This window comes from Lissotriton helveticus, chromosome 7 (assembly GCF_964261635.1).
Source record: "Lissotriton helveticus chromosome 7, aLisHel1.1, whole genome shotgun sequence".
NCBI lineage: Eukaryota > Metazoa > Chordata > Amphibia > Caudata > Salamandridae > Lissotriton > Lissotriton helveticus.
In genome coordinates, this window is record NC_136068.1 from 1,446,407,853 (window position 1) to 1,446,696,210 (window position 288,358).

The following is a 288,358-nucleotide window of genomic DNA, read 5'->3' on the forward strand; positions in this document are numbered from 1 at the left end:
CAACAAAGGGCGAATTGTAGTGTAAACCCTTTAACAAATCCATCACCATAGGTGGTTTAAACATTGAGGGCTGGTCTGGCATCCATAAAAAAATTGAAATAACTGACAGATACGCTTTAAGGGTGCCCAAAGCAAGTCCTTGCTGGGATAGGGACAACACGAACAACAGCTTTTTATACATCTTGGCATGAAGTGGGTTTGTCTGCTTGGTAGCAAACCAAGCCACAACCTTGCCCCAGCAGCAGGCATATACATACTTGGTTGAGGGACCCCTGGCTGCCAAAATGACATCAACAACCTCAAAAACTGTGACCCTGAAATTCAGTCTGAGCTTTCCTACCAAAGTGAACAGCTTCACCGAGACTTTGCCCACCAGCAATCTGATGACATGGAGCCCTCATCAGCCACAGCCTGCTGCTTGCCCCACTGTGGATCTTTTTACTTTCATTTCAGAGACTAAGGGCCAGATGTATGAAATGTTTGAGAAACGGATATAAGATGCAAACTGCTTAGCGACTGCAACAATGGGCTTTTCATATGTATGAAAAGCATTCACTTCGCTATTTTTTCGAATGTACAATTTACAGCATCATTATTTTAGAAACCAGAATTTGCAAGTCGCTTTTTATTTTTTCTTAGTATCGAGTCGCAAATTGAATGTATGAAACATTCGTAAATTGTGACTAGTCGCTGAATGAGAATTTTGCGTGTGCAATTTACCACCAACTTCATTCAACTGGTAACCAGGTGCAACATATATAAACTGCCCCAGAATGCATTAGAGTGCAGACAACAGCAGCTCTGTATGTGATTGTGAAGAGTATGCTCATTCTCTATGGTTTGTGCAGAAAAAGGGGGAAAGAACAGATTTTTAGACTGAGAGTTACACTTATCAACCAAACAGAGAAGGCAATTGATGAGCAATACATGCTAAGTAGTGCATTGATTTTAGATCTCGTGGTGAAATGAAGCCTCTGCTTGAGAGAAACACTCTCAGGAGTAATTGTATTCCCACCCATGTTCAGGTAATATGCTCATTCCCCCTCTTACCCCCTGGGAGTTACCAAGGTGTCATTGATGCTGCAGGTGGAGTTTCGCACTGTGTCCTTTCCTGGATGCCATGTTACAGAGAATTAACTAGCATATACATTTTGCTGGCACAGCACAGGAGTTACAGTGAGCCAAATTGAAATGTTACCATATAGCCCAATTTCTACGTCATGGGATCAATCAATAATTATAATAATCCACATTTGTAAAGCACACAATCACCTGTAAGGGTCTCTAGGTGCTGGGGGCCATCGGGAAGATTAGGTAAGCTATTGCCCAGAGTCTCATGGTGCTGGGCTAATCTGCCACCGGTGCCGGGGATCGAACCGTGATCCCCAGATTCCAGAGTCAGTCGTCCTAGCTGCGGTGCCACACCTCACAATGAATCAATCAATCATAGTACTTGTAGAGCGTGCTACAAACCCGTGAGGGTCTCAAAGCGCTGAGGGGAGGGGGATGCTGCTACTGCTCGCTGAGCCATTTCTTGAGCAGTCTTCTGAAGGCGAATGGGTCTTGAGTTTGCCGTAAGTGGGTAGGGATGGTGTTCCAGGTCTTGGCGGCGAGGTAGGAGAAGGATCTGTCCCCGTAGGTTGTTCGTTGGATGCCGGGGACAGTGGCGAGGGCGAGGCTGGCGGAGCAGAGCTGGCGGGTGGGGGTGTAGAAGCTGAGTCTGCTGTTCAGTTAGGCTGGTCCGGCGGTGTGGAGTGCTTTGTGTGCGTGGTTGAGGAGCTTGAAGGTGATCCTCTTGTCCACGGGGAGCCAGTGTAGGTCTATCAGGTGGGGGGTGATGTGGCTGCGGCGGGGGACGTTGACGATCAGTCAGGCGGAGGCGTTTTGGATGCGTTGTAGTCCACTCTGCTGCTAACGAGGGCCTGTGTCACTGTTCTACTTGTTTCAGTCGGGATCCACTTGTAGATCCTACGGAGCATGCGGAGGGTGTTGTAGCAGGAGGAGGAGATGGGCGTTGACCTGTCTAGCTATGGAGAGGGAGGAGTCGAGGATGAATCTTAGGTTGCGTGCATGGTCGGTGGGTGTTGGTGCTGCTCCCAGTATGGTCGGCCCCCAGGAGTCATCCCAGGCTGAGGGGGTAGGTCCGAGGATGAGTACCTCCGTCTGGTCCGAGTTCAGCTTCAGACGGCCTTCATTCCCTCGTGGAGGTTGGTTTTGGCGGCATGTGGGTCCTTGGTGAGGGAGAGGATGAGCTGGGTGTCATCGGCGTAAGAGATGATGTTGAGGTTGTGATGGCCGGCCACTTGTGCAAAGGGGGCCATGCAGATGTTGAACAGTGTCGGGCTGAGGGACGAGCCCTGGGGGACGCCACAGATGATTTCGGTGGCTTTGGATCGGAAGGGTGGGAGACAGACACTCTGGGTTCTGCCGGAGAGGAAGGACATGGTCCAGTCAAGGGCCTTCCTTTGGATTCCGGCTTCTAAGAGGCGTGTCTTTAGAGTGCGATGGCAGACCTCTCGAAGGTGGCCAACAGGTCCAGGAGGATGAGGGCTGATGTTTCGCCGATGTCTAGTTGGCACCTGATGTCGTCTGTGGCGGCATTGAGGGCTGTCTCGGTGCTGTGGTTTCGTCTGAATCCAGACTGGGAAGGGTCCAAGATGTTGTTGTCTTCCAGGTGGCGGGCCAACTGTCTTGTTGATGATTTTCTCGAGGACCTTTGCTGGGAACGGGAGCGGGGAGAAGGGCCGGAAGTTCTTGAGGTCCTTGGGGTCTGCCTTGGGCTTCTTGAGGAGGGCGTTGATTTCAGCGTGTTTCCAGCTTTCCGGGAATGTCGCTGTTTTGAAGGAGGTGTTGATGACCTTCCGTAGTTGGGGTGCAATGGCTGCATCTGCTTTGTTAAATACGTGGTGTGGGCATGGGTCTGACGGAGATCCTGAGTGGATGGAGCTCATGACCTTGCGTGTTTCGTCGTTGTTGACGTTGGACCAGGAGGTCAGGCGGATGGCGCTGTTCACAGGGAGGCGGGGTCTGGCGTAGTTAGGGCGGTTGTGGTGTTAAAGCTGTTGTGGATGTCAGCGATCTTGCGGTGGAAGAAGATGTCTAGTGGGTTGCACAGTTCTTGAGAGGGTGTGATGTTGTTGCTGTTGGAGCTGGGGTTGGAGTGTTCCCTTACGATGCTGAAGAGCTCTTTGCTGTTGTGTGCGTTGTTATCCAAGCGGTGTTTGAAGGAGGATCTCTTGGCTATTCTGATGAGGTGGTGATGTCTTCGAGTTGCGTCCTTGTGGGCTGCGTGGTTGGTCGGTGTGCATTCGTGGAGCCATATTTTCTCCAATTTCCGGCATGCGCGTTTGGAGGTCTGGAGTTCGTCGGTGAACCAGGTGGCTCTCTTGCTGGTGTTGTTGGAGGGTTTCTTGAGCGGGGCGAGGGTGTTGGCGCAGTCGTTGATCCACTGTCTGAGGTTGCGAGCTGCGGTGTCTGGGTTGGTGGGGTCGGTGGGTGGGTTCTGGGCGAGGGTGGTGATCCGCCGGTCTTTGGTGACTTTGCTCCAGCAGCGGTGAGGCAGCTGTTGGGTGCGGTGGTGCGTGGTTGGTTTCTTGAAGGTGAAATGGATGAATCGGTGGTCGGTCCAGTGGAGTTCGGTGGTGTGGTTGAAGGTGATGTGGGTGCCTGTGGAGAAGATGGGGTCCAGTGTGTGGCCGGCGGCGTGGGTGGGTGCGGTGACAAGTTGTCTGAGGCCGAGGTTGGCGAGGTTGGCGATCAGGGTGATGGAGTTGGCGTCATTGTTGTTCTCGAGGTGGAAATTCATGTCCCCGAGGAGGATGTAGTCCGTGGAGGTGGGTGCGTGGGTGCTGGTGAGGTCAGCTGAACTGGGCCCGGGTTCCGGGGGTCTGTGGATGAGTGTTCCTCTGTGGGTGGTGTTGGGGTCGGTGTGGAACCGGAAGTGCAGGTGTTCGGCAGCGTTGAGGGTGTCGTCTGCGTGGGTGGCGACCTTGAGTGTGGACTTGTGGACGATGGCTATTTCTCCTCCGTTTCCATTGATGCGATCCCTGCGGGTGATCTTGTAGCTGTCCGGAATGGCTATGGCGATGTCGGGTGCCGAGGAGTCGTTCCACCAGGTCTCGGTCAGGATGGCCACGTCTGGGGCGGAGGTGTCGAGCAGATCCCAGAGCTCGACGGCGTGTTTGCGTGTGGAGCGGGTGTTGAGGAGTATGCAGCGGAGGTGGTTGGGTCCAGTCCTTGAAGGTTTGGTGGTTCTGTCGCAGGTGTAGCTGCAGGTGCGGCAGGAGAAGGGTTCGTTGGTCCGTTTCAAGGCGGCCGGGAAGCAGGTGTGGTTTCGGCCGGCATTGAGTGCGTGGAGGCTGCTGGCGTTGTAGTGGAGTCTGGTGTCATGGCGTTCGCGGGGTCCAGGGGTTCTGGCACTGGGCGCGGTCCAGGCGCGGATGGGCGCAGATGGGCTTGCCTTAGGCACGCCTTCGGCCCGCCAGCTCTGCACGTCCGCTGTGCGGTCGCGCAGCTGCCTCCATTTGAAGGGTAGCTGGGAGGGCGGAGAAGCTGGGAGGCAGGGTTTAAGCGAAACGGGCGTGGGGGGAGGGTGGGACCGCAGGGGCAGCAGCGGCGGGAAAGCGGGCTGTGGGCAGGAGGGGGCGAGAGAAAATACAGCGCCCTGGAATGGGCAGAAGGAATATTTGAGGCACGAGTGCCGGTCAGGCACAAGGGCTGGTGCAGCTGCAGCGGGGGGGAGCGACCAACAGGCCAGGCGAAAGTCAGGGGGTACTCTTGTTCCGATATGTCCTCCATCTCACTACCAGTATTTATTTAGAAATAGGAAAATATTCATTCTATTAACATCCAAGTTGGTTGAAATGCACAAATATAATAGCAGATATTGTGACAAAATACCCTGGCACAACGCATGACTCAGTTTTGTGCTGTATACTTACGCTATTTCAGAAGAGAATATGGAGATGGCTATTTACAGGGTAAATTTGTAATATATGTATTTCAAACATGACCCTATGCAAATATTGCAACTATATTAATGCTATTGTCAAAATGTAAATTGTTTTGTAGGTAATCGTGCATATACATTGCGATCTCGGATATTACTACGTTACATAAATCCTTCTAACCGAAGTGAGCGACGCTACAATACAGCTCACAAATAATCAGATCTGTCATTGAGAGCACTCTTGGATTACCAAACAGTAGATTTTATTGTCCACATAAGAGTGGTGGTGCGCTACAATATCACCCAGAGACAAGTTGCAAGACATGCACAATACTTCATAGAGTTGCAACTCAGAAAAGATTGTCAGAAATTATGCCAGGCTCTGACTCTGATGACGAAGAACAACATTCAGTAAATATAGGATGGCTCAATGACAGCAGAAGGGAGAGCAGGGCATACTGACATTACAAGCCATTACTTATAAGGAATGTTAAAGATGTTGCTTTTAAATATGATACAAAACTATACACGTTTTCCTTTTTCAATCAAAAGAACCTTTATTTTGAGGTTTTCTTTTTTGTTATTTAACCTCCTTTTTAGACACCTGGGGCCAGATGTAGGTGGCCAAATACCGGTCGGTAACGGCCGAAAATACCGATTTTCGGCCGTTTCCGACCGGTATTGAGCGTTCGGTATGTAGGTGATAGGAAATAGACCGAATCGGTAAATTTACCCATTCGGTAAAATTACCGATCGGTAAAATACCGATTATGAAAATGTACCGATCGGTAATGTTACCGATCGGTAAATTTACCGATCGGTAAACTTTCCAATCGGTAAACTTACCGATCGGTATAGTTACCGATCGGTAAATTTACCGATTTGGTAAATAAGAACAGGTAAAATTGAACATTGAGATGTAGGGAGGCTCTGAAATACCGATTTTGCCTCAAAATCGGTATTTAAGAGTCGGTATTTACCATGGATTCAAATCAGGTGGTAACCAGGTGCAGCCTATAAAAAAGGACCCAAAATGCAATTCAGTTTGCACAATGGCGGCATTTTATGTAATAGCAAGACGGCTAGGGCTACGGGAGGAAGGAAGGAGAGAGGGAATGGCTGAGACAGGAGCAGGTCTACAGGCAGAGGGTGACCCTGTTCATGCTCACAGAGGAAGAGATACTTCAAAGGTACAGGTTGGCTCCAGACACCATCTTGGAGCTCATCAGGAACCTCAAACCACTGTTGGAGCACCCCACCCCAAGGGCACATGCAATTCCAACACATGTACAGGTGCTGTGCAGCCTCCACCTGCTGGCGTCAGGGAGCTACCAGAGCGTGTTTGCTGTGGCGGGAGGGGTGACCCAGAACAGCCTCTCAAGGTTTTTTCACAAATTCCTTGACGCCATGTTGCATAGGATGGAGCATTACATTTCTTTTCCATCCACCCATGCTGAACTTGTTCAAACAAAATCTGAGTTCTACCAGATGGCAAGATTTCCCCATATCATCGGATGCATTGATGGCACGCACATCCCCATTTGTCCCCCTGCTGCCACAGAATACATTTACCGCAATAGGAAGTCAAGCCACACCATCAACGTCCAGGTGATTTGCAATGCAAAGTACGTCATCACAGACCTTGTTGCAAAATTCCCAGGAAGTACCCACGACTCCGATATATTTCAGAACAGCGGCATCTATGCACGGCTGTCAGCAGGGGAATTTGGCGAAGGATACCTCCTAGGTAAGACAGAGTCAGCGACCCCTTCCACACCTATTGCAGTGAGAATGACAATTATGCATGTGAGTAATGTATTCCAATTTCCCTTTTAGGAGACAGTGCATATGCCCTACGTTCATTTATCCTGACTCCCTACCTCAACCCCTCCACACCCAGCCAAAGGAGGTATAACCGGGCCCACAAAAGTACACGCAATGTGGTAGAACGGACCTTTGGCATCTGGAAGAGCAGATTTAGATGCCTTCACAAGAGTGGAGGCGCAAAGCAGTATACCCCCACCACCTGCTGCAAGATCATAGCTGCCTGTGCCATGTTGCACAACTTGGCTGTGCGGAAGGGTACAGAGGTCGAGTTGTCTGACTACGAGGATCATGACGACGACAATGCTGTGCCTGACAGACAACCTGCTGGAGTCACAACGCCAAGTGATGGCAGATACAGACGTGAGGAAATAACAAGCAACTATTTCTGAGTAAGTAATGAGACACAGACAGGTTGTGTATGGGCCAAAAGTATTTATATGTAGCCACAAAGTTAAAGCACTTAAGTGCAACAAATGAAATTTAAGAAAGGTGGGGACAACATGTCCTGGGTTACATCACCCACTGGCAAAGTCATTTTCGCGCGTGCTTCCCAGAGCCACTGGGATGTTCCCCACTGCCTTCCTCCTGGCCTGCAGGCTCAGCTGGGCGCCTGCTGCTCCTACGGGGCTGCATCACAGCGCTTCCCAAGCTACTGCGGCTACTGCTGTCCTCTCCCTCAGGCACATCCAGGGCAGGATTGTGTGCTGTTTGAGAAATCATCATTGCCTCTAGGGCACTGGTGATTCTGGCCATGCCCCTGGTGACCTCGGCCGTGTTCTGGGTGAGGCTTTCCTGCATGTTATTGCCTCTACGGCATAGCTGTGCTGTGGCAGTGGCGATTCATGGCCCTATTGGTTGCTCGGGCATCTCTGCGCCTTGTGTGCTCTATGTTGTCCAGTTTTGTGCACAGCTGCGTAATTGCAGAAGTAATTCCTGCAGCTAGGTCTGCATTTGATTTTACAATGTCCCTGTTGCTTTGTGCAATGTCACTGATGCCCTTCCCCATTTCTCCTATTGTTTGGTTTAGTGCACGGAATTGGCGGTGGCAGGCCTGTATATATTTGCCCTGCATGCGCTGGATGCGCACCATGCTTCCCTACAGCCCACGGAAGACAGTGCCATCTCCTGAGCCACCTGCACTGCTGGGCATGCGGCGACGTCTGCGCATGGTGTCAGATTCCTTGTTGGGCTGCAGTGCAGCATGAGGCATAGGTGCAGTGTCTTGAGCCTCAGCTTCTGCTGCCTCCATCATTGGCAGTGGGGCCACGAGTCGCTTCCTGGCTGGTGGGGTTGCAGGTGCAGCCTGTAACATTGATGGGGATGTCTCATGAGAGAATTGCAATGCAGGGGATTGGGAAAGGTGTGGGGAGTGTGCAAACTCGGGGGTCTGGACTGTCTCCTCTTCCTGTGTGATGGCAGTTGTGTCCTCCTCATCCTGCGATGCATGGACATGGCTTGGCCCTGCCTCGTCACTCTCCTCCCTTGCTGCTGCAGTCCCTGTTGTCGGTGTGACTTGACTGGCTGATGGTGCCCCTAGATGTAAATAAGCGTATGCCAACTGAGTGCTACTGTGTCACAGTGACTAAAATAAAATCTTTACACATTTTACTTTCATTAATCGCCATTACTTTCACTGCCTTGCTGATGTCTGTTCAGTTATACATGGTCTAATATTAGCTGACTACATTTCCCATAATGCATTGCTCCTGTATAGTGCTAGCAGTACTGGACTGGGGTTGGCCTGTGCACAAAGGGTTAAGGGATGCTGCTTGGTATGGGGTGTTATGCTGCGCATGCGTCTTACCTTTTGCTTTGGCTCTGGTTGAGCTGTCCACTTCTCCCAGTCCCACGACACTGTCTGGCTCGATGGTTGACGCCACCAACTCCTCCAGGTCAGTCAGGGGGGGTGCTGGGTTCCTGCCTCCACCGGTGAGACCAGCCTGTTTGTGCAGCTCTGCCATCTTTTTCTTTGTGAGGCTCCTGATGTCGTAGAACCTTTTCTTTAAATCTTCCAAGCTCCTGCTGGTGACTCCCACAGCATTCACCCTTTTAACAATGTGTAGCCAGAGCTTGCGTTTTGCAGACTCAGCTAGAGTGAGGGACTGCTTTCCAAATAGTTGTGTGTGGACTCTAACCACCTCCTCCACTAGTACCTGCAGCTCCATGTTGCTAAACTTTATTTTTCTATTTCTGTCAGCCTTCTGGCTCTCTGTGCTGCTTGCCATTCTTTCAGTATTACACTCAAAACAAATCTCTCCCTGCTGCTCTGTCTCTCTGCTCAGCTCTGCCTGCCTCCAGAACCTTCTAATGAGTTGCAGCTGCCTGGGCAGGCACTTCCTGGTAGGAAGGGGGAGGGTGGTTGCACCTGATTGGCTGTTGTGTTAAGTTTCACTTTTGTTTGCTGCACGTTTTTGAAAATACCGATCGGTATTCACCGATCGGTATTTCCAATGCATTCCTATGGGCCGAAAGGCCCATAGGAATGCATTGGAAATACCGATCGGTAAATGCCGATCGGTAAATACCGATCGGTAAATACCGATCGGTATTTTCCGATCGTCCGATACTGACTTTTACCGAATCGGTAAAAAATACCGATTTTTTATCTACATATCATTTACCGATTTTTAAATACCGAATCGGTAAAATTCGGTATTTAAGAATCGGTAAAATGAAATTACCTACATCTGGCCCCTGATTCTTTCTATAAAAATAATACCATAACTTCAAATTCAAAGTAAGTCATGTTTAACATTCGCGTTTACCACAAACAGCACTTTGTTTTTCGGTGTTAGTGGCCCCATAATTAACAACAGCACCACCTCTTGTTCTACTGAGCAACTGATGAAACCATAATAGAAAGGGCAAAACAGCACTTCTGGGCTTGTACTGGATCTAGTGAAATTGCGAAATAGGAACAATTCACAAAAACTATGTCCATCTACGCTACAAGACCTAAGACATATGTCAAACTGGGCCGCGGCAGCATCGAACAGTTCACGCAAGAGTATAAAGAGAAAATTAGGGTCACAAAAAAATCTATTTATCATATGATGAGAGAACTTCGGCAGAACCCCATGGATATAGGGAAGCACGATCACTTACGGAAACTAAAAGCAACGCTGAAAAAACTAAAATGGGAAGCCAATAGATCTGTGGAGGATAACATGTGGGCAAGACTACACTCTGACACCAAACGGAGCGATGGGGCAAAATTTTGGAAAACCATAAACTCATTCATAAAACGGATGCATGACGGAGTCTCTTCCAACATCACAAAAGAAGCATGGGTAAGCCATCTTGGGAATCATTTTAATCAGGTCATGGATAACAACTTGGGGTTAACACCCGATAGTGTGATGGATAATCTCATCGAATACAAAGCACAGCCACCCCAAAAGTGCACCAGCATCCCAGATGGTCAGAATCCAATTTTAAATGACAAACTTAAAAGTTTACAAAGCATCATCAAGTGCCAAATCAAGAAAGGAAGAAGAGAGGGAGCCCCAGGACCGAATGGATTACCGGCCATTCTTTACAAACAAGATGCGAACGGTTGGGCAGCAGCGCTCGAACTCCTTTTTTTGGAAATCAGATATTTTAACAGCCTGCCAGGCTCTTGGAAGGGCTCTATCATTTCTCTAATTTTTATGGCAGGGGACAAGTCTCTCCCACAAAATTACCGATTAGTGGCCCTAATTGACAACGAGGCAAAGTGTTTTGCAGGTATACTCTTGGAGGAATTGCAGTCATGGGCCACAGAGAAATCCTTAATTCTGGTCAACCAGACAGGCTTCGCCAAAGCAGTTGGGACAACAACCAATATCTTAACTATGGGTATGTTAATAGACAAGGCTGAATCAAACAAAATGCCCATCCACTTCTCTTTTATAGACTACAAGGCTGCCTTTGACCATATAAATCGGAACATTTTATGGTCCAAACTGAATGGTTGGGGGATACCGAGGCCCCTGCTAGACTTGCTGACTAACCTTCATACAGAGACTTGGGTTCAGATAAAGGTGGGTGACGGATCACTTCTGTCAAGGCGCATACCAACCAAACAGGGTTGCGTCTTGGCTCCCACACTATTTAATCTGTTTTTAGGAGATCTTATACCAATCCTAAACAGCTGCAACTCTCATGCCCCCAAGCTGGGAGGGCTCCAATTCCATTGTCTTCTCTACGCAGACGATATAGTCCTAATAAGCCACACAAAGGTAGGGCTACAACACCTTTTGAACACAACACATGGCTATTCCGAAGCAAACGAACTGACTATAAACTTGGAGACAACACAGACAATGACTATTAGTAAGAACAAGAAAAAATCGACGTCCTGGTACTGGAACAATGCACGAATAGATGACGAGTCAGTGTACAAATACCTAGGAGTAAAGATTGACAACAGGGACAATTTACTGTACAGAATACGAGCATCAGAGGTAAAGGTCTTGTTGTCAATCTCTTTAAAAACACTAAACAGCAAACTTTCTGGGCCCTCCCTTCTACCTCTGGTACAAGTAATTTGTGCTAAACTCCTGCCAACAATCACCTATGGGAGTGAAGTACAGAGAGGCAGAGACGCAAAGACCCTTGACAACACAATTATAGCTGCATACAGAATTATTTTTAGCCTGCCCAAACGAACCTCCCCAGCACAAATTAAGCTAGAATTCGGTGTCCAACAACAGCTCCTGGCAAGACAGGGGGCCTACATAACTATCTGGGATAAGGTAAGGAAATTCAAACAAGGAACTCTAAATGAGTATCAATGGACGGAGCTAGAGCAACACCCTTCCTCACCAGCAGCCAAGTATCTTAAAAGTAGCCTGGCAAACACGGGCTTAAAGCAACTTTGGGATACCCCAACAAACCATACAATGCTCAAAAACCTGGTCAAGAAAACAATCAAACATCTTTCGTGGGTTGAAGATAAGGCAGCCCTCTCAAAAAGATCACATGGCTGGAAGACCCTGAACTCTTACTCAAAACACAAGCCGCACAGAGTTACTTTGGTTTGGGTTACACTAAAACCGCTAAAATGAGGTTTTTAAGGTATAGGTTGGGCCTGCTACCCTGCACTCGACACTTCCCACATTGGCTAAAAGACAAAGCAGGCTCCCTTTGCCGGTTATGTGGCTTAGTGCCAGAGGATATGCTCCATTTGTTATGCTCCTGTGACAAATTGTTAGATGAATAAAAACATCTGGTGGAACATCACTTTAATCAACGAGGGATACGCTCACGAAGGAAAGCAGTTCTTGCCTGCTTTGCATCTCAGGACCCGCAGTTGAACTGCAGTTTTGTGAAATTCATGAAGGCGGTGGAAAAGAAAATGCCTAAACTTGAACCCTAAATGTCTTTAGACAACACTATAAAACAAAACTGTATCTATCTCCAAGGCCAATTTAACAGGATGCATGAAGTTCTATTTTCCATTCAACCTTATATATTTTTTACACACTTTTATACATTATCCCATGAGGATGAACAATAGTTACTTACCTGTAATCTGTGGTTCTCCAGTATTGGTGTCTTTCATAGATTCACATGCCTGAATCATTCCCCGTCGTCGGAGTGGGAGTCCCACGGTATATAAAAAAGCAATAATATGCTATAAATACATAGTAAATACCAATATAAACAAACCAGGAAGTAAAGTAGACAAGCTACAGAAGAAAAAACTTCCACATTAGTGACTATCCCTGTCCTTTTGTGTAGCCCAAACTGCAGCCAATCAGGCGACAGCACCCACCAGAAGGTTCCCCCCAGAGGCTCAGGCTGTCAGATTTTGTCGCACGGAGTGATAGTAAACCAAAGTATGCTAAGAGCCTCTGAAGGGGAGGTGGGCGGGTTGCATGTGAATCTATGAAAGACACCAATACTGGAGAACCACAGATTACAGGTAAGTAACTATTGTTCTTCTCCAGTATTAGGGGTGTCTTTCATAGATTCACATGCCTGAATCAGAGTAGATAGCAGTAAATATCCTTGCTAGGCAGACGCCATAGTAACCCAGCTTGTCAAACTGTGCACATTATGTGAATTATATATATAGAAAATGTCTTAACATAGCCTGGAACATGATAAAATGCATCTAGTGAAGAATGTGCACTCTGAAAACGGTAGCAGAAGCGTCTGACTGCAGGAAAAAAAGGAGGTGGGAACAGAGGCTCACCTTAGCTGAAAAGATTACATAGAACTGCTGGACACATGGAAACATTGGTCTTACTGGCTGCAGCAAACAGTAGTGATTGGAGAAAGCAAGGCTGCTAACCTAGGTTGTCGCTCTGCCGAGGTGCTGGAGAAGAACTCCATCAAACAGAGCACTTGAGGAAGACATTGGCCTGGTAGAGTGCGTTCTAGGGGTTGCTAGCAAAGCTGTTCAACTTGTGCATGGCAAAATATCGATCGGAGCAAAAGATCAATTATGCAACTGTTCACCCGGACCCTGTTGGGTTTTAACTAATCGTACCTTAGTAATAAATTGATCAGATCTGCGAAAACCGAACTATCCCTTGTAAACAGAACATTTGAAACCTTTTCTATTATCAAGTGTATGGAAAAACCCATTTTGTTGATAGTGGTGGAGGCAAAGATGCAGTTGAATTTACAGGCTCGATCCGAAAGAAATTCCGGAGGCACGTTAAGTATGAATTCCAGAGTAACTCGAACCACCATAGAGTAATAGAGAACTGTATGAAAAGGCTAAAGAATCGAAAGATCTGAACCTAACTGACTCTAATAGAGGACTGTTAAAGCCAAGAAAAAGAAAATGACACCTTTCTAAGTCATCGTAGATCAGCACTGAGGAAAAGTTGAAAGGATATCACATGAACTGCCCTATTACCACACTGAGATGACTCGATGGTAATGGACGAACTGGCGGAGAAAAAACAATCTGAAATTTTCTTGAAGGATTGAGTTATATATTTTGAGGAATAAAAAGATGTGATCCCATCTTGTCGGTATCTGGAGCCGCTGCCAGTTAAGGCACTAGTAGAATTGCATGAGGCAATCCTGAACTTGACAGCTAAATGAGAACAAACTGGAAGATCCTTTCTATTAAGAGTAAAAGGATGAATTCTAGCCGAACAATATCAGATACCGCAAAAACATTTGCGTTGGAGACCTTGTCCCTGTTATGGCGAACACTCCCTTGCAACCGCAGGGATGTTTAGATAGGCGAACCAAAGGTAATCAGGGGCAGGCCACTGACCTCAAAGATGGCTGTTCCGAGTGATAAACCTGGCCGCTCCGAAAGAAAATAGATCCGGAGGTGGACACGTCCGAATTGATTCGCACTCCGAGTGGAAAAAATGGAGAAACTCAGTAAACCAGTCTTGGCGAAGCCATGAGGGGTGAAGAGGGACACTCAACACCACTCCATTTAGCTCTTTCGGAGAACTCTGGGACCCAAAGGTATCGGTGGAAAATGGAATCAGATTGAGATCAGTTGGACAAGAAACGCATTTCCCTGTAAATTCTTGTGGTGATGCCAACTTGAAAAGCACCAGAATGTGCTGTTCTTCTTGGTCGCGAAAAAACCCAGATCTGGAAGCACCCTACTGACGAAATTTGAATCCACATTCCGTAGAGGACAAACTCACTCGAGAGTGGAAATTGTCGTCCTGCTGAGAGTGCCTGCCAGACTGTGTCTTGTACCAGGAACGTGGAATCGCCAGAAAGTTGTGTGCGTTCTATCGCTCATGCACCTAGATCACCAGCATCCTGAGGCAACAAAGCTGATCTAGCCCTTTGTGTTTAGTGACATAGAGTACACCAGTTGTATTGTCTATGCGCCACAATACAGTTGTCTCCTCGAAATTATTGCGTAACAAAATTGGAGGGCAAGGAAGATGTCTCTTCGCTCAGCAGGATGATGTACCAAACCTCATATGAGGGCTCATTTCCCGAAGACCTGCAGCCCCTAAATAGTGCTCCCCAATTCCTGAGGGGTGTGTCCATGGTGATTGTGCAATTTGATACCTTTTTGAGGGAAAAAACACACCTTGTGTATAAATTTCTGTCTTGGATTAACCCAAGAAAAAACCTCTCGCATCGAGGAGGGATTGTAATGAGATCTTCAAATGAATCAGAGACGTGAAACCAATGTTTATACAGTTGCTGTAGCATCGTTATCCTGTGCAGAAGGACACTCACTAATACTGGAGAAGTCTGGGTGTACTGGATTGCTTATTAAGAAGAGTGATCCTCTGTAAATAAACCTGTCTCAGAAATGATGAATGCGTATGTATTGCAGACACAGAACGGCTGCCAGAATCTACATAAGAATCACGTGGAGTGGACCGAGAGTCCTGACAAGATAGGCCTGTGATATAACTTAGAGTATAGATTAACCACGTCCCCTGCTGTGGAAGCATTGTTACCTAAACCTTGACACTCTGGAGGTCGAGTGCACATGTTAGGTCTCTGGCAGTAACATTTGAAAAACTTTCTTGAGGTACAACCTTTGAAAAATGTTTGCGCAGAGATGACAAAAATCCAGCGCTACATATCTGACCAGCTAGTAAAAAAGGATCTGAGAGGAAAAAAACCTAACTCCTTATTAGATTCAGAACCACTCCGACGGTCCCTGATGTATCCATAAGTCAATTTGTAAATGACTCGCGCAGATGAGTTGAATGCGGTCATTATTAAGGCGTAGCATACAGGAAATTGCCAATTTCTAGAGCATGCTCTTTTGACATTACAATTAGAATTTTCCATAGATAAATCGCAGTGGTGACCAAATGAAATCTTAGAGATATGACATCCTTATTCCACCTGGAATGGAGTCATGATGGGCTTTAAAGTAAGTCGTAGTGTCCTGGAAAAAAGACTTCCTGTATACGATTTAGAGTCGAATCATACAGTTGCATATCAGGTACTGGGTGGAACTTCTTGGATTAAAATGCGAAAACTGTCCTCGGGCACCCCGAAAGAGTTGATCCCCGTACTGTGGAGAATCGAAGGCGCGGTATTGTCTGGTCAATATGATGGCCCAGAAGTAACAACCATAAAAAAAGGTACGGCCATTATCTCAGTATGGACTTGTGGGCGAGGAACTAAGGGTTCCTCCAACCTTAACTCCGCAACACGATACTGCAAAACTTGGAGATGTAATGTACACTGCACGGTGTTGTGTTGATGATTATCTTTTGTCCATCCTTTTTGTTAAAAATTCTAGAAGCGCCAGTGTAGGGGTATTCAAGGATACGCACATTCTGTGCCCCCATGTTAAAATTGATCCTGTCCAGAGAGCTAAAAAATTGCCCGAGAGTCACCAGCGCCGATCTTTTGGATTAAGCAGAGCTCAAAATTTCTGTCAATACAATATAGAAAGAGAAAGAAACCGTCCGCCTCTATCCTGGTGACAAGGGCTTGACGAAAGCGCGTCACCGTTCCTTACATGAGGAGGGTAAATCCGTCAACATCCACCGGAGGATAGAAGAATAAAGAATCATACAAGATCCCGTAACTTGCTGAAAGGAGGCTACGACTAATAAGTAGGGTAAAGTAACACTGTAATAAGCCCAACTGGACCAAGCGTCGACTAACCTGACCATGGACTGGGTCCAGCATCAGAGAGGTCAACAAGAAAACGTGACCCTCAGTGTCCGCATAGGAAATTGTTGCAGACTTAAACTACTGTGGAGGTGACTGCTGACGCTGTCAGTCTACAAGTCCTCCGTAGACGTACTTCTTGCTGGTAACGAAAACTGATCCTTAACTTGGTCAACATTCCACATAACACTCACCATCACTGAGGATGATTGATGAATCGAGTAGTTTGTCAACTTTGAAAGTCGTCGACGAGCCTGCTAGTGATGAAGAGAACTGTCGTCAATGGGCCAACTGTGTACGGACCTAAAGCCTGCGTGGCAACTGCCGATGTTCCCACTGTTAATGGCCCCAACTGCACTGTTTATAGGCCCACTGTTGATAGCCTAGAGATGCCAGGTCCAATGCCAATGGCCAAGTGCCGATGGATCACATGTGAGAAGGGCCACTGTCAGTGGCCCACTGCTATTGAGCCAACCGTCACTGGCTGAACTGCTTAAGGAGCAGAGCAGCGACTCATGAATGCATGTAAATATTTCCAAAGTGAAGCAACACTTCGGAGATTGCCATCAAGGTGGTCTGTGTAAAAGTCTATGTATGTTCTGGGTTCCTTGAGCCTCTTGTTGTGATCACAAATCGATCATGTGCTCATCAAAATTTATTCCAACAAATACGCACTTGTACTCATCTGCATTTATTAACACCAGTAGTCCCAGTGTATGTGCAAGCCCACGATCTCCAGACTGAAAGTGCACTGCACTTATTGCTAAAATACAATTTCTTTGCAAAAGTGTTAATAAATCTACATCTTTCGATATACGTCCAAATCATCTGAATGGGTTTAAACAGCGGCAGTTTCTGATGGGAGTAAGTATTACTGTTTTGACTATGTCAGCTGAATAGGCTCTCAAACGCCGACGAGACTCTTCACCGTCGATGACTGCTCTTCAGCGTCGACGAGGGACACACTGCTCCCTCGACGAGGCACCTCATCTCACCGTCGACGAGGCACCCCTCTGTCGACGAGGCTCCCCACCGTCGACGAGGCACCCTTCCGTCGACTAGGCACCCCTCCATCGACGAGGCTCCTCACCGTCGACGAGGCAACCTTCCGTCGACTAGGCACCCCTCCGTCGACTAGGCCCCTCACCGTCGACGGGGCTCCCCACCGTCGACGAGGCATCTCACCGTCGATGAGGTCCTTCACCGTCGACGAGGCACCCCCCCGTCGACGAGGCTCCCCACCGTCGACGAGGCCGTCGACGATAGCTATTCAGCGTCAACGAGGGACACACCTCACCGTCGACGAGGCTCGCCGTCAACGCGGCTCGCCGTCGACGGAGCTCCCTCGTCGTCGACGAGGCTCGTCGTCGACGCAGCCCCCTCGTCGTGGACGAAAGGTTCCCGTCGACGATGCCACCATCACAGTCGACGTTGCTCGTCGTCGACGCGGCAAAACTCGTCGTCGAGGCTAGCATTGACGAGGCAAAATTGCATTCTGTGAAAAGGCTGTTGTTCAGCGAAGCTCTTTGTCGGCTGCGCAGTTTCCTGCGACTTACAACCAGTGCATTTGAGGGCTCTGTCAACAGGATCCTGTAGTCCTGTGACACCGTAGATCACCAGTGACGGCAGAGATTGCCGTCGTAGAATACCAATAGCGTCTAGTCATCAAGCTGGCATCTCCTCAGAAGAAAAATGCACAGAACGAGTCTAAACGCCTGAGAGTAAATCTCGTGGGCGTAGATGTGGGAGGCAGACTCGTAGCAGGTCAAAGACCCTTACCTTTGAAGCAACCTCAGCTGGTGAAGTAAAGCCATAAAAACATCGAAAATCCTCCCACATCAGAAGGGGGGTAGCCAAATCACAAGAACATCCCCTTCTATCCTACCATGTCAGCAACAGTCAGACAAAATGATCCATGGAAACGGTCTCAGCTTTGCACCAGTGACACAGGGTCAACAAATAGACTTCGTGTGAGAAATATCACAAAATTTAATAGATATATATAATATAAATGAAGAAACTGAGCAGAGCTCAGGGAGACTCCCTGCACACGACGTGCGGTAAAAAATCTGACAGCCTGAGCCTCTGGGGGGAACCTTCTGGTGGGTGCTGTCGCCTGATTGGCTGCAGTTTGGGCTACACAAAAGGACAGGGATAGTCACTAATGTGGAAGTTTTTTCTTCTGTAGCTTGGCTACTTTACTTCCTGGTTTGTTTTTATTGGTATTTACTATGTATTTATAGCATATTATTGCTTTTTTATATACCGTGGGACTCCCACTCCGACGACGGGGAATGATTCAGGCATGTGAATCTATGAAAGACACCCCTAATACTGGAGAATTAGTAGTTCTATTTGGCTCGGTTTAGTGTAGTGAAGTATAACGATGAGCCCCATTCCAAGATGGCACCCGTTAGTAGTGGAGTAATAAGTCCATTGTCAGTTTCTTAAACAACTCGAGGAGAAGGAGAAGTTCAGAGCGGCAACAGCTGCAGTTGTTTGTTGAGTACCGATCGAGGCGGAAAGCGGGAGTTTGTCCATTTGAGGTGGAGGTAAGAGAAGGCTAACGTTAGAATCGAGAGCGAAGTGAGCTCTCTATGGGAATTGTATAGTAGTGTTGGTTTTCAGCGTTTAGCGGCATTGAGATTAGTGTACACAACATTTTTTTACTCTTTAGGTGGCAGAACAAGCACGAGGTTGTTCCTTGAAACTATAAACAGTGAGCCTTAGTCGGACCCATAAAGAGGTAAGACAGCTCTGCGGGCTGGTCTTTACAGAGATTCTAGAGCAGAGTTTACTGAAATAGTTTACTGAACCCGTTTTTTGCATTCAGGTATTTTGCAGAACATTACACACGGCAAGTGAGTACAAGTGGAGTGAAGGTTATATTGCAAGCAAAAAACACAGTGGTGTGCAGAGGGGTATTCTGCACACGTTTTCTTTCTTTTCCTTTTATTTCCCACGATTTAAGAACCAAATTTTTTATAAAAAAGTCCTGCACATAGTGAATTTTAAGAATGTCCTGAATATTGATCTAAGAAGTCAAAGTAATTTATATACATGTTTAGCTTTCAGGCCCCTGAGGAAGAGCTCTCAGAGCTCGAAATGCATCGGGCAAAAAGAAGGGGGCAAAAAGAAGGATCTTCTAGGACGCCAACAAGATCATTTGTTCTTTAAAATTTTATATACATTTGCAATTTAGGTTAAATCTGTTTACAAATAGGAATGTTTTTGAAATATATGTCATTGTGAAAACTGGAAAATGCATGAAGACCATAAGCAGTAATTATGTGATTAGTGTATTATTCTGTGAAACGGTTTAAATTCTTAGTGTTGTTCTAAAGGTAGAACCACACCAGCAACAGTGTACGGAGGTTAAGTGCTTTGTTCACTTAAGATAGGAAGTGGAAAAGAAAATGCCATAACTTGAATCCTAAATGTTTTTAGACAATATTATCAAACAAAACTGTATCTATTTCATAGGCCAATTTAATAGGATGCATCTCTGCGATTTTAAAACGAATTGAGAAATTGTGATCATGATACGCTGGTTTTATCAAGTGTGCAGATTTATTTTTATATTTTGATTTTGTACTGCAATGATTTTAATTAACTATGCAAATAAAAATATTCTTCTTCTTCTTCTTCTTGTTCTACTGAGACGCAGACTCATAGCCCCTGTCAGTGATACACTGCTAACACTTGATAGCTGCTCACTTATTGCTGGTACAACTTCGAACCCACTTGCAAAGAGACTGGTTTGCATGCTTTCAACAACATTACTACTTTTGCACTAGGACAAGTGCAACATCGCCAATATAGTGACCCGATGTGATAGTGTATAGGGAGCCTGTGCAAGAGCGGCTCAGCACCTCAAAATGTGCAAAATAATTATGTTTCCTATGCCTTTGTGTAACGTTTTCCTATTGTAGCTGGCCAAATAAATAATTAATTGCCTTCGTCAAAGAGTCCACTTTTTCTGCCAAGGACTTCTGACTTACGTCTATAGTTGTGTATAGATGGAGTAATACAGTGTTGACGCTTCGTTCTAGTCCCAATAATTTGGTTCTAATGTCTCATTTGTTTGTGTTATAGCCGATAGCGGCTAGACCTTCAACATTATTGACTCCAAACCTCCAAACCACTGTGTGCCATCTCCCATATGTCCTGTACAAACAGATTTCTCGCAGCACTTCGATGCTGCACTCAATTGTTCGGGCACAGTTGTCTGGTCCTCACTGCAAGTTCTTTAAACACATTTTTTGCCCTAGCAGCAACATCCTCCACAAAAGACCTGCTGTGCCTGCTGTGTTGCCCTATGGGTGATGTACTTGGGTTGTTGGAATCATTCTCTTCTTCAAAGTGCATTTGAGATTCTTTCTGCCCCTCTGAATCATGATCTGTTTAAAAATGTAATATAAAAACTATTTGTATGATAAACAGAAGTTATGTATATGTTGATTTTGTTTTAACTAATGCAAATAAAGTTTGGTATCTGCTAAAGATGCTTGCAATGAAGTACAATACCTCCCATAACGAACTACTAGTGTACACATAAAACGTCTAATAGAGTTTTGAAAATGTAATTTCTTTTTTCAAATATTTTTATTGGTATTTTTCACATTTACAACATATGACATATAACATGTAATCCTCATCGCGTTTGCTCATACAGGGACCCTAGCCTATGTGGCTTAGCTGCTGGTTGTACAGTTTTTTTGTAGGGCATATATGCCTGAGCGTCCCTGTTTCTCTACCGTGCAACATATAACACAAAACATATATTCATTGGCGCTTGTGCTAGGGGTGACCGTCAGCCTGGGAGGAGTGAAACAAGTCATTTGCCAGTCCGGCCCCCCTGCCTAGTTGTCTACTCTGACGTGAGAAGCTATAGAGGGAAGAGTGGCGGGTTAAGAGGTGGTGGGGGGGTGTCCTGCTCCCATGGTTCTTTCGAAGGTGGACCCTCTGGTTAACTTAGGCTGGACCTTTTCATGGGGGCTCAAAGGGACCTAGGAATTTGTCCAAGGTAGCCCACATCCCCCTGTTGGGGTTCCACCATGGCGTGTTTCTTAGGGCCATGATGTCCGCTCCCCTCAAATATGTCACCCAGTTCATCCAACCCTTGAAGGTGGCTTTGGAGGTGTCTTTCCACTTGGTGAGTACTGTCTTGACTGCTGCCGTTAGGAGGAAGTCTAGGAGGTTTTTGTCGTGTTGTGTGACAATGTCTGTCATATGAATGCAGTTGTGAGTGAGGCAAACTCTTCTTTTAGCTTGCAGCCTAAGGCCTTATTTATGAATGTAAAGACTTTTCCCCAATTTTTTTTAACCTTTATACAATGGAAGATGAGGTGCGCCAGGTCCCCCTGCTCTCTGTCACAGTTCCAGCATCGGTCGTTTTCCCTCAGTCCTAGGGTCTCTAAACGTGCTGGGGTCCAGTATGTCTTGTGCAGTAGCCAGAATTTTGTCTGAGTTATCACCGGGAAGATCATGTTTTTCGACGGGGACGCCCAGAGGACGTGTCTCTCCTGCTTGCGGAGTGTGGAGTCTAGTTGTGATTCCCAGTAACTGGTAGTTTTCTTGTTAAGCTTAGAGGAGCTGGGGCAGAGTAGTTTGTATAAGTGGGACATCTGGTGGCCCACTTAGTTCAGCTTCTCCATATACTGAATAATTGAGGTTTTATGTTTTGTTATTTTTGATTTCAATCAATCAATCAGTACATTTGTAGAGCGCGCTACATACCCGTGAGGGTCTCAAGGCACTGATACGGATAGGGCTGTTTTGATTTTGAGGAAGTTGTAGAGTTTTATGTTCTGTAGGTTCTGTCGAGTTTTTAGTGTGTTGAAGGTGAGTGGTTTTCCCCCGTCTTCCAAGTGGGCTGGGTATGAGATCCCTAGTCTTTTCCAGGCTTCTATGGCTAAGGGTTTCCCCCTATATTTTATCTTGCAATTTGCCCTCAGGGATTCCCAGTTAGAGTTTTTAATGCTGTGTTTAAGTTTTTGGTCTACTATGAGGAGTGCGTATCTAGTGTTTTTAAGTATAGGGCTATTCTTTTGTGCCTGTTTGTTCACGGTGAGAAGTGTTATTGGGTTGATATTGTTTAGTATGGCTTTCTCAATGCTGAGCCAGATCGGCGTGTATTTCTGGTTAAGCAGGATCCAGTACATCCCCAGGCTTGCTATGAAGGCCGTCTGGAATGTCCTGAAGTCCGCCAGGTTTAGACCTCCTAGTCTTTTGACTAGTTTTAGTTTTTGGAGGCTTATTCTTGGTTTCTTGTCTTGCCATAGGAACTTGTTTATCATTTGGTCTGTCAGGCGATGGAATTTGTCTGTGGGTGTGAGGGGGAGCATTCTCGCCATGTAGTTGACCACTGGTGTGATCATCATCCTTTTAGTGTCTATTCAAACCCACCATGTAATGAATTTGAGCGACCAGGTTTCCAGTAGCCCTTTAATCTTTCCCAAGGTTAGTTTCTCGTTTTAATCGAGTGTGGTCTTGAAGTTTTTTACGAATTAGTTCCCTAGGTCTTTGACGAACCCGGGTTGCCAGACTAATCCGGAGTTGCCTATTACGTCTCTGGTTGTGTGGACGTTAAGTGGCATGCATTCAGATTTGTCTCTGTTTAGTTTGTATCCGGAGTGGGCAGAGTAATTACCTATGGTGTCCATAAGGGCAGTGATAGAGGTTTTGGGGTTCTCTGTGATTATGAGTGTCATCCGCGTAGTCTGCAAGTTTGGCTGTGGTCTAGTTGATGGTGATTCCCCGCATATCACTATTGGCTATAATATCTCTGATCAAGGGCTCGAGTGCCAGTAGGAACAGCGCGGGGGATAGGGGGCAACCTTGTCTTGTTCCCCGTTGGAGATCGAATTGGTCTGAGATTGCCCCATTGATAGCTATCTGTGCCTTGGGGCTTGCATACAATACCATCACTTTCTTCATATACTCGGTTACCGAGGTTGTACGCCCGCATGTACTGTTCTAGGAAGTGCCACGATACTCCGTCGAAGGCTTTCTCTGCGTCTAGCGTGATTGCTACCGCCGGTTTATCAGATTAGGAAGACTGTTCGAGAACATTACATAGGAGTCTTGTATTATAATGAGACATACGTGTCTTCAGGAAGCCTACTTGTGAGTTGTTAATCAATTGAGGGAGAACCTTGTTTAGCCTTGTGGCTAGAATTTTGGCATATATCTTACAGTTTGTTTTGATAAGTGAGATGGGTCTGTAATTTTGGGGCCGTTGTGTGTCTTTGCCTTCCTTGGAGATGACTATTATGTTTGCTTCTGTCATGGATTCAGTTACCACCCCCTCTCCCTCACAGTGGTTACAGACTTTTTTCATAGTTGGGAGTAGGTGAGTTCGAAAGGTTTTATAGAAGGAGGCCGTGTAACCATCTGGTCCCGGCGCTTTGTTGTCTTTAAGGGACTTGATCGCCAGTTCAAATTCGTTAGCGCTTATCTCTCATCCTAGTGACAAAGCATCCTCGTTCGTTATCTTGGGCAGATTTAGTATGTCTAGGTACTCACTGCATCCTTCCTGGTCTAGTGTTTCGTCTCTTTTGTAAAGATCCTGGTAGAATTCCCTGAACGTAAGTAGGATGTCTTTGTGTTGGGTGTGTGTGTTGTTGCGTGAGTCTATGATGGATAAGATGGTGTGCTGTCTTTGTTTGTGCTTAAGGTATGACGCTAGGATTTTCCCTGCCTTGTTTGCCTCGCATAGGTTGATCTATTTATATTTTTTTATCCACAGGCCAGCCCCTACACTCAGGATTTTGTTCGTATTCATGTTTTTTCCCCGTCAATTATTTTAGGGTGTTGGAGTTCCTAGTATCGTTGATGTGCACTGTTTCTAAGCTCTTGATGTCTCTTTCTAACTGGTCTAGGTGTGTCTTAGCTTCCCTGTCTCGTCTGGCTTTGATATCTATTAGTTTCCCTCTGACTGTCACTTTAAGCGCGTCCCACAGGGTCTTAGGGTCCATGTCTGGCGTGCCGTTCTCTCTAATGTAGTCCTTGATGGCTTGCTCTATTCTGAGTTTGTCTTCTTGTTTTGCCATGACTACATTGTTGAACCTCCACCTGCTGGTGGGGTACTCGTTGTGACGCCCCGCTAGTTGTAGGCTGATGCACGAGTGGTCGGAAATTGTTCTTGCCGCTATTTCCGTTTGTTCTATTAAGTGGGTGTGTGAGCCTGGGATTAGAATGTAGTCTATTCTGCTGTAGTAGTTGTGTGGGTTGGGGTAGAAGGTGTAGTCTCTGGTGTCGGGATGTTGTAGTCGCCATGGGTCTTTCAGGTTAAATCTATTGCATATGTTCTTTAGAGTGCTGTGTGAAGCTGGGGGCAGGGCGTGGGCCAGCGACTGTCTGTCTAGGGTGTAGTCTCGTGCAAGGTTGAAGTCTTACTTATTTATCAGCGTGATAACTCCTCGCTTCTTCCCTATTGCTGGTGAACAGGCTACCTATCCTATACATCTTACCCTGAGTCTGGCTGAATCCTCCAGGGAGAGTTTGGTTTCTTGTAAAAGTACGACGTTCCCTTTGGTCCTAGCTAGGTAGTCTAGTACCTTTTTTCTCTTGACCGGGTGTTTGAGGCCCTTCACGTTGAAGGAGACTATCTTCAGGTCTGTTAGCAAGGCTGCGCTATTATGTGTCATGGATTACAGTGTGTGTGCCTCGCTTTCCTTCTCACTCTACTCCCTATGTATGGCTTCGCACATGCTCTTATTGCTAGCATTCTTTGTGTGGTCGTGGGACCCCCCTAGGTTTCCTTGCTCTGGTTTCGGACAGACTCCTCCCCTTCATTTTTCCCGCAGGTCTGTTTTTATGCGTGGTTGTAACGAGCAGGTAATAGAGACGTTTAGGGATAGTGGAAAGTGTCAGAATAGATAGTAGAGACAGCCAATTCGCACAGGACGAACTACAAGAAAACGACAAGCGACCACAGACATTGACAATACAATACAGACATACAAGACAAACCCCCCTCACGTTCCTCTCCCCCAGGCCCTCCCTCCCTGAGCTAACCCATCGTATTGTAGACGTGCGACGGCAAGATCCCCCGCCCCTCCCTGGGATATATTGGTTCGATTTGGCGGTTCTATTTCTAATTAAGATTATGCTTGTTCACTTAATCACTTCGCTTAAACACCTATTTATCAGCTTCTTCCCCATGTCCCCCTTGGTGGACCCCCCACTGTGTATCAGAAAGGATATATAAACGTCTTTTAGTCTCTCGTGGTTTCCAACAGTTTGGTTACAAACACCATCCTTGTTACCGTGTCTTTAGACTCTGCTCTGGTTTCCCTCTCGTTGTCCTGTGGGGAAACCTTGACCATTCTTCTCTTGGCAGGTCCGGGGGGAGGTGTGTGGGCCACTTCGTTCGGGCCTGTTAGGTGTTGTTAGTGTCTGAGGCCTTCTGTTGTCATAACTGTGAGGTAGATACCATTTTTCATCCTGAGTACATGCTCTCTTGCCTTGTTTCTCCCCATTTTTTGCTAAAGTGAGGCGCCCCTCTTTTTGACTCGGCTTGCATAGCCTCCATGACTCAGACTCTTGGTGTGCTGGGGCTCCAATGGGTCCACTAGGATGTGCTTTCATGAGGTAGGCATGATTATATTGCGGCTGCTTTAGTGTAACAGGCCGAAGTTAACCCCTACCTTCCCTGGATTGGCTTGGTGAGCCTCTAGACTGCTGGCAACGGCCAGGTGATCCTAGAAAGAAGTAAGCTGGGAGGCAGGCTGGAAAACGGAGGGTATTGAAACCTCTCTGTGAACTCTCCCTACACACATAGCAGGCCAGGTTTGGGAAATACAAATATTGTGCTTGTCTAAGGAGAAGGAATCGTCATAGAATCCTCCTACCAGCGAGAACTAAAAGACAGCTGTTATTCTTTTCAAACTCAACCAAGTTTACTGTGAGAAACCAATAAGGATCAGTTTATTCATGAGGGCAGTAATGTTACTCCCCTGTTTAAAGTACATGAAGTAAAGCCTGACCTTTATGCTTTATGCGTTATATGTTCAAGTGACCTGAGAAGGAGACTAATTACATCTACAAATGAGTGATTGGTTCAAAGAGATAAACCACTTCCTTTTGCAATCTAGACAATAGATTAGGCTTAAGCACCGCCTAATTATTGCTTTTCTAATTTGTATTGGATATTCACAAGGCTAATCTAAAGTCAGTATGTACATGTGATCAAAAGAAAGTTTAGCACTGAAATGTAGCCTGAACTATATCGAAACTTGTGATTAAGGTTATGACTAAGTAGCATTTCCTTGTATTTCATGATTTATTGCTGATTTGTGAACTGAAGGGTATTAAATGTGAATTGAAGTACTACTAAGACAAACGTAATTGAAAGCACACTCGAAAAGGAAAAGATAAACGTTTCTACTTTTATAAAATTACAGTGTAGTGTCATTTTTGAGTGGATGGACGCTGAGTTATGGTAAGGGTGTGACGCAAGCTTAACAGTGATGCCTCTTAGTTAGACCTTCCTACTCTGTGCCAGGCTATCCTAGGTGATCTGGAACCCCCCAGGTCCAACAGAGGCCTTCTGGCTTATCGTTGAATTTGAGACTCAGGGGTTACAGTCAGCCTCGGTGTTGGGTTGTTAAAATGGCGGCCCCCACTCAGTGGTTTCGGTTTCCCTTTCCCTCCTGCGGAGTCACCCTGTGCTGGCTGGGGGTTGGTAGATCTCTCCGGGGGCAGGGGGGAGAGCACGCATTCGGTGTAGGTGCCGATTCCCCCACTGAGCGCTCACCGTTGCACTGGCCTTGTATCCGGCTGGTTACCCCCCTTGACCGGCTTGCGTGGTGCTCGCTGTGTTTTGCGCTGTTTTCCCTCGTTGAGCGCTCGGCGCGGCTCGCACAAGTGTCGCCAGTGGTCCTGTTGGCTTTTAGCAGTCTCTAGCTGTCTTTGAGTCTTGAGTCTTTGTTTGACTCGCTCCGCAACTCCGGCGTTCTCTACTTGGGGTTCCACCAAAATGGCGGCTCCCTTTTTGAAGCTTCCGGTTTTCCGCTTACTCCGCCTACTTTATGTATATATTTTTTTTAGCGTGTTCTAGGGGGTGGGGTCCGTGTTCAAGTGATTGCTTATTAATTTTCCGGGGGTGCGCTTGTCTTCCTCTTGGCCCCGTTGTCGAGCCTTAGCTGTCACGTTTGGTTCTGTTGCGCTTAGCTCTGTGCCTGATCTAAGATGGCTGCTTCCTGTAACAGTTCCAGTTTCATTTTTGGCTCAATACGTTGGGGGTCGTTTGTTCACTGTGCGGGCCACGGGTGCGATGGGGATCTCACAGCGGGAAGCTTGCAATAACCTTGCTGCCCGGCTGACCAGCGGGGTGCCCAGCAGGTGTACTATCAGTTACATCCGTACTTATTGCCTCTCTGTTTGCTTCACTATGTAGGGCTCTCACATAGCAGGCGCCAACTTGGGGATCGGCGTTATCTTTGACCATCCTCTCCTATCCCTTCGCTATTCCGCCTTCCGTCGCACCACCAGTTGTCACCAACTAGCACAATTTGTTCTGCTTTTGCGTTGGTTCTTTCTGCGCTTAGATCGGTGGCATCGTGTGTACGTTTTGCTTTATCCCCGGGTGTAGCGAGCTCTGGCCTCAGGCATCTCTCCTCATTGCCGTCCAAACCACGCCCCCCGAAAATGTAATTTATTTAAGCAAGGAGCTCAGGCCTAAAAACATTACAAAGTCAACACCCACATTTCAACAAAAATGTGTTAGTAAAACAGAAAGTGTATGTATGAGACTTATCTTTCGATGTGTCTGGATATGCAGAATTGTCTATGTTGCTAATGCCAGACACACTTTCAGGCTCTATGGTGGACTCAATCCGTTCCTCAATAGGGGTCAACGGTGGCTGAGTTGGAGTTCCTCCTTCATGGTCCTCATTTATGCGGGTTGCTAACTTCCTTTTGGCTGTTGATTGGAGATCATGCAATCTATTTCTGAACGTATCTACTGATCTCTGTGTCACCCCCACACAGTTAATCTGCTACTGTATGCTCAGCTGTTTTTTGTGAGTCTGGCACAGAGAGTGATGTTTAGCCAAACAAGGCATCATTATGAAATACACACTCTCCTTTAAAATTTCTAATTCTTTCTCAGAAAATTTTATTGGTCTTTTACTCCCTTCACAATCCTTCTCCTTCTCCTTCTCTGGGTTCTGGCAATACATTTACATGGTTTCCAAGGGTGGATGGCAAAACTTCTTGCTCATACCAAATGGACTTTAGGGGAAATCACCAGTCTGAATGCTCTCCATAATTCTTATAAGCATGCAGTACACTACTTACTATTTGTGAGTTCATCATTAACTGCCAGAAAGCAACTTTCAGAATTTCCAACTCAATTTGATATTTACCAAATTGCTATTTCTGATTCTATAAAAAGCAAATCAGAAAAGGTAAGGCTAACACATTCGTACATACCAAATAGCGATTTGAAATTTGCCATTTTGTAAGTATTGCAAATGACAAATCCGTATTAGTGAGCTTTGTACATGTAGTCCCTCAGTCCAAAGGTATAACTTCCTATCGGGTCAAAGCTGGTTTCTGTATCAGACTTTTGTTCTAGTACAGCTGGCCTTAACTTGCACCTAGGTACTGGTCAAGTGCAACCAGATGACCCAGGTCAACTTTTTTGGTGCTATTTTGAACCTTAAACTTTAAAAAAAATATAACTCAGATTTTTGGAACAAGGAGATTAAATAGGCTTGCTCTGTCCACTCCATGCATCAACTTGGTATTGCAGTGCCACCAGGAATGGTGAACTAAAAAAAAAACATAACTCTGGTTTCCTTTCTTGGATTTTTGTTATTTTGTTGTCATTTTATTTATTAAAATTCACTAAATTTTTCAAAATGTGCTGCCTCTAATTTAGAGCTGTCTGCTCTGTGCCATAGCTGTTGAGCTCAGGTTAATTTAGTGACTTTAAGGATTGTGCTTAATCCTTTAGGTGGGTACTCACATCCCTCAACTAATACCCCAGTTTCTTGGAGTATGCAGTTATGAACAATATTAATGCTGGACTGTAGTAGATGCAACAAAGGTGACATGATTATAAGTGCAGAACTAAGGAGACACTGGCTATGAATCTAAAGGCTGCAATGATCCCAGGAGTAGGACTACAACTCCAGGAGGACTTGACCCCAATGGAGGCGCAGGTTACATCATTCATAGCACCAGTGTTGGTTGCTGGAGTTGATGGCACAGACACCTGTGAGCTTGAGACCTTACTAACATATCAGGGTAAGTGTAAAACAAAGTCATTGTTCTTTTTTGAAATTATGATTTAATACCTAGAGGTACTTGGACGTTTTGCCTCTCACCATGTTGTAGAATGTTTTCCATTCACACTTTCCCAAAAACATGTGTAGACTTTGTCTTTTTTATATGTATGTCATAAGAAAGGTATGTATTGACAACACTGTTTTCATTCCAAACAACAATGATTTGTTGTCTGTGAAGCTCATATAATTTCAAGGATATGTTTTACAAAGTCTTATTGGTGACTACCACAATATGCTTGCTTAGTTACAAAGTAAATCACACTTACAACACTACATCCTTTAAATATTATTATAGGTTGAGTTGTATTTCAATGTGCATATAGCATTCCCTACACAGGTATATTAATTTATTTTTAATATTTTCTTACCGATACTTGCTTTTACTAGGCCTATGATGAGCACCTCTCAAAAGGCACATGTCTCTAAATGGGTATGTTTTATACTTTTCTTATTTTAGTTCACTTGAGCCCACAGTATGCAGACCAGTCTTTAAAGTATGCTCCCTTGGTTCTTGTACACTGATTTTAAACTTTATTGTAATACATTGCAGTTGTCTTATGTACTTAAATGAAGCATTGCTTCTTTACTGTATCATACTACTAATACTACACACACATTCATGGAAGAAAGACATATTGCGCTTATATGATAAAGTCTGTGTAATATATCAAGGTTATAAAATGCATCAACTATACACACATTACAGCTTAAAGCATCTTAATGATTCTACCCACATTTGTTTGGTCTACATTATGTCAAGTAAGGTTCCATCTGTTGTCACACAGTTATCCTGTGAACATACGTTTGTGATTAATATAGTACTTCATTTCCTAAAACACATGGTACCCAGACTCCTAGTGCAACTGAACCTTCTACACTATTGAAGCTACAACCCTGGCCGTAAACCATATCCTAACAGGTCAGATATGGTCACCTTGCTAATGAAAGAGCATTGAAAAGGGCAGTGCTCTTTTGATTCCTGTTGACTCAGGTGTAAGGCTCTTTCTCAAGTGTAACATATTGGGTACGAAATGCCAGATTCTTCTGAGAAAAAAGATTGTTGAGCTGAACCTATGCAAAAGGTGGAAACCTACAATATGCTTATTAAATTACAAAATGCACCCTACTTCTAACTCTACATTTTGAATGTGTGTGTGTCCTGCATTCACCAGACTGCAACTGTAGTGTCATGTGATCATGTGCAGTACTGTCCAAGGCAGATTCCTTACAAAGTCACTTAATCAGTTGGGCATGTCTGTGTGTGTTCAATAAAGTCTATGAAGCAGTACGTTCAGTTAAAGGTTGCATGCCGGCGAATAAAGACATGTATTGCAGAGCTCCATCTGTGGCATAGTCACTTGCATGCTCCAAAGCTGGGGTGGATGCTACAACTGCCAATGAGTAGGGGATACGAACAAACAAGCCTGCTCTCCCTGAGAGTTTGCCACGGTCCAGCAACTGTGCGTACAACATGTGCCCCATGAAGCAAGTCATGGTTGGTGTATGTAGAGTCAAAGCACCACTCTAACTTGTACAAGACCCTCGAGGGAGGTGAAGACCATACACAGGAGCATTATCAGAAAGCCCACCAAAAGCCTGATGGTAAGGCTGAAAGAAGAGATACTGAGCCACAGAGTAACCCAGAGCTATCATCAATACAAAAAGAAACACTAAAAGCAGTGATGACTAGGTATGAAGAAGCTCTAAAGTCAGTGACAGCCAGCTGCAAGGACGCTCTGGAAGCGGAGACAACCTAGTGTGAAGAAGTACTAAAGGCAGTGGCAACCAGGGGTGAGAATGAGCTAAAGGCGATGATAACTGGGTACAGAGAGTACAAATGTAGTTACAAATATGAGCGTGGGAAGAGGCAAAAAACCTCTTATCAGGCGCATTGACCAAGTTTGGTTGAGCTGCTGTTGCCTGCAAAGTAGCAAAATTGTGAAATTCTTGAATGGCAGTTGAAAATAGCACCAAATACGGTCCAGCTGCATTCATAAAACCACCAACACCATTCTATACCGCCAAAAAGCAGAATATTGGCATCAGATGGACTGCATGGATTGAAACATTTGATGATGATGCTAGCTGGTGAAATGAAGGATGAGCTTGTTGAAAGAATTGATAACCTCATCAGCATAGTAAATTAAGTTAATTCAATGGCATGCATCTTAGAGTCATCAATGTGTGCCTCTCTGATAGACGATGTATACTGAGAGAGACGCTCAGTCTAGAAAAGGTACTCATTGCTGCAATAACTGAGGAATGTGAAGATCGACTAGCTGCTGATATGGAAGCTGGAACAACACAGATTGAAACAGCATTGATCAAGAAGAGTAAGCAGAAACACAAAGTGGAGGCCTAGAAGACGAAATCTCAGAAGAAAAAGAAATTGTGTTTCCATTGTAGATTCTCGTTTCCACAAGAAGTTACATGTCCCGTCATTGGACAGATATGCAAATGCTGAAGCGACAACAACATTTTGTAATGATTTGCCAAGCAAAATAGAAACTAAGAGCCAGATGTAAGACCTGCAAAATAGCGCCTCGCAAATTGCAGCAATTTGCGAGGCACTATTTGGCATGTACAACAGTTTGCGATTCCCAATGGGGTTGCAAATTGCGAGGCTCATGAATAATAATGTTGCAGTTTGGGCATGTAGGTGTGTCTAGAATGCTTCTGGAACTTTGTGGTGCCCATTTTCTTGTCTCAACGTAAAGCACAGAGTGCATTTTTGCTGATGCCCCAAGACTACGCTAAAGGTGAATGGCTACCATGCAACTTTAATTTTCAACAATGGTGCAACGATCAATATCATGTTGACAGAAAAATACAACAAAGTGTTTCTGATACCACGTCTTACACCATAGAAAACAAAGGTGTACACATGGGCTGCTTTTGCGCCATTGCAAAATTAAAGGTCATTTGTAGCAACCATGAGGCAAAGGAAAATGGCAGTACAAGCAGCAATTCATGTACTCCAAGGTCCTTCGTCAAGTGCATGTGTACTCAGTTTCAGCATTGCTGCTGACATGGGACTGATATCCATCAACTTCAACCTCAATGCAAATTCTGAAATAGTGAGCCAATTCCTGTTCTTATTTCATGGCCGAGGGAAACACAAGACAATGAAGGTACAACTTCACCTTAATGAGTACATTTGTCCTGTTGTTCAGCACCACCGTTGGATTACTTCTTATTTACAGGAGGTCATTGGGACAGAACTGGAAGCATTATCAAAGTGGAGAAGCGTGGCTCAATGGTTAGAGCGGCAGACCCTGATGCAGAGGTCTAGCTCGGGACCAGGGTTCAATTCCCCGTCTCGGCGGGTCTTGGGCTCAAAATTCCACGGACCTGATAATTCTCGCCTCGGTGCCTATTCCAATCATGGAGTCCCACTCTGCAACTCTGGGCAATAGCTTGCTTAATCTCCACAATGGCACCCACAACGCTAAGGATGCCTGGCCTCCACCTTGGGGGTGCCCAAGAGTGGACACCTCAGAGGGAAAGCCAGGATGGGTTCCACAGCGGTATTCGTACAAGCGCCTTGAGACCCTTGCGGGTGAGTAGTGCGCTATACAAGTATCAATTTACAAAGGATGACGTCATTGAGCGTTCTGCTGGTCTGACGCCATGGATTTTACCCATAGTTGTAGTGCCGAAAAAGGACAGTGGATGTACAGTGCCATTTGTGTTGATATGCGCCAGGCCAACAAGCCAATTGAGAGAAAAAAACATCCAGGTCCACACATAGCAGACATGATTACTCAGCTAAATGGCACCAAAGTCTTCTCCCGGTTTCATTTGAACAAAGGGCACTGTCAACTCTTTATGCTAAGCGGGATGGAAAGGCAGATATATGTCCACTCCTTGTTGTACTCCGAGTAGCCATGTTGACAAAAACTGGCTGGAACCAGCGTTTGTATGGTCTTAAATTGCCCTGTTTGTTTTTCTTATCCTTATTTTAATTATTTCTATGCATGGTGGGAAAGGCAATTACCGTTATGGGGAAGAGAGGGAGACGTAGATGGGAGGGGGAGGCTTCCTTCGTATTCCTCGTGGAATGTTCGATGGGAAGAGAACATTGGAGAATCCATTTATTGTTGATTTACGACCCTTACATGCTGGACATGGAATATTAAAGATTTAAACTCCCCTAACAAGAGGCATCATCTTTGGAGGTATTTGGGAGGTCATCAAATAGATGTAATTGCCATTCAGGAAACACATTTGAAAAGGGGGGATGAACAGCGATTGCGGCATAAACTTTATCTCCTCATCTATATCTGCTCTGCTTCTACCAAGCATAGCGGAGTAGCTTTGATGTTTTGCTCTTCGGTACACTTTCAAATGAGGGATAGCAAAAAAAGATAAGGATGAATCATGATAGTCAAAGGCCTCCTTTATGTCTGTATTTGTACAATAGCTTCGATTTATGCTCCCAACACTGGCCAATTCAGAATTTCTACTATCTTTCTCCTCCTTATTGGGTGGATTTGCGGAAGGAGCCATATTATTAATTAGGAATTTTAATCTGATTTGGGACACCACTTTAGACACCACTCATTCCCAAAGATCACTAACTGATATCTTCACTAAAGCAGTAAAATCCACTCTCCACTAACTGGGGATACTAAACATATGGACAACCCTCAACCCCAATACACGAGACTACACTTTCTTTTCGCACTCCCATAAATTGTATTCAACAGTAGCTCCACACTATACAGAGAATCAAGATTCACTCTGTAGTTATTTCCGAGCATGCCCCACTGGTGGTCATTTGTGACTGGTCAGTACCGACCTCCAAAATTCGTAGATGGTACTTCTCTAATGCACTTACATGTGACAGGCTTTTTCGCGCTGAAATATGGAAAACAATAAGAGAATTTTTCTAGATAAATGACCCCAATGATACCTCATACTCTAATACCTGGGTTACATTTAAGGCAGTTATACAAGATAATTGCATCTGGTTGATTTCCACTCTCCATCAACACAAAGCCGCGGATAGACAAATACTGGAAAGAGAACTTCTTCTGGCAGAGAAGGCCCATAAGACCGATCCCTCCCTTTGTTTACAGAGGACAGTACCAGCATTGAAAGGGAAGCTTCAGGCGATCTGTACTAATGGAGCTGAGACTAGGCTCTTACACTTAAAATCAACTGGTATGAGCGTAGCAATAAGATAGGCTCCATGCTTGCGAAACAACTGAGAATTAAACAGGAAAAGAAATATATTGGACAGATTAAGGATGAGAAGAGAACAATAGACATATCTAAGGAAGGGAAAGCCCGAGTTTTTCCAGACTTCTATAAACAATTGTATATAGGAGAAACATTGGCCTCAGAAACCCAATCAACATTCCTAGATGCAGGTACATTGCCACGCATTCCCGCAGAGATAAATGAAAACCTAAATAGTCCTATTTTGAGGGAAGAAGTACAAGCTGCCATAGATTCTCTCTAACGTCATAAAGCTCCAGGTCCTGACGGATTTAACGCTCACTTTTATAAGACTGCACTCCTTATTTGACTGACATCTTTAATTATATAACTATCTCTCAGGAGATGACTCCATCTATGAGCGAAGCGCTAATCACAGTCATCCCCAAGCCTAGGAAAGATCCGCAGCTTATGGCTTCTTATAGGCCAATCATTTGGCTTAATCTTGATGCCAAATTATACACCAAGATATAAGCCACTAGAATGGAGGGGATAATCCCCAAACTGATACAGCCCCATAAAATCTGGGTTTGTCAAGGGCTGCCAAACCCATGACAATCTACAACGTGTTATTCATCTGAAAGTAGATAAGAAGCAGATCTCCTCAGTTTTGTTGGCACTGGATGCTGAGAAAGCCTTTGACCGCCTAGGAACACACTTCATAATTTTGGATTTGGGGAAGATTTATAAATATGTTAAAGGACAATTATCCTCATCCTCAATCTCTGGGACTGGTGAATGGCACAGTTTCTGAGTTTTTTGTTCCTGACAAGGAGTACGAGACAGGGGTGTCCCTTCTCTCCAATACTTTTTAACCTCTGTTTAGAGCCCCTAGCTGCACAGATAAGAGCTAACAGTGAAATTCAAGGATTTCTTTTTTGGGCAAGATAAGCACAAAATATCACAATTCGCGGATGACATCCTCCTGCCCATCACTTCTCCGTGTACGTCCCTGCCAGCTCTACAGAGGGAACTCAGGGTCTTTGAAAGAATTTTCGGGTTTCAAGTTAATCTTTCCAAGTCTTTTCTTCTTAAATTGACGATCCCTTCAACAGAGATGGAGGAAATTGCAACCACCTTCCTGTTACAGAGTGCCAGGAGGGAGATTACATATTTTGGGCTTGAGATTCCACCTAGAGCCACAGATTTATACAGAGCAAATTTCCCTACCTTGCTACGACAACTTAAAACAAATTTTAAGCGATGGGCCCATTATATCTTACCTGGATAGGTTGCATAAATTTGATCAAGATGACAGTTCTCCCTCGTATTCATTCTTTATTTGTTTCAAGGGCTACCAATTGAGATTCATAGGGAATTTGTCTCTGAAATACACAAATCCTGTCGCTGATAAGGGAGATTTTGGGATACCCAATTTCCAATAATCTGAATATGTTCTGTTGGGCCTCCCAGGCCCCTCATTGAAACATCAGACCCTGGGGACCATTTTATTCCGTGGCTCTGTTTGGGTGCTGCCAGAATGGCCAAAGCAGCAGCATGAAAGAAGCCTGGTGCCCCATTGATTCCCCAATGGCACACCCGATTTTGTCAACTCCTTGTATTGGAACCTATGGCTGATATAATGAATGATACAGAAATGTTTTGATTATTGACAATGTAATGTTCTATGCTGATACCCTGTATTTTCAATAGCAATAGCTTGACCAAAAAAAAAAAAGAAAGATGAAGGCCTGCGCTGATAAGTAAAGAGGTGCTACGGGCATTGTTTTTTAAGAAGTAGACCAAGTCCTAGTCAAATAAAAGCAGAAACTCAAGACTGAAGATCTGTTGAGAATCGTAACAAGTAAAGGACATATGGTGACCACTCAACGTCCCGGAAAGTCCATTATGAGAGCCTTGTCCAATTACAAACGTCTGCCTTGATGTTCATCGGCTCTAGACTGCATGAGTGAAACAAGTCCACCTGAGTGCCCAAGTCAAGAATCGGAATCTACAGCTACGATCCCCGATGACAGTGAAACTCCTTCACCTCGTACAACTTTATCTGTAAGATTGGTGCGAGTACCTCGAAGACTCATTGAGGAACTCTAATGTATATATGTTGTCAATATTTTTTTTTTAACAAAGGGGGAGATGTAGTGTTGTGTGATCATGTGCAGTAGAACTCTTGTGATCCTAGGCAGACTCCTCACAAAGTTATGTATCACTTGGGTGCGTCGGAGTGTGGTCAATAAAGTCTATGATGCAGTATGTTCAGTTAACGGTTGCATGCCGATGAATGAAGAAGTGCATTGCATAGCTCCATGTGTGGCGCAGTCATTTACGTGCTCCAGAGGTGGATACTACAGCTATGGCCCATATGCATCCAGACCACCCTTGTGATCCGTCATTTTGCTCGAGGCAATCAAAAATAGTAAACGTCATACTCCCATCTCACCTGCTGCTAAAAGAATGCAAATTGTGGATACCTTTTAAATGGATGAAAGTATGCATATTTAGAAGTAATATCTGCATATTTTCTACAGTTCTATGCAGGATATGTAACACACCTTAGAATGTATCACAAAAAGTGAGTACTGAAAGTTCTATTTTACAGACCGTCCTGGCCACAGTTTTGAGCAGAAGCAGGGATATTTGACCACTTTAGTCCAAGGTAGATGGTTGTTTGCTCCTGGCAATGTAAAGGTATGTGCTGCTTTTAGTTGGAAGTGTTGCATCTTTTGTTGCAGCAAAAGTAATTATGAATCACAATCCAATATTATAACACAAGCAAAATAAGAGGACAACAAATCTATCAAAACAGGACACACTACAGCAAACACAGTACAATACAACATCACAATGCAGAAACACCACCAGCACCACAAAATGCAGCAGGGCACATGTGCACCAATATTATGGTCACACAGCTTCACCACATTAGTGCTTTCATGACATGGTCTGAAAAGGTGCTTGCAGCAAGCAGTCCCTGGTGTACCACCACCAAGGCATGAAATAGCGCCAGTCAAACATGTATTGTAGCCCGGACCATAGAGTCACCTATCCTCTCTCCAGAAGTATCACACAATTGAAGATAATATGGGAACATACTAAATAACAATGTTATTGACACTGGATTCACAATTCTATTTGTGCATGGCCACGATATGGTATGTGCTGATGTTATTATATGTAGCAAAGTTTGCGAGATGACTTGGATTGGATATTTTGCATTCTGTTCAACATGCACGACTAGAGTAGCTTTATATGAACATAAACTATATTATATTGCCATGAAATCTTTGGTCACAATAACGAATAACGTTAAGTTGACAGTTACACACCTTGCATGATAAATACAGGACAGATAAGAAGATAATGTGAGTTTATTTGGAGCTGTGCATTTGTATATGCGATAAATCAATTACTATGTGGAGTAGGTCAGTGTTCAAAAGGGCGTAGGTATACTAACAGAATATTTTTTTTTTAAATGCCCAAGTATTGCCAGATTAAGCTTTGTTTTCTGCTTGGTTGTGTATTTTAGGAACCAGTGCTCTGCATTGCTGTTGTGATGCAAAGCAAACTGGAGGAAGATCCCTCGATGGCTTTGCTGTAGATTATGGTTTATCCTGGGTGGTGACCTACAGAATCTTTCCAGAGTATGGCTTAGCTGGCAAATGATGCCGCCCCAGTCTGCAGTGAAGATGGCACGTCCACGAAAGAGTCAATTACTTTAGAAAGTTCGGCACTCATCACTTCGCCTTCCACCATTGAGGCCTAATGCTGATTCTGTAGATTCACAATCTCCTTTAAGTGAATTCTAGTGCTCTACTAAACTGCTGATGTTCTTGATTGTCCATTTTAGACAAATTCCAGAAACATATTGGCCTATTAATCAAAAAAAGTTCAAAAGTATAGCTGGAGATTTAGATCTTTGCCCGAATGTACTTTTACTTTTTGTTTTGGTGTTCATCAATATTCCCAGTGGTACATCTGGAATGCTGCACCGAGTGTGCTACTTGGAATGCCATGTGATTGTTTCCCTGGGCTCCTATTCCCATGGTGTAGTGCAAAGTAGCATACAAATCCACACAGGATGAGCGGAGCCTCCGGAACAAATGCTATTTTGTCTCCTACGTTGGGAAAACCTTTTCCCAATGGATAAACTCTTTCCCCACACAACCAGCAAATGCAATTACTTCTCCTACGTGGGGAAAACATTTTCCCAATGGATAAACACTTTCCCCACACAAACAGCAAATCTGGGTGTAACTTGCTCCTCTATTCGTCCTGGAATGTGCAGTAATCCAGTTCTTGGCTGCAGTAAATCTCCAACCAAACCAGAGTGGCAATGGGTCAGAAATGAGTTTGGTTCTCTCCTGTGGATTAAGGGATTTCGACTGGGTTACCTACCTGGCACTCTCCTGGTTGATGTGTAACTACAGACAGTGCTTGCCCCGGTCCTGACCATGTTATAAGCACCAGCCCACAGTTTGCATGGTGAAGGTAAACAATCCTTCTTTCACCTGCATGTAGATATGCTCACCACTTCTATAGGGATCCTATATCTTAATCGCCCTGAGGAATACCCCGGACCTTTCATGGGCAGTCAGTTATGGGCATGAACAAGTTGGTAATAAATTGGTTGCATTGGCCATTGTGCCAATAAAACATCCCCTTTTTGTTTTTAAGATTTTATGTATAGCTAAGGTACCGACCAATAAGGGGAATTCCCACTGGTTTATCTGAGATATTTTTAACATCTGGGTCCCCACTCTTTCCAGGTATCATACTGTATCCAAGAATTGCCTCACAAAGTGGCGGGTGAGTCCCCCCTGGTAGTATCATCTTACCAGGGTGAGGTAGGAAGGCATTGACGAAGCATGCCAAATTACGTGGTTAGGCTTCTTCAACCAGAAAAAGTGTCTCTGCTTTCATAGCCTATGGTAGTCAACACAGACCATAATGTCACTGTGCCCCGTCCCTCTGGGTTTGGAGGAGTTTGCAAATGACAATAAACGTACACGTTTGTAGGCTCTCACAAACTTCCAAGGCAAACAACACTTTGGATTGCCCACTTGCCACCCATCGGGTGAGATTTAGAACTGCAAATGCCTCTGCACTCATGGAGGAGAAATCCACAGTAGTCAATTAATTTACAGCCACCAGGATTCCATTTGTAAATTCATAAAAGATGTACAATAGGTGTTTCCAGCCATAACATTTCCAATTATGGCCAGAAATATATTTGTTAATAGGCCCCATAGTTCTTGTTGCATAGTTCTTGTTCTTGTTGACCTGCTCACTAATTTGAATAAATGACTTCATTTGCTACATTGCAGGGGGCTACATTTGGTTTTGTAATATAAGACCATGGGTACTTACCGCGGTGGTTATGCACACCTAAGGACATGGCAATTGAATAAAAAAATCATCTTCTATTGAATTTATTTTGTTTCTTTACCCATTAGCATATTTGTATAATAAATGCTCTATATGTGTTTCTGGACAGCATCCCTTTATCAGTAGAGTAATTCATAGTTAATTGTCTGTTCTAGGAATGGACAGGCAATCATAAATGCAGTTTTGTTGTTGTGACAAGATAGTATATTAGATATACTGTCTCACGTGCCATCAAACTACTTATCTGCCATGTTAGATGTAGTTATGTGTTCGTAAACTAGAGATTTTCAAGATATTGTTCCCTAGAAATTGTCCTTGGAGCGCTCTATAGTGGCAGATATTCTTGAGTTGTAGATGACATAAAACAGCTGGTTTTGCAACTGACGACTGTGGTTGTAGGGTTTTGGTTGGTTTTGGTTTTGATGGTACAGGATCACTAGAGGCATTACCGGGTCATTCTCCTGGCTATTCAGTTTGTGGGGCATTTGGGCTATTTTGTACAGCCATGACACCTTCAATATAAAGTATACATTACAGTGGCGGCTTGTCCATAGGGGTCACAAGAGCACCTGTCACACATCCTCACTCTGCAACTAATTGAGTGACGTATTACAGCTTCTCCAGGAAAACAAATTATTTCATGAACCGTTTGTTTGTATACAAAAGCTGTAATGTCATGTTAGCACCAGCAGAGTACACCGCTAGCTGTATTGCACGTGTGTCAGGCGGGGGCAGTTACACCTCAGCCTCTCACAATCTCCATTCACATCTGAGATGATCTGACATGTTGTTCTACCTTCAGGCAGTGTAGCATGTCACATAATGGAGCTTCAGGGTTGTCAATCTTGCACCCTTTTACCATTTCATAAGTAGAAATAGAGAAAAAGGCTACCTCTGTACTTTCAACCCTATTGCGGCTTTTGATTGGGTAGAAGCTTATGGACCTGGCTCTGGTGTGGGACTTGGGAATTGTGAAGAGCACAGAAGTTCCAGGTAAAAAAGGCTGCCTCAAGTAAGCTTTATTTTCAGCCACTCATGTAGCACGCTGACTCCGGCGGGAACGCACTAGTATAGCATATGTATTTTCCTGTGCAGAGCTTGTAAATGTGTCTGAACATTCATGTTCACCCGTAGCCAATCACAGAGGACAGAGCCTGGGTATATACACAGCACTTCCATCTGCTTCTCCCCCGCCTGACGTCCCAATTTCTCCCCTCATAGTCTAACCGTCGTATTAAGCTACCGCTCACTATCTCTTTCATTTTTCAGCTCACCTATTTAGACTACCCTCCAAGAGCCTCCAGCCAGGTATCTGTGTAAAGAGTGACTTTGCTAACGCGGGATTACTGGTTACTAATTATCTTACCAAATCCCAAACTATGTCGACTGAATCGTTGGTACCTGTCATTGAGTAAAGGTAATCTCGCAATAAGTCAATCAATTTAAGAACTTACACCACTCTAAATGACCACTGACCAAATTTAAGTTTTAAAGATTTAATATAAAGTCAAAGATAATTGAAGATACAAACTTCTCAAAATGAGATTCAAAAGGTAAATTGGTATCACTATAAACATGAATTTCTTGAATAATCTAAGTCTGAAGAACAAAATAATAAGAACAAGCTCAAAAACCATCAGGGTTGCCAAAATGGATACAAGTTGCAACCTCAAAGTCATTACAGAAAAGAAAATTAAGGTTAGTCTGTCCCTACACTATACTAAGTGACATCCCTACTTAGCAAGATCTTAACCCTCTAGGTGTCAGCCGTGGTGACTTCCTAAGAAGATCACGCACTTCTCTTTGTCTTTTCTCTGATAATGGGTCTCTCCTGATCAGCCTATCTGCCTACCCATCCGCTTCCTTAGGCTCCCAAAATCATCTGCTCTGCTCTCCTCCCGGGTCTCTTTCCCTAATACCAAATCACATTTTCAATAGAAACGCCCCTTGGGACGCCCCTCACGTGGTACATCTTTGCGCGGCAAACTCCATGATGGTACTCTTGAAGACCCTCGTTATAGTTGACCTTGGTTCCCAGGCTTCTTCTGCAGTGCGCTGATACCCCCTGAAATTCCTGGAAACTCCTACAGGCCTGCGCAAGGCGCCACTGAACAAAGTCCCTTTCATTCGAGCTGATTAGGACCCTCGCACCTGCATACAGCTCGTCCTGCAGTGGGCCTCAAATTCCAGACTCCACCATATCTTTAGTCATAAAACACTCTCAAAGCTCGGTGCTGGACACCTCGCGACCTCTTCTCTAACGAGCACATGACGATTTACACGACATGACATTATCTCCTCTGGCCTACTTGATTTACATGCAGCAGGTCCCTGCACTCTTAAAACGTTAACTTGATTTAAACAGCAAACATTCTTAACTAGCATACGTTTCTAAAATAACACATCTATAAAGCATATACTTTTAACCCTAAGTTCAATAGTACATTTTGGAAGAACCACGTCAACCTTATCTCACATTATTTTAGCAGCACGTTCAGGTTTGCTGTGAATTGCCCTAAGGCCTACACATAATACTGGATTTTCAAAGTTACATTTAATTCGGACATGATTCTTTTAACATGAGAACATGAGGTTTTCACATATATTCCAACATTTCTACATTAATCTCACACCGTTATAATTATAGTTACTCTACTTAACATTCTATACATTTCACTACTAAATATAAAACACTCTGTATATTTCACTCCTGGATATAAAACACTCGTGTGCAAAACATGTTTAAACTAACTACGTGCTTGTAAATATGGCGTACTTATACATTTTTTTCAAACTTGTGCTCTCTCAGTCCCCCCTTTGATGACCTTCAGGGGTCATCATCACCAAAACACTAAAAATGTAGAACCCTTCAAAGTGAAGACAGGGCAGTTCCACCTCTTTTCATACTCTCTAATGCTTTCAGACTCTTATATTGAGTGTCCTGCATCGCTGTCAACTCTTCTTCCTGTTTCTTCATAGCTCTCTGTAACCTATTTGCTCTATAACATTGATACAAACGCACCAATCCCCACAAAGTGATTACGCAAATCACAATTATGATGATGGGTTTCAATATGTACCAAACGATACCCTTTCCTAAGTTGGCAAACCAACTTCCAACTTTACCCATTCCATGACCTACTTTTTCCCACACATTTACCTTTGCCAGGTCCTCAATTTCGTAGTGTATGGCAGTGATATTTTGTATATACTTCTCTAGAGGTTTTGAATTGTCTGGAATGTAAGTACAGCATTCCTGGACCTTCAAGGCCTTACAGACTCCTCCCTCTTTTGCTAACAGAACGTCTAAAGCAAGTCGGTTCTGAAGAACCATTGCCCTAATCGATTGCATCTCCCCTTCTATCAGCATCAAGGATCTTGCAGTACTGGCAGATAGCCTATCTACGACTGTAGCTAACCTCCTAATTTTGATGTCATTCATTATTAATCCTAAGAAAGGGAATGCAGCACCTAGTACATCTCCAACTACTTCTGCTGCACCCAGCCCTCGCTTCCATCTAGTTGATATTTCTTTCTTAGGCGTGTCTAAATTCTCAACATGATATATTTTAGGGAAGACAACAGCCAGATAGCCTGATCCGTACCAATTATCTGGTAACTTCACATAGGCATATCTTCCACATACAAAATATACATTTGGTATTGCTTGCATCCCTTTCATAAAGTTCTTAGAGTAATACTCCAATTGAAAGGCATGTTCACAATGGACTTGACCTACATAAAAGTTTTCATAATATGAGTAACTCCTGTGAATGCACAGTTTTCCCCGTTTATCCTTATCCAAAGCAATTGGACCAATACTACCTTTTCTTTGATGTGCCCTTTCCTCCTTGGTCCAATCTGTTTCCCATTGTCCTGATGCTTTCAAAATCTTCTGCCTCCTGTATCTAGTATCTACCTGTGCTATAAACTTTTTCTCAACTTCTGATATTTGACAAGTCAGATTGTTCCTTCGAGCATGTGAAGTATCTAACGTTTTCCATGGAATAAACCATTTGTGTAATCTGTCTTCGCTTTTGTAGTAGTCCCATTTGTTCAAATGCTTGAAATTCGGAACCTCTGGCAATGTCGAGTCGAAGTTCGAGAAATAATACTCGAATCCTTCTCGTCCATAAAACATGCTCAACAATAAACTGCACGTTATTCCATATGTCAACGGAAGATGATGGTATCTGATACCCTCCTCCACTGAAGCTGGTAATTGCATACAAACGTAACAATCCTTTACTTCCATGGCATCAACATATTCATAAAGCAATTTAGCATAAGCATTTGACTTGTAATTTCCCTGTGACTCGTCGGTGTGAAGCCTTTTTATTTCTGCATCTAACAATGCTTTGTCTTTCTCATTGATGTTTCCCTTCTCTTTAATAATGGTAGTTTTCGGTGTTGATACTCCCTTATCCTCCTTAACTGCGGTTTCATCCCCTTCGTGTCCCGCTAGGAATGAAACAGTTACCACTAAAATTATAAGAGAAACCACTACTCCTAAAAGTGTAACAGCTATACATTTTGCCCTGCGGTTCGGGTTGCCAGCCTCCATGTTCTCAAACAGTGTAGTTTTTGACTTTCTTCCAGCATTCACTTCCTCTTCTTTTCAAACAAAGTCTTTCTCTCTTGCAATGTCTTTCTTTGAACACTTGGAAGCTTGACAATTTGTTTCCGCAAAACAGTTCAAAGTCCAGTAGAAAATAGACAACCCTAGCCCTTCTCCATCCACTAAAATGAAACCCCTATCACTTTTCTTCTTCCACTCGGCGCTAGGTTATCTTGCAACAAGTTTTTACAATTTCTTTTCAACAGTCTTATTTTCGTCTGAAGTTATGTATGACTCAAGGAGTGACACTACGTCTTCATAAATGTCCATCCGAAGTATCATTCCCTCAGGTTCTGGGCAGTTCGTCCCACAACATGGAAAGTCAACTTTTTCTAGGATTATTCTCCTTATTTCGCTCAAGACAAGTGGACGGACAAAATTGAGAGTTAGCGTTTTTTCAATTTCCACTCCTGGTACTATCAGTTCTACATCCACAATTACAAAGGGGTCCGTTCTAATCAAGATCACTTTCTTCACCTTTCCAGTTCTGCGCCCCTTTGAAGACATTCACAATATGGTATTAATCCACAACAATAAGCGCTCCTAGCATTTCTACTACTCGCTCAAGCATTTCCAAACGAAGAAGAGTTCCCTCCAATATTGGATATCGTGAACAGCAAACTGGAAACTCAACTGTCTCTAAAATCAATTTTCTTATTCCACTCAGGAGAGCAGGATGAACGATGTTGAGTGTCAGCAACCTTTCGGTCTCCGCTCCTGGCAGTAGAAACCTTATTTGCACTGTGATGATCGGGTCAGTTCTGATCAGTTCCACTTCCCTGATCCTCCCTGTTCTGTGTCTCCCAGACATCTGCAACGAGGTAGGTCCAGTCGGGAGTAGAGTATCTTCTACTAGGCACTCGCACCCTCCTTGATCTTCTAAGACCCTCCTCGGCTTGATCCTGGATATCTTCTTCTGGATCTGAGTCTTCGGATATAGGAGTAAGCGTTTCTTCCTGGGCCGACCTCAAACTTAGCCTTCTTCTCCTTGTTGGCCAAGTGGCAGCTCCAAGCCTTATTCTCCTATTTCTTGTCCTCTCACTTGGTTCTTGGTCGCTCTGATACGGATCTGAGTCTGAGTCGTATTCACTTCTGCTCTCTCCTTCAGTTGCGTCTTCTGTCTCACTTCCGTCCTGCCTTCGCTCTTCTTCTGAATCCGTTGCGTTCCCAACTTCTTCCGACACCCCCTCAGCTGCCTCAATCCCTTCTTGCGACTCTTCTTCCACTTCCGGGCTTTCGTCTGGGATGGGAGCTGTTCCTTCTAGAGGTGCTGGAACTCTTCTAGTATGGGATGCATGGATCCAATTTGGCAGCCCCCGCACTTCACCGCGGTGTTCGTTATCAGGATTACCTGAAAGGGCCCACGCCAGCGAACATCTAGGCAGTTCTTCCGGACGTGTTTTTTAACTAAGACCCAGTCCCCTGGGTTCAGATCATGACACAGGTTCCTCGATGCTGGAACTTCAGCCGCATGCACCTGAAGGGACACAGAATGGATGGCGTCAGACAGTCCTTTACAATAATCCAAGATCAGATCATCTGTAATATTCAATAGAGCAGTAGTTGGAACTGTAGGAAGTCTCATGGCCCTCCCCATCAGGATCTCGTGGGGAGAAAGACCTGTCCTCCTATCAGGTGTGCTGCGCATGCTCATGAGCACTAAAGGAAGAGCATCTGGCCAATTCAAAGATGTGGATGCCACTACTTTAGCCAATCTATTCTTCAACGTGCCGTTCACTTGTTCCACAATTCCTGAAGCTTCTGGTCGATAACTACAATGCAGCTTTTGATCGATATTCAGTGTGGAGCACAACATCTTCACTATTTCGCTGTTAAAATGTTTTCCTCTGTCAGATTCCAAAGAGGCAGGCACCCCGAAGCGCGGTATCAACTCCCTGAGCAACAATTTAGCCACTGTGAGTGTATCGCACCTACGTGTAGGGTACGCTTCAACCCATCTGGAAAATACGCATACAATCACCAACACATACCTAAGGCGATTGACTCTTGGCATTTCGATGAAATCTAATTGCATTCTATTGAAAGGCCCCCCCGACCTCCCAATGTGACTCAGTGTGACTGGTGTTCGTTTGCCTACGTTCAGTTGTTGGCAGGTAACACATCGCTTACATACTGATTCTGCTGCTATTCTAAATTTAGGGCAATACCAAGTTTGCCTAAACACTCTCATCATAGCATCCCTTCCTAGATGTACTGGACCATGTATTTCTCTCGCCATGGGATTAGCTAATTCTTCAGGTAACACAGCTCTCCCATCTGCTGAAACCCAAAAATCCATTTCACTTCGCACACAACCTGCTATTTCCCATGCCTTTTTCTCTGTTTCAGGTGCGTTCTCCTGCATTATTCTTAAATCCTCCCAAGTGTCTACAGTTTCTAACATCATACTTAATTCAGTCTTTTCTTCTGCACCTTCTATTTCCACCTTTGAGAAAGAATAATTTTGTTCCGCACAATAGCGTGCGACTTCATCAGCGTATCTGTTGCCTTGTGACACAAAATCTGTATTCTTAGTATGAGCTACACACTTTACGATTGCAATATCAACTGGACCTTGCAATGCTTCTAACAATAATCGCACAAATTCTCCATTTCGAATGGGCGAACCAGAGGAGGTCATGTAACCCCTCTGAGACCACAACTGCCCGAAATCATGAACCACACCGAAACCATATTGGCTGTCCGTGTAGATGGTGACTCTTTTCCCGTTTCCTGCTATGCAGGCACGAGTTAGGGCAATAATTTCTGCTACCTGTGCGGAATGTACTCCTTCCAGGCAAGCGGCTTCCACAACTCCAGTAATGGTACAAACAGCATAAGCTGCTCTCAACCGACCAGTATCGTCTCTTAAACATGAGCCATCAACAAAATAAATTTCATCGGGGTCTGACAATGGCTCATCCACAATATCTGGTCTGGGTTTCGTGCATAGTTCAGTCACATCAAGGCAATCGTGGTCTTCACATCCTTCGCCTTCTATTACCGTAGGTAATGGCATCAAAGTAGCAGGATTCAAGACAGAGCATCTCCTGAGGGTCACGTTTTCTGCGGCAAGTATAACTTGCTCGTAGCGCGTGAGCCTACTATTGGTCAGATGCTGCGTCTTCGTCCTGGTCATTAGCAATTCAACTGAATGTGGTACATACACCACTACTGGATGTCCCATCACAATACTCTCGCTCCTTTCAATGCTGACACCCGTTGCAGCAACGGATTTGAGACATCCGGGCAACGCTGCGGCTACTGGATCTAATGTAGCCGAAAAATATGCAACTGGTCTACGGGCATTTCCGTGGGTCTGTGCCAAGACTGACAAAGCACATCCCTCTCTCTCACAGCAATAGAGTGAAAATGACTTTTCGTAATCTGGCATTCCCAGAGCCGGAGCACGACACAAATCGTCTCTCAGCTGTAAAAACGCCACTAGACATTCTTCATCCCATGGTACCGGATCACTCACCTCCTTGTGCGTCAGTTTCTGTAAGGGCTTTGCTTTCAGTGAGAAGTTAACTATCCACTGTCGGCAGTAACCCACCATTCCTAGGAACATTCTAACTTCTCTCTGTGTTGTAGGCGCATTCATTTTCATTATCGCCTCAATCCTCTCTGGTGACACCTTACGTTTCCCTTTTTCTAACCTGTGCCCTAGATACTGTACTTCTGTCAAACAATACTGCAACTTGCTCGGAGATACCTTATGTCCATTTTCAGCTAAATGATTCAGTAAGGCAATTGAATCTGCTTTACAAGCTTCCTCTGTCTCTGACGCAACAAGTAGGTCATCTATGTACTGTACCAGAACCGAATTCTGTGGCAGTACTAGATTCTCAAGATTCTTTTTCAGCAACTGATTAAAGATGGATGGGCTATCTGTGAATCCTTGTGGGATTCGACACCATGTTAAAACGCGATCTTCCATTTTAAAAGCAAAAAGATACCTGCTCTCTTCATCCAATGGGATTGAAAAGAAAGCCTGACAAAGATCTATCACTGTGAACCATTCTGCTTGACATGGTATTTGAAATAGTATCACTGATGGATTCGGTACCACGGGACAACATGAAACGACTATGTTGTTAATTTTTCGTAAATCCTGAACTATCCTAAACTTCCCGCTAGGTTTCTGCAAACCCATAATCGGGGAGTTACAAGGACTGCCCACGATTTCTTTCAGTATTCCCTGTTGAATCATTGACTCGATCACAGGCTTTATTCCTGCAATCGTTTCCTGTGACAATTTGTATTGAGGCGTTCTTGGAAACTCAACATTTGGTTTTACCAATATTTTTACCGGTTCTACCCCTTTAATCAATCCTATATCTTCTCCTGTGAAATCCCACACCTCTGACGCCACTGCATCTCTTAAATCTTGGGGAAGATCTTCTACAGTCAGAGTAGGATATAGTTCTACACAGAATTTTGAATTGGCCACCTTAAAGGTAGCATCATCGTCGGTAGTCTGTACCTCCACTCCTTGTGGGGTGCAGTATATGGTGCAATTCAATTTGCATAACAAATCCCTTCCTAACAGACATACCGGACTCGAGTCACAAACCACAAACTGATGTTCGTTCATATGATTTCCTATTTTCACAGATACTGGTTCTGTCAAGGGACTAGTCATTCTTTTATTTGCGACTCCTACCACCTGAATTGTTTCCCCTGACATCGGCAAGTCTGGAACCACCGCTGATCTCAGAGTCGAACGAGTAGCCCCAGTGTCCACTAAGAACGTAGTGGGACACCCTGCCACTTCTGCCTCAACAAATGGCCCTCTCTGATCCACTTCTAGGACTGCCCCGAGGGTACAGTCCTCTTCACTGCTCACCCGTTGTCCTGTTAATGGATCAATGTAATAACACTTTTCTTCCTCGATAAACAGAGGCATTTGTTTAAAGACCTTTCCCCCAGCTGCTATCTTCGGTGGCTGTGGGAATTGGGCCCGTGGAGCCGAAGTCCCCCCTTTGGCCACCTTATTACTTGGGACTGTCACCTTTTGCACTGGGACTTCTTGGACCTGCTCTTCTACTTCTAACTCTCCATTTTCAGGGTTAAAGGGACACTCGCGTCGCCAATGCCCCACCTGGTGACACTGATGACACTTTGTCGTTTTCTTTAGAGTGGCAAAGTCTATCCTAGGTCTCTGCCCTTCCTCATTGTCCTTATTCTGACCGTTTGGCTTTCGTCCCATCCCCTGTTTCTGCTGGCCACCCTTCCCAGCGGACTGCATTTGCACCACCATCAATTTCTCCTTTAGATTCTTGGCTTTAGAATCTATCTCGTCACTGCAGTACCTCGCATAACGTAAAATCTCATCTAGTGGTTTGTTCTGCCAACATATTAAATGTTGCTGTATCATCAAACAAATATCAGGTCTCAACCCCAAGACAAACTTTGACACAAACTGCCCTATATCTTTGGGATCCATTACATCTAGTCCACTGTATTGCTTGAATGTTTTCAGCAACCTCTCATAAAACTCATGCACGGTCTCCTTCGGTTCTTGCCTTGTTCGATCTATCTTTACCCAATCTATATCCTGTGGTGGTACCTTATCTTTCAGCCATGCTATTACCCTTTCGTACTTTCGCATGACAATCTCAGATGGTCCATTAGTTCGAGCATCCCTCAATGGTTCAGCATTTGGCCATTCGACACTAGTCTTACAAGGGGTCCACAGATCAGATGGGACCACGATGTCAAACAACGTGTTCAAATCAATCCACAATACCTTCGAGATTTTGACAAACCTCTCTACCTGTTTATACCATTCGACTGGATTGTCCCGCAACTTCGGAAATGAGTTGGTAAATGCAGCTAAGTCTCCTCTACTCCAGGGCACATGTACATAATTTCCGTTTGATATTTCTCGCAAAGGGAATGCCTCCATCTGCATTACCCTTCCCTCAGGGGTCATCACATTTGTACTTCGCCTAACTGTGCCCTTTTTCGACCACCTTTCTTCCCATTTATCCAGTTCCCTCCACACTCTTATCCCTGTTACCAGCTCTCTTATGTGTGTTTTTAATCCAGTAGTTCTCTTCTCATCTAGATCTTGGTCTGCGTACTGTAATCTGTGGTTACTCTGTAATGCCCTTGTCCTAGACAAATCCACGGCATACCTGTCTGCCAAATCAGTCAATTTCTCATGAAACGCTCTAGCTTTCCTAGTAATATCCTTTGCCATGAACAATAACTCATCCTGTTCATACAATTCTATCCTTTCCAAAGGCAATGTTCCATCTATTATCTCATCAACATCTGATTTTAAACTGGTAACATCAAGCCTTTTTGCCTTAATTTCAGCTTTCAAGACACTCAATTTAGCTCCTCCATCCGCATCTCTCCCATCCCAGCTCCGAGATCTACGTTTGGGTATTGGTGAATTATAGGGAGTCCTCCCCTGTTCCCATCTCTCTAAGTCCCATGCCTTTCCATCTTCTCGGGGTGGGTGGTGAAACACTCCTTCATGCCTCCTAGCCTCCCTCTCCCCATCCTGGCTAGTTTCACGGGATGCAGGGTAAGATGTTCCATTACTCCCTCTTTCTTCCCTACTTCCCTGTGATTCCTGATTACTCGAGGCGTGGCGGGACCTATCGCTGTTCTCCTTTCTCCAATGTTGAACGTCTTCCCCAAGTGTATGATGAAGGCACCTAAACCTATTCTGAAAAGCCCGTACCGCCTCATCTCCTCCTTTCCCCCAGAGACGGGACATTTCCTCACATTCTACAATCCTAGTATTTTGTTCCGGCTGTTCTCTCTGATTTGTAGGACATGCATCCCCTCTATTCTCTTGACTTTGGCCTTCCCGGCCCTGACTGCTTTCGCTGGCCCCACAATGAGATACTGTCCCGTTACCCCTGCTTTCCCACTCTGGTTCTGTTCTTGTCCTGTTATTTGGAGATACTACGGACCCGTCCCATTCCCTCAAATCAGCTCTTAACTCTGAAAAAGATCTTGGCCGTGGTCCCCTTAGATCCATTGGTCCTCTCGGACCTCCCTGTTCTGAATTGGGACCGACAGTTGTGTCTAATGGGGTGTTCCATGTTACCGAACCTGGCAATTGTTTCCATGCATTTGTCACATTATTCCTCCTTTCCATCTCAATCCTTTCCCTATCCAATTGCCTTTGTTGTTCCCCTCTATCTCTCTCAGAATTATAGATCGAAACTATGGGTCCTATGGTAACAGGCACTTGAAGAGCGTCTGGCAATCCCACAGACTCAACCCTTTCTGTGGTTGGCGTTTTCTGCACCACAAACCTTCCCACTACACTCTGTACAGTGTTGTTTGGAGGTGTTTCTCCACTTTTGATAGGTGTCCATTCCGATATAGGGAGTGGTGTATATCCCTCTATGTCATTTCCATCTTCCCTTGCGAGCCCTCTATCTTCTATTAACCCCACTCTCGGAGGTGGTCTATCCATTAACAATCTGTTTATCAGATTGTCCTCCGACTCGCTTTCCTCGTCTTCTTCCATGAGGTTTCCTCCTCCTGACACCTCCCTCATCGGATACATTTTCTCCACCTCAATAGTCTGTACTCTCCAACGCTTTTCCTCCTCATCCCATTTGGAATCTCGCACTGCCCTTACCGATCGCGTCAGTCTTTGTTGACGCCTGTTCAAATTTCGGTCGTGTGCAGCCTTAATCCATGCATTAAGAGCCTCAAACTGTGTTGGTCTGGGCGAGGGTTTCAATGAGGACATGGTTGCTTTTAGCCGATGTAACACCTCTAATTTAAACGTCCCGTACTTCGGGAACTGCATTTCCTCATTCCCTTCCGTAAGCTTATTCCAAGCCCCAATCCACAATATGGTATGCAGCCCAACATTCGTTGCCATATAATGAGCTGGCGTACCCTCCGGCGGTGCCTCTTCCCCGTAATAATGTTCACTTCGTTTACGTTTAAAAATCCCTTTCAAACACTTAAAACACTTCATGATTTCTCTTTTCTCCGCGTTTATTTACTTCCTGATGACACTCCACCAATCTCAGCGCCGTTCTCACTAACTGGCCTATCCGTACGCGACTTTCCTCCGACGTCACTCTAGCCGCCCAACCAGAGCGCGGCTCTAGCTAACGTCACACCAACCGCTCAATCAGAGCGCGGCTCTAGCCGACGTCACCCGTCCCCCTTCGCAGCAGTTCCCCTCCTTTCTCAGCTCGTCTCCTCGGTCATGCACGCATCCCATTCATACTCTGAAAAATGATTACTTCCGTCCAAGCGATCACCTTTCTTGACTGTACGCCCACAGTCTTTCTGTAGTTGTCACCTTAACTTGGCGAAATGTTTTTCCGTTTACTTCCAGACAATCGCCTTCTCCGATAGGTTACTCACACGCAGTAACTTTCGACCAGCGTCCGTTACTCATACACTCACTCTTACACTCCCCCTATCTTGGATCCACGGCGGTCAATGGTACCTCGTGACCTCCGTACTATGGTCGACAACTACCCTGGATGTTCGATACACCCAAAACCACTTAAGCTCTGGCCTGAACTTAAGATTTCACCAGTTCACCCGTTTACCAGGTAACCAGTTTACCAGGTTGCGCGCGCTCACAACCTTCTCTCATTCACACTACAGGCATTCAACTCCGCAAGACATTACAATACAAATACAACACAAAACACCGCAATCTGTTCACGCATGACCCTTTTTATACTCACTCTCCGATACTGCTGCTTTTCTCGCACCGTCTGCACCTTTCGGCACACGATTCTTCCGCTGCTCGTCTCTCGGCGTCTCGGGCCTTGGGGTAAACTAACCTCTCTAGATTACCTTCCTCAAGAAGATAACCATCCTCACTCTGCTACCAACTGCTAACGCGGGATTACTGGTTACTAATTATCTTACCAAATCCCAAACTATGTCGACTGAATCGTTGGTACCTGTCATTGAGTAAAGGTAATCTCGCAATAAGTCAATCAATTTAAGAACTTACACCACTCTAAATGACCACTGACCAAATTTAAGTTTTAAAGATTTAATATAAAGTCAAAGATAACTGAAGATACAAACTTCTCAAAATGAGATTCAAAAGGTAAATTGGTATCACTATAAACATGAATTTCTTGAATAATCTAAGTCTGAAGAACAAAATAATAAGAACAAGCTCAAAAACCATCAGGGTTGCCAAAATGGATACAAGTTGCAACCTCAAAGTCATTACAGAAAAGAAAATTAAGGTTAGTCTGTCCCTACACTATACTAAGTGACATCCCTACTTAGCAAGATCTTAACCCTCTAGGTGTCAGCCGTGGTGACTTCCTAAGAAGATCACGCACTTCTCTTTGTCTTTTCTCTGATAATGGGTCTCTCCTGATCAGCCTATCTGCCTACCCATCCGCTTCCTTAGGCTCCCAAAATCATCTGCTCTGCTCTCCTCCCGGGTCTCTTTCCCTAATACCAAATCACATTTTCAATAGAAACGCCCCTTGGGACGCCCCTCACGTGGTACATCTTTGCGCGGCAAACTCCATGATGGTACTCTTGAAGACCCTCGTTATAGTTGACCTTGGTTCCCAGGCTTCTTCTGCAGTGCGCTGATACCCCCTGAAATTCCTGGAAACTCCTACAGGCCTGCGCAAGGCGCCACTGAACAAAGTCCCTTTCATTCGAGCTGATTAGGACCCTCGCACCTGCATACAGCTCGTCCTGCAGTGGGCCTCAAATTCCAGACTCCACCATATCTTTAGTCATAAAACACTCTCAAAGCTCGGTGCTGGACACCTCGCGACCTCTTCTCTAACGAGCACATGACGATTTACACGACATGACATTATCTCCTCTGGCCTACTTGATTTACATGCAGCAGGTCCCTGCACTCTTAAAACGTTAACTTGATTTAAACAGCAAACATTCTTAACTAGCATACGTTTCTAAAATAACACATCTATAAAGCATATACTTTTAACCCTAAGTTCAATAGTACATTTTGGAAGAACCACGTCAACCTTATCTCACATTATTTTAGCAGCACGTTCAGGTTTGCTGTGAATTGCCCTAAGGCCTACACATAATACTGGATTTTCAAAGTTACATTTAATTCGGACATGATTCTTTTAACATGAGAACATGAGGTTTTCACATATATTCCAACATTTCTACATTAATCTCACACCGTTATAATTATAGTTACTCTACTTAACATTCTATACATTTCACTACTAAATATAAAACACTCTGTATATTTCACTCCTGGATATAAAACACTCGTGTGCAAAACATGTTTAAACTAACTACGTGCTTGTAAATATGGCGTACTTATACATTTTTTTCAAACTTGTGCTCTCTCAACTTTCCGGTTAGAGCAGCTCTAGAGCCAGCTCTAAAGCAAGGATGTTTGGGAACAGTAGACAACATTGCATGTTGCTGCTCAGGCAATAGCCTTCCTCTAACAACAAAGGACTTTTGGAGCCTGGCTCCATCTAGTGTTCCTTTGTGTTGCCACTGTGAAACAGTTGCTTAGAGTGGTCTCAGATGAAAAATATCATGAACAGAATAAAGGCAAGTACTGTAGAAGCGGGGTCTCTAACCTTTTCTTTAATAAGACCTACTTACGTTCAGTGTAAATCTTCCTGAGCTACTAATATCATTAGAGATGTAGTAGTAACCACATCATAAAACATTACATTTGTGGCCACCATTTGCACGATTACCAGCAGTGATCACCTTCATGCTTCCGACGTGGTTGCCAGCAGTAATGTAAAAAAAATATTGTCAATGTGGGATGCCTCAACATGGGCAATGCACACTACTATAGCTGCAATGCCCTTAACACCAAGTTAATAAATTAGTCTCATTTTTATCACTCTAATATAAGCTTTAGATATATTTTGGAGATGCAACCATTTACTCTAAACTTTGGTTCATGAATTCTTAAAATACACACAAGTAAAGTCTTACAAAGCGCAAACTCCTGATTTAGTAGAAGCTCGTGGGGCTGGCTCTGGTGTAGTGCTTGGTGGTAATGGGACTGGGAATGGTGAAGAGCAAAGCAGGGCTTCCTCAGGTTCTGCAGCCTTTCCAAGTTGGTATTTGTGTTTGTTTTTCTCCGAGCACTTGGGATTGTAGATGTATGTGCGTTTCTATGCAGGTCTTGAACTGAGTGAAAATGTCTGTGTCTTCGTATACATTCCTGGGCCCTGGGAATGTGTGCACGTTTGTTTGGGCAAGCGTGTTTTTAAGTGTATGTGTGCGATTCTTCGGAATGGCTTAGTCAAGACACGAGGGTTAAATTATGTCTATGGCGTTATATGCACTCGACAGAGGAAGACATATGAGCATGAGGTTAATGTTTTAAACAAACAGGTTTTTTGAGTGGGGCAGGAAGAGACATGCCCAAATGCAATCCGAAATGTTTGTTTGTGCTGTCTCTTGTACCAAGATGTCCCTTCCCGCAAAAATGACTGTGAAAGTAGGGAACAGGACAGAGAACTGTTAAGCCAATACTCTCTTGAAACTTAAACAAACGTTGAGGAATGGCAATATGACAATACTCCAAATGTTCCATTATCGTGCAGTTTTTCAGGAATTTGTACTCCCTGTGGAGACATAACGCCCAATGCATGTTTTGTACCTCTTTCTCAGGACAGAATCATATCTAAGTCATAACTAGCTCAGCTCCATTTTCCTAAAATGGTTGGATTCCAGTTGTGATGAGCTATGTCTATGAGTGTATAGTAAATGTTTGTGTGGGTACTTCTGGAGTTGGCGTTATTATGTTGGAAGGCACCTTTGCGGCGTGGGCTGTACCTATGGCTGTGGGAGATGCCAGTCATGTAGCAAGTTAGGTAGGACATACAAACTCTCAAGTTACCCATGTCAATAAAAAAGTGGCTCTGGTGTCTGGTCCATTTGATCAATTCTTCTTCCATCAGTTTTTACATTTTTTAGTGAGTCAAGTTTTAGTTCTATGGTGTGTAGTTTGGTGAAGTGGAAACCAGGAATATTTAAACTCTTCTAACGTTGCTGTTAGCATCAGGTCCTCTGTTGTTTCGTTAGAGAAAGAAAGAGGATCAGATGTCATCTTTTGGTATTTGGGTTTCGAACAGTGTTGACATCTTTTCTGCTAATGCTTTTCCGGAAGTTGCTGAGCATAATATTCTTGCTTTGTTGTCTTGCTGGTTTGTTACCAGATACATTAAGTACATTTTATGAGGGTTTTTCTTTTTTTGCCTCCACTCATTTGATTTACCCAGATAGTCAGTCATTCAGTCACACAGCTTTATTCTATCTTTTATAAACAGACCATAAAAGCACATAAGTACATATAACATTTCCAAATAAGAACCTTAAAATCATTTAAATAAAACAATTAATGTTTAAAATTGCACAATACTAGTAAGATGTGAACTCGCCTTTTTCCTCTTCCTAAAACAGGCCCATAAAAATGAAGTGCCACAAAAACATACTTATGGGTCCGACAAGGCCTTTAACCTCCTTCTGTGCGCCGCAAATTCTGCCGTGGCGCGGGGGTGCTATGGAGTAAGCGTGGCGTTTCGGTGCTCATGACGATTCCACGCCGTCATGAGTCACGGGCGGCGTGTGCTCATCACGGCGTGGTGCCGCCATGACCACGCCCGCTCATTAATTCGCTCGCACAGGTGGGGAATTACTGCCGCGTGGGCGGAGCCTGTGCGGAGTGGCAGCGGCATGACGGCTCCACGCCGTCATGAGCACACACGCCTACCATGACTCATGACGGCTCCGTCATGAGCACCCAAGGGGTTAAAAATACATGGCGACCCAGCATTGCCTAAAATTATGGTGCCTCAGGATTGGAAGTAAAAATGTTTTCCTTTCCTCAGAATAATTTTTGCAGAACAATATGATATGTAAGTCTGACTGCACAGCATGGTTATTACAAGGGCAGCGAGCCAGATCTGCTATTCTGTATTGATTTTGTGGGTAACCCAGGAGGAACGGAATCATATTCAGTCTAAAGCGCATTAAAATAAATCTATGCTGTGCATTATGTATACCAGATAAATAATGGAAACCTTCTCCTGGTATTGATGGAACTAGATCGTATGCAATGGAGGAGTGATGGATATGGTTTTTTCCCTTTGTGCATCATTTATTCTTTGAGTATATAAATCCGTTTTCTGTTCTTTGTGACATCTTTATAGCAATTGGGATCCTGAAAAAGCTTTCCCAGCCCTAGAGTTTTCAATTCAGTCTCAAAGTAATGTAGCCACCCGATCCTTTTGTAATGATCTAGGTTACAACAATCTCTAATGATAGTTTGAGTCAGGTCCACCGTAGTTCTTCGCCATATTGAAAGCCAAAGAAGAACTGGGGCCAACCTTATGGTGTCACTGACATAGGGAAGCCCCAATTCTAAATGTAAAATATAATTTGGGGGTGATTGAGGTAAAGACACATGATTTTAAAAAAAGGAATGTTCCATTTGCTGTAACAAAGCAGCATTAACCAGCCCCCAGACACCTGCCCCATATGTTACGGCCCACTTTGTTTTAGCTAAATAAATATTTTTTTAATACATCCATTGGGCTACCTCCCAGCTTTTTTGCAAATCTTTTAACAGCATTAAGGATCCTGTGCATACCCTGGCCGGATGTATGACGTTTCAACGCATGCTTTTACAATGCATGCCATTGGATGTATGACGTTACAACGCATACTTTTACAACGCCTACCTTTACAACGCATTTTTTACACCACAACATCCATTACAACGCACACCATTACAACGCATGCCATTACAACGAATTCTTTGAAACTACATTTACAACGCATACCATTACAATGCATTACATTGCATTGCATGTAAGGTAAGTGTTGGATAGTGTAGGGGTAAAAATTACTATTCTAACTCCAGGGGGTGCAACAGTAGGGTAAGTGTTGGATAGTGTAGGGGTAAAAATTACTATTCTAACTCCAGGGGGTGCAACAGTAGGGTAAGTGTTGGATAGTGTAGGGGTATAATGTTTTGTAATGCTATGCGTTGTAATGGTATGCGTTGTAATGACTGCGCTGTAATGGTATGCGTTGTAGTGGTGTGCGTTGTAATGACTGCGTTGTAAATGCATGCGTTGTAATGGATGTTGCGTAGTAAAAGGTTTGTTGTAATGGTAGTGCGTTGTAAAAGTTGTGTTGTAAAGGTTGTATACCATGCCATTACGACGCAGGTTTTACAACGCAAGTCGTTACAACGACTTGCGTTGGGGGGCGCTGGCTAGTAAATAGTTTAATTTACTATTCCAACACCAGTCCCCGTGGATAGTAGAGAAGGTGTTGGATAGTAATTAAACTATTCCCTATCCTAGAGCGCCCCCCAGCGCAATGCATTGTAATAACTTGTGTTGTAAAAGTTGCGTCGTAATGGTAGTGCGTTGTAAAAGTTGCGTTGTAGAGGATGTTCCCCACCCTAGCCTCTTGTTTTCACTAATTTAGACTACGAGTGATCCTTATCAAAGAGCACTCCAAGATATGAAAAGGAGTCAACCACCTCGATTTGGTTACCTGCCAGCTGAAAGTAGGGGTGTTTCTTGCCTCTATTCGCTCCGGCCACAATAATAAATGATTTGGGTTCATTAACTCTTTGTTCTAGGGAGGCCATAAAGATAGAATAAGTTTTGATTAATTTTTGTAATGTTAACCCTGACCTAACCATCATTACCTCGTCATCAGCGTACGCCAGGATCGGGAGGGGGGTTTGATCGAATTTGGGCACATCCAATGAGAGAGCAGACAGGGAGGACTATATAGATTGAGAAAAGAAACAGGGTCAGCACGCAACCCTGTTTTACTCCCTTTTCAATTTTAAAATGTCATGTGCACTCCCACCTTCCTGCCATACCTTACACAGGCTGTGGCATTTGCGTACAGCTGGCGAATGAATCCAATAATATGCGGGTTAATGCCCATGCCCTCCAACATGGACCACAGCCTAGAGTGTGACACACAAGCAAAAGCTGATGTTAAGTCCATGAAGACAATATATAATGTGCCGCTTTTAGCTTGTGTGTACTTCCCTATGGTTAGGAAGAAGTTTAGGCACTGGTCAACCGTCCCCATTCCTCTACGAAACCCATATTGTGCCTTCATAATTTATATTATGTGACTCTGTCAATCTTCCAGTCTGGCTAGGAGAACCCGGCCCATTAGTTTGGCGGTGGTGTCGAGGAGAGATATAGGGTGATAATTCTTTGCAGAGCCCCTATCCCTTTTTTTATAAATCAATTACACTCTGACTCCATGAAGGAGGTAGGCCTGCTATCGGAATGCTGTTAAAAATATTTACAAGTAAAGGGACCCACATATCATAGTCCAATTGAAAGAAATCAATTGGTACTCCGTCTGGGCGCGGGGCCTTATCGGGGGTACAAGACTGTAACGCCTTTCGGACCTCAGATACAGAAAAGATTAGCCCTCCCTGAGATAAAGATTCTGGGCAGCGTATTGGGGTAGATGAGGAAGTTGATAGCCCAAATATTCCTTCAAAATTACTCACCCATGCCTGTTCATCTACATGCACATCTAATGCGGGATCAGTGATGTCTTTAAAATGAAGGGCATTCGCGATTTCCCAGAAATCTCTACTGCTACTAGAGATAGTTGCTTGCTGGTGGTCTTCCCATGCCTGTGCTTTAAGATCATTCTCTCTCACTTTCCTGGCTAGTTTATAGTCATTGCGTAGTGAGCGGATCTTAGAATAATCTCTGGGAAGTGTTTTTAAGGCTTTTGTGAGGGCTGTTTTTGCTTTGGAACAGGCTGAGTCAAATCACCCATTATTAACAGTAGTATTTTTTTACTTCAACCTGGTAAGTGCTATTTTTATTTTCGCCAAGAGAACGGTAAATCCAATAACCAGATCTGCGGGCAATATCTTTTCTTGCAAGCATGCTATTATATCATCCTTTACCCGCACTAAAATTTCGGGGACCAGATTTAATTTTTGTGCCATTGCTCATTTCAGTTGGTATCCATTTTTCCCCGACAGGTACACTTCTACAACCTGTTTATGATTTTTAGGTTTGGGTAAAATATTTAAGTAAGTTGGTAACTTGGCATGATCACTGTGGGGTGAGAATTGAATACTCATAAGGGCCACTTTCCGAAGTAGGTGTCCAGACGCTAGCACAATATCAATAGTGGACTCTTGAATGCCCCTTCTGAAGGTGGTCCCTTGCCCTCTCTCGTTTATTACATTTAACATTGATAGATTTCACTGAAATATCAAGCTGTTCAGAATCTCACCACACTCATTTTGTGAAAAATGTGAGAGGGGATTACCATGAGTATCTTCTACGCCACATACCCTGGTACCATTAAGTTTACAAAGGTGGATATTAAAATCCCCCGCCCATATAAGAATCGTCATATAGATATTTTGTTGTTTTAATGAAATAAGCTCTTTCTTAATTGATGGTTATGGTTTGTTGGTCTCTCTTTATGCCACTGATGAGCCTTTTAAGGGCTTGCCTACACAGCGCATGTGCTGTCACTTCGAAACGTATTGTGTTCAATCCTTGAGTGTTAGACTGCCCTTGGTAAACAGCCATTAATACGCGACTTGTACTTCGCATACCATTACAACGCAAGCGTAATAACACATGTGCTGTAACAACACGTAGCCTTTACTACGCATGTTATTACATTGCATGCACTGTTACAACGCAAGCGTTGTAATGTGTGGCCAACTCATCCACGGCCCTGTGCACAAAGGGCTCCCCACAGCAGCACCGGATCCGTACTGCGACACCCGGGCAGTAAGTAGAAGCGCCTCTAAGCCAGGGTCAGGTCCGTTGTTGTGGGCAGGCCATGTTACGGGCTCCGTGCAGGCCCAGCGCAGAGCAATGCGGTACGATCAGGCACAGGTTGATTTCGCCCTTACCGTAGCATCGAGCACCCCCTACCTCATGGGTGCTCCCAACAGCAGTTCCGGCTTAGCGTTCAGTTGGCTGCGCCTGGAATTGGAGTGGCGACCCTCTGGCCTGGTAACCAATACGCTGCCCAGATGGCAGAGCACATGAGATGACAGCGATGATGGCAGTGGGGCGGTGTGGTATGTGAATTATAAGGGCCGACACTTATGCTCTTGTAAATGTTACTTTATTCAAGCCCGGAGCGCCGGGAATAGAGCGCTGCTTGCAGCGGTCGGCGCCGAATCAAACATGGCCGCCTTCCGCTTCCCGTTGCCTCCCCTTCCGGTTTCTGCCCGTGGAGACTAGACCGTCACCACATATCTCCCCCCTTTATGCAACATCAACAATAAACAATAAAGTCCTTACTTCCAGTTCATATCATAGTCCTTGAATTTCTCTGGTACCTTTACAGCTCTTCCAATTCTGGTTCTCATTGCTTCTGTTCTACCTTCTTCTCTCCGTCCACTTCTATCGATTCTTGTCCTTTCACTTTCATCTGCTCCGTCCCGAACTCCCTCATTGCTTTCTGCGTTGCACTCGCTCTTCCTCTCCTCACTCTTCTCACCTTCTCCTTCGCTGTCTTCCACTTGCTGCTCACCTTCTTCTACTTTCTCATTTTCCTTTCCGCTACGTTCTCTTCCATCTTCGTCCTCTACTTGCTGTGTTCCTTCTTCATTATCGTTTCCCCACTTCAAGATCTTGCTGCACTTGGCCATTCTGTCCTGTGACCAAACCTTTCCATCACTGAGCAGGGCGGACCGGGTGTAGGGCTCCAGCACTTGCAATGGTGGTGAAAATTTGCTTTCCCCCTTCTTCTTGAGGATGGCCATCTTCACTCTCACCCAATCCCCTTTTTCCAGCTCAGCATTCTGAACATTTCGTCTCTTGTTAAAGTGCGCCGTGTACACTTCCTGTGCTTTCTCTAAATTTCGTCTGACAACGGCCGGAGACCATTTGCTTTGCACCACTAATTTCCTCCATGCCATGTTGTCTTTCGTAAAGGCTTCCCTTCCTCTCAACACCTTAAAAGGGCTGTATCCTGTGCTTCCTGGGGTGATGCGATAGGCCCAGATCATTTTCTCCAATTCCCTCTCCCAGTCCATTCCATTGTTTATGGCCGCCTGGATGGTGCCCATGATCACCCTGTTAAACCTTTCCACTTGTTCGTTTCCGGCGGGATGGTAGATGGGGGTGTGTTTCACCTCTATGCCGTTCCTGGCCATGAATGCAACCCACTTCGCCGACGTAAACTGCGGCCCGTTGTCACACGTGATGATTTTGGGGATTCCTTCTTTGACGAACGTTGTGCGTAGGAAGCGTATTACTGCCTCCGTGTCCACATTCTCCAGTATCTCCACTTCGGGCCACTTTGAGTATTTGTCTATTATAACCACTACGTACTTCTGTGTTCCTTCTTTGTTGAGAATGGGGCCCATGATGTCCACCGAAACCATTTCCCATGGTCCATCCGGAACTGGAAATTTTCCCAGAGGTGGTCTCAACATGCTCTGTGACTTATCTGCCTTGGCGCATGACTCGCAGCTGCGTACATGTCGTTCTATCTGGGCATCGATGGCTGGCCACCAGTATGCTTGTCTGGCCAAGGCTTTCGTCTTGGTGATTCCCTGGTGTCCTTCGTGCAACAGATTCATCAGGTGCTCCAGAATGCTCCGTGGAGGTATCACCTTGTCGCCTCTGAGCAAAAAGATGCGGTTCTCAGCCAGCGATAGTTCGTCCCTCACTTCCCAGAATTTTCTCAAATCCTCCTTGAGGTGTCTCTTCTCTGGCCATCCGTGAACAACGTATCCTTTGATGGCTTCTATGTCCATATCTTCTCGGTATGCTTCTTCCCATTCCTTTGCGCTGATCACTGCCTCCGTATCCTGGATGGTGGCTACCACATATCCTTCCCATCTGTGTTTCTCCGTCTCATCCGCTACTTCCATCGCTGCCGCCCTGCTCAGGAAATCCGCCACTTTGTTCTGCGGTCCCGGGATGTGTTATACCTCGTACACGAAGTCCAAAAGCCTAAGAGTCATTTTGGCAATCCTAGGTGTCGCGTGGGCATGGCCGCTGGAAGTCAACACTCGGACCAACGGCTTGTGGTCCGTTCGGACCAAGAATTTCGCACCCCACAAGTACTGTCTGAATCGCTCCATCGCCCACACCACCGCCAGCATCTCCTTCTCCACCACACTAAACTTCTCCTCATTGGGCGCTAGCGACCTGGAGGCGAAGCTGACCGTCGATACTTCTCCGTTGTTCGACCGTTGCATAAGGACCGCCCCTAGGCCCCGGTCACTGGCGTCCGTGGTGAGGATGGATTCTGCACTCGGGTCGAATCCTTGCAGGGGAACGGAAGTGCTCATTTCCAGTTTCAGTGCATCAAATTCCTTTTGTTCCTCTGAACTCCATACGAACTTTTTCTTCTCCTTCAGAAGTTGACGTAGGAGATGCGTCTTCGTGGCAAAGTGAGGAATGAACTTACTGTAGTATTCGGCCATTCCTAGAAATGACCGAACATCCTCCTTTTTTGGAAGGTGTGGGGGCGTCTTGAATCGACTTCATGTTGGCCTTTTTCGGCAGTATGCCGTTTTCGCTCACTTCATGCCCTAGGTACGTGACTGATGTTACTCCGAACCTGCATTTCGTCCACTCGGCCGTCAGGCCATTTTCCTGTAGTGTTCGTAGTACAATGTGGAGTTTCTCGTTGTGGTCTTGTTTAGTTTTCCCCATTACCAGGATGTCGTCCTGAAAAAATTGCACGTTCTCCACTCCTTTTAGCAGCTTGTGCATGAGCTTCTGGAAGACCGCGGCTGCGGATGCTAACCCGAATGGCATTCTCACGAATTCATAGCAGCCGAACGGCGTGATAAACGATGTGAGATGGCTACACGCAGGATGTAATTTCACTTGGTGGTAGGCTGACGACAAGTCTATTGTGGAAAACCACTTGATGTCCTTGGTCTTGGCCAGCATCTCATTAACGCGTGGCAGGGGAAATTTGTCGATTACTATGTTTTTGTTCAGTTCTCTCAAGTCTACACACAGCCGCACCTTGCCATTGGGTTTCTGGGCTACCACTAGAGGGGAAAGCCATTCGGCACTCTCTATGGCTCTGATCACTCCTTCTTTCTCCAGCCTGTCCAATTCGGATTGTACTGCTTCTCTACTGCAGAACGGAATGTTCCTCACCTTGTGCACCACTGGTTTGGCTCCCTCCTTTAGCTTTATGAGGTGTTTGTACTTCACTAACTCCCCAATTTGTCCATTGAATACTTTGGGGTATTTGCCAGGATTCAACGTCGTCCTTCCTTTCCATGTCCATTAGCAAGATTTTCTCGATGCCCCCTGGGTTGAGTTGTATTCCCAACGCCCCTTGGTCTTTCCAGCTCAGCACTGATGGGCCTGTCTCGGCGTATAACTTGCATTGTGCATGGCGACCTCGGAATTCGAACAGGAGGGGGCAATACCCCAACATGGGAATTCTTTGACCTGTATACGTGACTGGCCTCAAGTCCATCGGGTGCAGCGTCTCTTTGATCTTGGTGGCAAACTTTTCTTCCCAGACTTGTTGTTGTATGATGGGGATGGGTGCTCCACTGTCAGCAATCATTTCCAGTGGTACCCCACCAATGTGCATGTCCAGTCTGGGTTTGTCGGTTCCTTCCCCTTCCATTTCTAGCACTTGAACATCGATGTATAAGAACTCTTCCTGATCCTCTGCGTCTTCACGATCCTCTGCATCTTCACTTTGCTCCTGATCTACATATCTGACCACTGCTCCTTTGGGTTTCCGGCGGCAGACCTTTTCGTAGTGCCCGAACACACTGCAGTATGAGCATTTTGCCCTGAATGCCGGGCATGCTTTGTCATTTCCCATGTGTGCGGTACTGCCACACCTGTAGCAGCTCGGCCTGCCTCCTTTGTTCAGTCTGTTGTCTGATTGGGTGAAGTTGTTGTTGTTGTTTGGTCTTCTGCTGTCATGATTCCTTTGCGATTCTCTCTGCCTCGGCCGTTCACTTCTCGCCGGAGTCATGATCTTGCATACCGTCTGTGCTCCACCTGCCTCTTTCTTGGCTGCTTGGGCGCAACGCTTGGACATTTCCGCCTTTTTGACCATGGCCCATATCTCTTTGAGGGGGGCATCCCCATTTACCCACAATTTTTCCTGGACGTGGGAGCTGGTCGTGTGCATGATAATTTGGTCTCTGATTAGGTCGTCATGCAACCTATCAAACTTGCATGTGAGAGCCAGCCTTTGCAGGGCCACGACGTATTCGTCCACAGTTTCTCCACTTCTTTGCTTCCTTTGGAAGAAATTGTATCTGTCTATCGCGACACACACCACTGGTCTGTAGTGGGCATCCAGATCCGCAATGGCGTGGCTGAATACGTCCGTGTCCGTGCTATTCCTCTCGGCCTTGACAATAGTGTCGTAGATCCTGATCCCTTCAGGACCCAAGTTGTGTAATAGAATCTTTTTCCGCCTCTTGCTTGAGAACAGAGTGTCGCCTTCCTCTTCCAGGGCATCAAGATAATTGAGAAAGTACCTCTTCCAGTCTTCCCATTTCATCTCTGGTTCTCCACTCTTCGTCAGCAATGGCACCAATTGGGTGAGGGACGATGACTGGGACGCCATCTTGGACGCACCCCTCCGAAGGACAGGAACTGTGAGCGTCCGGCCCGGAGGACTCCCTGGCGTGTGTTGCTCAGTGAGGTCACCCTCGCTCAAGTCGCTGGCGCTGCTCTCACCTCCCTCCTTGATTGAGGGACCAGGCAACGCTCTCAGGACGACCCCTGTGACTTGATCCGACGAGCCGGGTGCTGCCGCGCCTGGCAGCTGCTCCGCCAGGTTGCCTCGCTCTGCTTCCACTGCCAGGTATGGAAAGCTCCCTGGTGGGCCGGGCTTCGCCTAGGCTTGGTTCAACTGTCTGTACGCAAACAGAATTTATCTTTTTTTTTTCTTTATGCTCAATGGATTTTGCCAATGCTTGTTTTTTTTTTTTTTTCTCTTGCCAGCACTCTCGAGCTGGGCGCTGTGCTAGCTGCTTCCTCTGGCGCTGGAACTGTTGTAGGGCGAACGGTGGGGCGCCCTCCTGGTTCGCGCCGTATAAGACGCTCCTCCTGCCCCTCTGCAACGCTCCGGGCTGATTTTGGCCTGATTTCGGGACCTCGCGACCGTCCCGCGGCTTATGGTGGGTTCGTGGGTCACCTAGCAACCCTCATCGCCATTGTGGTAGGTGAATTATAAGGGCCGACACTTATGCTCTTGTAAATGTTACTTTATTCAAGCCCGGAGCGCCGGGAACAGAGCGCTGCTTGCAGCGGTCGGCGCCGAATCAAACATGGCCGCCTTCCGCTTCCCGTTGCCTCCCCTTCCGGTTTCTGCCCGTGGAGACTAGACCGTCACCACAGGCGGTGGCGGCCTCTGAATCTCCTGTGCACTGGATGGGTTTTTTTTGGGAACTTCTGCTGTCCTCACCGCCTTTGATTGAGAACACTTGCAGCCGAGGACAAGGAACGTGCACCGAGGAGAGAGAGGTAAGAGGGGCTGTGTATTTTTAAAGGGTTTGTGTTTGAGGAGTAGTGTTTGGGGTTTAGGGTAGTGTCGTGGGTCGTGCAGGGTAGTGTTTATGTGCAGGGATAGGAGTGGGGGAAAGGGGAGGCTCGTGCAGGGGTTAGTGTTTTAGGGATTAGGGTTGTGTTGTGATGTTTGTGTAGTGTAGGGTAGTGTCGGGGGGTTGTGTAGGGTAGTGTTTCAGTGTAGGGACCAGACTGGGGGTAGGGGCAGGGTCATGCTGGGGGTAGTGTTTTAAGGTTTAGGGTAGTGTTGTGGTGTTTGTGCAGTGTAGGGAAGTGTTTTAGGGTTGAGGGTAGTGTCGGGGGGTCATGTAGGGTAGTGTTTCTGTGAAGGGACCGGAATGGGGATAGGAGCAGGGTCGTGCAGGGGATAGTGTTTTAGGGTTTAGGGTAGTGTTTAGGTGTTTGTGTAGTGTAGGGTAGTGTTTTAGGGTTTAGGGTAGTGTTGGGGGGTCGTGCAGGGTAGTGTTTGCATGTAGGGACCGGATTGGAGGAGGGTTGTGCTCGGGGTAATGTTTGATGGTTTAGGGTAGTGTTGTGGAGTATGCGCTGTGTAGGGTGGTGTATATGGATGTAGAAATTAGCGTAGTGTGGAGGTTTATTGAAAAACAAATGTGTTGTAAAAGTATGCAGGGAATTTGGATCTGTTGAAAAGACATTTTATATGCATTTTAGGTTAACTTTTTTTATTGGCATTCAGTAATTAATAACATACAGTTTCAGGAGTCCGCTCTATGTGTTCGTTGGTCTGCTCAGCCTAGACATGCCTTACTTAGGCACCCCCTGACCGTTCCCCGCTGGACCCATTAGCAAGTCTCTATGAATTCAGAGCCCTGCTCCATTTTGAAAACTATAATGCCATGCCAACGAGAATATATAACACAAACCCTAAAAAATGAAAGAAGGAAAAAGGCCAACCCCATCCCACGAACTGGTATGCTGGGAAGTTACAAACTGGACCCCAATGTGAGCCCCTCTCTTATATGCAGGACAGTGGCCCTAAGTGTGTGACCCGGGGCTCGTAAGGCAGAGACAGCGCAGGTACCTGGGGCATGTGATTTCATTCATTTCAGATGACAAGAGTGAAATCCGTGGCTGCCTTATTTCATTAACACCTTGGGCGTGGCCGCAATTCTGCGCCTGTGCGGCCGTTTCGAAGAGTGGGCGGGTTCATGACGGCCCCCAGCCGTCATCAGCACATGGGCACTGTGATGCATGACGGACGGGGGCCGTCATCAGCACGCAAGGGGTTAAACCTTACATTGAGTCGCTTAGAGAGGCCTGTATGCTTTCCATACCCAGGATGAACCATACCCTATGTAGCCACCCAATATAGGTCAGTTTTACCCTCATACCCCAAAGCGATAAGATATTTTGGAGAGCCGCCCCAATGCCAGCCCCATTTGCTTCCCTTTCCGGTACCTGAGCGGATACGTCAGCTGGTTAGGCAAACCCAGCACCACATACGCAGGGAATCGCGGAATCTGCATGTCAAACTGGTGATCCACATCGTCGAAAATTGCAGACCAATAGCCTGTCAATTCCTTGCACTCCCACAACAAATGCAGCAGTGCCTCTTCTTCCCTACATCCCTGCCAGCAAAGTGGGCTGCGTTCAGGGTTACCATTTTGCAGACGGACCGGGGTCAGTTACCAGTAAATAGCTACCATAACCGCTGTCTCATTGCTTGCTATATTTCGTTTGGTGTGGGCAGCCCAGTAGTATATGTCCGATTACTCCTTCGCTGTGAGCTCCCTCCCCAGTTCATTCACCCACCTTCTCTACCCTGCTGTGTGTTCCCTCGGGACCTGAGGTCGTCACACCTCGTATATCTCAGAGATCATTCTCTTATCCGTGTTTTTTGTGTAGAGCCATTTCTCAAATTTCGTTTACTTCTGAGGGATCTTTGGCAGGACCTCTGTGTTAAGTAACCAGTGCCTAATTTAAAGGTAGTGAAACCTCTGGGTCTCCGGGATTCCATATTAAGCGCGCAGGTCTGTAAAGGAGAGAATAACATCTAGGTCAAAGAAGTGCCCTGCTGCCTTACATTCCACTTCCCTCCATCGCGGAAATACCCTTTTGTCCGCTCCCGGGGAGAAGTCATTGTTATCAAGAGTGGGGGACAAGGGCGAAGGGAAAAAGGACAGCCCCTTCTTGATGGCGACCCCTTCCCAGACTCTCAGCACTGTATGTGTGATGGGGGAACTGAGGAAAATTGAATTTTGCCCTGTCATGTGTCCCTACGTGTTCCCCATTATATGTTATATGTGCATGATCGATATGCATATGTTCCCCCTTGACCGAATAAAGACGCAATTATAGTTGTGTCCAACGTTAATATGCCAGTTATCCAGTCCTCGTGAAAGCAACAAGTATTAGGCCTATGTTGCCAATGTCTTTACATTGTGCACGTTAAATCATCGAGTTGTCCCCGTTTCTAGGCCTCAAAGGGCCCGGACACCAGATTCGAGTCTCAAGTCTCCTGAAACCACTCCGAGGAGCGATGCAGCCCCTCCCGCATTCCTGACCCTTCACTTACTTTCTGCCAAGCAGCGCGGTGCCCGGCCTGGCCTGCCTGCCTGTCTGCCAAGAATATGTTATGCCTCTAGTTATCAGTTCAGTTCCCCGGCTTCACATTCCTAAGCTAACGAACCGCATAAACATCTTCATCTATAGTCTGGTCTTACTGTCTCCATGCAAGAGAATTATTGAATTAGTATCCATAGAAGATTCATAGCACACGCAATACATGTAGAATATATGCATGCACTAGCCTTAGTGTCAAGTAGCCTTTGCCCTGATGACTTTTAGATTCAAGCAACATGTTCTCCAAACACAAGATATCAGATATGCTATAGGTACATGTCGTCCTGACATCCCAGACTTTAGTCTCCTCTTCTAGTGCCAGATCTCCCCAGTTACACGTCATGGCCCGTTTGCGCGCACCAGTAGGTTAAAGATTCCAGCTGCCCAGGTAGCCCCCTCCATGTATCCACCCATTTATGACACTTCTGTGACGTTTACATCACATGTCTTCGTGCACGCCCTGTGCACGCCTTCTTTTTAAGCCCATGTGTCCTTATCTTCCGTTTGTCACTTGTTACGCCTACTGTATTCAATGCAATTGTACTGTTTTACTATATATACTGTATGATGTTAATGAGACGTTGCAGCTGCCATTTCCATTCCCTTTTGTCTTGTGTCTGTCCCTTCCTGAACCTTTGCAGGTGATGGAACCCGATGGTCCATTGGCTCGAGCCATCGGATTAAAGCCCATTCTGACTCAGATATCGCGGATCCTGCCTCTTATTTATTGAGCTATCCTTTTCAGTTAAATGCATAGAAAAATAGTACCGGTATTTAATTATTTATTTACCACAGAACCCTTGAGATTCGGTGGTCTATCTTCCCTCTTGAGAAAGGGGACCTTCCAAATCAATAATTTGGCCAATGCTCTATCCTGGAACAGCCATCTCTTCTCCGATTTGGATATGTTCCACTCCGCTAGATATTGGAGCTGTGCTGCCCGGAAATACTCCAAAATATTCGTTATCCCCATTCCCCCTTCGTCAGGCCGTACTTAGCCCAGTTCCTTCTTCAGTCGAGGCTTGGTTCCCGCCCACACAAATTTCTGGAGCACTTGCTGTAACGAGTGAAGAGTGCCTGGCGGTGGCCATATTGGAAGGGTTTTAAAAAGATATAATGCTTTAGGGAGAATGGACATCTTTATAGCCGACACCCTACCCAAAAGGAAGAATCAATGCTGCCTCCACTGGTGCAGGTCTCTCGTGATTTGAGAGATGAGCTTGGCATAGTTAATCTTGACCGTTTTAGAAACCGACTGTGCCAGTTCAATGCCCAGGTAGGGTATTGAAGTTTGTACCGGAATACCCTCATACCTCCTCCCATCCATGCCTAGCGACTGCACTACTTGGTTCAGCCACAGGATCATGGATTTTCCTACATTAAACCGAAAGCCCGAGACCCGGCCAAAATCCTGCAGCTCCCTCAAGAACGCCGGGACCAAGCGCGCAGGTGATTCAAGGGATGAATAAAGACTGATTGTATGTCTTCCATCCTCCCCGAACGGGATGCCTAATAAATCCAGATTCTCCCTGATCTTCTGAACCAGTGGCTCAACATAGAGGGCAAAAAGAAGGGGAGACAATGGGCACCCCTGGCGCGTTCCTCTCTGTGTCTCAAATGGGCAAGATGTCACCCCATTCACCCAAATGGTCACCGTAGGTTGGTTGTAGAAGCTCATCACCCAGGCCCAAAACCGTTCTCCAAGTCCAAAGTGAATTAGGGTTTTATCTAGATAGTCCCAATTGACTTGGTGAAATGCCTTCTCGGCATCCACCAACAATAGTTGGGCATCCATATCTGTGCGATGAGCCTTGTCTATGAGATGGAACAGGCGTTTGGTATTGTCGCTACTTTGCCGGTTTTCAGTAAAACCCGATTGGTCTGGCTCTATAATACCCGGCATGAGGGGACCCTGCCTAACCGCCAGTATGCCCATGAACAGCATCAGATCCGCATTAAGCAACGACACCGGTCGGGAAGAGCAGCACAGGAACTTGGCCTTGCCCAAAATCGGCAGAACAACTATAGAGGCCGCTGGCATATTGGTGTGGATCGACCCGAGACCCGTGAAGGAGTTAAGAGTTTGATAAATATTGGGGCTAACACTGTGCAGAATGCTTTAAAGAACCCGGCCGGGAACCCATGAGGTCCTGGCGCCTTCAAGGGCTTGAGGCTAGATATCGCGCTTATCACCTCCTCTATGCGTATGGGCTCCTCTAGTAGTTTGGCCTGGGATGCACCCAAGACAGTTATGTGCGACTCCTGGAGATAGGCATCGACCTGAGAGGGTGGAGGAGTCTCTCTGTGCTACAGCTCAGCATAGAATGTTTGAAACTCCCTTGCTATTTCGTCATCACTTTCGACCGCTCTCCCCGCGGCCGACATGAGGGACAAGAGTCCAAGGTGCGGGCCCATACCATATTTGCCAGCAGACGCCCTGTCCTGTCGTCGCCTATGTAGTAGGAGTGCTTAAGTCTAAGTGCTGCATACTCAGTCCTGTTCAGGTCGAGACCCTCCAATTATGCGCGCACTGCCTTCAATTGTCGCAAGACCCTTGGCGCCCCGGACCTGCTGTGCTCTCATTCTAGTTCTAGAACTTGTGAAATGAGCTGCTCCCGTTGAGTACCTATGGTCTTTATTCTCGCAGAGGAGATCGCGATTAGTTCCCCCCTCACCACCGCTTTAAGAGCGCCCCATAAAGTAGCACGAGAGACCTCGGGGGAGTCGTTGGTTTCAAGATAATCTGTGATAAATTTGAGACTCTTTTACCGCCCCACTGGTTTATGTAACAGGCCCTCCCTCAGTCTCCAACCCTCTGGTTACCTCCACCTGCAGAGTCACTTGGACTGCGCCATGGTCAGATAGGGTCGCCGGCGTTATTCTAACCTCTCGGACCAATGCATTCAGTTCTGCCGTGCCCAACAAATGATCCAAACGGGTGTAGGTGTGGTGTGCTTGAGAGTAGTAGGAGAATTGCGTAGTGTGGGGGTGAGCCGCCCACCAAAGATTAATGATTCCCTGATTCTGCAACCACTGTTGCCCGTCTGCAAAGATTGCCCGGTCTGGGCACACTTGTGGCTTGACCTATCCGCTGACATATCCATGACTAAATTTAGATTGCCTTCAACAAGCACCTGTCGCTCCTGAGCCCCAAGGATGTCTGACAGGGCCGCTTTCAGAAACTCTCCTGGCCAGTGTTGGGAGCATAGATCGCCCCCACAACCAGCGGTAATCCCCCATCCACAATTTGTAGGCTAGCAGCCGCCCTTTGATGTCCGCAACCTTGTCGCCCACCTTCCCAGTAAAGCGTTTAGCCACCAATAAAGCCACCCCTGCTTTTTTGTCCTGAGTGGAAGGGAAAAATTGTTGAGGGAACGCTCTGGCCGCATTCTGTGTCAATCTTTGGGGAGACCTGTAGGAGGCAAATATCTGCAACCGAATTGTTAAGATATGATAAAATGGAGCGCCACTTATTAGGGCTATTTAGGCCTTGCATGTTAAGCCTGAGGATATGCAACTCCGGAGGCATCATAGAATATGTATGAGCATAATCTGCTTTGTCTTCCCTTGGGCTGCATGGCACTGCCAACCTGCATCCCTCCTTCCTCCCTGCTCCTCCCCTCCCACCCTCTTTCTACGCTGCCTGCACATGCGCGGGTCCAAAATAGCACACCAGTTCCCCTCCTCCCCCACCCTAACCCCAACCGAACAACCCCTATAACCCCCAATGTCCAGAGCCCGTCAGTCTTGGTCGAGTGCATCTGGAAAAAACAGGTAAACAGGGACATAATGTGACTCAAGAGACGGCCTCCCGTCCCCCGGCTCTGAGCCCCACTCGCCCCCATCCACAATCTAATCAGCATCAGTCCCCTCTTTGATCAAGAGCTATCATTTGACGCTGTGTCCTTGAGCACTGATTCCAGGCCACCCTCTGCTCCTGTGCCATGGCTTCGGGGTCGGGCCCCCGTGGAGATCCTAATGGACGTCTCAAGCCGATTCTCTGCCATCTTTATTGGGGTGGTCATGGACTCAAGGTGGGCTTTTTGTCATGGCTAGGAAGCGGCGGACCCAGCAGCTTGCGGGCCTCCTGGAGTGACCGGATCTGGTGAAGCCTTCCTTCCTACTTAAAGATGATACAAAAGGGATGACCCCAGGAGTAGGCCACTCCCTAGTCACGCAGGTGGGAGGTCACTTCTCTGAAGTCTCGCCTTTTCTGCAGTGTTATGGCGGCCAGGTCCTGGTACAGTGCTAGAGAGTGGCCCTGATATTGGAGTGGTTGCTTCGCTCTAGCTGCTCGCTCCTTTAGGGAGTAGTCCGGCAGGAAAGCAAGGATATCTGTTGGCAATGCCGAGGTCCTCCTCCGCAGACCGACACTGTGGGCTCTATCGATACAGATCTCCACCTCTTCCGGCTCCCCAGGATCTCCCAAAACAGAGCCTGTAGGTATGATACCGTGTCTGACCCTTCTGCATCTGACGGAACCCCCCATATCCGTATGTTATCCCGCCGAGAGCGGTTTTCGAGGTCCTCCGTGTGAACCTGTTATCGATGTGTTGATCCTACAAGCGGATCACTTCTTGTTGGAGTTGCGTCACCTCGTAGTCCCTCATGTATTCTTGATCGACGATCGCTACCACCCAGTCTCCCAAAGTGTCCACCTCCCTGCAGATCTCTCTCACTACACCCGGCACCTCGCTCTTCAGGGTGTGGAAGTCATCGTGGAGAGTGTTGAATAGCGTCTCAAGGAAAGCCCGTGTAATCGTGCCTTCACCCCCATCTCCCGGCTGTGTGGGTTTAGTGAGCATTTATTTTAATGAACAGTCCTTCTTGGTGCACTGCGTCGTCATTGTGGCCACTTCTAGTCCTGAACCCGGCTTGGGGGTTCGCGCTGATCACGACCAGAGCCCATCTCCGATCCCACGGGGGCCTGGTCCTGGTGCCTGTTCGTGATGTTTGCAAAGTCTTGTGAATCTGGGGGAATCTGGGGGACTGCAGGTGTTCGTTTTGATTAGGTTCCTCAATATCCCCTTGAGGTGAGCCTGCTGCCCCTATCTCTGTTTTCGAGGAATCAGTGCTGGATGAACGGGACTCCTATATGCCCTAGGCAGCAGCTCCATCTCCTTTCACTCTGTGTAAGTGCCCTGTATACCTGACCGCCGAATGTGGGGAAATCTCCGAGCTTTACCACTTGAGGGCCGAACTGCTTTCAGATAGCTCCCCTAATCTCTCAGCTAGCTTCCCAGGGATAGCCTCGCTCCAACAGCTCCCAAGGAGGACCATGGTGCAGCCTCTCGGCGCTTCCACGGGTGACAGCCGCTGCCTCTGGCCAATGACTCGTCCGTCCGATCAGGCACCCCCAGGCGTCTGTGTGAATGCAGCCATCTCGGACTCCCCCGTCTTGCCCCGGCCTGTCAGAGACTCCAATCAGCCCTGGAGTGCGTCTGCAACGCCAGCCGAAGGTCTGGCTGAGCTCCCCGAGGTATGGCCCGACTAAGCCCTCTCTCGTAGCCCCGCAGTTCGGGTGCTCTCCAGCTGCTCACCTCTTTGGACTACCAGGCCTCAACTCACTTTGCACAGCCAGGCGCCCAGCCGCCGCCACGGGGCCACATGCTCTGCCTGAGGCGTTCCGCTCCAGTATTCTCTTCTGTCCACTGGTCACAGATGCCATGCACCTGCCTCCTCAGTGGTCGCCTCGGCTCAGGCCTCCACTAATTCTCTCAGCCTCTGGGGTCCCCTACTCTCGCAGGGCCCCACCGCGAGGCCCAACACCCTCAGTGGGCTCGCTACTGCCAGGCCTGGACGCCAGCCGATGAGCCCTTTTCCCGTGCGTTTCGGCCCTCAACGGGCCCCTCGTCACTCTGCGGCCTCCTGCCCGGAATCTCTCCTGCCTCCCAGGGCGTGAGCAACCCGGCCCGAAGTCTTCTCTGGCGGGGGAAGTCACGCCTCACACTCTTCACTCCCACTGCCAACAGAGCGCGCCAGCCCCCCAGTCCGGCGGAGGCCTCTCGCTACCAAGCCCCTCGTCCAAGGGCCTACTGCTCCCGCTCTCAGAGCCTTCCACCGAGGGTGTGTAGAAAGAGGGTTCTTGTATGAAAATGATGGTTCTTGAAGGAAGGTTTAGTTTGAAAACCTTTATTGGTTAAATACGTGATATGTAGCACAACCCACAACCGCTCATCCTGGTATCTCCCTGCCGTAACTGCCAAACCAACAGAGCAGCAGGGTTCGAACGAGAACTCCAGGATAAGTGACATAGCAAATAACAATAGCGCACGAGGGCAGGTGCGCGGAACTGACAAGTTTTCCTTAAAGAAACAAGAACAACTAGTGAATATAACATCACCCTCTTTTTTTGACAGAAAATGAAAAGAGCATTATTAGCAAGCAGTGCGAAAGTCAAATTTAACAAAGAGCACAGAGCAGACAAATTCAATTAAATGAGAACAGAAAAGATCAATGGAACAGAAGTTGCATATGAGAATAATAGGAGTTTATGAAAATGAAAGAAGAAAAGCAGGAAAGATTAAAACAAACAACTCAGCCATCTTTCTCACAAAAGATAAGCACCCACTCCCTCACACAATTAAAATAAAACAACAACCTAAGTACAAACATGATGTGAGCTGGCCAGGCTGACAAGAGTAAAGTACAGGGTTGCGCCAATATGTTGAAGGAGTGATGAGATGAAAAAAGTACAGGAAGCAATGAAAGAGTGGAGGACTGGCGTGGACAGAACAAGCAAAATGAAGTAGTGTTAAGCAGTAGTAAGAAACATAGTTGAACAGAAACACTGTGAAGTAAAGTGTAGTAAAAATTAAGCTTTAAGTGACGAATACACAAGGGAGTGGAACGGTCAATGAAATTGATGAATCCACGGATGGGTGGAATGGTCAAACTACCTGTAAATAGTAGAATACATTGTAAGTGATGAATCCACTGAGAGTGGAACGATCAAACTGCTGGTGCACCATGAAACAATTTGTAAAATGCACAGATGTGGTGTAAAGTACCTATGAAGTGTGTACATGGCACACTGAACAAAACAAAATGTACATATGAAGTGTGAACATGGCACACTGAACAAAACAAAATGTACATATGAAGTGTGAACATGGCACACTGAACAAAACAAAAGGTATATATGATGTGTGGACACGGCACACTGAACGAAGCAAAATGTGTATGTGTATATTTAGGTGTTTTGTACAAACCAGACAGTAAGAAACATTATATGCATACTGTAAAACAGATGTAAAAGCGTGTATATGTACACCATAGAAAGAAAACATAACTGTAATATTTAATTAGGTGTGGCATATGGCATATAATGCCACACAGTATAATGTAACACCGTTGAATTACACCAATCCTAAACAGAAAAACTGAGCGTACAACTCGTGTAATTACTTATTTCAAATATGAACGTAAAGATATTCAGGCTAACTGCTAAAAATATCATTCCCATGGAAAATACCTAAATAAGATTGTGGTAAGGAATAAATACACATGTACAATTAGGCTTTTTCAACAATAAAATTATACCGAATACATAGGGAAGAAAAAATACTGTCCCCAGAAAATAATAAATTAAAATAATTAAAGTGGTCACTGTGGTCTGGTGTCTGGATACTAGCGGAAGGCATTAGTTTCAAATGGAACTGTTGCAGTCTTTTCATAACAGTAGATGCACAATCAATGAGAGGAAACAGCAGAAAAGGAATGAAAGGTATCAGCAGGAAATACCTTGAGTTAATGAGTTCCTTCGAGAGATCCATAACTGCTAAAGTGCAGAATAACACTAAGATCTGTAAATAAAATATGCTGGTTGTAAACGCAGTGGAAAATAGTGCAGGAATAAATGAAGCGAATGCCATGGCTGTAGACTCCGGTAACTGCAATTGCTTGAGGTGATGAGATATAACAAACGAAGAGTAAAGCTGTTTCTTGTGGCAAGGTGCGAGCTCAAGATGGTGGGACGTACAGCACGCAGTGCCGGATGGCTCACGGGACGTTGAATCAGCTAAGCGTCCCTCAGCAGTAACAAGAAATGATTCACAGACGTCACAGTGAGGCGAAGCAGGCAGCATGAGAAAGGTACTGCTGTGTGTGCTGAGAGGGTTCACGTGGTGTGAAGCTCGTGGAATGTTTGAAAGTAAGGTGCAATGGCAGAAAGCTGAGGCCTCGAATCACCAAATTAAAGTGCCCATGCCCATCACACAACGTGTAAACTCGGACACCGGTGCTCTGAAACGTACATCGTCTAACAAGAGGTGCTGCACCACACACAAAGGATAAGCTCACCTGTGGTGTGACTTCTAGGAACAAATAGTCATGTTGAAGTCCAATGGCTATACTGGTTCACTGCCCGGGTTCCGATAATAAAGAAAGCGTTGGGAATGTCTCTCGAATTGCGTGGACAGCATGAACAGGAGCGTTTATACTCTGTTAATGAGTAGTGGCAGGCAAAGATGTGAAAGAAATAAAGACCATTGATAAAGTTCAGCTCCCGCACAGTTAGACGAATACTTGCAAACCTGTGTCGAAGCGATAAATGAAGTGGTCAGGGTTGAGGCAGCAGTGCGAAATCCTTATGTTCATGTAAATAGTTCTCTCAAAGTTTTCCCAGTTACTATTCTTAACGTTGCTTGAAGATGTTTACATTGAGCCTTCTAATCGGTCGGTGGGTTGTGATAATAAGTGGGATACCAGGATTTTTAAATGCGCAGCTCAAAGTTAAGAAATGATGGCAAGAGAAGGTTCTTTCCTCAGTATCGTCGCCAAATGTAGAAAGAGGGTTCTTCTATGGAAATGATGGTTCTTGAAGGAAGGTTTGGTTTGAAAACCTTTATTGCTTACATACGTGATATGTAGCACAACCCACAACCGCTCATCCTGGTATCCCCGCCGTAACTGCCAAACCAACAGAGCAGCAAGGTTCGAACGAGAACTCCAGGATGAGTGGCATAGCAAATAACAATAGCGCACGAGGGCAGGTGCGCGTAACTGACAAGTTGTCCTTAAAGAAACAAGGACAACTAGTGACTATAACAGGGTGCTGCCCACCAAACCCTCGCCTGTGTCCGCCTTCGAGTTCCCTCCTCGCTAGCAGTGTTCAAGGCCATGGCTCACGTGGCCTCTCTCTCCGGCCTCGTCAGTGCTTCTGGCTCTCCTCTAATATTGCACTGACATCTCCGATGGTCCCAATTCAGCTACCGGTGGGCCCCCGCTTCACTCCGTTGTCGCGGCGTCGGTCCCAGCACAGCTCCGCCTCTCCTGTAAACTCTAGGCCCCGTCCACCAGCCGATATATCTGGCCAATGCCCAGGCTTCCCGGCCCTCAGCGCCTATGTGTGGCCTCCCGACCCAGGCTCCCGCAGTTGCACTCACCTCAGGCTCCCGACCTGCACCCGCCGCGCCAGCCGATGATCTGGCCGAGGTCGCGGGCTTTGTACCTGCTGGGTGCCTCAACGGGCCGCACCAGCCTGGTCTCTCCTGGTCTACGCGCCTCCCAGCCAACCAGGCCCGCTCCGCTTTCCGCATCTCGGAGCTCGGTCCTTGTCTCTCAGATTCTGGCGCCGCCCGGAGCGTTTCGTCTTCCTACTCACCGCTGCCTGTTGGTTTAAAATCGGGGGAGTCCGCACCCTCAAGGTTCGCTTCGGATCCGGCTATACCTTTCCATTCCGCCGCCATAGAGTCCACCACCAGCGGCGCCCAACCACTAGGTCTGCAGCCCCATCTTTCATCCGTACCGGGCACCAGGTGAGACAAATGCAAGCCTCCAGCCCCAATTTCACTCTGCAGGATAGCAATGGAGGGCTGGAGGTTATTCTATACTTAAATCCGCTTTGTAGAGGACTGCTTAGCTCTGATGGGGCAGATTCGGGTGCCCGCGAGTGGGGAGATGACAATGAATATGTCCTACCTGCTCGCCATCTTGGCCACACCCCTTTATATGCATTTTAAAGCACTTGCGATTGAGTTATATAAAAATGCGTTGTGATGGTACTTGCGAACTAAAAAACGGTTGTAAAAGTATGCGTTGTTTTAGTTTGCGAAGTAGCGACATATATTCCCTGCCCTTTGCTTTTAATTTGTTAGTCCTAGTGTCCCTTGAAAATGTTTGCATGGATGTCGTCAATCTTTCGTAAGTGTTCCTCCTTTTGGTGTGTTGTTTCCTCCCACGGAGCCTGGCCCAATTACTTGTAGCCTTGCACTATTGTGCTTGTGTGTTTATTTTTTGGACACTATTTATTTCTCTGCTTTCTGCACTAATTTCTGTAAGCTTGTTTGTTTGCCATTGGCAAAGCTTTCTGTGTCATTATCTTTGGTGAAGCTCTAAAACAGAGGGGCATATTATCAAGGGATTTATCTCCGTTTTTTTGGCTTTAAAAGACAAGAAAGCGGAGATAAAATGATCTCCCTATCAGCAACAGGGTGCTAACACGCAAATTCGCATGTTAGCACCCTTTTTCTCTACGTTTCCCCTTGCATCCCTAATGAGATGCAAAGGGGGCGTTCCAGAGAAAAATAATAGGAGAAATGTTGTTAAGCGACATTTCTCCTATTATCAAGGATTTCGCTAACCCTGTTAGTGATAAAAAAAGCAGCGCTAACCTCGGTTAGCACTGCTTTTTTTACACCTGGTATTTTCCTGACTTAGCCATGATATCCTATGGAAGGTGGATATCATGGCTAAGTTTGTGAGCCCCTATCATGAAGCTAACGCCAAACTTCGAGAGATTATCGTTGGTTTTCCAGCGATAATCTCTCATTTGGCAGTTAACGCGAGGATTTTTATCACTTCTGAGATAAACCTTGCTAATAGCAAGTTATCTCTGCGATAATTTCCGGCGATGCGTAGCATTAAAAAATTAGTTGCTAAGCATCGTTAGCGATAAATATCGCTAATCATTGGTAATATGCCCCATAATGTTTTCAATTGTGTTGTATTCATGGAAGGGCAAGGCTTCCCCCCCCTGTTGCATTGGTGAAGCTTTAAAATATCGCTTTATTTATGTGCTTTCTGTGGCAGCTGCATGGCATATGTGTTCCATTATTATTTATTTGCTTTCTTTCAGCAGGACAATGACTGTATCCATAAAGCTTTATGCTTTATTCCTAATGCTATACTTTATAGCATCTGAAGCCTTTTCAAAGCAATTTCTTTGCTTTTTGTTTTCGGTGTTGTATTGTGCTTTCTCTACTTTCTTTGCCAAAATATCATTATAATAAACTTTGAAACGAAGGAGTGTGTTGCATTTTTCTTATTTGCTTTACATAATTACATGTTGCCGTCTTGTCACTAGAATTTGATTCTGCAACTTTATTTACATGCGATCTTTATATTAAAAGAATTATAAGCAAAGAAGAGCGGATGTGACATAACAGTTACAGCAAACAATTTTAAAACTGTGGAACTGGGTTCGACTCTCGGTGGGAGGCTAAACATCCTGTGATTCAGGGCAAATGACAACATCTCTGTGCCTATAAAATAAATGTGTCCATCTGTAATACAACTGGTGCTGATGTAAAGTGCTCCGATCTGTTCGGGTCGAGTTAGCACTATGTAATACATCGAAGCATTTCATAATACTTTATAGCGTCTGTGGCCTTTTCTAAAGAATTTTGTTTGCTTTTTGTCATCGATGTTGTATCACTCGATATCGAGTTTATTTCCAAAGAATGAAATTAAAATCAACTTTGGATCGTAAGCGTGCGTCGCCTTTCTCTTATTTGCTTCACATAGTTACATTTTGCCATGTTGCCACTAGACCTTCAATGTGCAACTTTATTTACATGTGGATATCACCTTATTCACTTTTAAAGAATTATAAGCACAGAAGAGTGGATGTGGTGTAGCAGTTATCCTTCACTTATTTCAGCTTATGGGTGTCCAAAACACAACCAATAGGGCAACATTTACATTTAGCTTTAAATTTACCTTTCTACCGCTTTGCACAATGCTAACGTACATTTCATAAAGTAAACAACTTTAAACAAAATTTGCAAATGCAGCTCAAACACACCACAAGTTTTATTCCACTCAAACATTCATGCCTTTCATTTACTATATTGGACAGTTATATGGACTATTTGAATCTGCACATCACCCACACCCTACATTTTCAGATTAACTTTACTATGCCAAAAACAAGGTTAAAAAACACTTCTGCTATGCTGGAAAAACAAGTGACATTTATTCTAACTCTATCACACGATAGCACATTAGGAGAAACGCTTACCTGTTATACACACTCTATATCATTAAAACCTTTAAACTTACTGTACACTGACACTGCTGTACAACACAGATAAAACAAAAAAAAATAGCTCTCGCAGAGGCACGACCTATTGGCTTTGCCAATGTTTGTTTCCCATGTTGTCTTCCCTATTTAACTACAGTACCTCTAATACTGTTATGAATTTTCTACTAATGCTGGTCGGCCAGTGCTGTGGTTACTTGCTTTCACTTTGCTCTGGTAATTGCTTTGCAGAATATTTATGGAGGGTATTCAGAATTTCTATCAGGAAACATGTTTTCTTTCTACTTCTGACAGATGTGCTGAAGACAGCGAAAGACTGAAATGGGTTAAACTGCAACCATTGGTTAGCTCTGCTGTTGCTTTACAATTAATTCTGAAGTATACTATTTAGTGTACGAAACCAATAAAATCTTAGCTTTGTTCATTTCCACTTTCAATATTTTTTTGTTATGAATCTTGTTTAAATCATGTAATCTTTATTTAGGAGTTCCATGTACAATGGTGGTTTACACAGATAATGGTAAAATGATGTACGCTTGATCTTCAATTTGTCTAGTAAGATACATTTTTAGTGGACCTAAGCAAAGTTCCCTCTAATTTTTTTCCTCTGTATGCGGCAGTGTAAGGTCTATGTGCGCTGCTTCCAAGGCTGTGTGCGCCAGTAACCAGGCGTGCGTGTGGGTGCAGTGCTAAATATCACTCCAAACTTTTGCTTAAAAAAGTGAAAAGAGTGCATTTCCTCACATACAGATCCACGTGAACGGTGTTAAGGCAGGTTTGAAACTGTCCCACATAGCAAGTTGAAACCTTAGCAGCTATGTTGCTGCATTTCTTTTCTTAATAGAGCGGGGCTGCGGGGTGATTGTGTGCATTTGTTCAAGTTTTCATGTTGATTTCAGCTCATGGTGGTCACTGCAATTAACATGAAAACTTTAACAAATGCTCTCTTTGAGCAGGAAAAATAACATTTCGCAGTTTCAGGGCTGGATTACGGTAGGGCCCCATCAGGCTGTTGACTAACATTTTTAATGCTAGTGTCCGCATCACCGCATTAAAATGCATTAGTCACGTATTCTAGCACCCCTCTAACAATACTGCAGTTGAGGCACACTGCCAATGAGGCAGCACCAGCATGCTAAAATTGTCTAACATATGAGAGCATGCAACTGTGACTTCAAATTTAAAATGCTATGCGTCAGAGATATAATATTCAACGACAGCGCTGAGTAGGCAGGCCAGAATCTAACACATCAATTAGCCGTGCCCCAACCAGCCTTCCTGTGAGTCTACTTCTTTAATTTGATAGCTTCCATTCCCCTGCTTTTTTATTTTAAACATGTGTCCCAGGATGGCAGAAATAGGCACAGCCCACAGATAAGGCTCGGCGTTCGTGGCAGTTCGGGGCAGGGCGGGTAGAGAAGGAAAAGGACTCGCCCAGAGAAGACAAGGACAGTGTCCACTTCTGCTCTGCCGCTGGCAAAAGCACTCATTGATCTCTAATATAATTAATGTAAAAGCGAAAAGGTAACCACGTTGTTCCTGCTTACATTTCACATGCTTTACTTAAACTTGCATTCCCTATGAGTGTTTGGTTTCTCCATGATTTTGTAACTTTTTTTTTAGGCAGCATATTACTCTTGTCTAATGCGTAATATGAATTGTGTCGCATCCAGGAGTTTATAGCGGGTTACAATTGGGTTGTAGCTGAAGGCAGTGCAAGTTTCTAGCAACGGGGCAGTATGGTGTTCAGTGGAGGAGAGGATGTGGCACTGGCACTATGGTCAGAGCTGGCGAGTTTGGAACTGAGGAACCAGGTTCAGCCTTCATGAGCAGTCCACCAGACCACTCTCCTGAGGGAGCACATTCCCTTGCTATACTTTAGACGCCCTGGTGTCTTTGCACCATCATGCGTTCCCTAACAGTGGCAACTTTGGGTTAACTGTAAAGGCCTGTCAACCACAATCCATACCGAAGTTCACCTCCAGTCTTGCAGGCAGGCCTATGAAGCAGCACACCCTAGTGCGACAGTCACTGAGGTTACAGGACCCTTGAGCAAGGTGGCTCTAGAGCAGTGCGATCGCACCGGATGCTGACTATTATTAAACAAAACTCCCAACTATGCTGATTCTTTTTTTATCGACTCAGAGTTTGTGCTTCTCCACACCAACCCTCCTAAACTATATGGCCTACAAGTATGGATGACATATCTGACTCCTACACTTTTCGCCCTTTGGCTTATGTAGCATTTCCTATACGCTGATTTACACACATATGTTTGATTGTGTATGTGTAATGTGTGTGTGATGCAAAGTACCTCTGACATCCTTTAATGGTATGAGTGGCGCTATACAACTAATTCAATGTATCTGAGAGAGAGTGGTTAAAGGGACTTGGTCGCTGTTGAAGGGTGCTCCTGAGAGAATCCATGGTGGAGGTGGTCATGGGGGGGGGCACCAACTAACATTGTCGAACTAGGAGCCATCAGCGCTAAGGCCGGCCCTGGTCTTGCTGTATTGTTTTATTAGTAAAGCGAGGCGGCAGGGGAGATTGTGCACATTTATTTATGTATTCATGTTAATCGCAGCTCGTGAAGGGGCTGAAATTAACATGAATACTAAATAAAAGCACAAAATCTCCCCCGCAGCCTCGCTTTACTAACAAAACAATACAGCACGTTTAAAAACACCATGTATTTGTAGATTAATCTGATTTGTTTGCAGATTTGCTGTATTGTTTTGGTAGTAAAGCAAGGCTTCGGGGAGATTGTGTGCTTTTTTTTAAGTATCCATATTAATTGCAGCCCCTTCATGAGCGGCGATTAACATGGATAACACATGGGTGTATAAAAGAAAATAGGACATAGGGGGTTGAGGTTAGAGGAAGCTTCACAAATCATTGCTCTGCCAAAGAGTGCTTCCCTTTTTAGGCATACATGGTGCAGTGTGCACAGATGTAAACATGGTGCATTGATCCGTTTTATTCAATTGAGGTTGGCGGCCTATTGGAGTCCTATTCCTTGCAATTTGCATGAAGTGCCACCCCTTGCCTCCCAAACCTTTCACAAACCCCTTGCTACACCCACGCCCTGATATGAGCTGCCACAGCAGGCTAACCAATGAAGCCCTTGCCAGCAGGTAGACTGGACTTTAGATACCCCTATGTCTGTGAAAAGGTTCCCTCAGACTACCAAGCTTTATTTTCTTTGGGCCAGACGCACCAGTAAGAAATGCTAGTACACTTCAGAGGCAGCTCCTGCTTGTCATATGCAAGAGGCCTGCCTAATCCTTTTGGGGACCCGCGACTCTCAATCATGCCAGGCGTCAACCTTGCAGAGGGCGGGGTCTGAGTTGGTTTGTGGAGGCCGGTCAGCACCAGTCTGGCTCTCGACACAGGTAGTGCCCAGTGGTGGCTGGTGACATTTCAAAGTGGTGAGGCGTAACAGTTCGGGATGAGTGCCCTGTAGCGAGTGAACGTAGCGAGTCCAACCATCAAAGGGCGCTTGCGTGGGTTCTCCCCCAAGAAAAAATGTAAAATACAGTGGGCAAATGGTGCATTTTCAAGCAAATTTAAGAAAGCAAGAGGGGTAATAAAGCAATTGTGAAAGTGTAGTTATAAGATCAATTAAGAGATTTAATATGCTAATGACATAGGTAGCTGCTTATTCAGTATAACTAAAGTACTTCAAAACAGACTTTGAGATAACAGTGCTGAGTACCTCACAGATGTCTATATTTATTCATAGCCTGGATATGTTTTTTTTCAATGACAAACGGAAGGAGCCTAATGCGAGAGGACGTTGTTATCATTTTTTGAGAAACACATTTTACGTTTTGTAAAGCAAGAACATACACATTGTATAATGAACATTGTTTTAACGTGAGCCTCTCATGCTACTATTAGATTGATCCATGCGTTATTCAAACGTAAAAATAATTAAATCAAACATACATCTCTCAAACAATTTACTTTTAATTCCTATAAAATTGTGCTACAGGCAGGTTAATCTATTTTGCACAATACCCAGTGCTTACTGTTAGACACATTTTCACTGTGTGTTGCATATCTGCCCAAGCACACACTTTTGATTAGTTCATTAAAGAGCTCATATGTACACATTCAATTAACTAGAACAATCTTAAACCGAAGTCCATGAAAAACATTTAATGATGTCCACTTTTATCTCACCCACAAGCACATAAAAACAGTTGGTCGTGGGTCACGTGAATATGTGCACTGTTCTATTTTCAAGTGGCCTGCCTCTCTTCTGCTCTCAAGCCGGCATACCTGAAGCTTAGTCATGTGCATTGCACTGGCGTCAGGCAGGAGGTCCGTGCGGGATGCTGTGCCGAAGACTAATCTGCCCAGTTCACAACCATTTGTTAGCAGGTACCCAATACTTGAGAATTGGTCTAAACTGCCCGAAAGATTTAGAGTGTTCTCACTAGCTGTTCAATCAATGCAGCGATAATCAGAAAGCCTTTTGCTATGTGTTATATACCACGTTAAAAAGCGCAAGTTCTGTGGCTGTGACAGGAAGCACCAGACATTGTAAACTCTGAAGATCTGCTGCCTCAACAGTTAGCCGAAACATTGTCAAACTTGGGCCCAATCAAATTCAAAGTCCATGTGACTGAAACAATGAACGACTACTGCACGTAGGCCCTTTTTGTCCAGAAGCAGCAACCAAACAGCAGTCACGGCTCGCGGGGGGGGTTGGGGAGAGGGATGTCGCACGGGAGGTGGATAAATTAAATATAAAACAAAATCAAGCAAAACTTACCTCACCACGCCACAGTCATATGCAGGAACATTCACCTACTACTGCAAACTGATTGGCGGCGAAGATCAGTGTCTGTGTAGCGAAAAAAGTAAAGGAATCCTCATCGTGCTTCTTTCAGTTAGACTCCCGAGTGCGGTATGGAGTTCCCTACTAATGACGGCCCTTAGACTTAGAGTAGACTGAGTGCGTTGCAGCAATTTCTAGCCCTTAATTTAATGAATACAATACAAAAATAAACTTACCGGGCATCTACATTCTCCTCCGATCCTGTGCGTCTCCTCTGCTCTGCTCTGCAACGTGGTGGAACTAACTTCTCCCCGCTCTTTCCTTTTGCAAATTCTAAACTGCTAAATCAGGAGACTGGATGCGATGGGAGGCGGCAGACCCTTGTTTACTTCTTTGCACCCTGGCACCCTGGCATTTGATGCGCAGTGGACCATTGGGACTAACCAATCCTGGCGCTGCATGCAACGCCAGGATTGGCTAGGGAGGCACAGATACCATTCGCCCCTATCAACCCTGGGGACTGCGGCCCTGGGGTGCTGTATGAAACAGCACCCCCCTTGGGTCCCTCGCTAAGGGGGAAGAGTAAGCGCATGCGCGGGCTGAATAATGTCCATAAATACACATGCGCAGTTTGTGCACTACTGGCTGCTGCAGCGGAGTGATTAAACTGTCACTCAAGCTGCAGCAGTTCAGCCCACCCCCACCCCCTGGCGCCGTGGACTCCGATATTCGGGCACGAGGTGAGAACAGGAGAACAGCAATGTCCCTACGCCCCAATGGACGCACCGCGCCTGGAAGTGCCCAATGTAGCCCCTGAGGTACCTTTATTTTAATATCCTAATGACTTGATGTGCTTCCACGCACAGCCCGTGCGGTTATACATTCCTCTTTAATTATGGCCACGTTTCACAGCTGACCATTATATAGGCACACATCGCGCACCTGCTTGTTTGCAAAGAATGCAGTTGATTATGAGTGCAGCAAATTGCAGTTTCTTGTGTCCATTTTGCACTTCTGTGCTTTGCTGTTGTGTGTTATGATAATGTGACGTTTTGGAGAAGGCACAGGCAGGCACTGCCTGATAGGAGTCTGGGGAAAAGGTCTACAGGCCTCATTCAAGGCCTCTCCTGCTGGAAAAGCGTTGTATTTTAGGCAAAACATGGGTTTTCTAACACCCTGGACATATTTCTTTGACAAAGAGAAACGTACAAACTATAGCCTTTCACAGTATCGGTCAACTGACATGACCCACGCAGGTTCGAAACACTGCATTTATTTCATGAGGATTAGCTGTAACTGTTTTTAATAGTTTAGTGCCCTTACATGTCTGTTGCTTTACAACAGTTTAAAGATATTAGAGTTTCTCATTCCTCCAACAAGTTTCTGATTTTTAAATGTTTCCTTCATCTTCATTCTTCGATATTGTTCGTATAAAAATGCCACTCATATTTTTTGAAATGTCACTCATAATTACCTTGAAATTATGAAAATGTCACACATGGCAATATCTGAAACCTTACCAGCTATGCATTGGAACTAGCCGTCCCTAAATTACAAACTTATTTTGTGAACAGTGAAACATTGCAGCGAGCAGCTTTTAAATCCAAAGTTTACTTTTTAGTATGTTCCTGCATTTATTAATGTACCTTAATGGCCAAGCCCGAATTGCTCACAATAAACATCTACTCCTCGCAGCCGCGCAGTTAACCTCTTCCATGCCACACAGGTTTATGCAACAAACTGAAATTGATCCGCTAAGTACCGGGCGGCCCCAAACCTGTGGACGTTTAGAACCCTGAGCTAACTTGCACACTCACAGGAACATAATTATACGCAAATACGAGGGACACAGATGGAAAAGAAATACAATGTATTCCCCAAACGAGGTAGGGTAGTGGCAAGGTAGCTCCGTATTTTGATGTTTTCTCTGACCTTCATCAAGAGCCAGGACAGCACTCCTCAGCCCAACACCTCTTATCCCTTGCCTCAGAAACGTGGTCTGAGTGTGTCCTCGCAAAAAAAACCTTCCTGGCTTCTTTACCCGGCCACTGTGCCTGACCTTTACAGTAATCTACAGAGCAACTACAACCCCTAAATGCCTCTTTCTCCTGTCTGCTGAAAGAGGTGGAAAGGGGAGGGGTCTTCCCTTACCGGGAACTTTCACCTAATTAGGAGGGCACTCAAATCCGGCAAAGCGAGGCTGCGGGGGGTATTGAGTGCTTTCATTTAAGTATCCATGTTAATCGCTGCTCGGGAAGAGGCTGCAATTAACATGGAAACTTAAAGAAAAGCACTCAATCTCCCCCGCAGCCTCACGTTACTAATGACACATTACAGCAAACAAATGGGCAATAGAAAAAGCACACACTGCTTTCGCCGCAATCTGGAAATGCCCGTTTTTGCGCCGCGCGCCTTTTAAAAGTGGCGGCGGCGCGATTACTCTCTGTGGATGTGCCCTCTGTGCGCGCTCCACACATGGGACTGCGCGCTTGGGGTTAGCGAAGTGCGCGCCCGCCCAGGCGAGCGGCCTCTTGGGAACAGTGGACCTAAGTCACCTACTTGATGATAAGTACAATATATCCCCAATGCCAGCTGTGGGTGAGATATCAGACAAAACGCTTTTCTACAACCTTCAACTACCCACATGTGTGTGGGACTCAACTAGGTTACAAATAAATCATTTTTACACAACCCCCCTTATCTGTCTAATGGAGCGGCAGGAACCTTTTCCACAACAGGTTACATTGAATGAGGTATTAGCCAAAATACTTTGAGTGCCTTTTGGGTACTGCAACAATCCCCACCAGATGGCGCCGCGCGCTCCCGCAAAGAAATCTCCAGACGTGCACGCGTTTACATTGCAAGCAATGCAACGCGTGCACTTCTTTGCTGAAAAAGTGGTGCCAATGGCATTAGGTCTCTCCTATGCAGCGCATGCGCGCTGCGTAGGTGAGACCTAAAAAGATGACCTCTGTGGGAACGCCTCCGAGACCACCTTGCAACTACCTAGTTCGGACACATAAAATATGTAACATGCCAGATTTATGTCAGTAAAACAAACAAGATGATGGACGGAATGTTGCACAATTGCAAAACATTCACCCCCAGTCACAGACCTGGGTTTAATCCATCGTTATTTTGCTCACCAAGCCACCCCAGTTCAGACATGGCCATATGCAAATTAGTCTTGACCCTGTGCTCATGGGAACAGTCCAGCCTGAACTGCCAAGCCATGTCTTCCCTGGACCGGAATCAAGCATCCAAGGACCAGTTTCTGGCTATCAGCCGTCTTCAGCCAGGATAGCTTGACTCCAGTGGCGTAGTGAGCAGGGGACCCACGTCTGGGCATACCCTTCCCACATAGGGTGAACAGCAAAACAAACAAGATGATGGACGGAATGTTGCACAATGGCAAAACATTCACCCCCCAGTCACAGATCTCGGTTCAATCCATCGTTATTTTGCTCACCAAGCCACCCCATTTCAGACATGGCCATATCCAAATCAGTCTTGACCCTGTGTCTCATGGGAGCAGTCATGGCCATATGCAAACCATGTCTGAACTGGAGTGGCTTGGTGAGCAAAATAACAATAGATTAAACTCAGATCTGTGACTGGGGGTGAATGTTTTGCCATCGTGCAACATTCCGTCCATCATCTTGTGTGTTTTGCTGTTCACCCTATATGGGAAGGGTATGCCAGACGAAGGATGGTAAAAGTCCTTGCTGCTGCAAAATCCTAGGAATAGCTGTGGCATGAGAGATCTTTACTTTTCAATATTTACATTTAGTATTTCAAAGTTTTTGTTCTATTTACCAATTTTTTAAGTGCTCCTTTGATTTCTTTGTTTCGCAGGCTGTAGATAATGGGATTCAAAGTTGGGGTGATCACAGCATAGAATACAGGAAGAAGTTTCTCCTGATATAGCGATGTACTGGTGGCAGGACGCACGTACATAAAGAAGGAGGTCCCATAGAAAAGGCTAACCATGATGAGATGAGATGTGCAGGTGGAGAAGGCTTTACGTTGGCCTGCTTTAGTACGGATTTTGAGTATGGCTGAGATGATTTGGATGTAGGAGATCAGAGTGAGCAGGAACGATCCAAGTCCGTACAGACTCCCAACTACATACAGTACCATTTTATTGGTGTATGTATCAGCACAAGCCAAGTTCAACAGTGGTGGAATGTCACAGAAGAACTGCTTGACCTCATTTGAAGAGCAGAATGGCAGCCGAAAGGTGAGTACTGTGTGCACCATAGAATTGAGTAAGCCAGTCAGCCATGAGGTGATGACCAGTGAATAACACACTAATCTGCTCATAATGATGGGGTACTCTAAGGGATGACAAATGGCAACAAATCGATCATATGCCATGACCGCAAGCAAACTGCACTCAACACTTCCAAGTCCAATAAAGAAGAACATCTGTGTGGCACAACCAGCATAATGAATGGCATTCTGCTTGGCCAAGAAGTTCTCTAACATTTTGGGGATGGTTACAGATGAGTAGCAGATTTCAAGAAGGGATAGGTGACAGAGGAAGAAGTACATGGGTATATGGAGACGTGGGTCAGTCCAGGTGATGGTCATAATGAGAACATTACCTGCCAACATGGAAAGATACAGTGACAGGAACAAGATGAACAAAGAGATATTAACTTCTGGTAGGCTGGAGAACGCAAGCAGGATGAACTTTTCCAGAGTGGTTTCGTTTTTCATGCCTTTATCAGAAGGATCATGTGGTACCTGTGAGGAAACAAAAAGGGTGAATGATAAACATGACATAAGGCTTCCATTGATTTATAGTGCTTTTGCAGTATCCTACGGCGTACACTCTGATATTTCATGCCTGCCTCTGCTGCTACTTCTCACTGGGAAACATCCTTTACAACGCAACTGTTACAACGCACTACCATTACGACGCAACCATTACAACGCAAGTCATTACAACGAATTGCACTGGGGGGCGCTCTAGGATAGGGAATCGTTTTAATTTACTATCCAACACCTTCCCTACTATCCACGGGGACTGGAGTTGGAATAGTAAATTAAACTATTCACTATCCAGCGCCCCCCAACGCAAGTCGTTGTAACGACGTGCGTTGTAAAACTTGCGTCGTAAAGGCATGCGTTGTAATAGCATGCGTTGTAACGTCATACATCCCTTCTCACTGCCACCCTATGTTCCTGTCGGTCAACACTTTATGGTACATGCCTCCCTCTGTAGTTTCCTTCAGGACACGTTCTAGTGTTTGTATATTTAGTGTTTCCACCAGCCACTCCTAGAGGGCTGGCTCCCACACTCAATCCACACCCATCCATCACAGGCGTCACCAGTCAGGTGACCCTGCTACTAAAAGGGGCCAGGCTCATGTGCCCTGGGCCACTTGCTAGTGTCATACTACTGTGTCTGTGTCCATCCTTTTGAATTATGTGGGCCTACAGGCCACTACTTTACAATGGGGTGGAGGATGGGATAGGACCACATGGAGAAGCATGTCCTGCTGACAGGACAAGAGCCAAGTCCTACAGACAGGACACAACCAGGGAGGTATTGGTGAAGAGAGCAGTGCAGCGAGAGGCCTGGTCAGGAGGAAGAGAAGAAACAGTCATTAGAACAGGACGTGTCCAGGGACCCGATCCCCCAGTGCCCAGCCTTTTCTTAATAATAATTTTTAGGTCGAGGCTAGAGCAGCGCATGCGCTACACTAGGAAAACAACCTCTTGCCATCAGTTTAGATGTGGGGCTCACATGCCATTGGCCTTTGCGTCTGGCTTTATTACGCAATTGGCTAATGGCATTTGGAAGTCACAGCTTCTTTTAAAAGGTTCCCTCCCAGAGAGTTTTTGCTCTCTGGAGCCAGCAGAGGCGTGCAGAGCCATATGGTTTTAATTAGACGCAGCGCGCTTGTTCTTTATGCCATTTTCTCGCCACTCATGGGTGCACAGCGCTGCTTCCAGAGTTAGTTTCGTTTTGTGTCTGACTCGAGGGGTCATTTACCCTGACCCCTCAAAATGACTAGGGGTCAGGGTATTCCTACCCTACCCCCTTTTCTTTTGTTTACATTTTTTGTGGGACTTGGCTCAAGCCGAGTCCCAAGATGCCTCCCAACACTTCCGGGTTTGAAGTGTTTGCAGCCAATCAGATCTTCATGAGATTGGGAGAGGTCACGGAGCCTTCGATATATACAGATTTGGATTTCAGTTAATATCTATAAAACTACTCAATGGATTTACATTAAAACACATAAAGGCACTTTCCTAGACCAATATCTACCTTTCTGCCAAATTTGGTGTAATTCCATTGAGCAGCTCGGCTGTAGCTGTGCCTAAAGTTCCTATGGGAATAGGGGAAACAGCATTTTGGGTCCATCCCCTTGTTCTTGGCCCCGCTTGATGGATGACCACAAAACTTTTAAGGTAGCAGCAGAAGTGAGCGTCATACTAGTTTTGAGAATTTTGTGAGGAGTCGTCAAATGATGCCAAAGTTATTGTCAAATTAAAAATGCTCTTCCTATGGAAACTTAGCACTAAATTTCCATAGGGAAAGGTTTTTGTTGACCTGCCTATATCTTTGGAGCCATTTGATGAATTTTCACAAAATTTCCCAAAAAAGTGCACTGGTGACTTGTTGTGCATGTAAAGTTTTGGGCGATATGTCAAGCGGGTGCGAGAAGAAGGGGGATCAAAAAAGCGTTTTCCCATGTTAATTTCAATAGGGATTTTAAGCACAACTGCAGCTCGAACCGCTGGATGGAATTTCACCAATTTTGGCAGAAAAGTAGTTCTTGGCCAAAAAAGAACCGTTTTTGTTATTTGGTGTAATTCCTCTCAGTAATTTTTGAGATATTAACTGAAATCCAAATTTGTATATGTAGGGACGTGGATCCTACTCGGATCCTTCTTGAGTTTGCGAACTCACTCACCATCAGCAATACCGTGATCGGCTGGCTGCAATCAGAGAGGGAAGTTGCGGCCACCATTTTGCTCATCGGGACTCGGTTCCTAAGGGGGGAAATAAAGTTAAAAAGTGATAGAAAGGGTCAGGATAGAGGTACTCTAACCCATTGGGACTAATGGAGGGATCAGTGAGGAATCCCTCTTGGGCAAGAAATTGTCCAAAAAGCTTCTTTTTTTTCCACGTGAGGATCCACGGATCCTCCCCAGATCTTCTGGGTTCAGGTTCATTTGGGTGGATCTGCAGCTCCAGACCCCAATTAAAAAAAGAACATACACTCACAGATCCACACACGTACTCCCACACTCACTCACACCCTTACACACCCACTTACAAACCCACATACCTGGTCACATGTGTGAGAAGTTGGCCTGGTATATGATGCTCACTAGTTCTAGTGATCACCTTGTACCATGCCAAGCAACCCTTATGATGATTGGTTGTAAGTCAACCTTATAGACCAGTTATCCTAGGGGTAGCATGGACAAAGCAGTCTTAGGCTAAACTCTGTAAAGGCATGTGAAGCAAGCTGTTTTACCATATACACTCTCCTTGAATACCAAATGAAAGGACACCACACAGATATATATTGAAAATATATATATATTTATTTACTACAAGTATTCCCTATACTCAGCACAGAAGCAAATGCGATAAAACAAAACAGTGTTTAAATATACAAACGTTGCACAATATGGATAGGCCCTGGTGGCCACTCAAACCATATACTAAAATAGTGGTATAAGAACCATGTATCTAAAAGGAAGAAGGCCTAGGGCCTTGGGAATCGCTGGGACTATGAGGAGCTAACAATAGTTAGTGACCAGGAGGCCCACGGGATGTGTGTGCATTGCTTGAAGTTACACGCGGGCGCCCATAGACTTTCAATGGGTCCGTAAAAAGTACAAAGTTACTGCAAAGGGAACCTTCCGGATGGACCAGAACCTAACAACTTAAAACCTAGACACTAGAGATGTTTCTCTCAACAGGAGCACTGGAGTGCCAGCGTTACCTCACCCACAGGAAGCGGATGCATAGGGTTCAAAGTGCGTCGGGTTTTGTCGTGTAGTTCAATGGAGCCTGAAGATGATGATGCTGCAGGCGGCCAGTCGAGAAGAGTCCCGGATGATCCAAGGGTGGATCTGAAGATCTGAAGATCTGAAAGCAGAGGGGACAATGTTCAAAGTCACTAGCCAGTGACTACCGTGGAACGAGGAGGGAACCAGGCGATGTCGGGTGCCAACAGGTGAAGAAAGGAAGCTTGTCTCTGCAGCCACATGGACATGAAGAGGTCAGCGACATCCAGGAGTTGATCATGAGCTGTCCCACGCAGGCTCTCGCTGATGGCGGTGTCGGCAACTTGATTGAAGCAAACAGGCCTTGGCAAAAGCAAGCCACGCAGGAGATGAAGAAAGCTTGTTACTCTGACCAGCAAGGTCAGAGGGGCTGCTCCTTTTTACAGGAGCGAGGGCCAGTCTGGAGCAACCAGACCAGTGGTGTTGATTGTAGATTTCGTTGCCAAAATGGCCACTAGCCAACGGGCCAGTAACTGGGATGACATGTCAAGTGGCAAAATGCAAAAGGGCCCCACACAGATCGTGGAGATGCCTGGGGGCTGATCTTCAGTGCAGATGCTGCTCGGTGGTGGGGCTTCTCAAACCCCAAAGCACAGCATTGAGGATGCCTCGGGTGCTGCACAGTCAGCTTCTCTGGGTTCTTTCAAGGTGGTCGGTCCCACGTTTCTCAATGCCTCCACGGGTCTCTTCTTTTCAGGGACTGTGGATCGGGCTGGGAGATGTCTGGGAATCCAGGTCTTGTTGGGCTTTGGGCTTGGGCTCCGGCGGGAGGTGGTGGCAAAGCAGAAGTCGAGTTGCTGGATGGTGCCTGTGTTAACAGGGTGGTCACTCCTTGGCCACAAGGGAGATACTCTTCAGTCTTCGGTGCAGCAGAATGTCGAAGTCCAGTTTTCTTCTTAGTTGCAAGTCGAGTTCAGGATGATCTGAAGTCTTAGGACACAGCTCCTACTCTTAAACCAAATCTAGGGGCCGGATTGCCTGCTAGGTCCCTCCTCTGGGTGGGACCAGGAAGGGGGGTGGTTACACCCCCTTTCCTTTGTCCAGTTTCGCGCCAGGACTGGGGCTGGAGATCCCCAGCACTGGTTTGAACTGGCATATGCACAGTGACACCTTGTGTGCCCCAGGCATGTCTCATTCTATTCAGCCCTCCCTAACCCACTACACAAAATCCTGTCCGGGGTGGTGCAAGCACCTCCCCTGACAGGAAACCCTTTGTCCAAGCCTCCCAAGCTGGAAGGACTCCCAGCAGCAGGAGGTCAGACTTGTGTCTGTGGTGGCAGCATCCATTTTGTGATGCTGAGGCTCGTGTTTAACTTTACCCGGGTTTCAGGTTAGGTACATGTCCTGTCCCTCTAGAAGGGTGGAATGCTACCCCCGTTGCCAGAATTGGCGAGGGGGTAGTATTCCAATTCGTATGACACCTTACTCGACATGTTTTGATAAAGCCAAACTAAAGATAGCATTTAACCGCGAGGTTCAGAATGCACTTAAGAGTATATGGTAGGGCAATATCATGAAACAGCTGAAGGACGTTGTTCCAAAAGCTGCAGACAGGCTCAGCTCATGCCATAGCACCATCTCACATATTTCCAAGCACTCTGCCTCCAGGATTGATGAGACCTACCATAGGAGTGACTTATAGGAACATATGTGTCCATTTTAGGTTAGATATAGGTATACTATATCTAAGTAAGAGGTGATTACACCAACTTACCCCAGCTGAGTGATCAGCCAGTTGTGTCAAATATGGAGGCCCGGCCAGAGTTTGCACAATAGATGCTGCAGCCCCTGGTAGGCCTTGGATACACCTATGCCCTGGGTACCTAGGGTACACTGTTACAGGGGCCTATAAGGTGAACCAGTTCCAATTGGTAATGCACCTAGAGTGCATCGGCATTAATTTAGAGAGAGAACAGCAGGCTGTGGGTCTGATTAGCAGGCCCACAGCCACATTAAGTCAGAAACCAGTGAAGCAAAAAGCAAAAATTTGGGGTGACCATAGGATAGCAGACCCTACTCTCCTACACAATGCCCACTCATAGAACCACTCACACACCCAGTCATAAACCCACACACCTTTCACTCACCCACTCGCAAACCTACTCACACACCCACTGACCCATACAGCCTCTAACACACTCACTCACAGATCCTCAAAACCACTCAGGCACCTACACAGGCTCTCACACACCTTCTCACACACACAAAAACCACTGCTACTCCCATACCCACTCACAGACCCACATAGCTAGTTAAACATCAACCAAACACACACCCACATACACACCCACACACCCACTCATACACCCACTCACTCACCCCCTCTCACACCCAGGTTGTAGGGACGTTATAATTAGGAAATAGTATTAAAAACATAGAAATTCACTGAAAAAAACAAAGGTTACTAGGATGTTATAGTTAGGAAATATTATTTTTAAAACCTTGTAAATTCACTGAAAAAGTCAAAGGTTACAGGGACATTATAGTTAGATTCAGAATGTACACACCTAAAACCATAGAAATGCAGCAGTTATAGTTATCTCAAGTAACCATAACTTGTGCCCTATGGTAAGTATAACTCACGCCTTTGCAATGTACTGCTAATTACCCCACATATTAAATCACTCGTGCCATCTTATATGACATCATTGATAATATCACTGCAACATTTGCAGTGCATTTATTAATGAGAAAACTGTGCATGGCAGGGCATTAGTTATAGTTACCTTAGGGCATGAGTTATAGTTACTTGAGAAAACTACACTCAAATTATACTCTTTGCCACTCTCGTCTACGACTCTACAACATCCCACTATACGACACTCCAATCTACTCTAAGACACTCTACTCAATGACACTGCACTCCAAGACACCCCACTCTACTCTACAACACTCCACTCTCCGAGAACACAACCCACTCTATTCCACTCCACACTAAGACACTGTACGATACACCACTCTATGACAAGCCACTCCACTCCACTCTACTGTATGACACACCACTCCTCTCTACTGTATGGCACACTGCTCAACTCTGACATTCCACTTTACAACACTCTACTCTACTCCATGCCCCTCCGCTCTAAGCCACTCTACTCCACTATATGACATTGTATGACACGCCACTCCACTCCACTGTATGAGACTCAATTCCACTCTATAAAACTCCACTCCACTCCACTGTACAGCATGTTACTCCACTTTGCGAGAATGTATGATTAAACAACTACTGCCTAAACAACGAATTCCTAAACCACGGAGGGTAAACCACGAGCAATACCTAACCACTCCATTGTTAACGAGTTCCTAAACCACGAAGTGCAACTTTGTTCTGTTTTGACAGAAAAATGGCTTTAAATGTTTTCAGGTGTTGAAGAGATGCTGTGGTGGTACCCCAGGGGAAAAATGCGTATATTTCTGATAGATCCAATATCCACATTAGGCAGCTACTATTGGTAGTGCCAAGAGTGGGTGTAGAAGAATTGGTCAGGTCGGACATGTGTTTATGACTGGAGATATCTCCGGGTTTGTCAGCTATCTTCACAGCTCTAGTACGTCTGCGTCTGGAAAAGCGTTTGTGATTGAGTATTTTGTTTGTTAATGTAGAAAGAAAAAAATTGCCGGGTGAGAAAGATTTTTTTTATCTTTTAGTAGCTAATGCGTATAGTTTTTGGGATTGCAGACCATGTCTACCACAAGTTGCAAAACTTAAAGATGTCTGCACCGTTCCCTAGAACAATTTGTACCCAAGTCGGGGAACCGGCGAAGGCCGTCAAGGCTTCTGAAAAGTAAGATATTTGAGACCACTAGTGTAGCATTTCCATCCTTTTCATGGAGATGTTTGTGATATCGTTAAATATCTGCTTGTATCTGTTTGTGTGTGTTGCAGTTTCATTTGTTATAGGTTCTTTCTGAGATGCGAATTAAACAGTGGTTTCATTTAGAAGGTTATGTAATCACTATCAACGACCCATGCCGAAGTATGTACATTTAACAGGTTTGGGGAAACAGGACTGCAAAGATATTCCATGCATAGCGGCAGTCCTGAGCGAGTCAGAGAAGTGATGTTATGGTCGTTGCACATAACGTGGGACGAGTGAAAGACAGCTGAACACGGAAAGGGAAATTCTGCTTATGGAATAAGGCATGATAAGGTTTGCAATCTCAAATGGAATGACCAGTAATGTAGCTTCATCAGCCTCCCATCCACGGTTGGAGAGCAAGTGATGCCAGGAAGGTGAGAGGATACATTATATATTGGCCTACCTGACAACCTTCACCAAAAGCCTCATCTGCCAGGAGCGGGACCCAGTCCGGAAAGGCTTTTCATTGTTATTTCAATAGTGCCATCTAGTGGCCAATCACAAGGTCGTTTTTTTTCGTGGTTTAGGAAAGTAGTTGTTTGTGCAAGTCGTAGTTAAGGATGTCGTGGTTAACAGATTGGTCGTTGTTTGGGATTCGTTGTTCAGGTCAGTCGTTTTTCAAACTTCGTTATTAAGGCTGTTTCCCACTTTGCGACACACCACTCCCTTGTACCACACGCCACTCCAGTCTACGTCATACCACTCTACTACACTCCACTCCAATCGTTGACATGCCACTTCACTCTACGACACCCCACTCCACTGTATCACATGTCGCTCCAGTCTATGCAACTCCACTCTATGTCCCTCCACTCTAAGACACTCTACAACACACCACTTTATATGACTTGCCATTTCACTCTACGACACAACACTTCATTCCATGACACTCTATGACTCTCCACTCCACTCTGACTTGCCACTACACTCTACCACTTGCCACTACCCTCCACAACACTCCACTCAACTCTACCACAGTCTACACCATTCCACTCTATGTCACTCCACTACTCAACTCTACAGCACTCAACTGCACTCTATGCCACTCTAAGATACTGTTTTACACTCCTTGTGACTCTATGATGCAACTCCCCCTATGCCACTCCTCCACTTTTATCCAGTCTACTCTATGACATACTACTCCACTCTACTCCACAATATACTACTCCACTGCACAACACTGCACTCTACATCACTCTATGCCACTCCCTCTACAACACTTTACTCCACTCTACGCCACTCCACACTACTCCACACTATAAGACTCTACTCAACTCTTTGCCACTTTAAACTACTCTCCTCTAACTCACTCCAAAACACTCCACTGCAATACACTGTACCCAGCCCTAAAACAATGTCCTCCCCTCTAGTCCACTCTACAACACTCTACTCCACTCTATGCCACTGTACTTGATGACACTCCACTCAACGCCACTCCACTCTATGACACACCACTCCACTCTGCGACTCACCACTCTCCTCTACGACACTCCACTCTACGACATGCCACTCGACTCTACACCCATCCACTCTAAGAAACTGTTTGACACACAACTCTATGAGATGCCATTCCACTTCACTCCACTCTAGTGTATGACATGAAAATGAAAGTTAAACTGGGGTCCAGCAGGCCCCTTAGCAAAACACAGACTCCCCTGCGATCAGCGACTACTGGCATCTTAAAACAAGCATTAGAAATGCAATAGGTCTCGGATTTATTTGAGTTAGAGGAAATGGCATTGTAAATGGCAATGTCTTTTCGCCATGTGTTATGGAGTGTATGAATGTAGTGTGTAATGCAATTAGGTGGTTTGGATTGGAATTGTAGCAATGGTAGCATGCTGATCTTTAGATGATTATGTTTAAAAGTAAAGTTTGCAATACTGCTATTGATGGATTAATTGTGGATTCGTCAACGATTGATGTGTGTAGTGATGGCTGTTGGTGTGCACTGACGGGTGGTGGTGTGTGCCTGGTGAAAGCGTGCACTGATGGTTGGTGGTGTATGTGTGCGCCTGGTGAAAGCGTGCAGTGACGGCTGGTGGTGTGTGTGAGCTTGGTGAAAAGCTGATTACCCTGCATACTCACATACTGATTACCCTGCATATTGAAACACTGCTCACCCTGCACACTCACACACTGCTCACCCTGCACACTCGCACACTGCTGGCCCTGGATACCTACGTACTGCTAACCCTGCATACTCACACACTGCTCACCCTGCACACTCACACACTGCTGGCCCTGGACACCCACATACTGATCACCCTGCATATACACACTCTGCTCACCCTGCACACTCACACACTGCTGGCCCTGGACATCCACATACTGCTCACCCTGCATATGCACACACTGCTTAGCCTGCACACTCACATACTTCTGGCCCTGGACACCCACATACTGATCACCCTGCATACTCACATATTGATCACCCTGCATACTCACACACTGCTCACCCTGCATACTCACACTCGGCTCACCCTGCATACTCATGCTCTGCTCACCCTGCATACTCACACTCTGCTCACCCTGCACACTCACACACTGCGTGCTTCTGTACTGCTGGAACAAGTGCTCCTGTACTGTGTGTTCCGTGCTTCTGTACTGCTGGAACCAGTGCTCCTGTACTGTGGGTTCTGTGTTCTGAACTCACTCTTACTCTGCACTCACTCTGCACTCATATTACTCACACTCACTCTGCACTCACTTTGCACTCACTCTGCACTTGCACTCACTCACTGCACTCACACTCACTCTACACTCACTCTACACTCACTCTGCACTCGCTCTGCACTCACTCAGCACTCACTCTGCACTCACTCTGCACTTGCACTCACTCACTGCACTCGCACTCACTCTGCACTCACTCTGCACTCACTCTGCACTCACTCTCACTCTGCACGCACTCTGCACTCACTCTGCATTCACTCTCACTCTGCACTCACTCTGCTCTCACTCTGCACTCACTCTCACTCTGCACTCGGCACTCGCACTCACTCTCACTCTGCACTCGGCACTCGCACTCTGCACTCACTCACACTCACACTCACTCTGCACTCACACTCACTCTGCACTCACACTCACACTCACTCTGCACTCACACTCACTCTGCACTCACACTCACTCTGCACTCACACTCTGCACTCACACTCTGCACTCGCTCTGCATGGGAAAAGCCAGAAGATCTTGCGTATACATGAAAATGCAGTTCAGACCTATTGACTGGTATAAAATCGGCGTACTATTACACAATCAGCAAATACAGCGCTACAGTGCATTTGATGGGTTGTAACACCAGGCAAAGTATATGGAATCTGGCCATGGGGTGCTTAGAAACCGGAAAGATGCAGTATTTGGCGCTACATACAAACGAGTAATTTTCCTGTAAATCATAATGCCATCACCAAAATAAATGTATTTGCAATGTAAAGGTATGCACCTGGGGAGGTGATTCAGTGCTGGAGGAGTGTCTGGAGATGTGTGGAATTTCCCCAAAGTTCTCAGGGGACTCGCAAATTAAAGCTTCCTTCCATGAGTTGAGCGCCTTTTTGCCTCTAACAACATATGCGAGGCTTCTCCCCTTCGGCGACTGTTTTCTCTAGTGAAATCATGAACGGACTCGCTTTTTGCACCTTTGGGTTCAGGAAAGGGCATGGAACGGAGACCGCCTTGATAAAGGCCTCAGATGAGATCAGGGCTATCATGGACCAGGGAGGGGCGGCTGTCCTGATCCTTCTGGATTTGTCTGCAGCCTTTGACAGGGTTGACCATGGTATCCTGGTCGACCGTGTCACAGCCTTGGGGATAAATGGTATGGCCAGGGACCTTATTTCATCTTTCCTGGAAAACCGTACCCAGACAGTGAGGCTGGGAGATTTCTACTCCCCTATCTCTGCACTCCCTTGTGGAGTCCCACAGGGCTCCTCGCTAAGTCCTATGCTATTTAACATCTACGTAGCGGACTTAGCGAGGGTAATAAAGGCCCATGGGGTACGGCTCACATCCTACGCAGACGATACCCAGCTGGTTCTGGCAATCCATAGAGATGGCCCAATTGTGGCAGCCAACTTCCAGAGAGCCATGCTCGAGGTCAGCACTTGGATGGCCTTGAATTGTCTGATGCTTAACTCGGATAAGACCGAGATCATGACCTTCGGCAGGCTCTCTCCTGAATGGTCTTCTATCTGGTGGCCTGAAAAGCTGGGCCCTCCACCTGTCCCAGTAGAAAAGGCCAGAAACCTGGGAGTGATTTTTGACAGTAAACTGTCTTTCGACCTCCACACAAACAAGGTTGTCTCTTCAGCATTCTTCATTTTGAAAAAAATTAAGAAACTATTGCCTTACCTCCCTACCTCAGCTGGGAAGACCCTGGTCTCTACCTTAGTTTTCTCAAAAATAGACTATGGGAACGCTCTCTTTTTAAACACACAGAAGCGTGTCCTAATGAAGTTGCAGTCTATTCAGAATGCGGCTGCAAGGATTCTTCTTAACATTCCTCGTCGCAAGCCCACCACTCCTGCCATTCGTCATCTCCACTGGCTGAGAGTCGAAAGCCGTATCAAATTTAAGGCCCTCTGCATTGCCTATAAGGCAGTACATGGCGTTGGACCCAGGTTCCTCACAGAAGCCTTTCAGCTATACATCCCCAAGAGGCAACTAAGATCGGCTAACATCTGTCTCCTCCCTGTACCGCGTACAAGAACTGCCACCTGGGGAGACAGACGTTTTCTGGTGGCCACTCCAAAACTTTGGAATCTCTTGCCATTGGCTATTAAAACTGCCCTGAACCTGATGAGCTTTCGCAGGCTCTTAAAAACATGGTTGTTCAACCAGTAAGTTAATGGCTGATTTCTATTAGCTCACAAGCGCCGAGACACCTTAGGGTATTTGTTGCGCTATAAAAATCTCGAAAATAAATAAATAAATAAATTTGCCCTTCCCTGGTGCAGATATTCACCAATAGCCCCGCATCCCCTTCCCCATAAAAGCAAAGTTCAATCCCACTTGTGTTTCGAACTCAGCATTTTAACAACACTTTTATCGTCGTGCCCTCGCTTGTGAAAATTAGTGCAGCTCTGTGATTTCTTGTGAAAGGGGTGTGCGTTGGCTTTGATACCACTGACCGTTCCCGCACGTGGTAGTAGTGACAGCTCTCCAGGATTGTGTGAAAACTCTCCGAGGGAGCCCAGTAACCCGCGGCTCTTGTGAAAAGTCTCTCTCAGTCAAGTGGGAACCGGCTTCCCCGACGCCCACTATTAGAGGCGTTGAGCTCCAGGCGCTGCAGTCTCTCTGACAATGGCGAGGCGCAGCTAGCAGTCTCTGCTACGCCAGTAAAGGGCTGGATATTTTGGTGTTCGAAGCTCCGGCGTGTCTTGTGAATGCATGAGTTTCCCAGCAGTCTGGGCTTCTTGTGGGAAAGGACAGTTGCTTTGGTCAGTGAAGCTCTGCTGGGTCTTGTGGATGAGTGTGTAAAATGGTGCCCTGGCAGTCTCTGCGGATTGTGTTAAACACAGACCCGGTGGTGTCTGAACTTGTCAGTCTCTTAAAAAGGGGTTACATGGTGCCATAGAAGTTTTTTCTGATTGTGTAAAATACACTTCCTATACTATCTGAAGCTCTGCAGTCTCTGGAGAATGGCTTAACTTGTGCAATAGCAGTCTCTTGTGATTGTGCATAAGACCATGGTGTCTGAAACTCTGCAGTCTCTGGAGAATGGCGTAAGTGGTGCCCTAGCAGTCTCTTCTGATTGTGTAAAATACACTTCCTATGGCGTCTAAAGCTCGGCAGTCTCTAGAGAATGGGTTAACTTGTGCGATGGCAGTCTCTTTTGATTGTGCAAAAGACCATGGTGTCTAAAGCTCTGCAGCCTCTGGAGGATGGGGTACATGGTGTCCTGGCAGTCTCTGCTGATTGTGTAAAAGACAGTTCCTATGGCGCCTGAAGCTCTGCAGTCTCTTAAGAAAGGCTAAATGGTGTCCTAGCAGTCTCTTTTGATTGTGCAAAAGACCATGGTGTCTGAAGCTCTGCAGCATCTTCTGAATGAATGTGTGCCACGGTGCTCTAGCAGTCTCTGCTGATTGTGAAAAAAAGAGAGTTACTCTGATGTTTTCAGTTCTGCGCTCTCGTGTGAATGAGTTGTGAAGCGCTCTCTCCCTCTTGTGAAAAGAGCACCTCCTCTCGCACGTGCAGAACTGCACTCTCCCGTAGGGAGGTCGTATTGTGGTCTTTTGCTTCTGTTATGTGTGGTAAGAGACACCTCCCCTGCTGTCTGCCGCTTTGAAGTTACTCCTGTTCAGCAATCTTCCAGTTTTGACAGTCGTCGTCTCTTTTGCTGTTCGCAATACCCCGGTCTCTTGTGCCCACTGGCCTCCCTGCAGTGTCTCTGATTCGATCTCGCTCCAGCAGTCTCTCGCCTGCGGGAGGTGTCGGTCCCTCGTTCTTGCAGTTCCTGGGGTGACTTTCTCCTGCTCCTCTCTGGTCTAACCCCTGCCGTCTCCGCCTGACGTGCAAAAGACACTGCCACCTCCTTTTAAACACCTACAGCCTCCGCCTCGTCACCATGTGCACTCACATCTCTCCTGCCAGCGCAGCAGTCTCTTGTGAAACACTCTAAGGCCGAGCCCTGTCTCTTCAGCGCCAGAAGCGTGCACTGTCACTTGTGAAGTAACCGACTTCCTTTCGAGAGCCTGCAGGGCTGCCAGCTGAGCTCTTGTGCCTTGACAGGCCATAAAACTACGATCCGAAAGCCTCAGAGGCAGAGAGGGAGGTAGTGAGGAATTATTGGCCGCGCGCCTTACACTTTTACATATCCGAGTCTGCGTAAAGTCCAAACGGGACGGTTCTATGAAACAACTACGGCCAGGGTAACGAGTAAAGCAAGTGGAACTGATGTGATGTAATTCAAGTAATGAACAAAATATTGTGCTAAAATACAGGGACTTGTCTAGCAGAAGACGAGAGAGCTTGTTCTCAAAACCGCATGACAGGTCCATGTGCTGGTGCTGCACTGAAAGCGATCGCTATTACAAACAAGTCAATGACTGCCTGCTGAAAATCTCTCTCAATATGATACACATTCCCCTTCTCTTCCTCTCGTAGCACTTTCCAAAAAGATAATTCTACTCAGACTTCTATGTCCTTTTAAAATCTCATTTCCATCTGCTTTCAATTACCGGCACCTCGGACAGCTGGTAATTGAGGATTTATGTATTCTTCTGCGCGTGTCTCTTAAAAAGTACTGTGACTGCCCTTGAAGCTACAGGAAACTTCTTTCAATTAACTCCGCCGTGAACGCGGCACTCTGACAGCTCCTGCAATGGTGAACGCGCTCGCACCATCTGGATTGCATTACACGGGCACTCTGACAGCTCCTAATTAAGATTAATAAGTCTGCCGTGCGCGAAACCGCCGAAAATATGCCAAATCGGGCATGCGTAAATTACATATAGCCTATCACGTCAAGGCTACTAAATAGACAGCACAGCGAAGACGAATCACTAGGCAGATGCCATAAAAAACTGAGGAATGTGCCAGCCGGACCCCTTTTAGAATTCTTTTTTTTTCTAAATGCATAAGAGCTCGGAAGCTCCGCCCCCACTTCGTGGAGACGTAGGCCCGAGCCCTAAAAAAGCAAAATAAAAGGGAGTAAGGAAACACATAAAATGATTAAAACACTAAAATGGATTAGCACTCTACCAAAATGGCGCCCATATGAGATGAGACTGGCAACTCCAAAGCGCCACCTGGGAGCATACAAGGAAACAAAATGCAATGGGTGGCACCAACCTTGTTAGAGGTAGCATACACGCAGGAGGGTTTGCTAGATAGCCCGCCATGAGAGAGACATGTCTGAACGCGTGCCTAAGCACTGAGCTTTGCAGGGCGTGATGAGAGCAAACAGGTGGTAATAATTAAAGTTAAACTGGGGTCCAGTAACCCCCTTAGCTAAACACAGGTTGTTCCGCAATTAGCGACTACTGTTAAATTAAAAAAAAAGCAAAACAAAGGGGAGTATAGAAACACATAAAAGGATTAAAACACTAAAAAGGACTAGCCCTCTACCAAGATGTCACCTGTATGAGGAGCAAGGCAACTCAAAAAGCACCACCTTGGAGCCTACAAGGAAACAAAACGTTATGGGGATCACTAACCTTGTCATAGGTAGTGCAGACGTGCAGTAGGGTATGCTAAATAGCACGTCATGAGAGAGTAGTGTGTCCGGGGGCGTGCCTAAGCAATGCGCTTTGCAGTGCGCGATGAGAGCAAACAGGTGTCTAAAATTAAAGTTAAACTGGGGTCCAGCTGTCCCTTTCGCTAAATACAGGATCGCATGTGATCCTCGACTACTGGTAAATTAAGGAAAAAGCAAAACTCAGGGAAGTCGGGAAGCACTGAAAGGGACTAGACCTCTACCATGATGGCGCCCATATGAGAGGAGCCAGGCAACTCCGAACCTGCACCTTGGTGTCCACAAGGAAACAAAAGGCAATGGGCACCACCCACCTTGCCACAGGTCCTAATGGAAACAATTCGTCCCGAACTGTCAGGACAGGTCCTCCCTGAACTAGAACAGAAGCAACCCACGACTGGTTTCGCTCTTGTTATGGGCTCTGAAGCTGGGTATAGCTTGGTTCCAGTAGCACAGTGAGCATACCCAGCACACTTAGGGTGTCATATGCAAAAAAAGGACATGGATGGAATGCTTGAATTAATCTCTGCCTCTGGCAATTGTTCGGACCGCATCCCAATCCATCGATTTTCACCCATCAGGCTACCTCAGTTTGGACCCAGCCATATGCAAATAATTCCTGACCCTGCTCCAATGGGAACAGTTCAGCCCGAACTGTCTTTCCTGAACCAGAACACAAGCAACCCAGTACCAGTTTTGCCTTTGTGAGCATAGCTTGGTTTTCTCCTAACTTCTTGCCTTTTTTTCCTCCAGTTTTTGATGACTTCATATTTGCTTGCCTTTTCTCTGCACACTTTCCCACTGCTAACCAGTGCTAAAGTTCTTGTACTCTTTCCATTAAACATGGTTAAATTGGCTAACTCTCAATTGGCATTTTTCAATTATTTGTAAGCCTCTAGTAAAGTGGTACTATATGTTCTCACAGCCTGTAAAATAAATGCTACTAGTGGGCCTGCTGTTGTCAACAATAACAAGTGAACCCGTAAGGTTATTAAGGACCTTGGGTATCAATTTTTAAGCTTAAACAGTGGTCCTTAAATGATCAGATTTAAATCACGATAAATATAGACCGGAATCAGAGCTATATTGTACTTGTCCAGCCAGACATTAATTTTAATAATATCAACAATTGGACAACCATGGTTGAGAGCATCAATCTAGTGGGACACAGTCCTGTATCCTCTCTAAAACATGACAAATACAAAATATACACAAAGACATTTCAGGCAAGTCAATTATAGCTTTTCAAGTTACAAATTATAACAAGCTTTTTAAAGACAGTCAATGCACTTGTTTTACACATTGGAGTAATGTGCAAAGCTGTCTAACAAGAGTCGACGACGTTTCGATCCTTTAAACACGATAATAGGATCATCTTCAGGACATTAATGAGTACATGCCTGACAGAAATTGCCTGTGGAGGAGGAAAGGGGGTAGAGAGAATGGAAAATTAGATTTGGGAAGCCCAGGGGTGAAATCTGAAAATCAAGCCAACAAACCTAATGTAACGAGTACTGCTAAACAGTTGTGTTGGTGAGAATAGTGGTTTAGAACCAAGACATGCTGTGCCCAAAGTGAGTTTGTGACCGGGTTCTATTGGTGGCTCGAAAAACCTAACGTGGCCGGTCATACATACACCATGCAAAGTGGCACTAGGATGAGCCAGACCAAGAACATATGACTACTTTTCAATGGTACATGGATTACTATGTGCTAGAACTTGCCAAAGCCTCTCATTTGTTCAACAGAATAGACAGTTTACATTAAACCAGCATCAATACTGTTGAGAGGTCCAATACCAACCCATTCAGCAAAGCGCCAAGTTATTAGTAAAAAACTGAACCTTGGGGTATAATGGAACCAACCCCAGCAGGTGATGGAACCAACTTGTTTGAGAAGTCCAATTTCAAATAAATCAGAAAAGCGCTGAGTTATTAATACAAATGGAACCTTGTGGTACAGTCAAACCAGTCTCCTCAGGCGATGGAACCAACTTGTGTCATAATGACCCTGTGTTAATCACAATGCGGAAGCCACTCTTGTATAACATATTAGGCTTTTTACAGTAAACCAACAATCATACATCCGGGTGGTCAAAATCGGACACTTTCAGAATTGCGCCACTGTGTAAATAGAAAAAAGACCGTGTGGTGAGTGATCCAATTCATGTCGTCCGTTGTAGTGGGGAAAAAACCAAATAGGACTATTGGGACGTGGTGGAACTGTTCTGAAGAGAGAAACTCAGGGGTTTAGGAATTGTGAAGTGGCACGAATGAAACCATGCGTGACGATTGCGAGTGCGTGCTCACCTTATGGATGTATAACACCGGCAAAATTTAATCGATGGGAGCCAGTAACTGCGGACTGTGACAATGCACTGTGTGGGAGAAGGAAATGAACAACTCATCTATTTGTATAAATAAAGGCGAGCTAAGCAGGTTATAACCAAGTTACAAGCGCCTCCGCTTAAGAAATAACAAAAGTGAAGTAACCCATTAGTCAAATCTTACCGATTGAACGCAGCGTCCTCGCTAGGAAACGATGAGTGGCTGAATCTGAGCACGACGTTTGTGAACTTAAAGTATATACGCTACTGCACGTGTGATGATTAACCCAACGCCATCTTAGGTGAGTGGAATTAGAAAGGAAAGAAATACTGCGTAAAGCGGCTGTAGACTGTCATGGTTTTCTTATTGTAAACATGGGATTCAATAAAATGAGAATAACATTACGATTGTGCACATTTGCAGAGTGTGAGCTAGATTGTTAGTAGACTAGAATTTCAGTGCAAGGGACAAAAAAGAAGCAAATAGAAATATGAGGCAAATAAAAATAATGACACTTACAAGGTTACATGGGGAAAATAAAGAGAACATAAATTTAATTAAAATATAGACCATACAGCAAGTCTGATTTGAAGTAGTCCCTTGGACAATGTGTTCCATGATGCCTGGCAACGCTCAGTATTGCCAACCATGTCCTTAAAGCAAGTTAGCCCAATCCTCATTGCGGTTGAGCCCAGTTTTGATGCTGTTGGTGCGGATACTCATCCTCAGTTTTTCTTTGTTGAGGATCTTCGTGAGGTCGCCGCCACAAGGTGGTTGTTTTATCACTTTGACAACTGTCCATTTGATCTCATTCTCATTGTGACCAGCTTCAGATAAATGTTCAACAAGAGGGGCATTAGCAGTTTTACATCGGACTCTGCTCATGTGTTGTCCAATCCGCAGTTTCACTTTCTGTGTTGTCTGTCCGATATATATCTTCGGGCAGCACTCATTGTGCCACCGACTGAAGTTGCCCGTTAAACATTTCCCACGCCTGCCATTGCAGCTGGTATGTGCAGTTTTAAACTGTCATTTTGACCTGGCAAGATAAACCTCATGCCAGGCCCAAACCTCCCTTTTTAACAGGAATGGCCCTTGCAGGTAAAAGCGGTGGGGCCGGGTTGGGGGGTGAATTTGACCGTGAGAGGAAATTAAATAAATAATACATTTCCCCTCATCGCCGTTTGTCGAAATCCCCCCTATCCTGATTCACCAGCCCATCGCTCTTACCTGCACGGGCCGCTCCTTCTTGTTAATACTAATACATCACCCCTAGGGTAGACCCTATTCAGCCCACTGGGTGAGTCATAATGTATAAAAAAAGCGAGACATAGGGGGAATGGATTACTGAGTTGACGAGGGGGAGGAGCTGTCAACTACCACACTTGCACATACAAAGCCTCTGCCTGAGCACACACGCAAAGGGTTTGAGGCTAGTGTTTTGTGACCCCAGACAGGTTGGGGTCAGGACAGGGAGGCAGGAAATTTCAAGCACTTTTGGAGGGCTGAGGGGGTAGCTTCTTGAAACCGTTCTGACTCTAAAGTGGGCACCAGGTATAAATAGTGGACTCTCAAACCCAATCCTTCAGTGCACCTCTGGAGCTGGGAGAGACTCAGAAGGACTTCTGGTTGTCTCTGGAAGAAGTACTGCTACTCTGCTGTTCTTCTACCTGTGTGAGAAGGACTCGACCTGCATCTCAAACCCAGAATCACCAGAGTGACTCCAAGGACTAGTTGGCAGGCCTCCAGATTAGAGCCTCAGCGACAGAAAATACTCCAACTACCTTGAACCCAGCACCTGCACTGTGCCTGCTATCAGTCTTGCCCCCGCGTGTGGTGACACCCCTTGGAAAAAGACCAAGAAAGTGCGTTGTCACCCCAGCTGTGGTCCTCTGAGCAGAACTGACACAGTGGGATGCATCTCCTTTCAGCTGCATCAGAATAGTTGCTTCATCATTCAATCAATCAATCAATCAATCAGGGAATATTGAAGCGCTCTACTTATCCGTGAGGGTCGCAAGGCACTGAGGTGGGTGGGGGTAAGCAGCTCCGGTCAGTCGAAGAGCCAAGTCTTGATGGTCTTCCTGAAGATTTGCAGGGTAGGGACTCATCTGAGGTTGATCAGGAGCTCGTTCCAGGTCTTGGCCATGATGTAGTAGAAGGTTCTTCCACCCGTTCTTGCTCTGCAGATGAGTGGGGGTTCGGTAAGGGTGAGGTCGGTGGATTGGAGGTTTTCCCTTGCGTTTTCCTTGCGTACGTGGAAGGAGATTCTATCATTGAGATATCGGGCTCCGGTGTTGTGGAGGAATTTGTAGGTGTGGATGAGTATCTCTGAGGTTACACTTTTCTCAACGGGGAACCAGTGGAGGTTTCGCAGGTTTTGGGTCATGTGTTTCTGTGGATGGATGCCAAGGATGAGTCCGGCTGCTGTGTTCTGTATGGTCTGGAGTTTGCGGAGCAGAGACTTGTTGATCCCAGCATAGCAGGCATTTCTGTAGTCCAGTCTGCTGGTTATGAGTGCGTGGGTGACGGTCTTCCTTGATTCAAGGGGATCCATTTGAAGGTCTTCTGAAGGATGCAGAGAGCGTTGAAACAGATGGAGGCGACAGCGTTGACCTGTCGGGTCATGGAGAGGGAGGAGTTGAGTATGATGCCGAGGTTCCGGGTGTGGTCTGTGAGGGTTGGGGGGCTGCAGAGGGCGGTGGGCCACCAGGTGTTGTCCAATACAGAGGGGGAGGGTCAGAGATGAGGACCTCTGTCTTCTCCGAGTTGAGCTTCAGACAGCTGCTGCTCATCCAGGATGCAACAAACTTCATTCCTTCCTGGAAGTTGAGATGGGTTCCTTGGTGAGGGAGAGGATAAGCTCGGTTTTGTCGGAGTAGGTTACAATACTGAGTCCTGATGTCTAATGATAGCGGCGAGGGGGCTCATTTAGATGTTGAAGGGCGTAGGGCTGAGTGAAAATCTTTGGGGTACTCTGCAGGTGATCTCTGTGGTTTCGGAGAGGCAGTGTGGAAATCATCTTTTTTTTGGGATTCTACTGGTGAGGAGGGAGCAGAGCCAGTCAACAGCGGTTCCCTGTATACTGGCGTTTTGGAGTCTGGTAGTGAGTGTGCAGTTGGAGATGGTGCTGAAAGCTGAAGAGAGGTCAAGTAGGATCAGGGCCGTGGTGTGTTCTTTGTCGAGTAGGGTACGGATGTCGTCTGTAGCTGCGAGTGGAGTGGTCTCAGTGCTGTGTTTGCTGTGGAATCCGCATTGGGAGGGGTCGAGGATGGAGTTCTCTTCGATGAATTTCAGAAGTGGACATAGGCGATGTTCTCTGTGGCTGTGGCTGTGAAGGTGAGGAGGGAGATGGGTCGGTAGTTCCTGAGGTCCATAGGATCTACAGAGGGCTTCTGCATGTTTCCAGTCATCGGGGAAGGTACCGGTTTTTGAGGGTGAGTTGATGGTGCATCGTAATTCTAGTGCAATGGTGACAGCCACTCCGTGGAAGATATGTAGAGGGCAGGGGTCCATGGGGGCTCCTGAGTGAATGCCTTTCATGGTTGATGCCAATTCTTCACTGGTGACTGGGGTCCAGGAGGAGATGGTGGGCTGGCGTTGCTGGAGGAAGGAGTGGTTTCAAAGTCAGGTGTCTGGTCATTGAAGTTGTCGTAGAGGCACTTGATTTTCAGATGGAAGTAGGAGGCGAGCTTGTTGCAGAGGTCCTGGGAAGGGGTGATGTCCTTGGTTTTGCTGGAGGGTTTGGTGAAATCCTGGATGATGCTGAAGAGTTCCTTTGAGTTGCTGGAGTTGGCGAGGATTTTGTTCTGCATGACGGTCCTTTTGGTGGAACTGATACATTGGTGGTATTCTGTCATGGCGTTCTTTTAGGTGATGTGGTCTTCCGAGAATTTGCTGTTTCTCTAGTTCTTCTTGAGACGTCCCCATGACATATCCTCGATGCACGCCTTTCTATCGCAAGCCTGTTGTCAATGGAAACCACATTGATTGTGCAGGACTTTACATTACTACCCCGGTGGAATGCTGATGTGATTTCTGGTTATTTATATTGATGCTTTGATATGAGTGTTCCAAAAAAAGGAACAAAATTTCAGCGCCTCGTTTTCACTTGAAATACAATAAAATTGATGGAGAAAGATGGTGTCTGGCACGTGCTAACTTTATACTTTTAAAGTTGTAAAAAGAGACTGAGGTGGAAGAAGTCACTGAAAACCAGATACGGTTATGTTATCTCTTTCATTTTCTGCTTATCTCTCCTGCTTTTATGTTCCTTTTTAATCTTTGACTTTCCCTCTCTTTGTCTCGTTTTCTCTAACACACCTACTCTCTGTCTCTTGCTCATCGAAGAGTAGAGGAAGATTCTTTTGAAATCTTCTGGTCATCCATGAAGTTGTCCACCATCTTCTCTGTTACAGTGGAACCTGGAAAGCATTGGAACCCAGACCACTGCAGTAAAAACGCATCAACTTATACTCCACAAAGTAAGTGCTAGTTTAACTTTGTGAATTTGTGATATATAGAGATGGGGTCACTCATCACTCTCAACCCCAAAATGTTGAGAAGGGAGCGCCAGAGAGCAAACTGAGTCCATATATACTTGTTCCTTTACAGTGTAGGCAGTGCTTAATATGTGAAATAAAGAGTGAAATAAAGAGTGTTGGTGGCCAAAGCTCTGCTCAGAAGCCTGAAGCAAGCACCAAAAAATGTCAGTTCACCGAATATCAAGGCTGGGTAATCTGGATTACACTTCATGCCTATTTATTTCACTACCAGACACTCCCTGCCCTTTATCTCACTCTTGCATGTTTTTGCTTTCTCCCACTGTTTTTCCATCTTCCTTATCCTTCCCCCTTTATGTATTTTTCCTTCTATTGTTCCCACTTAATTTCTGATGCTAAAATATATGAGTCAGTCATCAAATATGAGTGGTGGCGGTCCCCCTCAGCAATCACCAGCTCACATTAAGCAATGGTGCAAGGTAATACCAGCAAAATGAACAAACCTCTAAGCTATAGTTATATATATTTTTTTGTTTAAATGTGTTTATTGGTTTTTAGTTTACATTATACAATCAACAGGAAAGTAGTTATACAGTAGATTCGTATGTGTCCACAGGGATACAGCATCAATACACACCAAGTGATTTTCATCATACAGTAGGTAAGGGACGAGTGGCTGATGGAAATCGTTCAGTTCGGTAGAAGACATCGAAAGATCCCGGGAGGGTCCGTAGCCTACCCACAGGGCAGGCATAGGTCTGCCGCGGTGTATGACCCATTATGTATGTTGGTGTGGCGATCCTGTGGCGCGTCAATCTATCAGGCAGTTGTCCTATAGAGCGCCAGCGAGGTCAGCATGATGCATAGCTGTATGTGTCGTCACGGCCTACGGATCAGTGGGTCTGTCCAGTAAACTAGCGGTGGGGGGTATATCTTCTCCCGCCCAAAAACACCTTCTAACTGTTGTAACTGTTGGGGCAAACTTGGGGGGTGGGGGGACTTGGGGGGGAACAGGGGGGCGGTCATGGCTTGGCAGTTCGGGCTGGACTGTTCCCATGAGGCACAGGGTCAAGGCTGATTTGCATATGGCCATGTCTGAACTGGGGTGGTGTGGAGTGCAAAAAAACGATGGATTTAGGCCCAGATATCTGTACTGGGGTGAATGTATGACCTTGTTCTGCATTCTGTCCATCAACTGTTGTTTTTGCATTTGTCACCCCGAGTGGGATGGGTATGCTCAGACGTGAGTCCCATGCTCTCCACACCACTGGAGTCAAGCTATCCTGGCTGAAGACGGCTGATAGCCAGAAACCGGTCCTAGGATGCTTGATTCCGGTCCAGGAAAGACATGGCTTGGCAGTTCGGGCTGGACTGTTCCCATGAGGCACAGGTTCAAGGCTGATTTGCATATGGCCATGTCTGAACTGGGGTGGTGTGGAGTGCAAAAAAACTATGGATTTAGGCCCAGATCTCTGCACTGGGGTGAATGTATGACATTGTTCTGCATTTTGTCCATCACCTGTTGTTTTTGCATTTGTCACCCCGAGTGGGATGGGTATGCTCAGACGTGAGTCCCATGCTCTCCACACCACTGGAGTCAAGCTATCCTGGCTGAAGACGGCTGATAGCCAGAAACCGGTCCTGGGATGCTTGATTCCGGTCCAGGAAAGACATGGCTTGGCAGTCCGGGCTGGACTGTTCCTATGAGGCACAGGGTCAAGGCTGATTTGCATATGGCCATGTCTGAACTGAGGTGGTGTGGGGTGCAAAACAATGATGGATTTAGGCCCAGATCTCTGTACTGTGGTGAATGTATGACATTGTTCTGCATTCTGTCCATCAACTGCTGTTTTTGTATTTGTCACCCCGAGTGGGATGGGTATGCTCAGACGTGAGTCCCATGCTCTCCACACCACTGGAGTCAAGCTATCCTGGCTGAAGTCGGCTGATAGCCAGAAACCGGTCCTAGGATGCTTGATTCCGGTCCAGGAAAGACATGGCTTGGCAGTTCGGGCTGGACTGTTCCCTTGAGGCACAGGGTCAAGGCTGATTTGCATATGGCCATGTCTGAACAGGGGTGGTGTGGAGTGCAAAAATACGATGGATTTAGGCCCAGATCTCTGCACTGGGGTGAATGTATGACATTGTTCTGCATTTTGTCCATCACCTGTTGTTTTTGCATTTTTCACCCCGAGTGGGATGGGTATGCTCAGACGTGAGTCCCATGCTCTCCACACCACTGGAGTCAAGCTATCCTGGCTGAAGACGGCTGATAGCCAGAAACCGGTCCTGGGATGCTTGATTCCGGTCCAGGAAAGACATGGCTTGGCAGTCCGGGCTGGACTGTTCCTATGAGGTACAGGGTCAAGGCTGATTTGCATATGGCCATGTCTGAACTGAGGTGGTGTGGGGTGCAAAACAATGATGGATTTAGGCCCAGATCTCTGTACTGTGGTGAATGTATGACATTGTTCTGCATTCTGTCCATCAACTGCTGTTTTTGTATTTGTCACCCCGAGTGGGATGGGTATGCTCAGACGTGAGTCCCATGCTCTCCACACCACTGGAGTCAAGCTATCCTGGCTGAAGTCGGCTGATAGCCAGAAACCGGTCCTAGGATGCTTGATTCCGGTCCAGGAAAGACATGGCTTGGCAGTTCGGGCTGGACTGTTCCCTTGAGGCACAGGGTCAAGGCTGATTTGCATATGGCCATGTCTGAACAGGGGTGGTGTGGAGTGCAAAAAACGATGGATTTAGGCCCAGATCTCTGTACTGGGGTGAATGTATGACATTGTTCTGCATTTTGTCCATCAACTGTTGTTTTTGCATTTGTCACCCCGAGTGGGATGGGTATGCTCAGACGTGAGTCCCATGCTCTCCACACCACTGGAGTCAAGCTATCCTGGCTGAAGACGGCTGATAGCCAGAAACCGGTCCAAGGATGCTTGATTCCGGTCCAGGAAAGACATGGCTTGGCAGTCCGGGCTGGACTGTTCCTATGAGGCACAGGGTCAAGGCTGATTTGCATCTGGCCATGTCTGAACTGGGGTGGTGTGGAGTGCAAAAAGACGATGGATTTAGGCCCAGATCCCTGTACTGGGGTGAATGTATGACATTGTTCTGCATTCTGTCCATCAACTGTTGTTTTTGCATTTGTCACCCTGAGTGGGATGGGTATGCTCAGACGTGAGTCCCATGCTCTCCACACCACTGGAGTCAAGCTATCCTGGCTGAAGACGGCTGGAACTTGTTTGTGTCCAATAGTGGATGTGATTTATGGACATTTATAAAAGAATATAACAAATTCCATGTGGAGCAACTGATTAAGGATGTCATTAATAGCATACACTGTACTTTGATGTCTCTCTCATTTATTCATTTTTTTATTGTTTATGATATTGTGTTTTTATTTAATGTATAGACTGTGGAACTTCCCACAAAACAATTGTTAACTGCTTTTTTGATTAAACAATCTTTTTTAATAAAATGTATCTCCTTTTTCTTATATACTAGCAGCCCATCCCGACGTTGTCCGGGTATGAAATAGAATGTGTGTAATGTATGTATTTGGCAAGGGCAATTTATTTTAAAATCTCGTGGTAGACAACATTTTTTGTTTCATTAGAATAGGGACGGAGAAGGGCCAGCTGCAGCCCTGGTTGATGTTAGCAGGCGCGTGTAATTGGTGTAGTGATTCGCCGCCTGAGCCCGGCTACAGCCCTGGTTGATGTTAGCATGCGCGTGTAATGTCGTTGAATGAGAGAGTTATCAGCCGCGGGTAAATCCGTTTAATGAGAGAGTTCAGTGACAGCGAGTAGGAGAGGCTGCAGTAATTGTCCCCGCAGACACGCTCATTTGCGTGTTCCCCCTTTGAGGCCCAGATGCAGGCCTGTTTGATGTTAGCAGGCACGTGTTCCCCCACTTGAGGCCCAGCTGCAGCCCTGGTTGATGGTATCAGGCACGTGTAATTAGTGTACTGATCCGCCGCCTGAGCCCGGCTAGAGTCCTGGTTGATGGTAGCAGGCGCGTCTAATTTCGTTGAATGAGAGAGTTCAGTAACAGCGTGCAGGAGAGGCTGCTGTAATGTTACTTCCCATGCCTCCAGCTGAACGCGTTTGTCATGCCCCCAGCACACGGCCACAGTAGACGATCTTCTGATTAATGTACGTCCCACATGGCATGAAGGGCGGAACGTAGCACACGCCCCAGCGTGCCCCATGATGCGGCGCAATTGCGTTCACATGGCATGAAGGCCGGACACACGCCCCCAGCGTTTCTCACGCCCCCAGCGTGTCACGCCCCCAGCGTGCCCCTTGATGCTGCACAGCAAAGTAATTGGCGCTTGTATGTACGACTCACATGGCATGAAGGGCGGACACACGCTCCCAGCGTTTGTCACGCCCCCAGCCCACGCCCACAGCACAACGCAGACACGCCCACAAGGGACTACTTTGCTGGCACGGTTCTTTTACCTTTTAAATGTATATGGTGTCCTACGGTGCAATTGTATGTCATGCACTGCATGATTGTGATGAACACCACTGTTTCTTGAAAAGTTAAAAAAAACTATTTAAAAAAAATGTATATGGTGGCTGTCTGCATAGCCTATGTCCTTCTGCTGCAACTGCCCGTTCCAAAGCTGTATTGGGGTTGTGATTGGTGCTGTGGTTTCTGAGATTACCCGCCTCAAAGGTTTAGGCTCTCTCTTTATAATATTAGTATGGATATGTGTTTTCTTTGGAGTATTGTGTGTCATAATTGACTAGTAGGGTCCTGGGTTGTTAATCGAATTGATGATTGGTGACCAAACTAGTGACTGAATGAGTTAGCATGAGAAGTCCGGATGAATGATAAAGATTAGTGAATACTCTTTGTACCTGTGTATTATAATTGTTCCCAAGAGAACTTTGCCTTTTTGATCCATAAAGATACCTTACCGTCTGCTAAAACATAAAGTTTGACAAATCAATCCTTTTGTCCGTAGACATCCAGACCTTGTTTATATCTTTTGAGCAACCTGCTTTCCCAATATGTTCTTTTCTTCCTCTCGCACCTTGTTCTGCAGTTTTTGCAGTCAATAGATTGATATCAACTAGAAAAAATATTGACGATCCCCAATTCACACCTTGATGTTTCATTTTTTCAGAATGTCCTGGAAGCAGAAGCGCAATTCCATCATCATAATTGTTTCTGGCTGAAACCGTGTCATCTTCACTCTTGTGTGTAGCACATTTTATAACTGCAACCTTCTTTGGGAACTGTAATGCTTCTAATTAATCTATAATTCCATGCCCGTTCTTTATGCAGGTATCGTATGTGTAGCTGTACAAACTGTAACAGTCAATCCATTGGCTTAGCAGCATGCTCTTGTAATTGCAAATCATTCTGCCACAGTATGATGCTTCCACTATATATGCTATTGCACAGATTGCATATGCTGGTCAAAGAGTTTCATAATCGTCTCTCAGAAAATAAACATCCACAAATAAACTAAAATCAGACAATTTGAATGGTACATCTTGAATATGTGGTCTTGCTTTGGTGCATACCTCTGTCACATCAATACAATCAAGATCTGGTTATGCTAATTTAAACACACTTAAATAGGCATTGTTTTAATTAATACATCTACTCTATTAGTAGTATGATCCTTTCATCTGAATAGGTGTGTTCATAAATCACCAAATATTTGTAGTTAAAGTTTATGGTGATAAATACCGGAATGCCCTAAATTATGTAACCCGAATTCAGTCATCTACTGTTGTGTGGCGATTTAGATTTCGTGGGCATTTTCCCGATTCAATCCCTTATATAGGTATAATTCACATTGCCCTTATATAGGCATAGCAATCAAGCCCTTATTTAAGAATAGCCCATGCTGCCCAAATACAGGCATGGCTACTTCCATCCGTTCATCTAAGTCACAACGATTGCTTGGAAAACCAGACTATTATGCTGAAGTGACTTCACCTAGCCTGGATATTGATTTCTCCAAGAAACTCATTATTATGCATGAACAACTATTCCTTAGGGGTTCATTCATGACATTTATATGCCCGACTTTACGTCAAAGCTGGCATTCCTAAACATCTTCAAGGTATAAATATACCTTCACTTGCTATAGCAAAGCATGGTGTAGTTCGGTGCAGTTCGACTACCTACTTGCACAAAGCAGCTCGCTACAGCAGGTGCCGAAAGAAGCCAACTCTCCAGCTGACGCACAGACCAGAAGCTGTCATCTTCTGCCGAGAATCCAGCTCCAGTCTTTCTGACTTCCCTTGCGGGGTGTTGGGAAATAGAGTCCGTGAAAGAGATACCAACCTCTCTCATTCTAAGGTATAGAGCTGATTAGAACCTAGAGAAACCTTTGGCAATTTTTGGCAAAACTAAACCTATGCTAAAGACCACACTTACTTCTTCCCTCGTACTAGACTTAGGTTAGGTACATTGGGGTAGGCGTATTTTAGAGGCACCAGTTGAGTATTTTAGCCTGAGTTATATATTTATATATTTTTAGATGTCCTAGCAACAGACAATGCTATTACAGTATTATGTTATACTACTGTTTCGCTGTACGCATTATACTTTGCATTCTGTCTTATGATTGTAGCAGTTCACCTCTCTTGCATGAGAAAGAAGGCTGTTCAATAAACCCCTTTTATTAAAACGCCGGTCTCTCTATTTCTATGCAACTCTGTAGAAACAAAGCATGCCTGATTGACTGCGTAAAATAGTTATCTATTGTTTCCATGACTCTGAAGATAGAGTAGGGTCATTACCATTAAGATCTTTTACACATAAATGGCGGGGTGCGTCTAGGAACATCTGTATGTGGTGTAAGGACCAGGAAGAGTCTATGGGTCATGTCTTTTTTATTTGTCCAGCATATGCTGCCCCACGGAGAAAATGGTTGAGACCAACTTGTAAAAATCTAAAAACTAGGGTGGGTCAGGAGGCCCTATGGCTGCTGAGGACCATAGCATCGGTCCCTGTGGCCATAGCAGTAGCAAAATTCTTAGGCTGGACATGTGTCATCAGAGCTAGGTACCCTACTGACACTGAAACCTGCTAATTTCTCACCTGAATGATTCATTTTATTGTCCTTATTCATGAACGTCTTTTTCGATTAATTTAACCTGTTTTTTAGTTTCTTAAATATCTATTTTAACTGAGTCTTAAAAAAAAATGTAAATAAGGTCGTTTTTATGTACTGTAGTGATGTGTTTGCATCGATGGTTACTCATGCCTCTATTTATATTTAGTATGGAATGTCTTGTAATTAGTTATAAATGTATGTTTTTATGTGTTGTCTTTTATGATGAACTAAATCGAAATAAAGACGTACGAACTGAACTGACTCTGAAGATACGTTTTATTCTTGGGAAACTAAGTTGTCATGTTTGTGTGGTTGTCAGAAACTAATCCCTTCTTGTTTATTCGAGAACGTTTCTAGTGACCTCTGAGCTAGCTGGCACTCACAATTAAGTTTAGTATACTCGATAGAGACATACTGACCTCAGTCCTATGTCAAATCTATAGTGTATATTATTCCAATGCACAGAGCCTATTGGGAATATAGGAACTACATTACACTACATGAAGTTACATGTCCAGCTCCCACCCCCAATTACTTCTTAAAATCTTGGAACACCACGTCCATTCTGAGCTCACCACCCAGCTATTGGTTCTGATAATCCCAGTCCTGCTTATCACTATTTCCTTCATCTGTTTTTTAGCTTAATCCTTTACTCCGTCAAATGACTTTTTTAGTGGGTGTTCCTCGACTGTCTTTCAGCCCTTCTTTTTTTGTCATTATATTTTTGCTGCTTATTCTCTTACCCCCTTTTGAATTCTGCAATTCTCTATATCCCATATCGCAAGAGACTTCTACAATATTCTCAATTTTTGCTATTCTTCCTTCCTCTCCCTGTCTCTCAGAACACCCGCTTCAACTACATGTCATATGGCATGTTTGTCAAAGTCATGTCGCTCGATGATATCTGCCATGGGGTGCATGTAAAAATTAAATAAGTTAGTTCTAAAAAAAAAGCCCTGTGGCACTTCCTGTTGCAGTGGCAAGACTTTGGATGTATATGGTTTCTGCAGGACTTGAAAGGTGCGACTCTGCAGAAAGGATGCGAGCTGCCGCAGTGCCTTCCAACCGACACCTTAGCTCCACAACTGTTCCAGCTGGATCCTGTGGGGTACGCTGTTGAAAGCTGCACTCAGATCAAGTAGCACTAAAGCTGCCGTGCCACCTCTGTCCATGGGCTGGCGTATGGTTTCAGAGGCCTAGAGCAATGCACATTCTGTACTGTGCTGGGGCAGAAACCCAACTGGGTTCTGTGCAGGTCTCTGGCCTCTACAAAAGTCGAAAGTTGGTGACTAACATTCTTTGCTCTGAGTTTTACAGGAAAGGGGAGCAGAGAAATCAGCCTAAAATTTAGGGACTTGGAAGGGTCCAGTGAGGGTTTCTTCAAAAGCGGCACTACTGAGGCATGTCTCCAACAAGAAGGCACCTCTGCAGAGCCCAGAGAGATGTTGATCAGATTAGCCAACACAGGGAGACATTTTTCAGTTCTCAACTCCAAAATGGTGGCAGCTGCAACATCAAAAGGAGTGCATCAGGGGGGATATCTCATAAGGTGCAACCGATTTGAACTAGAGCAGAGGAATATAGTCAAAGCACACTTTGACTACATCCCTCTTGGTGTTAACGTAATGCAAAAGATCCAGCATCAAAATACTTCCCGAAAAAAGAGGCAAGAGCAACTAGCAGAGATAAAGAGCAGTCAAAGGTGATTAGGAAGGTGGCCAATGTCTTATGGTAGTTATGTTTTAAATCACAATGGGGGAGAAGGAAAAGTCTGTGACCCTTTCAACTTCCTTAGTTTCAATATCAAATAATCAATGGGGGAAGGATCACTTGTCCTGAGTAACCAGGGTTTTGTAATTAGATCGGTTTCTGTTCGGATAAAAAGCCCTCATTCACGTACTAAGGCTCGAATGGCGGTGTATCATGATTCTCCGACTTTTTGTTAGCGACCTGACAGCATCATCATTGGGTTTAGTTGTATGCTTCTTCCACCCGGAGGTTGACCACTGGTTAGTGCAGTAGTGATTAGTAATTGAGAAAATGGGGTGTTCACTAAAAAGGCTTCTATGACCAGTTGGTACAAATTTTAATTAATCCTGGAAATAAGCCTGTTTTTAAGAATTGAGCGTGCGTAGGAAGCTGAAGTTAGGGGGCTTCCGCACTTACTTTTGTCCATAAAAGGTCGACATGTTTCAGCAACTAAGTGCCCATAAGGGGTCAGGTTGGCTTTCTTCAGGACCTGGTGTCTATAGTGAAATAATGAGAAAAAAGTGAGAAGGTGACCTTGTATTGTAGGTTAAATTCTGGAAAAATGTTCTGGAATTTCGTAAGGTCTTGTAAGTACCTTGTTATGTCCGTGAAATACCTCCTCGGGCACTCTGAGAAGGCTGCTCCTTCCAGTTCATGCACAACTTGTGCTGTCTCTGCTTCTCCGGGTCCCAAGAAGCAGAGACAACAATATTTAAATATTAGGAAATTAACTATAGACATATTTCAAATCATATCAGTATTTAAGAAAGCACACATGAAGCACTTTTTTGTAATTCTGAAGTGTGGTGAATACAAAGATTTTAATAGGTTCAAAAGAAATCAAGTTAGTTTACTTGGTGATGTGCAAGTGATTATTATTCACTGAAACTTGATTTTCACACATATTTGTTTTTGCACTTTATATGTTTACCTGTAAATAAATCTGCATGTCTAGGCAAATCTAGTGGTCATTTCAACTGACCATTTTCTGTCAGTAAATGGCAGTGCGCTGTCTCACCCGTGCTCCAAAATCCCCCATCAGCTACAAAACCCCCACCCTCACCACTCTTGTGCTGAATGGGTGTAGCATATTTGATACACTTGTGTTTTATTGTATGACGCTTGGATCTTTCACAATCCCTGTGACTTTAGAGACATAACATTGATGGCACTGTAAAAATTGTTCCTGCACCACTGTAACAAAATTCTTTTTATCGTGCAGATCTTAATATATTCCATTTAACGTCCTATAAATATGTCCCCTTGTATAAGGAACGACAGTTCTATGATCAGCCTTATTTTAATATCGGAGAAGAAGAGGGTGTATCTGTTTCCACGCTATCCTGTCTCCTGCAGCATAGGTAGCCAGAGGCCGAAGCACGCCCACAGAAATAATTTAAAAACATGATCAAATAGAAAGGCAAAATATTAGAATATGGTAGTAAATCTGTTATCTATCTATCGCTTCTCACAGAGAAGAGCATACCACCAAATGAGGAAGGCAATGAATGCAAAAAAAGAACACATACTAGAAGTCAGTGAATGAGCACAGGCAGTAGAACAACAAGTAGGAACAAAAGGACAGCAGGTGGTTAAAAAGCACAGACAGCAAAAGAACAAGTAGGAATAAAAGGGCTTCAGGTGGGTAAAAAGCACAGGCAGCAGATGAACAAGTAGGAGCAAAAGGGCTTCAGGTGGGTAAAAAGCACAGGCAGCAGAAGAACAAGTAGGAAGAAAAGGGCTTCAGGTGGGTAAAAAGCACAGGCAATAGAAGAACAAGTAAGAACAAAAGGACTGCAGGTGGGTAAAAAGCACAGGCAGTAGATTAACAAGTAGAAACAAAAGGGCTGCAGGTGATAGAAAAGCACAGGCAGTAGAAGAACAAGTAAGAACAAAAGGGCTGCAGGTGAGGGAAAAGCACAGGCAGCAGAAGAACAATTAAGATAAAAGGACTGGCGGTGGGTTAAAAGAGCACAGGCAGTAGAAGAACAAGTAAGAAGAAAAGGGCTGCATGTGAGTGAAAAGTTTAGGCAGCAAAAGAACAAGTAAGAACAAAAGGGCTGCCGGTCAGTGAAAAGTACAGGCAGCAGTAGAACAAGTCAGAGCAAAATGGCTGCGGGTGAGTGAAAAGCACAGGCAGTAGAAGAACAAGTAAGAAGAAAAGGGCTGCATGTGAGTGAAAAGTTTAGGCAGCAAAAGAACAAGTAAGAACAAAAGGGCTGCCGGTCAGTGAAAAGTACAGGCAGCAGTAGAACAAGTCAGAGCAAAATGGCTGCGGGTGAGTGAAAAGCACAGGCAGTAGAAGAACAAGTAGGAACAAAAGGTCTGCGGGTGAGTGAAAAGCACAGGCAGTAGAGGCCAAGTAAGAATGAAAGCGCTGCAGGTGAGTGAAAAGGACAGGCAATAGAAGAACAAGTAGGAATAAAAGGGATGTGGGTGAGTGAAAAGCACAGGCAGTAGAAGAACAAGTAGGAACAAAAGGGCTGCGGTTGAGTGAAAAGCACAGGTAGTAGAAGGCCAAGTAAGAATGAACGCGCTGCAGGTGAGTGAAAAACACAGGCAGTATAAGAAGAATAAGTAAGACCCAAAGGACTACAGGTGGGTAAAAAGCACAGGCAGTAGAAGAACAAGTAGGAACAAAAGGGCTGCAGGTGAGTGAAAAGTGCAGGCAGTAGAAGAACAAGTAAGAATAAAAGGGCTGCAGGTAAGTGAAAAGCACAGGCAGTAGAAAAACAAGTAAGAACAAATGGCTACAGGTGGGTAAAAGCACTGCCAGCAGAAGAACTTTAAGAACAAAAGGGCTGCGAATGTGGGATGAAGAGAGAGCTCTTGATGAGACCCAGAAAAGAAGGCACAGGGAGCCGACAGCTAGCGTCCCAGCTTTCATTTTGATTGTTAATGCTTGCCATCTACTCACGTTGCCGAGCAGAGAATGCATGGGATGGCCCCAAGATGGAGAGGTGTAGTGGGGGACAGGTGGGGTTACCACTCTCAGGACAAACACTTGCCGTTTGTTTACGTTTTGCTATTTTGGGCCTGCAAGTATTCATGTAAAATTGTAAGGATTTGTTTATAAAATGGCATTCATCTCCATGTTTGCCCTAATAATCATTCTGAAACGTTTGTCGAGTGGACGGGATGACAGGTCAGCCTCCGATGGCTCCTACTCCACAGGGCTGTCCAAGAGGATTAACCACGAGGGAGACTGATAGTCCCGGCACTGCAGTAATGAACCCTAAGGTTTGCCCACATTTCCATTCAGCAGACAGACTGCATTCTTGACTGTGAGGAGTATCCTTACTGCCAAGAATTAAAGTGTCCCTTGTCGTGTAGTTCCTATAAGAACTATATAGGATCTGTGTGTTTAGACAACATATACTGAGGGACTGGTTTCCAGACTCATTCCAGACACCCCCACTGGGTATGTTGGCCTGTGTACCAGCTAGCTCGCAATGCCACTATAACCTCCTCTTACCTTGGAGAGAACGGTGTTCTTGGCAACTATCGAACATGACAACCCTGATCCCTCAGGACCGTCTAAACAGTAACTTACTGTTTGCTCAGTCACTCGTGCTCACTTGTTCTCCGAGAGATATACAGCATAAATGGGTGGAACATTTTCAATAAATATTTATTGAACAGTTGTTACCTTGTTCTCCGAGAGATATACAGCATAAATGGGTGGAACATTTTCAATAAGTATTTATTGAACAGTTGTTATTCTAGCATAAAATACGTCCACTGAAATCACCAGTAGACAGTAGCATATATAAATGAGTAGCAGCACTAAGAAAGTAAATAGATGGTAGTTTTCTACCATTTTGCTAAAATCATAAATATAGGCTGGTATATGAAATGCATGGCAATAAAATGCGTACCCCTACGATGCACCCTAACTAGATGTACCTAAGTGTACCTAGCATGTGAGTAGGTGTAAAGCCAAAAATCCCTCAGGGATAATGCCAACCCCATTACCTTATGTTAGCCTGCAGAACCTCCTTCTGTTCTCGAGCTGAACACCCTGCGATGGATGTCAGACCACTGCGAGCTGGAGTATCTACATACAGGAACCTCAGCATCTCGTCAGTGTGTCGGCATGGAAATCATGATCTCCTCTCCCTATCTCAGCAAGATGTGGTGTTTATATACCCTAAGGTATCCCCAGGGGTTCTACCTTGCTGTGCCAGTATCGGACTTAGGATGACGTTGGGAATGAACTTTATACACAGTTATTATGCAGGAGATGATGGTCCTGCTGTGATTCCAAGAAACTAAGAATCCTCATGCATAATTTATGAGGCCAGTGTCCAGGGAAAAACCCTACGTACTTATGTGTAGTATTGTAACTGGGTGAAAGGTCAGTCCTCCAAATCCGTTATGTATGTAGTATAGAATAGAATGTAGGTGAAGGGTTATGGTGATATCTAAACCTATATTGGGGTACCTATATGAAATATAACACCCTTAGTCAGCTCTCTCCAAACATTTTAACCCCTTCCGTGCTCCCCTCCTTCCCCAGTGCTGCGAACGGCCAACGGCCGACGCAGCCCCGCCCACTCATTAGAACGCCTGCACTGCGCCGGAATTACCGCCGCTGTTAAGGCATTAATTGAATTCTTTATATGTTTACGGTTTCACCTTTATGTTTCTGCAGGAAAGAAATACCAGATTTCCCTGCTTTTGCCAATACTTTTATTGGCCTGGATTTAAAATTACAGGCCAGGCTGGTAAGACACGGGCCAGGTGCCAGCTGTAGGGAAAGGTCTTGGGAGAAGGGCTGTACACTGCTTGAAATATGAGAGAAGCAGGTCCCTCCTCAATGCTTGTCTCACCACCTCTCTGGAGCCGATGTTGACCTTGTCCTTGGGGCGAGTTGAGAGGACAGCACAGCAGAACAGAGGCAGCTGCTTTAGGCGGTAGGTGACTTGACCTCACTCCTCCTCGGCAGAGCCCACATGGCCCTCATTTTGAGGGCTTGCTAAATGGGCTGGAGCAATAGCTGGAAATGCGGGTTAATAGATATGTAGATGACGCAAAAACAAATGGCTGAGAGAGACACACATTTAACCTTGCTCTGTGTGATGCGACTTCATAGCTTAATTCTTGGAAGAGCTAATGCTGTCGAGAGCTAGATCTAAAAATGAGGCCTATGAGGGAGAGCCAGAGATCGCCGTAAGGAATATATTCGAGAAAATGTCGCCATTGATTTATATTCATCACTGAAGTATTTTTCAGGGTTGAACTGCTTAAAATGAATTTGTGACTTGGTAAAGATGGGTAGAACTAAGTATACATTCCTAGTAGCATAAAAGGCTCCCGAACACAAAACCTGCCATTAGCCTACTGGCTCAAAACTTGTGCCAAAGTATTGAGAGGACGCAGCCCTCTACAGTGTGGAAGCTAAAGTCCAGAATCATGAATGGTCAGTCGGCACAATCGTAAAAAATAAATAAGAAAACAACACTGATCATAGTTGGAGAAACTTGTGCCATGCATCCTTTCTTGGTCTGGCTACAAGACCTATTCTTAGTACTATACAGTATGCATGGAGTAGGGTGAATATTTCTTTCCCACATCATGGTGTTGTTGTTTTGTATCCTCCCATTGCAATGCACAAGGGACTATTTTTGGTCATGACACTGCACTCAATCATCACAAATTCAAAGCTTTATCTCATTTCATCTCTTTACGCATGCACAGGATCGGACTGGGACAGAAAATAGGCCCGGACACCAACATAAAAGTGTCCCTCATTTGCTAAACAAACAGCTAAAAACGTGGCCCACATTAGAAATCAGAGCAGTTGTCAAAATGTAAAGACACGCCGTAATTGTGGTATGCAAAGATATGGGTGACTGCATTTGCGGCGATATGTGTGTTAATACCATAGAAGAAAAGGCTCACTGGACCACAAGACAGGCCCACAGGCACCCAACAAACCAGCCTGCACACTGACCTGTCCGATCAGCACTTCGGGCTCTGCCGGGTTGTCGTGGCCATTCCACCCTGTTTGCATGCATGCTACACAAAAATCAGGTGTTCATAAAATGAATTTTACTGCCTCATACTATTTTATGGATTTTTGTCAGCACTTCGAGGCAAGAATGACCCTAAGCAGGCCGTTTATATTCTTTTAAATGAGAAATGCTTAAGCCTAAGATGACTGTTCCAATGTCGCACTGTTGCAAGTCTTTTGTCAGCCATCTGCCTGTCACTGGGCCCGGCTTCTCCCTCATGTCCTCATGCCAGGACAATGATGCTTCTCATTGTACTTTCTATACTTAAAGGAGGATCAAACCTACTCCCAGATGAACCTGTCGTTAACTGCGCCAGAATGTGAAGGCCACCAATACATGAGTTGTCAACAAGATGCACGTAGAAGTGCTCCCGCATATGGGGATGAGGAGAAAAGAAAATTGGAAAAATATTAGAATTGTTGAATTTTTCCAAACTTACCCATCCATCATCCAATGCAAGCTGACTTTTCTGTAGCGCATCAGCACAGAGGAAGAGTTCTGGCAGAGACTTCAGAGCAGAGTCCCAGCAGGTCGTACTAATCCGTGATTTTAGGCTCGAACAATTAGGTAGTTAGACCTTTAGTGAAAAACAGTAGATTGTGGTTTCCCCTTAGATGTGGTGGTAGGGCATTCCAGAGTTTAGAAGCCAGAGGCTTAGAAGATGTTCAGGAGGGACTCTTTGGGAGCGCCTGAATAGATACTCTCACGTTAGACAAGCTGGCTATATGCAGAAATCAAGACATTGGAATGGTAGAAATTGCCTGAGAACATTCAGATGGAAAAGGCCGTTTTCTAGAAAGGCGTCTGTTTTGTTATGGTGAGATTTTGGTCCATGACGATTCCTTGATGTGTGACTGCCTCTCAGCCTGGGTAGGGCAGATCCCCCTGGACAGGAGCCAGAGACACCTTCCACAAAGCTGTATCTGTTGTTGTGAGCAGAACCCCGGTCTTATGCGGGGTTCAGTTTCAGGAATCTCTCTGTCATCCCTAGTGGGGTTTTGAAATCTTGTTTCGGATTCAGACATACCATGCGGTGGGTGTCCTCAGCGTACAGCGAAAAACATATGTGTTAGTTAATGAACATCCTTCGCCAGAGGGACTGTGTATATATTACATACCAGTGGATTCAAAAGAGGCATCAGGGCGGATTGGTACTTGTTTTTTAGGAAATATGCCACACACCACCAGGCAGCACCAGAAACAGCACTGGTGGTAGCATGTGAAAAGATTGCAGACATATATATGTATTTCTATAATGTCTTTTGATTTGAATTGTACTTTCTTTGTGTGTGGTGTACATCCTCGAAGTTGTCATATTTGTAGCCTCTTATTTTATTTCCTAATGCCACAGAGTTTCCCCAGTGACATACTGACATTTACTTTAGCTTGGTAAAAAAGCTTCCCTAAGTTCAACATGGTGGTACACGATAACTGCTTCTTTGCAGACTTACAAATGTCGAAATTAATTGGATTTAAACATAACATTGAATTGCATGTGTAAAATGGCTTTTGTTCCATTCTCCATGATTTTATTAAAGCAGTATTTATCTCAATGGTCTCATCTCCCTTTACATGTAAAACATTGGCACCCTACCCCATCACCCAAGGTCTTCTTCCGGAGGTCACTTCCCCAGCTTTCGTTTGACTTTATTCCTTCATTCAGAGCTCTTCCAGGGCGTTGAGCACCATTATCTCCGCCCTTAAATCAGCTTTAAAACGGGGCGGCTGCTCCCAGTGCTTACAGCGGTTGAGTGGCTGCGGCCTCTGGTACCCTGGCCTCACGCTTCACTGATAAATGAAAAGATTACACCCCTGGACAGAGGGTTTCATGGTTGTCTCATTACCGCTGATTTCCTCTCCTTGTGACGCACCCCGAGGTAAAGGCTCTGATGTTAGGCACACCGCTGCCGGGACTAAAGCTTCAAGTACTTCTGGTGAGCTAGGATCATGGGGTGAGCATGCGGGGCAGGCCTGTAGAGGGCAGGCTTGTAGCTTCATCTTCCTTCGAGAGTGCACAGAACACGGCGATGGAGGGGGCATCGACAAGGGCAGTCGATAGGTCCCTTGTTCAGGGGCCCGAGGTATCACCGACTGTATTTCTTCCTCAGTCGTTTTTCAGATCGTACAGATTTTGTGAGACAAGTCCTCGATGACATTATCGTTTGTCACTGGAGAGTTGAAGATGGTAATTATTCTAAAATAGTCTTAAAGTGATTATTTCACGGTACTCATAATGTACAAAGTGTTAGCAAAATCAAAACCTGCAAATTTGATAAGGGCCTACACCAGTACTTACCTGACGTGTGGGTAGAGACCCGCCCTTCGGGGTGTCTCCAGCACTGACCTGGGATTCAGCAGTAAAGGCCGTGCCGCCTGTATCAGCGCTTTAACTCGACAGCCTTGCAGCACCCCTTAAATACACTTCACCCAGGAGAACAGGGACAATGAGCTATGTGACCGGCCCGGGGGAGCACTCACTGGGGAAGTGCTGTAAGATCATTAAAAAGAAGTTCAGGTGGGAGTAGCTGTTGATTGTCTTGCTGGAGGTGATTACGGTTTGCATATTTTCTCCCCACTATTATCTTTTTCAAAGCCGTTTTTTCAGTTGGTTAGCATAACAAAATAACAGAAGGGCTCTAGAAATAACTTTAATTTCAATCCATAAAACTTTTGTAGCCCTGTTTAAGTAAATTGTTACTCAGCTGTGCAAAATGGATTGGGGGCCCCCAAATTCCAAATCACGATTACGGCAATAACGACTAGGGAAAATAGGCAAGTAGAACAGATTAACCCAGATGTAAGTTTAGGGTGAGATTGGGAACACTTGGGGCCAAATTTATGACCCGGTTTGCATCTCTCTAGTACCACGCAATGTGGTGCATAAGCAACGCAACCCAAAGTCATATTTTTGATGCCACGCAAAGCCACTTTGATTGGCTCCAGAAATATGGAGTAATGCAACGCAGAGCAAAGCCCTGTGTTGCGTTACTCTGCCCTGGATAGGTGTTCCATTGGTATTGCATGGATGTTCCCCCACAACTCCCACGTTTTTTTTGTATGCATTCCCAGATTTACAAGACCTTGTAAAGCTGGAAATGTGCCAAAAGGATACGTTTTCCCAGGGGAGGGGTAACGAGGAGAAGTAACTTTATTTATCTTTGTTTTTAGGTCTCCCTGATCTAACACGCATGCGTTGATCTGTGAGAGTTTAGTAAGGGACTTTTAGAAATGCTCCCAAAGTCTGCATGCGGATCAAGCACAGTGCATGTGCGACAGGCGCGCGCACCATTTGTCCGCTTGCAGCTTTGGGAGCAATTTCGTGGCCGCTTTGATGTTCTCAGTGAGCCGCGCGGCCACTGAGAACATCAAAGCGGCTGCAAAAGTGATCACAAACAAACTTTAAGAGAGGCGGGGCTGTACCAGTGGCACAGGTGATGCCTTCACAGCTCCCTTTCCTGGCGCCAGCCCAGTTTTACAACTCACTGACCCAGGCGCTTTCTCCCTATCTCCATCATTTGCATTACAAACAGAAGCTGCTTCCTGCTGCTCACCTGACATTAGACAGGAAGCGCTGAGCCTCCCTACCTCTCTCTACTACAGGCTTGGCAGCGCTAAGTGTGGACACGAGTGCCAGGAATTTAGGCAATATCTTCAAAGTGGAACCCGTTTTTCCGGGTCACCCACAATAACTCCAGATGCACCACAGAAGTGTGGATTACCTGCAGATCTCCAACAAGCCCAGATTTCACGTTCGCCATATATAAAATGTGCCTTTGACCTGGTATACTATACTGTAGCGCCCTCAGAGCGCTTCATGACCCTGACGAATCCACGAAGCGCTTTCATTCACACCGGGATTCAGACACCCTATTGGCGTGCCTGAGAACATCAAAAGTTCAGCCTATGAGGAGTTACTGGTTAAGGAGAGTGAGGTTTCCGGACGTGCACTAAATGGGGTCTGGCAAACTCTGATGTGCATTAACATAATATTGCCTTGGATCATAAAAGCATTTATGAGAAGCGGAAGTAGTACTACGTCGCGAATAAATGCTACTACTACCAACTCATGCCTTTCCAATTCACTAATAGTAAAAGTGCGTAAAGGGGACAGTCCTTTCTATTGTACTGAGTGTATATACATTTTCCTTTTTCACATTTTAGATGTTTTGGTGCCAGTTCACCAAGGCATGCAACAGTATGTTAAAAAAAAGGCCTACCAAAGCAGTACTTTACGTTCTCCAAGCAGTCTTTGTAAACGGACCTACCCACTTCATATGTGGTTGTTTTTTTTAGTTTTTTTTTTAGACCTTTATTAGCAATTTTAACAAGAACACAGCCGATGGCCTACAACCCAAACCGGGCCAGCCGCTAATCGTTTCATACATATATCTCAGATGCATGAGGTTATACATGACAGTAGCAAGGTACAATGCAATACTGAGTCTTGTGCCAATGTCCATGCACAGTGTAAGCAGTCTCATTTCAAAAACAAAATACATCAAACATCTCCCCTCCACCCAACTTCCCCAGGGTCAGATCTAGGCATCAAAGAACTACAAGAATGCGTAGGAGTAGAAAGAGTCATGGCGTGAACAGCTTACCGCCTCCCTGACCAGCATGCAAGCCAGATATACTCAGCCAACTTAATTAGGCACCTGGAGGAATCAACAATAGGGCACAACTTGCGTAAATGGATAAGTAAGGTAGTGGGCCCATTCACGTCGCATTAGGTAGGCACCTAGGTAGGATGCCCCCACTTCCTCACACCTATAACTCAGGCTATGTGACCGGCAGAGGGGAGCTGTTTAAGGACCCTCCTCATCCGTTGACTTTGACAGCATATAGGCAGTATAGGGACCCCATATATCTCGTGGCCTGGAGGCTTCCGGGAGTTCTTCATAATAACAGAGCAATTGATCCCTACAATACGCCAGATCGTTGAGCCACAGTTTAACAGCCGGCGCCCGCTTCCCTCCCTATGACATAGCAACTCTTCTCTTGGCAATTTGCAAGGCAATCACCACCAGGCGCCTCACCCCAGCTGGCACTGCAGAAGCAATCCCTAATGGGCAAAGTCGCGGGTCATTGTGAATTTCAATCGATGTCATTGCAGAAAGCGCCGCAGTCACATCCACCCAAAAATCATGTACTCTAGCACAGCCCCATGCTAAATGAAGAAAGTCAGCCCCCTCCATTCCGCATCGCACACAACAGGACTGGTCCCGCAAGCCGTATCTCGCCAACTGGGCAGGCGTATAGTACCATTGTTGTACAAATTTATAGTGGATGAGGCGAAAATAGCCATTAGCTGCTAATCCTCCAGTCATGGAGCAACATTCAGCCCATTCATCCTCAGTCAGCGGAGTTTGCAAGCATGCATCCCATCTAGCTTTGGCAGACACAGCTCCCCCTCCCTCATCTTCCTGCGAGGCCTTGAATAACCGTGAAATCAATTTGATTCTACTAGTCGATGCATACAGGAGCTGCAAGGCGCCCAAGATCGGTGGTTCATTCGGGTATGAGGGATATAAGGCCCGTACCGCAGCCCGAAGTCGGACATATAAGAATGTAGCCATAGTGCAGTTATTCGTTTGTTCCAGCAGGGTCTGCAGGGAAAGAAAAGCAGAAGAGGGGAATAAGTCACCCATAGTCACCACACCGGCATCTTTGAATAACTGCAAAGCTCCCAGTTCCCCTGAAACAGATATCTCAGCATGATGCAACAATGGCATATTTGGGGCATACAGCGGCAGTCTATGTGATCTACGTCCCAGTTCCTGCCAAGCACTATATGTACTGCGTACCGTGTCCACCTCCCCTTTGTCAAAAATGGAGTGAGAATTCACTATCATCGCCTTGAGGGGCAACGGAAGTACCGCACTGGCCTCCAGTGCCACATGGGGCGTATATGGTGGAGCAGACAACCAGTAAGTGGCAAAGTGTGCTCGCGCGCAAAGATAATATAGCTTCATATCCGGTACAGCAAATCCTCCCATCTCGTATGGTTTCGTTAAGACATCCCACCTCACTCTTGGCTTCTTACCAGCCCAGGCCAGTGTAATTAATAAGGATTGCAACTGCGCGAAAAAATGGGACGTTAGGGTGATCGGCACATTAACAAAATAATACAGAAATTTGGGCAGGACCACCATCTTAATGAGGGAAACCCTGTCAGCAAATGATAATGGTAGTCTGACCCAGCGGGCAACCTGGTCTTCCAATTTTGAAATAGCCACCCCGTAATTGGCTCGAATCGTTTCTTCACTGTCCCTGTGGACCCATATTCCCAAATATCGCACCGGTTCCAGTGCCCACTCCAATGGAAGTTCAGATGGGAAAGGTAGGGTAGCATCAGTCAGGGGCAACAATATGGACTTATCCCAATTGATGGACAGTCCAGAAAATCGCTCAAACCTGATGAACTCCCGAAGCACTTTGTCTAAATTCTGTACTGGGTCTCTTATATACAGGACCATGTCATCGGCATACAGGGACACCGCCAAGGACCTGAGAGGGAATCGTAGCGCCGTTTCCGCGTATCTCTGCCGCATGATACAGGGTAAGGGTTCTAATACTATGGCAAAAAGTAAGGGCGTTAGGGGACATCCCTGTCTTGTCCCCCTCTGTATAGGGAACGGCGCCAACACATGGCCATTCACCCTCACTCGTGCCACCGGGTTGGTATATAGTAGCGTAATCAAGGAGGTGAAAAAAAACGGCACCCCCATGCGATGCAGTACCGCTATCATGTAGCGCCATGCCACGGAATCAAAGGCCTTCGCGGCGTCGAGCAAAACCGCCACTGCTGCCAAGTCAGGTTTAAGGAGATGGAGGACCGCAAACAAAGCTCTCAGATTATGAGTGATAGAGCGGAGGGGTACAAATCCAGACTGGTCCGGTAACACCATAGTCGGTAATATCAAACGTAATCTCGTGGACAGCACTTTAGCAATTATCTTTACATCGGTGTTCATTAGAGACAGAGGGCGGTACGACTCGCAGCTATGTAGTGGCTTGCCCGGCTTTGGCAGTGCAACCAACAATGCCTCCCTCATTGTCGCCGGTAGTTGCCCCTGTTCTAACGTTTCCTCCAGTACCATCGCCAAGCGGGGCACCAAGAGATCTATATATTCCTTGTAAAATTCGGATGGCAAACCATCAGTACCAGCCGCCTTGCCATTGGGAAGGGACGCTATCGCATCACGAATTTCTCCTTCAGTAATATGGTGCATCAAGAAATCTTGCTGTCCCTTGGATAGCCAGACCAATGCTATATCATCTAAATATTGCGCTAGTTCGTCCTCCTCCGCCGTCTCCCTGTACCCATACAGCTTCCCATAATATTGTACAAAGCAATCCAGAATGTCAGTAGCATTTGTAACAGTGGTGTCCTCAGTAACTATTTCCTGTACACCGCAATGCCTGGCCCAGGGTTCTCTAATTCTATCCGCCAGCCCTCGTCCTGCTCTTCCCACTCACTATAATACCACGCCCTAGCTCGTTTGGATAAGAATTTAACCTCCTGGTCGGCCAGCTCGTTATATTCAGTAACTTTCGTCCGGATCTCCGCTAATCTAGTTGCTTCCGGTTGCATCTCCTGTATGCGTTCTAGTGTCAGCAGCTCTCCTTCTAGCTTGGACATAGAGTTCCGCAGCGACTTTAGCACACCCGACTGTAGACCCATACATTCTCCCCGCACAGTCACCTTAAATGCCTCCCAGACTGTGCACATACTCTCAACAGACCCTACATTCGCGTAAAAAAATTCCTCAACACTCTTTCTCAGACTCTCGCGCATCACTAGATCCGTCAGTATTCCAGGGGATAAACGCCACGAAAAGGGGGCTGGAAAGTGTGTCGGCAACCCCATTTCCAGCAGCACAGGAGCATGATCAGACAGAGTCCTGGGTAAGCGTCTCACCCCTTTAACCCATCCACTGACATCCCTCGTCACCAGCCAGGAGTCGAGTCTCGACCACGTATCATGCGCAGATGTATAGCAAGTTCCCTCACGTGCATCTGGGTTCCCTAACCTCCAAACATCCACCAGGCCAATTTCAGTCATACCATCTCGTACAGCGTCAGTTGCCTTTCTGTGCACATACGGCCTCGCATCCTTTCTGTCTAATACACTGTCTAAAGTCACATTCCAGTCTCCTCCACACACAATCGCCGAAGGTGGTAGGGCGTATACCTTATTCCAAAGCGTTATATAGAACTCCGGGTCATCAATATTTGGACCATAAACATTGACCATTGTCACAAGTGTGCCACTCAGCTTCCCATGCAGTATAATGAATCTGCCTTCTTTGTCAATTTCTTCATGTATAGTGACAAATTGTACATTTCTTTTAATCAAAATCATGACTCCCCGGGCATATGAAGAGTATGTAGATGCAACTCTAGTGCCTGCCCATTGCTTAGCCACGACATCCACCGCCCTACCCTGAAGATGTGTCTCCTGCAGAAAGACCACCTGTGCACTATGTTTGTTAAGGAAGGCCAACATTTGTCTAGTTTTCTGGGGACGGTTCAATCCCCGCACATTCCAAGTAATCCAGGTAACATTCCCACCCTCAGGCATCACGACCGCCCACCCAGCATCCTATCTTATCTAAGCAGTGTGTGTCCCCCCAGGACCGATCACTCAAGCTTGTGTTAAGAACCATATTACAAACCATAGCAAGCATCCAACACCAAGTCAGAAATAACATCCAGGCTATCCAACTCCACACGCCCACGTCCTCCATCCTCCCATACATGTTAGAAAAAGCTGAGCCAGATCTGAAGCCCTCAACAGCAACCATCCCCCCCACCCACTTCAGCTCCCCCAACCTGCCAAAGCCTTCCCCATCCCCCCCACCCCCCAACTATGAACTGTGCATCAAACATTTTGTGGGGAATTCCCATACGTGGGGACGTAGAGGTGCCCAACTCCCACTAGTGAGTTTAGCAGGAGAGGACCGGGACAGCAGTCATAACATCCGACCCAGCCGACCCATTGCCACGGCAGTGGCTCAACACCAGACACCCTGATATAAAATTTACAATGACCCACAGTAGAACATCTCTCACCTTCTTAGATGTAGTAATTTTCCCAAAAGATGGCAAATTGATCACTACTTTACATCGTAAAACTACGGACAAAAATACTATTCTTCATTATGCTAGTTTTCACCCTAAGAGCCTCAAAACAAACATCCCATATGGGCAAATGTTGAGAATTCGACGTAACTGTTCCCGAAAAGAAGACTTCATTACGCACTCCCAAATACTCAGTGACCAACTAAGTAAGAGAGGCTATCCATCGAAATTGTTAAAACACTCAACCACACGGGCCTGGTACACACCACGAGAGGAACTACTAAAAAAGAAAGAGATCAAACCAGTTGAAAGGCCAGTTTGTGTAACAACATTTGGGCCATACACAAATAAACTGAAGGCAATAATTTAAAAAAATTGGCACCTGATCACTAACTGCGAAGTTCCTATGGAGAAACCATTGTTCGCATTAAAGAAAAACAAAAGTATTACACAATATGTGGTGAGAGCAGACCTGGGAGTCAGCCAAGCCAAATCAGATTTACGCACCTTATGGAAATTACAACCAATAAGAGGCCATCACAAATGTGGCTCGTGCGTGTCCTGTGCTAACACGATAGAAGGGGAGGAATTCCAATTCAATGCATTGAAATGGCTTCACAAAGAATTTACCAATTGCAAAACAAGCAATGTAATATACGCAATTACGTGCCCATGTCCTAAGTTATACATTGGGAAAACTACTCAAAGAGTGAATCAACGAATAGCGCAACATAGATCAAGAATCAGACACAAGGTGTTGACCGCCCCTATGGTACAACACTTTGTGGATCACAAACACATTGAGACAGATTTTAAATGGACAGTACTATCAGCAATAAAAGTTCCCCTCCGAGGAGGAAACGTGGATGCCATGTTATTGAAAAAAGAGGCATACTTAATTCTCAAATTTAACTGTGTGATGGATGGTTTGAACGAAATGTCTGAATTACAACGTTCTAACTACTGAACCCCCTGTGACACCACCCCTTTGCTCAAACACACTCTTTCTCAAAATATGGCGCCAGCCACTTGTTTAAATATAACTTAATTCAACACCAAAAGATCGAGGCTTCAAATGGAGCAAATCATGAACAGCACATAAAACTACAAATACCATGATGCTTAGCAGCTTATTTGAAAGGGAAACAAGTTCCGGAGGAACGTTTGACACCAGTAGTCGACTCGCGGTAAATCAAACGCCAGTCATGCGGCCACACGGAGATCACTAAAGCAGACTCGGGTACATCTAAATGAGGTAAGAAGCTCGGAATTATCGCCCTCGAACTTTTTCGAGCAGCATCGCGGCTACGGCTGCAAATATACTAAACGGTCGACTTTTAACCCCACAGAGACCCCACCTAATAGGAGAACAACACGAAGAAAATACAACAAAGTGGAACCGCATACTAGGCACACACTCTTGCAGGTCACAAGTAAGTTTCAACATGTTATAATATTGCACTATAAACACATAGCTATACTCATATATTGATGGATCGCTTTTTTTAAACCCAACAGAACTAAGCATCGCTGAACCCAAAAGATCTTCATATACGGACAATGCACCTTTCAGAGAATTTTTAAAGATAGATCAAGTAAGTGCTGGCCCCTTTTCAAAAAGAAAAAGTTAACGTGATAGCATATATATCACAAAAATTCTGGATAATATGAGAAACTCACAAGCGCGCCATCCTTTAATTCATTGTCTAGGCAATGGCGATACAGAGGACAATCAGACGCCCTGTGCCCGAAAACGATAACAAACACTTTCAAGAAAAGAGGTAATATCCTCCGTCTTTTTCATTTACCGTACTAGCTAAAAAATTAGAGAAGATGAGAAACTAAATGTCCCCAAACTTTACACCGCAGGTACACAGCTCAGCCCTGAGGAAGAACCCTGCAAACAGAACAAAGGGTTTGGAAACGCGTCGGCTGTTTCGCTGTTTTCAAGGGAATCTAAACCTTGACGGATCGGATCAGTGTATCCACGTACACGAATATAGGGCGATTGTAGTAAAAGTCATAAGGCCCAACGTGTCTAGTCCTAATAAATATGCACGCTGGGTTGTTAGGACTAGCAGAAAAACAAGTACAGGTGTATCAGATTGAGTTGATTTAATGTCGAAAAAGCCCTGTTTAATTGCCAATGAAAGTTACTATTTATTATTCACAAAGTATTACATGTATGATTTATGTTTGTATTGCTTTAACTGTTTAAGGTATGTCTAAACTTCTGACGTTTGTATAAAATGTAAACAATTTGAAACTTGAAAAGAAATGTTTGAATGAATACATGAACCTTCTGAATCTATTTAAAGAAGGCACATAGCTGCTAAATAAAAAGCAGTTGTGAACTGAATTCGAGCCCTGGCATCTCTGCTTTGATATAACGGCATATCTCAGAGCATACCATCTATGCACAACCAACAAGGCAATACAGTAACCTTCCCCCCGCCCCTCAATATACTACGTCCTGATGGCATGTATCCTTAAGTCCGTGAAAAGCACTCACTGCCATTATCAAGGCCTCAGTTGTCACCATCAGGTCAGTTCCATCACAATATAACAGAGTATTCAAAGGATCCATACGCCATTCTCAGCCATTACACCGCAAGGTCACCAGAAAAGAGAAGGGAATAGAAACAGATCAGAAGGCACTACGATAAGTCTTACACATCGCTGGGAATAGCTCGACGTTCACAATATTCAAGGCACCAAAAAGCTATATCATCGCCGTGTAGGCTGTGGCCAAAGATGAGTTTGAATGAGGACTAGCACTTCAGCAGAGGCAGTGAGAAGCAATGTCAGTGTTATCAAGTTCCCGTTCTCATGCAACGTCTTCCTGCAATTCGTCTTCTCTATCCTGTGCTGCATTTGCGTCACGTTTTCTTTTCTTCTGCTTCTTGGCGTAATCCATACCTGCCTTAGGAGAGGTGAATATTTTATTCTCCGATTGTGCTTCAATCCGGAGGCGCGCCGGGTACAGCATCGCATATGGAATTTCCTCGGCCCTGAGAAGTTGTTTTACCGCATTGAACTCCTTCCTCGCCGTTTGCACCGCCACCGTAAAGTCAGGATAAAACTGAAGCTTGTTGCCCTGGTACTCTACCACTCCCTTCTCCCGTGCGAGGCGCAGGATTACGTCCCTGTCTTTGTAATTAAGTATGCGGGCAATAACGGGCGTGGAGGCGCTCCAGTCGCTGGCCGTTGAGCTAAGGAGCGATGTGCACGTTCCACAATAAACACCCTGGACAATTGCTCCGCCCCGAAGATATCTATGATCATACGTTCCATGAAGTCCTCCATACGGCCGACATTGGTAGTCTCGGGCAGCCCCGTGACGTGGATGTTGTTGCGTCTCGACCTCCCTTCCAACTCCTCTTTCTTCGCCTGGATAACCGCCAAGACCCGTTCCATGTTGAAGACTTTCGTAGCCACGGTGGACAGGCCGTCTTCAGTTGCAGACACCCGTTGTTCCATCTCACCCACTCTTTCATTCTGCCTGTCGAACTGCATCGCCATATGATCAAGTCTGTGATTGACTGCCTCCATGGTGCCCTCTATAGATTACAAAGTTTTTTGCATAGCTACGAGCACCACCTCTAAATTCGGCGCCCCTCCGGACGCTCCAGCAGTCTCCGATTCCGGTGGCGACTGTGAGACCGACATGGTGGATTTTTTCACGTCAAATGTCAATTTGGGTTAGTTACGTTCAGGCCTGCCCATAGTACCAGAGCCTCAGAGCACCTTTCCCCTATGGCAGTGCCCCAATGTCCCAGAGTAAACAATGTTAATAGTGTTAGCAGGGTCTAAGCTCCAGCCCCCAGAGTCCACTTAGGCCTCACCGCCAGCTCAGTTCACAAACAGGAGATATCCGTTATTAATTCAAGGTGACATTGTCCTCCCAGCAAAGTATAGGTTCGTGCAGTTTCAGGTCACATTGAGCCTCAGATTGTCATTATAAAGAGGTTCTGTGCCATGCAGGACGTGCAGCCGCGCTCGCCCGCCACTCCCAGACAGCCGCAGGCGGGAAGCTCAAGGCGTCCCGGTCCCCGCGCGTAGGATTAAGCAGGCGACTGGAAGGCCTCAACAGGAGTAGACCGTGAGTTGGGACCCAAATGACAGGCAACAGTCAGGTTCCAGCAGTGTTCAGTCACCTCACTTCAGCCACCTCTTAGCTCTCTCCCCGCTATCTCTCCCGAGCGTTCCCCGCCCCCGCCAGCCGCAGCTCGCATGGAGCGGCCCAGTACGGCCCAGCACCACCTCCGCAGCCCCGGGCTTTCCTGCTCCGCAACCCCACTCACCGCCGCCGGCAGAGACCGGTCCCAGCCCAGGCGTAGCTCGCTTTCTTTCACGCGGCTCCCAGAGCCCGTCGCGGGTTCCGCAGGTGTTCCTCGCCACTTTAGCCGTCCCCGGCAGCCGCACCGCAGCTCCCCTGTCAGGCCTCGGGCTCAGCAGCTCCTCCCAGGCTCCGCGCTGTCAGAGAGCGGCAAGCAGGCCCCAGCGCCGGTCACGTCGTCGGACACGATGGAAACAGCCAGAAAACGGCGTCAGGTCGCGCACCTCGGTCCGCACACATAAGCCCGCAGCTCCGGGTCAGCAATCAAGGTAGGATGAACAGGATATTAGAAGGATTTGTTCCCGATCTGGCAGAGCCTCACATGCGCGCGGCCATCTTGCCCGGCGCCCTCTAGCGCCCCTCATCATATGTGGTTGTTACAGCACAATGAGCACGCATTTACCAGCACACACTTTAAAGTTAAATAAAAAACATCAATGTATAATGTTTTCGCCCCAATGTGTTTTCTTTCAATCAATTGTTGGTTCAAATTACCATAATGGATGTTATGTTTTTAGACTGTGCGCCATTGAATTATGCCTGGACACCCTGTTGTTGTATGTCCGCCGTGCCCTTGAGCAATAATACCGTGTCAAGAGCTCCTTGAATTTGGGCACGAACCAGACAATGTATAAACCTGTGCTCTTCCTTTTAATTCTGTTTAATTTGTTCATAACTATTTATTATTCTTATTTTTTAGGCTTGAGAGTTCTCACGCTAATACATTAATTTTGCCTAATGTGCGTTGTATTTTGCATACATACATGGTCCTTTAATATCAAAGTGGTTTCCTTCCTTACATTTACCTGTTATGTTTGAGCGTTTTTATGCTAATGGATTAATTGTGTGAAACTGCCCAAATAATGAGGCAGAAGTTTGTAGACAAGAATGGCTTTTTAACATTAAGGAGGATTTCTTTCCTTTCTCTCCCTCAAAAAGTGCTCCAAACTAATTAGGTCGTAAAACTGCCAATGTGTAGAACGTGCACGTTCTCTCAAGGTATTTAAACTCTGTAGCTGGATAGACCACGGTGTTAGCTGTTCACTGTTCCTGCCAGCAGCCCCCAGGTATGTCTTGAATATCTGACGCTCTGCATTACATTAGCCCACGGACATTTTTAACCCCTTCGATGCTGATGACGGAGCGGTTCCGTCATCAGCATTGGTTGGGCTGTGCTGATGACGGAACCGCTCCGTCATCAGCACAGCCTGTGGAAAATGACTAAAATCGGTATACATAAGCGGCGTTCATTTATGTTCACCACAGCCACTGTTGAAAGTAGAGCGACAATCATGAAAACAGTAGCCACGCCATCTTGTCCCTTTTAGGCCCCATCGTGAAAGTAGGTGGCAGCCATTTTTGTGTCACGACCTCTCTGCCCACTGCCAATAGCCTGCGCGCCTCTCCCCCTCACACCCCAGCCTCGCAAGCATTCCCCCGCGCCCCGGCAGCCCCCGGTTTCTCCTGCTTGGACCATAAGCGCACCTCTAGTACGACCCTGTCTCCGAGCCACATCCCGTGCTGAACCCCCTCGCTCTTTCATCTCATTCAAAGAACAGGCCCTTTTTTTGATAACCTCTTCCTCCCTGCCCGATTGTCCAGCCCGATCCCAGGCCATCACCTAGCCCGGCAGATATAGTTTATTGCCCCCTACAGTAGGGCCCCGCCTCACATCAAAGGAGCGGTGGTTAATCAATACCCTCACACCTCCAGATCCGACCGATCGCACCCTTTCCCGTTCCCAGCAGAATGTCCAGCTGCGCGACAACCACCACATGCTGAGGTCGAGGTGGGAACTCTACTGTAAATGTTTGTGGGAACGGGGGTGAAGCGGGGATTCCGAGGATGTCTTTCCGTACATCAAGTATTGACAAGAATGTGTTTCATGTAATAAATCAATAAACCTGTGTATAAGAGGCCAGGCCTCAAGGATGCGGGAAGAGCACCTCGAGAAGATACCCTGTTGTCTGATTTGACGTGTTCTGCTCCGTCGGAATAAACTCCTGTTTCCTGCCTTCTGTCTCCAGCGCCTGCCTCTTTGTTTGGTAATCTCGAATGGTATGAGAGGCGGCTAACGCCGGGCAAATACTGAAGGGTTCTTGGTCGAATTCTGCCCTACCTTTCGACAATTGGCGTCCCAAACGTGGGGCCCATCAGCGACGCGTGGATCCAGTGAGAGAGGTCCCAACGACAGAGTGAATGACTGCAACGATCGGGAAGTGCACCTGCCCGATAGACCCTCGTCTGGCAGCCGATCACCCGAACTTCACCGGTTCCGAGCAGACCTCTCTCGAGTGATCTACGGTCCTGACTGGGAACCATCAGGAGTGCCACAGCAATTACAGAGAATAGAGGACGATCAGGCGCTGGAAGCGGAAGACGAGAAACTGTCCATGCGGTCCAGGTAAGGTCGTGTAAACACGACGAATTGCGAATTGATTGTTTGATTGTTTGAAAATACTAGTATTACTCATTTGATTGTTTCTGAGAGATTCTCTATTTGCAAACAAGCACGGAGTCGCCATACTCTGTTTAGTCTTTGCAGATAGTGAAGGGTAGGTAACGCAGGCCTTTGCCCCCGTTGTAACCCGTCGTGCCTACTTCCCTCTCCATTTGATTGATTGTTATCCAAGCATTTACTGTTTTGGAATTGGTTCTCTTTGGATCATTCTCTATTTACAAAAAAGCACAGAGTCGCAATACTCTGTTTAGTCCTTGTGAATAGTGAAGGATAGGTAACGCAGGCTTTTGCCCCCGTTGTAATCCGTCGTGCCTATTTTTATCCCTCATTTGATTGATTGTTTGACCGAACATTGATCGTTCGGAATTGGTTCTCTTTGGGTTATTCTCTATTCACAAATAAGCACAGGGTCGCAATACTCTGTTTAGTCTTTGCGAATAGTGAAGGATAGGTAGTGCAGACTTTTGTCCCCTTTGCAACCCGTCATGCCTATCTTTGCCCCGTTTGTTGGTAGGTGGTTCAGCCCGGACCGTTTATTAGAGGTAGATCATCTGGCTCCGCCGGAGGACGCCCCTAATAAAAAGGACATAAATATATATATATAAAAATTTAGCGGGTTAGTCGCTGTATCGTGCTAGCAAGCAAAAACATAAAAATCGTTAGGAAAACCAAAAGGAATCGAGTAAAATCAGTAGGCCACTGATGGGATCTCTTTTCTGACCTTGCTAAAATAGAAACATTAGGCACAACCCCTCATGAGAAATATGAAACTAATGAGAAGAATCGAGCTCGACGCCATGATGGCTGCAAGACAGCTCGGCTCCACCGCCCACCCCGCCCAAATAACGACAAACCCTATGCAAGCATTATAAATATATACAACACTCCAGCAAAGTAACATGTTAAAACTTTTTATTAAACAACTATTTAAAACTTTTTATTAAACAACTATTTACATGGCAGCCGGCTGCAACAACAAACCCAACGCATTCGCCGTCTGCTTAACGCTGTTCCTGTCCCGCCTTCAATGTTGGGCTACTTTGAGCTACTTTTTAGTAGGCTTTGGGCTATAAAAAGTCTACAAAAGCCATCAGCCGGAGAGGTAGCGTCGGTAGCGGCCCGTTGAGCGAATAGGCCGGAGGCTACCCAACGCGCCAAGACCTTGCTGGCAGCCATCGGCCGAAGAGGTCGTCGGGTGGATGGCCCGGAAGCACCACGGCCACGATGTTGTTGTACGGGCCTTCCCATTCGTCCGCCCTGAGGTGGCATCCGGACGGCGTGGGGTGCGCCGGGAGGGAGAGGCGGCGCGAACGAGCCTCCCCACCTCCCCAGGTGGAGGTGCCTCAGCTACACCACAGTGCCTCACTCGGCCAACTGAATTGCGCCCGCTCTTGCGGCACAGTGCCCCGCTCGGCCAGCTGAGTTGCGCCCGCTCTGGCGGAACAGTGTCTCATCCACCATCCAGCTGAATTGCACCCGCTCTTGCGGTGCAGCGACAGGCGGCTGCCACGGAGCTCACAAAATGGCAGCCGACACCCCGGATTTGGGCCTGGTCCATTGGAGTGGCGCTGGGCTGCCTTGGAACTCGGATGCTTGCCTGCTCGGGCATGGGCCCCACTCTTGAAGACGTCCTCTCAGTTTTAAAAATTCTTCGAAAGTCACTGGCCCTCGGCTCCCGCAGGCTTCCGGTGGGGGCCACCGCCACTGCTGCTCGACTATCCCCCATGAATATGCCACTGCCCCGGGCGACCGCCACCTTATCCACATCTGGTATCGGAGGAAAGACTGATTCAACGTGTCGGTGGAGGGATACACCTGCTGTCCCGCTCTCCGGAGTGGCCACAACATTGTCACAAGATGGTGGGGCTCTCGTGCTGACACCGGCCTTTGTACTGCCAAACTCGATCAGCTCCGGTGGGACCTCAGCGGACCCGGTAGGGAAGATTTTGCCTTCCTCGCCTTTAAGCCACAGTCCACGCCGCTTGTCCTCTCTGTTGGCGCTAACGAACTTTTTTGACTACCGAAAGGGATTCTGGTCCGGCCGCTAGTTGTCGGAGGCATTTGAACTATACTCTGGACCCACTCGGCCACGCCCCAAAATGGCGCCAGTATGGGCGAGACTTGCAACTCCTTATGACGTTTTAGCTGCGTAGCCTTGATATTATGGGATATGTATACGGTCCTTGAGCACGTGGCGGGCGGGGAAGGGTACTGACTGGGCATGCGGACAACCCTGCTGATATTGGTTCTTATTCACTATTGATTATTGTATTTTCGAAGTAATGCTACTCATGATGCTCGCCCATGGTATGCGTATAAACGATTTTATTGTAACTAATCTTGTTTTACTTTCAATTATAAAATCAACCTTCATTGATCCTGCAACCATTTGTCTCGTTTGAGTTTTTACAGATAAAATGAAGCAATTTTGGTTATGAAAAATTAGAAAGGCATGGTACATACGTACAATGCGAAAAGAATAGTCAAGATCTGTCGTATTTTTGCATTCCTGCAGCATAAGCAATAGGTAAAAGGCTCGGATATTTAGATATATCTATGAATGGGACGATAGACCAGTCCCTCTGGGCTGCAATGCCGAGATGCAAGGTACTGCTTCCCACAGAAGATAAGTTAGGCACATGGTAGGTAAAAACATTTTCGTGTCTTTGCGCGCTGATGTGCTTTGTACGCTGTCACCCCCCCCTTCTCTTTCTCTGCAGGTTAATATCGGAATTTCAGCTGGAGTATGGAGAAGACCCAGAATGCACCGTGTTACACGCAGAAAGAGGAAGAATTGTATGGTATGAATGCACGCGTGGGCCCCGATTTGTGTTGTATGAATGCTCATGTGTGGCGCATGTCTGGGTTGACGGACACATTTTTTTTGGATGACTGAGATATGGATCGAGCGGTTAATGGAATAAGAAAAACAAGCCCGAACATGGTACCTGCATGTGAAGGACGAGAAAGAATATAGCACTTACCCTACCTAGGAACGACTCTCTCTCTCCCTCTCTGGAGCTAGTGAATGGGAGAGTGGCCTACGCCAGAAACTTGAAGGGTTATTGCAGTACCTCGGACCCCAACCGATATCCCAAATGAACGCCCTAAATGACGCGCACCAGTGAGTCAACTTAATGTGCAGACTAGATTAGAAAAGTTAAGGATACCCGGGTTGGGATTCATCTAAAATCCCCCCTCAGACCCGGAAATTAGGGATATTGTCATGTTTTAGATACACCCCCTCTTCTTCCATCCTCATAAGAAAGTCAGAATTGCACCATCGCACATCCGACGGACACCCCTCCTTTACCTCAACTCGGATCGACATTTGCTAGATGTTGGAAGGCCCCACCGTGAGTATAAGCACGACTGGACCAGTGTCCGACCAATTAAAAGGAGTAAGTATTTATTGAAGCGAGGTTACCAACAGAAATTGTCTGCTATTAGGAAGGAAGGAGAACGAAGAGCTCGACCCCCGAATGAATTAAATGGAGTACTGAAAATATGCAACACGCATGAAAAGGCTCTTTCGCCAAAAATAGCCCTCTGTTTTATCTTAAGTTTTCATACTTGATGTATGTACTGTCGCACCCTATCTGGTATTTGTGTTTACGTAAACTATGAATTTATGTTTTCCCTCAGCTTGTGTTCTTTTTTTCGTGAAACTGACCCGTACTGATCTATATGTGTGTGCACTGAATAGCCTATTATTGTACACGTCTCTCCCTCTCTCCCCCTCTTTTTATGTTGTACATGTACTAATAGCCTATTTGGTACGCACGACTCTCTCTCCCTCTGAGGGCTCCCTCGCTCCCTTTTGAATAAATGACGACACTGTACCTCGCCGGTACGGGAATAATTGGCTCTTAGACACGACAGTGTTTGAACAAATTGACAGAAACAAAACGATCGTATTTTTGCCATAGTACTGCCTCTCCTTTCTGTAAAATGATGAAACTTAATTGGCCGAGAAAGAAAGGACAGGTGAGACGACTGAAGTCCCCTAATCTGACCCTTAAAAAGGGAACTATATGTCAGTGGCTTTTGTCTTAAGTACTTTGGTGACACCACCCTCATCGTTCGGATTACCTCCGCCCATTGCACAAAAATAGAATGTCCGATACGTCCCGTTCCTCCAGAATGGTCCCAGTTCTGTACCAGCCGTCCCAGAAAATCTTAAAGACTGTGGCTATAGTCCCATGATAACAGCATTTCACAATTTTTATAAATTAACAGACCTTGAAGAAACATATAGCTCAACAGGATTTGTTTTAGACAAACGCGAGTCTCTACTGAAGGAGCCGGTTTGAATTCGATAAACTATGTAATTTTTAGACATCAGACTTCTTGCCACGTTTGCAACTATAACAAGAGTAAAACGCCAGACAGACGTGTTGTTTGAAAATAAAAATGCTTGCCAACCTGCACTACAGCAATGATGCATGAGTTAACAACATACACCGATGTAAGGATTACTAAGCATTCACCCTATCGTGACCAATGAATGTTTCCCCAACTACTTGGGGTTGGGAGAGAAATTAAAGTGTGTAAACATCTTCCCCTGCCAATTCTCTAAAAATTGTGTTTTTTTATATACTCATTCAAGGATAACGTGCAGTCGTCAGGAGGAGAGAGGCCGGATGTGACGCACAGCCTGGCTGCAGATCGGGGAAAATCTATGACCTCGACCTAGGGGGAGCCGCAGAGCAAAGAGTTGCGGGACAAGGCACCGTTCTCAGCGTGGAAAGTGAAGGAAAGAAGGGCCACCCAGAAGCCCCTGCACGTTGATGAGCTCGTGTCGAAAGTCCCAGCCCATTGTGCCCGATTGATTGGCCCGCTTGCTTGAAATTTCTGCCCTCCTTGGTCCGTTTCAGATCTGATCCCACTCCACCCTCTCTTCCCTCGGCCTCCCAAAGCACGCCCCCATAACCCCCCCCCTTTTTCATATGGAATTTTTGAACTTGACTCTGAGGACAAACACAGGACTGTGGTCCAAGAGCAAAGAATGGCCACACCCTGCAACGCGAGATCTGAAGTAGAGCCGGACGCGTAGCTCCACCGCCGGTGCTCAACAGCGCCAACGAAAGAGGAAGAACGATGAGAGCCTACCAGTGATGGCTCGCTGTAAAAAGACACTGGACAGACGAACCCTTTTTGAACATTGCCACCCCTTGACTGTCCCTTGTCAAGTTGAATTTCTCTCCCAACCGCTTCATATTGATTACCACCCAATTGAGTTTTCATAACCTTACATCGGTCGCTTTTCAATTGTACAAGGATAACTAAGAAGGCGTTAACCCTGTACCTTGATGATTGTAGAACACCAGTTATGCACATGAACATGTTGTTTAGTTTTGATCCCCATGGAGTCCAGACCTCAAGTGATAATAACCCTTATTCTGCCAGAACATTTTCTGTATGACATCATGCTTGTATTTGAACGAATTTCCTGCATCGTCTAAATAATGTCCCCGTCTCCAAGGTCTGACGTATGACACAGCTAATGTAATTTTATATGCACTGCCTCCTCGCCTATCGCATTGACTACCTGTGGTTATGTACAATTCTGTCAACATTTATAGTAGGATTCTTTCCATCTGCCCGTAATGCATATGGGCTACCAAAGACCTCGATAGACAGCCCAGCCACATACCTCCCTTATTAGTATACCTAAAATGTCAGATTGTACGTCCTTACCTCAGACATGAACAGAAATGAACTTACTCATGATAAAAACTGGGGACTGTGGAAAATGACTAAAATCGGTATACATAAGCGGCGTTCATTTATGTTCACCACAGCCACTGTTGAAAGTAGAACGACAATCATGAAAACAGTAGCCACGCCATCTTGTCCCTTTTAGGCCCCATCGCGAAAGTAGGTGGCAGCCATTTTTGTGTCACGACCTCTCTGCCCACTGTCAATAGCCTGCGCGCCTCTCCCCCTCACACCCCAGCCTCGCAAGCATTCCCCCGCGCCCCGGCAGCCCCCGGTTTCTCCTGCTTGGACCATAAGCGCACCTCTAGTACGACCCTGTCTCCGAGCCACATCCCGTGCTGAACCCCCTCGCTCTTTCATCTCATTCAAAGAACAGGCCCTTTTTTTGATAACCTCTTCCTCCCTGCCCGATTGTCCAGCCCGATCCCAGGCCATCACCTAGCCCGGCAGATGTAGTTTATTGCCCCCTACAGTAGGGCCCCGCCTCACATCAAAGGAGCGGTGGTTAATCAATACCCTCACACCTCCAGATCCGACCGATCGCCCCCTTTCCCGTTCCCAGCAGAATGTCCAGCTGCGCGACAACCACCACATGCTGAGGTTGAGGTGGGAACTCTACTGTAAATGTTTGTGGGAACGGGGGTGAAGCGGGGATTCCGAGGATGTCTTTCCGTACATCAAGTATTGACAAGAATGTGTTTCATGTAATAAAGCAATAAACCTGTGTATAAGAGGCCAGGCCTCAAGGATGCGGGAAGAGCACCTCGAGAAGATACCCTGTTGTCTGATTTGACGTGTTCTGCTCCGTCGGAATAAACTCCTGTTTCCTGCCTTCTGTCTCCAACGCCTGCCTCTTTGTTTGGTAATCTCGAATGGTATGAGAAGCTGCTAACGCCGGGCAAATACTGAAGGGTTCTTGGTCGAATTCGGCCCTACCTTTCGACAAGCCCCCGGGGGGAGCGCTGATGCTCCCCCCCTGGGGCATCAATTGTTGTGCCTTTACCTGGGGTGGCAGCGGAAGACTTTCCGCTGCCACCCCGGGCTCCCCCCACGCTTCCTGGTGACGTCGGCGCGCGCCGACGTCATCAGGAAGCGCTGGACGCGCTGGAATCCATTTCTTTCCAGCGCGTCCAGGACAAAGGTTGGTGTTTGGTCTCCGGTGGGGTAGGGGGGCGTTTTTCGGTGCCTTGAGGCATCGGGGGGAGGAAACAGTGTTTCCTCTCCCCTGATGTCCCAATGCACGGCATTCCAGGTGCACGATCGCGCACAGCGTCGCGATCGTGCACCAGGAATGCCCCACTAGACACCAGATTGTTTGTTTTGGGCAAATTGTGTGTAGGAAGCGACCCCATGGGCAAGGGTCGCTTCCTTTTGGGGGCAAAAATATTTACAGACTTTCCTGCCCCCCCCTGGGGCAGATCGGCAGTTTTTTTGGCCGATCTGTACCCAGGGGGGGGGGGAGGCAGAAAAGCCCACTAGAGCCAGAGATTACTCTCTTTTTCAAAATCGGAAGTGACCCCTTGGGCAAGGGTCGCTTCCTTTAGGGATCAAAATAATTTTCAGACTTTTTTGCCTCCCCTGGGGCAGATCGGCCATTTTTGTGGCTGATCTGCACCCAGGGGGGGCAGAAAAGCCCACTAGAGCCAGGGATTACTTTTGTTTTCAAAATCGGAAGCAACCCCTTGGGCAAGGGTCACTTCCTTTAGGGTGCAAATTAATTTTCAGACTTTTCTGCCCCCCCTGGGGCAGATCGGCTAGTTTTTTTGGCCGATCTGCACCCAGGGGGGTCAGAAAGGCCCACTAGAGCCAGGGATTTTCAATTCCTTCAAAATTGGAAGCATCGCCCTGGGCAAGGGTCCCTTCCTAAGGGGGTAAATATTTTTTCAGACTTTTCTGCTCTCCCTAAGGACAGATAGGCCATTTCTGTTGGCCAATTCTGAACCCAGGGAAAATCCCACTAGAGCCAGGGAATTTTTTTTTAGCAAAATTGGAAGCGACCCCTTGGGCAAAGGAACTTACTTGGGCCCTTTTTTTTTTGTAGTATATTCTGCCCCCTCTGGGGGCAGATTGTTTTTTTAATTTTGCCTTTCTGCCCCCAGGAGGGGCAGAAAACTCCACTAGACATCAGGGAATTCTTTTATTTTTTAATGGAAGCGACCCCTTGAGCAAGGGTCGCTTCCTGGGGGCCCAATTTGAAAATAAATATTGTGCTTGCTTCCAGGGGACATATATTTTTTTATGTGTTATCAGCCTTTCTGCCCCCATTTTTTGTAGCGACAGAGCCTGTGACATAGCTTGTTATAATGTGTATTGTTTTTCTTGTAAAGTGTAATGTTTTAATTTCCCTTTTTTTGTTCTTGTTCTAGGCTTTTGCTCTTTAGACTGTTGGAGTGTGCGGTTTTGTTACTGGTGGTTCTGCTGTTTGTGTAGTTGCATTTGTTTGGTAAGAGACCTTTTTTGTGCTATTTCAATGTAAATGTGTTTCTTGCAAAATGTGTAATAATACCAGTATGTTCTGTTCTTTTTTTTGTGATTGTAAAACATGGTTTGCATTTGTGCTTGTTGTGTATTTTTTTTCTGTACATTTGTTTTTTTTCTTCTTTTAGTGGGATATCGTTGACTATTTGCTGTGTCTTTGCAGAGTAGGTGCTGGTGAGTTTGGCTGTATTTTGTAAGTGAATTGTATAGTTATTCAGTTTATAGATCTTTGTGATAAAGGCTTACATTTTTTTACCTACTTTGCCCAGTGTTGGTTGTTGAGTTGTTTGTGCAGTCTCCTTTCTTTGTGAGGATAATGGCTAGCCACCGGGTTACTGCTCAGCAAATTGTTGGAATGCTTTTTGATTCTTCCTCTGACCATGGTCCAGAGACTGATTCTGAGCCAGAGGTGGGAGGTGAAGATTCAGGTAGTGAGTTTTCTCTGCACATGGCTACATCTGATGATGAAGATACTCCGAGTGTTGATGAAGCTACTTTTGGTGTGGATGAAGTGCCTGTGGTTGCGGTGGACATTGCTGTGCCAATAGTGCGGCAAGAGGCATCTGGGCTGCAGCCTGGGACCAGTTGGTGTAGTGAGACAAGAGGCAGCTGGTCGGCAGCCTGTGGCTGCAAGACTTGACGTTGAAAGTTCTAACCTCTGGGTTGCACCAGGCATGGTGCAGCCGGCATTGCCTGAATTTACTGGTGTTCCAGGGTGTAGGGTGAACACTGAAAACTTTTTGCCAATTGATTTTTTCAAGTTGTTTATGGATGATGTGTTTTTGGCTGAGATTGTAGAGCAGACTAATTTGTATGCTGAACATTTTTTGAGGGTGAACAGTGCCAGCCTTAAGCCCCACGCTAGAGCTACCCGGTGGACTCCCACAAATTTGGAGGAGATGAAAAAGTTTTTGGGTTTCACTTTTTTGATGGGCTTGCTTAGGAAACCATCAATGGCTTCATATTGGTGTACTAGTCCCTTGATGGCAACAGCTATATTTCTGGCAGTCATGAGTCGTGATAGGTATTTGGTTCTGCTTCGGATGCTGCATTTTCTTGACAATAGTTCTACTTTGAAATGAAATGAAAATGTGTTTTGTAAAGCGCAAATAGCTGCCCAGACGCGTCCACTGCTTTGGCACGAGATCACCCTGATTGTGACCGTCTTTTCAAGATTCGGCCTGTCATTGATCATTTTGTTGATCGATTTCCTGAGATCTTTTATCCTGGGAAAGAAATTGCAGTGGATGAGTCTTTGCTGTTGTTCAAGGGCCGCTTGGTATTTCGGCAATACATTCCTAGTAAGAGGGCATGCTATGGAATTAAGCTTCATATGCTGTGTGACAGTCAGACTGGATTCGCTCTAATTCCTGGGTGTACACCGGTAAGGAATCCAGGATTAACCCCCCTGGTTGTCCGTCGACTTTTGGAGTGACTGAGAAAATTGTGTGGGAACTTGGTCGTGGATTTTTTAACAAAGGCCATCATTTATATGTAGATAACTTCTACACTGGTGTGCGGTTGTTTAGGGAATTGGCCAAAGTGGACACTGTTGCTTGTGGCACAATCCGCTCAAACCGTAAAGGTTTCCCAAAAGAACTTGTTTGTCAAAAGCTTGCTCGGGGGCAGTGCAGTGCAGTGCGTTGTGAGGAGCTTCTAGCTGTGAAGTTTTCAGACAGGAGAGATGTCTACATGTTGTCTTCCATACATGATGAAAGCACTGAACCGGTGACTGTTTGGGGTCAGGTTGCAGAAGCGCGCAAACCTGTGCGCATAATGGACTATAATAGGCACATGGGTGGTGTTGATAAAGTAGATCAGAGGTTGGAACCGTATGCTGCTCTTCGTAAGGCTTACATTTGGTACAAGAAGTTGGCTATCCATCTTTTCCACTTGGCAACCTTTAATGCTTTTGTTGTGTTCCAGAATTCTTGTCCCCAGTCAAAGATGACTTTTGTAAAGTTTCAGGAGTCTGTGATAGGCAGCCTTGTTTTAGTAGAACAGGCAAGTGTTCCTAGAGTTGGAGTGGTGGAGTATGTTGCCAGATTGAAAGATCGCCACTTTCCTGATCAAATTCCTCCTACAACCTCAAAAGACTTTCCCAGTCGGAGATGTAGAGTCTGTTGGCGAAGAGGTTTGCGGAAGGAGGTTCGTATGTACTGCCCCGACTGCCCTTCAAACCCTGGGCTGTGTGTACCTGCTTGTTTTAGATTGTACCACACGCAAAATAATTTTTGGGAGCATCCATGAGTGGTAAAGTGAACTGTTTGATCTTTATTCTTTAAAACTTATTGTTCAGTTTCAAAGTTGCCATTTGTGTAGTGTTTTTAGATTTAGTTGTTGTGTTAGTAGATTTGTATCAATTTGCAATGTGTTTTTGTTTTTTATTTGTTTTGAAAAAAAACTAAAGTATGATGTTGGTTTGCCTGTAGTGTCCATTGTCTGACGGTGTGCATGGGTTGGCGCTTGGCTGGCGGTGTCTCTGGACTGGTGCTTGTCTGGCGGTGTCTGTGGACTGGTGCTTGGCTGGCGGTGTGCGTGGTCTTGCGCTTGCCTGGTGGTGTGTTGGGATTGGTGCTTGGCTGGTGGTGTGCCTGGGCTGGAGCTTGGCTGGCGGTGTGTGTGGAGTGGCGTTTGCCTGGTGGTGTGTGTGGACTGGTGTTTGGCTGGTGGTGTGTGTCGTCTGGTGTTTGGTTGGTGGTGTGCATGGTCTTGCGCTTGCCTGTTGGTGTGTTTGGATTGGTGCTTGGCTGGTGGTGTGCCTTAACTGGTGCTTGGCTGGCTGTGTGTGTGGAGTGGTGCTGTCCTGGCGGTGTGTGTGGACTGGTGTTTGGTTGGCGGTGTGCATGCTCTTGCGCTTGCCTGGTGTTGTGTTTGGATTGGTGCTTGGCTGGTGGTGTGCCTGGACTGGTGCTTGGCTGGCGGTGTCTGTGGACTGGTGCTTTCCTGGCGGTGTGTGTGTAGACTGGTACTTGGCTGGCGGTGTGCGTCGTCTGGTGCTTAACTGGTGGTGTGTGTGGTCTGGTGCTTGGCTGGTGGTGTGCGTGGACTGGTGCTTGGCTGGCGGTGTATGGGAAGTGACTTAATGCTGGTTACTACACACAGTGCTAGTTGTGCGCCACTCCATGTAATCCATGAGTTTGTGTAGTTGCTGTGTCAGGAATGTGGGCGTGTGAAAGTGATGGGCCCTTGATTGGCGTTGTCTGCTGGTGGAAGTGTAGTAATGTGATGGGCCCACGGCTGGCGGTGTGAATGTTTTGTATGTGTCACATGTATGAAAGGTGTATGAATGGCCTGTAAAGCGGTTGGTGCCTTGTCGTGGCTTTATAGCTCACGAGCTGTGAGTCAATGGTTCAGTTTCTTGTCCTTTCCATTATTAACAGTGTATTTCATTTTTTGTGAAATCACTTGCTAATACAATGGTATATACTGAACCATCACTCACCCTCGTGACAAATCCAACCAGTATGTGTGTGTGTTTCAATACTTCATGTCTGTGTATTTTTTTTTTTTTTTTTTTTGAAGCAGGACTTTTTTGTAAATGTTGGATGTGTTGCTTTTGTGCCTGGTGGTGTGAATGGTCTTCTGTGAGTCAGGTAGGAAAGGTGTGTGAATGGCCTGTAAAGCGGTTGGTGCCTTGAAGTGGCTTTACAGCTCACGAGCTGCGAGCCATTGGTTCAGTTTTTTTGTCCATGTAATTAACAGTGCATTTCATTTTTGTGAAATCTCTTGTTAATAAAATTATATATACTGAACCATCACTCGCCCTCGTGCCAAATCCAACCAGTATGTGTGTGTGTTTGAGGAATAGATGGCTGTGTAGGGATCTTGTTTTTCTTAGTCTCTGTGCCAAGGTGTACATTCCGCTTACGAATAACCTACCAATTGTAGATATTCTTGAAAACCCATGGGACTACATGGTGATGTCTCTCTGGTGAAATCTAACAATTAATTGTATTCACAATATCCTGCAAAACTCACAATGTCCGTCATATTTTCCTTGCAATATTGCGCCCAAATTGTCACGCTGCACAAGTAAACAACTAATTTTGTCAAAACTAATTGGTTTAGCTAGGGGGGGTCACATGGGTTTTTCACTCCTTGCTCGGTTGTCATCTAGGGAAACCTAGCATTCCCACACATTTTTGGAAGTTAGACATCCGAGGGCTTTCAAGGGCATATGGCTTGCATGGTTCCTCCAACGTTCCTTTTCTCAGAATCCCTAGCAAACTTTAAATGTAGCTGAAATAATTAATTTTTTTCAAACTTTTATGTGTTTAAAAGTGTGGCATCACTGGGCTCACACATATTTCCATCCACCCCACGTTCCCCCAGGTCTCATGAAAAAAATGGTACCTCACTTGCCTGAGTCTGCCTAGTGCCTGCGAAAGGAAACAGCGCAAAACGCAACGTGGTCGCACCGGAATTTTCGCAGCGCAAACAGGCCCTTTTGTGGCAAAGTGCCTACCTTTTGTTTTTTAACCCTAGCTCTGCCGGCACCTAGAGAAACCTAGCAAACCTATACATTTTTGAAAACTAGAAACCCAGGGGAATTCAGGATGGGGTGAATCAACTGCCTCCCACCAGGTTCTGTTACCCAGAATCCCTTGCAAACCTAAACAATTGACAAAAAAACACATTTTGCTCACATTTCTTTGGTGGAAAGTTCCGGAATCTGCATGGATCAACAAATTTCCACCCACCCCGCGTTCCCACAGGTCTCCTGAAAAAAATGGTACCTCACTTGCGTGGGAAGGCATAGTGGCTGCAACAGGAAAAGGCTCAAATCGTACTGTGGATAATGTAAAATACCCGATAGCAAAATTACCTTCTTTTTGGGGGGGCACCTGAGTTTTTGGCCCGGGGCTCGGCGGCAAACTTGTGAAACTACCAAACCCAAACAGTTCTGAAAACTAGACACCCGGGGGAGTCCAGGGAGGTATGGCATGCGTGGGTCCCCCAATGTTTTCTTACCCAGAATTCCTTTCATACTTTAAATTTAGGTAAAAAAAAATCACTTTTCCAAACTTTTTTGCGTGGGATCTCCATGCCGGCACAAATGTCCTACCACCCAGCGCCCTTGTTCTCCCGAGTAAAATGATACCTCACTTGTGTGGGTGGGCCTAAGCAGAACAGGCCAAAAATATATTTGTAAGAAATTGTAGCATTCAGGATTGACAAATTAAGCACAGAGAATTCAACTGTTTTGGGGTCATCCTAGTCACAGGCCTTTGGCCCACCCACACAAGTGAGGTATCATTTTACTCGGGAGATCAAGGTGAACGCTGGGTGGTAGAACATTTGTACCGGCACGGAGATCCCACGCAAAAATGTTTGGAAAAGTGTTTTTTAACCTAAATTTAAGGTTTGCAGGGATTTCTGGGTAGGAAAACATTGGGGGACCCACGCATGCCATACCTCCCTGGACTCCCCCAGGTGTCTAGTTTTCAGAACTGTTTGGGTTTGGTAGTTTCCAAAGATGCCTGCTGAGCCCTGGGTCAAAAGCTCAGGTCACCCCCCGAAAAAATAAGGTAGTTTTGCTAAAGGTAATTATTAAGTCTCCACCGTACAAATTGGGCCTTTTCCTGTTGCAGCCACTATGCCTACCCACACAAGTGAGGTACCATTTTTATCGGGAGACCTGGGGGAACGCGGGGTGGGTGGAAATTTGTTGATCCACGCAGAGTCCAGAACTTTCCACCACAGAAATGTGAGGAAAATGCATTTTTTTGTCCATTTTTTAGGTTTGCAAGGGATTCTGGGTAACAGAACCTGGTAGGAGGCAGTTGAGTCACCCCATCCTGAATTTCCCTGGGTGTCTAGTTTTAAAAAATGTATAGGTTTGCTAGGTTTCCCTATGGACCGGCCGAGCTACGGTTCAAAAACTGGCCCGTTTTCACTGCGATATTGCGGTGCGAACACATTGTGTTTTGCGCTGTTTCCTGTCGCAGGCACTAGGCAGACCCAGGCAAGTGAGGTACCATTTTTTTTGGGAGACCTGGGGGAACACGGGGTGGGTGGAAATTTGTTGATCCACGCAGATTCCAGAACTTTCCACCACAGAAATGTGAGGAAAATGCATTTTTTGTCCATTTTTTAGGTTTGCAAGGGATTCTGGGTAACAGAACCTGGTGGGAGGCAGTTGAGTCACCCAATCCTGAATTTCCCTGGGTGTCTAGTTTTCAAAAATGTATAGGTTTGCTAGGTTTCTCTAGGGGCCGGCCGAGCTAAGGTTAAAAAATTAAAGGTAGACACTTTGCCAAAAAAGGGCCCGTTTTCACTGCAATATTGCGGTGCGAACACATTGAGTTCTGCGCTGTTTCCTGTCGCAGGCACTAGGCAGACCCAGGCAAGTGAGGTACCATTTTTTTGGGGAGACCTGGGGGAACATGGGGTTGGTGGAAATTTGTTGATCCACGCAGATTCTAGAACTTTCCACCACAGTAATGTGAGGAAAATGCATTTTGTTTGTCCATTTTTTAGGTTTGCAAGGAATTCTGGGTAACAGAACCTGGTGGGAGGCAGTTGAGTCACCTTATCCTGAATTCCCCTAGGTGTCTAGTTTTCAAAAATGTATAGGTTTGCTAAGTTTCCCTAGGGGCCGGCCGAGCTAAGGTTAAAAAACGAAAGGTAGACACTTTGCCAAAAAAGGGCCCGTTTTCACTGCGAAATTGCGGTGCGAACACGTTGCGTTTTGCGCAGTTTCCTGTCGCAGGCACTAGGCAGACCCAGGCAAGTGAGGTACCATTTTTTTTGGGAGACCTGCAGGAACGCGGGGTGGGTGGAAATTTATTGATCCACGCAGATTCCAGAACTTTCCACCACAGATATGTGAGGAAAATGCTTTTTTAAGACAATTTTTTAGCTTTGCAAGGGATTCTGGGTAACAGAACATGGTGGGAGGCAGTTGAGTCACCCCATCCTCAATTCCCCTGGGTGTCTAGTTTTCAGAAATGTATAGGTTTGCTAGGTTTCCCTAGGTGCTGACAGAGCTAGGCTTCAAAAACAAAAGGTAGGCACTGTGCCAAAAAAGGGCCCGTTTTCACTGCGAAATTGCGGTGCGAACACGTTGCATTTTGCGCTGTTTCCTGTCGCAGGCACTAGGCAGACCCAGGCCAGTGAGGTACCATTTTTCTCGGGAGCCCTGGCATATCGATGGGTGGGTGAAAATTCATTGATCCACGCAGATTCCACAACTTTCCTCCTCAGAAATGTGAGGAAAATGCACTTTTTTTGTCAATTATTTAGCTTTGCAAGGGATTCTGGGTAACAGAACCTGGTGGGAGGCAGTTGAGTCACCCCATCCTGAATTCTCCCGGGTGTCTACTTTTCAAAAATGTATAGGTTAGCTAGGTTTCCCTAGGTGCCGGAAGAGCTAGGGTTAAAAAACTACAGGTAGGCACTTAGCCAAAAAAGGACCAGTTTTGACTGCGAAATTGAGGTGCGACCACGTTGCGTATTGTGCCGTTTCCTGTCGAAGGCACTAGGCAGACCCAGGCAAGTGAGGTACCATTTTTTTCGGGAGACCTGGGGAAACGCGAGGTGGGTGGAAATTTGTTAATCCACGCAGATTCCAGAACTTTCCACCACAGAAATGTGAGGAAAATGCGTTTTTTTGTCCATTTTTTAGGTTTGGAATTGATTCTGGGTAACAGAACCTGGTTGGAGGCAGTCGAGTGACCCCATCCTGAATTCCCCTGGGTGTCAACTTTTAAAAAATGTATAGGTTTGCTAGGTTTCACCAGGTGCCGGCAGAGCTAGGGTGCAAAAACTACAGCTAGGCACTTTGCCAAAAAAGGGTCAATTTTTCACTGCAAAATTGAGGTGTGACCATGTTGCATTTTGCGGCGTTTCCTGTCGCAGGCACAAGGCTGACCCACACAAGTGAGGTACCGTTTTTATCGGGAAACTTAGGGTAATTCAGATTTGTAAATCAACTGTTATTACCTATTGAGTTTTTATGCATTTCTCCCTTCCCAATGAAAGACATTGTGTAAAAAAAAAATCTTTTTGAAAAATGACCAATAATTCAAATGCTAGTATGAGTATTACCAATTTTGAAAATGTACAAATATATACTGTTTCTAAACTCTATAATTTGTACCCAATTCAGAAATACATAGGTGTCTTTCAAACCGATTTTTCCATGTATACATTTTCCAAGAATAAGTGCTCTATACCCAGTAAATAATAAAATAACCCTGAAAGTTGCTGCTCAGTTGGATTCATCGGGTTCTTGGTGAAACTATCCCCACAACCAGGAAGGTCACACAGATGTAACGGTATATTGCTTTCAAAGAGCTGTCAAAATTACAATAAGTTATAGGTAACAACGTTGAGACAAAAGGCTGTTTTTTTCAACTAATTTCAATTATTCCAATATTTAAATGTTAGTTCTATAAAGAAACCTTCATGGATTTAGACAAATGACCCCTTTGTGAATTCAGAATTTTGTCTAACTTTCGAAAATGTATAGCTTTTTAGGATCCATTATTGCTTTCAAACTCAATTCTACCATTAACTGGAAGGAGGTTGAAAGCTCTAAAAATAGCAAAAATAGGCTATGTCCCAGAAAAATGCCAAAACTGTGTGAAAAATGTTGGCTCTCTGACAAAAGACTGTCATTCCCTAAAAGCTGAGAAAATGGAGATTTCAGCCCCACAAACCCTTTTTGATAACATTTGCAGGGAAAAACCCAGAGGCTTTCATTTGCAGCCCGTTTTTCCCAATTTTCTGAAAAAACTAACATTTCACTGTATTTTGCTTAATTTCTGAGACCCCTTCAAGGGAATCCACAAACCGTGGACACCTTTAGAATCCACATGATGTTGGAAGAAAAGGACGCAAATTTGGCGTGGATACCTTATGTGGTCAAAAAGTTACAGGGGCCTAAGCGCGCACCACCCCAAATCGCCAAAAAAAGGCTTAGCACAGGAGGGGAAAAGGCCTAGCAGCGAAGGGGTTAAGCTTGTCAGCTAAACGTAAAAAGGCACTTCCCCAGGCCACTTTCATTTAGTCCAGCACGAGTTCCTTTCTGCACGCATCACCTCGAAGGTTCCCATGTGTTTGCACCACCCTCAGTGGTTGTTTTTGGTTTTTAGCAACATCCTGAAGTAGCTGGGGTCTGATCACGTAGGATAGATGTTTTCACTATGACTTAAGCCTTGTTTGTGACTGCGGTCCTGGTTGTCTGCGAGGCACATTGCGTTTTTCTGAAAGCTTTGTCTCTGTGCAACAGTTGCCACAATTATGTAATCAGCCTTGTTTTAGCTTTGATGTGGTGGCGAAGCCTATTGCGATTTCTTTATAAGTTTTCTGGATTTAGCCAACACACCCTTAACATGTCTACCCCCGGATTTTGATTTATTTTACTATGCCGCAGTGCGCGAATTAACGAAAGCGTGAGAAAGTAGGACACGACTGCTGTGCTTATTTATATATTTAACGTGCCCTGCGTTGCTTGGAGTATATACAACAGAAGAGCTTAAAGGGACACACAACGGAGTTTAATTAAGATAGGGAGGGCATATTTTTACCAAGCTCTGTTGCACCACGCAGACCACCATACCATGAGTCAGGGGCATAACGCAGGCCCCTGCTGCCACAAGTTGCCTTCTCTCCCCTTCTTACAGCAGAGTGCACACACAACCCAGTGTTTCCCCATGTTGCCGAACCGGTGCCTCTAAACCCCACCCCCCATGTGCAAATCACTCTTGCCCTTCAACTGTGGCCGTCGCGCCACACAGTGCCTGGCACCGCAACTCTGTCTATCTATCTATTGCCCTCACTCTATCTATCTATCTCTCTTTCTATCTCTCTATCTATCTCTCTATCTACCTATCTACCTATCTACCTATCTACCTATCTACCTATCTATCTATCTATCTATCTATCGCCCTCACTCTATCTATCTATCTATCTATCTATCTATCTATCTATCTATCTATCTATCTATCTATCTATCTATCTATCTATCTATCTATCTATCTATCTATCTATCTATCTATCTATCTATCTATCTATCTATCTATCTATCTATCTATCTATCTATTGACCTATCTATCTATCTATTTATCTACCTATCTATCTATCTATCTATCTATCTATCTATCTATCACCCTCACTCTATCTATCTATCTATCTATCTATCTATCTATCTATCTATCTATCTATCTATCTATCTATCGCCATCACTCTTGCCCTTCATCTGAGGCCGTCGCGCCCCACAGTGCCCGGCACCGCAACTCTATCTATCTATCTGTCGCCCTCACTCTTATCTATCTATCCATCTATCTATCTATCAATCTATCTATCGCCCTCACTCTATCTATCTATCGCCCTCACTCTATCTATCTATCGCCCTCACTCTATTTATCTATCGCCCTCACTCTAACTTTAGCCCTCACTCTATCTTTAGCCCTCACTCTATCTTTCGCCCTCACTCTATCTATCGCCCTCATTCTATCTATCTATCACCCACACATTATTTATCTATCGCCCTCCCTCTATCTATCTATATCTATCTATATCTATCTATCTATCTATCTATCTATCTATCTATCTATCTATCTATCTATCTATCTATCTATCTATCTATCTATCTATTTATCTATCTATCTATATATCTATATATCGCCCTGACTCTATCTATCTATCCATCTATCTATCTATCTATCTATCTATCTATCTATCTATCTATCTATCTATCTATCTATCTATCTATCTATCTATCTATCTATCTATCTATCTATCTATCTATCTATCTATCTATCTATTGCCCTCACTCTATCTATCTATTGCCCTCACTCTATCTATCTATTGCCCTCACTTCATCTATCTATCGCCCTCACTCTATCTTTGGCCCTCACTCTACCTTTCGCCCACACTCTATCGCCCTCACTCTATCTATCTATCACCCACACATTATCTATCTATCGCCCTCTATCTATCTATCTATCTATCTATCTATCTATCTATCTATCTATCTATCTATCTATCTATCTATCTATCTATCTATCTATCTATCTATCTATCTATCTATCTATCTATCTATCTATCTATCTATCTATCTATCTATCTATCTATCTATCTATCTATCTATCTATCTATCTATCTATCTATCACCCTGACTCTATCTATCTATCACCCTGACTCTATCTATCTATCACCCTGACTCTATCTATCTATCTATCTATCTATCTATCTATCTATCTATCTATCTATCTATCTATCTATCTATCTATCTATCTATCTATCTATCTATCTATCTATCTGTCTGTCTGTCTGTCTGTCTGTCTGTCTGTCTGTCTGTCTGTCGCCCTCCCTCTATCTATCTATCGCCCTCCCTCTATCTATCTATCGCCCTCCCTCTATCTATCTATCGCCCTCCCTCTATCTATCTATCGCCCTCCCTCTATCTATCTATCGCCCTCCCTCTATCTATCTATCTATCTATCTATCTATCTATCTATCACATCATCGCAACATCACTCAGGGGCACCACAACATCACTCTGCGCTACCACAGCATCACCAATCGCCACAGCATCACTCGTCTACACCACAACATCACTCGTCGACACCACAGCATCAATCTGTGCAACCATTCAACAACAACTGGTTCAAATATGTTCTCTCAATGGTTCAAGCTTTATTACAAATGTCACAAAAGATGTTAATATTTCACTTCTGTTCTTGGATTTTTGTCACAATAAAATACACTGAACATAATCTTCACAAAAGAAAAATATATTACCCAAGGAGTATCACTTATACATATAAATGTTAAGCAACAATTTCTGCCATTAATCAAGTGTCCAAAAAAACAGTTGGGTAATATATTTTTTCTGATTTATAGTGGCTTTGAGGATGGGCTGCTTCAAGTAGAGTATCAACCCGAAATTTCAAACATATCACGGGTGTTATAACTTGATTAAATATCTCACGGTGCACACAGTTTAGTACCCTCATCGTGCTAGTTTTTGTATAAAACTTTCATTTAAGTATTAATTATTTAAAAAAAAATTAAAAGCCATTGTTGTTTGTAATATCAATACATCTAAGTGATGTAAATACAACACATATTGCAGTACAAATGCTATAGGTGTCACATTTGCGAAAGTTAAAACTATTGGTATTGTAAATGACAAAGCTATAAATTTTGCTATTTTCAAAACCAACACATGAATAAAAAATGTGTCATTTACAATACCAATGGCTCAAACTTTCCTAATGTGAGACCTATTGCATTGCAAATGCTTGTTTCCTCTTTCTATGTTTGCTGAATGCATAGAAAGAGGAATAGTTTTTCAGGATTGTTTTTGTGCAGGAAGGTGCCCTTTCCTGCTCAAAAACAGTTCTGGCCGCAGCAGAGGCACCTTCCACCATGGTGAAAGGGTGCTTGCGTTGGAGCAAGGCTGCCAAAAGGCGCCAGCACAAGGGGCACAGAGAGGAATGCATCTTATTGGATACATATGGCACATTCCTGCCCTTCCCCTATGATGCAGTGACTTCCTGCGGTTCAATGTCATGAATAGGGCCTGGATTTTGGAGGGATGGAGTAGGGCACTGGCGATACTCAGGGGGGCAGCACATGCTGCACCTGTTGACAGCAGGACGCATCACAGTGGTAATGCTGATGCGCCACTTAAACCAACTGAACTCCCCTAAGCAGAGGAGTGCCAACACATTTTCCTTCCTTTGTGGTTCTTCAGACACGCCCAGCTACCGCTGCTCGCATTTTTCTGGTAAATAGCAGCTTTTAGCATTCTGGTTAGATATTCCAAGTCGTGTTAATGTTAGCCCATTAGCAGTGAGATACTCTAATTTGAAAGGCTATCCCTGCCCTCTCACCCAGTAGGCTGTTTAACTCTTGTTGAATGACACATAAAAAGGAATGTGAGGTGTGCTCGCAGGAATCAAGAGCAGTAAGCAGTAAGAAGTTTCTGAAGTTATTTATTAGTTATCTCTAAGTAAGAGACCTCATCCTCCAAAGTGCAGCAGACAACTGACTCTGGGTTTGGGTCTAAATATTCTAAGCAACCACCATTCTAAGTCAGAACACATGACAAGTACTAGGTAACCAATGAGCTAAAGATGCTAACCCAGCATATGCTGAGACACTACAACACCTCCCTTTCATCACTAAAACAAAAAGAATAAACAATGTAAAAGATCAACATGATAAAAAACAGTTAAACAAAATCTTTGTAACGAGAAGGAGAAGCTCTTGCCCATACAGATTTTCTTACAGAATTCTCTGACCTAGATGTGAAAGGCAAAGAAAAATTCAAATCAACATTGCTAGAACAATTCAAATCAATATTACTAGAACAACAATTAGCAATTCTATTGAGATTCCAAATGTTGTGGTCTTGTGTCTTCACAGCCTTGCCTAGTAGTTGTATGACCTTGATAGGCTGACTATACTTGGAAACACCATATCTCCTCTCAGGTAACTTTATCCTCACCATATCCCCCAATTGTACAGTAGATTCCTTTACTGCCTTTCTTAAGTCATAAGCGCTCTTTCTCTTAACCATTTTTTCCATCTCCCTCTCTTTCCAACCACCTAAATTGTTATCCATGTTTGCAATACCAGAGAGTTTAGTAGAGATCCAGGAAGGTTTGAGATGAGTAGAGGCTGACCTACCTTTAAACAAGGTAAAGGGAGTAACACCCGTAGACGAGTGTGCTGTGAATATGTATTTACACACTTTCTTTTTGATGGCTTGCTCCCAATCACACCTAGATAGCAGAGCTAATTGCATGGACTCTTTGAGTACCCTTATAAACCTCTCAACGACCCCATTGCTCTTGGGATGATATAGTGAGGCGCATTTGTGCAAAATACCCCTCTCACTGAAGAAATTCTCAACAACACCTGAAGTAAACTGTACCCCATTATCAGTCAGTACCGAATTGGGAAACCCTTCTTCCGCAAAAAGACCATCCAGAAAAGCAATAACAGAAGAGGAATCCACCTTACTGACCACTTTAATAAAAGGCCATCTGGAAAACATGTCAATACAGACCAACACATATTGATCTACACTCTTAACTTTGACAGGTCTTAAAATGTCTAACAGGATTTCTGCCCAAGGACCTGCAGATTGCTTCCTAATAGTCATAGGTTGAGTCCTACATTTAAGAATTTTGCCACTTGCTGAACACTGTACGCAATCCCTCACTGATCTCTCTATTTGAACATCCATGGCAGGCCACCAATAGACTTCTATAACTCTTTCTTTTGTCTTGGCAATACCCATGTGACTAGAGTGGGCGTTTTCAATGATCTTACATCTTAATTTCTCAGGCGGAACAAGTCTGCTCCCTCTAACTAACCAACCACTAACCACAGATAGCTGATCCTTAACAGACCAAAATCCTTTAACTTCTTCATCACATTCTCTTTTCTCACACCACACATCCCGTGTAAAAGTCATGACTTTCTGCAGGACAGAGTCAGAGCCCAGCTCTGTGAACCATTCATCCTCTGTGAGAACACCCTCTGTGACCACACATACTTTAAATTCCTCAGAACGATCTTCACTAAAGTGAGAATCATCCTCTTCATTCTCAACAGTATGATCACCACTCAATCTAGACAGACAGTCTGCCAAAATGTTACACGAGCCTGGTAAATAAGAGACCGTAAAGTCAAAGTCCTGTAGAGCCACAACCCACTTTTTAATCCTGTGAGAGACACCATCAATTCCCTTGTTTTCAAAAACCTCCTTAAGAGGTTTATGACCTGAAATTACAGAAAACCTTCTTCCCCACAGAAATTATTTTAACTTGAGAGATGCTCAATACACAGCAAGAGCCTCCTTTTCAACAACTGAATAATTGCATTCAGCACCCCTTAAAGGTCTAGATATAAATAAGATGGTATTATCAACATCCTCACCTATTTGTAACAACACTCCACCTATTCCCTTGCAACTGGCATCGGTCATGATATACGAGTCTTTGGTGGAATCAAAACTCGATAGATTTTGAGCATCCTTGAGACAATTCTTTATCAGATCATATTCAGCAGAGCAACCCTTATCCCAAACAAATTCTTGACCTTTCTTTAGTAACGCCCTAATTTTTTCAGTCTTTTGAGCAAAAGCTGGAACAAACTTATTATAGAACTCCGCAATACCAAGGAATTTGACAAGTTCCTCTTTACACACAGGATACTTAAGATTGACAAAAGCTTCTACAAGAGAAGGTTTAGGTCTGATACCTGATCCTGATACTAAATTACCAAGATATTCTATGGTTGTAACATCAAATTTGCATTTGTCCAACCTGAGAGTGAGCCCAGCATCTTGCAATCTATTCAAGACTTGAAAGACCCTATCATCATGTTCTTTGCTGATCACCCCATGTACCAAGACATAATCTTTGCAAATTTGTCTACCTGTTTACTTTTAATTGTGTTGGTTTTGTTAAGCTAATTTATAATGCAAAATGTCACGGCTCCACCATTCTTTCTATCTGAGCCTGGGGATCCACCCATTCCTTGGCTCAAATGGAAAAAAGCGTTCACACACTATGCAAGGGTTTGTGAGACCTCACTAAGGGCCAGATGTAGGTAAATTTTATTTTACCACCTCTTAAATACCGCATCATACCGACTCGGTATTTAAGAAGTGGTAAAATAAAAGTACCGAGATGTAGGTAAATGCAGATGTGCATTTACCGATTCGGAAACAATCGGTATTTACCGATGTGGTAAATACCGACCGGTAAATGCCCATGCATTCCTATGGGCTTTGAAGCCCATAGGAATGATTGGGCATTTACCGGTCGGTATTTACCGCATCGGTAAATACCGATTTACACAAGGGTGCAGGGGGTGTCACTTTGACACCCTCTAGCACCCCCAAAACGGGTTTGGGTGCCATGTGGCAGGCATACCTGCCCTAAGGGCAGGTCTGCCTGTCATATGGCACAGGTGTGCATGCACACATGTACATGCACACCAGAATCGGTATTTTACCATCAAATAGTATTTGATGGTAAAATACCGATTTTTTAATGCTTGTGGGACTCAGAAGAGTCCCACCTACATATCAATTGTCCCTATTCCTTAGAAATACCGACTCGGTATTTTACATAATCGGTAAATTTACCTATCGGTAAATTTACCGAGTCTGTAAAATACAGGGCCCTACATCTCAAATTGCATTTACCGGTCGGTAACGGCCGAATTCGGCCGTTACCGACCGGTAAATGCCTACCTACATCTGGCCCTTAAGTGTGGAGAGGAAATCCTCTCTATTCATGCACTGCCTTGGATCTGAAGGGCAGGACATCTTTGAAAATCTTCCTGATTTACCAGATTCTGAGAGTGCAGGTCTAAATGAATATGAAATTTGTATCAAGAAAATGTATTTACATTTTCTTCCAAAGTAAAGCAGGATTTCAAAATGCTTTCATTTCTGCAAGAGAACACAAAGACATGATGAATCAGTGGAGCAATATGTGACAGCCTTACGCAAGTTAGCTTCCACATGTACCTTTGGGGCTTCGCTTGATGAACGTCTCAGGGACCAACTAATGCTAGGATCGTCACTAGAAAAAGCCAAAGAAAATCTGTGGCAAAAAGATAATCCTACCCTACAAGAAGTTATAACGGCTCTCAAATTACATGAGCACTCACATTCTTGTTCGGAAGTCATACGGAAGAGCAACTCTGAGGAAAAGAAAACCTCTGATGTCAAGGAGGTTAAAACATCTTCTTCTGTTCCTTCTCTTAAGACTTCTGTTTCAGACTCAGGGAACTCCGGTAACAGTAGCAAAAGTCACAATTCCAGTTCTAAATTATCAACGTTTAAGTGTTTCCGGTGTGGCAATGCTGGACATCTAGCAAATGCAAAGGAATGTCCAGGTTGGAAAGCTACTTGTACCATTTGTAAAAGAAAGGGACACTTTTCTAAATGCTGTAGATCAAGCAAACCTCAAAGAAATGTAAGGGAAGTGGATATTTATGATCATAGTGAAGAGGAATCTATAGTGAGTCAAGTAGATGTCAATGAAGTCGATGGTCCTATGGAAAAGGTTCTGATTGATGGGTGTCCTATAGAGATGTTATTTGACTCCGGAGCCAAAATCACTCTTATACCTAAAGTCTTCTTTGAAAAGAGTTTAAAAGACAAGGTCAAGTTATTCAAACCAGATATTATTCCTAGGGGTTATGGAGGTCAAATAATAAATCTTTTGGGTTATTTTATAGGTACTATAGATTTTAAGGGAAGACTCACTTCTGGAAAGTTGTATGTATCAATCATGGGAGACTCTCTCATCAGCTGGATACATCAAAAGGAGCTTGGAGTTTATCTTGATCCAAAATCCCATTCTCGTAGCCAAAATGAGGTGTGCTCGCAGGAATCAAGAGCAGTAAGCAGTAAGAAGTTTCTGAAGTTATTTATTAGTTATCTCTAAGTAAGAGACCTCATCCTCCAAAGTGCAGCAGACAACTGACTCTGGGTATGGGTCTAAACATTCTAAGCAAGCACCATTCTAAGTTAGAACACATGACAAGTACTAGGTAACCAATGAGCTAAATATGCTAACCCAGCATATGCTGAGACACTACAGAATGTCAGACGCTAAACTTTATTTTTCATTTCACAAGTCTGCCAAGTAGCTCTATGTCATTTGATACCATCAGCCTTTCTTGGCTCGTTAGTCAACAGCACGTTGCGTTGTGAGGCTTGCAGATTTGCTTTTAACTCTTTCATTGAGAGTTTAAAATCCCAGCATGCAAGTATCCAGAATTGGGGGAAGTTGAAATTGGTCAACAATGTTTGCAAATTTTAGAAAGTTGTCTAGTCGATTTTAAAAACGATTTGTTTCATACATAAAACACAAAATAAACTGTGCTTACATGATTTGTGAGGGTTCACTGTTTCTTTCACATCATGCATTAAAGCAAGCATTAGCAAGGTTAGCTGTTTTATCTTTTGTGTAGTGGAACGTTTTATACCAAGCTTCACAAACAATAAAGGTACATTAACAGCAGCAGCCACCTTCCTTAAGAAGAAAAATAAGTAAAGGACAGGCGGCAGCAGCAGAAAGAACATCACACAATTCTGTCAATAATACACAAAAGATAAAACACAGGTAGCAAATGCATTATTTTGATGTGGCTTGCGCCATAGGGAATTTTATTTGTACATTTAACTGTTATTTTAATATGGTTTCGATATATACCTATATTTCAAGAGCACGCTTTATGAAATGAAGCAATACAACGTAGCTAACACACTAAAGAAGGAGAGAGAGGCATTAAAAGACTCTTCTGTGCTTTCTTTCACCAGGCATAAATAGAACAGAAGTACAAAACTCTTGGAAGAAACAGACACACCTCTTATGGAATCACTATAGACGTGTACTCATATAGGATGATGATCCCTCTCCTAGCTAGAGTGGTATGAGTCATCAGAGAGTTTCACATGTAGCACTGGGAAGTATTTGAGAGTACTATTCTTCCCTGGTTGTACAGTCTTCTAGTTAATGGTTCCCTAATTTTGCTGAGATTATGTTCCTTTAGTTGGCATTTATGTTCTCCCATTGTAAAACTGTCCCCTACCACGGATTAAAAAAGGAGGGTCCGACAATGGACCCATCTTGCTTTTCTTTTGTGTTGACGTGTTTTTGAATATTGTCCATCTGAACTCAAAGAACAGGTATGCCTTGAACCTGCTCTGTGTCCTTCAGAGAACAGATGTCATTTGACGCGAGAGACCTACCGTCCTGAGGAAGATGCTGGACTCCATAGAGACAATAGTCCAGTGCAAATAACACGCCAATAGACATTTCTTCTACGAGAAAAGGGCATACCCCACCCCATGGCGCATCTTTTGTGCCGCCGCTGCGTCACAAAAGTGACGCAACGGCGGCGCAAAAGAGGCGCAAGGGGTTTGTAAATCTGCCCCTAAGGATTTTATGCATGCACTTGCATAACGTGCCCACGCCAGTCAGAAGCATTCATTAGACCTAGGAAATAAATAGTTGAAGGGCCCTGATCCAGAGATCCTCGTTTAATTCCTGGCTTTCCATTTTGAACAAACTATATAACATTGGTAGGATTAGCACAAACCTTACCTGTCACAGGGCAGGTACAAATCAGGCAGCAGCAGTGCAAGCTTTGCTTCCTTTCAGAACAGGTACAGTATGACCCTAGCAAACCAACTTCCATTTCTCAGAGAAGTCAGAAAGTGCAGTATTCTTTCCCAACAGAACAGAGCCGGCAGAGAAGACTAGTACTTGCTTTTATTGCTCACGGATAATGTACAGTTAAAGCATGAGTGACAACAAAGCTATAGGCAAGAAGGGAGTGGGTGCTTAACACACAGAGAAGAAAGTATAGATGTATAAGTGAGTACATTTGCATGTTCTGACACTAGTCACATGATTTTCCAAATCAGCCTACTAAAAGGTCTTCTGCTGTCACTCGAAGACCTGCTCTGCTGTTTGTGTTGATCCTTTATTTTTTCATATACAGAGAAGTACCAGTCAATTAGTAGGTCATTATTATTTGGAGAAGCCTTGCCACAGCCTAAGTAGCTCTGCTCCAGACAGATACACAGGTGCCAACCCCTTCAAAAAGATTTTAAATGTGTATGAATAAGGCTCTGCCCAATCCCACACTATGTGCTACACCTGTCTAAAATATTGAGGGCTGCTTCAAAAGTGGGGTATGGTCATTGGGAATTTAAGGGGTGATTACGATGGTGGAGGGTCTACCCCCCCGCAGTCGTGCGGTGGTGGGCCCTCTGCAATCAGACAGCAATTTTCCCCCCACTAAATTAGGATGACGTTCCGATTGCCTGGTGGAGCGGTCTGCAGCTGTAAAATGGCGACAGTGCCTAGCAGGCACTGTTCGCCACATTACGATGCTGGCCTCTGCCAGACTTTCTATCACCACAGAAAGGCAGGCAAGTTTTGGTTTTGGGGGCCCGATGCGGGTCCCCCTTGTGTTGGGGGAGGTGGTGGAACACTGGGGGGTACCCATGGTACCCCCTGTAGTTCCCTGCACTAAGTGGCAGGCACTGCGTGGTGCCTGCCACATAGTGCAGGAAAATGCACGGCATGGTAATTTCACATTGGGGCGGGTGCTGCTGCTAGCAGCACCTGCCGCAATGTGAAAGTGCCTGGATGCGACCGCCATTCTGTGTTTCTCCTTTCCACACTGTTTTGCATGTACAGTTTTTAGTTAATATCGAATTGATACTGCATTTTCAAAATCCCTTGGACTCAATGATAGTTAGAAAAAAAGTGTGATTGTAAAACTGGGTACAGACACCATTTGCTCCCAATTATCCACCCCAGAGCAGTCATAATGATGGTGTTAGTGCAAAAGGAAGGTAAACATCACTTACAACGAAACTTTTACAACGCACTACCATTACAACGCGGTCATTACAACACAAACTATTACAACGCATTGCGCTGGGGGGCTTTCTAGGATAGGGAATAGGTTAATTTACTATCCAATAACCTTCCCTAGTGTCCACGGGGACTGGAGTTGGAATAGTAAATTAAACTATTCACTATCCAACACCCAAAAGCGCTATGCGTTGTAATGGTATGCGATGTAAAAACCGCGTTGTAAAGGCAGGCGTTGTAATAGCCTGCGTTGTAACGTCATACATCCCAAAAGGAATGGTGAAAGTGTCCAAAATAGATCTGGCACACAGTAGTCCTGTAAGCAGTCCCACTTCTCAAAGATTGCTCCCAAACAAATCCCTTTCTCTGGTAGAGAGGTGAAAGGACCACCCCCATATTTGGTGGGGGCATATGTGCAGATCTTTCTTCACTGGGAGACCCACCCACGTTCACCACAGGGGAACAGTACACTGAACACAAATACTCTAATGAACTCCATCCACTCAAGAGACCCCACCCACTCATGCCCCAGCGACCCATGCCCTAGCCAACTTTTCAACCTCAGAAGAGACAAGGTTACCTGCCAGCTCACCACCATCCTCAACACCTGTATCGCCACAGCCACCTTTCCCGATGCGGGGAAACATGCAGAAGTCAAACCCTCCTCAAGAAACCTTCTGTAGACCCCAGGTAGCTCCAGATCTACCATCCCATCTCACTGCTCCAGTTTCCTGCTAAAGCCCTGGAGAAGGCCATCAACCTCAAACTCACGAACATCTGGAGAGAAACAACTTGCTGGACCCTCCCCAATCAGGATTCAGAGCCAATCACAGCACCAAGACAGTCACAACAGAGGAAATCTGCATCCAACTTGACAGAGGACAATCTGCTGCCCTTATCCTACTCGACCTCTCAGCAGCTTTTAACTCCGGCTCCCACCACACTCTCATCGATGACTGCACTAGATCAAAATCACAGATGACGTGCTCAAATGGACAGAATCCTTTCTCACAGGGTGCACCTAGAGAATCTGTCCCCCTCCCCTCAACTTTCAACCCAAATGCACCATCTTCAGCTACCCTCAAGGCTCATCCCTCAGTCCAACCCTCTTGCACATCTACATGACACCACTTGTGGATATTGCCAGAATCCATAACATCAACATTGTCTCCTATGCCAACATCCAGCTCATCTCCTCGCTCTCAGCGCACCACAATGAAGACCAGCTTCCACAACTGCATGAAGAATGTCTTAGCATGGATGAATAACAACTGCCTGAAGCTCAACTCTGACAAAATTGAAGTACTGATCTCCGGCAGACACACCTTCCTCTGGACCACTCCTAGTGGCCATCAGAACTTGGACCCACCCCCACGTCGAAAGACCATGCCCTCAACCTCTGCATCATCCTGGACTGTGAACTCTCCATGAAACGTCAGGTCAACACCATCTCCTCAGCCTGCTTTCACACTCTCATCATGCTGCTCAAAATGTTCAAGTGGCTAGCCACTAGCACCGGGAAAACTGTGACTCAGGCCCTCATCACCAGGCAGTTGGACTATGGCAAGATACTCTTTTAAGGGACCACCACCGTTCTCATTAGAAGACTCTAGATGATCCAGAACATAGCAGCCAGACTGATCCTCAACCTGTCAAAGAGGGTCCACATCACCCAGTACCTAAAAGACCTCCTCTGGCTCCCCATCCAGAAAAGATGCCAATTCCAGCTCTTGACCCACGTCAACAGTCCTCATAAGCAAGTACCCGCCTAAATGAAAAGCCTACTGAATTTCCACCTACCTCCCAGGAACCTCTGTTCCATGCACCTCAACCTCATAGATACCACCGATTCACGGCTGCTGTAGCAGATGACGCTCCTTCTCCCACCTTGCACCATGGCCTGGAATTCCCATTTCTTCTACCTCCGTACTTCACCCTTGCTGACCCACTTCTGGAAGGGACTTCAAATGACACCATTGGATACATTAGGTAAAGACATCAAAAACGACGACAAGAAAGTTACCTACCCCTACCTCCTTGACGAGTTTTAGCAACAGGGCAGCCAGGGTTTTTTTTACTAGCAAAAGCAGACAGTGTCAAGATAAGCACCCACTTGAAACTCCTGCTCTCCATTGGCGACGAGCGAACCTCAATCGCCCTGGAAACTCCCTGAGCCACATAAGTAGAAATAAACTCTGTCACTCAGAAAGACCCCAGGGAGAAAGGCGGAGTGGGAATGAGAGAAAAGAAATGTAGAATCTTCCGTTCTAACGCGAAACCTCTGCCTTCACTGACCGCTTTCTTCAGTCCTATCTTGGGATTTTGAAGTTCGCGTTTCAGGTTGCTTGAAGAAGTTCTAGTATGCCTATAATGAGATATACAATGGTATCAATGAAAAATCTGAACTTTTGAGAAATAACACTCAGCAGATTACAAGACCAAGGGCCAGATGTAGGTCACCAAATACCGGTCGGTAATGGACGATTTTGGCCGTTACCGACCGATATTTGGTGATTGAGATGTAGGGGGCCTATATTTTACAGAATCGGTAAATTTACAGATCCGGTAAATTTACAGATTCTGTAAAATACTGAATCGGTATATTTACCGATTGGGTCAATCTATATGTAGGTGGCACTGGAAACAGTGCCAAAGGCCCCTAAGAATTCGTTATTTACCATGTAATACTATTGCATGGAATGTTACAGATTCGGTAAAAAATTCGGCAAATATACCTACATTGGTATTGCCGATTTGTAAATACCGAATCAGTAAAATTCGGTATTTACGAATCGGTAAATGCCGTTTACCTACTTCGGGCCCCAAGTATCTTTCCAATACCTATTATAACATACAAGGACTCCTAAAGGTTGTCTTTCTGATTTTTGGATTGATAAATTGACTGTTATTATCCTGTATATAGACAAAAAATAACAATGTTCCAAGGTCCTGATTAATCACATACTAGATAGCACAATTATAAGGCTATGGAGGTATTTGTTTTTCTTATTAAACATAACTAAAATACCCGTGAAGAATGATTTTAACACATATTTAAAGTCCAACAAGTGTCTCTTAAATGCGTCATAACAAATGCCTCTGAAGTTCTTTTCTTCTGAGCCCGGACACTAGTTCCTTGAGCACCTTATTTGCACTTATTGGCAATGTCTCCTTTTGAAGAAATGAATCCAAAATCTAAATAAAAGTTAAGCGTGTTTACTCTTGGATAACACCTTCAAGAGTTTTCTGTATTTGTTCCTTTTACGTTTTTTCCTTTAAATAATTAAACAATGTACTCACCGATAGAAGCCTTCTATCAGTATCGAACTAACTTTCACCTTGCCTCTTTCTTTTTCTTAGAATCGCTTTACAGGAAGGAGATCAAAGAGAGGAAGATCCAGTCCACGGAGGGAAGGAAGTCTGGAAATCAAGATCACCGCTGGAGGTCGCCAGAGAATGGAAGACGGCACCAAGAAGAGGCAGGAAACATCTGAGAGGCCGCTGAAGACTCAGGAGAGGAGAATCAGGTAAGTACTGGATCAGTTGCTGACGAGACCAAGCGTGTTTATGGAGGCGCGAGTGGCTTCAATACCTCTAAGGCTCGTGTTGATTGTCATAAATGTGTGCAAATGTGTGGCTCGTGAGATGACACGTTGCTATTGTACAGAGTCCTCGTGATGTTACTATATGCTCTGAGTCAATGTCATGTTTCCAGAGCTTTTTCTTTAGATAATCACGTCTAAATCACGTCTTCATCTTAGATTTAACTCTGTATTGGAATAGTTTCATAGGATATGTTTCACCTGTACTTTATGTATAAACACTTATACCGCAAAAAAAACAACAACGGGGAATCAAGAAAGTAAGGGGTTTAACCAGTTGGGCACCAAGAAGGTTTTTTGTGTGAGTAGAAACCTGTTAAGAGGGTTTAGCATGGGTGTGAGCTTTGGGATGCATGACAGAAAGGGCCCGAGAAGGTTTGCTACTTTTTCAGATTCCTCTTTCGGTAGCGGATCTGACAGTGAGTCAGACAGACCCTCAAGCAGTCACACCACTGGCTAGGCACAAGGTTATCATGCACCCTAGTGTTTTAAGGTGATTCCACATGGGGACCCAACAGGTGAGGGGGTCAAGGTACTTCCTGGGACAGACCTACCAGGGGGGTGGAACTGAGTACGCAATACCCAAAACAACAACAGAAGAGGAAACTCCCATGCCCGTTTCTACCTTCAGCAGAGTCATGGAGAAATACAGACTTGTCACCAAACCTATCAATGGTAGATCTGAGCGGTGGCAATCCACATAGATGACCCCATTCAAACTACTGTGCTACCAATGCCTGTCACCACGACACACACGGAGGACCATAAACCCAATCAGAATTAACCTGACATGGTTATGACACCAATGCCTGTTAGTATTACACAAACGGAGGTCCATCATTCCACTCAGAATAAAATCAACATGGTTATGGCCCCGAGGGATTCACAGTGATTGATACCACTAGGCCACGAAGTAACAGCATATCCATGGCCCCCATTGAAGCCTCAGTCCCCATTCCATCCAACATAAGATCCTTTGACACTTTTGATTCTATTTTGAACCTTTCAGACTACACATTAAAGGGGGGCGGAGAATCAGACTTCTTCCAATTAAGAAGGAGAAACCCTTTGTGAAAAGGGAAGGGGTTGAACATAGGGCAAACAAAATACAAATTCCCTTTTCAAGTAGTCTGGAGAAAGAGACTTGTGTCTCTGGGGAGTCACAGGAAAGTGCTGTGGGTGAGCCAACCACTATATTAAGGTTATAAAGGGATCGACAAATTTACAGCTATTTCAATATACCTTAGTACACATCATTTTCTCTAGAATAGATAAGATTATAAGCACTCTAATGTGAATTGTGTAAAAAATCATTTTTATTAATCTCTGTTCGACACCACAACTGCATACATTTGTTCATAAAAATATGTTAAAAACAATTAATATAACATTTTACAATTGCAAAAATACAAATTTTTTAAAAAAATTTAATTTTTTTTTAAGAAACAACAAAATTTATCACACAAACAGATTGTCGACGCGGCGTTTCGGTGATATTGTGTCGTCACCTTCTTCAGGACAGTGTGTAAGTTAAAATCACTATAAATTTAAAAACACAGAAAAATCATATGTTAACATTCAATGTATTGAGTCAGTGGCAGAACAGGGTTAGACTGTAATCTTCCTGATTTAGGACGCTATACATTCTCAATCCTAAGTTTATTTCATTTAGTCTCAACAGTACAAACATTAACACTTTGTATATTATAGGTATTTGAGCAGATTCTTTCACAAAAGCTCTGTGATTATATGGTCGCTTTATTTGGAAAACAAGCCTATGCAATATTTGTGAATCCCTCAACCTTCGTTTGGTCTCACCCTTTCACTTGCATCCTTACGTGCTCGTTATTACCGAACAAGTATTTAGGGGATACCTGTTTAGCTTAAGATATCTCCTAATGAACATCGTCATATGGATGTTATGGCTATTGCTTTAATTTATAGTTTGTTGACTTAAACCATACCTTCAATTAGGTTGTTACTAGGTCTGACGCTTTTTTCTAGGGCATTGGCGATCTGTGACCTTTTCTGGATTATCTTCGTTTCTGTAGAATGATTGATAAATATAGACCAGGTCATTAGATTCCCATAGAGTACTCTATCTGGTTAATCTCTGTATGCCTTATTGGTTATTTCTTTACCTTGCTATAGTAAGTTTGTTCATGGATGGAGGGGGTCAGTATTGGTATTCTTCTGCTCCTCCGTTGATATGTGAAATCATAGTGCCTACCTATCAGAAGACACCATGTATTAGTCATTATTCTTGCTTTTTCCTAATACCTTGTTTACATCCTACATTAAATGCCTATTTTTTATTCAGTTCCCTGCAATATGGGATGTACAGAATAAGTACCTGCAATTCTTTTCAGGCGGGTCTTATGCAGAGGACGGTCTTTCTTTACTACGCCCAGTAGTGCCGGTAGAATTTTAATTTCTGGTCTTTAGGAAAAACCAAGAAACAAAGTTGGAAGTTTTACTCTGGCTATTATACGGGGCTTTTTATCTCTTGTTTCCCTATTTGCAGGTCAATTGTTCTCACCTGGAAATGTATCTTTTAGAACCAAGGAAGCTCGCTCTTGTTTTGTGGCGAAAATTCTCTTTGGACCACAGGAGGGATTCTTTTCTCTCTGCAAAAATTGAAAGGATAGCGGTTTTGGTAGTATTTACGGGTCGATTCTGTTTATTCCTTAGCGGAACACTATTTGGGACTTAGTTCTTATCTTGGGAATTTTACTTACTTGAATTAGTTTTCCTCCGCGATTTCCGGGCGTCTACCGTGACCGTCTTGCTGAAAGTGTTTGTTCTGCACTGGCTGGTCTCGTTCTTATATACGCTTCGCAATGGGTCAATTTAGATCAAGTCATTACACCTGTGGTTATTTGGGAGACAGGCTCTATTCTTTCGTCCGTTACAGCGGCCATCTTTGTATTCCTTTTTGATCCTCATCATACCATTTAATTGTTTTTTACTTCGGGTTTGTTTCCGCTTTCATTCACGCTTTAGACGTGAAGTGCAATGTTATCAACGGTATATAATGCATCACAGTGGGTTTAAACTAAATTATCACCTCCCGCTTAGATGGATACACTTGTTCGCGGAAGAAGGATATTCCTTAGGTTAAATGTGGCGGCAATCTTAAAGATGTTAAAAGTGTCATTGCTACTTCGGGTTTGCTTCCGCTTTTGTTCTTACTATTGCAGTGAAGTCCCTGTGTTTATCAATGGTCCTTCTCGTCTAGTTTGCCACAGTAAAATTACTATAATTATCACCTACTCGTATTGTTCTGTAGTTTTATTAGCAGAAATCGATATTCCTTTAGTAGAATATGGCGGCCATCTTTAAGGGTGTTCAAGTATACCGATTTCTACTCGGTATTAGTATTATTGAGACTGCGTGTCCCTGTTATGTTTGAAGGATGTTTCCTTTGTTAATTTCCTTCAGGGCTTGTTATTTATTTGGACTATATTTATCGTATCTTTAGCTCTTAAGTCATATGTTGGTTGGGGGAACTAACTTAAGGCGCCAATCTAAGAATGCCAGTATGTTTATTCTTAACAAAACTCGGATCATAGGGAACAGGTTTATTTAAAACATATCTCTTGCCCTTATTTTGGCCTATTCCAATTTATTTCAAGTTTAAACAAAACCACACATTTTTGGCCCATTTCGTGGTTTAGAGAATCCTGTCCCATTCCTCCTTGCTGTTCAATCCATTTTTAAAGGTGTTAAATTTGGACATATAGTATTGTTCTCTTTTTCTTCTTTTCATGTCCATATCACCTCCTCTGTTATTTAGTTTAACTACTTCAATGATGCACCATCTAAGGTCCTCTACACTATGTTTCATGGTGTCCCAGTGTTCAGCCAAAGGGGCATTGGCCCGTTTGGATCTGATGGCGGATTTGTGCTCATTAAGCCGCACTCTTATTTCTCTGGAGGTTTCGCCAATATATGCTTTTTGGCAGGGGCACTGAATCATATATATTACGTTTGTAGTCCTGCAGTTCACTAGTTCATTTTGTTGGTGAGTGACTCCGTTGTACGTCATTTTAGGTCCCTTTAGAATCTGACTGCAGTTTTTACATGAACCACAAGGAAAATTTCCCACTGGGGCCCTTCCATCAATGGTTCTCACCTTATTTCTTTTTTGATCATCTGGGTATGTATGGACCAAATAATTTTTGATTGTTTTGTTCCTGCGGAATGCATAAATAGGTTTAGGAAGGGGTGCACTATTCTCGTTTTGGAGTAGGTTCCAGTTCCTGTTTATGAGGTTCTTAATTTTGTTGCTTATATTGGAAAAATTTGTAACACACACTAGCTGTTCTTTTTGTCGGGATTCTATTTTTGGCTCAAACATACTCTCTCTATTAAAATATTTGGCTCTTTTGTATGCTTGCTTGACCATTTTTTTCGGATAGCCTCTTTCCAAAAACTTATTGGTCAGATTTCGGGCATGTTTTTCAAACTCTTTTTTATCCGTACAATTTCTTTTCACCCTTAGGAACTGGCCGAATGGTATGTTATTTTTTTGGGTAGACGGGTGATAACTGCCGTAATGTAACATTGTATTACGGTCAGTGGGCTTACTGTAGAGTTCTACTTTTAGGAAACCTTCCGTATGTTTAATTTTTAGGTCAAGAAAATTACAGCTTTGGTTGCTATATGTGGAGGTGAATTTTAAATTCTTGTCTCCAAGATTTATCCATTCGATGAATTCCTTTAGTTCATCTTCACTACCTGACCATATGAAGAACACGTCGTCAATAAAACGATACCAGGTCTTGATGTTCTCAAAAAAGGGGGGCATCTCATTGAATACATGTTTTTCCTCGAAGGTTGATACATAAAGGCAAGCTAAGCTCGGTGCGCAAGTTGCGCCCATGCTGGTGCCCTTTATCTGTTTAAAAAGATCTTCCTTAAACAAAAAAATGTTCTTTGTTAGAATGATATCTATACAATCTACTATGAATTGTGCATGTTCAGACAGGTCTTCTTCTTCACCTTTCAGAATGTTCTCCATCATTATTTTTGTATCCTGCTGGGGGATGTTAGTGTATAGTGACTCTATGTCTAGAGTCACTAGCCATTCACTGTCCATATTGTAGGGTTTATTTTCGATTTTGCTGATTATGTCTGTGGTGTCCTTAATATAAGCTTTCTGCTGGGTTACTAAGGGTTGAATGAACTTATCCACGTACTGGCTCAAGGGTTCTGTTAATGAGTTGAGACTGGACACTATAGGTCTCATTGGTGGATCCACAGGGTTTTTATGAACCTTGGGGAGTCCATATATTGCAGGTATCACTGGAGTCTCGTTTTTTAGGAAGTTGAATTCCTCTTGATTTATCACTCCATCTTCTAGGGCATAGTTTAGTCTATTTAGTATGGTTATTTTCAAATCGATCCACTCTTGCTTATTAGAGGTTGCATAGTGCATAGGGTTTTTAAGCATTTCCTGCATTTTGGTTTCATACTTATGGGTGTCCATGATGACAATACTGTCACCTTTGTCACCAGGTTTTATTGTAATTTCTTTACATTCTTGTAAGGATCCTAATGCATTTTTCTCCTCTTTGGTGAGGTTGTATTTTACCCAAGATTTCTGTTTTAAAAGATCTTCTAGTCCTTTCTCGATTACTTTTTAAAAAATGTCTACCTCCTTACTGACCATGGAGCCGGTGGGCATCCATTTAGATTTTGGCCTCAGACCTGACTTATTGTTACTAGGGGGTTTTTCCTTCCCTTCGAAGAATTTATTCAACCTGATTTTTCTAAAAAAGCTTTTTATATCCCGCTGAAGATTAAATGTGTCTACTGGTTCAGCGATGGCATATCCTAGACCTTTTTCCAGCAGCCGTATTTCATCAGCGTTTAAGATTCTGCTGGATAAATTTATGACTGCTGTTTTAGGGTCTAGTCCCAATTTTTTTGGCTGCGCGTCTTCATATATGGACGTGCTTGCCCTTGGTTCTGGGGGTAGTAATTTCTCCCTCTCGCTCTGCCTCTTGGGTTCGTATTTTGGTTGGTTTTGCGTCTGTCTAAAAAAGGCAGACTCTCTCTATTTGGTTTGTTGGCATTACTATGGCTGTTGTCCCTCGGAGCTGAGTTTTCAGGATTAGGTTCTGTTTCAGAGTCTGTGCTCGTATAGGAGCTTTCAGAGAAACTGACCCCTCTCCTGGGGCCATTTCTTCTATTTGTTTGCCACCTTTGCTTCGGTTGCGACTCCTCTCTTTGTTTTTCGTAATAGTCTTTCTGGAGATAAGGGTAAGTTGTTTCGGGTCTGTACCTTTCTAAGTCTTTTCTAAATTTATTGCTTTTTTTATTTGTTAGATAATCTCTGTATCCATCTAGGTCTCCCTGGATTTCATCTAATTTATTCTTGGCATCTTCTAATGATGTACTTTCCCTTAGTTTTTTCTCCATTTCGTCTATTTCTTGTTTTTCTATAATTAGTGTGGCATTTGCCGTTTCTATTATTAATAGGAGCCAATCTCGGCTGCATCTATTAGCAATGAAAGTCCAGGTCTCTATAAATTTTTGATTCTTGGTAAATAGACTGGGTTCATTCCTGACTTGCAGGCCTTTTGGGATAATTCCCTTCTTGAAGTACTCAACCAGAACGTCTGCATGCAGCTCTGTCCTTATTACCTTCTTTTTAAGGTTCCATAGTTCCTTCCATTTTTCCTCTTCATTATCTGTTATTATTACAGTATTAGTAGTTTTATTTTTACTGTTAACTAATTTATTGAATTGGTCTTCAGAAAAGCTGAAGACTTTAAATTGGTCCATTTTTATTTAGGACCACCGCACCTGTTAGTGCACCTCTTTTGTTCTTTAGAGGTAGAAGTAGAACACTCCTCAGTTAACAAACTGTGCTATTGTAACTTCCAATTAAGAAGGAGAAACCCTTTGTGAAAAGGGAAGGGGTTGAACATAGGGCAAACAAAATACAAATTCCCTTTTCAAGTAGTCTGGAGAAAGAGACTTGTGTCTCTGGGGAGTCACAGGAAAGTGCTGTGGGTGAGCCAACCACTATATTAAGGTTATAAAGGGATCGACAAATTTACAGCTATTTCAATATACCTTAGTACACATCATTTTCTCTAGAATAGATAAGATTATAAGCACTCTAATGTGAATTGTGTAAAAAATCATTTTTATTAATCTCTGTTCGACACCACAACTGCATACATTTGTTCATAAAAATATGTTAAAAACAATTAATATAACATTTTACAATTGCAAAAATACAAATTTTTTAAAAAAATTTAATTTTTTTTTTTAAGAAACAACAAAATGTATCACACAAACAGATTGTCGACGCGGCGTTTCGGTGATATTGTGTCGTCACCTTCTTCAGGACAGTGTGTAAGTTAAAATCACTATAAATTTAAAAACACAGAAAAATCATATGTTAACATTCAATGTATTGAGTCAGTGGCAGAACAGGGTTAGACTGTAATCTTCCTGAATTAGGACGCTATACATTCTCAATCCTAAGTTTATTTCATTTAGTCTCAACAGTACAAACATTAACACTTTGTATATTATAGGTATTTGAGCAGATTCTTTCACAAAAGCTCTGTGATTATATGGTCGCTTTATTTGGAAAACAAGCCTATGCAATATTTGTGAATCCCTCAACCTTCGTTTGGTCTCACCCTTTCACTTGCATCCTTACGTGCTCGTTATTACCGAACAAGTATTTAGGGGATACCTGTTTAGCTTAAGATATCTCCTAATGAACATCGTCATATGGATGTTATGGCTATTGCTTTAATTTATAGTTTGTTGACTTAAACCATACCTTCAATTAGGTTGTTACTAGGTCTGACGCTTTTGTTCTTAAAATTTTTTTTTTTAAATTTGTATTTTTGCAATTGTAAAATGTTATATTAATTGTTTTTAACATATTTTTATGAACAAATGTATGCAGTTGTGGTGTCGAACAGAGATTAATAAAAATAATTTTTTACACAATTCACATTAGAGTGCTTATAATCTTATCTATTCTAGAGAAAATGATGTGTACTAAGGTATATTGAAATAGCTGTAAATTTGTCGATCCCTTTATAACCTTAATATAGTGGTTGGCTCACCCACAGCACTTTCCTGTGACTCCCCAGAGACACGGGGCGGAGAATCAGAACCTTTCCATGGGTCTCTCATTTGTCCCCACCAAGCCTCCGGATTCTTTCAACACCAAGTTAGAACTCCTGCAGTTTTTCAGAAAGATAACATTGAAATATTTCTTCGCTCAATGAGATTCAATTGCCAATCCCACTGCAGCCACACCATTCAAATCTCCCTAAACTTTCACCCCACCTACATTCCTCATAAGTCAAAAAATCATTGCGTATGAACAAACAATACTGAAAGAGACAATGGTGATTCTAGAAAACACAAGTATATTCAATACAACACAAATCTGGATGAAAAATAAGCTCTAACATCACAAAAATACAATCCCAACATTGCCATAAAATCGGAAGATAAGGGCGGAGCTGTAGTGGTGCAAAATAGGGCTGACTATGTTGAAGAGATATTATGACAACTGAGTGATTGTAACCACTATCAACGCATCCCCAAGGATCCCACACCAGACATTAGGAAACTGATTTAGGATCTCACCAGAAGGGGATTGGAAGAAGGCTTCTTCAGTGAGCCCGAATTCGATCTCCTTAACCAGAAGAATCTCAGGATTCCAACCAAATACACCTTGCCAAAGGTGCTTAAAAACCTTGAGAAGCCACCAGGAAGACAATAGTGTTAGGATGTGGTTCCCTTCTGGAACCCCTGAATCAATATATAGACTGCTTCCTCCAGCCATGGGTCGAACAAACCAAATTGTATATAAGAGATACCATGCACATGATCCAAACTGTGGAAAATCAACCTTTCGATACATTTGCACAAGTCTTGACTACACTTGATGTCTCCTCCCTGTACACAAGTATCCAACAATCAATGGCTTTGGAAGTTACAAGATCTGTACTAGACAAACGTACAGCACCACATTGGGTCCCTACTGATTTTTTGGTAGCTCTTATTGAAATAGCAGTGTAAAAAATGACTTTGTGTTTCAAAATCAACACTACCTACAGTGCAATGGCGTGGCTATGGGGGCAGACTTCACCCCTAGCTTAGCCAACCAGTTCATGGATGTGTACGAGGAGGAACACCTCTTCAGTATCGATAACCCCTACATAGACAACATCAGTATGTGAAAGAGGTATATTGACCATGTTTTTATGATCTGGTCCGGCAGTGAAGCTACACTGAATGATTTTTGCATCTGGCTGAATGGTAGGTCCAGAGACATTCAGTTCACAATGGCGTCCAGTAGGACCTCTATCAGCTTCTTAGACCTTACTTTGCAAATTGAAGAAGGTATGATTTCCACCAACCTATATGGAAAACCCACAGAGCATAATACCTGGCTCAAATACAACTCCTACCATCCGAGTCTTCGTGAATATCTACTGTATGGGCAATGTTTACGCCTATGTCGTAACTTCTCACATAGATCCGACTATTTGCAAAGAATCAGAAAAATTGACACAGTGGCTGAAAGATAGAGGCTACCCATTGAGCCTTCTGAAACGCGCCAAGAAAAGGGCTTGGTACTGCCCCCTGAGGCTTTGCTGGAAGTCAAACTGAAGACCGCCCAAGTGACAAGATTGTCTGTGTCACTACCTACAATCCAAAAAGCCATGAGATCAAGCGGATAATTAAACAATATTAGAACTTGAAGTCAACAGAAATTGGAATCACAGAAGATCCATTATTTGCATTCAAACGTGGAAGAAACATCAGAGACTCTGTAGTTTGTGCATATTTGGAAACCCCTAAACAACCTGACCTAAGGACACAACTCAATCTGCCTCCAGTGAATGGTCACCACAAATGTGGTCATTGCAAGACATGCCCACTTACCATCAAAGGAAACTGTTTTTCACATAACAATCATAAATATACGTTGTCACATTTCACAAACTGCAACAGCACCAACGTGATTTATATCATTAAATGCCCCTGTGATAAACTATGCATGGGTCAAACGACACAAAAGATTAAGTGCAGCATCCTACAGCACATCAGTAGGATTAGATGTCACACACAGGGGGCGCCACTTGTCGACCATTTCGTCAACTCAGTACATCACCCTGAGAGCCTTAGATGGACTGTGCTTGAGAAAATACAGTTACATCTAAGGGGGGGGGGGTAACCTTTCAGCTTTGCTGAATCTCAAAGAATGTAAGTGGATCCATTTATTAAACACAGTTGCCACTGGATTGAACGAAATGGAGGAGACTTACAAACAGATGGGTCAACTTAGGTATAGGTGACTGTACACGTCCCCATGCCAGACAGTCAGGTTGTCACTCTGTAAAGACATCTTCTAACCCCTGCTTTGAAAGTGGGTCTGGTTTGATATATCAAAGCAAAAACAATTTACCCATGCGTTGCCCTTGACATGAGAGGTATAATAGTTGTTAAACTATATCTAGTATGGCCTTGGCACTCTGTTTCATCCAACAACATGGATTGATGGCTGCATACTTGGTTCACCATAGGTATGTATCAATTTCTTGAAAGACTACCACATAAACTCCATCACGTTTGTGGTTTTCAATCATGAACCCTCACTTTTTACGTGCGATGAACATTCAACAATGTGTTTGGACACCTTAGATACATTGTAAATGTGAGTGCCATTGTGGACTCAAGTGGAATAAGTCCGTTTTGTTGTAAATAAGATATTGAGGACACATGAATTTTTTATGTTTTCAATCATGAAGGTTTACCTTTTCCATGCCATTTACATTCAACACATTTGTTTGGACACTCCACACATAGTGCAAATGAGGGTGCCATTATGTCCGTCTTTGTTGTAAATACGATATTGAGCATATATGAACACTTTTATGTTTGTTTATAGATTGTTTCTAGAGACATATTTTGACTCCCCACTCACATTGGAAAAATTAGGTCCAAAGTTGAAGTATGTGACAAGAAGTCCATATTCATTTTAAGCACTATATTTAATGTATATGAACTTTTTTGTTCATGTGTTAATTACTTCGAGCAATCTGAGAAAGTACCCAACATTATACAAGCCAAAACCATTGTTAATCCCAGTCACTAACTTAGTAACTAGGAAGTCTGTTTTCGTTTAACTCCTGTCCAGGGCTTGGTCATAGCTGCTGCACGCATCTGGTGCACGCCAGTCCTAGTGTAAAGCGCACTAGGTAACTTTGTGCATTCACGCGACAATTGGCACAATCCACGGAAGTCTGCCGTCGGCCTGCTGACAGAAGGTATGCAGTCTTTAGAACCTTGCCCAGCCATTAGTTATACTTGCTCAGGCATTTTATATTAAGCCTAGTTTTTTCCGTTCTACTTTTCACAGCAATAATGATGCCTTGAATTATCACAGAGCCGCGTTTTGGTACAAATAATATGTCCACTCGCCACTGCCTGAAAAGTCCAGGTATGTTTTCTCCATTCTGTGTTTTTCGCTCATATTATTTTGCGAATTCATGCAACTGGACGGATTCTGAACCCTTAAGTAAGGACGCCACTGTCTCCCAAATAAGTAATTGACTTGGCTGAGACCTCAGAGCACCAGGAATAATCGCCTACTTATCTTAATCTTCAACATCAGGTAGGCTTTATTCATTATTCCATCACACTAAGGAAAGTCCAGTTTTTATCCTCTCTCACGATATCTTTCATGATTACCCTAGGGAACTGATTGATGTTACCTAGATCTACCATTTGGACTAAAACCCTGGTGTTCTCACCCAAAGCCCTCTGGGCAGAGACTCATGTGCCTCCCTAGATATTTTGAAGAACTAGTGGGTACTATGTATGCACCCCATGCATTGATATGGTTTGACACATGCTTGTACACATACTAATTCCAGAACTTTCTCTCTGCAGGCTGTCCATCCTATCACTTCGTCCTGAAGAAGACCCGTCTTGACATTGTTAATTTATGCTACATGTCAGGGTCGAAACGTCGACCTTGTTTTGTCCATGTTTCAACAGGTCCCCTAGCACACCAATCTTTGTAATGCATTTACCATGCTAGGGTGACTGCCATTATTGATGTGTTATTGGACTGTGTACTCAATTCTTGCTTTTATATATGTACAGCATTATCTCACCCTGTTATCACTTTGTCACTACACTCACTTTGTCATTATAATCATGCCCACATGCTCCGTTTTTCTAATTGAATTATCAGACAGCCTATTTTCTTTTTTCGTTTTCATTATTGTCTTGGTAATTCTTGACCTCATTTTAGGATTTTGGAAATATGAAGTAAATATATCATTTCTTCTTTATGAACTTGACAAATTTATCTCTTTGTGTGTGTTCAAGCTTATCGTGTACATAAATTACCATCCTTCAAAAAAAATGTTTTTCAATACTACAAAGAAATTGTTTGACCCGACAGAACCAATTGGTTGTTTGTATCAAATGACACCACAGCACAGTGCCAGCATACCCTTTTGGGTGATAAACAGTGCTAAACAGTGCCTGGTGAATACCTCCATTTTAGTAAGTGCAGGAAAGGGGGAAAAGAGGAAAAAAGTGGCAACCTGGCAGTCATGCAAACCTTTTGGGAACTCTCCCACAGTCTATTATTTGTGCACTTCACAAGATCTTTGCAGTTTGTTTCCAAGGAAAGATTGGTGTTCAAGCGCAGTGTGGTACTCATTTTCATATCAGTTCTACATTGTACCAAGTGAGTGAGCAATCATCTTTTGGTCATTGCCAAAAAGGTTAATTAAGGAGGACCATTTCTATCAGACATATCTAGACATCTAGACTTTTTGTGGCCTACTGCTACATTTTGCAATGTGACTTTTCAAAAGCCATGGATTGTGCATGCAGGTCTTATGGTACTGATCACATACTCCAATAATTCAGTGTACAACATTAACTGGGAGCACTGTTTCTCTTTACAAGCTATACAGGCATGTAGTTATGAGAAGATTATGTATCCCAACAAAAAATACTGCGAGCAGACCAGGCAAGTGGAGGCCTTGAAAACACAGACATGTAATATATTCTTCTTAGGCAGAATAGAATTCCCAAATGCGTTGGCAACATAATGGCATTGTTAACTGTGCTAGCTGATAGCCCATCAAACGTTTTGTTCCACAAAAGTCAATGCTGATAGAAGTGATGCCATTATTTGCCAGGGTGCTGCCATGGCATTACTTGACATATTCCTCTTACTCATAAGTGTTGCTTAAATACTTGAGGGGGATGCTGACTATCGGTTAGGGCTCTGCTTTTAATAATGTAACACTCAACATGCAGGTCATTGGGCAGACGTCATATCATCATCTCCCATTCCACCCTTCTAGTAAAATGCTGAAATTTGCCATCACTTTTCGGGATATATGAAATTCTCGTGAAATCCAGCATAAGATATGCAATATGTTTGCCTTTTTATATAAGGTTCCTTGTGAGGAGTTCTTTGCGTACTGACAGATGTAAACAACCATGATTTTTACATATTTCATGCAACTTTTCACAAGTTTTCAACACTTTCCCTCCATTGTTTTGCGGTTTCCACATACAAGTCAAAAAATATCTTCTCGGGGCACCTGGAATATACACAAACCTATACTGAGGGATTCACGCTCACAATGCCGCAGATCCACTTTTTTTAATGTTCAAAATAGTCTATTGATCTTTATGATAAGCTACGACAATACAAAAAAGAGTACCATAGTAAGTACCCTGAAAAACCTTTCTGTCAAGAACAATATATACAAATATTTAACAAGTACAATATAGTGTGAAGAATAATACATTAAAAAGGGAAGGGAAGAAAAACTAAATATTATTATGTAAAACATTTCTTTTTTCAACAGAGCTACTTATGATTACCATATACTAATTATAATTAATAGATAAATTAAACATTATAAGTATGAACTAATATAATCATCAATCGGTTTCCAAAATGAATGATAAGAGGTATTATTATGATCAATACCTGACAAGGATACATTTGTACCTCTTCGAGTAAAAATAATCAATGTCCACCAAACATGAAAAGATAATAGAGACACATCTTTCCAAAATGCAGTAAAAGACTTTAGCGCAGCCGACAATAAAGAATTTAATACTATGCAGTTAATGTCAGACAGATTCTTAGAAAGAGCAGTGGATTTTCGTATCAAAATATCAAATAAAATTAATTCGGAAAATTTAAATATTTTTTTAATAACATCCCAGACCACTCTAAAATGTAAGAACAAAATTACATTAAAAAAGCATATGTTTTAACGATCCTGGATGCAAATTAAAGTGCCAACAATTTAAAGTAGATAGAAGTTTATCTTGAAAATAACTTTAAAGGAGTTCATAAGCAGTAAAAAATGAATAAAGGAATTTGTTTGATGTAGTGATACAGGTAACCATCCTTAAATATTATTTAACCATGTTTTCTTCCATGTATCATATGAGAAAGATGTAGAAAGTTTGTTATTCCAAAATTTTGAAATCATCTCAATGTTGTTTCCTTGAGAAGGATTAAATCCTTGAAGCAGGGTAAATCTCCAGTTCCCGATGGTATTCTAGTGGAATTTTATAAAAAATTTGCCCACAACTTATTCCTTATTTATTTAAACGTTTTTCCTTTTTTGATGTTTCAGGCTCAACTTGTTGTTCCTTTACTGAAGCTTTAGTTATAGTTCCTCCAAAACCCGACCCGTCCATTGTATTGAATAGGGGTGGGCAGAATTTGCATAGTCGCGCTACGCAAATCTCAGCGAAACGGTAAAACAATCTCCGCGAGCATGCAAAAGTTCAGCGAACTGGTGGAATTGGTTGTTTCGCTCGTTCGGGATGCTTTTTTCCTGTTTGCAAACACTGTTTGCGTGCTGGGGGAGAAATATCTCTTGAACACGCAAAAAATCCCACGAAGCAGCTGATCGCGCAATTTTAGGCAATACCACGGTCTCCGTGGAACGCGAAATTACCCAAATTCCATAAATTCTGCGAATGGAACAGAATTTACAGCCCAGGCCCCTATTTCCTGAATAAATCAAGATTGTAAACTCCACACTAAAATTCTTGCAACCAGATTAACCTCCAAACTGGATTTCATTACTCATCCTGAGCAATCTGATTTCATGAAAAATAGATATTCTGCCCATAATACTAGAGTCCTATTACAGGCTATTGAACAGGGGTCTTCCTTGTCTTTACCATCTAGATTGATTCCATAGCAATTGGAGAGTTGGTTGGTTGACTGTGAAACTTTGGGTAATCCACATTTATGTAAAACATTATTAATCAGGGCAGGGTCTTCAAAATTAGGTTCAATATGTAAGGTTGAGTAATAATTAAAAAATTCATTAACAATTCCCAATTGGGCTAATGCAATCTTTCCATTGAAATCATGAATTGAATCAGTTTGAGTATTATCGTTTTTAATACATAAACAGTTTGCCAAGAGCCTTCTTGATCTATTAGCAATAAAGACTAAACTTGGCTTTAGTGTTAGAAAGTTGTATACCAGCTCTTTTACTTAATATTGAATTAAACTCATAATTGGGGATCATTAGATGTTATGAAAAGTCTCAAATTTTGCAATTTGTAGATCCACTTTTACCTGGTACACATGTGCATATATGGGGTCGAAGGAACTAAAAACACACATGATGTACCAAGACCACCGTTTACTCACTTTGGGGCCTGGAGTGTAACATACGTGGTCTGTGAGTTACTTTTTTTCTGATTAATCTGCACAGACAGTTACTTTTTTTCTGAATATTCCACACAGAACTTTGATTGCATTACAATATGTTGACCCTTAGAAAAAGATAGTTCATGCATGTTAATCATCGATTTTACCTATGATACAGACACAATAAAGAAAATTGTATGTGTACATTTAATTTTGTTACCATTTTTTACATTAATCGATCTGATCTTCCCTGCAGGTCATTTTTCTTTTTTCCGGTCTGCGCTAGGGTTAGCAGTTTAGGTGACACACTAGTGCTGTATTATAATGAGTGCTCCTGATTTTCCATTTAAACTGATTTTTACATATAAATACAGACGGAAAACAAGTTTTCCTTTGTCTGTATTTATATTTAAAAACAGAACAATACTAGCACATTTTTCAGTGCTGACATGCTCCAGCAAAGAGTTGCCTCGCTAGGCCCTTTTCCTGACTTGCAGAAAACCGTGACTATTCTTTCCTCTCCTTTCCATCATTTGTTCCCCTGTGAAATGGATCCAAAAAAAGAGGAAACACTTTTGCTGCAAATGTATTTTCAGACATTTTTCTATTACAAAATGCAGCCTCAGGAGGGGAGAAAAAAGGTTTTGAAATACAAACAATAAATACATACCCAAATAAGCAAAGTGGCTAGATTAGTTTTATTCAAACCCAAACACATTTGCGCCACCTTACAGACTTTGCCTGTGAAGCGACGTTTCTTTTCATGTCCTTAGCTTTTCAAGCAAAAACACTCATTGATTTCTGAATAATGAGTGTAAAAGCTTTAAGTTGTAATCCCTATGAGTGTTTGCTTTTTCCAGAATTTTGTAACTTTTTTTAAGGCAGCATTTTACTGTTGTCTGGGGCATAATTTGAATTGTTTTTCTTCCACGTGTTTATAGCAGGGCACAATTCGGTTGTAGCTGAAGGCAGTGTGAGCTTCTCTCAGTGTGGTGTTCAGTGTGGGAGAGGATGTGACACACTGGGCCGATGACAGAAACTGCAAGGCTCTGAGACAAATGGCTTGCGTAGCACTCTTAAGCATATTTGGCACATTCTGCGAATGGCAATGTTTTCAGATGAATGTATTGTGTTGACCAATAACAACCAAGTGCATATTGCATTGTCAATATAAATAAATGTAGAAAAATACTAGCTACAGTGTCGTCTTTTACTTGTAGCATAAACAAATGTTGATAAATACAGATAAAATGCACCAAAATAAATATGGATAAATACAGACAGAAATGGCAAATACATAAATACCATAAAACCGGGAGCCCTAATTATAATGTAAATAGGTCTGGTAGTAGTGTGTGGAGCTATGGATTAGTAATAAAGTCCATTCCTGCTTACATAGGAACATTGTCCCCTTTATAGCAATGTCCAAATGACAATCACCAATTTCTGAGTTACACCAGAAGCCCCCCTGGTTATTTCCATGAAGTGTATGTGTATTTTTTTGGTCACTCAAGTTAGTGGCTCACTGGCTTGGAATGTCTTTAAATTCCTGGAAGTACTAACATTAGAAATTTGGTACATTCCCTCAGATACTAACAGAGTAGCTTTTCCATAGTTGTAACTATGAGTAGTGAGGGATTTATCCAATTGAAGTTTACATTGTTCTTGTGTGTTGCCACTAGTGAAGTCCATAAGTTTTGTACTGCCCCAAATAAAAGGGTTAAGGTTGCCAAAATGCAAGCCTCATCGGCAGAAGTGGTTTACGTGGCTGATGGTAAGCCGCTAGAGTCTAGACCAGAAACACATAGTTCTGTACGTTTACTGATGTCTTTCCTTACACTCCCAGAAAAAAATACTTTAGATAAATATTTCCAGCACTGACTATAGTGTTAGGAATTCCATATTTATTATTCATAGAAACAAACCCCTAAAATCAACTTTCTACAATGTAGCATAACATTAAGGGTCATATTTACAATGCCCCGGCTGTACTTTTATGCAGCTGGAGGGACACTTTTGTGACACTCCAGAGAGACAGTGCGCCGGCCCATATTTACAAAGTCACCATGCTTGGATTTTCATGGCCTTGAATATATGGAGTAAGACAATGTCTTACTCTGTGTGGAAGGGGTTTTTTATGGGTGTTGCTGTGGGTATTCCCATGCAACACCCATGGATTTTTACACTGACCCAGATTTACAACATAGCATAAATCTGGGGCAGAGCCAAAACTAACGCCATCCCAAAGCGTGCATTTTTTCCTATTTCCACATGTGCTGAATTCTGCAGCACACATGGAATAAGGAAAACACCTCCTTTGATTGTTTTTGAGCAGGAAGGGCACTTTCCTGCACAAGGTGATGGTGTCCCTTTCCGCACAAAACCACTTATGCCAACAACACAGACACCCTTGCACCATAGTGCAAGAATGCCTCTGTTGGCGCTATGCTGCAGTTTGTGCACCGACAGAAAGGGCAGGAATGCACTGTACCTTGTAGATATGGTGCATTCCTGCCCTTTTCTTTTGCCATAGGGCAGCAAAGCTAGAGGACTTTTGGCACTGCCCTACGCCAAAATATTGTAAATATGCCCCTAAATTCTGCCTCTTATTATCTAATTCCTTTAAACAACAATGTAGTAACTTTTACCCAAATCCTGGAGGTCAACTCAAATAATATGATCGTAGTTACTAATGTTCCCTCAGAGTATTAAGATAACCTTGATGTGTAATGATGAGAAAGAAGCTGAGAGCTTGCCTGTCCTTACGAATGCCCAGTTAATCTGCATTTTGACTTCTGCCACATGTGTAAATCTACACCCTTTCAGGATCTGAGAAGGAAGGCTTAAAGAAATATATAGAAGACAATTTACTTAGAGGCTATATTAGAGTGTCACAGCTTCCTGCAAGAGTACCACTTTTTTGTCAAGCAATGTGATGGAGGCTTAATACCTTCCACTGATTATAGGAAATTAAATGAGATTGCTATACATATTCACCATTAGTTACCACTGATTCGGACATTATTCCAAAGCCTAAAGGGTGCAAGATGGTATACCAAACTCGGCTTAGTACCTATCCAACCAGTAGATGAATAGATAATGGCTCTCCATGCACAGTTAAGGTATTTTAAATACCCAGTAATTTCTGATGGAGATTGCAGCCCATCTGAAGAGAAATATGCCTAAATCATCTTCTTTCTCTACTATTACAGCAGCTCATCAGAACCAGAACATCCTTAATCAGGGCCATCAGCACATGAAAAGGACTCCAAGTGAGGTCACACAATCACTTGCCTGCACTGAGAAGGGGTAGGGAACCTGAACAGCCCAGACAAAGTAGCAAACAGGGAGAGCAGCACTGTAAGCCTTGTTAGCTAATCAAGAACAGTGGTCTCCAACCTGGCTTTATCCCAAACTTCAGTAACCGTCTTCCACTCTACTCTGATTAGAAAACATGGGATCAGATTTCAAATGGAACAAAAATACAAAATAGCGAGTATATCAAGTGCATTATCAAAGTGAGGCCACCTGACACTCATCAAGTAGGGGACTTAAGCCCTCTAAATGTTTAACAGCTTAGTAAGCAAACTGAGGATTACATGCAGCTGTCATGTTAGCCAGTATCCACAGCCCTGATGCATACATTCTTTCTACCCAATTTCAACATCATATATGTATGAACTGCCAATGTACATGGACATCGTAAATAAGTCTTACATGACATAAAATAAGATTCACAAAAAGTGTGGCAATGAACGAAGCAATAAAGAGAAGCAAATTCTGAATCTTCTGCACATTTGTGTATGACTTATAATTGATGTGGGGTCCACAAAAATAAAAAATTCCAAGAATTATGGAAAGAACATTTAATGCCCATTAACAGAATGACAGGAAATATCTTGTTGCAGTACATTTTTGTCAGGAGCACAATATATGTGACAAGGGGGTAGGATTTGCGGCCAATGTGAGCAGACATGCACTCAGAGAGCTCTCTGGACCAGCTGTGCTCTTTTTTGCAGGTAATGGATTGAGGTTCTGCCTCCCTTGACACTACCATGCTCTGAAAACTGACCAAGTAGTGGGGGAAAGCCACAGGGACTGAAACCAATGCGTGAAGAACAAACAGTGCCATTAACAAGGCCCTTTGATGGAAGCCTATGATACTGCGTAAGAATTGAGTAGCTGGGTATGACAGCCGCATAATAGGTCCACTGGTTGTAGACATTGCTTTTACTCATGAGAGCGGGCAGCACTGTACTTGGAAACCTGGAATGCCACTGAGACGGGCAAGGTACTCAGGACTGTTGGCTTGTGAGGGTTTGAGGAACTCTGAGTTTTACTGGGATCTGTGCAAGCGGCTACACGCATCATTATTGAGCTGGAAATCCTCTAGATACCCAGTGATAGGAAAATGTGCTAGATCCCAGTGAAAATAAAAGGCACCACCCATTGCAGAAAGTAGGCTGTACTGTACAAGGAGCCTGTCCATAATACAGCGTGATTATAATCTTTCCATTGACTGTCATGAAGTTTATTTTCTTCACTGAAATATAATACCAGAGAAGCACCTTGTGCCCCTACAACATGGGAACTGATTATCCTCGACACAGTCTACAGCTAGCTCGCGAGGTGGAGTGGAATAATTGGACCAGAGATTCACGAACTGAAAGGGGTCACAAGTAGAGTAAAGTAAGTGAGATGGCGTGGTGCCCAAAAGAGGAATAATGGTGAGAACAAGATCAGAGAAGGTCCTCCTATTAAAATCTTTATCTGGGACACAGCACTCTGGAGGCTTTCAGGAAGGACACATGATGTGTAAAGTAGAAACCGTAGTCAAAGGTAATGCTGAACAATTTATCTGACCTGAAGGGACCACTGAAGCTGTATCTGACATGAAGGGATCACTGGAGGGGAAGATTGATGAAGTGAAGTTAGAGGTGGCCTCCTTCACTGATCATAACATGTTAACTGAGAGGGTGACATACAATGAGTCTGTCCTGTCATTATTTAAGGCCCTCGTTGTGGGAATTGCAGGTGCAGGAGTAGGCACTCTCTCAAATGGTTGCTCCTTTGCAAGAAGGAGCAGGACTGTGGAAAGTCGTTCCCCCAGGAACAATGTTCATGTCACAGAATACCCTAGGAGACTGAAACATATAATGTCAGAGGAATGGCTAAAGTAGCTAGAAGGTACAAAATCCACTCTTGCTTGAAGAGATGAGATAGCATGCCCGCATGAAATGTCTGTGTTATGGGTATACCTACATGCCCTGTGATGATCATGGGGCGGATAGGTTGTTGTCACACGTCATCCCTTATATGGCACAATGATATGGGTGGCCCCTGGAGTCCCTTTCCCTAGCCAGTATCTATGCTCCAAATAAAGGCCCAATATAGTTTTGGGAGTTACTCATCCCACATTTGGTTCAATATATGGCTGCAGTGGCATCCAGGGTGGAGACTACAATATGGTGTTAGATGCAGTGCTAGCTAGATCATTACCTTGTAACTACTAACATAGAGGCTTGCCTCATAGGAGTAGAATTGGCAGCTGGTAGATACATGGAGGGAGATGTACCCGTAGACCCACAAATACACCTATATTTTGGCACTTCATGGCCTATACACAAGATTGCATATGTTCCTGAGCACTGGGATATAGAGGGGGAAAAGTAGAACAAGTTGAATACCTGCCCAGAGATGAGTCTAATAATAGCCCTCTTCAACTGCAAGTGAGACGGCATGAGGACTGCCCATATGTGGAGATTGCAACCTGAGGCACTGCATGATTCTGCATTATGAGTGGCAATAGCCAAGCAAATTCATAAGAACTCTGTAGAAATTGAGAGGTCTGCATCTTGTACAGCGATTGAGTAGGACACTTTTATGGTGGTCCCTTTGGGGGACTATGTATCAAAACAATGTACTGGTTTAGGGGTGGTCTAGAAAGATTAGTGCAGCACAGCAAGAAATCCAAGTCATAGAATTTCAGGTGCTAATAAACAATGGTAGACTGGCAGAGTTGTCTGCAGCAGACAAAGAATATAGGACTCAAATTGATTGACTGCGACTGGTGGATTGCAAATCACATCTTTCCAGCAGCCAAGGAGAGGGAGGTATGTTGGGGTGCTTAGTGGCCTTTCTAATTAATAGTGGTACTCGCAGCAGACAGCTATGTGCTATATGTAGCACATTGAGTGATGTTGTAAGCATACAAGGGGCAATAAACTTAGCATGTATGCAATGTGATTGTGGTTGTACACGGTCACAAAAATTTCAGAGGAGTCAAAGGTAGGAATGTAGTTGAACTCAATGGATTTGCCAAAAATCACTCAGTCGCAAAACAAAATGCTAGTTTAACCAATTTCTCCAAAGGAAGTAAAATATGCCATAAGACAAATATCTACAGGAAAAACTCCAGGATTAGATGGCCTTCCATCCACATTTTATAACATAAACAGGGTAACACTGGTTCCCAAATTATTAAAACTGCCACATATAAAAAAAGGCATATTTCTCAGCAATACAAAATGAGCAGTGATCCCAATGAACAGCACCTCCTCTTTGTGATAAAGTAAGTAACTTCCAAAGAAACGTTGTATACTCGCTATAAGCACCTGCTGCTCATGGGTGTGACCTAAGGTCACAATGTAGAAAAGTACATATAGTGGTGCACCAACAATGAATAACAGATTAAAATAACCCAAATCAGAATGTAGAATGTTCCATATCTTCTTTATTGTGCTTGTACAGTAGACATATAGATCCAGGTGTTACAGCAAAAAAACACACAGCTAACGCATTTCGTTTACCACTGTGAACCTCTTCAGGACATCCTTATTATGCACAGCTAATATACCATAGTATGCACCTTGTAAAACTATAGTTCACCATCTGGAAATATACCATACAAGAACGGAAGAGTTAATTGGACTCACGTGGTGCAAGTTGCCTTTTGTCTACTAGCCTAGACATGGACTAAGGCTTCAAGCATTGGGATAGCCTGGCCTGAGATTGACAGGATCCAGGGTTTATAATCTAATGGGGACCTTGTGCATATATGGTTTATTTCCATGTGATGAACAACCATTTTAGGGAGTGGTGTGGCGCCACGGCCAGGGTGAATGACGCTGGACTCTGGGGATCACAGTTCGATCTCTGGCAGGGGATTATCCCAGCACCATGTGACTCTGGGCAATAGCTTGCTTAATCTTCCCAACGGCCCCCAGTGCCTGGAAACCCTTATGGGTGATTGTTCTCGCTTTACAAATTTGTATTGTTATTATTCTTTTACAAGACGTACATCATGGTATATTGGCTGTGCATAATAAGCAGGCCCTGAAGAATTTCACAGTAGTGAACGAAACACATTGGCTGTGATCCAGCCATTTATAATCTTTGGGTGTCAACAATAATTATCTGGTTTTGGTCTATCATATTTTTTTAACTTGACTTGTGACATCATGGCACTTAGTAATTTAATCTCCTGCTTTCTTTGCATGCTAATTATAAATCCAGATGGTGCATTTTTATACGTTACATGCAGATATATAAGCCGCTTAGCATATTGGGATCTCTGTATCATTTGACTGAAGATACTCTTTGCTCTTTGGACCTTACTCTTTGCTCTTTGGACTTTACTTGAATGGGGAACATTATTGCATTCTCTCCTCTGGCAATTTTATCGATGGCGATTTTAATTGCCTCTGGATGAATGGGCTATAGCTAGTGTTTATTTGTAAAAGAATGAGTGCTGGTGCCCAAAGCTCTGCGGAGCAAATAAATGTGGGTGCACTGAATTCCAAGGCTGCATGGTCTTGAATACACCACATGCCTGTTTAATGCACCACCAGACTCTCCCTGACCCTTTAACTCTCTCTCTCTTGTAGGTACCTATAAAGAAAAGAGATGCTTTTGGAAGAAAGAACATCATTAAATCATTCATCCAGCATAAACGTTTTTTATTCTCAGTTTTTTTAAATACCTTACGATTAAAATTGGCATTCTTGGTGTGGTTTTCCCCTAACCTTTTGCCTACAGACCTCCTGTTTTGCTGTTAACTTTATTTTTGCCGGCTTTAGGACTCTGTACACTTTACCACTGCAAACCAGTACTAAAGTGCTCTCTCCTTAAAACACGGTAAGGTTGGCTTATACCCAATTGGCATTTACCTTTCTTGTAAGTGCCCAGAGCCAGTAAATTAAATGCTACTAGTGAGCCTGCAGCCCTGATTGGGCCACTCACTTTAGTAGCAGTTTAAACATGTCCCAAGCCTACAATTGTAGCCTATGTGTGCTGCGTTGAACTGCCATTTCGACCTAGCAAAATAAACCTTTTGCCAATCCCAAACCTTCCCTTTTAATACATATATTTCACCCGTAAGGTAGGCCTAGTGCAGCCAAGAGGGCAGGGTGCAGTGTATTTAAAAAATTCGACATGCACTTTAAAGTTTTACATGTCTTGGTAGTGAAAACCTCTTAAACATTTTTATACCACTGCAAAGCCTAACCTTCCCATAGGATAGCATTGGTGTTACCTTATTACATGTAATACGCTGTCATTTCCAAATTGGAGCAGGTAACCAGTTCATGTTTGAAATTTTAATGAAAAATCCTGTCTTATGGTGAGTCCGATGTTAAACTACAATTTTAAAAGCAACGCTCTTGGCTCTCAATAGAAGGATGCTGGGAGACGCCAATATTTAAGTGGTCATGCTCTGTGGTAGCGGTTCGTTAGTTCCGTACCACGTTAGCAGCGCTTAGCGTGACCGGATACGGTGTGCATGACAGCCTACAAAACAAGCCTGTGGCTTTATGGGAGATCGAGTTCATTAGTCCAGGACTCTGAACTAAAAGCTAGAAAGAAGGTCAAGCTCTGTGATGAGGTTATTGATAACATTGCCCATTATTTAGAGAGTTCCGTGTTTTTTGAATGTCGTATATGAGTTTTCTTTAAACTATAAAACCTCAAAGGTAATTGGTCCTTATAGTGAATTTGACCATTATGTATGTTAGTATGGTCAAGAAGAAGTGATAATGACCATTGTATGTGTGTTTTACCTCAGTTGAAATGACCGGAAAAAACTGGTCATTCTTTAAACGATAAAACTTCAAAGGTAATTGGTCCTTATAGTGAAGTTGACCATTATGTATGTTAGTATGGTCAAGAAGAAGCAATAATGACCATTGTATGTGTGTTTTACCTCAATTCAAATGACCGGAAAAACTGGTCATACATTTTTTTCTTGAATGTATATGGGAAATGAGAGTGTTTTAGTTTAGCTTTCAGGGCTATAGGGTGTGAAAAAGTTTCCTCAATGGGTCAATGTGCTCATTGTGATGAGCGGTCACATTATCCATGATGAGAGATAGGCCCCTGTTGTGTGCATAAGTGTGTTTAACTACGTAAGAGTAGTATATCAATAGTATGCTGCTCGGTGCATTTTGGTTGGCATCTGGCTGTTGATTATTCCCCCCCCCCCCTTTTTTATCTGCCAGTCTCCTAAAGAGGGATCATGTGTGTACCTCTGGGTATATAAATGTATGCAGATGTCCCCTGGGATATACATTAGTTAGTATCTCCGTTGTCCTCATGGAATTACATCATTTAGTCCTGTTCTGTATGTCCCTACCTTATACACCCAGTGTTGTTCTTTGGTTAATAGTTTTTTGTTATGGCCCTAGTGTTGTCCATCCTTTCTATTATGGTCCATTTCAGATCCATGTCAGAGTGTCCTTTTTCCAAAAAGTTTGTTGTCAGTTTTGTGGAGCTTCTCTTGCACTTTAGAGTGCTCCTGTGTACATTGATTCAGATTTTTCTGGTCGTCATCCCTATCTACCAAAAGTTGCAAGGGCATTTGATAGTGTATATTACGTTATTGCTGTTGAGATTCATATGGTGACTTTGGGGCCGATTACGATGGTGCATTGTAGTGGGATCGGGACAACCCACCTGTAAGGCGGTGGCCCCCCACCATGATCACGATCCGACCGCCACCACGGCGGTCCCATCCAGCCATTTAACATTGCAGCGGGTGCTGCTGGTTGCACTGCGGAGTGCCTGCTACCTTGTGAATGTAATTGTAGGGGGGTACAATGGGTACTCCCCCAGTACACAACTGGCCCCCAACACTGAGGGGGCCCGCAACGGGACCCCACAATCCAGACTCTGCCAGCCTTTTCATGGAAAGGGTGGCTAATGCCAGCTTTGATATCTGGCGGATGGTGACTTCGAGGCACCGCTCCCATATCCCCGGCCTTATCCGCTCCACCAGGCAATTGTTACGTAGTGTACCTTGACTCGAGGTTGATTCCATAGAGTCAGTTGCTGTTCAATTTGGGGTTTTCTCAGATCGCTGTGTACCAGCAAGTCCCTGATGCTCACACTTTTTTCTAAAGGAAAAAAGCAGAGCGTTGAAGGTTAGTTTGTTTGAAATGAGGATTTTCCAATTTTGGGAAATTGTTTTCTTGACTTGCGCTGTCCTGCGTTACTCCAGATTTACCAAGCTACACAAATTTAATTTAAGGATTGTGTTGCGCAGGTGCCACACTGTGTGAGGCAAGGGCAACACAATTCTATGATACATCTGGGCTCTGATCTTTTAGGACATTTCCCCTATCTGTCTTCCAGGTAGGCAAACAAATAGTGAGCCCTAGGAATGGGGATGGACAGCCAATACCAAGACAGTTTAGTCCTCACCCTTTTCACTGAAAATGTGTGTTCCAGGGGTCTATCAAGTGTTCTGCCCCCTTGTCATGCAAACCCATTAAGGCATAAAGAGTGTTTGTATCACATCGATGGGGAAGTAATTAGCCATGTAGAGGCCTGCTCCGACCACCAAAGAAATAAATCCCTGGTGTCTAGCATGTTTTTTGTACCCTTCAGGATTGGCAAGTTGTGACCCCTCCTCCTAATGTACTTACCTGAGAACAGAAAGACTTTGTTTATCCCAGGGTGGGGGCTTACCTGATTCTTAGCCAGCCCTGCCCCCCACCATTTTTGGTCAATTTGGCCGTCAGGGATGCAAAATGACTGTCACTCAGGGTAAGGGAGTGATGCGTGATGCCAGGATCGGGCATTCTCCCACCACATTTCTGTTTTTTTTAAGCAATTCCAGTTTTCTAGTGTGCCAGGCCAGGCAAGTTGGGTGAACCTCCTTTTTTGACACCACATGGGACAGAAAGATGATCTCGTGCCTGGGATGGAGTGGTGCAGCATGTTGCCAGAAGGGATAATTCCCCACCACATTCCTTTTATTACAGCAATCCCTGGAGTTTAGTGGGCTTCCTTAGATCAGAATGTCTACCTACTAACAGGAATGTGCAGTGCAGCCTGATGCCAGGAAGGACCAGCCCAAAACATTTATAGTAATCATCGACTCCTTTGGCAAAGATATAAGAAGGCTAAGGAAATCATGAATGACCTCTGTTATTGCAAAGACATTAACATCCTTTAGAGAGTCCAGTCCTCTAATTTCAACATTATAATATCTGTTAGACCTGAAATTCTTGGCCAGGTACTCCCCCCAAACCTTTTACTTGGATTAGTCATCGTTGTCTGTAGGACTCTGCACACTGTGCTTGTGCTCTCTCTTACAAACATGGAAAAAATGGCTTGCACATTTAATTTACTTGTAGGTCCATATTGAATTGTATTACAGGTACACAGTGCCTGTAAAAGAAATACTACTATTGGCCCTGCAGCACACTGTGCCAGCCACTAAAGTAGCCTCTAAAATATGTCTCCGGCCTTCTACTGCAACTTGTAGCACAGATTTAAACTCCCATTTCAGTGTGGCAAACCAAACCTTTTGCGAGCCCCAAACCTTAATTTGTAATAAATGTAAGTCACGCCTGAAATTGGCCTTAAAAACTGATAGGGCAGGGTGCCTTGTATTTAAAAGGTTGGACATGCATGTTTAGGTTTTACATGTCCTGGTAATGAAAAACAACTAAAATGTTATTTTTTCACTTCTGTAACGGTCTATCCACCCCACTGACTAACATGGGGTTACCTAATTACGTTTAATAAGTGATAACATTTGATAGTAAATTCGGATTTTAAGTTACAATGCTGAAAATGCTACCTTTAGAAAGTTGATATTTTCTTTTCCTATTCATTTGTGCCTTCTGCCAGTACCCTCTGTTGCATAACTGTGAATGGCTCTGCTTTTGGAGTTTTGTGTATTCCTCCCAGACAGTTAGACACAGGGAACTGGAAGTAGGCAGGATGGGCCATCATGCCAGGAGTCTTTGGTGGAGCTGTTCCCTGTCCCACTTACATTTGAAGGAGCTTTGCCTGCTGCAAACAGTAAGAAACATGACACTAGTTGTTTGTCACCCAACTTCATGGAGCCTTGACAGGGGAAGGGAAGAACATTTTAGAACCAGATGTGGAGGTGGAATAGGGAACATCCCCACACACTTCAGAGGTTGCACAGGTCAAAGGGTTAAGCACAGGTTAATTTAGTGATTTGTGTAGTTCATCTGGTAAATATCATGGTTATTGCCTGAGTGGGGCCCCCCTCAACCAATAAACCCAATTTCCTACAATATCTAAATGACTTTTCCAGTTCTTGCTACAAAATGTAGGTTTAGCCGTAAAATGCCAAGATATTTATCCAATGCATGGTTTAAGTTTGGACCCAAGGCATTTGTCAGTGATACAAATTGAATTCTGTAAGAATTGGAGCATTGGTTTAGGGGATAGCTACCCAAATCAAGTAATAATCACAATCCTTTTGAGGGTGAACCACTAAACTCACTAAATCGATCTCATTTTAACCCATGGTAGCTATGGTACAGAGCAGACATGCTTAACTTAGAGGTAATGTGTAAAGTATTTATGCAGTGCTAAAATAGTTATCAAGTTAAAACACACTAATAGAAACAGTTCAAACCAATTTAGAAAAATAGAGCAAATTATAGTAAATAAACTTACACCAAAATGATCAAAAAACAATAAGCTGGACCAGACTTGTGAATTTCTAAAGTTTAAGGTTAAAAATGACACCAAAAAGCATTATGCGCCAACTGTTGAGATATACCGGCACCAAGTCACAAGTTGGCGATGACTGTAATAAAGCGGTGGTCAGCTATAGAACCCTGGTTCGACAAGGTCAGTCAGAAGTTTTATCTTTGGACTTAGTCTTTGAAATGAAATTCCTAAATCTTCATTGGGGCAATGCAGCAGGGTGTGACTGAGGAGGGCTCCACAAGGTTGGATAGCCACTGGACGAGGTCCTGGTGAAGCTGTTGACTTTTTGTGGGAAAGCTGTGAATCTGAGAAATTCTAATTACATGCCAGAGGAAGGTCCTTCACTGACTGAATACTTTTGGCACCTTTCTAAGTTTGGACTTAGTAATCCTTCTAGAGCTCAGATTCCTCAAGTGGGGCAAGGTTGACGCTTTTAGCCAAAGAAGGCACCACAAGCGTGGATACCTTCTCTGTGAGGTCCTTCTAAATTGGATTTGCAGGTGCACAAAGACTCCCAGTAGGGGAAACCTGAATATTCAACCCATTGACAATGCACTTAGGTCAATTCAGCTTGGCAGGTTTGTCAGACTTCTGGAGGTCTTTGGAGTCAAAAGGTTTCTAAATCCCATGTTTTTCAAGATATTCGGATGATCACATGATTACACAGCCAGCATTTGCGATGCAGAGAAACAGTACTTGGGAGTCAAAACCCACTCCAGCAGAAACCACCAGCAAAGTCCAGGTCAGGCCCAGTTAGAACTGGCCAGCTGGGTAGTTCTGGGAAATGCTTCTTGTAGTTTTCTGTTTCCCTGTACCTTGAACAGGAGATCAGCCTTATGCCCCTTGGAGTCTACTTCTTTGTCCAGGGGTTGCCACATGTATGCCTAGCACCAGCCTGTAGGTAAGGGTAACTTCTGGCTCCACCATAACCCATGGGGAAAGTTACCCAGGGGTTACCCTACCTAGATAGGCAGCATTTCCTTTGCACAGCCCCCCTCTGAGCCTAAATAAAAAGAAGATGACACCCTCTTCCTCTTATGTAGTCTGTGTGCCCATTCTCAGAAGTGCGGCCAAAGAAATGAGCAATCCCTCCTCTGTGATCTTTTCAAACCAGTTCTGGGGGCAGTTCCTCTCATACTGGGACTGGAGCCTAGCTGGCTGGGCAGACAAAGAAAGGATCTGGGCAGGTGTCACCTGGAATCTACCTATGATAGGGTGGGCCCATTTGAAGATAATTATGTTTCTGGGCACTGCCCAAATGGTCTTCCTGCCAAAGGAACAATAACACCTCCCCACACCCAAACCTCTGCTTCTTTCACATGTCATTCAGGGTTAGGCACTCGGAGTGCTGTAGCTGTAGGCTATTCTAAATTACGCTCAAAGGCTTTATGCTGAGCAAATGTAATTTCCTAAAAGTGCCTTTTTCACAATATTGACTAAAAAAGACTTTATTGAACTTTCAATAAAGATTAAAGTGACTCCAAGGAGTACTTTTCTTGGTGTTTCCTACCCAGAGTTCGCATTATTAATTTAAAATTGCATCCCAGTGTTTATTTATAGAGCAAGTTAAAAGCTACTTTAGTCAAACTACAGTAGTAGGCCTAAAGCCATGTTTTACCTTGTCACTGTAGCGGGCCCCACAATGGGTGCTGCTGTTCACTAGTGACATTTAACTTTTAAGCCTTGGGTACACGTTGTGCCATACACTAGGGTCCTAAAGGTAAATTAAATATGCCAATTAGGGGTATACAATTGTCATCATCTTGAAAGGAGGAGCACATGCACTTTGCCATTGGTTAGCTGGGGTAAAGTACAAAGAGTTTTACTGCCATCAAAATCAGATAGAACAAAACATCTGGGGGCATACCATGCAACAGATGGTAATTTACTACAAGAGGACACTGGATAGCTGTCTTAGTAGGCAGGAGCCAGAAAGAAAAACTGTTTGCTCCTGTATCACCCTCACAGGCATGCCAGGAGCTGGCTGGTATCCTGGGGGCTCTGAGTCAACTTCTTCCGTCTCTAACATTACAGGAGGTTGTGAGTTTCCTGGGTGGGACAAGGGCAGTGAAAATAAAAGAAACAAAAGGAAATGGCACGCCGCACAAGGCAGCACCTCAAAATACCACAGCTCCTGTCGCTCATATAAAAAACATAAAAGTTAGCCGAGAAGCGCCACGCAATTCCCTGCATGTTCACAGCCTTATGAGATTACTTTGTTGTGGCCCAATGAGTTGTGGGAGCCTGCAGGAGGGGCAGCAGCCCTCCAAGAATATTTGAGGAAACATATAACTCTAAGGGGGTGATTATAATGGCGGGCGGATCATCACCGCTTGTCCAGCGGTGGTGATCTACTTGCCATCGCAACTTGATTTAGGCCCGCCATATCATTATGGCGGAGGGTATCGCGGTGGACGGAAAGTCCGTCCGCCACTTTTCCGCAGGTCAGTAATCGGTATGATTGCCAGCCGGGCGAAGCTGGGGCATAATATGGTGGCAGTGCCTGGAAGGCACCGCTGTCCTTATTATGATACCTGGTTGAAAAGGCCTTTCAATCGTGGCAATCCTACCATGGAAAGGCTGGCAGGGATTTGTTTTGGGGGACTGTTGCGGGCCCCCAGGTGGGTGGGGGGTGCACATGGGGGGTATCCATGGTACCCCCGGCATTCCCATGCACAAGGTGGGAGGAAACATCGTGGTGCCTGCCACGTTATGCATGGGAATGCACAACATGTCAATATGGCATTGCGGCGGGTGCTGCTGTAAGCAGTACCCGCCGCAATGTCAAATGTGCGGACTGTGACCGCCAGGTTGGCGGTCGCATCCTAGTCAGCGGTGCGGGACCGGTGCACGTATGGCGGGCGGTCCCTGCATCACGACGATGGCGGGAGGAATGAAGTCCGCCCGCCCTCCTAATGGGCCCGTAAGACTCAGGGGGTCTTAATAGTATGACACCAGGAGATGTTTGCATCTGCTTGTAGTACGTTCGGAGCTGGATCTTTTGTTCTTAGGTTTGAGAATACGGGGACTCCTAGTTGTTGATCTCACACATGCTGTTTTGAATTCAACTGCTTTTTTAGCAACCTGAATGTGAACCATGAATGTTTATCATTTCCATTTATGTAAATGACAGTGTCTTGTGGTTTATGTCATTAAGGCAGTGCAATTTTGACAAAGCCAGTATGTATGCCTTATATATTTGCTGATGGCCCATATAATGTGTTACCTTGACAAACTATTATTATTAATGTGGCGACTCCTTGACAAAGCCAACAGTCCTGATTTATTTAATTTTACAACCCATATATTGTGATGGTGTGTCTGGTATAGGTGGAGCGCATTGTGACTAGAGGTCCACCAGTGTTGTAATGTCATATGAGGGTGTCACTAAAGGAATTTTCATGTATGTGATGTATATATTTGTTTTTAAGGTATAATATTTAATAGTTTGTGTGTGTGTGTGTGTGTGTGTGTGTGTATGTGTGTGTGTGTGTGTGTGTGTGCGTGTATAATAAAACAAATTTTACCTTTTTAAAAAAAAAGCACTTACTGGGCAAAAATATATGGAGTGTTGTTGATTGCCAGTGAATTGGGATTGCTGGCCCACAACACCTACCGTAAGCTTGGACTGCTTGGACGTCTTTGCCTCACTACCTTGAGTAAGTCAAGTGCTACAATGGTACTTGTTTCCCATTAATAAGACAACTGTGGACCTATGACTTATGAAGGACACATAGCTGTTAACCTAATTTCTTACAAAAATCAAAAGGGGAAAGTGTAGTAAATATCCTAATGCCATCGAGAAGTGAGAGAAAAACTAAGACAAATATTAACAATCCTCAATAGCCCAGGAGGCTTTGGTCTCAACCAAGTAATACATATGGATTATAGGAGTAGATTCACTACTCCTAGGATCTACACCAAAAGGTTTTGCTTAACCGTGTCTTCTTTATGTTTCTGCAAAGACCCAGACAGACTTCACACAGACAGCCTATTGTGAATAAAGCCCCACCACTTTGTGTGTGCGTTCGTGATGCACATAAGGCAGCCTCATAGAGCAGAGTCTTTGATTAATGGCAACACATCCTGTTTGCTGTCTGCACCGGTCTAGGGTACTGTAGTGGTGAAATCCCCAGAAGAACGCAAAAGGATTTTGTGGCTCGAATGAACATTACATTTTAATATTTCTATTCAGCACTATTGTTTTATACACCATTTTCCTCAGTGCCCCTTTGATCTCCTTGTTTCGTAGACTGTAGATAATGGGGTTCAAGGTTGGAGTGACCACAGTGTAGAAGATAGGGATCAGTTTCTCCTGCGCTAGTGAAAAACTGGAGTTTGGACGCAGGTACATGAAGAAGGAGGTCCCATAGAAAAGGCTGACCATGATGAGATGAGACGTGCAGGTGGAGAAGGCTTTACGTTGACCAGCTTTAGTACGTATTTTTAGTATGGCTGAGATGATTTGGATGTAAGAGATGAGAGTAAGCAGGAAAGATCCAAAGCCATACAGACCCCCAACTACAAAGAGCACCATTTTGTTTGTGTGTGTATCAGCACAAGCCAGGTTCAGCAATGGTGGAATGTCACAGAAGAACTGCTTCACCTGATTTGAGGAGCAGAATGGGAGTTGGAAAGTGAAGACTGTGTGCACCATGGAATTGAGAAAGCCACTTAGCCATGATATGCTCACCAGCGAATGACATACTAACCTACTCATAATAATGTGGTATCCTAAGGGGTTGCAGATGGCAACAAACCTATCATAAGCCATGACAGCAAGTAGAGTGCATTCAATACTACCGAGTGCAATAAAGAAGTATAGCTGGGCAGCACAACCAGCATAATAGATGGAATTTCGCTTGGCTAGAAAATTCTCTAACATTTTTGGGATGGTCACAGACGTGTAGCAGATTTCAAGAATTGAAAGGTGACGAAGGAAGTAGTACATGGGTGTGTTGAGACGAGGGTCAGTCCTGGTGATGGTCACAATGAGAAAGTTACCCATTAACATGGAAAGATAGAGTGAGAAGAACACAACAAACAGGGTAATTTTAAGCTCTGGGACACTAGAGAAACCAAGCAAAATGAATTCTTCCACAGTGGTCTTGTTTTGCATGCCTTGATCAGGTGATTATGTAATTTCTGTAGGGAATTAAAAAGTGAAAATATTATTCATGGGAACAGCAGATTATATTGAGTAATAAATATTGTTAAGAAGCATGTATTTCATGCAACAATTTAGCAAGCTAAAATACTTATTTTTCAACTTACATTGAACTCATTAAAATATAATAATGCATCTCTATTTTTCTATTCTCTCCCTCCTCCCCCACGCACTCTTGCCCTTATTTGCTGCCCTTTCTTCTACCCTGCTTGTGCTCATCTCTTTACTCCATGCTGTCATGTTCCCCTTGTTTCAAAAACAGGACTTAAAGGTGCGATAGAGTCTAATTTAAATGTTTTTATCTAGTTATGGTAAAGTGTCCTTTATGATGTTCCTTTTAGGTTTTGTTGTAGATGTTTAGTATTTTTGTACATACCTATCCTGTGTATGTATGGCCCATTTAAAATGTTGGAATGTTTGTATTTGAAGAGAAGCTTTGAGAACTATGGCTGAGCTAGGAACTTAGTACTGGGCTGTGGTTGGAATTTCATCCTTCAAATAAAGAAGTCACTGACCTCTGCTGCCTCTACAGTCTTATTTGTTTCTACATAATGATCTTCACATTGGCGATGATCTGGTTCGAAAGTCTAGGAGAAATGTCAACACTTTCTGCTCATTTGTCAATAAAGTTTTATCCCTTCTACTAAATTAGGTTTCTGTTAATTTACCTAGTCAGATACTTCCCTTTCAAACATTATGGGAGTATTTTAGGTTTTGTTGTTGTTGGGAGTGCCCAGCTATTTCTTCTTGAATGACGTATATATTACTCTCAACTGTACATTGGAGAAGAGCACCATTTGTTTTAAGACTGAAATTGCCATCTAACCGTGCACCTCTTACTGCATTACTTAGAAGATGCATATTTGTACGGTTGGGTGTAGTGAGACATTTAACTTCACACTGGTAATTAGTTATGGTCGTGTGCAGCGCGAGTACCCTGTTAGCAGCCAGATTCATAACTGCTCGGTCGTGTGCAGCGCGTGGACTCTGTTAGCAGCCAAATTCATAACCAGGGGCGGCTGGTGAATTTTTAAAATGGTGAGGCATAAATGCCCCAACTGAAGTGAGTGAACCTGACTATTCCTAGGTGGGTGTCGGGGGAAGTAGCAAATTGGTACATTTTTTGCCACAGTATACACAAACAATTGGCCCAGAAGTTATATTCTTTAAGATGCAGTTCTTAAGTGGTGCTTGTTAAATATTCCTATAAGGCACTGTAAAACAGCATGGAGTCACAACCAAATACAGCCTCAAGCAAAACCAAATTCATGGCACATTTTAAATCGGGCTGTGTTTATAACCTCCCTCACAGACCTTCCTGACAGAGAGGCATACAAATTTCGAACAGAAACCTGGAAGTAGACATAACTTACAAAATGAATTCACTTATAGATCTGGTGGCCTACTAAGTGCCTACCCTCACCCCGGTACATGTTGTAATGATTTCCAATAAATTAACTTTTGATGGGGGTTGATGAGCACAGGGACCATTGAAAGTGATGGAACTCTATCACCTATATGAACTATTTATAAAAGTCGGCTTTAGCAGTCTGGTGACCCTGACTTGCCAAACTGCTGGCGCATTATCGGTCACTTTAGTAGGTATGTGTAATACATTTAAGGGGACATCATGATATTGGTTACAGCATTACCTAATAAATCATTAAATAATAAACCATTAATAAATATTAAACCATTTACCTAATAAATCATCTGCCCGGTTAAACTGCACACAAAATAGACATGCTTGAAATGTAGATAGTCGGAGCGAGGACACATGCCAGGCCCACAGTGGATGCTATGTTGCCATGTGCAACATGTAAAGCCTTCAGACAGGTATAATAAAGAAAGGTACAATCGGGTTATGATTTGCCAAGCGCTTCCACCACCGACAAAATGCCTATTCAAACTCAAACGTTTCATAAATTCAAAGCACCACTTTGTGCAGCAAGCGCTGCCTTTGTAAACACTGCTGAGCTCACACACTAAATAACATTTACAATTTAGGCCATTAGAGTGACAGTTTGGCAAGCAGGGTAGGTCTGTGACCCCGGCCTTTGTGTCTGGGGAGGGTGGGATGTTTTAAGATGTCCCTAGCTACATCCCCGGGTCCACACTGGCTCATCGGTATGAAAAACAAGAAAACATGAGGTGAAGGAAACACCTGCCAGGTCAACCCAGCTGATTAGGGTTGCAGTCCATGACAGGGGCATTGTTGTTACAGTAACTCCAACACAAGAATCCCCTTCACACTCTGCATCAATTAATAAAGTTTTAATGTAGGAGTAAGTCAGACTTGTACCAGTTGAAAGTTATAATGTGTACTTTAGTCGGGTAAGCTGCGTCATTCACAAAAGGGCTACTCATACGGGCATTTTCTAAGTGTACGTAATGTGGATGGGGACGGAGAAGGTTAGAGCCTGGCTTGAGCAAGATGCCTGCCCTGGTCTGGCTCGACCATAGGTCCTACTTTTTTTAAATTCTCATTAGTTATTTATTAAACGTTACAACATGTAAACTTAAACACCTGCCAGGTTGACCCAGCGGATTAAGGGAAGTTTATATATTAAATTTCTAGTTAAAGTGCTCGCCCTGAAATAATAAAAAGACATTAAATATATACTTGTCGGCGACGCTTCTTCATCCTCTGCTCCTGGCTGACCCATTACCAGGCCGTGATCCAGAGTGTCGGCATGCACACGTCAGAGACCACCTGGGGTCACATTACAGAAGTGCCTGCTGCTTGTGCACGGTTTTATGGGTGGGACGCTCTGCCGAAGGTGGGACGCTCTGCCGAACCTTGTTTGGACCTAGCTGGAATTTCCTCTCACAGCCTACTTCTTGCGGAACCCGCTTCGCGGGTCCCGCTGCGTCAGGAGGGACGCCTGCAACTTGCCTAAGGGGACAACGAGGGAAGCTGAATTGCCGGGGCTGCGAGTGTGTGCGCGCGCTGCACTGGGACTACATATCCCAGGAGCGCCCGCCTGCCTGACGAGACACACCTGGGCCGCTCTCCCCGACCCCTCCCACCCCTTCACCGAGCCTTCATCTACTGTGCTCGCAGAGCTTGCGAGTGGGACGCTCTGCCGAACCTTGTTTGGACCTAGCTGGAATTTCCTCTCACAGCCTACTTCTTGCGGAACCCGCTTCGCGGGTCCCGCTGCGTCAGGAGGGACGCCTGCAACTTGCCTAAGGGGACAACGAGGGAAGCTGAATTGCCGGGGCTGCGAGTGTGTGCGCGCGCTGCACTGGGACTACATATCCCAGGAGCGCCCGCCTGCCTGACGAGACACACCTGGGCCGCTCTCCCCGACCCCTCCCACCCCTTCACCGAGCCTTCATCTACTGTGCTCGCAGAGCTTGCGAGTGGGACGCTCTGCCGAACCTTGTTTGGACCTAGCTGGAATTTCCTCTCACAGCCTACTTCTTGCGGAACCCGCTTCGCGAGTCCCGCTGCGTCAGGAGGGACGCCTGCAACTTGCCTAAGGGGACAACGAGGGAAGCTGAATTGCCGGGGCTGCGAGTGTGTGCGCGCGCTGCACTGGGACTACATATCCCAGGAGCGCCCGCCTGCCTGACGAGACACACCTGGGCCGCTCTCCCCGACCCCTCCCACCACTTAACCCACGTTGTACTATACTATATTAAGCTCCTTGAACCCCCGCTGTGCGGGAGCACGCGGGAGTGCCGGGAGAAGCCCGGGACAAGGGCGGGACCGTCCAAGGCCGTCACAGGCCGGAGTAGGCCGGGCTGGGCCTACTCTCTTGGTTTCTCAGACTGCGCAGGTATTTCCTGGAATTATTAATTTGTGACACCCGCTCTGTGTATCATAATTGACCCTTTTTTTTTTTTTTAGTATAATCATGCCTTCTCCGGCAAGGGAGAGTACCCCTCAGAAGCCGGGAGGAGTGAAAACTGGAACACTCGAAAACTATTTTTCACGGGCTGTGGGGGAGGCTGATAAAGAGGGGAATTTGTCCAGATTAAGGGCGGAAGGAAGACGATCAGTGGATAACCTGAAAAACACCCCTATGGGAGAACAATCTATCACATTTAGGGAGGAATCAACACGAATTGAGGATGTCCCACTCCTGTTAAGGGAGCGTATTAACACCTCCCCAGTTGAAATTATGAGCACTGCTCTAGCTATTAGCCCCAGCCCCGCTAGGGGGACTATTGATTTAATCTCACAACCGCCCCTAGTTCACAGGGACAGGCATCATAAACCGAAAGTAGTCACCACGCAAGTAATTTTGGGACCCCCCCCAAAAAAGCGTAGGAGGAGGGCAAAGGGTGCGCAGGGAGGTAGTAAACCCAAGACTTCACACCTGGACTTTGGCAAATCCTTAAAAAAACCTGTACCAATAGTGAAACCACTGGCAGAGCCAAACCCTAATTCTAATGCCCAGGAGAACACAGTTCCCGCCATGATTAAAGATATAGGAACTAGTATTGTTAATGTCCCCCTCTCTGTCGTGCCGCTGGGAAACCTGGAATTCTTGTTAAGGTCGCTGTTACTCCCGATCAGCGAAAGTATAAAAAAGATTGAGATCAGACTAACCATATTGGAGGCCACACTGGGAAGTCTGAAAACTCGTGCTGGTCGACAGGAAAGCGATCTAGAACCTATTACCACTACTGTAGTCCCGCAAGGCCCGAGACACAGGGTAGTTAACCCAGCTCCAGCTCCACCACATGCTGTAAATGGGGTAGTTCCTCAACAACCCTTAACACTAAATCCTGTAGCTTCCAACTCACTCCACACTAACACACTTAATCCCACCCCTGTATTAGTACCTCCGGCTCACCCAATAGACAATAATATCCCGGTCTACCAAAAAAAGCCCCCTGCAAGACCTCGTCGGCCTAACCTACCACCTGAGACTAATGACCTTACTGTAGTCATGGCAGGGGTCCCGCTACTTGAGGAAGGAGAAGTTGAGGATTTTTGTGCCCTAAAAACTAGGGTAATTAAGTGGCTAAACAGAAACAGACCCCTCCCGAGACATCTTAATAATGAAATTATAATGGTAAGAAGGGTCCCATGGGTGGGGAGAACTCAGAAATCCATCCCTGGGGACTGTTTATTGGTGAGTTTTAGGGACAAGGGTACGGTGTCGCATATATGTCAAGGGGAAAATATATCAAGGGAATCTACCATCCAAACCCTTCGTGTGTCCTTCTTCTTTCCTATTGCCCCAGGTCCATCCCACCCACTCCCATATAATGATGGATGGGAGAGGGTTGGAAGAAGGGGGAGACACCAGGCATTTCAACCTAGGCCACTACTTGGCAGACCGACACCACTTTTCCCTACCTATAATCGATTTAATTGTCTAAACGACTTAGAGGGGGTGGATTGACAAACAGAGAAGGCCCCTAAGGAGAATACAGAAAAGGGTGCCCAAGCAGAAATACCGGAGGTGCAAAGACATACGGCCCAGCAAACTCAAATAGTTAGGGCGGAGGAACCTATGCTCTTTGATAACAAGGGTATGACTGTGGATAGCTTGGTGGGAGGTGGTGGGGGGACCATGCAAGGGGTGCTGCAGGAGATAGGACCAATGAGCGAGGGGGGTGCAGCATTAGGTGGAGAGGATGTGAGGATTATTTCTTGGAATGTAGCGGGCTTAGCAGGCATATTTAATAATAAGGAGTGGGTTGATTTTATCAGGAAATTTAATGTTATATGCTTACAGGAGACATGGGCTGTGGTGAATAATTATCACCTCCAGGGCTACAAGTGTTTCTTTGTTCCCGCTCGGAAATCTAGTTCTGGGAGAGCAATGGGTGGTTTAGCTGTTTATGTAGATTTATCCCTCCCAGATACCTGGTCGTCCCCAGAATGGAACTCACATGGAATACAGGCAGCTCGGTTTTCTGGTAGGGGGCTGAAATTGTCGGTTTTTAACTTTTATAATAGTGAGACTTTAAATACCCATTCCCCCCTACTGGCGGAACTTGATAATAGGCTGGGTCAAGAAATTAAATCTCAGAGCAAAGGGCCATCCTTTGGGCTACTTTTGGTAGGAGACTTTAACTGTCACCTCTGTCCGGCACTGATTAAGGTAAATACAGACTGGGCACAATGCCCGATTGAGAAGGGGCCGCATTTTATTCACACGCCGACTGGGTTGGCTCTTAGGTTGCTTCGGCTTAAGTACGACCTAGAGCACACCATTAACATGATAAACCCACAGTCGGATGGCACGCTCCCACCAACTTTTAAGGGGAGGGGCTGTGCATCTATTATAGATTATATCTTGGTCTCGAGAGCATTAATCAATAAAATAATCAGTGTAGGGATAGAGTGGAGCAGTTTTAGCGACCATAACCCGCTCATCTTAACGCTATTTTATAAGGTGGGTACGGGATTTAAACCTCGCTGTCTAATTGAGGAAAGGGCCACTGATCAAGGCAGGAGATTGAAGTGGTCTAAAATTGATGGGGCACAGTTTTATAAAACATTGGGCGACAAGGGCCTAGTGGCCATTAACGACTGTTTAGATCTAGAAATACAGGGTCCAAGGGTCTTGGAAGCGTTCGATCACATTGCTAACTTAGTGGATGAACTATTGAGGTCTAGTGCGCCCATACGTAATCAGGTAAATCCCCGTTGGTTTGACAGAGATTGCTCTAAGGCACTGAGGGAACTGAAATGTTCCCTCAAGATGAAACTACGGGATCCACAGACTATTAGGGCCAGTAGGGAAAAGTATAAAAAAGAGATTAAAAGGAGGAAACTTGCCCTACAGGCAGAAGCATGGGCAGATCTGAGAGAAGCTGGAGAAAGAAAAGATCTAGCGGGGTTCTGGAGAATCATCAATAAACCGACCTTTTTAGAAAATGATTCTCCGGAGATAGGGACTGTTGGACCCGGTCCTTTGGGCAGGTTTACCCCGTGACTTTTTGCTTTTTCCTAGCCTGTTTTTGGAACCTGGATTGGTGATTGTAGGCCTCTGCGCACTTTTTCACTGTGGTACAGTATAAAGTGCGTGTGCTTTCTGTGTATGGATGGTGAGTGACCTGCCCTCCCATAGGAATGAATGGGGAATATGTATGCCCATGGTAGATTCCTGATGCATGGGGAGTGCAGGGTCGAGTTTGATATGTATGAACTCGTGAGAATGAATGCTTCAGAATGGTATATGCGGCATGGCTGTATCTAGTCCAGAAGCGCCACTTTTAGAAGTTGGCATAATTGTGTAGTGAGTCTGCTAGCACGTGATTGGCTGATGGGCCTGGCCCAGGCATGCCTGGGCCTGTTGGTAGATGGACTGTCTGGTTTGAGTAGAACAGGGTCTGCAGGGTCTGCAAGGCCCCGGAGGAGGGGGTAGATGAAAGGCCCCTCTGCTGTCAGGGATGGGAGGAAAGAGCATCTGGTGGTGCCGGGCTGTGCCTGTCGCCCACCCTGCTGGCTCTCCATCCTGGCGGCCTACTGTCACCTCTGGCCCTGAAGCTGTCAGGGAGACGTAAACCAGAAACATTCCAGTACTCAGGGCCCCTTGCACGAAAGCTTCAAAGTACTTCAAAGGCATTTCTGTGTATAAGAAGGGACGGTGTCTCCTTCCAAAATGTTCTTGTTCTAGCTCTTGTGGCTGACTTGGATCTACCAGGGGTGGGCGCTGCCCAGCCCCTGGGTGCCTGGATTCCTGGACTCCTGGGGGACCCTTCTGCCCTGCCTGGGCTGAAGGGGGGACTTGGCTTTGCCCCTGGGGAAGCTCTGGGACCCTGGCAGCCTGGAGAAGCTGCCTTTTCCTGGGGAGAGCGCTGGAGTTGATTTCTAGCGCCTGGAGGCGCTGGGCTTCCCCCTGAGCGCCTGGGAGCGCTCTGCCTGCTGTCTAGAGCTCTGGGGCGCTTAATTTCCCCCACGTGCTTGAGAGCGCCTTTTCTGGACTTTCTAGCGCTTAGGAGCGCTTTTCCTGCTTGTTTATAGCGCTGGATGCGCTGAGGATTCCTGCCTGCATGGATATAATTATCTACGAGTGCCCACCTCGATCTGTCGCGGAGGAAAACAAACCGCGAAGGGGCCGCGACCGGATTGGCCGAGACCCGAGGAGAGCCGTGCTCTGATTGGCCCGTGGATCGGCGAGGCCGCGCTGCCATTGGTTGGCGGCCTCGCGTCATGAGGGGCTCGGCGCAGGAGCCGCGACGTGATTGGCTGGGCCGCGCCGAGGAAGAAGGAAGATGGCGCTGCCTGCTGGCGGGTCGGCCGGGCTCCCGTGAGCTAAGGGAGCCCGGCGGCATCTGAGGAGACGCATGGCGGCCGGTTAACAGGGCTCCCGTGTGCCGAGGGAGCCCTGCAACGGGAGAAGAGACTGCCCGGGAGCCTGGCTGGCTCCACTCTGCGTCCCGGTCCCGAGACGGGGGACCGTGCCAAGAGAGGAGAGTCTGCGAGGAGCAGGAGCTCCTCCGTTGCCGCCGAGCCCTGCCCCCCGCCGCGCAGGAGACCCGGTGAGTCTGGGCGGAGGGCTGGGCAGAGTGAGGAAGCTGAGCGGCGCGATGATGGAGCCTCCCCGCAGCAGAGCCGGTGAGTGAAGGGCTGCGGGGGGGAAAGCTCCGTGCGGTGCCGGTCAAGGCGCCGAGTAAGGGCGGCCCCGTTGGCAGTGGGTCGCCCCAACGCATTGCAAAGCCTTCAAGGGCGGCCCCAGTTGGCAGTGGGTCGCCCCAACGCGCATGAGCCTAGAGAGGCTCAGAGGGGCCGCATTATGTTTACGAGCCCGTTTGGCTCCCGAGAGGGCCATATTCGAGAGGGGGGCTTCGGGGCATATTTTCGGTGCTCGTCCCCTCCTGCCCCTGAGTGTTAGGGCTAGAGTCCGGTGAGGCTCATGGGGGCATCGGTGTTTTAAGAGCCTGTGTGGCTCCAACGGTTGGCATCATTGCTTTAGAGCCTTTGAGAATCCAACGTCTGGGGCATGTGTGTTATGCCCAGAGCCTGTGTGGCTCCAGCAGTGGCGCAGTTGGCGCCGAAGGGCCAGTGAGGGCCCTGGCTCAGTTCTGTTGTTCTCCAGGTGCCCAGCACTTAGTGGGCACCTGCTACGTTTAGGCTTTTTGGTACTTTGAGACTGGCGCTGCATGGCAGCGCACCCTGACACTGAGACTCAGGGCGTCTGAGCCCCAATAAGGCCATTGGCCTAGGGACTGCCACAGGTGGTGGCTTATGTGAGTTTGTGCGCAATCATATGGTTATTGCACCTCTGAATGTGATTTCTTGCATCATGTGTTATTCCTGCACCTCTGAAGGTTTTTAGGCCTCATGTGATTTTTGCGCTATTGTATTACTTTGACACCCCTGAATGTTTCATGCATTATGTGTCTTTCTCTTCTTGCGCTACACCTCTGAATGTTTAGTCATCATGTGTCTTCTTGCGCTGCACCCCTGACTGTATTTTAATTGCATCATGTGCTCTGTCCTGAACACCGCTGAATGTGTAGGTCTATACATCATGTGTTTTCTTTCTTTACTACTCCTCTGAATGTATATTCATGCATCATGGGTAGTGTGTTTTGAGCTATACCCCTAAGTGGATTTCATCCTTAGGTGGTTGTTCTTTCTAGTACAGGTGGTCCTAGTGAGGTCCTGGGTACCTGCGTGACATGCTCCTAAGGTGTTTAGGGTTGCGTAGTATGTACTTACCTGTTCCCAGTAGTTACTGGGTGTGATCTATAACTGTTACTTTGTGTTACAGTGAAGTTTATATACTTTTATTCTGATTTCTGACAAGTATTTCTATATCTGCAAAGTGTTGATTCAGACAGTGGCCCATGTGGCCCTGTCTTGTAAATAATCCCTTGTGAATATTGCCGTGCCAGTTGGCACAATGTACATGTGTGATTTCTATCTGATATGTTTTGACAATACAAAAGTTATTTTAATATAACCTTGTGTGGAGTCTCTTTTGTGGTGTGCCTAGTATGTTGTTGCTGTCGTGCGCTGACGCAAATGCTTTACACATCGCCTCCGAGGTTAGCCTAGACTGCCCGCGCCATGCTACCTAGAGGGCGAGCAGGGGTTATCTTGGCGTGTGACTTCCTTGCCCTGACTGGAATGGTGGTTTCTGCCTGGCTTTGGCATAAGCCTTAGCCTACCAGAAATAGCCGGTTTCCAACATTGGTGGCAGCGGTGCGGATTTGGACTTGCGTTTGCCCAGTGCCATAGCGACAACTGGCTACATTACAAAAACTCTGCGTTTTTCAGATAGTCACATATTTGGGATTATTGTTTCTGATTTTGTTTTTCCTCAAAAGTGTCATTTTCAGATGGTGTTCCTGCGCTTTATGTTAAGTGGCAGATGAGAGAAAATGACAGGGCGGGACGCCAGTAGATAGGGGAGGTTCCCATAGGTTAGGAATCCCTTGCTGGGTCCAGTGTCCAATCCCTATTCCTGTCCCTGTGTGGGTAGATGGAAGAGAGGGAGGGTGGAGGAGAAATTGCTTGCTCAAGAGGGTGGTTATTCCCTGAGTGTAGTGTGTGTGTCTGGATTCCCCAGTATGGTAGGATCCAGTGGTGGCAGCTTAAATGTGTCCAGTGCGTGAAGTCCCATTCCCAGTTCCCAGAGTATGGTGCCTGGTGCTCAGTAAGAGAGTGACAGGTTGAGAGTCAGAGGCAGTGAGGAACTGTCTCACCAGTCTGGAGGGGGAGTGTGTGGATGAGTGGTGTCTTGAACTGGAGGAGTTCGTGTGAGTTTTTTTTTAAGGAGCTTGCACGTGAGGTGTACCTCTGGTGGTGTGCAGGACGTCCTGCAGAGGCATTGGACAAGAAGGTGGATGTCTGGCGGTGTGCTAGATGTCTTACAGAGACATTAGAAAGTGATTCTAAAAGTAGTGGCTTGTGTATCTGATGATCCTGTGTAGGTGAAGAGGTTCATGTGTAGCCCAGCTATGTCCCATTAGGATGATAGGGGTGTAGGGGCTCACGTCCTGTCTCAGTGGAGGCGGAGTGAGTGTGGGACGGTGTGTCCCACGTTGGCCCGAAACCCTGTCTCAGGGCCTGGAGGGTTCCCTAAGGGAGTGCCAGGTCAGGGGCCTAGGCTGTACTTACAAGTCATTTGAAGAGGATCTTCCTGTGTCTAGAGGACGGGGAGTTTCTGTAACCAGAACTCCGGCGGTCCTAGTGTTGGGCTGTACCGCTCCTAAGTGGAGGGTACAGAAGTCCTGGTTCGCTGGGCATTTGACCGTCTAGAGTGCTTGACCATTTGTGGGGCCTCTGGAGGTCGTTCCCCGAGGAGGGGGGAGGCCAGGTTCAGGTTCAGCCTGACCTGGATGGAAGGGCATCGGTAATCAGTGTCCTGGCCGGTTGTTGGCTTCCAGGGGTACCGCTCCCAGGTGGGAGGGTGCAGAACTCTGGAGAGGGGTGCAGAGGGACGGTGTCCTTACTTCTGACCCCGGTGGGAGGAAAGTGTGTTGCTGATACGCCGCTGGCGTGTGCTCTGTCTAGCCTGGAACATACTGAGAATCACCCTGTGATAGGGAGTACTGGAGGAGAGTGTGTCGCTGCTACGCCGCTGGCGTGTGCTCTGTCTAGCCTGAGACATACTGTGCCTGTGATAGGGAGTACTGGAGGAGAGTGTGTCACTGCTACGCCGCTGGCGTGTGCTCTGTCTAGCCTGAGACATACTGTGCCTGTGATAGTGGAACTGGAAGGGGGTGCAGAAGGACGGTGTACTTCTGACCCCGGTGCAACTTAAGGGTGTAAATCCTAGGTTGGGAGATTAGGAAACTTCTAGGTCAAGAGGTACTCTACCAAAGTGGATCAGCTGAAGAGACCGAGGGGGCTGCCCTTGCTGTGTGTTCTGGGGCCCACCTGCAGTTTGTTGTTTCCACTAAGGTAGAGGAAAGGGGGCTTTGCTGTGTGCTGTGTCCCCCCACCTGCTTGAAGAGGGACTGGTGCTGTGTGCTTTGTACCTCAGAAGTGGAATCGTTTCCAGGTGATAGACCAGTGACGGAGTGAGGTCCTGATCTGGTAGGAGAGTTGTGTTCTGGTGAGTGCTTCGCTGTGAGGGTTATTCCTTCACCATGACTGGAAGCAAGGGTCCCTACTTGGTCTAAGGTACTTACCTCTGCCAACATGAGACCCCCAGTTCTAACATTGATGGAGTAGAGGTAGGGTGGGGCATTCTTGCCCGTGACCTCTAGTCAGCCGAGGGTGTGGTCCCTAGGTTGTAGGATCAGTGGTAGTGTAGCTGCCCTGAGAGAGAGAGTGGAGATTGGCTATTGTGTGCCAGGGGCTTCTGCCCCCACTCTGTGGATTGGTTAGGACCTGTGATCATTGGATTGGCCTAGGGCCTGGTCCTGGCTGTGGATGACTAGTGTGTACCAGTGGGGTATCCTAGTTGTGTCAGAGAGCTTTTGTTGAGGGAAATCCCTGTGGGTTCCGAGTGGCGAAAAACTGTAAGGTGGCCCTGCCCTGCAGGCCCGTCTCCGTGGTTTTGTCGCCCAAAGCATTGAAGACCATCAGTGTATTGATTGGTCTACCCTGCGTTTTGGCTGGAAGGGGGATGTGTTGGACCCGGTCCTTTGGGCAGGTTTACCCCGTGACTTTTTGCTTTTTCCTAGCCTGTTTTTGGAACCTGGATTGGTGATTGTAGGCCTCTGCGCACTTTTTCACTGTGGTACAGTATAAAGTGCGTGTGCTTTCTGTGTATGGATGGTGAGTGACCTGCCCTCCCATAGGAATGAATGGGGAATATGTATGCCCATGGTAGATTCCTGATGCATGGGGAGTGCAGGGTCGAGTTTGATATGTATGAACTCGTGAGAATGAATGCTGCAGAATGGTATATGCGGCATGGCTGTATCTAGTCCAGAAGCGCCACTTTTAGAAGTTGGCATAATTGTGTAGTGAGTCTGCTAGCACGTGATTGGCTGATGGGCCTGGCCCAGGCATGCCTGGGCCTGTTGGTAGATGGACTGTCTGGTTTGAGTAGAACAGGGTCTGCAGGGTCTGCAAGGCCCCGGAGGAGGGGGTAGATGAAAGGCCCCTCTGCTGTCAGGGATGGGAGGAAAGAGCATCTGGTGGTGCCGGGCTGTGCCTGTCGCCCACCCTGCTGGCTCTCCATCCTGGCGGCCTACTGTCACCTCTGGCCCTGAAGCTGTCAGGGAGACGTAAACCAGAAACATTCCAGTACTCAGGGCCCCTTGCACGAAAGCTTCAAAGTACTTCAAAGGCATTTCTGTGTATAAGAAGGGACGGTGTCTCCTTCCAAAATGTTCTTGTTCTAGCTCTTGTGGCTGACTTGGATCTACCAGGGGTGGGCGCTGCCCAGCCCCTGGGTGCCTGGATTCCTGGACTCCTGGGGGACCCTTCTGCCCTGCCTGGGCTGAAGGGGGGACTTGGCTTTGCCCCTGGGGAAGCTCTGGGACCCTGGCAGCCTGGAGAAGCTGCCTTTTCCTGGGGAGAGCGCTGGAGTTGATTTCTAGTGCCTGGAGGCGCTGGGCTTCCCCCTGAGCGCCTGGGAGCGCTCTGCCTGCTGTCTAGAGCTCTGGGGCGCTTAATTTCCCCCACGCGCTTGAGAGCGCCTTTTCTGGACTTTCTAGCGCTTAGGAGCGCTTTTCCTGCTTGTTTATAGCGCTGGATGCGCTGAGGATTCCTGCCTGCATGGATATAATTATCTACGAGTGCCCACCTCGATCTGTCGCGGAGGAAAACAAACCGCGAAGGGGCCGCGACCGGATTGGCCGAGACCCGAGGAGAGCCGTGCTCTGATTGGCCCGTGGATCGGCGAGGCCGCGCTGCCATTGGTTGGCGGCCTCGCGTCATGAGGGGCTCGGCGCAGGAGCCGCGACGTGATTGGCTGGGCCGCGCCGAGGAAGAAGGAAGATGGCGCTGCCTGCTGGCGGGTCGGCCGGGCTCCCGTGAGCTAAGGGAGCCCGGCGGCATCTGAGGAGACTCATGGCGGCCGGTTAACAGGGCTCCCGTGTGCCGAGGGAGCCCTGCAACGGGAGAAGAGACTGCCCGGGAGCCTGGCTGGCTCCACTCTGCGTCCCGGTCCCGAGACGGGGGACCGTGCCAAGAGAGGAGAGTCTGCGAGGAGCAGGAGCTCCTCCGTTGCCGCCGAGCCCTGCCCCCCGCCGCGCAGGAGACCCGGTGAGTCTGGGCGGAGGGCTGGGCAGAGTGAGGAAGCTGAGCGGCGCGATGATGGAGCCTCCCCGCAGCAGAGCCGGTGAGTGAAGGGCTGCGGGGGGGAAAGCTCCGTGCGGTGCCGGTCAAGGCGCCGAGTAAGGGCGGCCCCGTTGGCAGTGGGTCGCCCCAACGCATTGCAAAGCCTTCAAGGGCGGCCCCAGTTGGCAGTGGGTCGCCCCAACGCGCATGAGCCTAGAGAGGCTCAGAGGGGCCGCATTATGTTTACGAGCCCGTTTGGCTCCCGAGAGGGCCATATTCGAGAGGGGGGCTTCGGGGCATATTTTCGGTGCTCGTCCCCTCCTGCCCCTGAGTGTTAGGGCTAGAGTCCGGTGAGGCTCATGGGGGCATCGGTGTTTTAAGAGCCTGTGTGGCTCCAACGGTTGGCATCATTGCTTTAGAGCCTTTGAGAATCCAACGTCTGGGGCATGTGTGTTATGCCCAGAGCCTGTGTGGCTCCAGCAGTGGCGCAGTTGGCGCCGAAGGGCCAGTGAGGGCCCTGGCTCAGTTCTGTTGTTCTCCAGGTGCCCAGCACTTAGTGGGCACCTGCTACGTTTAGGCTTTTTGGTACTTTGAGACTGGCGCTGCATGGCAGCGCACCCTGACACTGAGACTCAGGGCGTCTGAGCCCCAATAAGGCCATTGGCCTAGGGACTGCCACAGGTGGTGGCTTATGTGAGTTTGTGCGCAATCATATGGTTATTGCACCTCTGAATGTGATTTCTTGCATCATGTGTTATTCCTGCACCTCTGAAGGTTTTTAGGCCTCATGTGATTTTTGCGCTATTGTATTACTTTGACACCCCTGAATGTTTCATGCATTATGTGTCTTTCTCTTCTTGCACTACACCTCTGAATGTTTAGTCATCATGTGTCTTCTTGCGCTGCACCCCTGACTGTATTTTAATTGCATCATGTGCTCTGTCCTGAACACCGCTGAATGTGTAGGTCTATACATCATGTGTTTTCTTTCTTTACTACTCCTCTGAATGTATATTCATGCATCATGGGTAGTGTGTTTTGAGCTATACCCCTAAGTGGATTTCATCCTTAGGTGGTTGTTCTTTCTAGTACAGGTGGTCCTAGTGAGGTCCTGGGTACCTGCGTGACATGCTCCTAAGGTGTTTAGGGTTGCGTAGTATGTACTTACCTGTTCCCAGTAGTTACTGGGTGTGATCTATAACTGTTACTTTGTGTTACAGTGAAGTTTATATACTTTTATTCTGATTTCTGACAAGTATTTCTATATCTGCAAAGTGTTGATTCAGACAGTGGCCCATGTGGCCCTGTCTTGTAAATAATCCCTTGTGAATATTGCCGTGCCAGTTGGCACAATGTACATGTGTGATTTCTATCTGATATGTTTTGACAATACAAAAGTTATTTTAATATAACCTTGTGTGGAGTCTCTTTTGTGGTGTGCCTAGTATGTTGTTGCTGTCGTGCGCTGACGCAAATGCTTTACACATCGCCTCCGAGGTTAGCCTAGACTGCCCGCGCCATGCTACCTAGAGGGCGAGCAGGGGTTATCTTGGCGTGTGACTTCCTTGCCCTGACTGGAATGGTGGTTTCTGCCTGGCTTTGGCATAAGCCTTAGCCTACCAGAAATAGCCGGTTTCCAACAGGGACTAATATTCTTCCGGAGCAATGGGTAAGCCACTTTAGGGGTTTATACAATTATGACTCGGGCACCCATGTGGAACCACCGGTAGCCCCAAGACAGGTCCCGTTAGTCACATTCTCTCTTAAGGAGATCAGTACAGGGATGGAGGGTCTTACTAAAAATAAAGCTCCGGGCCCAGATGGAATTCCCCCTGACCTGTTCCTTAGTAATACTGATCTATGGGCTCCTTTGATGACCAGGGTCCTAAACACCGCTATTATCTGTGGGCTTCCGCCGTCCTGGTCTAAAGCGATCATTGTACCAATTTTTAAAAAGGGCAATAGGGATGACCCGAAGTGTTACCGGCCCATCTCCCTAATTGACGTTTCAGCCAAACTTTTGGGAAGGGCAATCCTGAATAGATTGACCGAATGGTCCGAAGAGAACAACATCTTCTCGGACACCCAGTATGGGTTTAGGACAGGGAGGTCCACTAGTGATCAGTGCCTGAACCTATATATGCTGACTGCCAAGTATACTTTGGCCAGTGATGAACCCATCTATATGGGATTCATGGATCTGGCAGCAGCATTCGATCACGTCAACAGAGGAAAGTTGTGGGAGATGATGTCAGGTATGGGGATAGAGAGTGGCCTAATCACCATATTGAGGGAACTGCATAGTGACACCACGGCCAAGGTTAGATTTAACAGGGAGGGAGGACTGTCTGACTCCTTTCCATGCAGGAGTGGAGTCAGACAAGGCTGTATACTTGCCCCTTTTTTGTTCTCCCTTTATATCAATAACCTTGAGCAGTTTCTTCTGGGTCTAAAGGTAGATTGTCCAAGGGTGGGGCCGCGGCATATCCCCGTCCTGCTTTATGCAGATGATGCGGTTTTATTGGCAAGAACACCTCGAGGCCTACAAACACTGATAGAGGGGTTTGCAGAGTTTATGAGTAACCTGGACCTATTTGTCAACTTAGGGAAATCTTATGTGCTCCTGGCAGGCAAAAAACCCTCCTCTAAATTTGTTTACACAATCGGTTCCCATAGTTTGGAGCAGGTTAAGACTTTCTCCTACCTCGGGGTAACTTTTGACGGTGCATTGCAATTCACCCCCTTGGTGGCAGAACGTTGTACGAAATTGATTGCCTCTAACGGGGCGATAGCTGGATATGGAAGGAGGGTGGGTAGATGGAGTCCGGAACAGGTGATGAATTTGTACGGCTCCATAACATGCTCTAAAGTAATTTATGGGGCAGAAGTCTGGGGGTTCGTGAATACGACTAGAATCCAACAGGAAGAAAATAGGTATTTGAAAGCAATCCTGAGGGCGCCACCCAGCACGGCTGGTATCATAGCCCACAGGGAGCTAGGGAGGCCATATTTGGAAGATTTGTTAAAACTTAGGCCAATAGTGGCCTGGTTAAAAATATGGATAAATCCAGAGGCGCACCTAAGCAGAGAAATTTTGTTGGACTGCTTAGGTAGGACCCACTCAATGCGCATCCCCTGGCTCAAATACGTGAAAAATACCCTGGAGGATTTAGGGTTGGGGAATCTTTTCACGAACCCAGCTGCTATTTCAGCACAGCACAAGAAGCGAGTAGGGGAACTATTTCTGGAGAAAGAAACCCAACGACGAGCTGAGGCTGAAGGAGCGAAAAAGACTGTACGGGCCCATGGTCTGGTAAAAAGTGTGGAGGGCATGGAGCCTTACTTATTTCTTCTACATAATGCACAGGACAGATTTTTAATGTGCCGTTTCAGACTGAATCTGCTCCCCTTCATGTTGGCTATACCTGCCGGGTTTACTACATCTATTGAGCAGAAGGGTCCCTGCGGCTGCGACAACCGGTCTCCGCAGGATTCCCTTCACTTTGTTTTGCTTTGTCCCTATTTCTCCATGCCTAGGCGTAGATTCCTTGTAAATATTCTAAAAAAAGCCCAACAGGAACACGCCTGGGATGCCCTAGTATTTTTGTTAAAAGCCTCTGACCCCTTAACCTTGTGTAGCATTTTGAACTTCATCAAAGTCGCAATACGTTTAAGAAAGACGAGGGGAGAGGAATGAAATATTGTGATCTGTATTTATATGGCCTCTATGTTGGCACTCTTTTTAGCGTATCAATTATGTACAAGGATCTTAATTAGTATTTAATAATGTTTTACTGTTATTTGTGTATATAAATGTGCTTTTATGGTGTTTTTTAATCACCGAATAAAGATTCTTGAATTGAAAAAAGTTGAAGTGTACGTAATGTGGATGGGGACGGAGAAGGTTAGAGCCTGGCTTGAGCAAGATGCCTGCCCTGGTGTGGCTCGACCATAGGTCCTACTTTTTTTAAATTCTCATTAGTTATTTATTAAACATTACAACATGTAAACTTAAACACCTGCCAGGTCGACCCAGCATATTAAGGGGAGTTTGTATATTAAATTTTTAGTTAAAGTGCCCGCCCTGAAATAATAAAAATACATTAAATATGTACTTGTTGTCGACGCTTCTTCATCCTCTGCTCCTGGCTGACCCATTACCAGGCCGTGCTCCAGAGTCCCGGTGTCGGCATGCACACGTCAGAGACCACCTGGGGTCACATTACAGAAGTGCCTGCTGCGTGTGCACGGTTTTACCCCCGCATTCTCGTTCACCTCAGATAATTATGAAATACTGAAACTCGAGCTTTTTACACATCCCCGTAACTACAACAGATAGCCTTTGATTCCCGTACAATAAGCATTCTGTGTCATGCGTCTTGTCAGTCTGCCCCCGCGATTCTTCCCCTACACACTCGAGAGTTTGAATCTGGTTTAGATGGCAGTTAAAGATTGTGTGTGGCAGTTCATAATGAAATTCCACTTGACAACTCGGACACGAATCTAAAAATAAATGGCTCCCCATCCAAATAATAAGTCAGAGCAACGTTAGCCTGCATAGGCAGGGCCGGCGCTAGGCATGGGCAGTGTGGGCAGCCGCCCAGGGCCTCGCGCTCAGCAAAACACAGGGGGCCTCGCGCCCCTGTGAAAGGTCACACTTTCACAGCTCACTTCAGGGCCCCCGGCAGCGCCTCGGGCGCCTTGGTTAAGTACCGGCCATTCTCGGCTCTGTTTGGGCATTTTGTATCCAAGCAACAGAGGCCCCTTTGTTTCTTTCGAGCACCAGCCGGACACAGGTAAGAGAAGGTGGGTGAGGGGAGGAGGGAGCAGCCAGATCAACTGGCTTTTGTTATACTTCGAATCTTGGTAGGGCAGTGTCTTGTATCTTAAAATGTATGCATAAGCAATATTTGACTTGTACTGATCTGACAGGGGGGGCAATATTACATACACATCGAAAATATATTTACTGTTGCCATCTAAGCTAGGTACAGCTACAATTGAAGCACACCCCTTCAGCTGAGGTTTTTTTTTTTTTTTTTTTTTGCTCTCTGATGAGCTCTCTGCAGTGTCTTGGGAAGTGCCTTGTTACGGTTTGAAGGCCCAGGGGAGGGGGGCCCCCTCCCAGGGCCTCATAGCACTGTGTCGAGCTGGAAGGTCATGGTGTGGGGGCCCCCTTCCCTGGGCCTTGTAGCCTTCGGTGTCTGTTTCAGAAAGCGCAGAAAGAGTGTAGGTTTTAAGCAGGACTCATTTATATATTGGTGATACATTTGGCAAGTTAGTGAAGGTGGCAATGTATGCCTCCAATGAGCCTGTCCTGGACTACAAAATTGTTATCATCTTTGTAATGTGGGCATTGTAGCCATCGGTGGCTATTGGGCAGGAAGCAGAGACGTGAAAAAGTAAGTGAAGCAAAATCAGTTGCAGTGGAAACCACGTTCATAAATTACTAGTAGAACAGCACCTTGCCGTTTAAGTATAGTGGACCTTTTAAACAAGCATTTGCAATGCAATAGGTCTCGCATTAGGAAAGTTTGAGCTATTGGTCTTGTAAATGACAATTTTATTATTTATGTCTTGGTTTTGAAAATAGCTAAATTAATAGCTTTGTCATTTACAATGCCAATAGTTATAACTTTCGCAAATGTGACACCTATAGCATTTGTAAAGCAACATGTTTTGTATTTACGTGACTTAGATGTATTGATATTACAAATAACAATGGCTTTTAATTTTTTAATTAATTAATACTTAAATAAAAGTGATTGTAATGTATAATGGCAACAGCTTAAACTTTTGTAAATAACTTTTGTGAAGATTATGTTCAGTGTATTTTATTGTGAAGAAAATCCAAGAACAGAAGTGAAATATTAACATCGTTTTGTGACATTTGTAATAAAGCTTGAAACATTGAGAGAATGTATTTGAACCAGTTGTTGTTGAATGGTTGCACATATTGATGCTGTGATGGCGCGGAGTGATGTGGTGGCGACGAGTGATGCTGTGGCGGCGACGAGTGATGCTGTGGCTTTCAGTGATGCTATGGTAGCGCATAGTGATGTTGTGGTGCCCCTGAGTGATGCTGTGGTGGCCCTGAGTGATGCTGTGGAGGCCGTGAGTGATGCTGTGGTGGTGCTGAGTGGTGCTGTGGTGGTGTGTGGTGGTGCTGTGGTGGTGCTGAGTGGTGCTGTGGTGGTGCTGAGTGATGCTGTGGTGGTGCTGAGTGATGCTGTGGTGGTGCTGAGGGATGCTGTGGTGGTGCTGAGTGGTGGTGTGGTGGTGCTGAGTGGTGGTGTGGTGGTGCTGAGTGGTGCTGTGGTGGTGCTGAGTGATGCTGTGGTGGTGCTGAGTGATGCTGTGGTGGTGCTGAGTGATGCTGTGGTGGTGCTGAGTGATGCTGTGGTGGTGCTGAGTGATGCTGTGGTGGTGCTGAGTGATGCTGTGGTGGTGCTGAGTGATGCTGTGGTGGTGCTGAGTGGTGCTGAGTGATGCTGTGGTGATGCTGTGGTGGTGCTGAGTGATGCTGTGGTGGTGTGGTGGTGCTGAGTGGTGCTGTGGTGGTGTGGTAGTGCTGAGTGATGCTGTGGTGGTGCTGAGTGGTGCTGTGGTGGTGCTGAGTGGTGCTGTGGTGGTGCTGAGTGGTGCTGAGTGGTGCCGTGGTGGTGCTGAGTGATGCTGTGGTGGTGCTGAGTGGTGCTGTGGTGGTGCTGAGTGATGCTGAGGTGGCGCTGAGTGATGCTGTGGTGGTGCTGAGTGGTGCTGTGGTGGTGCTGAGTGACTTCTTGCAGGGATCATTTCGATGGCCATGCTATCACATCTCAACCATATTGCTTCAAAATGCATTTTATCCTCTAGTCCTGAAGTACGGCATAGACCAGAAGATGCTCTTTATGCGTTACTTTCAAGATGTGTCAGTAAATCAGATGCTCACTCCTGACCTGCGGTTCCTACACGTAAATCGTGCCTAGGCAAGCTAACACTTTTAACCTTCCAAGGTCGGTATATTACACACCCTTAAAGATTACGTAATAGTAACGCTCGCCACTGCACAAAAAGTCTGCTCTACATTGCTGTTCACTACCGGTAGGTGAGGTGGCCTCCTCTAGAATTCTCTGCGCTTCAACACTCGCCAGTCCTCTTATAGCTCCTTACTCATCTCAAGCACCTATGACCTAGGATACTAAGATTAAATGTTACTATGTTATGTTACGTCATGATGGTACCTTGACTCTACAACTTGATAGCAAAGCATGCTGTTCCGTCTCACAGTCCTCATACCCCACTATGCGATTGCTCCTCTTTCTTCTATACTGTGCCTGTACTCTTTGTTTGAAAAATCTCAATTAAAAAGATGCTGAAGCCCTTTGAGCCCAATGGGCAACGTGCCTGATCCTGAGTAATCACTGTTGTAGGTGCTAAGCTTCCTGGTGCAAGGTCGGCGATCTTTGGACCAATCTATGTAATTTTCACTTTCAAACTAAAACCAGCAGAATCAAAAAGTTTTAACTTGTCAGCTAGAAGAGCCATGGGCCAGATGTTCAAACATTTTTGTGGTTACAAGCGATCTGGTTTGGAGTTTGTGACCTCACTGCATTTTGCAACAAGCATTGTGTTCATTCTCTCAACCTTGTTTCATTGCAATATTTAATTTTATCTACTTTTTATAATAAATTGATATTTGCTCACGTGTTTTCAATCCCCTCTACTTTTTGTCCATGTTACTGATATCCACATTAGTTAGCTTCAGTGATGCCAAATAAGATCAATAGTACTGCGATGTCGCTTTCTGTGATGTCACTTCTTGTGACGCAATATGCAACAAGGGGGGCCTCGCATCTTCCCTTTCGCCCGGGGCCTCAGAAGGCCTAGGACCGGCCCTGTGCATAGGAATAGCAAAACCAGATTCAAATGCAAAATTAATTTACTTGTGTGGAGTTGATGAAGATAGCACAGGTGCACGGACATAGATAGTTGTATAATGCTACAGAAGTCTTCCTCAGTGACTTGCAGTATACTTTGCACGCCAGTGGCGGTTTCCATTCTGAACAATTAACAACCAGCACGAAACCTGCTGCGAGCTGATTATCACAGAAATCAAATCGGAGCTGGGTAGAAGAACTCTTCCACAGCCCACGCCCCCAGCTTCCATTGTCCAACCAGGAGGCTTAAACAGTGGCGCAAACATGAAGGGAGTGCTTCAGTTGTTTCCACCCGCTTTCCTTCGTCCATGTAGGCCAGCCCTGCGCCTTACCATTTAGTTCAATGTCTCTCGACTGAAAATGCCTGGGTCACAGCATAAGCGCCCAAATTAAAAGTAAATCATTGCTGCTTCCTCCGGCCACTCCCATCATGCTGACATCACTCTGTTCGTGTGTGCCTCGAGGGCGAGCGACAGCCCTCGCCCCCCCTGACAGCACCCCTTCCTTAAAGAAAAAACAAACAAACTAGAATTGGTATTGTAATTAGACATAGCACGAAGCAGTGAGCACTTAAGCTGCTCCACATGGTGTACATTCTGTCTTGTCTTCTCCCGCATGCTAGTGGGGCAACACCCCTTTCGCCCATTAATACCAGCCGCCTCTGTTCATAACTGCTCAGCATACGCTCTCTCAAGTTCCACTAGTAGGTGAATCTTCACCACAAGCTCCTCGCACGTGAGTCTCATTGTACTCTATTGCACAATGATCTCTTAGTGGTCACTCAATTCACTTGGTGTGACAAGTGCATGCATCTCTGCTGTAAGGCCCTCACATGCGACCTTCATCAGTTTTTACGGTATTATAATCTTTGAGTGACCTCTCAGTTTCATTGGCGTGGCAGATTTCTCTACAAATATTTTCAATAACCATGGTATCATATTGGCTCCACCTGATCCTGCTGTCACAAGTTTCCCTGTGATGTCCCAGAGCATGTCATATCCTGATTTCTGACCTCTGTTGGCATTGCACTTTAGGAACTTTCCTCTAATCTACTTCATGGCGAGAAAAAGCTGCAGAGAAAACTATACTCACACATTGCTATTTTACTGGTCTTTCAATAATAGGTGGTGGATTTCGGGTGCTATATCGAGTGATCTTTCATATTATTACATAATTATTGTTCTTCATATTAAATTGATTTTTGGGCCTTTTTGTATTTTCTTTCCCTATTAATTTTTTTCGCGCCACTTCTTTTCTTTTATTTTTCTCCTTTAATCTTTTTAGTCCGCATTAATCCTCTATTCTTTTTTTATTAAATTTAACATGAAAAACAGTGCTTCACCTACTTTCTTCTTAATTTCACAAAAGGACCTCATTATGCCATGGTTCAAATGGATTTTGTTTTAATGAATTATTAAAAGGTATCAGGTCCGACTTTTCAACATAAAAAAAGGCGGCAATGTTAATATACTGCCGGGAAACTGAAGGCAAGACATTTTTCCGAATGTTTCAGTGATAACTACGAAGGGTGATGCTTCTCTAAATGAGTTTGAACTTTGCATTACAAGCTACACAATTGCTTTTTACTCAAAAGTTCCAAAATGTTGCAATAATATTAATTTAGTAAAAGAAAACAAGGGGTGAAAGTCTGTTGAAGAACATGTAAAAACTCGTCTCAAACTAATATCTTCATGTAATTTTGATGCAAGCACTGAAGAGAGAATTTGTAACCAATTTATGTTAGAGTGTAACTCTGATAAAATAAGAGAGGAACATTGGTCTAAAAGTGATCCCATGCTCAATTAAATTATATGTACTGTTAAACAAGTGAACTGAACATAACAAAGAGATTGCTTCTTCTGTTCAATCTATTTCCAGTAAAAGCAAAAAACGGAATTTTCCATTAGCTAAACCTAAGATTGTATGCTGCGGCTGGTCCATTGGGGCCCGGGGCAGCGCCCCGCAAACGAAACAGCTCACTGCAGTTCCGGCCGGCAACAGGAATGTAAGCAGATGAATTGCTTTCAGAATTCTTCTGTTTACATTTCCAGGCCGGCCCGTGCTTCACTTGTGAAAGTGCGCCTTTCAACGCACAGCGCATGTAGGCAAGCAAGCCCTAGAGCAGGAGTCCAGAAGATGGGCCATCTGACTGCGCATGTGAGTGAGGAGCGTTGCCCCTCACTCACATTCACGACTCATTAGGTATGCTGCGCATGCCTACTTTAGTGCAGGCGTCTAAAGATAGGCTCATGTTGGGGCGGCGACGTGTTTTTCGTTATGTCGCCCCATGCCCTATCAAATGCCAGCCCCCTCCCTCTCCCCCGTCGCATCCAATCTGATTTGGCACTGCAGTTAGTTTCCTGTTGAGCGGCAAAAGAAAAGAGCGGGGAGAAGTTAGTTCGCAGGACCGGAGGAGATGCATAGTAAATTCTATTCATTAAATTAACTCTCGCCCCTTCATGCCAGCCGTGACGGGTCAGGGGGTCATTTGCATATGCTTAGGGTGTGAAACGCGTGTGGGTACACACAAGGTACGATATGTGGCGAGTCGACATATAGTTATACTCCAAGATTAAACGTAAGTGCTGCCACCTTTTCCCGACTGCTGGGAATTAATAAACGTTGCATTCTAGACGCCACATTTTCACTGTAACAGTGATGAGGTTTTTATGGGTGACCACTGACCAGAGAGGTTTCAGAGGATTGGTTTCACATTGGTTTCCGGGTTATTTAACAACATTAATATTTATTGTAATGGCAAAAGTCGGCGCAGCTTGTTTACTTACTTACTTTGTTACTCACAGCAAAAACGGTTTATGAACTTATTATTGGGGCTCTGCAAAAATCAGCATGAATGAATGATGGATGCAGGATGGATGCAGAATTGATGGATGGATGGATGGGTGGATGCATGAATGAATGATGGATGCATGATGGATGGGTGGATGGATGGGTGGATGCATGAATGAATGATGGATGCAGGATGGATGCAGGATGGATGGGCGGGTGGATGCATGAATGATGGATGCAGGATGGATGGATGGGTGGATGCATGAATGAATGATGGATGCAGGATGGATGCAGAATTGATGGATGGATGGGTGGGTGGATGCATGAATGAATGATGGATGCAGGCTGGATGCAGGATGGATGGGTGGGTGGATGCATGAATGATGGATGCAGGATGGATGGATGGGTGGATGCATGAATGATGGATGCAGGATGGATGGATGGGTGGATGGATGAATGGATGCAGGAATGGATGCAGGATGGATGATGGATGGGTGGATAGATGGATGGGTGGATGAATGAATGATGGATGCAGGATGGATGGGTGGATGGGTAGATGGATGAATGGATGCAGGAATGGATGCAGGATGGATGATGGATGGGTGGATGGATGGATGGGTGGATGAATGAATGATGGATGCAGGATGGATGGGTGGATGCATGAATGAATGATGGATGCAGGGTGGATGCATGAATGAATGATGGATGCAGGATGGGTGGATGCATGAATGATGGATGGGTGGATGCATGAATGAATGATGGATGCAGGATGGATGGGTGGATGCATGAATGATGTATGGATGGATGGAAGGTGGTTCTGGCTCGCTCGCTGCGGTGCAATATGCAAATTAGTTTACGCCTCACCACTTTCAAATGTCACCAGCCGCCTCTGTTTAAATGTGGTTACAGAAATGGACAGTTTTAAAGATTGTCCAGCTGCTAAAGTAGTATGTAAAATCTATATAATTAATTGGCTATTTTTGTGGCCTTTAATGAATTCTGCACTAATCTTGCCTCAGGCAACATGGATGTGCCTGTCAAAGGTAATACAGTTTTAAGCTGACCCATGGGTATACCGTAACCAAAGTACTGGCCCCCAGCTTCAGATCGGGAAACTAGATCTCCTACCTAATGAATTACAGCAATCATTTCAAATGTCTTTTCTAACTAAGTAGGATGTATGAAGGGATATGTTCATCCCATAATATTGAAAAGTGTGCTAAACCTGTAGTTTCCAAGGTGAAAATATTCCTGTAAGTATGCAAGCGGAAGTAAAAGAAAAAAAATACAGATTGGATATAGAAGGAATATTTTTTGTTAAATAATTTTTATTGAATGAAGAACACAGGAATACAAATATATTATTTTGCTCAGCAAAAGAAGTAAGTATATGGTTACATATTAATATCAATAAAATATTTGAGATAGAAAATATACAATAAGCATAATGCAGAACATTTGTATCAATATAACCAATAAGAAACCACACCATAGAAAAAATACTGAACTACGTACTGGAATATTTAACAACCTGTGAAAAATATGAGAGAACATATTATACTATAGAAGAGAATTTGTTTTAGAAGAGAAAGAAAGAAAAGAAAAAGAGAGATTGAAAAGGAACGACTAAAGAGAGAAAGGAAAAGAGAGAGAGAAAGAGAGAAAGAAAAGAAAAAGATATAGACACTATTGGAAATAAAAGAAGTTATGTAGAAGAAGAATTTGAAGACAGATAAGTAGTGAACCGTAGCCGTAATAGATCAGTTTTGATTTGTACATGGATTGAATTATTGGGCACCAATGCAATTCAATGCTCATCACATATCAGATTCCACCAAAGCAAAAAGGATAATTTAGAGTTATCTTTCCAACATGTTAAAATAACCTTAAAAGCTACAGCAATACATTTGAACAGCTTGAAGCTACTCAATGTGTAGTGTCTGTTGTGGTAGCCACTAAACCTACTGGTGATATTAGGTTATGTGTTGACATCAGGAACCTAAATAAAGAAGAAATTGTAGGCAGGTTTTCTTTACCAAATATAATGGAGATTATCACTTTGCTGGGACAGTCACAATCTTCACAAAATTTGCCTTAACTTCAGCTTACCACCAGGCCAGGCTTTGTGAGGAACCGAAAATGCTCACCTCCTTTATAACACTGCTTAAAGTATTTCGATTAAATAGAATGCCATTTGGTCTCTGTTCCACAAATTCCATATTCCAGAGACTCATGCCTGACATTTTTGGTGGAATGTCAGGAGTGAAGTTTTTTCAGCACGATGTGCTAATTTTTAATTCCACCAATAAAGAGCATTTGATTACTTTTAGGTAGGTATTGCAGATTTTAAGCAATAAGAGCATAACTCTCAAAATTAGGAAGTGCACATTTAGTTATCCTTAAATTTCATATTTAGTCCACATCATATCAAAGGATGGCATCAAGTCCAAAGATGATCTTGTGAGGACTATTTCTGACTTGCCTCCTCCTTTCAAGAAGGATGAAGTCTAAGCATTTCTTGGCATGGCAGAAATCGATACAAGGTTTGTCCCTAACTTTGCTAGTTGTTCTTCTGCCATTTGTTCGCTTCTTAAAAAGGGAGTCCAATTTCAGTGGAGTGAGGAATGCCAACACAAGTTTCTTGATCTTAAGACGAGTTTGGCCTCTGTAGAAAGTTTAAAGAGATGTTTTCCAAATTGGTCTTGCTGATTTGGGACTGATGCTAGTGAGAAAGGTCTTGATTCTATGCTGGAGCAGAATCAACAGGGCGCAGAAGTCACAACTGCTTTGGCCTCTAGATCCTTAAAGGGGGCAGGGACAAGTAATGTCAACATTGAAAAGGAGACTCTAGCTGTGTATTAGGCAATAAGAAAATGTAAACAATTCATGTGGGGTATAAATGTTATGATACTGCCTGATCACAAGCCTGTTCAGGAGATATTTGAAAGAAAGGGTGTCACGACTTGCCTGGTAGGGTCGAGGGTGAGGAGGACAGTGAGGATGCATTTCCCCTCATGTCCCTCCACTCCTCTATTTCCAGTCTCTCTTCGATGTGGCTGTTTGTGAGGAGGATGGCACCTTTAAGGTACTCCACTTCCTGGAATCCAAGCTGACCAACGTGACAGGAGAAAGAAGTGGTGTCACCTTAATGGGCACACACAGGCAAATCACAGTGGAAGGGCCCTTGTGAGATATTTGAGAAGATCGGAGTGACTACATACCGCCTCCAACTCAGCCCAAAAAAATCCCAGATCTATCGCATCAACCTCCTTCAGAAAGTGGTTATGGCCCCCTCCTAAGAGCAATCATGTGGTTGTCCCAAAGCAGAAAGAAGATATCCCCACCCTAAACCAATTGGTTGTCAACGAGACCCTATCCGAAAGCCAGAAGACCTCCCTACAGGAGGTATTGGTTCCTTTTTCCTCCCTATTTTTTGATCTCCCAGGGAAAACCACAATAGAGGAACAATCCATCATTTCCGCTCCCGGGAAGGTAGTGAAACAGCGGCCTTATCGTATACCAGCTGCCAGTTGAGAAGCAATAAGGATCGAAATAGAAAGCATGTTGAAAATAGGGGTCGTCAAACACCCCCAAACAACTGGTCCTCTCTGCTAGTCCTAGTACCGAAACTAGATGGATAGGTTCGGTTTTGTACCGACTTCGGAGCTTCTCGAAGTTCAATACCTATCCCCTCCCTCGAAAAGTAGAGGTAATCGAGAAGCTAGGAGAAGCCGAATATATCACCACACATGACCTCAGGTAGGGCTTTTGGCAAGTCCCCCTGTGTCCACAAGAGCAAGAAAAACATCTTTCTTTACCCTGACGGGACTGAATGAATTCACTGTATTGCCCTTCTGCTTACGTGGTGATCCGGCTATCTTTCAGAGGCTTATGAACACGGTGCTACATGGCACCAGGCGTATTCATCCACCTATGTATACGATATAGTGATATACAGTTCCACCTGGGCCCAACGTATATCCCATTGTGAAAAGGCCTTCCAGGCCCTTAAGACATATAAATGTAAACAAATCCAAGCTGGAGTTCCAGAAGGTCAGGTACTTGGGATATCTCCTAGGGAATGTGGGCATTGAACCTTAACAAGAGAAGGTGAAGGCTATCGTCAACACTCCTTTTCCTACAACATAGACAGAGTTCAGGGCATTCCTGGGTTTATTAAGATACTACCGTAGATTCATACTGAGATACTCTGAGATAGCATCCCCGCTGGCATATCTCTTGAGAAAAGATGTGAGGGCAAACTAGTTCCTCTGCCCCCCTCGCTGAGCACAACAGGTGTTTCAATAACTGAAGAAGGCCATTACCTCCAGTCCTGTCTTGTTCTCGCCCAGTTTCTGAGAATTTTTTTTCCTACAAACAGATGTCTCTGAATCTGGTTTGGGTGCCGTGCTGTCACAGCTTTCTAAAGATGGGGCAGAGCGTCCTGTGGTATTCATCAGCCGCAAACTGTACCCCCATTAACAGAGATACCCTGTGATTTAGAAGGAATGTCCTGCCATCAAATGGGCTGTGGACAAATTACGCTAATATCTGGAGGGATCCCCTTTTACCTTGTACACTGACCATGCACCCTTGCAACGGATGAGCCGCAACAAGGACAACAAACCCCTTGTCTTGGAGTGTTTTTTGTCTTTGCAGCCCTTTTTTCTTAAGTGTGGCACCGCAAGGGTGCCGAGAACGGAAATGTGAACTTCCTTTCCCGGGTTTCGCAGTTCCCCGATCAGGAACTGTCTGAGGGAGGGGTGTGTCACAACCATGGTTGGGTCGATGGTGAGGAGGACAGTGAGGATACATTCCCCCTTGCGTCTCTCCTCTCCTCTATTTTCAGTCTCCCTTGGAAGTGACTGTTTGTGAGGTGGATCACCCTTTGAAGGCACTCACTTACTGGAATCCAAGCCACTCAATGTGACAGGGTGACATGGGCCAATTAGAAGCCCAGGATAGCCCGTGAGGGACTTCATATCCGGCTTTCCTCATTTGGACGGGGTCATCCTGAGTACAGGGAAGTACTCCAGCGCAGACCACCAGAGTGGCACGAGGACCAGAAGCAAGACAAACCCTGATACCGGCAGCACGACGGAGGAAGATATCGCATGCCCAGAAGGGGAGACTTCATTGCGGGAGGTCGGACCGATGATTTGTCCTGAAGACCTAACAAGGCAGCCGGACCCAACCCAGCAAAAAGAAGTTTCCAGCCGCGTTCCTGCAGGAGCATGGCTCAGGGAGGTACGTGGCCACCTCAGGGGTCTGTTTAATAAGGGTCGTCAGACGTTAGGGCATCTGAAGTGGAGAAGGGAGGGTGTTGAGCATGCTTTACGGTACACTGATAGGGTGCATGGTTCTGTGCAGTGAAGAGACCATAGTGGTGCCATTTACTTAAAGCTGGACACTGGCGACTGCAACACCAGGTGTTTGTCAACCCCCACTCCTTAATCCCTCATAAACACACAACACACAACACTGGGCAGTTTATCCAAAAGAGTCTCTCTTTTTCTTCCGAGGGGCAGACCCACTGAGTTCGACAGGAAGGACCAAGCCTCCCACACCAGAAGACAGAACACCAGGAGATAGAGACTGGCCGTTGCAAAGTGTAGAACAATAGAGATTTGTGTTCAACACCGATACCTCTTGTGGGTCATCCTTCAAGTGCCACAAAGGGGGTAGATTGCATTTTGTCCAGAATTTGTAGTGGTTAGTAGCACTGCAGGACTATCACGTTGTTGTTTCATACTTACCGGGTGTTGAGGATAAGGTAGCAGATTGTTTGTCATGTTTAGTTGATGAAGCTTGTGGAAGGAAGGGGAATTCAAGGTTTGTGTTATTACTAATGGATGTGTCACCGAACTGGAGTGGTTGGAGGAAATTGATAAAGATAATGCCTTGTAGAGGGTGTGTGATTTACTTTTGGCAGAGGATAAATCTTTGATTTGTGATGCACGTATCTCAGGATATGAGAAGCTTGTGTGGGAGTTATCAGTTGTAAACAATTTGTTATTGAAAGACAGTAGATTATTTCCCTCTCATGGTGTGAAAATCATTTAATGCATCTTGCACATGAGGGCCACCAGTGTATAAATAAAACCAAGGAAACATTTAGAGCGATATATTGATGGCCAGGAAAAGGGTGACATCAAAGTAGACGGATTGGTCAGAAAGTGTTGTGATTCTAAGCTATGAATCCCAGAAACACAGGACACCGTCCATGGTGTGTAGTGACATTCCAAAAGAGGTTTGGTATGAAATTGAGTTGGACATTATTGGACCCTTGAACTTTGGCAATTCTTCAAAATAACTGTTAGTGTTAATGGACATGCTATCCAGATGGCTGAAGGTGAAAATAGTGAGTGATGTGACGATCTATTTAGTTATTACGTTTTCATCTGATGTTTTCTCAAGAGAAGGGAGTCCAAAGAGTATACTTATGGACAAAGGAGATCAGTTGAACTCGAGGGAGATGTAAAGGTTTCCAACGGAGAGGGGTGCTTGTCCATAAAAAGTGTGCATAGTATTACCCCAAATCAAAGGAAATGGTGGTGAGATTTAAAAGGAAATCTGAAGGAAACCATACAAATTGCCAAGTACAAGGTGTTTGGATGGATGATAATGGTGATGAGTAGGATGAAGGAGTACATGTTCCTCCCTCATTCAACAACATGGGTGAGTCCCGCTGAACTTTTAAAGAAGCAGAAGTCATATACAAAGAGATCCCCACCACGGGAGGGTACTCACAGCCAAGCTTCGATTTGTAAGAGAAGAAAAGTAAGGTATGACCATTGCAAAGGTGTCAAACATGTTACCATCAAGGTGGGAGATGTTGGGAGGGTTAAATTACCAAACAATTCATGCATCTTTTCAAAATATAACAAATCTTATAAAGTGATCCAGTTGTTTAGCATGATGGGCACATATGGAATCTTAATAGAGTGGTGGTCCAGAATGTTGGGTAACTTCTGAGGAGAATTCATACAATCTTTATTGTCATTTTCTTTAGGGGTATTTTTTTGTTTCTTTATTTGGGGGACGGTGTGTGGTAAAGTGTCCTTTATGTTGCTCATTTTAGATTTCATTGTAAATGTTTAGTGTGTTTATACATACCTGTCCTGCGTTGGTATGACTTCTTTGGAATGTTAGAATGTTTGTATTTGAAGAGAAGCTTTGAAAACTGTCACCGAGCTGGGAACTTAATGCTGGGCTTTGGTTGGTGTTTCTTTTTTTAAATAAAGAAGTCACCTACTTTTGCCCCCTCTACAGTCGTATTTGTTCCTACATAACAGACTTCACAGTACTCTTAACACACACCTATGCTTGCTTAGTTGCCCCACACTTTTCACAATAGCCAACAAGGTACCAGGCAGAACCAGTGGCAGCTTCCTCAGTTCTTTCTGACCTGCATTATTGTGTCACCTTAGGAGGCCCATGACAGGTGACAGCTGGTCTTATGCCCTGTTGCCAATTATTCTGTTTCAGGTCATCTTCATCTTCAATAAACATGACCTGTCATTAACCTCTTTGGCACTCGCCATTTGTATAACCAAAACAATAAAAAATGATATTCACCCTCACTATTTTAAGAGTCATATATCTAAAAAAACGAAAGTACAATGTTATTCCCTGTCTGACGCGTCTCTATCATCGTCATTTTTGTCATTGCACAAAAACACTGAAAACATTCTGACCTTTAAAGGTCTCACCTACGGCGCATGCATGCGCTGCTTAGGCAAAAAGACTCTTTGGAATAGCTTCGGCTTTTCAGCCAAAAACGTGCATGTGTTCCATTGCCTTCAATGGCAACGCGTGCACGTGTGGCGATTCACATGTGGGTGCGCGCGGCGCCATATGGTAGCTGGCGCTGCTCGCTCTTGCAAGTGAACCACTTTCACTTTGTTTTATTTACTTTTAGAGCACGCGCGTTTGTTGTTTTATGTATTTGCGGTAAAAACTGAAACAAGTTGACCATCACACCAGCTCGCGAAGTTTATACACAGCTTCTTTGCTACGCAGTCTTCCTTCAATAAATGAATGTTTTACAAAGGAGTAAAGTGGCTTACTAGCACTAGTGCGAAACAAAAGTGACTTCATTCTTGTGCAAAAATATCAGCAGATGAGATGGGTGGGGACTGAGAGGAAACAATGCATTTTCGACTCAGGGGCCACTCCGCTTGTGACGTATGAGCCCTTCGACTTCTGTGCATTCATAGCTTGTTGAGCTGCAGTGAAAGCATAAAAAAAAGTCTCACCTTGGTGTCGATAAGCAGAGCCATTGTTTTAGCTCCTCAGACCCCTTAAACCCGCAGCTCAGTACCAAAGATTCCACAAAGGATGCTTCAAGGGGGATTATGGGTCAGCTGAGCTCTTCCTGAAAGGTGACCACTTCCTAAATCCACCCCCACTGGCCGCGCATGACTGAGAGATCAGATAACACAGCAATACAATAGAGCAGAGGGAAAGTGAGTAAGGGATCTGCTGACACAGGACAACACAATGCTGGGGGGAGAGAAGGAATGTGAGGTTTGTATAACGAGCCTTACAATGCACATGCCCACACATCAGAGTCTCGCGCATTGAGTCTACACCGCATAAAAACACCAAACATACCACAACTGGTTTACACTTAAACACTGCACATTCCAACGGTGGGAAGGTGCCGATATGGAGTGAAAAAAACACCAGATAATACAAACAAAAGCGCACCCTGGTTGTTTTCACTTCCCTGAGCACAATAAGGTTTAACACACAAGCACCCCTTCAATACACAAATCACATTTACGATGTATGTGGCAGAGCTCTCGATTTTCATAGGTTCAGGAGTGATTAATTAGTTCATTGTTTAGCTTTACATTCTGGGAATTGTAGTGCTGATCTTAAAATGGGATCCACACAGTAGTTAAAGTGCATAACCAAATGGCTGCATTGTTCGCTGCAAAAGAGATTCTGATGCTCAAAGCCTGCAAATGAACCCTCGCACACCCCTCTCTTGTGGCGCACACTCGCGCCTTTGTGCCTCTGTTTGCAGTCCTGTTAAAGGGGCCAGGCAGCCACCACACAGGCTGGAAGCGGTGGGAACGCCGCACACAAGGTGCTGCGAGGGCTGGGGGCAGCGGCGCATGTTTTGCCAAAACTGCAAAACAAACTAAGACAATGCTAGTGTTCGAGTGACTAAGCATAGCATATATCAGAGGTGCAACTAAAGTCAAATTTTGGGGGGAGAGAGCTGATTCTTCAAGCAAAAGGCAGACACGAGCTGCAGGGGCTCTAAGCAGGGGGGCATCAAAGCCTCATTAACAAGCAAAAGGTATTTAAAAGACCTGTGAAGTACTTGGGTGTAGCTACTGACATATTAAAGTAAATCTGTACGTAGAGTGAGCAAAACATGTTTTTTTTCTATTCATTTGCAGCAAGCAGTAAGGGGCGTCTTAAAATATGTAACCGGCCCTGAATAATGCAGGAGAAAGGGATTCTTCAGTGTTTCAGGCAGAGGCGGCTGGTATTAATGGGCGAGAGGGGCGTTGCCCCACTAGCATCCGGGAGAAGACAATACAGAATGTATACCATGTGGAGCAGCTTAAGTGCTCACTGCTTCGTTCTATGTCTCATTCCAATACCAATTCTAGTTTGTTTGTTTTTTCTTTAAGGAAGGGGTGCTGTCAGAGACAGTCCTCCTGCGCATGTGCTGGCCGGGGGGGGGGGCGAGGGCTGTTGCTCGCCCTCGAGGCACACACGAACAGAGTGATGTCAGCATGATGGGAGTGGCCGGAGGAAGCAGCAATGATTTACTTTTAATTTGACCGGTAAATGCAATTTGAGATGTAGGGCCCTGTATTTTACAGACTCGGTAAATTTACCAATAGGTAAATTTACCGATTATGTAAAATACCGAGTCGGTATTTTTACGGAATAGGGAAAATTGATATGTAGGTGGGACTCTTCTGAGTCCCACAAGCATTAAAAAATCGGTATTTTACCATCAAATACTATTTGATGGTAAAATACCGATTCTGGTGTGCTTGCACATGTGTGCATGCACACCTATGCCATATGACAGGCAGACCTGCCCTTAGGGCAGGTATGCCTGCCACATGGCACCCGAGCCTCTTTTGGGGGTGCCAGAGGGTGTCAAAGTGACACCCCCTGCACCCTTGTGTCAATCGGTATTTACTGATGCGGTAAATACCGACCGGTAAATGCCCAATCATTCCTATGGGCTTCAAAGCCCATAGGAATGCATGGGCATTTACCGATGCGGTTTCCGAATCGGTAAATGCACATCTGTATTTACCTACATCTCGGTACTTATATTTTACCACTTCTTAAATACCGAGTCGGTATGATGCGGTATTTAAGAGGTGGTAAAATAAAATTTACCTACATCTGGCCCTAAATGGTAATGGGCAGGGCTGGCCTAAATGGACAAAGTGAAGTGGGTGGCAACAACTGAAGCACTCCCTTCATGTTTGCGCCACTGTTTAGGCCTCCTGATTGGACAATGGAAGCTGGGGAAGTGGGCTGTGGAAGAGTTCTTCTACCCAGCTCTGATTTGATTTCTGTGATAATCAGCTCGCAGCAGGTTTCGTGCTGGCTGTTATTTGTTCAGAAGGGAAACCGGCACTGGCATGCAAAGTATACTGCAAGTCACTGAGGAAGACTTATGTTGCATTATACAACTACGTCCGTGCACTTGTGCCATCTTCGTCAACTCCACACAAGTAAATTAATTTTGCATTTGAATCTGGTTTTGCTATTCCTATGCAGGCTAACATTGCTCTGACTTGTTATTTGGACGGGGAGCCATGTATTTTTAGATTTGTGTCCGAGTTGTCAAGTGGAATTTCATTGTGAACTGCCACACACAATATTTAACTGCCATCTAAACCAGATTCGAGGGGGCGGAGTCGGACTGACAAGACGCATGACACAGAATGCTTATTGTACGGGAATCAAAGGCTATCTGTTGTAGTTACGGGGATGTGTAAACAGCTCAAGTCTCGGTATTTCATAATTATCTCTGAGGTGAACAAGAAGACGGGGTGTAAAACCGTGCACAAGCAGCAGGCACTTCTGTAATGTGACCCCAGGTGGTATCTGACTTGTGCATGCCGACACTCTGGATCACGGCCTGGTAATGGGTCAGCTAGGAGCAGAGGATGAAGAAGCGTCGCCGACAAGTATATATTTAATGTCTTTTTATTATTTCAGGGCGGGCACTTTAACTAGAAATTTAATATATAAACTTCCCTTAATCCGCTGGGTCAACCTGGCAGGTGTTTAAGTTTACATGTTGTAACGTTTAATAAATAACTAATGAGAATTTAAAAAAAGTAGGATTTATGGTCGAGCCACACCAGGGCAGGCATCTTGCTCAAGCCAGGCTCGAACCTTCTCCGTCCCCATCCACATTACGTAGACGAAGAAAATGCCCGTATGAGTAGCCCTTTTGTGAATGACGCAGCTTACCTGACTCAAGTACACATTATAACTTTCAACTGGTACAAGTCTGACTTACTCCTACATTAAAACTTTATTAATTGATGCAGAGTGTGAAGGGGATTCTTGTGTTGGAGTTACTGTAACAACAATGCCCCTGTCATGGACTGCAACCCTAATCAGCTGGGTTGACCTGGCAGGTGTTTCCTTCACCTCATGTTTTCTTGTTTTTCATACCGATGAGCCAGTGTGGACCCGGGGATGTAGCTAGGGACATCTTAAAACATCCCACCCTCCCCAGACACAAAGGCCGGGGTCACAGACCTACCCTGCTTGCCAAACTGTCACTCTAATGGCCTAAATTGTAAATGTTATTTAGTGTGTGAGCTCAGCAGTGTTTACAAAGGCAGCGCTTGCTGCACAAAGTGGTGCTTTGAATTTATGAAACGTTTGAGTTTGAATAGGCATTTTGTCGGTGGTGGAAGCGCTTGGCAAATCATAACCCGATTGTACCTTTCTTTATTATACCTGTCTGAAGGCTTTACATGTTGCACATGGCAACATAGCATCCACTGTGGGCTTACGTGGCCTGGCATGTGTCTTCGCTCCGACTATCTACATTCCATGCATGTCTATTTTGTGCGCACTTTAACCGGGCAGATGATGTCTCAGGCAAATGGGCTTACTTTAAAAATGTTTACATTTGATTTTATTGCAATGCTGTCTGTGTGATCCTGTAACCAATATCATGATGTCCGCCTAAATGTATTACACATACCTACTAACAGTGACCGATAATGCGCCAGCAGTTTGGCAAGTCAGGGTCACCAAACTGCTAAAACCGACTTTTATAAATGGTTCATATAGGTGATAGAGTTCCATCACTTTCAATTGTCCCTGAGCTCGTCAACCCCCATCAAAAGTCATCATTTATTGGAAATCATTACAACATGTACCGGGGTGAGGGGATGCACTTAGTAGGCCACCAGATCCATAAGTGAATTAATTTTGTAAGTTATGTCTGCTTCCAGTTGTCTGTTCGAAATTTAAATGCTTCTCTGTCAGGAAGGTCTGTGAGGAAAGTTATAAACACAGCCCGATTTAAAATGTGCCATGAATTTGGTTTTGCTTGAGGCAGTATTTGGTTGTGACTCCATGCTGTTTTACAGTGCCTTAAAGGAATATTTAACACGCACCACTTAGGAACTGCATCTTAAAGAATATAACTTCTGGGCCAATTGTTTGGGTATACTGTGGCAAAAATGCACTAATTTGCTCCTTCCCCCAACACCCACCTAGGAATAGTCAGGCTCACTCACTTCAGTTGGGGTATTTACACCCCATCATTTTAAAAATTCACCAGCCGCCCCTGGTTTCGGGTTGTTTATAAAATAGACACTTAGGACTAATTACTGCTGATCCACAACATTAGTGAACTGACTAAGAAAACATAATTCACGGGGACGAGGCTGTGCACTTTGATACATTATCAGATTATCACCTGAATTACGTCACTGACGTTTGCAACCAATAGGAAGACGGGCATCACATTTTTCGTTTCATATAAAAGGTACCAGACGATTGGCCTCTATTTTATAGTTCAAATTGCAATCTTCGTTTTCTGCTGTTTTGATTTTCCTTTGTGCCACGGGAACCCCTCGTTGGCATCACTGGATCTGGAAGGAAAACAGTCACATGTATGCCTGAGACACTTATATCTTGACATTTAATTTGCGTGCTTGTTAATGGTTCTGCTAAGTATGTGCAATGCGCATGCTGTGTTGCGCTGCACGTTGCTTACTTTGCTGTGAATTGATTACTCTTTGAAGTGCGGAGATATCAGCACATGTAAAAGTTGTTTGGGCACAACCTGGGCACAGCACGCACACAGCGCCTAATATTGGTGTTCTGTCCTGGTCTAATTTACCTGCCTGGACTGGGGGCGTCTGCGTTTTTTAGGTTTTGCCTAGCGAAAGCTGCGCTCTGCGCAGCTTTTCGCGCAGGCGAAATCCTGTTGAGAACTGTAGGGTGCTTTGGGTCGGCCCTCGTCATTGATTGGCTGGCTCCGTAAACGGAGCCTTGCCATTGGACGAGGGGCCTGTCCGTCAATGCCGGACCAGACACGGGGGCGTTCCTGACATTCTTTGCCTTTTGCCGACGTCACGCGACGCCGGGAACGCCCCCGAGTCTGGTCCGGCATTGCCGGCACTTCGCATCCATCGGGAAACTTCGCCGCCGCCTGCCTGAGCTAGAGACGGGCCGCCGCGCTGCCCGCGGCGACCCGGAAGTGACTAGCCGGCCGGCCAATCCTACCGCGGCCGGCCGGAAGTGCCCTCCACCCCTCCCACCCCCCCCCCAGCGCGGGGGAAGAAGGAAGACGGCAGCCCAGGAGGAGAAGAAGTATGGCGGCCCACGCGGGGCTCCCGTGGCCTGGAGGGAGCCCCGGGAGAAGCGGAGGACGTTGCCGGTCTCCCATGCTGAAGAGGGAGACCGGAGAAGTGCCCAGGGGATTGCCGCCATCGCAAGGAGCCCCCGCCAGGACGGCGGCCCAGGAGAAGAAGTATGGCGGTCCACGCGGGGCTCCAGTGGCCTGGAGGGAGCCCCGGGAGAAGCGGAGGACGTTGCCGGTCTCCCATGCCGAAGAGGGAGACCGGAGAAGTGCCCAGGAGATTGCCGCCGTCGCAAGGAGCCCCCACCAGAGTGCCCGGTAAGGCAAAACCATTGCATTCTTTTCTTTTCGGTTTGCCCGCGGCCCCCCTTCCCCGCCGCAGCCCCCCTCTCTCCCTTTCCCTCTGCCTCTCCCCTCTTCTCTTTCACCTCTCTCTGCTCTCATCTCTCTTCTGTGTCATTATTCACATTTATTTTCCTTTTCGAACTATTTCTATCTTTTGCCGTCCCAGGACTACTGTTACTTGGCGTTGTTTTTATTTTACGGCTATGGGTCAGCAATGAGCGCCTTAAAGAGGGGGAGAAACCAAGAGTGAAGAGCAGGTAAGCACATTAGGATCTGGCAACGATTTCGCACCGTTTTGTACTGTTAATATAGATACCACAGGTTTTGAGACGTGTCATGAGTTCTAACTGCTCCGATGTCACGACGGTGCATTTCAGCCAGCAGGTTGGACTTGTAGTTTAAGTGTTTAACTCGAAAGTAGGGCCTAGAAGTCCCAGCATGCCTCTTGGTGTTGGAAAAGAAAACTGGTCTTGCAGCAGGGCAGCCCTCCTCGCACATTGGCGGTAGTGCGCATTTTTGACAGCTATGTTAGGACAATAGGAAATCTTCAGGAAGTTCACCTGTATAATAGTTACGAGTTGTACACGGTGACCCCTCCAGTAGCAGTAAGAAGTATTGTATTTTAATTGTAATCGAGGCCCACAACAATGGAGCAACTTAAGGCTTTACTCAAGAAGCGAGCTTACCATACTGTCGGCGTTTAACAATGCCCTGAATACTTGCTTTTTCAAGGAGTTGTATAATAAGTCTGCTACAGACCACCTCGTGTTACCTTATACGAAGGGACTGGGCCTCTCTGTCCCATATACTCTACGTGCCATCATTTAACCCTATATTTGGATAAGCGATAACTGTCATTTGGACCTACTACGAAAGCATCTGATCCCCAAAGGGAAATGCATTGGCTCTTAAAGTTTAAAATAGCAGCTGTGTAACTGGAAGGCAACAACCAGGACTTTATAAATCAGGGTAATAAATCAACACGTTTGATAATACTCACAAATATCATTACTTGAATATCAGCCTGGATGATTAATAAACAAGAATCAATGATTAATACAAAGTAATCGTAATTACAATTCTTAATATATTACACATTTTCCTCAAGTATAATCTCGTATCATTCCAACCACTAAACATACATACTAAAATATCAGTGCTATTCCATAGTTCAAGCAATTAGTCTTGTACATCATGATTCCACTGTACATTCATAAGCACAATAAATGCTTTAATTCTATCACTTATAAAATACTTGTCAGCTGTGTGTGGGGGGCTCTGTGTGGCTGTGTGTGTGGGGGGCTCTGTGTGGGTGTGTGTGTGGGGGGGGGGCTCTGTGTGTGTTTGTGTGTCATTTGCGAGAGATAAAGCTAGTGGCATTGTAAATGATAATGCCATTTATTTATGTTAAAAAAAAACATAAATAAAAATAATGTCAAGAGCAATGCCAATAGCTCTAACTTTAACAAAGGCAAAACCATTGCATTGTAAATGCTTGTTTTTGTACTGATGGCCCACAAAACACAGAGAGCTGCGCCCCTCCTCCAGCGGGGTCCAGTCAGCGCTCCTTCTCCCACGCCTGCACAGGGAGTCACCTGTAACAACTGTAGTGCAGTTTAAGGCAAGTCTATATGTATAAACTGTGCTTTGATCAGGAAAACAATGCTTCTGTAAAATGTTTATGTTTGGGCGCCAACTATTGATGATGTTGCCCATAAGCTCTCAATGTTTCAGCATGTGACCTCAATTTTCAGACTTTTTTATCTGGTTCCCCACTTACTTTATAGTCACTAAACAACTAACAACTAGAATTAAACACTTTGAAGGTCCCAAAGGTGAGACCTATTGGCTATGGCGATGCTTGTTTATGTAGAATATGGTATGCGCCAAGGGCAAAGTTTGCAAGATGCCCCAAAAAGTGTTTAAAAAAAACAGAGGAAGTCCAGTGGGAACGTTTCTGTCCTAAAATAAAAATGCACTGCATGTAAAAAGTGTCATATCCATAGAGAGGTAAGTGTCATTTTGGCCCTTATCCTGGGGTACCAGGCACCCACCCCTAGTTTAGATGGTAGTGGTCAGACTGGGATTTCTTGATGTGCTGTAATTGTACATGTGGGCTTTCATTTGACACATTTCAGCAAGTAAACCCGGATGAAAATTGCGACTTGTTAATGGCTTGGAAATCATGAATTGCTTTCCGAAATCAATTCCGTATCACCCATATTACTGATTCTTCCCCTTTTTTTAGGGGTTGATTTGTAGTAATGTAGGGGCATATGTAGGTAATTTCCATTTTGCGATTCTCAAATAGCGATTTTAAGGGAATTGCTATTTGAGAATTGCAAAATGGAATGTAGGTAATAAATCACAATTTTAACAAATTGCGAATCGCAATTAAGGAATGAGTGTCCCATTTATTCCTATGGGCCACGAGGCCCATAGGAATGAATGGGGATACATTCTCAAATTGCGATTTTCTATGTGAAAATCGCAATTTGAGAATCGCAATTCCAAGGGTGACAGGATGTCCAAAGGACACCTGTTGCACCCCTTGAATGTGCCTGTAGGTTAATGTGGCGCACATACATGCCCTAAGGGCATGTCTGTGCGCCACATGGCACTTTGAATAAAAAAAAAATGCATTTTGACAGGAAATCGCAAAATACCATCTACTTGGAGTGAGTGGTATTTTGCGATTCCTTAAGCCAAAATCGCAATTTGCGAGGCAACCCTACATAGCATTTAAAGAATCGCAAAATTGCGATTCCTTAAATGCTTGAGCAAAATAAGGAATCGAAATTTTTGCGATTCCCTATTTTGCTATGTGGCCCATACATACCAAAATGCCGTTTACGATTCGCAAACGCCGAAATTCTGTGAATTCCGGCGTTTGCGAATCGCAAAAGGCTTCCTACATATGCCCCTTAGTACTTTAGCCTCCTGCAATTTGCAGTGACACCTGTTGCACCCCTTGAATGTGCCTGTAAGTACATGTGGCGCACAGACATGCCCTAAGGGCATGTCTGTGCGCCACATGGCACTTTGAATTTTAAAAAGAAATGCATTTGGACAGGAAATCGCAAAATACCATCTACTTGGAGTCGATGGTATTTTGCTATTCCTTAAGCCAAAATCGCAATTTGCGAGGCAACCCTACATAGCATTTAAAGAATCGCAAAATTGCGATTCCTTAAATGCTTGAGCAAAATAAGGAATCGAAATTTTTGCGATTCCCTATTTTGCTATGTGGCCCATACATACCAAAATGCCGTTTACGATTCGCAAACGCCGAAATTCTGCGAATTCCGGCGTTTGCGAATCGCAAAAGGCTTCCTACATATGCCCCGTAGTACTTTAGCATCCTGCAATTTGCAGTGATAGCAGAAATTGCGTGAGTGAAAATACTACATTGGAACTCGGAAGAAGGGCTGTGGCACCAAACAAATTTCGAATTATTTCGTGCTGCCTTTTGTAAGATGTAGTTGAAAAGGTAAGAGGCTATTCTGTATTTGTGGGCTATTTATATAACTGTTAGATTTTTACAAAGATCAGCAAATTTAAAAAATGCAAAGAAACATTCAGGTTAGGTGAATTTTCCTAATGTTTGTGAACATTACAGGTATCACACAATGTGATTGGTTGATGACAAGTTTTGTGATGGGCAGCATCTTGTTTTCCTCATATTTGTTTACAACCAGCTTAATATTTCCATGATTAAATGGGAGAAAGCAACTGAAATTGGATATTTAACCCTCAGAAACATGGTACATAGGCCTGGTCACATAGTGTGACCTTTTTATGAACAGCGGTAAAACATCCCATTTATTAACAAAAAAGATCCTATTAATTCATCATAAAAAATATCACATATAGCAGATGCTGTATTATGCATCGATGTGGTGGGTTTTCCAATCATGCAGGCTGGGAGAAACTAAGAAAATCCATTTAACACAGACCCCTCTACCCAGGACAGGCTTTGTGAAATAAAAAACAAAACTCAAACTTGCTAAGGGCAGAGGTGTAAAAAAACACATCTCCCTAGCTGTGAGAACTGTTTTGGCTCCTCACCTCTACCTTGCCCAAGGCTTGAGATGCTTTGTTAACGAACCAGATAAGGTTCTTTACTGGAGTTCACTAACCATGTTCTGCTTGCCCCCTGCCTTGCTCCCTGGTCTACCACAGTTTTCCAGATATACCCTAATCTACAGTAGCCCTCTTTTCTTGCTCCAGGGAGAAGGGAGGATTCTCCTTTCCGCCGGCCTTGTTTGAGGAGAGGGTGACAGTGACAGACTTCTCCCACAATGTTTTTTTAAATACTTCATGCGAGGCAGCTGACGGCTGCTATATGGTGACCAAGACAATTAGGGGCACATACATCAAAGGTTTTTGTGAGCGCAAACGATGTGGTTTGCAAAAGGCCATTTTGCGATGCATAAAAATGTTAGGGATGCGCAATTTAGGTAATCGCAATTTCTTGCGATTTCCTAAAGGATGTATGACGTTATAACGCATACTTTTACTCCGCAGACCATTACAACGCGACTTTTACACCGCATACCGTTACAACGCATAGCGCCTTGGGGCGCTGGATAGTGGTAAGTATAATTTACTATTCTAACTCCAGTCCCCGTGGACCCTAGGGAAGGTGTTGGATAGTAAATTATACTTATTACCTATCCTAGAGCGCCCCCCAGCGCAATGCGTTGTAATGGTATGCGGAGTAATGGTCGCGTTGTAATGGGTCTGCGGAGTAAAAGATCCGTTGTAACGGGTGTATACCTTTCCTAAATTGCGATTGCATTTAATGAATCACAATTTGCGATTCCTTAAATGCAATGCAACAAGCACTTTGAAATAGCGATTTCGCTATTTGGGGCCGCAAATTACTGAGCAATAAAACTGGTCGTATTTTGCAAAAACTTTGAAAAATGCACTAAAGTGCATTTTTCAAAGTTCCAGGTTACACACACACATGCCCTTGGGGCATGTGTGTACGCAACAAAGGTGCTTACCACAATTTCAGGGGCGCAAAAGGGTGTCCTTTTGACAACCTTGTGTAGTATTTTACATTTAAATAAAGAAACAGGACATCCTGAAGTCGGTAAGTGGGTTTAATACCCTTAGCCACAAACGGACACTTTCAAATGCCTCAGGACAAATCATAGCATTCTAAACAAGAATACAGAACATAGGTTCCAATACCTTAAAGAAACAGGCAAGTAATATGCAAGAGAAAGAACACATTATCACACATCTTCCTTCCTAACAAAACAGAAATAAAAGAAATAAGACAAAAGAAAGAATGTACTATAAATAAGAACAATTCTCAATTCTCATGTAATAAGACTTTACAATAACAATTAAACATGGTCTTTTAAGTAGACAGGTGCCCTACGTGCTCTTTGACTCCTTTTATATGAAGACATCATGTTGGACCCATTACCAGAACTGTTGTTAATGTGATGAAATGTGTTACTTGATGAAGAATCTGAAACAGAAAGTTTAGAATTGACCACTACAACACGACTCTTATTCCATATCCTCCCATCTCCCGTCTTAATGGCATTCCTAAAAACCTTAATAACAGGTCTGACATCAGTATATTTAGACCATGGCTTGCGTCCTACAGGAGTCTTAATTTTTACTAAATCACCTACTTTGACCACCTGATAATTTACACATTTTCTGTTATCAAAATATTCTTTACGAGCAATTTGTTTGCGACGATAAAAAACGGAACTTCACCTCTCCTCCAGCGGCAGATCGGAAAGGAATTGAAGTGTTGTCTTCACAACGGCAGTAAACGCAAGGAGATCTGTTGTCTCTTTTGAAAAGTTACGGTGAGGAGAGCGGAGGGAGGTTGAATTAAAACATTGAAGGAATTACAAGAGCAATTAGAAATTAATTAAAAGCCGTGCGCGTGAAATGCTGTGCGCGTGAAATGACTTTGCTGACGTAAGGGAAGATCAGCTGGACGTTGCGGTTCAGCTGTCATCTCTAACGTTGCAGTTCAGCTGTCATCACTGGCGTTGTGTTCCAACAGAAAGACGTACGTCTGAGGCAATTGAAAGCTCTAACAGTGCGGCTGAAATAAGAATGCGTGTGCTTCAATCTTCTATTGTTACGCGTTCTGTTTACTAAAGACTTCCCGTCAGTGTTCTGGAGCATTATAGGACAAAGACTTTCTTTCTTTTCTATGACGTGTTCTCTTGCAAAGTGAAAAGAAGGGAAACACGCTTAATGGCATATTAATATACTCATAAAGGAAAACATTCTAGTAAGTGGAATTCTGCATAGTGAATCATCTAGTTATTTTACATAAAATTCTGCTTTGTTGCTCACTACATTAATTCAAGATAAAACAATATACATTATATTTAACATGGAGATATAAGAAATAAATTCAGAGATTTAATAAAAAAAAAAAGAGGTTAATAGAAATAAAAAAAAAATGCAGAATGTAACACAACCAGCTTTTTTTCTAACGAGCCCAGGTGAACCGAATGTTAAGTGGAAAAAATGGAAAAAAATATTTGCAAACTATGCAAGAGTATGTGGGACAAATTTAAGTGCAGAAAGGAAACATTCACTTCTTCTACATTGTCTAGGTGGAGAAGGACAGGATGTTTTAGAACATTTGCCAGATTTAACTGCAGCAGAACAAAGAAACTTAAATGAGTATGAAATTGCTATTCTTCAACTGGCTCGACATTATTTACCAAGACTCAGCACTATAATGGAGAGGTATCACTTTGGATTAAGAGAACAGAAAAAGGATGAAACGATAGAAGAGTATGTATCTTCTCTCAGGAAGTTGGCATCATTGTGCAATTTTGGTCAGACTCTGGATGAAAGGATTCACGATCAGTTTGTTTTGAGGTGTGCGCATGATGACATAAGGAAAGAACTTTGGCTGAAAGATGAGCCACCTCTGGAAGAAGTGTTGGTTATTGCAAAACAAGTGGAACACATGACAAAGTGTGTTGGTGAATTAAAGAAAGAGAAAGAGAAACCACTTTGTACTGATTCAAAAGAGGAAGCTAAAGTAGAGGAGATCGTATGTCAGATTAAGAAACAGGAGGGTACAGGAGGAGTACCTGAGAAGCAAAATGTTTTTCCTAATACTTCAAATGCCAGTCAGTATAACAAGTTTTCATGTTTTAGGTGTGGACAATTTAGTCATTTAGCTATTTCATCTACATGTCCTGCTCTAAAAGTTTTGTGTAATTTGTGTGGTAAAAGAGGGCATTATGCTAAATTTTGTAGAACAAAAATGCATAAAGGTGATATTTCTAACAAAAAATGGTCACAACCTCAAGTAAGATCTGTGTTTTTTGTGGTGAATTGTAAAAAAACAGATCATCCCTCTCATTTAGTTAGTGTAGAAAATTTGATGATAAATGTTAAATTTGACTCGTGTTCTAAAATAACCATAAATGATGAGAAGTTATTTAATGAAATGTTTAGTAAAAATGTGAAATTGATGAGATGTGATATCGCACCGTTGGGATATGGAGAGAAACCAATTAGAATGTTAGGCTATTTTATGGCTGTAATAGAATTGGGGAGCCGCATTATTGTTGGAAAAATATATATTGCTATGAAATGTGATGCATTGTTGGGGTGGCAACATCAACTTGGGGTAAAACTTTATCCAAATGCTTCACCACAAGTGCAGATTCAAGAAGTGAGTGATTCTGTTCAAGTCAAAAGGAATGATGATTTGTCCAATGTCTTTTCTGAACAATTTCCCAATGTGTTTAAAGAGAGTTTGGGGTGCTTGCGTGGATACAAACATCATATCAGGTTGAAAGAAAATGCTGTTCCGGTTGTAGCAAAAGTGAGGAGGATTCCTTTAATGGAACAGGTAAAAGTACAGGAGGAAATTGAGAAACTTGTAAAGAATGATATTATTGAGTCTGTTGAGGCCACAGAATGGCTAGCTCCTATTGTGGTTGCTAAGAAACTGACAGGAGAAATTCGTCTATGCATAGACTTTAGGTCTTTAAATAAAGAGGTTGTGGTGGATAGATTTCCTCTTCCAAACATCGATGAGATGGTTGGGACTTTGGAAGGTGCAAAATATTTCACGACTCTTGATCTAACTTCCGCTTACCATCAGGTGGAGCTAGATGAGTCCTCTCAAGATCTAACTGCCTTCATTACACCCATGGGCACTTTTAAGTTTAAGAGGATGCCTTTTGGCCTTGTATCTGCGGCCTCAGTTTTTCAACGAATTATGTCTAAAATTTTGAAGGGGTTGGTAGGTGTTAAATGTTATCAAGATGATCTATTGATTTATGGTAGCAATATTCAGGATCATGATAGACGTGTGTGTGCTGTTCTGAAACGTTTAAATGAGGCGGGCATGTCTCTTAAAAAAAGTAAGTGCAAGTTTAGGGTAGAAGAGGTTAATTATTTAGGACATCGTATTACTGGTGAAAGTGTTTTTCCAAAGAAAGATTTAATTGAATCTATTGACAAGGTCAAAGAACCACTTAATAAGGAGGAGTTACTCTCTTTTCTTGGAATGGTTGAATTCTATGGGAAATTAATTACTAATTTTGCAGACAAGACACATAATTTGAGGAGGTTGACGACCAAGAATGTCGTTTTTGATTGGTCCTCTGAGTGCAAGAGAGAATTTGTGAGTATCAAGAAGGAATTAAACAAAGCCCCCTCTCTTCACACGTTTGTTCCTGGTCTTCCTACATTTTTATTTACTGATGCAAGTGACAAAGGTCTCGGTGCTGTTCTTGTTCAGAAGAAAGATGGATATGATTCTCTTATTTGTTGCTCGTCAAGATGTCTTAAAGGATCGGAACTTAATTACTCTGTGATAGAGAAAGAATCTCTTGCTATTTTTTGGGCGTTGAGGAAGTTTAAACATTTGATTTGGGGTTCTAAGGTGTGTATTCTATCAGATCACAAGCCTTTAAGAGAAGTTTTCTGGAAGAAACGATTAGATGCTATATCTTCAAGAATTAGAAGATGAGTTGTTTCACTACAGGAATTTGATTTCGAAGTACAGTATATTCCAGGTGTGGCAAATAGGTCTGCTGATTGTTTATCAAGATTGGTGGATACAAAGAATTTTCATGAAGAAGACTTAAACGAGATGGATGAGTATATCAATGTGTGTGAGGTTACTGAGGGAGCAATAGAGGAGTCTGAGTGGATGAAAGAGTTAGAGAAAGATGAAGAGATCTGTAAAGTTATTTCTAGTTTGAAGGGTAATTCTCACTTGGAGAAGCCATGGTCGTTAGTCTCTGATGAACTTTCAGTTACTGAAGATTTATTAACTCGTGGTACAAAACTTGTTCCTCCTTTTGGAATTAGAAAAAAATTGTTGTCACATGCTCATTGTAGTCATTTGGGAATAGTGAAAACGAAGGAGATTCTACGTATGCAATTTTGGTGGCCTGGCATGGATTTGGAGATTGAGAGGTTAGTTAGGGATTGTGTGGAATGTTGTGCGAGTGACAACATTTTAAAGACTAAACAGATGCCTTTGGTTAATAGAGAGTTGCCAAGTCACCCTTGGGATGAAGTTGCGATAGATATCTTGGGACCTTTGTCTGGAGTTTCAGATACTCCGTATTTGATTGTTCTAATTGACTTGTATTCTAGGTGGATAGAAGGAAGTGCAGTTAGAGAGATTACCTCTGAATCAGTTATCAAATTTTTAGAAGCTATTTTCAACAAATAAAGCTTTCCCAATAGCTTATTATCTGATAATGGACCACAATTCTGTTCAAGTGTGTTTACTGAATTCTTAAAAAAAGTGGTATTGTACATAAAAGGTGTTCTTTGTATCACCCTGAGACAAATGGTGCTGTAGAAAGAGTCAACAAGACTCTTAAGGAGTCAATACAGTTGGCAAGGTCTTCTGGAACACATTACCACACCTTGCACCCTTGAAATTGCTTGCGCGTGCAATTTCTCATTCATTCCTATGGGCCTGTAGGCCTATAGGAAAGAATGGGAAGCTATTCCTTAATTGCAAGTCGCAATTTGCGAGTCGCAATTAAGGAATATTTAGGAATCGCTATTTTTATAGTGATTCCTACATGCATAGACTTTTGCGAGTCCTTAATAATCGCAATTAAGGACTCACAAAATCATACCTTGATGCCTTTCATGGGAGGTGTCCTGGACATTCATCACCCTTGAAAAAATATGAGGCAGGAAATAGCTCGTATAAACAGATTGGAATCCACCTAGAGAGTGGTAGTGATCCCTAAAGTGATGGGGAGCACACAGTGTTGTTTAAATGCCCCTCACACACCAACAGGCCCCTTGGTGTCATGCTTCATCATCGGGGCCTTCGCACCCCTCTACGGGATGCGGCGTGCTACGACTCATGGATACGCAGGAGCACTTAGTAGTGAACTATGTGTATGTGTTTGAAGGAATGTGAGTGATAAGGTGAGGTGAAAAGGTGAAAGATAAAAAAATACCTGGCTCGTAGGAAAAAACTATTTATTGTATCCTCGGCTGGTATTGTTAAAAAGGTGCAAGGTGAGGTTGACAAATATACGTATTAGGGTATGTCAACCTATGAAAAGCGTCGACATGTTTCGGAGTACTGGGACTCCTTCTTCAGGACGGGGATCTGCACGTTAATCCCCACCTTACTCACATGGATATGAAAATGTAAATGTAAAAGGGTAATTTACCAAAAAACTAGGTGAAATGTACCTATCAGTGTTTCTTTGTAAGCTCTGTTGCGCCCAATTGGCGTGAGTAGAACCTGTGGAATACAAAACACACAGTAAACATCACAGTCGGACGTCCAGGAACAAGGAAAAATATAAATTCCCTGTTATTTTAAGTACATTTCACCTAGTTTTTTGGTAAATTACCCTTTTACATTTACATTTTCATATCCATGTGAGTAAGGTGGGGATTAACGTGCAGATCCCCTTTGTTCAGCAACTACACCTCACACTGGCGCTTGGACGCCCCTGGGCAGCAACCGCGCTTTATAAATACACATTTCATTTCATTTCATTTCATTTCATTCAAAAGGGGGCCAGGGCTCCCGCGGGGCGGGAGCCTGATTTTGCCTTACCGGTGGTGCTGCTGAAGGTCCTGCTGTTCCCTCGTACTCCTGGTACACTGGCCACTCACCCTCATTGCAAGCTTAGGGCACTGCTGCTGATCGCACGAGGTGCCTAGGGTCCGCCATTGTTGCCGCCTGGCTCTGCACTACACTACCCAGTATCCTGTGCGATGCGCACGCCGCACACCGCATCATTGAGCACCAGGAGGCGCTCAAAAGTGGGCCAGGGCTTCTGCAGCGCGGGACGTGCGTGGGCGTGCCCGGGCCATGCCCAGGCAAAGGGCGGGCCCGTCCGCGTCTGTCACAGCCTGGAAGAGGCTGGGCTGGGCCACCCCACTAACATTTGCCTCCGGGAAGGAAACTAGTTGTACGCTGCCACAGGAAGGTGATATGGTACTGTGCTCTGTGAAGTTCTTTCAATACTGTGGTCCTGCTTTCTGGTTAAGACCAAGCTGCATAGTTAATTAACTTGGGAATATGCACGGAGCACAAGGAATCAACAAAGGCCCATTTGGTTTGTTTATAAAGCCCTCACTCACCGACCTGGTCGGTGACTTGCTTCATCATCGGGCCCCACCGGGTGTGACCGAATGTCACCCCGGTGTGCTGCAACGCCAGAATTACTGCGGAGCTGGTCTTGTGAGGAAGGAGGGCTATGTGATAGGTGACGTGAATAGTGTCAGAGGTGGTGGTTTAAAATTGTCTTGGATGTATCAAAAATTATTTAATAGGTGATCATCAAGGACAAGGTTTAAGAAATGTGGTGGTGAACAAGGCCAACTAATTGGATGGTCTTGTACCAATAACATTACGTGAAAATGTGGTTGGTCAACATGTTTCAGCCGATATGGTATATTGACCTGGCATTCGTCAGGACCTAGAGTGTAAACCCCGGCGGTCTAGGCACGCTAAGGCCCATCCGACCGTGGGCCGTGAAAGTGAAAAATTGTGTCTGTGAAGTAAAACCGAGGGGAGCGCTACACCAGCCAAGGGCGGGGAGCAAACAGCCTCCAGTCTCTAGTTAAAGAGACGAAAAATTAAAACCTGTAGGGATAAAAGTACAGACAAACAAAGAGACAAACAAAACAAAATTTTTTTTAAATCATTTGTCAATTGGCTCATAATATTGCAGCCTGTGACTTGTGCTCAAAGTGCAAGGGGGTGTAAAATCATACAAACTAGCAGAGGTGCGTGACTCTGCCTGTGTTCAAGGTTCAGACGACTATAACTAAGCCTTTAGTGGTGACTGAACAGTCTCACGTGTGGACTATTAGGCTGGCTAACAGTGCTAGTGAGCATCAGGGGTTGTGAAAGTGATGGAGTTGGCGACTAGCAGTGTGATAGACACACACACGCAACTCAGTCACACGGGCGATCAATGGGCCAAGGGCCGGTGACCACACAACAATGGACTATTAAGGGTGAGAAAGGAAGGTTCTCACTTCACAGGGGGTGGTATTACACCCCATAGACCACGGGAGGGGGGGACAGCGCTTTTTGGCACATCCTAAGGTGAGACAAAAGGGGGGGGGGGGAAAGAACAAGGGACAAACACAGTCAATGTGTTGCAAAGAGTACTTAGCTCGTTTCAGCTGTTGCGGTCGCGGTGTTACTCACGCCCACTACGCCAGTCTCCCGCCGATAAACCTGGTCGGCCCTCGGAACCGGGTCTCGCCGATCCGGGTTCGGGGAGTGTGAGGCGTTTTTATGTTCTGAATGCGCTTCCGGGTAGGCTGCCACGAGTGGTGCGCATGCGCCTTGTTCGGAGGACTAGACAGTACACCTGACTACGGGGAAGCGTACCCACTTCCGGGTTTGGAGGTTTGATGTGCGCATGCGTATGAATCAGCAAAGTAAACAGACTCGGAAGGACAGAAATAAAGGGTAATACGGCAAGGAAAAGGTTGTTACAAAAAGGTCTGGGGAATTCAGAATTCGTTTTCTTGTAGACCGCGCTCAGCAGAGCTGAGTCTGGGTTATTTCTTAGGCAGCCCGGGGGGAGTGGCGCCCTTGTTATTGGGGGCAGTCTAAGCTCAGATTGGAACAGGGGATTTAGCTAATCAAAAACGATATAGGATCTTGTGGTCGGGAGGCAATCCATAGGTAATACTACATGAGAGGTATTGGGAACTCAGTATCTTTCGGGTTATAGACAATACTTCATGCAAGGTATGGGGAGCTCAATTTATTTCAGGACGGAACCCCAAGGTATGTCGTCATTGAGGCCATTTGTATGGGTCCCCAGACGGTACACCCACCGCTGTTCCTTTTCGAACAGTCTGTCTGTGATATTAGCACCTCCAGTGATTTGTTCAATCACAGTCCATCTAAGATCGTTCGTGGTGTGATTGTTCGATAAGAAGTGATCGCTCATTTTGGTGGTTACTCTCTTGCACCTGATATTGCTCCTGTGCTCGCATATCCTCTGTTTCACTTTTCTGGTTGTCATTCCGACATACCGAAGAGAACATGGGCATGTGACAAGGTAAACCACATTTGTGGAGTTGCAGTTGGTGTGTGCCTTTTGGTACCAGGTTCTACCCGGTTCCAGATCTAGAGATTTGGAGGAGGTAGTCAGGTGACAGACAGAGCAATTGGCACAAGGAAAGTGGCCAGTGACTTTAGGAAGATTCCACGCATCAGTGATGCTTCTTATTGGGGGGATTGTCAATTGTCTGGGTCTCGTGTGTACAAGAGAGTCTTTCAGGCTGTGTCCCTTTTTGAATGAAAATAGCGGTTTTTGCCAATCTTTCTTCGTGCTTGTGATGATTTTCCAGTTTTTATTTATGGATTTCTTCATCAGGTTGGATAAAGTACTATAGGTGGTCACACACGTTAGTGGCACTTCCATCATGGTTTTTGTGACCGGTTCAAGGAGGGCTTCTCGGGGTTGGTTTCGAGCTCGTTTCAGACCCTTTTGGAGAATACGATTGGGGTAGCCTCTCTGTGTAAGCTTGGTTGTCAGATCGGATGATTGGGTTTTGAAATCATTTAGACTACTGCAATTCCTTCGGATTCTTAAATATTGTCCATAGGGTAAATTCTCCCTCAATGGACGGGGATGGAAACTGGCGAACTGCAGTAAATTGTTTTTAGCAGTGGCCTTGTAATGGGTTTTTGTAGTCAGTGTGGTACCGCTGATTGAAATTACCACATCAAGAAAGACCACCTCCGTGGTACTCACTGTGTGGGTAAATTTCAGATACCTACTGATGGTGTTAATCCACCCCAGGAATTCCATCAATCGTTCCATGCTGCCTTTCCAAATTAGCAGCACGTCGTCTATGTATCGTCTCCAAAAGGTAACGTTTCTGGCAAACGGGTTATTAATAGACTGGATGTTTTGGGCCTCAAAGTCTGATACATATAACCCCGCCACGCTGGGCGCAAACGTGCTGCCCATCGAGGTCCCAGAGCACTGTAGGAATAGCTGTCCTTTATACGCAAAGAAATTTTCTTTGAGAGCGATGGTAGCACATTCTATTACGAATTCCTTGGGGGTATTGTATTCCCATGTGACTGAGTTGAGGGCTGTTCCGAGTACCTTTATCGTTTCATCTTGAGGGATACTGGTATATAAGCTCTCAATATCTAGAGTAGCTAGAATGATGGTATTAGGCTCAAACGTAATTGTCTGTAATTCGTATAGAAGGTTTTTTGTGTCCTTTAAGTAGGTAGGAGTGTTCTGGACAATTGGTTTTAAGAACTGGTCACAGAAGGTGGATAACGGTTCTAGTAGGGAACCAATCCCTGACACTATAGGGCGGCCAGGTGGTGGCAGCCTGTTCTTGTGAGTCTTTGGAAGTGTGTAAAAATAAGGGATGACCTTCTTACTGGTTGATAAATAATCCGCCTCATTCTTGGATAGGTGGCCATTCCCTTCAGCTTCCTTTTTGGGCCTTTGTTGATTCCTTGTGCTCCGTGCATATTCCCATCCCTTTTAAAGGGACACTCTTTTGTTGTTTCTTCTGTTAATTCCTGGGGACTAAGAGTGTTCGTACCTCTCCCTACCTCTCTTTTTGTTGTCAAAATAGTTAATTAACTTACCATTTTCAGGAGATGGAGAAACGTAAGAGTGCAGCAGGGACATTGGACGCATTTTTGGTCAGGGCAGAATCGCTATTGATACATGAAATCGAAGTTACAGAACGTCGAATACCTATGGACCCCCTAACACTAAGAGAAACCCAATTGGCAGGTACCGGGTTGAGTATGAATGACGGGTTACTCACTAACTCCCCTACCATTCTCTCTTCCTCATTAAGTTCCCTTTCTATTGTTTGTGCCCGGGAACTGATGCCGGAAATGGTGGAGTGTAGAGTTACTAGGCATAAGGTGCAAAAACATGGGGCTGCAAAGGACTTGCTCAACAAGGGCCTTACACAGTTATGGGACAAACTGAACAGCCTATAAGTAATAGTAACAAATTTGGGGACCTATAGGGAGTCCAGACTAGTTGAAGATCATACTGGGAGAAATACCGAAAGGGTTGAAAGGGTGGCCAGAATTACACAAAGAAATGCCCAGCAACCTACCGAAGGAAATGGAGGTAGCACTAATCAGATTATGCAGATTGGTACAAGTGATAGAACTCAAGCGTTACCAACTGGCCCAGATTCATCAGTGGCATTGAGGAATTGCATAGCAGTCCCTAAAGTGGATAGGGTACATGATGCACGGAATTTAAGTAGAACTGCTAAAACGGATATTTTAAATCTGCCGCCTGCCTCATGCCCATACACGATAATACTAGCTGGTGCCCTTAGATCAAGTGAGAAAGAAAGTTGGGAAAACCTTCGGAATCTAAGGGACACAAAGGAAATACTAATGGTTCACAGGGTAGGCTGGCTTGGCTATTCCTCTAAAAGTATAGAAGGGGATCGAATAGTGGTAAATTTCCGTAGAGGGTACTGGGTAGTGTAGTGCAAGGCCAGGCGGCAACAATGGTGGAATATCTAGGCAGTATACAGCCCTACAGATAAATATATACCATGCATTGTCAGACTTGGATGCCCAAGACTGACAATTACCAGTGCCATGTGCGAAACTCCCTCTAACCCATCCGTTACCTCGGGAGGAAGGGCCCACAATGGTTGTTACCTCATCTTTAAATATGGTTCCTGTAAAAAATGTTAATTGTTGCAAAAATCATATTAGATCAGATAGTGTTTTAAGCACAGCAACAGGGTGTATGAAAGGAAGTGAGGTAGGAATTTTAAATGAGATAGCACTGATCTCCTGGAACGTTGCAGGCCTTAGAAGGAATTTAGAGGATGTGGTGTGGCAGGAGTACATCGATCAAAAAGATATAACTATGTTGCAGGAAACTTGGTCCGTAGATCCTCTACACAAAGTAGGCTATAAAACCTTTAGTAAAAGTGCTATTCCATCTGCTAAAGGGAGGTCTTCGGGAGGCCTTTGTATTTGGGTAAGGGTCACTCTTGGTCCAGAAGTCAAGCATGTCGATATATGCTCTGAGGACATCCTGGGAGTAAAATGTCAAACAGCCAATAAAAAGGAAGTCTATATAATAAATATATATTCTTGACCTTATCCAACAAGTAAACAATCAACGGCAATTGACCAGTTAGATAACTTTTTAAGCATGATTGAGGCAAGGGCATTGAAAATAGTGGGAGGCGATTTTAATTGCAAATATGAACCTGTGGAGGGGCTAGAAAATGTTTTTCAGGAAGAAGATTTGGCCAACAATATCTCGCATCTGGACAGCCAGCTAGTAGTACTGTGTACAGTAGCGGTCGCTTAGTTATTAAGACTTGTTTCGGGATATTGCCTAAGGGCTTGTAATGGCCGGTTACCATCTGATATCCCACCAGCTCACACATTTACTAGGAAGAATAAAAAAAGCCATTTAGATTATATAATGATCTCAATTGAACTTTAGTCAATGTCCCTTGACTTCAAAGAGCAGAGAGTGACCATTACCCGCTATGCTTCTCACTGTCAGCCCACCTTTTTAACCTAGTTACCCTACTAAGAGGGGAAACTGGCAGTGCAAACATAGGTCCAATTGTAAGAAACAACAGGAGAGCTTTAAAATGGCCTTTGATAGAGAATAATCCAGTGGCTATTAAACAGATTTATGAAGCTTTAGTAGATAGGGCCACCCCGTATGTAGATTGTCCTGTATTAGAATTTCCTATTATGGATATTCATCACAATCTAGTTAAGGACTTGGGACCAATACTAAGTAAAATCCCGAAGGGAGCTAATAACGCGATTAGGGCGGCGACTGAGTTAAAAAACCCATGGTATAACAAGGCATGCCGTACTGTAAAAAATGAGCTTATTATGACTTTTAAAACTAAAAACATAATGGGAAAAAATGTTAGAGTACAAGCAAATGTTAACCTCCGCAGAGAAAGAGTGGGAGGCAAACCATTGGGATGAACTACTAGTAACAGCGAAAGCAAAGGATCAAGTTGGCTTTTGGCGATTAATCTCAAAGGGCAACAAAAAAGGCAGAAGTAGTAGGGACCTTTTTTCAGATCCCGAAACTTGGGTAGCACATTTTTCTAGTCTCTACTCTTTAAACGATATTGATTATTGCCCGATGAGTTATGAAAGCACTACAAATGCCGAACATCTAGTTTTTAGCTTGCAGGAAACCCTCACAGCCATAGACGCAGTTAAGCCTGGAAAGGGGCCAGGCCCTGATAAAATACCGGGTGATCAATGGAAGTATGACAAAGGTGTGTTGGGTCCATATATTAGCTTGTTGTGTAATTCTCTTGCATCAGGTGCACCTTTACCTGAAACTTGGAAAGGGGCAGAGATCACGACTATTTTAAAGAAGGGTGATCGACATAACCCATCGAATTATCGACCAATTAGTCTTATCGATGTTCTGCAGAAGGTATATGCTAGGTACATTTTAAATAGATTGCTTAAATAGATTGGGGAACATAACATTTTATCACAGTACCAGGCAGGTTTTAAAATGAAGACTGGCAAGGTTGACCAGGTTTTTAGATTCCTTTGTATTGCTTGGAAATATATAACATTCAGGAAGGGGCATTTGTATATAGACTTTGTGGATCTAAAAGCAGCGTTCGACCTTGTCTCTAGAAATCTCCTGACGAAGTCCTTAAAGGACCAAGGGGTCCCGGGAGAAATGCTTCTACAGTTTATAAGATTACACGAAGACAATTGGGCAAAGGTCAGATGCGTTCACGAGGTGAACTAACTGAACAAAGTAAGCGTAGGAGGGGCTTAAGGCAGGGGTGCATTTTAGCACCAACTTTATTTTTTTTATATGTTAACGACATCCCTGATCACCTGCTGGGATGTGATCATGACTCTCCTAGGTTAGGAGGGCTGCCTGTGCCGGCACTCCTCTTTGCCGACGAAACGACTTTAATCTCCCAAACACCAAAAGCATTACAAAATGTATTAAATTCCTTTGGAGAACACTGTACAGCCAAGGGGTTAGAATTAAACCCCAGTAAAACAAAATACATGTCAATTAACCCTCATAAACCTTCTGGAAAAATCTAACTGTGGATAATCAGACAATTGGACTTGTGCATGATTTTAACTATTTGGGTAGTACCTTGGATTCAAAACTGACCTGAAGGCCCAAGATAGAGAAAAGCAGAACTATACACCTCCAGAATACATTGCCATTAATAAGGAACATTGAAAGTAGTACATCCAAAGCAATTTCACCCGCTCTTGAAGTGTATAAATATAAAGCACAGTCGGCTTCATTGTATGGGGTAGAGCTATGGGGACCCGTTGTAAATGATACATTCAAGGTGGGTGAAAACAAGTTTCTTAGGAAAAAATTAAGTTTGCCCACACGGACACCATTGACTCCTGTACTGATGGTCTTAAATTTCAAACAGGTGGAGGGACAGGCTAACCTTAGACCAATGTTGTTTTGGGTTCCCCTATGGAGCACAGAAGAGCTTATCCACTACAGGGAAGGTCTAGAAGAAATGTTGGGGTTAAATGAAGGTGTGGGGTTGCCTTGGTCAAAACATATTCATGATTAGCTTTTTAAATTGGGATTAAGGCACTATTGGGATGAGCCGTCCGATCTGACATTGGCCTCAAAAAAGCTATAAAGGAAAATTACTGGTGTCTTATACATGATTCCATGTCCCATTCTTCTAGGGTTGGGTCTTTGACCACACGATTCCTTCAAATGAAAATAAATTGGAATTTTGAACCCCTAATAGATGAAATACAGCCATGATTGGCTAAGTCTCTATATCTCAAATATCGTTATGGTATCCTACAAATAAAGTCAAATACAGTGAAATAGGTGCTTGGCAATGACAAGGAGGATAGATGTGTTTCGTGCGATCTGGGTGTAATGGAGAGCAAGGAACATCTGATGTTTTTTTGTCCGGCCTACGTGCACTGCAGGAAGAAATAGATAAAACCTATTTGCATTTTGCTTGGCACTAGATCCTGCCTTGAAACAGAGAGACTATTACATTCTGATACCAGGCAGACTGCGGTTTTTAGTGTCAGTCGATCTTTGTTTGGCGTGTGCTTGATAAGGAAAAGGGAAGGTCTGAAACTCTAGGCTAAGAAATCGAATGGGGAAATATTATGAACTTGACACGTGCACTTTACTGGAATAATATGAAATGTATATTCATTTGTATATTATGTAAAAAGTCTGTTTATGAAAATGCCTGTTTTTAAAATGTGTTTTATTGGTATTATTTACTTGTATAGGTACTCCCTTTTTTTAGAATGGTCTGAAAGAGCTGTTCCTCAAATCAGTTTTTAACTAATATTTTTAATTATTTAATATTTATGTAATTTGTAATACCGCAAGAACATCGCTTAATTGGTTGGTTTTGAACTAGGTTCGCTTCAAAATGAATATTAGAGCATCGTGTTTTAATTTTCATGGATGTATTGTGGAATAATTGTATTTTTTTATGTAATCTTTTATGGTTACTTTAACCGAAATAAAGAATAAATGATCAGACCACTCAAAATTCACTCCTTTGCGCAGAAGCAATCTCATGTTTGTGGTTAGATTTTTAACAAACTTGGCATAGTATTCTACCATACCTAAAAATGTAATCAACTCCTCTTTATTAGATGGAGAACACATATTCTGTATGGTAATATCTAACTCTTGTTTTGGTTTTATACCATTTCCACTTATGTGATGACCTAGATATTTTAAAGCAGTAGATCGAAATCTACATTTCTCCACCTTTATGGTCGACTTATATTCACAGAGCTTTGTCAGGACAAACCTCAAGTCACACGGATCCCAAAAAACAGTACTTTGGCAAATGATGAAAACAAAGATGGTGCATGGCATCTGGGAGTTGATGCTTCATTGGCGCAGGTTGGGGTCGGTTCCATACGACCACAGGGGAGGTGAGGCTTCGGTTTCTTACTGCAATGCATAGGAGGTAAGATGTTGGTTATTTGCTGTTGCTGGGGAGATGACGTCACGGTGGCATTGAGGCATTGGTTCCTTACGACGGTGTGGGTAGATGGATTCAGGAGGTAACCCACTTCACATATCGGCTCTGCAATGATGAAGCACTGGCATCAGTGAGTTCAGGGCTGTGGTGCAAGCAGGGTGGTGCATCGTGAGCGTCATGAGCGGTGCCCTTGGCTCTGGTACAGGCAGCAGCCTCAGTGATGGCGTCCGAGTCGGTATGGAACAGCTGCCCTCGCCAGAGTCGGTGTTGCAATTTCCCTCTGTGGCAGCTGATGCAGGAGGACAGAGGAAACAAAGTCTTTGTGTCCATGAGACTTCAGAATAGGAGGAAAGCTCTAAACCAAGCCCTTGGAGCTCTTGTGCCGGAATCAGGGGGGCATATCATAGCCCTGGCGTTCACACTCGACTGAGAAGACCATCACATGAATATTAAATTTTGCGACACCCTCGCCAACTATATGGAGTAGGCTACACATACTATTGATAGGTAGCGCATACTTACTTTGGGATGGACAAATGCTGAAACTACCCTTCCGCTCTCTTCTTTGCATTTGCTATTCGACTGGCTGGTGATCGACGCCAAACAGATGGTCCTCCATTACTTCTACGCTAATCTCAGGATTTTTGTGTATATGGGACAATCCAAATATATTTGGAACAACTTTTTCGGATTTATAAGCCTTTAAGAAGTTACAATCGTTACGAAACATGTGTCAGCCATTTCCATCATTGACAACTGGGAGGTTATACAAATAGGACCTCCGTGGGACTATTAGCGAAAATTAAAACTTATATAATATGATATTTGTCTTTACTTGCACCTTGATGATTAGGTCTCCACATTTGGAAATTGATTTTTTGCAAGAATTTTTCTGTTGGATTATTTCCCTGAGAGGACTTATATTGTTGAATTATAAACTGATTATACTTTTCGAAATTGTGACAAAAAAACTTAGAGCAATCCGAGGTAGAGTTGTTTTGTTAAGATTAGCACAGGAGTTCTCTGGTACTTCTGTGTGGTGACACCCTTGGTAGTGGGGTGTTTTTGTTTGTGATTACCTTGAGTTGCACCTATACTGATTGTTGGTTATAGATAAATTGAAATAACATATTGTTTGAAAATTGATGCGCTACTCTATATACCACCACTACCCTTTCTGGTGCTTTGTCATAGCGTGACATGTACTCAAGTGAGTCAAGAGTACATACAATGTGGACGATATAGGAGGTTCCGCTTCCCCTGCATTCCATGTGGCGCACAATGCTTGTTGAATGGTGTGGAATGTCAAAAAGTAGCCACCTCCCATGCAATAAGCATCCATAACAACTTGAAAAGACATCAGAGTACCATCGTGATTGTGCTGCGCCAGCTGGTTGACTCCAGCTACCCACCACTCACCCGTGTCATGTTGTCTTGCCAATGAGTCGCGGCAGCTCCCATTTCTCAAAGAAAGGTCCTTTTACCATGTACAAATCTGCGCCAACAGATTCAGAATTTTTCATCTGGTGTGTCTCACGCCTGGGGCAGATGACCTGGTCAGACAGCCGTTACCTAGGATCTCACGGTGGGGTGCTATTTCAGGGCAAGAACCCATCTGAAGCCAGGTCATTGGCCACTGTAGTTGCATCCCTACATAATACAGTTCAATATTAGGTAATCCAAGTCTGCATTCAGTTATAGGTTGTTGAGTGTGGCAAGTGCGACCTGTCTGCAGTCCTTGCTCCATATCAATTTGAGCAAGAGGCCTTGCAGCTCACTGAAAAAACTTTTGAAAAGCACTAATGAAAAGTGCCTAAAAAAAAAATAAAGTACGTTGGGTAGCATCAGCCTCTTGGAAATCACCACTCAGCCCAAAGGGGACAGTGCAAAAGAATGTCCTGAAGGGCAGAGACCGACAGACAGAACCCTCCGCTTTGTCCACATTGCCTTCCTTGTTGTTCCTTTCCAAGTGGTATATCTTGGCACCCATATATTTAATAGCATGACTTAAGACAAGGCCGATTTGGGGCACTCTTATGCAATTCGGGATGCGGTGCAAGGGGGTACAGACATGATTTAGGCCAATTCACCCTAATCCATGAGACTTCCACAAAATCATCCAATTGAAACATTAGGCCCGGTAGGAAGGCCTCCTTATCACAAAGATTCTCCAATGAATGTGCTCATTGTTGAAGCTGGCAAGCCAACGACTCCTTGGCAAGGGCAAAAATGAGTGTAGAGAGTGGGCACCCCTGTAGGGTGCCCCTCTGAATAGCAAAGCTATCTGAAATCAGCTGACCTGGCCTGACTTACGCCGTCAGACTAATATACAAAGTGCGGATCCATTTCAGATAGCCAAGGCTGAAACCTATGCGTTCAAGGGTCTGGAGAAGAATGAGCTAAATGTAATAAGTTAGATAGTTGTACAAATAAACAATGATGTGAATTGTGTCCTCATGTAAGGTGTGAACATCCACCAGATACTGTGAATCTTAATGGTATAGCGGTATGAATGATGATGGATTCAGGTGGTAAGCTGACTTTATGGTCTGAAAAAGACTAAGTGAGTTTAATTTAAGGAAAGGTCAAACTGTGTGACCTGAATGTCACCTTGTTTAGTTATGGGGGCAAATCTACAAAATTAATTGGTTATTTTGTAACCTCTATTGAATTATGTGCTAATGTTGCCTCTGGGAAAGAGTATGTGTTGACCCCAGGCACCTGAATAAAGAAGCAATTCTAGACAGGTTTCCTTTGCCCGATATAATGAAGATGATCACTGTAAGAGAGTAACAGCAGGTACAGTCAGTTTCAATATCATTTATTTAGAAGGTTAGTGATTTACCAATAAGACATGTTTTATTGCTTTTGTGTTCTCCTTCTTTTAGTTCTATTATTTCTCAATGTATCCAGAGGTTCCAAAGTATTCTGACTTCATTAATATGGCATAAGCACGGGATGTGGAAGTTAGTGTCGCCCTTCTTGGACTGGACTGTGACGCTCACCTCTTGTTAGCCTTAAACAACAAAAAAAGAGAGAATCTCTTTGAGGATGCATTCTTCTTTTCTTGCCAAACCTTCACCAAAACCAGTGGAAATAGTGAACATGGGAGAAAAGAGGCATGACACTGCATGATTATCCCCATCAGCAGCTCTTTTCCCCCTCATCAATATTCAGGGTAGTAAGTTCTGAAGGACCCCACCACCTCCGCAAGAATGCCCAGCATGGCACTTACCTGTAGCCATGGTTCGGTGACAGAGCCATGAGGCCCTGGAGTTCTTCACCTCTTAGCCCCGTGGCCTTGGGCGTCTATGGTTTGTCCCCCTGGCACTGCTGCCTCTGTGTGGAGCGCTCGCTCCAGGTGCTTTTCTGAAGTTGTCTCGGTCTCCCACTCCTGGTGCTCCTCCGGTGTCATTCTGGTCTCCAGCTCCTGGCGCTCCAGTAGTGGTGTTGCGGTCTTCCGCTCCTCCTTTCTCTGCATGACGCACGTTGTCCTCCACACACAGAGATTCTTTCCTTCCTCCTTGGCGTGTTTTTATTCTCCTCCTCACCTCTGTTTCTACCTCCCGACTCTGGCATCATGGTCCCATGAGACCCAGTATCTGGAATGCTTTGTAGATCCTTTACTGGGCCCACTTTGTCGACCATATTGGGACGGAAACAGTCCACTATATTACAAAAAACACTTTCCAGGATTGGCCCATTGCCATTGGTTCGCTGGAGAGATAGTCTATATTGTTCTGCAAAAGTCCTGGCCGGTGTTTCACCTGGAGCGAAAATAGTTGCAAGGTCAGGAACCTTCTTAATACCCTACCATTGTGTCTTTGTTTCTAGCCAACCGCACAAGTGGTGCATGATCAGTAAGCAGAGTAAAGGGTGTCCCAATAGATAATATTGTAGTGCTTCCACTGCCCACTTAATCGCTAAGCTTTCTTTTTCAATCATAGGACACTTTTGTTCGCGGTCAATACATTTCTGGCTAATATAAACCACCGGATGAGGGTTTTTATCACTGTCAGGCTGAGATAACACAGTGCCTAAACCCTTCCCTGACACATGAGTTTGGAGGACTAAGGCTGAAAGTTAGGACAGCATAATAAAGGTTCTTTACACAGAGTAGCTTTAAAATGGTCAAAAATCTCCTGCTCTATTTTAGACAAATATGCGATTTTGGTTTGGTGTTGCTTTTTAAAAGGTCGGTGAGAGGAGCGGCCAAATCAAAAATATGAGGAATAAAACGTCTATAACAACCCACTAGTCCTAAGAAGGCACACATTTCTGTTTTGGTGGTGGGCCGGGGAATATCTTTAATTGCATGTACCTTCTCTACTTGGGGACAGATTGTACCTGCTTGTATTTGATATCTGAATACTTTATAGAGTCCGTGGAAAAGTTACAATTCTTTAAGTTGGCTGTGAGGCCCACAGCTACTAGAGATGAAAAAACGGAGGATAACTGTTCTTGATGAGATTCCTACCAGGGACTAAAAATCACAATGTTGTCTAGGTATGCTGCAGCATATGTATTGTGGGGTTTTAGGAGCGTATTCATCCGCCTCTGGAATGTTGATCAGGAGCCATGAAGGCCAAAAGGTAATACCTTAAAATGATATAATCCTGAAGTGGTAGAGAATGCGGTCTACTCTTTCGAGTCTTCAGCCAAGATGATTTGCCAATGGCTCTTCACCAGGTCAAAGGCAGATAAATAGGCTTCTTGGCCTAATCTCTCTCTCAATTCATTCCTGCTAGGCATGGGATACAGGTCAAATTGGGAACTGCTGTTCAGTTGTCTAAAATCTATACAAAACCATATCAAAACATGCAGTTTTGGTACTAGAATAATGGGGGAACACCAGTCACTAGTTGAGGGCTCATTAATATCTCCTTGCCACATATTAACAACCACCCTTTCTACAGCTTCCCTCCTTGCCTCGGTTATCTGGTATGGCTTCAATCTGACCCTATACTATGCATGATCACAGCCAAGAAGCTTCAGTATTATTCTTTTTATATCCTTATACAGAGTAACTCCTGCTAGGTTGGCTGCTTGATAAGTGGTCTGTAACTTTCCAGACAGAAGTGGGGCAATATAGTGTGCCCATCATTCCCAAGGTCGGAATGCGGTGGAGGCCACTTGTTCAAAATTGGTGAAGAATGAGTCTGGATCCTCCCCTTCTTAGTACTTTTGTAAAATCGAACTGGAAACAGTAGGATGGGCCTTATCAATATTACTTGCCTACACCAATTTATGCATATAGCTGTATCCTGAACCTGCTGAGCATCTGCTTCAGGGGAAGCATGGGTTTTAAGGGCAGTATGATGGTTCCCTCAATCTTGTTTGGCAGCCTGGGCTTGTTGTTCAACTACAAGTTGCAGATATCTCTGCCCTTCAACCAACTGTTTCACAATATCCTCAAGGGTGATTGTTGGGTCATTGTTACTCTCTTTGGGGAGTAAAATGCAACTTCTGAGAACACTGTAAAGAGAGTAAAAGCAGGCATAGCTTGTGGGAGTCAGTTTCAATATCTTTTATTTAGAAGGTTAGTGATTTAACAATAAGACATGTTTTATTGCTTTTGTGTTCTCTATCATTTAGTTCTATTATCCTCCCATTTATCCAGAGGTTCCAAAGTCTTCTGGCTGCATTAATTAGGCGTAGATACAGCAGTTGTAAGTAAGTGTCCACCTTCTTTAACTGGTCCGCAAAGCTCTCCTCTTTTTAGCCTCAAACAACAAATATAGAGAGAACTCTTTGAGGATACTTTCTTCTTTCCTTGCCAAACTTTCACCTATTACCATGGAAATAGTGAACATGTGAGAAATGGGGTGTGACACTGCATGCTCTTTTACCCCTTGTCAACTTTTTGGGAAGTCAGTTCTGAAGGACCACACCACCTCCCCAATAATGCCCAGTATCTTCCTATGTCCACTTTGTCAGCCATATTGGGATGGACATTTTCACTCTATTACAATCACTCTGCTGGGACACTCAAAATACTTCACAACATTGGACTTGACTTTAGCTTACCACCAGGTCTGGTGAGTCCCAACTCAGGGTACAAGTACCTTACCTGTGTCTAAAAAGGGCCTCGGTGGAATTGCTGTGTATAAGCACAATGGGCGGTAGATGTTAGTGAAAGTGCTATGTTGCGGTATGAATCCAGACTGTTTGGCATGTACAAGAGTGCTAATGATAAGGAGCAGGCAGCTCACCAGCACTCTGTCTAAAATGTTACAGTCTAGGTTCAGAAGCAAGAGAGGGTGATAGGAGTGTAATTCCAGTCGGTCTCTGCCAGGTTTAGGTGGGACTACGATCAGGACCTCTCCAAGCAAGTCTAGGAGACAACTGGCCTTTTAACTTCATTCTAAATACGAAAAATCAAAATTTAATGAATCAAAAGGCGTCTGTTATTTTAACCGGCCAGATCAATTAATGAAGAGAGAGAGGCAACAGCAACAAACTCAAGATGTATACACAATATTTTAATCTATTGTCTGGGATTCGGAACGGAAACACAATATGCAATATTTCAATCTATTGTCAAATTCTTGAAGCGAAAGCACAATTCACAGTGTTATGTACTTTTTTTATGCATTGTCCCGTATTGAGAACGTGCAGTAAAGCAAACAAAGGGGTGTCAAAGGAAAGTGAGCGTGATGAAGTGAACGGAAAAGAATCACACAGATTTAAGAAATTATACTTCAAGCAATTCAAAAGAAACACCAGCCAAAGAAGGCCGGAACCATACAACCTGGCCACTTCAATTAGTCAACATAAATTCCTTAATTATTACTAGACAACAGATGGCAAAAATGTCTGCACTATATCTACAAGGGTGATACAGTTAGTGGTCCAGGTTAGTTAATGAAATGTCGACGTTTCGACTCGACTAGCGGCCATGCGGTCGTTTTTTTCCTGGGCCATGCGAGTCTTCTTCAGGACAGGTGGGGACGGGACAATAGGGATCCCATAGGTGATCCCTCCTAGGAGATAATGGTCAAGTTTACCACTCCACATATACTCAGTCCTTAAGTTTCCAGGGAAGTTATCCAAGTAGTCTCTATGTTCTTGTTAGGTTTTTTATCCGATGGGTAATCATGTGGCACTACATGTCTTAATTTCCAGTCCCAATCCTAAGTATTGGGTAGTGTCAAAATCAGGCACCTCCTCGTGAGTTAATCAATTGGCCTGAAAGACTGTGTTGTCTCGGGTAGAGGGGTCGCTTGATCGATGTCAGCAAAAACGGGCCTCTGAAAAGAGAACCCCGTGTTATTTTGCCGCGTTTAGACAAGAGCTGAGCTGAGTGATCGTGACGTGTGGGACACGAATACACGGACAAGCTTACCGAAGTTAGGTCCGTGGTCGTCAGAGGAGAAGCGCGTCTGTCACGAGCCTCCACGGGAATGCTCGGCGGTAAGCTTGTCCGTGTATTCGTGTCCCACACGTCACGATCACTCAGCTCAGCTCTTGTCTAAACGCGGCAAAATAACACGGGGTTCTCTTTTCAGAGGCCCGTTTTTGCTGACATCGATCAAGCGACCCCTCTACCCGAGACAACACAGTCTTTCAGGCCAATTGATTAACTCACGGGGAGGTGCCTGATTTTGACACTACCCAATACTTAGGATTGGGACTGGAAATTAAGACATGTAGTGCCACATGATTACCCATCGGATAAAAAACCTAACAAGAACATAGAGACTACTTGGATAACTTCCCTGGAAACTTAAGGACTGAGTATATGTGGAGTGGTAAACTTGACCATTATCTCCTAGGAGGGGTCACCTATGGGATCCCTATTGTCCCGTCCCCACCTGTCCTGAAGAAGACTCGCATGGCCCAGGAAAAAAACGACCGCATGGCCGCTAGTCGAGTCGAAACGTCGACATTTCATTAACTAACCTGGACCACTAACTGTATCACCCTTGTAGATATAGTGCAGACATTTTTGCCATCTGTTGTCTAGTAATAATTAAGGAATTTATGTTGACTAATTGAAGTGGCCAGGTTGTATGGTTCTGGCCTTCTTTGGCTGGTGTTTCTTTTGAATTGCTTGAAGTATAATTTCTTAAATCTGTGTGATTCTTTTCCGTTCACTTCATCACGCTCACTTTCCTTTGACACCCCTTTGTTTGCTTTACTGCACGTTCTCAATACGGGACAATGCATAAAAAAAGTACATAACACTGTGAATTGTGCTTTCGCTTCAAGAATTTGACAATAGATTGAAATATTGCATATTGTGTTTCCGTTCCGAATCCCAGACAATAGATTAAAATATTGTGTATACATCTTGAGTTTGTTGCTGTTGCCTCTCTCTCTTCATTAATTGATCTGGCCGGTTAAAATAACAGACGCCTTTTGATTCATTAAATTTAGATTTTTCGTGTTTAAAATAATAGGTCTCGGACCACTGTTTGTTTATACTAATACGTTACCCAGGTCCAGTACCGTTTTGGGTCACCCCATTTCTTTAATGGTTTTAACTTCATTCAACATCTCCATCAGATATTGAGTAGTTTGAGTGGAGAAAAAAGTGTAGCACTCAATCGGCAGCCCATGCATGCCCGGAATCCTATTCCAAGCAATTGGGGAACTAACAGTCCATATCTCCTCGAACTGCAGAGGCTCGTCCAGCATAGACTGCTGTAGCAAGTTCAACCTGACCAGTGGCAGGTCACTTCAAAACCTATGCATTAGACTCAGTGGTAGGGGTTTGTCCCTGGATATAATAACTGGTAATAGTCCGGGAATGCAACATTGATGGCGGGCTGTAATATAACTACTGTGCTTGTGCAGCTGCTGAAGTTGCTCGACCGTCGCAGTACTGTCAGTAACTCTTATTTCCAAAGGCCTCAACTTTCTCTCTAGAGCTACTATTTCTACCTGTAGGCATTGTTACATCACCCATGAGGTCACCAAGCAATGGTCTTGCATGACAAATTTGTGCCAGTCCCATTCCAGTGCCCGGGATGAAGTAGAGCCCATGTTTAAGTCAAAGTACTTCTGTTTGTAGCCGCCAAGTGGGTATAGTGGGACATAGTCTGGCCCATTGTAGGGCGACCACAAGCAGGGGGTAATGGTTCAAGTGGACGTGTGCTAAGTACTCTGCCCAGGTGATCAGCACACCCAGTTGCTTCATACAGAGGAAAAGGTCTATCCTGGTGTGCACATCATGAACCAGGGTATAGAAGGAGTACTCATGGTCCAGCGGATGTCCGAGTCGTCATGCGTCATGTAAGAATCAGTGGGAGAGCCAATTGTGGAAGTGTTGTGCTAAATAAATGCAAGAGAGGGGTAGAATGGTCGATATCAACATCCAATACCTAGTAGAAATCTCCCTCCCTGAGCCCTGGGTGCTATTTATCCCGTCAAGCGTTGAAGCGAACATATTTAAAAATCCCAACTGGTTAGTGTTGGGAGCGTAAATTACCACCAGTGTTAGGGGGAACTCTGTCGCGGTGAGCTTCCCATATCATATACCTCTGTGTCCACCCTGTGATTGTCCATGACAAATGGGACTCCGGGGGCAAACGAGATGGGCACTCCCAGAGAGTACGCCGACACAGATGTGCCATACACCTGCCCCTTCCACTTCGCGCAGACCCTTTGCAGCTCCTGTAATGTGAGATGAATTTCCTGTAGCATGACAATATGCACTTAGCATTGTTTCAGATAAGTATACATTTTGTACTGTTTGGTGGGAGTGACCATACCACAATAAAACTACTACTACAGGGAATGATTATCACCAATCATCCCCATTGTGTGAATTAGTGGTGGTAGTCACGGTGTCACGATCAAACAGGGCTTAAGGGTCAAATAGGTATGAAAGTCGGAATGAAAGGAGTGCACTACATCTCCCATAACTCTTAGGGAAATGTTAGTCCTGTCTCTATGTCTGTCATTTCCTTTACATTATCTTTCCTGCCCGGAAGCTGGTGCTTGTCACCTGAGTTGCTGAGGCAGTTGTGTTTCCAGACCCACAAGCCGCTCCGTAATCTGTTTATTTTTCTTCTTGGATATTTCGGAGCCTTTCGGAATCCCAGAAGAGCCAACTTGCTCTATTTTTGAAAATATTGCCTTGGTTTGTGAGCGGGAGCCTTCAGAGCATTTTCTTATCTGAAGTTCCAAGGTTAATTGTTGCCGTGCAGAAGGATTCCTCAGAAAGGAAGCTATTCCAGGACATGCAAGGGTTTATGGTTTTGTTCACGCTGGTTACAAAACATTTCATTAGCACAGGAGTGAAAATTACCGTGCAAGAAAAGATGGAGTGACCTTGCCTGAGAGATCATTTATTTTTCCTAATGCCCTAGAGCTGTTGAGTGGCTCAGATTAGGCATATGACTTTGTTTCTTTTTGGCAGGATTGTGAAAAGAAGATCTCTTTAATTCTTATAGCTTCACGATAACACCAGTGGTCTGACTGGTAACAGATACGTTTTTACATTATCTGGTTGCTGACTATGTTTCTTTATTTTGGAGGAAATACATCCGCTATTTCTTTAAGGGCTGAAGTGGTGTATTCTTCTAGCCTTCAATTGTTTTTCTTTATTTATTTTTTCCTTTTGAGAAGTTTTGTGTAAGGTGAATGCAGCAGTTATTAAAAGTAAGAGACATACAAACACATATCACATTGATAGAAAACTGCTGGCATTGAGTGTATACTTATGTGTGATATGTTTTGTCGTTATTCAGGAGATACTGAGTTAACGCAGGAGACAGAGCGGTTAACCCCACTCCTCAGTGTACGTCTGCAACGATTGGCTGCTGCAACTTTATTGTTTCCTTTGTCCCTTTTTCCCCTTCCCCAAGTGTGGTTTATCTGATGAGTGTTCTAGTACTCACAGGTGATTCAATATAGGGGAAAAGGAAAACTAGCTTCACATTGCTCCCGCTGTATTCGGCTCATCAGGTTAGTGTTAACCTGCAATGTGACACACGGTTAGCTCTGTGGTGCTTACTGGAGGTACTTGGTGAGCTAGTTGGATCCCAGGGACCATCAGAATTCAAGGGGACTTAATCCCCCAACTCAAAACGCGCCACAGGGTGCATTTTTGCTCATTGGGGAAGGGAGGGGGCGGGGCCTGAGGTGACATGTGTGCAAACACACCCTGTGGCGCGTTTTAAGTTGAGGAATTAATTCCTCTTCAATCCTGAGGGTCCCTGGGGGCCAACTAGCCCATCACCTTCAGTGATGTCATCAGTGATGTCACTGACCATGTCATGAATAATGTAATATGTGACACCATCAGCAGTGGATTGCGGGCGCACAAGTTATAGTTAGTAGAATTAACTATAACGGAGGAATTTCAATGGTTTTGCACGAGTGAAATGTCCAGCTAACTTTAACACCCCTGAAACCTATGGTTTTTGCACTCAATTTCTAAGGTTTTTTAAATGCTAATTCCTAACTGTAACATATCTGAAACCTATGGTTTTTTCAGTGAATTTCAAAGGTTTTGTAAATGACAATTTTTAAATGTATTAATTGTTATATTAATTTTTTTGATACTGATTTATTATATTTTTTTAAACTATTTATTTTTAGATATTTTATTTTTTAAATTACATTATACATTACATTACAAAATATACTTTCTCAGAATGAATTACTTTAGTTTAAATACTTTGCAAATTGGCAATAGACTTTTAGGTACAGTAGTTACAGTTGTTGCAATGGGCAACACAATTTCAAGCACAACGCAACATTGAGCTCAATGTGAATTTCTAGTTAAATGCAATTAGTTACTTTATGGATTACTTTTCTAACCAGAGGACTGGATCCTAGATTCAGTCATTGGACATCTCCTGTAAACAGTTGAGTAAAAGCGTTTTGGTTACAGTCGTGATTTTTAAGGAATATTATTGTATTTTAAAAGTTGACACAACATTTTTTTCACATAGAATCACCAATGTTATCCTATGGGAGGAAATTCACTTAGCAGGTAAGTAGTGTTGTCGTTACTTCTTCTCACTCAGTGGTGGATCCTGGATCCAGCACTGGTGCATCTCCTGTAAACAGTCAAAAGAATGCGTTTAAGTCATACAGGCGATATTTTTGGGTATATTTGTAGTGTGTGAAAATAGATACTTAGAAACTTTTCTGGTGAAAACCAGTCAATGTTAGCCTATAGAAGGAAATTCAAGTTACTGGTAAGTATGGTTAGAATTACTTTTCAGAATCAGTACTGTGCTCAAAGATGCAGCACTGAGGTCTCTCCCGATAGCAGGTGAGAAAATGGGAATTCTTAGTACATACAGTAATCGCTACAGAGCTGCGTAGCAGAGAGATGTAAAAAGGGGCAAGGCCTGCACCACCTCTCTGCAACGCAGCGCAGTGGCGCTTCCTGGAAGCACCTGGTGGGCTACTTGGCCCCCATGGTCCCTCGGGTTTGAAGTGGGATTTTTTCCCCAACTTAAATCGCGCCACAGGGCGTGCACACATCACGTCAGGCCCGTCCCCCCTTCACCACTGTGTAAACTCGCCCTGTCGCCGTTCTAAGTTGAGAGATTAAGTCCCCTTCAATCCTAAGGGTATCTAGGGTCAAACTAGCCCACTAGGTACCTCCAGTAAGCGTTGCAGAGAGGTGTAAAAAGGGGCATGACATCTGAACACCTGTCTGCAACGCAGCTCCCTGGCGCATACTGGAGATACCTGTTGGGCTATTTGGCCCTCAGAGACCCTCAGTATTGAAAGAGAATTAATTCCCCAACTTAAAACGCGCCACGGGGTGCGTTTGCACAGTGGTGAAGAAAGGGGCCGTGGCCTGAGGTGACATGTCTGCAAACACACCCTGTGGCATGTTTTAAGTTATAGAATTAATTCCTCCTCAATCCTGTGGGTCCCTTGGGCCAAGTAGCCCTCCAGATACCTCCAGAATGCTCAGTTCTTTTTCCATCTGCAAGATCCGCGCACCCTGCGTGGATTTTGGCGATTAAAAAAAAAAAATATATATTTTTTTTTGGGGCCTTGGGGATCCTTGTGGGACCTCCTGAAAAGGCCTAGGGGGTCAGGGTGTTTCTACCCTGCCCCTTTTTCACGTTTTTTGTGTTTTTTAATTAGGTTTTTTGTGCCTCGGTTTTACCTACCGAGGCAAAAGATGGCTGCCAACACTTCCTGATTTGGAGTGTTGACAGCCACATAGAATACAGCTCGTGCACGGCAGGGTGCGCTTAGGGTGCACGGATCCTGCGCGGCCATCGATATATATGTACTTTTAAATGTCATTTTCTCACAACTACTGAATGGATTTACACCATTTAAGCAAAAGGCACGAGTCTGAAATAAGGACTACCTCTTTGCCAAATTTGGTGTAAATCCGTTGAGCAGTTTGGGCTGTAGCCGCTATTGCATGGGGAAAACACGTTTTAGGACCCCCCTTTTTTCGCGGCCCCGCTCCACTAATCACCCCGAGACTTTCAGGATAGGAGCAGACCAACATTTTGATGTTTCATTATACGCTTGGGAGCATGGCTCCTTGTTCACAGACTGCCACGATGTTCGCAGTGTGCTGAAAGGCATATTTCCCTGCATAATGTTCTCCTTTAGTAGGTTACAGGTAAGTAAACTTGTGTTGCCTTCTGGGAAAAATAGTTCATTTCAGTAAGTAGTTCTATAGTAGAGTCTTTCCAACATTGTGGAATAGCAATAGTACATTATCCTTAGTGGGCCTCCAACTAATACAAAGCAGTATTAATGTTACTCAGCTGTTCCACAATTAAGTCCAGGAATTGTTTGATCATTCTTTCTTCTATCGGTGTGTGGTAAATTTTTCTCATTGAGCTGTTCCTACAGGCTTTACAGTGGTAGTAGGGAAAAATCACTGTAGGCCAAACTGTGTGTTAAGATGTGTACTGGTGATGTCCACTTTCACAAGAAAATTTCTAAGATTTCTTCCTTTTTACGTATATGGGGATGCACTCAACCCCACTGTGAGTACATCTGTATGAACAGTAATACAGTTTGATACTACTGATTGCACGTTACATAATGGATGCCATTTTGACGCAAGTGGCTAATATATGAGATATTTTCTGTCCCTCTTTGGTTTCCATACTCCCTATGTATTGCAAGTCTTTACCCACAATACAGTGTGTGACCAAGCTTTAGGAATATATATATATATATATATATATATATATATATATATATATATGTATATATATATATATATATATATATGTATATATATATATATAAAGAACTTCGCCAGACGCTGAAAGCGCCTCCAATTATCCAGTTATCGTTTCAACGGGATAAAATAACGAAGAGTGGAACCCAGTTTAGTGCCAGAACAAAAGGTGCCTTTATGTGTGCAAAATTCTGCTCAGCATGCCGCCACGACGCGCTTCGACTGTCTCCACAGTCTTGATCACATGATGTGATTGCTATGCCACAAGTGAGGTATAAGTAGTAAACACAAAGGGCGGACCATACAATCCCACCCTCCACCTGTCAATGGTTCATTTAAAGGAAACAGACGAAAGACTGAAGACAAAATAATAGCCATCTGTCTAAAATATGAATAAAACTCACAGTGAGTAAAGATCATACATAATTCATCATATAGATATATACATGTGCAACAAATCGCAAAGGTCATGAATCTTTACATATCAATAAATATAAACATGTAACAACTTAAAACCTTATGTCGATTTAAATCACATACAAGATCTTGCGTTTCCTTATTCAAAACCTTAATTGATAAATCCCAAGTGGGGGTTGGAATAAAGTGCTAATGCAAACATTTCAAATCTAAGTGTGAACTTCTTCTCAATATACATCACTAAAAGTGACAAGGAGCAGTTATTGCTATATTGTGCAAAATAAAGGTCCTCGCTTGCGTTTAGACCCCCAGGGCTTCGACTGTCCAGTTCTAAAATATATCTGGTCTCTAAAACCCTCAAGAGAGCATCTCTATTGCCCCCTCTTTTGAGGGGCAAAATGCAATCAATGACATATATAATAGATGTTTCGGGTCACTGTCATGAGTACTCTCAAAGTGGCGTGCCACTGGGTAGGCATGGTCCTTAGTACTGATTGCTCTTATGTGCCGCAGTATCCGCTTGTGAGCCGGAGGCCACAAGGACACTGCAGCACATAAACCGCAAATTCAGTTTTGCAGGTAAGCTGTTTAGTAATTAGTACAGGCATTTCTCTGAATGGTCTGTCATATTGGGTCTTGCTGCAGCCATATTTACAAGCTTTGCAGCTTGAACATTTTTTAAAACCTTTCCTCAGAGCCATAAAGGTCTCTGCGATTGGTTGCTCCAAACGATTTTTAACCAAACGATCTGCCATTGAGACAGATTTTCTGAAAGAGAATTCAGGTTTCCTACCTACTAGATCACCGATGACAGGGCCCCCTGTCACCAGGTTCCAGTTTCGGGAAAAGATTTTACGAATCTCTTTGTGCTGGTGATTATAGGTAACAATAATGCGAGAGGAATCCGGTACAGGTACAGTATTAGTCACACTATGTGTTATCTAGGTATGTTGTTTGAACGGTTGATTGCTTTATGAACAACTGCCTCCGAATAACCTCTCGCAAGAAAGCATTTTTTACTCGCTTCCTGGGCCATAGCACATTCTAGCTCTGTACTGCATATTCTTTTGATGCGCAGCATCTCCCCATAGGGGATGCTGCGGATCAAATGATGGGGATGCTGACTAGCCGCATGAAGGACAGTATTACCCGCTGTCGGTTTACGATGCTATCTAGTCGCTAATCACCCTGATTCCACATAAACCTCAATGTCCAGAAAGCAAACTGACGTTGTACTCATTGTAGATGTGAACTGTAGATTTAAATCATTAGTATTAAGTTGTTTCACAAACAAACGTGTTTCTTCAAAGGTGCCCTGCCAAATCAAAAAGAGGTCATCAATGTATCTCAAATAGAATGGAACATTGTTTTGCATCGTGGCAAGATGTTGTCCCATGAGGACCAGTTCCTCCCACCAGCCCATGTGCAAGCACGCTAGGCTGGGTGAAAAACAGGCCCCCATAGCCACCCCTCTTATCTGCTGGTACACTTGATTGTTAAATAGAAAAAAATTCTGTTCCAGACAGATCTTAATCATAGAAATTAGCATGGTGTTGTGGGCAGAAAAATTAATTGCACGTTGATTCAGATAATGATTTACAGCTCGAATACCGTCACCATGTCGTATCGACGTATACAATGAGATTACATCTCACGTGATCAGTATACAATCTGGATTCCATGAAGCATCGTTCAATTTGCGTACAAAGTCTGATGAATCCTGTACATAGGACCTTAAGCCCTTCACATTGTCCTGCAAAAAATAATCAATATAGGTAGAAATGTTCTCCGTTGAACTATTGATAGCAGATATTATGGGACGCCCTGGTGGATTATCAAAATGTTTTTTGGAAGTAAATAAAATGAAGGTATAACTGGAAAATCCTTCTTTAAAAACCCAAATTCTTCTTTAGATATCAAGTTACAGCTTTTCCACGCCACCAATTTGGAATTTTGATCTTGCCAAGCCAGTCTAATTGCCGCCAGATTGATCATTTATTTGACTTTCAGCCTCACTGATATAAAGTTCACGGGGCCACAAAACAACGTTCCCGCCTTTATCGGCCTGACGCACGATGATGTTTTTGTTGGATTCTATTTTATTCAACAGATTATTGTAACTGCGGTTCATTTTATTCAACGCTTGATGTTTTTTGTATGTGGTAGTGTATAGTTTTTTAAAGTCTTTAGTAATGAGGTCCTGATCTACATCAATGTTGTCATGTGTCATGGTAGGCAAAAAAACAGACTTCGGTTTGAAAGGAGTATTGCAGCTTGCCTGGTCAATTCTTGAAATTGTCAATGGAACTGACGTTGAAGGACATATCTCTATTTGTAGGCCCCAAATCTCATCGAATTCTATCCGTTCACCAGCATCTAAAAGGTTTGGACTATTGGTGACTCCCACATTTTTCTTTTTTGCAGGTTGTAACTTAAAATACTTTTTGAGTTTCAACTTCCTAGTAAATCTAAAGGCGTCCATCCGTGCATCTGCATAATTAAAATTACATGGAGGGCAGTAAGTGAGTCCCAGGCTGAGAATTTTATTTTCCTTGTCCGAAAGTTCCAATTGTGTGAGGTTTATTACTGAGCTGGGGCTGACGCCTGTGTCTTCACGGTGCGTTTGTTCCAACGACCTTTTATTTGTTGTTGTTGCTGTTTTTTCTCTTTTTCTCGTTGTTTGATGTTCCAGGCGTTACATTGGCGCCTTTCACTGCGCCTCCTATTTGCACTTTGGCGTTTGGACCGCCAGTTTGAATTCGTGGTCTCAAAGTGTCCCTGCGGTCCTGGCACATACAACTCACCTCCTGAGCCAGGGACAACTTTGTAAACCCCACCGCCTTGTCTTTAATTGCCTCACTGTCTGGTTCACTGCAAATGGAACTGGCATCTGATGAGGACGGAGTATTGGGAGTATCGCCTGAAGGAGCATTGCGCATTTTCCTGGCCCGCGCCTTCACGTTGTCATATTTTTTTGCGTAAGTAAAGATCTGTCCATACAGATAATCCAGGCGATCCCGTTCGAATTTGAACGCCTTGTGTTCCTTTATTACTTCCTCCTCTTTATTTAGTCTGAATAACATGTCCGCCCTCATTTTATCGGTTAACTCGCTAGAACCCATACCAGAAATTTCCTCCTCTAGTTTTTCTATCTGTGCCTGAAGTTTGCAACGGTCCGTTTCGGCATACTAGACGAGGATGGTCATTAATCTGGCAGAATGTTCTAAATTAGCTTCCGCCCACTCAGTTAACATATCAGGATCGGGCGTCCCATAGCTTGGTGCCAGACTGCTCCGCAAGCCTCTAGGGACTCTACCCTCCTGTAAGTACATAGTTAGAGATTTATTTTCCCACCATTTTGATTGTTCTTTGAGCATCAGTTTTTCCATTTTTCTATACAAATCCCTTATGGTGGGATTGACAATAGTATTGGTTGTTAGCTGTGTTGTACTGGTCTCCCCAGCCGGGGGTTTCACAAACACAAGGCCAGCTGCCTCTTCTCTGCTCCGCAACACACTCGCGGACATAACTGGGCTGTAGCAAGATTATTTAAGCACGGCGCCGATGATAGACTTCAAAACGCCGTCTCCAAAATACTATTTGATATATTGCGTTAAAAGTCTAAGCACACTCCCCACCGCATAGCCTGAC

The 288,358-nt window shown here is 44.7% G+C and overlaps 2 protein-coding genes, 1 long non-coding RNA gene and 1 pseudogene across 3 annotated transcripts; 2 read left to right on the forward strand and 2 right to left on the reverse strand.

The window, feature by feature from the left end:
• Positions 1 to 18,811: 18,811 nt before the first annotated feature.
• LOC144767462 (uncharacterized) lies at positions 18,812 to 188,111 on the forward strand. The gene is made up of 4 exons (XR_013598213.1): positions 18,812 to 18,897; positions 19,023 to 19,091; positions 176,576 to 176,742; positions 188,012 to 188,111. It is a non-coding gene; the product is annotated as an uncharacterized LOC144767462 (long non-coding RNA).
• LOC144771198 (U2 spliceosomal RNA) lies at positions 28,989 to 29,133 on the forward strand (annotated as a pseudogene).
• LOC144767342 (olfactory receptor 5T17-like) lies at positions 90,753 to 141,384 on the reverse strand. The gene is made up of 5 exons (XM_078650820.1): positions 141,120 to 141,384; positions 136,268 to 136,494; positions 134,011 to 134,354; positions 93,896 to 93,974; positions 90,753 to 91,715 (listed from the first exon to the last, which is right to left on the reverse strand). Exons 1-5 carry the CDS (start codon positions 141,382 to 141,384, stop codon positions 90,753 to 90,755), a joined length of 1,878 nt encoding a protein of 625 aa, XP_078506946.1.
• Positions 188,112 to 209,684: 21,573 nt separating the features above from the next.
• LOC144769521 (olfactory receptor 5V1-like) lies at positions 209,685 to 210,632 on the reverse strand. Its single transcript, XM_078653663.1, has one exon. It carries the CDS (start codon positions 210,630 to 210,632, stop codon positions 209,685 to 209,687), a length of 948 nt encoding a protein of 315 aa, XP_078509789.1.
• Between the last annotated feature and the right edge of the window lie 77,726 nt (positions 210,633 to 288,358).

Excerpts from the sequence above, each read along its gene's own strand:
- LOC144769521 (XM_078653663.1), bottom strand. The coding sequence starts at position 210,632 with ATGCAAAACAAGACCACTGTGGAAGAATTCATTTTGCTTGGTTTCTCT.
- LOC144767342 (XM_078650820.1), bottom strand. The coding sequence starts at position 141,384 with ATGGAGGCAGTCAATCACAGACTTGATCATATGGCGATGCAGTTCGAC. Across the intron at positions 93,975-134,010 it reads TATAAATTTGTACAACAATG|GAACCGAGTCCCGATGAGCA; the intron begins GTACTATACGCC and ends TTCCCCCCTTAG. Across the intron at positions 91,716-93,895 it reads CGATCACGGTATTGCTGATG|GTACCACATGATCCTTCTGA; the intron begins GTGAGTGAGTTC and ends GTTTCCTCACAG.